The 267059-nt window shown below is 42.0% G+C and overlaps 1 protein-coding gene across 1 annotated transcript; it reads right to left on the bottom strand.

The window, feature by feature from the left end:
* Positions 1-93874: 93874 nt before the first annotated feature.
* Positions 93875-249219, bottom strand: LOC126472359 (serine protease easter-like). Its single transcript, XM_050099931.1, has 8 exons — positions 249148-249219; positions 163437-163639; positions 159061-159271; positions 148907-149012; positions 144083-144285; positions 124150-124248; positions 122714-122799; positions 93875-95953 (listed from the first exon to the last, which is right to left on the bottom strand). The coding sequence occupies exons 1-8, from the start codon at positions 249215-249217 to the stop codon at positions 95723-95725; spliced, it is 1209 nt and encodes a 402-aa protein (XP_049955888.1). The 5' UTR covers positions 249218-249219; the 3' UTR covers positions 93875-95722.
* Between the last annotated feature and the right edge of the window lie 17840 nt (positions 249220-267059).

The raw sequence follows: 267059 nt of genomic DNA, 5'->3' as shown, positions 1-267059 counted from the left end.
CCACAGCCTTAGGTGGTCATGTGGGAGCGTGTCTTGTAGGCCTCAGCAAACTGTACAGTCGTACCTTAGGTATAACCGCACCGGAGAAATATCTGTTGAAAAGCCAGAAAAACATGTGATTACTGAAGGTGGGCAGCAGACTTTTCATTATTTGCAGGCGCGTCAGTCTGCGTGATTGACTGACCTGACCTTGTAATATCAACCAAAACGGCCTTTCTGTGTAGGTACTATGTAAACTCAAAGCAAGGGGAAGCTGCAGCCATTATTTATCCTGAGAGCATGCAGTTGTACTGTGTGATTAAATGATGATGGAATTCTCTTGGGTAAAATACTTTAGAAGTAAAATTGCCTCTAATTCAGATCTCCAGGTGGGGGTTTGAAAGGGGATGTCATCAACAGGAGGGACAGAACTGGAAATCCACAGGTCGGAATGGGTGGTTCTACCCATTAATCTGGCAGGTAGGTTAGTAAAATTTAAAATGGAATTAAATGGGTTGAAATTAGATATGGTTCAGATTAGTTAAGTTTAGTGGCAAGATGAAAAGGACTTATGGTCAGACGAGTACAGGCTTATAAATACAAAATCAATTAGGAGTAATTGTAGATGCACACTAATGAGCCAAAACATTATGACTACCTGCTTAATAGCTTGTTTGTCCGTCCTTGGAACAAAATACATCACTGGTTCTACCTCTCAGGTATCTGACAGTTTGTTGGTAGCTTTGTGGAGGTATGTGGCACAGGTCATGTAGTTATCGTAAACTGATTTGCGTACGCGTGGTGGCTCCCGGTAGCGATCCAAATGGGTTCCATATAATTTACATCAGGCGTAGTCAATCTCCGAGATATCGACATGGATTCACTATAATGCTCCTCAAACGACTGTAGCACAGTTCTGGCTTCGAGACTGGACAATTATACTGCAGAAAGATGACGCCGCCATTGGGGAAGACATCAATCATCAAGAGATGTAGAGGGTTTGCAGTTGTCAGCGTATGTTCAATTACTACAACAGGTCCCACGCAAGCACAGAAGAAAGTCTCCCATAGCGTAATACTGCTCCCATCAGGCTGCGTCCATGGCGCGCTGCACGTCTCGAGCCGCTGTTCAGTTCGATGATGACGATAGTGGAGACGACCATCGACCTAGTGCTTCAAAAATGTGATTCAACAGAAGAGCAGGCAGGTTTCCATTGTCCACTCCAATCGTAATTGACGATATTGTTGGATCAACATACGAACACTTCAATAAAACTGATTTTGGTGAGATACAGGTACTAAGAATAAGTTACCACATTTAAGTTGTTAGCTCAAAAAATTATGAAAAACTATAACTACTGAGTTCTTTACATATGGTACAAAACATTTTGTTTCTACAAATTTCTAAGATGAGTGTTATGACAACTATTTATTCAAATTCTACTGTTGCTATCTCTGTCTGTAGTGTGTCAATATCTCAGTGTCCCAAGTGCTTCAGAAATGTTGTCAGCTGCCAAAGTTAGTAAATTAGTTCAATATTAATAAATCATCTTGGGAATATAGAAGGGTGGTAGGATTTCCCTGTTTTTTTTTTTTTTTTTTTTTTTTTTTTTTTTTTTTTTTTTTTTTTTTTTTGAATCCTACCTAATTTATCTACAAACTTTAAAAACTTGTCTGTTTATGTCATCTGACCCATACACTAGGTCATAAAGTACTTCAGCTGGTAACCACCTGCTTAAGGCTTCTATCTGGGTTATGACATCGAAAGTTTGGTCGAAGAGCTAATTTTTTAGGCAGATTTTTGCAACACTATTTCATACTAACATGCCCTTCCCTGTAATTTGGCAAACTTGAGACATTCACTTTTTATTCTAGCTTGTTCAGTCTCTGACCTATGTAAAAATCCTTTCTAAAATTATGCATAGACTGTATTGTCATTAGTATGCTGATTAGGCAAACTTAATGCTTCACCTTCTAGAAACTTTTTAATAGACTTGATTTTCATAATGTCACTCATATTAGACACAAAGTATCTCTGCAATGCTGCAGTAAATCTGCAAGACGTAAACTATAATCACCTGAAAAGTTTTTCACTAGCATGTTGCAAAAGATGGTAGCAACCTTATGAACAATATTTCTAGTAACCACATCATTGGACAATTCTTGAACTCTTTTACACAGAACAAAAACACCACTTTCTAGGATTCTCGTTTTGTTCTTGTATAATAATATATTTTCTGTGAATTTACTGTCGACTGTCTTCACCTGTTCGACAAAACTGTTTTTAAAAATTGCCAGTTTGGTGTCAACATTACCATCCAAACTCGAAATTCGACTATTTACGTTTTTGTCAACAGTATGTATTTCCTCATGCAGACTTTTGAAGGCAATTTTGTTTTTTTTTCCTATCTTTAGTAGGCTCATCTTTGACATTTTTGACTTCAGTGTTAAATTTAAGTTCAATTGCTTTCATTTTGGACACAACAGACTCTACTCGACTGCCTAACCTCTCAATTTTGTGATGGATATCGTTATTAGAGCTGCATTTTTATTGATACACTCAAATAACGCTTGTGCTGAATAGTCGAATTCTGTGAACTGATACTTATTTTCTTGTTTATGATTTTCATGTTGCTCTTTAATTTTTTCAGACTGATCCTTATTACCTTTAAGCTATTGATTATGCATTTTTATTAGCAATACTAGCATGGTGCTTATTATCATGATTATGATTTCATTTTAATAATGCACCTGAATCGTCAGTGGCTTTTTTCTGTCCTGTTGGTTCATCACTACTGCTTTGTTGTTCTTGTTTCACGTTACTACTTAAGTCTCCAAAGTCTGTATTGTTGTTGTTGTAGCTGTGGTCTTCAGTCCAAAGACTGTTTTGATGCAGCTCTCCACGCTACTCTATTCTGTGTAAGCTTCTTCATCTCCCAGTAGCTACTGCAACCCAAATCCTTCTGAATCTGTTTGGTGTATTCATCTCTTGGTCTCCCTCTACGATTTTTACCCTCCACGCTGCCCTCCAATACTAAACTGGTAATCCCCTGATGCCTCAGAACGTGTCTTACCACCCGATCCCTTCTTCCAGTCAAATTGTGCCCCAAATTTCACTTCTCCCGAATTCTATTCAATACCTCCTCATTAGTTATGTGATCTACCCATCGAATCTTCTGCACTCTTCTGTGGCACCACATTTCAAAAGCTTCTATTCCCTTCTTGTCTGAACTATTTATCGTCCATGTTTCACTTCCATACATGACTACACTCCTATATATACTTTCAGAAAGTACTTCCTTACACTTAAATCTATACCCGATGTTAACAAATTTCTCTTCTTCAGAAACGGTTTCCTTGCCATTGCCAGTCTATATTTTATATTCTTTCTACTTCGACCATCATTAGTTATTCTGCTCCCCAAATAGCAAAACTCCTTTACTACTTTAAGTGCCTCATTCCATTATCCTCGTTTTGCTTTTGTTGATGTTCATCTTATATCCTCCTTTCAAGACGCTGTCCATTCCGTTCAACTGCTCTTCCAGGTCCTTTGCTGTATCTGACAGAATTACAATGTCATCGGTGAACCTCAAAGTTTTTATTTCTTCTCCATGGATTTTAATACCTACTCTGAACTTTTCTTTTGTTTCCTTTCCTGCTTGCTCAATATACAGATTGAATAACATTGGGGAGAGGCTACAACCCTGTCTCACTCCCTTCCCAACCACTGCTTCCCTTTCATGGCCCTCGACTCTTATAAATGCCATCTGTTTTCTGTACAAATTGTAAATAGCCTTTCGCTCCCTGTATTTTACCCCTGCCACCTTCAGAATTTGAAAGAGAGTATTCCAGTCAACATTGTCAAAATCTTTCTCTAAGTCTACAAATGCTAGAGACGTAGGTTTGCCTTTCCTTAATGTATCTTCTAAGATAAGTCGTAGGGTCAGTATTGCCTCACATATTCCAAAATTTCTACGGAATCCAAACTGATCTTCCCTGAGGTCGGCTTCTAACAGTTTTTCCATTCGTCTGTAAAGCTTTAGCGTTACTATTTTGGAGCTGTGACTTTTTAATGAGTTCTGTAATTTCCATGTCTCTCAACACCTGCTTTCTTTGGGATTGGAATTATTATATTCTTCTTCAAGTATGATGGTATTTCGCCTGTTTCATACATCTTGCTCAGGAAATGGTAGAGTTTTGTCACGGCTGTTTCTCCCAAGGCTGTCAGTAGTTCGAATGGAATGACGTCTACTCCTGGGGCCTTGTTTCAACTTATGTCTTTCAGTGCTCTGTCAAACTCTTCACGCAATATCATATCTCCCATTTCATCTTCATCTACATTCTCTTCCATTTCCATAATATTGTCCTGAAGTACATCGCCCTTGTATAGACCCCTTATACATTCCTTCCACTTTTCTGCTTCCCTTTCTTTGCTGAGAACTGGGTTTCCATCTGAGCTCTTGATATTCATACAAGCGGTTCTATTTTCTCCCAAGATCTCTTTAATTTTCCTGTAGGCAGTATCTACCTTACCACTAGTGAGATATGCCTCTACATCCTTACATTTGTCTTCTAGCCATCTCTGCTTAACCATTTTGCACTTCCTGTCGACCTCATTTTTGAGACGCTTGTATTCCTTTTTGCCTGCCTCATTTACTGAATTTTTATATTCCCTCCTTCCATCGCTTGAGTTTAATGTATCTTCTGTTACCCAAGGATTTCTACTAGCCCTCGTATTTTTAGCTATTTGTCCCTGCTGCCTTAACTATTTCATCCCTCAAAGATACCCATTCTTCTTCTACTGTATTTCTTTCCCCCATTCTTGTCAATCGTTGCCTAATGCTCTCCCTGAAACTCTTTACAACGTCTGGTTCTTTCAGTTTATCCAGGTCCCATTTCCTTAAATTCCCACCATTCTGCAGTTTCTTCAGTTTTAATCTACAGTTCATAACCAATAGATTGTGGTCAGAGTCCACATCTGCCCCTGCAAATGTCTTACAATTTAAACCTGGTTCCTGAATCTCTGTCTTACCATTATATACTCTATCTGAAACCTTCCAGCATCTCGAGGCCTCTTCCATGTATACAACCATCCTTCCTGATTCTTGACCCAAGTGATAGCTTTGATTGTGCAAAATTCTGCCAGGTGGCTTCCTCTTTCATTTCTAACCCCCAATCCATATTCACCTACTACTTTTTGGTCTCTTCCTTTACCTACTATCGAATTCCAGTCCCCCATGACCATTAAATTTTCGTCTCCTTTCACTATCTCGTCATACATTTCATCAGTCACTTCGTCATCCGTGAAGCTAGTTGGCTTATAAACTTGCACTATTGTAGTAGGTGTGAGCTTCGTGTCTATCTTGGTCACAATAATGCATTCTCTATGCTGTTTGTAGTAGCTTACCCACACACCTATTTTTTTGTTTATTATTAAACCTACTTCTGCATTACCTCTATTTGATTTTGTATTTATAACCCTGTATTCACCTGACCAGCAGTCTTGTTCCTCCTGCCACCGAACTTCACTAATTCCCACTCTATCTAACTTTAACCCATCCATTGCCCTTTTTATATTTTCTAACCTACCTGCCTTATTAAGGGATCTGACGTTCCACACTCTGATCCGTAGAACGCCAGTTTTCTTTCTCCTGATAACGACGTCCTCCTGAGTAGTCCCCGCCCGGAGATCGGAATGGAGGATTATTTTACCTCTGGAATATTTTACTCAAGAAGATGCCATCATCATTTAACCATATAGTAAAGCTGCATGCCCTCGAGAAAAATTATGGCTGTTGCTTTCAGCCGCTTGCAGTACCAACACAGCAAGGCTGTTTTGGTTAGTGTTACAAGGCCAGATTAGTCTGTATTAGCCTCCATTATTTCAGATTCCTGTTCAATGACTGTCATCGTTAATAATTATTCAATGAACCACGTCACTACTAAAAGAAATGAAGATGAGAAATAGAAGAAAATGTTTCTAGTATATAACTTTGTTGTTAGTCGTCGCCATTGTTATTTATACACCGCACTCTTCGTTTTTCATCCTTTTCTTCTTGATAATTGCGATCTCCTTTTGCTTTTATTATTATTGTTTTGTAACAGTTGCTCATAACTTATCTGACTCTTCATATAAGATTTTCACACCATGCACTTATTTAATCTGTAACAAGAAAAATAGCCCAACCTAGTGTTCACAATTCACTTTCAGAAAATACTGGACGATGGTACCATTTTCAGACCATCACGGCCCTTTTTAGCCCAAAAATGATTTATTAATTTTGAAGCAACTAGCTGATTTTGTCAGCTGGTCACATTTTCAAAGCATTTGCCACACTGCAGACAGAGGCTGTGACAGCAGAATTTGAATAAACGATTTTCATAATACACATCCTAAAAATTTATAGAATCAAAATATTATCTACCATGTTCAAAGAACTATGAAATTACAGTTTTTCATAAATTTTTGAGCTAACAACTCAAATGGGTTAACATATAATTTTTGCTTGTGCTGTGTTTCAGGTTGTAAATAAGCCAAGACTTGTATTTTATTATGTTCTTTCATGAGAAATTAGTTCTTTTACTGTGTTATTTGTTGGTATTTAGAATAATATTTTAACTAACTAATCATTTCCGAAACTGAAGCCTTAAGTACAAATCTCAGTTAGTTTCTGAGCATTTATTCAGTTCTTAATATGACTTTCTTTGTGGTATATAATGAATTAATGCTTGTGACATTTCCATGTTATTTTTATTCATGATATTTGTGTAAAAAGACTCTGAGATTTGAGAAATGTCGATTTGAGCATTTTTTCCTGGTATAATTATTTGTCATCTAATGAAACTTTGACATTTATTGTGTACTAGTTTCTGGAAGGTGTGTGGAAAGCACCACACTATTTCTCATAATTGCAATTTATTGTGCTATATATAATTTTTGTTTACTATGATATATATTTTTTGACGTTCAGTATTATTTTCGTATGTGTATTGAACTTTAATATTGCCCCATTGAATCCGTGTACTTTAAGTAGACGTGGAAGAAGAATTTAAATATGACAGTGACAAATACACTCCTGGAAATTGAAATAAGAACACCGTGAATTCATTGTCCCAGGAAGGGGAAACTTTATTGACACATTCCTGGGGTCAGATACATCACATGATCACACTGACAGAACCACAGGCACATAGACACAGGCAACAGAGCATGCACAATGTCGGCACTAGTACAGTGTATATCCACCTTTCGCAGCAATGCAGGCTGCTATTCTCCCATGGAGACGATCGTAGAGATGCTGGATGTAGTCCTGTGGAACGGCTTGCCATGCCATTTCCACCTGGCGCCTCAGTTGGACCAGCGTTCGTGCTGGACGTGCAGACCGCGTGAGACGACGCTTCATCCAGTGGCCAGGGTAGTTGACTTACACCTTCTAGAGCACGTTGGGTGGCACGGGATACATGCGGACGTGCATTGTCCTGTTGGAACAGCAAGTTCCCTTGCCGGTCTAGGAATGGTAGAACGATGGGTTCGATGACGGTTTGGATGTACCGTGCACTATTCAGTGTCCCCTCGACGATCACCAGTGGTGTACGGCCAGTGTAGGAGATCGCTCCCCACACCATGATGCCGGGTGTTGGCCCTGTGTGCCTCGGTCGTATGCAGTCCTGATTGTGGCGCTCACCTGCACGGCGCCAAACACGCATACGACCATCATTGGCACCAAGGCAGAAGCGACTCTCATCGCTGAAGACGACACGTCTCCATTCGTCCCTCCATTCACGCCTGTCGCGACACCACTGGAGGCGGGCTGCACGATGTTGGGGCGTGAGCGGAAGACGGCCTAACGGTGTGCGGGACCGTAGCCCAGCTTCATGGAGACGGTTGCGAATGGTCCTCGCCGATACCCCAGGAGCAACAGTGTCCCTAATTTGCTGGGAAGTGGCGGTGCGGTCCCCTATGGCACTGCGTAGGATCCTACGGTCTTGGCGTGCATCCGTGCGTCGCTGCGGTCCGGTCCCAGGTCGACGGGCACGTGCACCTTCCGCCGACCACTGGCGACAACATCGATGTACTGTGGAGACCTCACGCCCCACGTGTTGAGCAATTCGGCGGTACGTCCACCCGGCCTCCCGCATGCCCACTATACGCCCTCGCTCAAAGTCCGTCAACTGCACATACGGTTCACGTCCACGCTGTCGCGGCATGCTACCAGTGTTAAAGACTGCGATGGAGCTCCGTATGCCACGGCAAACTGGCTGACACTGACGGCGGCGGTGCACAAATGCTGCGCAGCTAGCGCCATTCGACGGCCAACACCGCGGTTCCTGGTGTGTCCGCTGTGCCGTGCGTGTGATCATTGCTTGTACAGCCCTCTCGCAGTGTCCGGAGCAAGTATGGTGGGTCTGACACACCGGTGTCAATGTGTTCTTTTTTCCATTTCCAGGAGTGTAGTTAATGAACAGCTAAGCAAATTTTTTTAGTGTTATTGACGTTTTTGACATAAAATATGGCCAATTTTTTACATAAGTAACTAAATAATTCAGTTTTCAGGAAAACATGTAAGAATAAGCTAGTTGTCTCATCCTGTAACATAATTTCAAAGATTTGAAACCCAATTTTTAGTAATTTATTGTACAATCTATTATATTACATGAAAACTAATGAATGCAAAATTATTGTACCAATTAGATGCTACAGAAGAAAATGAGTGGGACAATTGATGGCCTTGCACGCAGAATTAAGGTAGGGGGTCTACTGCCTTTTCTAGGCACACCACTTGGCGAGTGGTGCATTCCGTAGTTGGATTCAATTTCTGCTGCACTCTATTCTATTTCCTAACCAGTTTCTGCTCCCCCTGTGCTCTTCAACTATTTTTTCAAATCATTTCTGTCTAGGTTCTATTGTATTTTATGTCACCACAATTTCTGTGAATGAGGTGAACTAACAGTTCTATCCTTCCAAATCCACCATATCAAACATGAAAAAGTTTCCTGCAAAGTAGCTCTTGTAATAAATTTTGTTTAGCATATTTTTATGTGTTGAGAATTCAATGTTCTGCGTGAAAGTTAAATTTGGAAGTAAGAAGAATCTTGTATCTATTATGGATAATAAATTAGAGCCGACTGTTGAGTTTGGTAAAATGAATGTGTACTGTGGTGATAGGAGGGAGTATAAGGAAAATGTTTTTGTGTAGTGGTTACTAATAGACATTTGTTGATCATGGTATTTTTGCGTTTCTCGAAATGCTTACAGAATTTTCATGAAACACAGGTTCTACTGTCATGACAATAGGAAAAAATCAATGAATGTGGCTTTATGTCAAAGAACAAAGGTACAAGTAGACGCTTCTGATAAGTGTACCATCTTTTGCTTATCCCATACATGTTATATGATATTTGGAAATAATCTGAGAGCTACAGAGTAGGTAAAAGGGCAGACTTTGAAATTGTTCAGGAAATTGGCGATAATAGAATTCTGTAAAGTGAAATTATGCTCTTGTCCTCATTTGAATGAAGTAATGAAGTAAAGGTAATCAAAATGTTGTGTATCATGTAATGAATAATCTATGAATATTGCTTTATTATACTCCATATCTTGTTGCCATAACCAGTTCTAATATCTTGTATCAAAATATTTCTAGGGTTTTACGCTTTCAAAAATTTTGGGGGTACTTGTAGTAAAACTAAATATGATGAAATAAATGTACTAACCGATCTTGGATTGTTTGAAATGACCGATTCCAAATTGAAGACTCCAAACTCAGAAATCCACTACCACATAACTATACAAAACGTATAAAAGTCAACATGTATAAACACTTAATGTAATTACGATCGTGATTATGGACAGCTTAATAAGATAAATAATTATTTGTATTTTATTTATGAAATGTATGTTCCGAAGATGATTTTACACAAATAGATCCTAATAGGATGCATATTCTCACAGGATGGAAACATAGTGAAAGTACTGGAAGCGAGGTGTAGCAAAGCTAATGCAGTGAGCGCTCAGCTACAATCTATTCTCTTCTGTAAGAAGGAAGTCAGTACTAAGACTAAGTCATATGTGCACCAATCAATGTTACACACATGGGAGAAGTAAGGTTACCCAAGAGACTAATGGGGTCAGCAGTAGAGGGTAGGAGGAGCCGGGGTAGACTAAGGAGAAGATACCTAGATTCGGTTAAGAATGATTTTGAAGTAATAGGCTTATCATCAGAAGAGGCACCAATGTCAGCACTGAATAGGGGATCATGGAGGAATTTTATAAGGGGGATTATGCTACAGACTGAACGCTGAAAGGCATAATCAGTCTTAAATGATGATGATGAGATCCAAATAGACCGATATACGACAGTGTTGCCTTTGCTACATGTTGTTAGAGGTAAATCTTTGTCTCTGAGTAGTTAGAAGTACTGAGTTGTATTATGAAGTGAAATGACTGAAAATATAAGTGTTCAACACCAGAAAGTCCACCAGTGTTCATTTTATTCAATAGAATGAACCCAAATATACTCTAGAGCAGTATAAAAAGTTATACTTTAGAATGGACTATGAACCTTCAACTTACTCCAAAGAAGAAAATAAAAGATGACTATTATGAAAACTGTTCATTCAAATTCTACCGTCGCTACCTCTCTCGGCAGTGTGTCACTATCTCAGCGTGCCAAGTGCTGTGAAAATGTGACCAGTCGCAACTTCATTCAAAATTAATAAATCACTTTGGACTACAAGAGGGCGGTGACGGTCAGAACACTTAGGGGTGGTCTGCAGCGGAGCTCCATGTTCAACAATGTACGATGAATGGTATGCCTCGAAACACATATACGGGCACCAGCATTGTGCTTTTTCAGCTGAGGTGCCACAGATCACCATCTACCTTACTTTAAAGAGCCGACAACCACAGAACCCATTTTCTGTGAAAAGCTGTGGAAGTCCAACCATTTAGCGCTAGTGGTAGTTTCACTGTCCTTCTACCTCTTTCCGTAAATGCTCAAGTTAGTGTCATGTCAACGTTCTACCAGCTTCACCGTTTTCGAGATTCCTGATCAGAGTCTTTGCGTAATAATAATCTGTCCTTCGACGTTTGCAGCCCTTGTCTTCTCTAGGATGATCCCGCATCTGTCTCTGCTGCGCTTACATACTTTTCATACCGGGTCACGTGCCTGAACGTCACCAGGCATCATCCAGCGCCGCTGTGGGCAGTGGTCATAATGTTTCGACATATAATTGTAGTTTTGATAATGAATAAGAAAAATAGGAATGCGGGTAAGTTACTGCGAATATCACAGTGATTGTACTATCATAGCCAACACAGACATGAAGCCAAAACTCATCACAGAAGTACAAGTTGATATGCTAATAAGTTGCACAGATGATGTGCAGATTCAAGAAATGTGTGACGAGATAAAAGGATTTATTGAGATAGTTAACGGGGACTAAAATTTAATTGTGTTGGCGGACTGGAATTCGATGTTAGGTAAAGGAAGAGAAGGAGAAATAGTTGGTGAATTGGGACTAGGGGAAAGAATGGAAGAGGAAACTGCCTGGTAGAGTTTTGCAAAGAGCATAATTTAATCATCGCCAAACTTGGCTTAAGAACCACAATAAAAATGTTGTGTACGTTGAAGAGAGATGGAGACACCAGATCGCGCCAGACTGATTATATAACGGTAAGACAGAGATTTCGGAATGTAATGTATCCCACAAAATAAATAAAATGATAAAGCGAAATTTTGAATGTTGGTTGTCCAGGAGTACAACGTCGCGTTGACGGTAGCAGGATAGGATGAGAATAACACAGAGCTGTATGTTAATGATTAAAATAAACTTCCTGCCTTGTTGAGTACAGATGATTACCTCAATTTTCCTACTCTGATGAAAGTCGGGCATAGGAATCGTCGCTAGACAGCGGAGTAGCTTGGTAATGTACGATCGTAATTGTATTAAACTGCAGTGTGATGAATGATTTTCATGGCAAAAGCAAAAGATGTAAGTTCTACTATAAATTCAAAATGATCCGAACGCCCAACTGTGAACACAGCGATTTGTTATAGGATCAGATTTTAAACTGCAACATATTTCCAGAGGCAGATGTGGATACTGACCAGAATTTACAGATTATGAACTGTATATTATAACTGAACGAATTACAAAATGGTAGGAAATTAAGGACATGGGGCCTGAATAGGCTGAAAGATCCAAATGGTGTTGAGAGTTTCAGAGGCAGCATTAGCAACGATTGACTGAAACAGGGGAAAGGAATACAGTAGAATACTAATGGGTAACTTTGAGAGATGATATAGTAAAGGTCTAGTATAAATCTTTGGATATTAAGGGACATATTGAATTTAACTGAGGAAAGAAGAAAATATGAAAATGTAACAAATGCGGCAGGCAAAAGAAAAAAAAAACACAAACTGCTAAAAATGAGGTTTGCAGGGAATGCCAAATGGGTAAGCAGGAATGTCTAAAGGACATACCTAAGCGTATAGAAGCGCATATAATTAGGGGAAAGATAGATACTGCTGCTGGAAAATTAAAGAGATGTTTAGAAAAAAGAAAGCAGCCATGAATACAAGAGCTCAGATATAAATCCATTACTAAGAAAGAACAGAAATCAGACAGGTACAAGGAGCATATAGAAGGATTGTGCAAGGGGAATTCATTTGTAGTCAGTGTTATAGAAAGAGGAGAGGACGTAGATGAAAATGAGTCAGGTGATATACTTCGAGAAGAATTTGACTGAAAAACATGAGTAGAAACAAGGCACCCAGAGTGGACGAGATTCCCTCTGAACTGATGATATCCTTGCGAGAGCCAGTGATAATTAAACAATTCCATCTGGTATACAAGATGTATGAGAAAGTGAAATCTCGTCAGACTTCAAGAAGAATCTAATAATTCCAATTCCAAAGAAAGCAGGTGTTGACAGGCGTGAATATCACCGAACTATCAGTTTGCAAAATATTGATAGGAATTGTTTACGGAACAATGGAAAAGCTAGTGGCAACTGTCCTCGAGGAGATCAGCTGGGATTTCGGAGAAATGTTGGAACATGCGAGGCAGTAATGATCCTACGACTTATCTCAGAAGGTAGGTTAAGGAAAGGCAAACGTACGTTTATAGCTTTGTAGATTCGGAGAAAGCTTTTCAGAACAACAGCTGGTATACTTTCTTTGAAGTTATGAAGGTACTAGGGGTAAAATACAGGGAGCGAAAGGCTATTTATAACTTGTACAGAAACCAGACGGCAGTTATGAGAGTCGAGGGGCGTGAAAGGGAAGTAGTAGTTGAAAAGGGAGTGAGACAAGGTTTGGGCCGGTGTAATTCAATCTGAAATTGAGCAAACAGTAAAATAAACCAAAGATAAATTTGGAGTAGGGATTAGAGTCCAATGAGAAGAAATAAAAACCTTGAGATTTGCCTACGACATTCTGTCAGAGACAGCAAAGAGTATGGAAGTGCAGTTGAACTGAACGGACAGTGTCTTTAAAGGAGCATATAAGATGAACATCAATAAAAGCAAAACAAGGATGATGGAATGCAGTCGAAGTAAGTCAGGTGAAGCTGAGGGAATTAGATTAGAAGACGAGACATTAAAAGTGGTAAATGAGTTTTGGTATTTGGGCAACAAAATAACTGATGATGGAAGAAGAAGAGAGGATTACAATGTCGAATGGCAGTAGGAGGAAAAGAGCTTCTGAAGAAGACAGATTTATTAATATGAATATAGACTGAAATGTTAATAGCTCTGGAATGAAGCCTTTATGGAAGTGATATGCAGATGATAAACAGTTCAGACAAGAGCACAATAAAATCTTTTGAAATGTGGTGGTGCAGAAGAATGCTGAATATTAGATGGGTAGATACAGTGACCAATGAAGATGCACTGAATTTAAATGGGGAGAAAAGGGATTTGTGGCAAAACTTGATTAAAAGAAGCAATGAAAGAGATGAATACGGTCACATGATTCAGAAGGATGAAGGTTGGAGTAGTTTTTTAGGGATTAAGAGGATTGCAATGGATAGAGTAGCCTGGAGAGCTGCATCAAACCAGTCTCTGGACTGAAGACCACAACATATAACAACAACAACGACAACAACAACAACGACAAAAGAAAAATAGTTTTCTAACGCAATTTTCCTTTATTTGCTATATCTTTCTACAACAATAATTTATATAAACTTTTGTTGTTGTATTTCCAAATTTAATCCACTATGGTTCGAAAATAGAATATTTTCGTTCACTGCACAGCTCGAGACAATCTTCAAGTTCAGCTGGGTGAATTGATTCATCACCTCCTATAGAGGGAAATACCAACTAGAGGTGTAGGAGAATGAATTGGTAAAACTATAGATATGCCACGTGAGCAATTAGAATTTGCAAATGGAAAGTCTAAGACAAAACAGTTTGTAATATCGACTCACTGCAGTCTCATCAGTTTATATGAAGTAGTTACTAACTTATCAACAAAGGTATTACTTACGGAAGAAGAGGTGATAAGGCGAAATCGTTTAATGTGTCCTGTTGCTGTAAGTGACATTACCGTGAAAATGATTTGGGTTTGATAATGAACTCCTCTTATGACCAGTATGGATTTTACTGCTACTGTATTTTGACGATTTGTGTTATCAGAACAGAAGGTCCTCAGAGCGAGTTTCTAAAGGTCAGAAGTCTGAGTAGATCACAAAAATTGTTGACAAACGTGACAATGAAAATTTATTTTGTAGTCTCATTACATTAGCGATGTATGGTCGGAGGAGATTTTCTAAATGGCTGGAGTTTAGTGAGCTGCATTGGACTAGCAAGTCCAATCGACAACTTGTCTCCTCGTAGATCGATGCAGCAGTGCGTTTTCTTGGTATTCACAGTCTGTGAAATTCAGAGGCGAGAAAGAGTGACTTATGACAAAATGAAGCACATAATTTTAGTTTTAGGATACTGATAGCAGTCGTAAGTTCTCTGTGATAGGGCAAACCTGAAGTTTCAGAGGGTGGCCATGGAAAGCAGCTTATTATGCGACTTACTACTTGTCTGCAGATATACCACGTTTCTCCCTGATTCATGGAAGCAGCCGTAAGTAATGAGAGATTCTAGAACATTAATTTAGTACTTACTGAGCGAACTAGAGCGACAATTGAACAGGTTGTGAAAGATTCACTGTAATTTGTAGGCAATCTAGTTTTGATAAAACAGCGGAAATGTTGAAGGAGAATAAGCTAATAAAGCTTATGTAAACACAGGTTTCTGTCGATTACTTGTTAAACCATAAACACACCGGAAGCAGCTACTAGGGTAGCAGAGTACGTGTGGCGTGCACACGGGGGTTTTTTAGGTTAGAGGGACCCCCCCTTGGGCGAAACGATAAAATACCTGACGGCTTACCAGAGAGGACATTATCATCGTTGATAAAGAACGTCCGTCCTCAGAGACCAAAAACAGGAAAAGTTAACGTAATATTGGTAAACTGCAGGAGTATCCAGGGCAAGGTTCCTGAATTAGTATCTCTTATTGAAGGAAATAGTGCGCATATAGTATTAGGAACGGAAAGTTGGTTAAAACCGGAAGTGAACAGTAACGAAATCCTAGACACAGAATGGAATATATACCGCAAGGATAGGATAAACGCCAATGGTGGAGGAGTATTTATAGCAGTAAAGAATTCAATAATATCCAGTGAAGTTATTAGCGAATGCGAATGTGAAATAATCTGGGTTAAGTTAAGTATCAAAGGTGGGTCAGATATGATAGTCGGATGCTTCTATAGACCACCTGCATCAGCAAGCGTAGTAGTTGAGCGCCTCAGAGAGAACCTGCAGAACGTCGTGAAGAAGTTTCGTGATCATACTATTGTAATAGGGGGAGACTTCAATCTACCAGGTATAGAATGGGATAGTCACACAATCAGAACTGGAGCCAGGGACAGAGACTCTTGTGACATTATCCTGACTGCCCTGTCCGAGAATTACTTCGAGCAGATAGTTAGAGAACCAGCTCGTGAAGCTAACGTTTTAGACCTCATAGCAACAAATAGACCGGAACTTTTCGACTCCGTGAATGTAGAAGAGGGTATCAGTGATCATAAGTCAGTGGTTGCATCAATGACTACAAGTGTAATAAGAAATGCCAAGAAAGGAAGGAAAATATATTTGCTTAACAAGAGTGATAGGGCACAAATCGCAGAATATCTGAGTGACCACCATCAAACGTTCATTTCTGAGGAAGAGGATGTGGAACAAAAATGGAAAAAATTCAGAAACATCGTCCAGTACGCCTTAGATAAGTTCGTACCGACTAAGGTCCAAAGCGAGGGGAAAGATCCACCGTGGTATAACAATCATGTACGAAAGGCACTACGGAAACAAAGAAAGCTTCATCATAGGTTTAAGAGTAGTCGAATCATAGCTGATAAGGAAAAGCTGAACGAAGCGAAAAAGAGCGTAAAGAGAGCAATGAGAGAAGCATTCAACGAATTCGAACATAAAACATTGGCAAACAATCTAAACAAGAACCCTAAAAAGTTTTGGTCATATGTAAAATCGGTAAGCGGATCTAAATCCCCTATTCAGTCACTCGTTGACCACGATGGCACCGAAACAGAGGACGACCGAAGAAAGGCAGAAATACTGAATTCAGTGTTCCGAAACTGTTTCACTGCGGAAAATCGTAACACGGTCCCTGACTTCAGCCGTCGCACGGACGCCAAAATGGAAAATATTGAAATAAACGATATCGGAATTGAAAAACAACTGCTATCACTTAGTAGCGGAAAAGCATCCGGACCAGACGAGATACCCTTAAGATTCTACAGTGATTATGCTAAAGAACTTGCCCCCTTTCTATCAGCAATTTATCGTAGATCGCTGGAAGAACGTTAAGTACCTAGCGACTGGAAGAAAGCGCACGTCGTTCCCATTTTCAAGAAGGGTCATAAATCAGATGCGAATAATTATAGGCCTATTTCGCTTACGTCAATCTGTTGTAGAATAATGGAACATGTTTTGTGTTCTCGTATCATGACGTTCTTAGATAATACAAATCTCCTTCATCATAACCAACATGGATTCCGCAAACAGAGATCATGTGAAACTCAGCTCGCCCTATTTGCCCAAGAAATTCACAGTGCCGTAGACACTGGCGAGCAGATTGATGCCGTATTCCTGGACTTCAGGAAGGCATTTGATACGGTTCCGCGCTTACGTTTAGTGAAAAAAATACGAGCTTACGGAATATCGGACCAGGTTTGTGATTGGATTCAGGATTTCCTAGAAGAAAGAACACAACATGTCATTCTTAACGGTTCAAAATCTGCAGATGTAGAGGTAATTTCGGGAGTACCGCAGGGAAGCGTGATAGGACCTTTATTGTTTACAATATACATAAATGACTTAGTTGACAACATCGGTAGCTCCGTGAGGCTATTTGCAGATGACACGGTTGTCTACAAGAAAGTAGCAACATCAGAAGACTCGTACGTACTCCAGGAGGACCTGCAGAGGATTAATGCATGGTGCGACAGCTGGCAGCTTTCCCTAAACGTAGATAAATGTAATATAATGCGCATACATAGGGGCAGAAATCCATTCCAGTACGATTATGCCATAGGTGGTAAATCATTGGAAGCGGTAACGACCGTAAAATACTTAGGAGTTACTATCCGGAGCGATCTGAAGTGGAATGATCACATAAAACAAATAGTGGGAAAAGCAGGCGCCAGGTTGAGATTCATAGGAAGAATTCTAAGAAAATGTGACTCGTCGACGAAAGAAGTAGCTTACAAAACGCTTGTTCGTCCGATTCTTGAGTATTGCTCATCAGTATGGGACCCTTACCAGGTTGGATTAATAGAAGAGATAGACATGATCCAGCGAAAAGCAGCGCGATTCGTCATGGGGACATTTAGTCAGCGCGAGAGCGTTACGGAGATGCTGAACAAGCTCCAGTGGCGGACACTTCAAGAAAGGCGTTACGCAATACGGAGAGGTTTATTATCGAAATTACGAGAGAGCACATTCCGGGAAGAGATGGGCAACATATTACTACCGCCCACATATATCTCGCATAATGATCACAACGAAAAGATCCGAGAAATTAGAGCAAATACGGAGACTTACAAGCAGTCGTTCTTCCCACGCACAATTCGTGAATGGAACAGGGAAGGGGGGATCAGATAGTGGTACAATAAGTACCCTCCGCCACACACCGTAAGGTGGCTCGCGGAGTATAGATGTAGATGTAGATGTAGATGTATTTCGTGTTAACTATCGGTGTACAAGTTGTTCAATATTAAGAGGAAACGGTGAAATCTGCTAGCACATAAGGAAAATAAGTTACATTAGGGATCTGAAAAATTTTTCATCCATCAGTAAGTCGAAAATTTTACAGGAAGAAATCATTTGAGCCTTGTCTCGCTGTGGAGCTTAATTAATCTTCTAATGTAATAGCAATATCAAGCATCGTAGACGTGACTGAAATTCGTAATAGAGGCGTACGAAAATTGTAATCACAAAGGTGAAAATGGCTTTAAAAAAGCTGGGTAGTCGCAAAATAATAGCCAGAGGATGTTCTGGACCCATTTATTATTCATTACGCGTTGCATGCTCTATCTTCAGATGACCATTTAATGCAAAATGAATATACAACTTTCCCAAAAATGTCAACTGACGTTGAAAGTAACATAAGGTTTACTACTTCACTCAACAAATAACTTTATGGCCAACATGTGTGCTCCTCCGATATGCTGGTCATAAAGTTGTTTTCTGAGTGAAAAGGAAAAACTTTTGTTTCTTTTAGCGTTAATTTAAATTTTAGGCCAAAATGCCTAATGAATAATAAATGGGTCTAGAAACATGCTGTGACTATTACTTTACGACAAAGCGGCTATTTTAAGCCGTTTTCATCTTTGTAATGTGGTGTGGTCTTACTTATGTCCCGGGTAATATACCGTACACCTCTAAGCAGCCTTCACTGCATTGAAACGACTGGATTTCGTAATGATAATTGAATGTGACTTGAAATTGAGGATCGAGATCAGAAATGTTCATCTTCTAAAGGGAAGAGCATGGAACTTCTGGTAAAAGCTGGAGAGAAAATTAGACTCTGCAAAAATTTTAAAAAGTAATTAAAATTCAAAACGAACAGGAGCTCATAAAAGATCCCAGTAACATAACCTAGAGGAGCTTATACTGGGTGTCAGGAGGAATTTGCGGTCGCCTTCAACACATTTGCAATGAAATTGTGAATTAGAAGCACGGAGAATGTTCCATTATTATAAAAGACAGAAATAAAAGAAAGATCTAGGAGTGGTATTAAAGTTCTGTAAAAAAGGGTGTCTATGATGAGTTTCCCTTGGGACATTGTTATTCTCAGTGAATGTGGGGAAGAATTACAGGGCCTGTCGAATGAGCACACACTAGGAATTCAAACAAAACCAAAGAAGTATGAAAGAAATGAGAAGTAGCGGAAATGAGATTAACGATAAACATCACATGTGAACTGGGGACCATGAAGTAGACGAAGTGAAGAAATCCTGCTGCTTTGGAAGCAAAATAATGCCATGCTGCGCAAAGCAATGAGGACACAAAAAGACTAGCACAGGTAAAGACGGCATTTGTGGACAAGAAAAGTCTATTCATACCAACCTTCGGTTTTAATTTCAGGAAGAAACTGACTAGAATGTACGTCTTGAGCCCAGTTCTGTATGGAAGTGAATCATGGACTGTGGGAAAACCAGAGAAGAAGAGAATGGAAGCGTTTTAGATGTGGTGCTGTAGAAGGATGTTGAAAATTAAAGAAATGAGGAGGTTCTTCGCAGGATCGTTGAAGAGAGGGAAATGTGGAAGCCATTGGCAAGGAGAAGCAACAGGATGATAGGAAGTGTTAAGACATCATGGAATAACATCCATGATACTTTGAGACAGCTGTAGAAGGTGAAAACCGTTTGGGAAAACAAAATTTTGAATACACGAAACATATAATTGTGAACACGGGGCACAGATGCTACTCCCAGATGAAGAGGTTGGCACCGAAGTGCAATTGGTGGCGGACTGCATCAACGTAGCCAGAGAACTGATGACTGTCATCCCCAAAAAAGTCCACTATATTACTGTTCTCAAAGCTGTTAAATCCCCATTAATAAGTGCATCTCCATATTAAAAAAGCCTGTAGTCTTCGGCGGATCAATAGGTAAAAAGTTACAAGTATGAATGAACAATACAATAAAAGGCGCGATCCTTTAGGCGCTAATATTCCTCAAAATGTTGCATTTAGATCTCGAACTGTTTATGAAATACTAGGAGCGACCGCGTTCCCAATATAAGTGGATAAAGTCTTTCACAAAGTTCCTGTAAATGGAGAAGGCCCATTGTCCTTTGGAATTTGCCAACGGCCTGGAAGATTACCAAATGCCCAGATGATAAATTCGTTTCCTGTTTGCGGATTCCTCACAACGTAACATTTCCGGAGACCCAAGAGACGCCTCGCTATCAGCCGCAGACTTCCTTGATTGCAAAACTCTGTGTTAGCAGTTTCTGTCGTACTCTGCTTCCCTCAGCTGCTCACCTCCAAACACCGCTGGATGTCCAGAAATCTCCTTGTGTATTTGCTAAACATGAGTAACTTGCAACGTTCACGTGTAGTGGCGGATATGTTGCCGTTTGTGCAGGTCTGCTCAATTTATTTCTTGACGTAGACTGCTTTTCTTCCTTTCTCCTAATAGCATGACGCCTCCCAATAAAAGATATCACATGAATTAGTATTGCCTTTTACAACTAAAATGTAATTACGTACATGTATCCGAGAACTTGAAATTATTACACATAAACTACTATATTTTTATCAACTAAATAACTGATGTTAGTAAAAAATTAAATGGTTGTTACCAGATAATAAAAACGTAGAAATTAGAAGTTATGAAGACAGTTTCTAATACGAGACCAGAATACCTGCTGATTCATCGATTTAGTATCGTTCCCTGAAAGTCTCAAAAACACTTCACAAAAAGGTGTCTTAAAAAATATTTCTTCTTTTGAAAGTCAGTCATGAAATTACAGCTTGAAGAAATATGCCAAAACAGAATATCTATTGAAAATACGAAAGTCATTACATCCGTCTCTGGGAAAATAGTTCCAGCTTCCAATTTACGAATTGTTAAGCTTTTTCGTCAGGCTCGATACACGATTATTACCTACAGAGGAGACAGCACAGCTTTATTTCTGAAGTGTTCTGTGCATTTAAATTTGCAGAGAAAGCAAAGAAAACGCTTATTGTTTACAGCTAATAAACTTTTTAATAAATTTTCCTTTTTCTTTCATCAGAGACAAAGATATAATTAGATGTGTCCCAGTCAAGCGTGATGGGATCTCTCTTGTTCTCTGTACAGGGTGAATCAAAACTCCACCAATAAAATTTCGGATATTGTTTTCTGAGGAGATTCTCAGAAAATATCGCTGAAGAGCGTCCTAAACTTTATCGGTGCATTTGCAGTTCACGCTATACACATAAATAATCTGATAGGTAGGGTGAGAACCATTCTGAGATTGTTTGCTGATAACGCTGTTGTGTACGGGTAGGTGTGGTCGTCGAGTGACTGTAGGAGGATACAGGAATTTCCATTTGGAGCAGTGAACCACAGCTTGCTTCAAACTTGGAAAAATGTAAGTTAATGCATATGAGTGAGAGAAACAATACTGTACTGCTCGAATACAATCTCATGGTATGGTGTTTGAGACAGTCAAGTCGATTAAATATCTAGGTGTAACGTTGCATAGCTACATGAAATGCAACAAGCACATCAGGTCGTTAGTAGAGAAGGGAAGTGGTCGACTTCACCTTACTAGGACAATTCTAGGAAAAGTAACTCATCTGAAAATGAGAGCATCTTTAGGATACTGGATACTGGTGAACGCATACCTACGTACTGGTTGATTGTTTGGGATTCCCACCAGGCCGGATTAAAGGAAGGTATCGAAATAATACAGTGAAATGCCGCTAGATTTGGCATCGATAAGTTCGATAAACACGGGAATATCAATAAAAAATGTTACATGAACTCAAATGAGAATCCCTGGAGGGAAAAGACCATCTTTTCGCAAACCTAAATTTTATTAAAAAGCTTTACAGAACCAGAGTTTGCAACAAACTGCCGAACTATCCTACTGCCATCAACACACGAGTTCATCTCACACAAGGACCACGATAACAAGATACGAGAACTAAGTCTTTCGCAACGACACTGTTGTATAAAACATTTTCGAACTTCTTGCCGCGTCAGTTCAGGCTAAAAACCTCGAACTTTCTACTATTACTTCCATCGTTTTCATTTTGTCGTTATGTTGACGACACGTTTATGGTCTGGCCATACGGCATACAAGCTCTTGAGCACTTCCATGAACATCTGAACAGTATGTACCCAAATATCCAGTTCACCGTCGAGACAGAGAAAGAGGGAAGGTTGCCAATTTTACATCTTTTGGTACAATGAAACTCAGATGGATGTCTCAGCCACTCAATTTACGGCAAGCCGACGCACATTGATTTTTATATCAGCGCCCAGAGTTTCCACGATCCAGTCCAGAAGAAAGTTGCCTTGAATGCACTGGTACACAGAGCACAACTTATTTCTGACGAGGCCCACTTGGATTCCGAAAATAAGCATTTAAAGTATGTGCTCCGAAAGAACGGCTGTGGATTACGTGATATGAAGTCTGCGTTCTCCAAGAAAAGGAAATGTGAATATGTTGAACATTCTCTTGATGAAACACTGAATGTACTCCTTACTTTCTGCGGCACTACATCCAGCAAAATAGTTAGAGTCCTGGGAAGGCGAGATATACAATCTCTTTCCGACCTCATAAGAAAATAAAGGCGATACTACGCCCTGTTAAGGACAGACTCGGCCTCAGGATCCTTGGAATTAGCAACATTCCTTATGAGTGCGGAAGCATTTACAACGGTCAGGCCATCTGCTTCGTTTCCGACACCTGTGCAGAACATAAGGACACATTAAAAATTGAGAACTGGACAAGTCTGCAGTTGCTGCCCACAGACTCACATACGAAGGTAAAATACTGATTGACGAAACAAATCTTTTGTCCCTGTCTCCTACATCTGGGAATCCGCCGTTAAAGAGGCTGTAGAAATACGAATATGTGAGACAATCTTCTACCCTAACAGCGGACATGATCTTAGTGGTGCAAGGAAGCGAGATCTCGATGCAGAGAAGAGAGAGATATTCTTCGCAATTTTTCCACTAAGCGGTGGCGCCACCAGAGCAGACGCTGACATCACTTGCGACAGCTTTATGTAATTACCGACGAATCAGAAGCCGTCATGGGCTATGTAACACCACCACAACAGCAGCAGTTTTCGCGGTCAGTTGCTCCTGACGAAGGCTGTGGAGGTAATCGTCGATAGTTCGAGGTTTTACCCTGAACTGACGCAGTAGTAAGTCCGAGAATTTTCGTACAAGAGAGGAGAAATCAGGACTCATGCGGAAGCATATGGACAGTCGTTCTTCCGTCGCTCCATTTGCAAGTGGAACAGGAAAGGGAAAGACCAGCGTCCCCTCACCCGTGCACCGTATGGTGGCTGGCGGAGTACGTATGTAGAAGCATACCTAGAAGAATATACATCGAAATTGGTGCCTAAAGCACGACTGTGAACTCTCAAATTAAGTTCCCCAATACTATATTCATACCTAAACACACATGACAAAAATAACATGCGAAACAGGCAGGTAAACTTCATGTTTAGACCTAACTTGGACAGACTTACAGCTGAAGAAAATGCGTGTTGGCTAATATACTACGACAACCATGTAAGCAGACATCCAAATAGTCAGTCTGAATTACTGCCAGCTAATGCAGGAGTGTAAGTAATTACATTTTAGATCTGTACTTGGTGTAAGACAATGGACCTGCAAATTAAATGTCTTCACATCTAATTTGTTCTGTGATGCTTCTCAGGTTTTATAATGGCATCTATATATCTCAAATGCTTAAAAGTTCTGACATTTCAGTCAGAAGAAAAGTTGACTGTGGTGCATATGTAGAACTAATAACACACAGCATCATTACGACCACCATTTTCGGCGGGACGAAGATAACGCACTATGTTCAGCGCTTTGAAGTAGGTATACTGGAGGTTATGTACGAAACGAAGTTTCAAGGAATGCTGTAGTATTTACCAATAGGAACCACGGTGCCAAGGCTGTCTAAAACGTTTACAGACTGTATTTCCTGTTACCGGCTACTAAATAACGCCAAAATACAGGGTGTTACAAAAAGGTACGGCCAAGCTTTCAGGAAACATTCCTCACACACAAAGAAAGAAAATATGTTATGTGGACATGTGTCCGGAAACGCTTACTTTCCATGTTAGAGCTCACTTTATTACTTCTCTTCAAATCACATTAATCATGGAATGGAAACATACAGTAACAGAACGTACCAGCGTGACTTCAAACACTTTGTTACAGGAAATGTTCAAAACGTCCTCCGTTAGCAAGGATACATGCATCCACCCTCCGTCGCATGGAATCCCTGATGCGCTGATGCAGCCCTGGAGAATGGCGTATTGTATCACAGCCGTCCACAATACGAGCACGAAGAGTCTCTACATTTGGTACCGGGGTTGCGTAGACAAGAGCTTTCAAATGCCCCCATAAACTAAAGTCAAGAGGGTTGAGGTCAGGAGAGCGTGGAGGCCATGGAATTGGTCCGCCTCTACCAATCCATCGGTCACCGAATCTGTTGTTGAGAAGCGTACGAACACTTCGACTGAAATGTGCAGGAGCTCCATCGTGCAAGAACCACATGTTGTGTCGTACTTGTAAGGGCACATGTTCTAGCAGCACAGGTAGAGTATCCCGTATGAAATCACGATAACGTGCTCCATTGAGCGTAGGTGGAAGAACATGGGGCCCAATCAAGACATCACCAACAATGCCTGCCCAAACGTTCACAGAAAATCTGTGTTGATGACGTGATTGCACAATTGCGTGCGGATTCTCGTCAGCCCACACATGTTGATTGTGAAAATTTACAATTTGATCACGTTGGAATGAAGCCTCATCCTTAAAGAGAACATTTGCACTGAAATGAGGATTGACACATTGTTGGATGAACCATTCGCAGAAGTGTACCCGCGCAGGCCAATAAGCTGCTGATAGTGCCAGCACACGCTGTACATGGTACGGAAACAACTGGTTCTCCCGTAGCACTCTCCATACAGTGACGTGGTCAACGTTACCTTGTACAGCAGCAACTTCTCTGACGCTGACATTAGGGTTATCGTCAACTGCACGAAGAACTGCCTCGTCCATTGCAGGTGTCCTCGTCGTTCTAGGTCTTCCCCAGTCACGAGTTATAGGCTGGAATGTTCCGTGCTCCCTATGACGCCGATCACTTTCTTCGAACGTCTTCCTGTCGGGCACCTTCGTTCTGGAAACCTGTCTCGATACAAACGTACCGCGCCACGGCTATTGCCCCGTGCTAATCCATACATCAAATTGGCATCTGCCAACTCTGCATTTGTAAACATTGCACTGACTGCAAAACCACGTTCGTGATGAACACTAACGTGTTGATGCTACGTACTGATGTGCTTGATGCTAGTACTGTAGAGCAATAAGTCGCATATCAACACAAGCACCGGAGTCAACATTACCTTCCTTCAATTGGGCCAACTGGCGATGAATCGAGGAAGTACAGTACTACTGACGAAACTAAAATGAGCTCTAACATGGAAATTAAGCGTTTCCTGACACATGTTGAAAGGTGGCTACACTGAGCCACTGCGCCAGAGATTGCGCCAAAGAGTATTATTAAGCCGCCTACTCAGTGCCTGTTGGGAACTCGTAGCAGTCAGTGCCTGTCGAGGACTCGTAGTGGTCAGTGCCTGTTGGGAACTCGTAGTAGTCAGTGCCTGTCGAGGACTCGTGGTAGTCAGTTCTTGGGGAGAGCTCGTAGTAGAGTGTTTGTTGAGATGTGCTAGTAGGCAGTGCTTGCTGAGATGTGATATTGGAGAGTTCTGGTTGAGATGTGGTAGTAGCGAGTCGGTGTGGAGAGATTGTAATGTTTAGAGTGCTTTTCATCAATATAAATTAAGGTAACAAACTACTTTTCTTTTTTTTTTTCATTCATTATTTCAATGTCCTGAATAATGTGTCATTACAGGTTCAGTCAACAAAGCATCTGGTTTGTGTTCTTGTATTAGAGTGTAATTCTGCTTTCCTTACGCAATTATAGTATTTCTATTTTTTAGTTACTTCAGTATAAATGGTATTTAAAATTTCTTGTCTTGTTGAAGAAGAACCGTGCCAGATGTGTACGTTGAGTCACACTCCCACACACAGAACAATTACACTTGTGCTTTGGTTTAGTAGGTTTTATAGTTGCTGGGGACTTAATTAATTAATTGTGTTAACGAAAATTTTCATTTCATTCTTTGTTGTTGTTCTATGCAGTCAGATAGCGTAATAATACTAGTCAGGGCCAACCGTTTACGAAACAGCGTAATCGGACTTACAGCTACTAAAAACTAAAAGTATTTTCAATAATATTTAATTAAGCCCCCTTGCACGTGGCGACCGCTGCTTCGGATCGTCCCTTGGAATTCTTCTGATTGTAAAAATAGTAGACGGTAGTATTGTTGTGGTAATTTGTAGTTTAGTAATTGTAGTCTATTTTGCATGTGTAGATTTGGTAATTGGCATTCTTCTAATGGTATTTTTCAAAATTTAATTTGTGTTGTCTTGTATACGCGTTTGACAATTTAGGGCAATTATTTCAATTGTTCGATTAATCGTGTTTGAGGGAAATATTTCGTGTGAATGGTATTGTTGAAGATGAGGAGTCATTGTGTGTAATTTTCGTACTGTGACGAATTTTTGTGTTTTGCAAATGATTACGCGGTCAATGAAACGGGCAAAAATGATGAATAGTCAGAATAACGAAATTGTTGACATGGCGAACTCGCCAACACAGGACAACAGTATGATGAATAATGGTGTTGAAAACAAATTAATAAGCAGGGAAAATAGTCAGGAAACAGTTCAAAATTTTTCTCAATCAGAAAATTCACAGATTACGTGGTTAACGACAGAAGAAATGGAGCAGTTGATGAATGCAATATTAAATTTGGGATCTGAATTAAAAACAGGGTTAGACTCACTACGATCTGAATTAAAAACAGTGGGATCTGAAATTAAAACAGAAATGAAAGCAATGACAACACGGTTATGCTCAAAAATAGGAACAATTGAAACAGAAATAGGAACAATTAAAACCGAGATGAAAGCAGTGGGATCACAGTTACGATCTGAATTAGAAACTGATATGGGAACAATGGAAACACAGTTAGGCTCACGAACAGGGACATGTTTCAAATACATGAAAGACGAATCAAATAAAGAAATTAGAGAAGAAGTACAACCGATTTTGAAGGCTCACAATAATAGCTTGATTTCAACAGAAATCAGACAAGAGGAACAGGACAGAGATCGGGAAGAAAATGGTCGCATGATAGTGCAAAAGTATTCAGAGTTAAATTTACAACGCGCACACGATAAGGAAGAAATATTTGAGAGAATCGAGGAATCCGTACCAAATGACAGGACAATTAACTTAACGCAACAATATGAACAGTTAACTACTAAATGTGTCAACACTGAAACCCGAGTCGCGACACTTACAGAAGACGTAAATAAATAGAAAGAACAATTAAGTGACTCATCGGAAAGAGTTGAGGAGATCTCAGATAAATTGACAAGTCTTAGTTTAGCAGAGGGCTTTGAAGAAAATAATTTGTTTCATTTACGGGATGCAACAAGAGAGCGCCAGGCGCGCGAACTTGACAATAATCAACATTGGGACTGGGACAGACGCGGTAGGTCTTTGTCGCCACGAGGCGAAAACTTTGACTATAAACACTTCTTAACTGTTCGGAAATTTAAGATCTTCCGCAATTCTAAGAATGACATACATCCATGTTCATGGTTAGATCAGTTTATGTACGCACTTCCACCAGGTTGGCCACTAAGACACAAACTGGAAATTATGTGCGGCTATTAAAGTCCTCAGGGGATTCACTACTCTAAGTGAATATGTGCCGTAGCGTGCATAGGGCCCCGAGCTGTAGTGGTGCTATTTCTTTTTTAGTTTTCTGTCCCACTGCCTACTCTTTTACTATTGTTTGCATCTGTCAAAACAACTCTTCGACTATCAATCTATCTAGTGAGTAAGTAAACAATAACCGGATATGACTAATTTACCCAAAAGTGACTTCGGAAATTACCGTTTGGACTTACTATATCTTCATCAGCATTCATTCGTAGTTTAAACGAAATTTTACCTGTTTATCTTTGTGACAATATTACTTCTTATGTTGACGACATTCTTATTGCGAAACGTTCTTGGAGTGAACACAACAAAATTTTGGATTCATTATTAGGTATTTTTGCAAGAGTTGGCATTACTGTGAACTTAGAAAAATCTAAATTTGGTCGTTCTCAGGTGAAATTTCTCGGTCACATTATTTCTACAGAAGGTATTCTTCCTGATCCAGAAAAATTAGACGCTGTTCGTAATTATGCTGTTCCTACCACAAAACGTCAGGTTCGTAGTTTCCAAAATTTTTGTGGAATGATATACTTTTAAAAAATCTTTGTGGAATGACATACTTTAGAGAAACTAACAGCTAGATGTAAACATGCGGAGAGTACAAGGATACCGCGCTGTGTTTTGGCGGCGGCACATACTCAAAGCAACAGTCAAGTCTGCGCGCCGCACAAGGCAGTCGTTGACCGCAAACAATTACTTCCTACGTCACGCGCCTACAGCTGATCGAGCGCTCAGTGCGAATGCACTGACAGCCGTAAACAAATACACAGTTTAATTTCTCCGATTAAATTCAGTATAAAGCTACAGTGACTTGATGAATTCTGTTATTAACATTCAGTATTTTTCAGGATACGGTTCTATAAAATATTTAAGAACTTCAGGTAAATTCTGTGCGTGTCCGACGTTAAGACGACTTGTTATCGAGAAAATTTCAGGAAGAATGTAATTTCGAAGAAGAAACTAATAAACTAAAAAAAGGTAACTGTTAATTGAGTTCATTTTTCAGGTAACATATTTCCTTTAGGGTACGTACTTTAGACGTAATTTGCTGCTCGCGATTACGTGATTCATACTTTGTGCTAATTTCATGTTCTATGAATTTACTTGTGAAGCGACATGCTTGCGTACGTTAACTGATTTTGACAATGATTATTAATGAACTGGGTTGTAACTTGTGTGTATTATGCATCGCTTGGCTGCACTGCTTTTTCACTGATGTCATATTTTTTAATTATGTGCCTGCTGTGCTTATTTATTTAAATTATAATTGTCACCTGATTTATTGTGCTGATGTGGTTAGGTATGTAAGTTATACTTTGTGATTTATCTGCTTGCGCCTTCATGTTTACTTATTAAGATTACATATGAACATTTATTTGCTTATGCTGATATGATGCTAATGACCTGTTTATTACGTAAGATATATGTTTACTGCTATGCGTATGGATTGCATATTTATACATTTCTGTTTGTCGTCACAACTACTCTTTAATTTGATATATAGCAATGCTGATGTACAGTGTACGAACATAGAGTTTAGGTTACACTATGGTATAGGTTACAGATTGTTCGCTTGGCAGAGCCTCGTTGTAAGAATTGTGCTGCATCCACTTGTTGACATTCTGTTCACTACTGGTATATTTACTCGCTATTGCATGTTTTGCTTACGCTCAGTGCCTTATATTTTTAAGATAAGAAAATGAACTGCTATAATCCGACGAACGACATTAGTACAAGAAACTTCATAGAAGTCACATGAGCTGGAGGTTTTATGAAAGCTGTATAAATGTATGCTAATAGGAAGAAAGCTAACGACATGACGTACCAAAACTAGGTTTAGACCATTGACAATCATTATACCGCATTTTTCGTGAGCAATTGAAATAGGAAGTGACACTTGACACAAGAAATACTCCACGTGTTTGCTTCTGTTTGCCATAATTCTTGAAGTGGTGTACACACTGTGAAATATTATGATCATTCACACTCCGTAATCGTAATTAATTACTGAGAGTTATTCGAACTAAGTCTGTTAGAGGTCATGTATTGATTTCTTTTATTTAATGATGGACAGATGATTTGGCTCAGATGGATTACACAGAGGTTGTGTGTTGACAATGTGTCTTCGGATTGTATGGGATGATGAGGTTTGCATTAGGATTTTATCTGTACTTGTTCTAGGAGACTGACTAGAGGAAAGAGTTGTTATGGGAGTGAGATGATATTGGCAATAAGGTTTATATGTATCGACGTATTGAAGAGGTATTATTGAGATTGTGTGAAGTTGATGATTACTGGAGTTTTTGTGGACAAGAGGTAAGGTAAATCATATTGATGATAAGGTTTATATGTATCGACGTAAGAGGTGTTATTGAAGTATTGAGATTATGTGATGCTGATGATTATTGGAGTTTTGGTAGATAAGAGGTAAAGTAAGTGAGGTGCATATTGTTTTTGTTGGTCTATATGGAACAAGGAGGATGAAGATAGCAGACTAGAACACTAAAGTGGAAGGAAGACTGTCTACACACATTTGTTAAATCAATAAGCAGTACATTTTTTTTTTTTTTTTTTTTTTTTTTTTTTGGAGAGAGGAAGTATTTTCATATCTTGGCACACTGACAGTTGTTCAGCAACAGTACATTTGATCTGGCTTGGCAAACATTGGTCTTGACATGATGACTATGACGTTGACTAACTATTATTGACTGTTATACATTGCTGCCACTACTACTTGATACACATGATGAACATCAAATTTTGACAGAATTGCATTTACACAGTTAACACTATTCAATTACACAGTAGTACTTAATGTGGATGAAAGATGAGTGAGTGTGTTTTGTGTGTTTTCCTTTCCTAATCCTACCCAACTATCTCCTAAATATTATTTTATTTGTTTGTAGTGGCTTGCACTGACACCCATAAATATTATAGGTTTACTGATATTTGAGTATTTGTAATAGTTAATATGACAATTATCTGATATCATTTGTGTGTTTATTAGAATTTGTATGTTTAGTGTAAGAGCATTGTAAAGGCATTTGTATGTGTATTCAAACTGTTGTTCATGCTTGAACTGTCTGATTAGTGATGGTGAATATTATGAACTGTTACCTGCACTTTTCAACATAATGGGTGCCACTTAGGAATGATTAATTTCTGCTGATGAACTGTGTGATCAGTGATAGTAAATATTATGGACTGTTACTTGTACTTTTTCTACATGATTGGTGCCACTAGGACATGTTTAATTTCTGCTTATAAACTCTGATGAACAGTGTGATCAGTGATAGTGAATACTATGGACTGCTCTCTGGACCTGCTCATAATTGCTAGGTGCAACTGATGGACTGCTTCTGCTGAAATGATGTCACTTGTTGGTGTCTGCACCTGCTCAACATTACTGGGTGCACAGATGGAGCTACTTCTATGGAAATGATGTCACTTGTCGGTGTCTGCACCTACTCAACATTGCTGGGTGCCACTGTTAGAACTGTTTCTACTGAAATGATGTTACTTCTTGCTGTCTGCACCTACTCAACATTACTGGGTGCCACTAATGAACTGCTTCTACTGACATAAATGTCACTTGTTGGTGTCTGCACCTCTTCAACATTGCTGGGTGCCACAGATGGAACTGCTTTTGCTGAAATAATGTGACTTGTTGCTGTATGTACCTGCTCAACAATGCTGGGTGCCACTGATGGACTGCTTCTGCTGAAATGATGTCACTTGTTGGTGTCTGCACCTGCTCAACATTACTGGGTGCACAGATGGAGCTACTTCTATGGAAATGATGTCACTTGTTGGTGTCTGCACCTGCTCAACATTACTGGGTGCACAGATGGAGCTACTTCTATGGAAATGATGTCACTTCTCGGTGTCTGCACCTACTCAACATTGCTGGGTGCCACTGTTAGAACTGTTTCTACTGAAATGATGTTACTTCTTGCTGTCTGCACCTACTCATCATTGCTGGGTGCAACTGATGGAACTGCTTTTATTGAAATGATGTCACTTGTTGCTGTCTGCACCTGCTCAACATTGCTGGGTGCCACTGATGGATTGCTTCTACTGAAATAATGTCACTCGTTGGTGTCTGCACCTATTCAACATTACTGGGTGCCACTGATGGACTGTTTTTTACTGAAATAATGTGACTTGTTGCTGTATGTACCTGCTCAACTTTACTGGGTGCCACTGATGAACTGCTTCTACTGAAATAATGTCACTTGTTGCTGTGTGTACCTGCTCAACTTTACTGGGTGCCACTGATGAACTGCTTCTACTGAAATAATGTCACTTGTTGCTGTGTGTACCTCTTCAACATTGCTGGGTGCCACAGATGGAACTGCTTCTACTGAAATAATGTGACTTGTTGCTGTATGTACCTGCTCAACTTTACTGGGTTCCACTGATGAACTGCTTCTACTGAAATAATGTCACTTGTTGCTGTGTGTACCTGCTCAACTTTACTGGGTGCCACAGATGGAACTGCTTTTACTAAAATGTTGTCACTTGTTGGTGTTTGCACCTGTTGACCATTGCTGGGTTGGAATTATCAACTATTTGTTTTTTTTTTTTTGAATAATTAAAAGTATTTTATGTGAACATTTGTATAAACTGATTTTTTGTGTATTGTGTAAACTATTATGTAAAGCCACATATATGAAAAAATTTGTATTGCCTACTGTATTTTATATATTAGGTTATTGAAAGGTCAGTGCAAAGCCAAAATTTTAGCTAATTATGTGATATTTAGGTATTAATATTATCTTTTATTTTTGTCTGTATTTTTGTGGACGATTTTGGTGGTATTTTCACCACCAATGCTGGCAAAAATACCATCAAATTCTGGCCTGTGGAGGAGGGGCATATGAAAGGTGGCTACACTGAGCCACTGCGCCAGAGATTGCGCCAAAGAGTATTATTAAGCCGCCTACGTAGTGCCTGTTGGGAACTCGTAGCAGTCAGTGCCTGTCGAGGACTCGTAGTGGTCAGTGCCTGTTGGGAACTCGTAGCAGTCAGTGCCTGTCGAGGACTCGTGGTAGTCAGTTCTTGGGGAGAGCTCGTAGTAGAGTGTTTGTTGAGATGTGCTAGTAGGCAGTGCTTGCTGAGATGTGATATTGGAGAGTTCTGGTTGAGATGTGGTAGTAGCGAGTCGGTGTGGAGAGATTGTAATGTTTAGAGTGCTTTTCATCAATATAAATTAAGGTAACAAACTAATTTTCTTTTTTTTTTCATTCATTATTTCAATGTCCTGAATAATGTGTCATTACAGGTTCAGTCAACAAAGCATCTGGCTCGTGTTCTTGTATTAGAGTGTAATTATGCTTTCCTTACGCAATTATAGTATTTCTATTTTTTAGTTACTTCAGTATAAATGGTATTTAAAATTTCTTGTCTTGTTGAAGAAGAACCGTGCCAGATGTGTACGTTGAGTCACACTCCCACACACAGAACAATTACGCTTGTGCTTTGGTTTAGTAGGTTTTATAGTTGCTGGGGACTTAATTAATTAATTGTGTTAACGAAAATTTTCATTTCATTCTTTGTTGTTGTTTATGCAGTCAGATAGCGTAATAATACTAGTCAGGGCCAACCGTTTACGAAACAGCGTAATCGGACTTACAGCTACTAAAAACTAAAAGTATTTTCAATAATATTTAATTAAGCCCCCATGCAATGTCCACATAACATCTTTTCTTTATTTGTGTGTGAGGAATGTTTCCTGAAAGTTTGGCCGTACCTTAATCAAAATTCCCAACATAGAGACACACACACAACATAGACAGAAGACGAATGAACAGACCAAACGCGATTAGGAAAGAAAGACGAAGGTGTTTCGACGAGTATTATATCGGAATGTACCATTTAAACTGCTTGTACTTTTTTTATTAATGCACAGAAGAACTTTTACAATGTGTACTTTCACTATAACACGACCAACGACAGTGCTGGAACAAGACAGAGATGAAAAATAGCCAAATAAGATGGTGTAACAAGACAAAGATGAACAGTCAGTATCCAAAAAATATGAGCTTTGCCATAAAAACAAACTTATTTATCATAATAGGCATCGATTTCGAATATAAAATACATGTAGGCTGTTCATCGTTAAATGCAAGTGTAATTAAAAATCTCTGATCACAAACATATGTCTAAGCATTGAAAAAAAAATTATATACTTTTTCAAAATATACAAGATTTTAAGAAGGAAAGACACATGGCACTAATGCCTTAATTTAATTATTCTGTAAAATTTTTGTACCAAAAATAGACATGGCTCGTATATTAGCACTACTGATAAAACTCACAACTCAAGCAGCACTTTTTGACAACCAAAGTTTGATTGGTCTACCACACTATGCTAGCACAATGGTCCTTAAAATTAAAATTTTTCCGCAATCTAAATTATCCACATTATTTATTAAAATACACACAATATACTTATTTACAGTACTGAAATAAATTATAGGTTAGTTGATGGTATTTTATTATACTGAAAAACACACACAGGCATTATTGATGACTTTGCTTACAGCTTAAAGTGGATTAGTCGACAAGAATTATCAAAGTAAACAACATTATTCATATGGCTTTGGCATTGACATCTTGCGCCCTTAAAAACCAATTTCATCTACACTCATGCTCATAAATTAAGCATAATACTGATACATGGTGAAACAACGCTCTGGTGGGCGGCTTGCGGGTTTAAATCACCTCGGGGTATGACTATGTGGTGCATTTGACCTGCGATCGTCGCACGGTGGCGCTGGCAGCACTCCACATACGCAGAAGTGTGTTGGTGCATGTCAGAGTACGGTGCAGTGACTAAGTGTGCAGACGTTTCCAGACGTGCTAATGGTGACTGTGTGTTGAAAATGGCTCAGATAACACATATTGATGACGTTATGAGGGATAGAATACTAGGGCGACTGGAGACTGGTCAAACACAGCAGGTCGTAACACAGGCCCTCCGCGTGCCACAAAGTGTGATCTCAAGATTATGGCAACGATTCCAGCAGACAGGAAACGTGTCCGGGTGCTACAGTACGGGACGTCCAAAGTGTACAACACCACAAGATGACCGATATCTCATCATCAGTGTCCGCAGACGGCCACGGAGTATTGCAGGTAGCCTTGCTCAGGACCTTACTGCAGCCACTGGAACAGTTGTCTCCAGACACACAGTCTACAGACGACTGAACAGACATGGTTTATTCACCCGGAGACCTGCAAGGTGCATTCCACTGACCCCTGGTCACAGGAGAGCCCGTAAATCCTGGTGTAAAGAACACAGTACATGGTCATTGGAACAGTGGTCCCAGGTTATGTTCGCGGACGAGTCCAGGTATAGTTTGAACAGCGATTCTCGACGGGTTTTCATCTGGCTTGAACCAGGAACCAGATACCGACCCCTTAATGTCCTTGAAAGGGACCTGTATGGAGGTCGTGGTTTGATGGTGTGGGGTGGGATTATGATTGGTGCACGTACACCCCTGCATGTCTTTGACAGAGGAACTGTAACAGGTCAGGTGTATCGGGACGTCATTTTGCACCAGTATGTCTACCTTTTCAGGGGTGCAGTGGGTCCCACCTTCCTCCTGATGGATGATAACGCACGGCCCCACCGAGCTGCCATCGTTGAGGATTACCCTGAAACAGAAGATATCAGGCGAATCGAACGCCCTGCCTATTATCCAGACATAAACCCCATCGAGCACGTCTGGGATGCTCTCGGTCGACGTATCGGTGCACGTCTTCAAACCCCGAGGACACTTCAGGAGCTCCGACAGGCACTGGTGCAAGAATGGGAGGCTATACCCCAGCAGCTGCTCGACTACCTGATCGAGAGTATTACGACCTGTTCTGCGGCCTGTGTACGTGTGCATGGTGATCATACTCCATATTGATGTCGGCCGACATGCGCAGGGAACAGTAGCGTATTGTAGCACATGTGTTTCGGGACGGTTTCCTCAACTTATCACCAATACCGTGGACTTACAGATCTGTGTCGTGTGTGTTCCCTATGTACCTGTGCTATTAGCGCCAGTTTTGTGTAGTTCCACGTTGTGTGGCACCACATTCTGCAATTGTCCTTAAATTATGAGCATGAGTGTAGTTAAAGATTTATCCATACATCCTCTTACCCTTGGAATGCATTTAGTATATTAAAACAATCAGTGTCTAACATCAGCAAATGCTTTTTGTTGATGCATTAAATGGCGATTGTTTGTGCCAGTAACAAAAACCTATGGGAATGTGGGGCTGTTAAAACATGTTTCCCCCAGTATTATCGTCTCTGAATAATGGTTCAAATGGCTCTGAACACTATGGGACTTAACATTTGAGGTCATCAGTCCCCTAGAACTTAGAACTACGTAAACCTAACTAACCTAAGGACATCACACACATCCATGCCCGTGGCAGGATTCGAAACTGTGACCTTAGCACCAGCGCAGTTCTGGACTGAAGCGCCTAGAACCACTCGGCCAATCTCAATAATGATCCCCCACATTTATTTTGTGGAGCTTGATGGAATAGTTACATATATTTGTAGAATCTGTTTGAATCTGTTCGTCTGTGGGAGAGATAGCTTCGTTTTTGAGTACTGGCATCTCTAAGAATTTTGTTTTGTGACTCTTTTTCAACATGGACGCATTTTCCTTGACATCTTCATCATTGTCATTACCTTCTTCTTCTTCTTCTTCTTCTTCTCCGCTTTCTGCTTTGATAAATATTGTTTTCTTTGGTTCTTGAGTTTTTTCGTCATGATATGTCTTCTTTAGGATTTTCACCTCTGTGAGATGTTTTGTATCCCACGTTAGGCACAGCTGGATTAGGGTCTGAAACTGAGACTAATATAGTATCTGCATTAAGTAATAGTAAGAGACTATGTAAGTATTGTGTTTAACGTTTTTTACATATTGATTCATCTAGTTTGTTTTTGATAATAGCAATACATTTGAATCAAATACACACTTACTGGCAGTATCCCAGTTTGTATGGCAAAGTGTACTCAGTTTCCCCACTTTACTTCTCTACATAATGTTTAGTTTGTCATCTTTCAGTTGTATGAATCTTCAAAGTCTTATTTAAGAGCAACAATGCTAGAACTATGTGCATTCAGAAACTTAACATTACCCTGGTGCTCGACCTGTCTCACACCAGAATTGAGCAAAATGTGAAATATGATCATTTCTTCAATTTAATACTGCTCGGGCGCTGTGTGATGCTCAGTATTTGTTTGCTTAGCCTACTGCACATTATTTACAGATTATTCAATAGCTTCAGACACAAAAAACTCATTCACTTAAAACAAATACCTCATCCTTGTAATATATTCTACAGTATGTACCATTACCACATACACAAATTTCATTTATCTATAATTATGTATCAGTCATCCTTTTACCCTAGATCAGCCAACATTGCGCGAATATCAACACCATGGATTGTTACTTCCAATATCCTGGCTAATGTAGACTTGTTACTAATTTCTACATGGTCTTCACTTCGTGCTTTCCCACATATTTCAAACTTTTATTATTTGCTTAGCTAACTGGGCTGTATTGCTTCTCTCATGCTACCTTCTCATCATTCTATATCGACATTTAGTTTACTTAGTGTATTCTCTTCCTATTTGAATAATCTTCATACAAGTTCTTTCACAGAAATTTCGCTGATACATCTATTCACACTAGAAAGAAAAAGCAAGTAAATCAAAGAAGAGAGTAAGATAATAGAACGAGAAAAAGAAGCATTGCTCTAACCAGCTCAGGCGCACACAGTTGCTCAACAATGAAGCTTCCCAAAGTACAGAAAAGAAGTGACGAGCAGTAATTGTTTGACGTGACTCCAAAAACGAAATTGCATATATGCCAGAGAAAAAGCGCCTGACGACTCCTAGAAGAGACACCCTTGTACATACATCCATTTTTATTCCACGTATGGATTTAATTTTGATTTATTGCCGTTTTATTATGACTTCTGTGTGAACGATTTTAGGGCAACTAAGACATATTGATAAAAGTTACATTGTCAACATATTCTCAATCCTTCCGTAAATGATTTCATCAAATGAGTAAAGCTATGGTGGGAATGGGGGCTGGAGAGGGACAGGTCTGGCAAGTCTAGTTCGAGGGTTTCATGATATGGGTGGTGGGAGTTGGTTAAAGTTTCACTGACAAATAATCTGGTAGGTGTTCAGTTGTATATGAGCTGTGTATCAACTGAACACCTACCAGATTATTTGCCAGTGAAACTTTATATATATATATATATATATATATATATATATATATATATATATATATATACAGCAGTTACCTCGGCCTTTCTTTGTGTTTCTAATAATTTACATGGCACACCTTGCTCTTGACGTTCTGTAAGTAGTTGGGCAAAGTACCTTATAGGCCTCTTTGTTTGTGCGGTTGCATACATTCAGGGACAGACTTGATGGATTTATGACCTTTGCGATAATCTCTCCATCTGAGAATCTCCCTCCCCATCTCTCTCCACCTTCCCCACCTCTTAGAAATTCCCAACTCCACCTCCTCCCCATCACCAACACAAGCTAACTTTTGATATAAAATTAATTGAATAATTAATTAAATAGATCAATTAATTAACTCCTCCCCAACTGGGAAATCCCTCAGCCTTCCCCTTCCCTCCTCCACTCTACATCCCCTCCCCCACTCCCCCTTCCCTCCACCACTCGGAATTTGGCAGGAAAATGACTTAGTCTCCACTGGAGAAGAAGAATCTCACTACACGATATTAAAATCAATGTCAACTGTAGGAAAGGATATATTGTTTATTTATAAAATTCATTTTGCAGGAATTGGATCGCTCTTTTATTTGGTGGGAGAGCTCATCATTAACTGCTGTTTATTTAATTTTGGCAGCTGTAGGTCCTACAAAATACATCAAAAAGAATAAATTAAATAGATCACCTTTTCTGGTCGTGCAAAGAATAATGTCACGAAATCAATGTCAACATAATGCACCACACCTATTTACACTGCTACAAATCTTCTGATTGCGTCTTCACACTGATTGCAGGGCAGCTGCATCTGCCACCTCCCGTATTCCCACTTGCACAGCCCAGGAGAGAGACCCGTACACATGGCCTTATCATGTAGACTGGAATCATGCAAATCCGTGACCGAAGCGTCGGCTGATGGCAATCTTTTGCGTAGTTGTGCCAACAGGTAAGAGGTGGTAGGAAGCGCTAGCTTCCTTTTACCTCAAACATCAGACGTGATGTCCTGCTTTGATTACAGTGCTACAGATTGGCGTTGTGAATAACATATCACAAAAAAGCATTGCTAATGAAGACATTCCACAAAGATCGCCAAATAACGCTGCCTGTCACATATACTACAAGTAGACTCTATGAAACGTATACCCACTAACAGTTCTGAGAAAATGCATGGAGCTAGAAAAATAACTCCCTTACTACACTTTGCTGTGATTATTGCGACAACATTTCTTCCCACAGTGTCCAGAAGTCTTGCCCTGAGGCCTGCAGACAACCAACGAGCGATCCTAGCAGCCTCAAGTGACAGTGGGAACTACTGACTGGTGATCACATCACAAAGAGTGATGTGATCCATCCCCATGTGTATAGACAGACAAAAGCAAATCAAATAATTAAATTTCAAGAACACTCGCCATACATCTGAGGTCATATATGCAGAGACGTTTGAGAGCACAAGCACACTCCTCCACCTGTTTCCCATAACCCATGTGCTCACAAAGGAAGTTGAATGCATATTGAGCGGTAGTTCACTATTCACCCACCCAGGGGGCGACTTAAGCATCGCCACTTGGACAGTCCAGGGACCCTAAAGCAGAAATCGGCTCCTTTTGGTACCAGGGAAACCACTTCCATCCTCTCTTAAACGGCTACTTCCTGTTTGTGTCCAAACATGCAGACGCAGATTTTATCTGTCCTATTCGCTAATGCTGAATAACAAAATGTGCACACATCAAAAAAAGTTTTGCATCACCCCAGTTCCCAGAACTCCTGAAGATAGACGATGACTGTCGATATTGTATCACAGACACAGTCCCTTTGAATGTTCAGAAATGTCACTAAACCTGCCCAAAGATGTAAATAACTGTGCATGAGCAGCATCTATTGGATGGAGGTGGTCCGACAGCTGATCAGTTCCAGTCATTCTACCAGGAAGGAGGTACATGGCTCGTGTTGTCTGTAGTTCAACCAAGCCTGGACGGTCAATACCGCGGTTCGATCACTTGCGCATTGTTATATTGTGACAGGAAGCGCTCTCAACAAGGAAGTGTCCAGGTGTCTTGGAGTGAACCAAAGCGATGTTGCCTCGCTCTGGCCGGCCAAGGGCTACTAATGGAGTGGATGACCGCTACCTATGTATCATAGCTCGGAGGAACCCTGACAGCAACGCCACCATGTTGAATAATGCTTTTCGTCTATTCACAGGACGTCGTGTTACGACTCAGACTGTGCGGGATAGGCTTCATGACGTGCAAATTCACTCCTGACGACCATGGCGAGGTCCATCTTTGCTACCACGCCACTACACAGTGCTGTAAGATGGGCCCAACAACATGCCGAATGGACCGCTCAGGACTGGCATCACTTTCTCTTCACCCATGAGTGTCGCATATGACTTCAACCAGACAATCGTCGGAGACGTGTTTGGAGGCAACCTGGTCAGGCTTAACGCCTTCGACACACTGTTTAGCGATAGCAGCTAGGTGGAGGTTCCCTGATGTTTTGGGATGGCATTATGTGGGGCTGACATATGTCGCTGGTGGACACGGCTGTACGATACGTGGATGTCATCGTCCGACCGATAGTGCAACCATATCGGCAGCATATTGGCGACGCATTCGTCTTCATGGACGACAATTCACGCCCCAATCGTGTACATCATGTAAATGACTTCCTTCAGGATAACGACATCGCTCGACTAGAGTGGCCAGCATGAACCCTATCGAACAAGCCTGGGATAGATTAAGAAGGGCTATTTATGGACGACGTGACCCACCAACCACTCTGAGGGATCTACACTGAATCGCCGTTGAGGAGAGGGACAATCTCGACCAACAGTGCCTTGAGGAACTTGTGGATAGTATGCCACGATGAATACAGGTATGCGTCAATGCCAGAGGACATGCTGCTTGGTATTAGAGGTACCGGTGTGTACAGCAATCTGGACCACCACCTCTGAAGGTCTCGATGTATGGTGGTACACCATGCAATGTGTGGTTTTCATGAGCAATAAAAAGGGCGGAAATGATGTTTATATTGATCTCTATTCCAGCTTTCTGTACAGGTTCCAGAACTCTCAGAACCGAGGTGATCCAAAACTTTTTTTGATGTGTGTACATAAACCCCACCCCTTTCACCCCCATCCTTATTCTGCTATTCTTCACGGTGGAGTCAGCTCGATTGTCTTGTTCTCGCTCATGTGTGCGTTAATCGTTAGGCTGCTTGCAAGCTGCAGCGTTTCTCAATTAGCAGTAGCAGCAGTGCTGGCAAGCGCCCAAGACTGACGCAGGAATGGTATTACCGGATAAATATATACCCAATTCCATGGCATGGAATGAGAGCGGATATTTTCGTAAAAATGTTTCGCAGTATCAAATCACTGTGTGTTCAGATTTCGACGTGCATTTTCGTAAAAACGTTTTGTAGTATCAAATCATTGTGTGTTGAGATTTCGACTTTAAAAATTGTGCTGTAGCATGTGTGTTCAGAATGAGGCTTTTTTATCCTTGTTGCTTCAGCATACATCCGCCAAATCGCGAAAGAGTTGGAGGTGGAGAAGTTGCAGTGGCAACAGCAGCAACAGCATCGTAAGTAGTATGTATATTCTACTTTTTATATATGTAATATGCTGCTGTTATTTAGTGGACAATGAGTCTTTGTTGTTGCACATGATTTCTAGGGTCAAAATCGATAGCTGTAACTTTTACACTAAGAATTTTGTAGAACTGAATACATTTCATCTTATTGTTTCAGCATACATCCAGCGGACAACAGGCGACCTGGCTCATTAAAGCCAGCAACAGCAGCATTATAAGTAGTAAATATTTTCTTCTTCATGATATTGTGTATATTCGTAATATGCTGCTGATAGACAAATATTTCGTCATATACGTAAAATATACTGCATGTCCCTTGTTGATGTTGTAGATGATTTCGAGCTGAAGGAGCAGGGAACCATGGAGGGACAGAGGCTGTGCCATCCACGTCGCAGCCTTCGTGTAAGTGTGTATTCGTTTTTTTCCTAGTTCCGAGTGTCTACTTTTTTTTATTAAATCGATATGTTGCTCTTGTCGGTGGTTTCGGAGACTTCAATCGACTAGTCCATGGTGGTTCACGTGAGGAGAGCCTGAGTGAGTGGAGGAGATGGAGAGAGATTTGTGTCATTGTGGCAAGATGCCGGATGACCTGAGGGATGTGTTCAAATGGTACAAATGGCTCTAAGGACTATGGGACTTAACATCTGAGGTCATCAGTCCCCTAGACTTAGAACTACTTAAACCTAAGTAACCTAAGGACTTCACACACATCCATGCCCGAGGCATGGTTCGAACCTGCGACCGTAGCAGCAGCTCGGTTCCAGACTGAAGTGCCTAGAACCCCTCGGCCACAGCAGCCGGCGAGGGTGTGTCATGGAGCCAGAGCAATATTGATAATACGCGATCATTCTGCTTACAAATAAGCAGTTCTCTTTTTTCTTGCAGCAGCAGACGATGTCTGGTATGATGTACTCATTTCTCATTATTCCTTTTCTACAGCACCCCATTCATGAGGGTACAGGGGCAGTGAAGAAACCACCAACAAGACGTGGTTCTGTGCAGCACGCTACGCCATGTAAGACGAACTTCGTCACTGCACGAGAAGCTGTCATAGTGCTGCAGCAGCTGGAGCAGCAACAGTGGCTGCCCCCACACCAGCTGCACTCTGGTATCCATGGGCCACCCTCCCTCTGGCAACTGGCTCAGGGTTGTGGCAACAACCATCTACAAGCCGCAACAGCGGCCACGTTGGTCACACTGGGGAAACGCACAATCTGCTCGTCCCCCACGTTCTTGCCTGAACTGCAAGGTACGTGCACCTCTCTGCTTCTCCACGCAACAGTCATGCAGCAGCATCAGCATCAACTAGTTGTAGCTATAGTTATAGCAGTAGTAATTCTGTGGCTAGCTGCAGTTCTCTCTTCTGGCCTTTTAGTGAAGGATATTAGATCAGTAACACCACACCACAATCAGAATACTCGGTGATTACAGACGCCTTTGAGGAGCGAACGTCGTTCACTAGGATCGAAAATCTAGCATGAGGGTAACGAAATCCTGCAAATTTTCTAAAAGCGTGCCTTCCTGTCAGGAAACCGTGCTCCTCAAGGTTGTTAATGATCTGCAGCATCCCGCCATTAAATTCAGCGCTGTGCTGTGTATCGAACTGTTGCACTCTCCAAAGAGGCCTCTGGCATTGAAGAGTGAAGTCTTCACAATCTTTCGGCTGAAAATAGCGTGATAAGGCGGAGCACATCGATCGCCGAGTGGTTTCGTGAGTCCAGTTTGAGTGCTATACTGGACAGGTTTTCCGAGATGGAAGTTAGAGGGTCAGTTAAAGCACTCTGTTGAGCGACGTGGCGCAGTGGTTAGCACACTGGACTCGCATTAGGGACGACGACGGTTCAGCTCCACGTCTGGCCATCCTGATTTAGGTTTTCCATGATTTTCCTCAATCTCTTCAGGCCAGGGCAGGGATGGTTCCTTTGAATTGGCATGGCCGACTTCCTTCCCCATTCTTTCCTAATCCGCTGGGATGGATGACCTCCCTGTTTGGTCCCCTGCCCAGAATCAACCAGCCAACCAAATATTACACCTCGACATACATTTGCAGGCCTATAATCTGGTAAATGGAGGGTCCAGCTATATCGAGCTTCCTAAAGATATAGCAGATAATAAGGCATGTGATAATGTCAAAAATAAAACCCACCAGGCTTGTTTTGCAGGGTCAGTCCCGGCATGTGAAAGAAATTACAATTATTGGGGTCATCTTCAGTGCACATTTCGGAATGGTACACACCTTAACAATCAAAAGTGTTATAACTTTGATAATATCGAGTTCTCCATTAAACTCCAGGACATACCTAAGTTTGAGGTGCGGAATACAGGAATTTCGCTTCATGGCTATGGCCTGGAGTAACTCAAGTCAGATGAACAGAACGGGCATATCATCGGACCCCTCCATTTCTTAAAATTTGCTGGTGAGCGTAAGATGCATTTAAATATGCTGCTATTCAATGATTAGAAAAATAAGGAGGAGGACAGTTATGATTATGTTTGGATCAAGGACATTGGGCCGTGGCGCCATTGAATTAGTAGGCTGTTCCGTCTGGCGTTACTGGCTCGAGTGTAGTATCGATTATCGCTCTTGTGGCCCTATTGCCAATATCTATGAGGAAGAGTTGGTATCTGCGGGCTGGGTCCTTAGAAGGTCTTTGCTTGCCGAGATATGTACGGGGTTCGTTGGCCCAAGAAGGAGGCACGAAGTTTGGGGATTGGCGGTAGCATTGCGACAAGAGGTGGTCACTAGGTCTGAGCAGCTGAAACCACGAGCTACGCTAGGAGAGCTTGCACAGAGCAAAGATACCGGAGTACTGCACCAGGGTCAGCATCGACTACAAGGAGTAGGCCGACATCCCGTCGGTTGGTTGGCAACATTCGTGTCGGACGACCGCTCGTGCCCTGGCTGCCCTCTTCATCCTGGCTTTCATTGGCACCACTCAGTAACCGCTGCTACACACCGTGGATCCACGGAACTGTTTGCTGATAAAGGGGAATAACATTTTGTAATCCGTGGGGTGATTTATTTCATTGTCTACCTGCCCTCCTTATTATTTTCTGGTTTGTACCCGACCCTCAGCATTTTACTCGCTCTTTGGTCGTAGATATGGGCAGCAGTATTGTACTAAGACACTAGTTGTTTGAAATTTTGCCCCGCTGTATTATGGCCTTTCCTTTCTAGTTTGTACCCGATCATCAGTGTTCTAATTAAACAGCTCTTGGTCGTAAATACAGCAAGAACAATTGTACTAAGGCACGGGTGGCCGTTAAACAAAAGAGGGACTTTGTGGTTAGATTTAGCTGTTAACCGATTCAGTTCTTTAATTGTAATTGCATTTCTCAGTCATTAGTTGTAATCTGAACAACCTGTTGTACTAAGCTCTTCTTTTCCGTGTTTGAAAGACCTGGTCATTATTGGTGTATTTTAGCTGGAGCTTGTGGTTCCGTTGAGTGAATTCTCTTGTAATAAGTATTCACAAGTGGTGTTTTAAGACGTTCCTTCAGAGCGGTCTTAATAACCGACAATCAGTTTAACCTTGCAAATATTAACGGTCAACTGTCACCAGGGATCCAGTCGTACCTTGGTTTCTGATTGAGATTAAGAGGTGGGTTGCTTTGAAGTAAGCCTTATCATTGTCATATTTTTTCCTAATCTGTTTAACCTTTAAGCACAGGCCCGCATCTTAACCTTGAACCTTTCGACATACAGCTTTCAAATTAAAATTTAAGTCATTTGTTTTGAGTAACTGAACCACTCTTGTCATCAATGGTGCTTATGCGGTTTTCATGTGTTGCAGAAGGGCATTTCATAAGACACAGTGTGTCCAGCGCGGTAGTAAACACCGCTGTTTCATGTGATATCAGGCGGGCTGCAGGTCCGACCGTCTTGTAGGGAAGCAGCCTACTCACGCCGTAGTAAATTCACATCAGTCTTTCCATTGTTTGCCAGCCTAGTCCGCTGTCATAAATGTTGCGTAATACATTAAAAATCAAATAAATAACCTAAAATGTTTCTAGCATGTCAGGAATAATACTAAATCAACATGTGTTGAATGTCAGTTCAATAACTTCAACCATTTTCGAAATTTGGACGTTTTTCTGTAAAAATCATTGGCGCAACAGAAAAGAGCTACAGATTTAAAAATTTATACTTAGATTCCTTTTCAATAATAATTTAATAGAAACAGTGTTCTGGATCTCACAAATTAAGATTTTAGTTGAAATTCATGATTTTCTGGTTTTTGTCTTAAAAATTAAGGAAGAAAGATAGATTAAGTAGGCTAATAAATAAGGCTAGGATGTTTATATTTAAGTAGAATGGAGATCCGCTATAACCATAAAGATGTGAGAAGTTTCATTTGAATAACTATAAAACTATAGCAATAGCGTATCTCCAAAGGGCAGGTTCAGAGCTCGTCTACTGCGTGTAGTGTAATTAAATTAATTCTCTCGCCCAAAATATTTAACTTAGCCATGTCAAACTTTTATTATGATTACTTACCTGTGTTTTGAATGCACATTTAAATTAAGAGCTTTATCGGCCATCAGCAAAAGAAGCTATGATTTATTCTGTAACTTAATGTGGTGCATTACTAGCCCAGCGGCTAGTCGGGAGAGTCGATTTGATCAGGCGTTCCCTTAGCTGTCCGCACCGCGGCTTTATATATAAGAACGCTGCGTGAGGAAGCAAGGCCCCAGTTCTCTCCAGATGCTGAATGGCACGCCATCTGTGTCGGTAGTCGCGTCGCGTCGGTATCATTGCTATAAACAGCCTCGGATGCCGTATTAAGTTACTCGGGATACGCGTAACCATGGGATCATTTTCGAGAGAAGTGTTAATTCTGGGATGACTTTAATGATATATCTTCAGTTTGCGTATGTCGTATTTTCACGTGCCGCCGCGGGACAGACATTCTACCATTATTTAGCGTGGCGTTTGATGAACATTATCATCAAATTATGGCGAGCATTCATTTAAATATTTAATTTGGGCAGTTATAGTGGCATCAGCGCATTAGACTCTGAACTGCTCTGTTAGTTAGATTGTGTGTATTCTTCTTTTTTTTTTTTCATCTGTGACTTTCAGAATACAGAGAAAGTTTTTTTCACGATCGTTTTTGATTATGAATCCCAGACAATATCCTAATTCCTCAGAGCTATAAGCTGCAGCTATAAGTGTGTTTCTCAGATGAAGTGAGCACTAGGAATTCTAATTACAGGCTTCACGTTTTGCTAATCACTTTCTGGTTGCCAATATTGTAGTTAGAGAGCCAGTGTTGAGAACGGCAAACAACAGCATAAATAATAGGAACTGGTTTTACATTCTGCAATCCAAACATTTAACAACAATAATTCCACCCGCCGCCGCACATATGGTTAATCGGCCGGGAAATGCAGTGTTTCTCCATTCAAACATATTTATATAAACCACCATAACAATTCCTACCAGCCGCCTCACGGTCTTGTAATCTTTGTCATATTCTGTGATACAGCACTTCAGATTTCTTTTGCAAAGATTAAAATCTTATTCAACTTAGGGTTTAAGGTCAAAAGAATTTTGCAGATTTGTTCATTATGTTAAAGAAAATTTTATGGTTAAATGCTTCGATTATCTGTAAAACACAGTTTATATATTGTTAAATAAACAGGTTGTGTGAAAAGAAAGTTATATTGGTGGGTCCTCCATTCCACGTTTTCCTTAATTCCAGTAAGTACCACGTATCAGACATGTCCCGACTCCTTTACTCCCAATTGTCAATCAATCATTGTGTAAAGCATATTTGCTTAAGATATCTGAATTATTTCTTCTCAGTCAAGTTATTAGCAAAGTGTTTAGAAGATTGGGGTTCCAAGGATCCGGTGCGTGTCATTATGCCTACTGAGGAAAACAATATCGTAAAGTGTAAAAGTGCTAGCAATCAGGAGCGATGCCCATTTGTTGTGTACATCGACTTTGAACGCCTCCTCGCTCCTGTGACGTACTGCGAAATTGACCCTATGGTCTCACATTCTACTTCTACAGAAAGACACATACCATATGAGGCTGTGTTCCATACTGTATCGTCCTATGATTCATGTCTGAACCGTTATTTCAGGGAAAATCTGTGTTCTGGTTTATCAGTCATTTCGAAAAACTGTCATGGGAGATTGATAAGCTTTACAGTGACAAAGTCCTCATTAGCAATTAGAAGGAGTATGATGGTTTGTACAATACCGCGGTTGCCTGATATATTTGTTGGCTGCAGTTAGAAATGCGGAAACTCCTTGTAGGGATCACTGCCATGGGGGACTTCCGTGGTACAGCATTCCGGTTTTCTCTCATAATTTAAGTGAGTATGACGCCCACTTTCTTCTTGAGCACTTAGCTGATTTCGGCTGAGAGAAAAATTAGGTAAGTGTCCTACCTGAGAGCGTTGAGAAATATATTTCAATCCCCAAACGAATGACGCTCTGCTTCCTTGACTCGCTCCGTTTTTCGCCGTCACCACTCCAGAAACTTGTTGAAACTCTACGTAAGGAGGATATGTAAATCACTCGAGCTGCAGTTTCCGACGAGGAAAACTTTCAATTTTTGACTCCAGAAACTTGTTGAAACTCTACGTAAGGAGGATATGTAAATCACTCGAGCTGCAGTTTCCGACGAGGAAAACTTTCAATTTTTGACTAGGAAGGGTATTTTCCCATATGGGTATCTGGATAGTAGGGCAAAACTCATTGAAACAGACTATCCGACGTTACTGCAATCTCCAACATTACAGGGGATGCCATGATGGATTCAGAATAAGCACGCTGTGAATATCTGGCGGGAATTCAGTATCGCCACTGTAGGAGAGTACGAACAGTGTTCCATGGACAGAGTCGTGCACTTACTTGCGGACCTTTTCGAGAAATTCCGGAGTCTATGCATGACCATATATTCTCTGGACCCCATCTTTTATTACACAGCACCTAGGTTGTCCTGGGGCGCTTTGCTAAAAAACGAAGCTCAGCATCGAACTATTGACCGATGCTGACATGCTTCTTTTCTTTGAGCGAGGGATGTATGGATGATAGGTTCAATCCATCCCTTGATTCGAGTTACATCATCTACTTGGATGTCAATAACTTATACGAGCGTGCCATGCAACAATCATTGCCTATTGGGGAGTTTCGATGGGTGCTCGAAGACGAATGCAAGGGATTATCTGGAAAAATCGAGGATATGGCGGCTCATTCTGATGTGGCATACCGTATTAGTTAGCGATATGCGCACGTCGATTTGCCGCTAAATCCAGAGCAACATTTATCCGTGAGGAGGCTCTACCCCAAAAATTATGACAAAGCTGGGGAATAAGCGGAGGTACATTATTTGCTATCGCAATCCCCTGGTTGAAGGAGTGTATTGATATGAATACGACACTTAGGGCTTCCGCGACGTGTGATTGGAAAACAAATTAAACTAATGAATCAATCAATTTTCAGTAAAACAATTGAGAATTTGAGGGAATATCTTAAAACTTTGATTAGAACCGAATGGGACAGGCGGTAAGAAAATACATCGTCAGACCAAATTTTAAATGGGTCACAATATTCAATGAGAACTTTTTTGCTGTGGAGATGGCGCAGTTTGCAGTATACTTCATTAAACCTATTTATTTGGGAACGTGCATACCAGACCTGTCCAAATTCCACATGTACCACTTTCATTACGAGTTTGCGAAACCCCATTCCTCTGACCTTAAATTACTTTATATGGATGAAGATAGCTTCATCTATTGGGTGAAGAACTGCAATCCATACGAATTAATGAGTGAATTCCATGGTAGAAACGTGTTAACCACTTTGCACTCATCCAAGATTTAGTACACCTCACATCCCTGAAAGACCTCATGATGCAATGATTGCTGAGAATGTCTCTATTATACCAGCATCTTGTGTGTGTGCTATGAATGCAATATCTTTAAATATGAACTGTCTAAGCTCATCATCATAGAAAACCTGACTGTGTGCAGTGATATTCCCATCTTGAGATACCATTATGACATGCTCTGGATATGGCGCTGCACTTGTTCATTCACGTAGTTCGTTGCACAACACTAGTGAGCGGACAGTAGTTAATCACGCTGTCATGTAGAACTAGATCATACCCTACAGTGTGTTCTGAGAATTTTGCCAAAGATTCAGATTCAATTCGTAAATCTATAAGTCCAGATTTAATTAACTTATTCTGTTTTGAGCTGTCTACTACGATGATTGGCGCCAGCTCTTTGAATTTCCATAGAATGAGTAGACATCCCTTTTCTTAATAGTATGAAGCACAAAACCTCGCATACATGTCATATGCTAGACTGTATACATTTTCATCTCATTGCAGGTGGAAATTATCATATGGATAGAATTTGGAGTTCGACTCTGGCATTAGTTAACCTGCAATTATCAAATTTGGGGGCATCATTTGCTACATTCCCTCTTCTATTGGTTTGAAACGCAAGTATGATGAACCAGGGCGCCTGTTGAGTGGACGTTTTAATAGAGCACATTTGTCTGCTTGCAGTCGGTAGCACTGGGTACAAGAAAACCTCCGATGAACGGAAAGATAGCGTAGAAATACACCGCCACTCAGAACTTTTAAAAGTTCAAACGCTGCTCATCCAATACAGAAATGTGTGACATTCCCCATATCATTTTATTGATGGTGATCTCGTTCTCCTCTTGAATTCCTTGAATAAACGACTTGTTATCTGTTGCACTCCGTAACAGAATAAGTTCATTGTTAGCATTCAGAACAATTTGCCACATGTCTTCAAAGTATCCCACGAGCAGTTTTAAAGGTGTACATGCAGTAAATCTCTTGTAGTTTCCCACTGTTCTATCCACTGGCTCGTCTATTAACTATCCTACATTTTCTAAATCGTTCAGATCGGAGGGAGGAGCAGAGACATAGGTTTTAAGAGTTGATTTTATGCCTACGTTGTGTGTACAGTCAATCTCGACCCAGTTAATTTTATTTTATTTACACGTCTAGTTCCGTAGGACCAAATTTAAGAGCAAATCTCCAAGGTCATGGAACGTGCCATTGCATGAAATTACAATATAAAAGTAATAACAGACAAAATGAAATGTTTATGAACCCAAAAAAGTCAAGCCATAAGTTTAAGTAAACGTAATCAACACTATAACATAGAAATAAGCTTAATTTTCCAAGGAACTGCTCGACAGAATAGGAGTGACCTATGAGGAAACTCTTCAGTTTCGATTGGAAAGCGCGTGGATTACTGCTATGATTTTTTAATTCTTGTGGTAGATTATGGAAAATGGATGAAGCAGTATACTGCACACCTTTCTGCACAAGAGTTAAGGAAGTGTGATCCAATTGCAGATTGGATTTCTACCGAGTATAAACTGAGTGAAATGTGCTAATTCTTGGGAATAAGCTGATAGTTTTAACAAGAAACAACAGTAAAAAATATACATATTGAGAGGGCAATGCCAAAATACCTAGGCTGGTGAACAGGGGTCGACAAGAGGTTCGCAAACTTACTGTCCGAACTGCCCCTTTCTGAACCAATAATATCCTTTTAGAATGGGAAGAATTACCCCAAAATATAATGCCATACGACATAAGTGAATGAAAACAAGAAAAGTAGACTAATTTTCGTGTCTAACGATCACTTACTTCAGATACCATTCGAATAGTAAAAATGGTAGCATTAAGTCTTTGAACAAGATCCTGAACTTGGATTTTCCATGACAGTTTACTATCTATCTGAACACCTAGAAATTTGAACTGTTCAGTTTCACTAATCACATGCCCATTCTGTGAAATCAAAACATCGGATTTTTGAACGTGTATGTTAGAAACTGTAAGAATTGAGTCTTACTGTGATTATGCGTTAGTTTATTTTCTACAAGCCATGGACTTATGTCCTGAACTGCACTATTTGAAACAGAGATAATGTTGCACCCAACATCCTTTACTACCAAGCTAGCGTCATCAGCAAACAGAAATATTTTAGAATTACCCGTAATACTAGAGGATATATCATTTATGTTAGTAAGGAACACGATGGGCCCCAACACTGATCCCTTGGATATTCCCCATTTGGCCGTACCCCATTCAGATCCCCATCAGAGCCTTTCTCAACACTGTGAATAACGACCTTTTGCTATCTGTTGTTAAAGTAAGAGGTGAACTAATTGTGAGATACACCAAGTATTCCGTAATGGTATGGGGTAATATTTTGTTGTCAATCCAATAAAACGCTTTAGTTAAATCAAAAAAATATGCCTAGCGTTCGAAAACTTTTGTTTTATCCATCCAGTACCTCACAGAGATAACAGAATACAGCATTTTCAGTTGTTAAACGATTCTAAAGTCAGCTTGTACATTTTATAGCAAATTATGTAATATAAAATGATCAATTATCCTTACATACACTGCCTCTTCAATAACTTCAGCAAACACTGATGGCATACAAATAAGTCTAAAATTGTCTACATTATCCCATTCTCTCTTTTTATTAAGTGGCTTTACTATTGAGTACTGTAATCGTTCAGGAAAATTCTTAAAGGAAAAATTACAAATATGGCTAAGTACAGGGCTAACATGTGCAGCACAGTACTGCAATATTCTGCTAGGCATTCCATCATATCCATGAGCGTCCTTAGTCTTCAGTGATTTAATTATTGACTGAGTTTTCCCCTTGTCAGTATCACAAAGGAATATTTCAGACATCAGTCTCGGAAAGGCATTTTCCAAGAGAGTTATATGATTCCCTGTAGAAACTAAGTTTTTATTTAACTCATCAGCAATGTTCAAAAAATGATCGTTAAATACTGTACATACGTCTACCTTAGAGTAACAGAAATACTTTTACTACAAACTGACTTTATATTGTTGACCTTGTGCTGCTGACCAGACACTTCTTTCACAACTGTCCATATGGTTATAATTTTATCCTGTGAATTAGTGATTCTATTTGGGTATCACATACTCTTTGCCTTCCGAATAACATTTTTAAGCACCTTACAATATTGTTTGTAATGGGCTACTGTAGCTTGATTGTAACTACTTCTAACATTTTGATACAATTCCCACTTTGTTCTACATGATATCCTTATCCCACTAGTCAGCCACTCAGGCTGCCTTTTACTGCTAGTACCCTGTTTAAAACGTTCTAATAGAAAGCAGCTTTCAAAGAGTATGAGAAATGTGTTAAGGAAAGTATTATATTTGTCGTCTGTGTTACCGACACGATAATAATTCTGCCACTCTTGTTCATTAACGAGGTTTTAAAGACTTTCTGTTGCCAATGGTTTAGCTTTCCTACAAAGTCTGCAATTATATGAGACATTTGAGTACAAAAGCCGGTTAGTGTTAAAATTTGTGCATCGTGGTCTGAAAGGCCATTTACCCTTTTACTAATACAATGCCCATCTACTAATGAAGAACGGATAAAAATGTTGTCTATGTCTGTGCTACTGTTCCCCTGCACCCTAGTTGGAAAAAACAGAGTCTGCATCAGATTATATGAATTTAGGAGATCTACTAACATCCTTTTTCTTGCACAATCATATACAAAATTAATATTAAGGTCACCACATATATCTAATTTCTGGTACTTCCTGTAAAGTGAACCAAGAACCATCTCTTGCTTGAGCTGAAATGCTCTGAAGTCATAATTAGGGGACCTATAAACAACAACAATTAGAAGTTCAGTTTCACTTAATTCAACGGCCCCTGCACAACATTCAAAAAACTGTTCAGTGCAGTGCCATGATTCATCTATGGCCTCAAGCGGAATACTGTTTTTTATGTTCATGGCCGCTCCCCCACTCCGCAAGGAACTCCTTGAAAAACAGCCAGCTAATCGGTATCCTGATAAAGGAAGCCTCTAAATTGTTAAATTATTTAAGTGGTGCTCTGATATACCAATAATGCGAGTGTCAATATTTATAAGCAGATCACTGACTTTATCTCTAATACTCTTATATTTTGATGAAATATGCTAATTCCTTCTTTACTTGGATACCTGATCTCCTCTGAAGGTGACTGCTCAGTTAGAGGGACTTCCTTTAAGCGGGTGTACCTATCAGCTAACTTCAATCTAAAAAAGGTGCACCTCTAACACCAACTACTACAGGAATTTTTCCATGAGCGATCCCACCACCACCCACTACACTGTCAGGTATGTGTAAGCCTCCCCTTCCCATGCCCATTGAGGTACAGTCCATGCCTAGTGAAACCCGCATCTCATGAAATAGGAATGCTAAAACATTACCTATAAGGTTTAATGCCCCTGTAACAGTACTATCGTTTCTTGGATGGGAGAGTTGAAATGTCTTGGCGTTGGATGACAGTTCTAATTTCATCGTTCTTGTTAAATGTGGTTGCTGCATAAGGTTTTATGTGAGAAGTCGTCCTGCATATAATACACTCGTCAGATTCCACTAGGGTAGTTATATCGAACGACATCATTGCACGGCTTCAGACCTACCGACTTTCGTATTTTGCATGTTATCACCTTGCTGTTCTATTGTGAAGTGCCGTGCTGTGGGTTGTGCATTTTGGATTTCTGAGTTACGCCCATCCTCTCTTCATTGAAAATGCGGGGATGCTGTACTCCCCTGACTGACTGAAGCTCGCCACCGACGCGTGTCATCTGGCAAGTTAAATGTCGTAGCTTGTGCCTCCAACACGTCCCAGCTGGTTGAAGACCGCGACGGATCTCTGTACATTCAAGATTACTGCTGGTTCTGCTTCAGATGTAGCCATATAATACTTCCGCGCCACAAAAGGCGACAAGTTGATTACCCTGGTCCACAACACACAGCTCTAGATAGTACAATGCCAGAACTGTTATTGGGAAATAAATATAATTGCTGGGGGTTCTAACGAACTTATACCCTGTCCCCACCGATGTAAAGAATCCGTAAATTGTATGAATCAATACGTTATTGAGATAAGAGTTTATCGCAATTTTAAACTCGACACGGATTGTACTGACGTGAGGTATATTAAGTAAGTCAATTGTTGCACTCATTGCCTTTATTTGAGGAGTAAGTGTATTTATATTTGCACATGTCGCAATCCTTTTTTCAGGAAATTTTACAACTTTGTTTAAATCGTCAAGGTGTAATTCCTCAATTTCCTTTTCACCGTTAATTTCCAGAACAAGATTGTTAGCCGCGCGGGATTAGCCGAGCGGTCTAAGGCGCTGCAGCCATGGACTGTGCGGCTGGTCCCGGCGGAGGTTCGAGTCCTCCCTCGGGCATGGGTGTGTGTGTTTGTCCTTAGGATAATTTAGGTTAAGTAGTATGTAAGCTTAGGGACTGATGACCTTAGCAGTTAATTCCCATAAGATTTCACGCACATTTGAACATTTTGAACAAGATTGTTAGCCTCTGTGATATTCGTAATTCTGTCGTAAGTCTCCAGTCCAGTCAGCACAATACTCCACTCCCCGCTGCTCAAATCAAGCATTGGTAAGTAATTCGCTTGTAATACTGACGATCCATCTTTTAATGTCAGAGCATACGACATTGTATCTGAACCTCAGCTGATGGGTGGACTCAGGAATATGATGCCCACATGAGTAGGTATTAAAATCTTGGTAGCCATGAAAATTGTAGAACATACGTGTTCTGTCAGTGAAGAATGGTTGTAACTCTTCTGGTGGCTGCAAGTCTCCAAACGAGTATAAACAGTAGACGTTATTTATATTTTTCTTAACATACACCGCCAAGTGGGTTCCTGGACCCCCAACAACATCTAAACCCACAGTTCCATATTCTCCAGATTTCCACAATGTCTTTGGTAATGTATCCCGCATAAACTCATTATGGAATCTTGGTTTGCTGAATTTATTTCCTATAGACTTGAGCAGATCTGTACGTGTAAGTGGCCTATCCGGTAGGACAGTTAATAGGCTTTCTTTTCATTTTTGAAGAGACCTAGTCCTTTCTTGTATGGTTTCGGGTATAGTCGTTTTCCGATGGCTGCTGCTTGCATCATGCGGTTATGTCTTCTTGCTTCCTCTAGCTGCTCCTGGGAGTTCTGTGCTTTCTTGACTGTCCTGGCAACCCATCGGTGAGAGACCTGCAACGGCAAGAATGAGGAAGGGGATAAGTCCTCCTGGTGTCTTGGGTATCGGCAGAACCCTGGGAGCTTGTTGTCTTCTTCTTTTTTAGTGCTTGAAATTCACACCCAAATACGACTTAATTTTGCCACACACAGTTTTATCAACTACAAATGCTACAATGCGCTGTCCTATGACAATATCGTTTCTTGTACATATTGCCTTGGCTTTATCAGCGAAAATTCCATCTGCAGTATGATCTCCTGGGAGATCTTTGTGCTTTGCGTATCCAATGTCACGTTACATACACACCTTGTGAAGCAGGTTAATCCGCTTATCAACACAAGTCAAACGTTTTGGAAGCTTTGTATCAGGTCCCCAGTAATTATATCCTGGAGTATGCAGCTCGACTAGAAGTTTTTTTGGAGAATAATGTCATCTCCTATGATGGGTCTCCCATCACTCATGTTATGCTACTGTGGTGGTTGTGCTCTGTGCACACCAATATATAGCAAATCGTCAGCGTTAATCCATCTGTTTTGTATTGAGGGAAAACGAAGCCATTTAACTAGTGGTCTATTCCCTCGACGTCTTATGACATATCACATGAGAAACACGTGGGTTTCTGAGCTCTTCTGCATTTCCTGCGTGTTGTAGCGGTACCAGTGACGCAGATCGAGAGGAATGGGGGCACTGTAGTTGGAAACAATAAATTACTTGGAAAGCTCGGGCGTCTTAATACGGTGCCTTCTACCTCTTTCCGCTACATTTGGTGTTGCTGTTACATTCGGTGGCAGAAGTTGCCATTACAGTGTAAAAGCACTCTGAAATTTCAGTTCCAATGCCATCCAAATGTTCAAATGTGTGTGAAATCTTATGGGACTTAGCTGCTAAGGTCGTCAGTCCCTAAGCTTACACACTACTTAACCTAAATTATCCTAAGGACAAACACACACACCCATGCCCGAGGGAGGACTCGAACCTCCGCCGGGACCAGCCGCACAGTCCATGACTGCAGCGCCAATGCCATCCCTTGTGACGTAAGTTCTGAGATTTGTTATCTGTACTTTGGAAACTGTGAACATCTCACTCGGCCAGTTTGCGAGGTATGACATCTCAAATGCTGTCTTGTGTTTCGAGATATGGATCAAATCACCCACATTAAATTTCTGTTTATGTGGATAGAGCATTTCAAAATGATAGTACATGCTACCCATGAGTCCATTATCACGAACATCGATTGCTGTCACTTTTATCGTGCTATGTTTGGTTCGATTTTACTGTGCAATTGCTGGGGAGGATATCTGTCCATTTGTATGAGCCATAAATATTAAAACGTACCTACTTTTGACCTTCTATTGTTCTGTTCAGACCCCCCTTCAGGTGGGTGAATGTTGATTAGTGATGTATTCCACACCACTGCATCACAGTCTTGAAATACCTATTGTAAAACTCTCCACCGTGATCGTTTTTGGAGGTTGTCAGGACATCGATTCGTCCTTGTCTGTAACAAATGCACAGACAACTCTTTAAGGGTTTCAGGAAAATGAGGTTCAGTAGAACTGGTGTTCTTTTAAATTCGCCAACCACTATCTGTATTGTTTTTTCATTTAAAGTTATAAGCTGCATGCCCAATATGTATGGTTTTTCACCAGTGACACCGAATGTTTTGTCTATCCTAGTATCTCTGTGACGGTTAATGAAACCGGCAGAAGCATCATCGTCGTCATTGTGTACTTTTGCTGAGAGTTCATCCAGGGATTCATTAACTGGTTTAAACGTTTCTCTCAGTGTGTGCTCTCGATCCAAATGTTCTAATCTTAGCAACCATTAACTTCTCTCGAGCAGCCTCCCATGCAGCGACAACCTTATGCTTAGTCGACATCTTGCTATATACTAAGGGAGCTGCTTCACAGGCTGCACCTTACGTAATTTCACTCAACCTTTACCATTGAATCATATACTTTCTTTTTCAGTTGCATTAACGTTTAGAGCTAAGTCATCCACTTTCTTTCTCAGAATAGTGCTGGTGTACGTCTCTAGTTTCTTAATGCTAATTAATCTCAGAAGGGTTTGGCCTTACGTCTCTAGCTCCTTAACTTTAGGTCTGAGAGACTATATACAGACGCATTCTCTGTCTATGAACACCTATCCTCTCGGTCTGAGTGCCAGACATATGTATGAACTTGCCGTGTTGTGATGTATATTAACAGACTAATCACATTTTTCATATACACTCCTGGAAATGGAAAAAAGAACACGTTGACACCGGTGTGTCAGACCCACCATACTTGCTCCGGACACTGCGAGAGGGCTGTACAAGCAATGATCACACGCACGGCACAGCGGACACACCAGGAACCGCGGTGTTGGCCGTCGAATGGCGCTAGCTGCGCAGCATTTGTGCACCGCCGCCGTCAGTGTCAGCCAGTTTGCCGTGGCATACGGAGCTCCATCGCAGTCTTTAACACTGGTAGCATGCCGCGACAGCGTGGACGTGAACCGTATGTGCAGTTGACGGACTTTGAGCGAGGGCGTATAGTGGGCATGCGGGAGGCCGTGTGGACGTACCGCCGAATTGCTCAACACGTGGGGCGTGAGGTCTCCACAGTACATCGATGTTGTCGCCAGTGGTCGGCGGAAGGTGCACGTGCCCGTCAACCTGGCACCGGACCGCAGCGACGCACGGATGCACGCCAAGACCGTAGGATCCTACGCAGTGCCGTAGGGGACCGCACCGCCACTTCCCAGCAAATTAGGGACACTGTTGCTCCTGGGGTATCGGCGAGGACCATTCGCAACCGTCTCCATGAAGCTGGGCTACGGTCCCGCACACCGTTAGGCCGTCTTCCGCTCACGCCCCAACATCGTGCAGCCCGCCTCCAGTGGTGTCGCGACAGGCGTGAATGGAGGGACGAATGGAGACGTGTCGTCTTCAGTGATGAGAGTCGCTTCTGCCTTGGTGCCAATGATGGTCTTACGCGTGTTTGGCGCCGTGCAGGTGAGCGCCACAATCAGGACTGCATACGCCCGGGGCACACAGGGCCAACACCCGGCATCATGGTGCGGGGAGCGATCTCCTACACTGGCCGTACACCACTGGTGATCGTCGAGGGGACACTGAATAGTGCACGGTACATCCAAACCGTCATCGAACCCATCGTTCTACCATTCCTAGACCGGCAAGGGAACTTGCTGTTCCAACAGGACAATGCACGTCCGCATGTATCCCGTGCCACCCAACGTGCTCTAGAAGGTGTAAGTCAACTACCCTGGCCAGCAAGATCTCCGGATCTGTCCCCCATTGAGCATGTTTGGGACTGGATGAAGCGTCGTCTCACGCGGTCTGCACGTCCAGCACGAACGCTGGTCCAACTGAGGCGCCAGGTGGAAATGGCATGGCAAGCCGTTCCACAGGACTACATCCAGCATCTCTACGATCGTCTCCATGGGAGAATAGCAGCCTGCATTGCTGCGAAAGGTGGATATACACTGTACTAGTGCCGACATTGTGCATGCTCTGTTGCCTGTGTCTATGTGCCTGTGGTTCTGTCAGTGTGATCATGTAATGTATCTGACCCCAGGAATGTGTCAATAAAGTTTCCCCTTCCTGGGACAATGAATTCACGGTGTTCTTATTTCAATTTCCAGGAGTGTATAAAGAACCACCTGGAAGTTGCGTCTGTATCTACCGTCATTCAGTTTTGTTATTTTATCAATAAAAAGAAACCAGTATAGTGTATGAGTCCAGCACTCTCTACATATCTTTGCAAAATCATTGAATAACATGTCGGTTCCTACATGCGCCTGGTAAATGTGTTTTGGATTTTAACTGCCTTGTCTGAAAACTATAATGTGGTTTGCGTTATCCCTTACCAACTATTTTGGGATTCTGGAAAATGTCTGACTCAAATAAAATACGTCAACGACCATATGACGACCAAGACACAAACATCGTACAATTATATCCTGGTATTCCACAGCAATATCGTTAATACGAAAACTGTTTTCCTTTACTTTTTCTGGTGGAGGGATCTGACTGCTCTGGCTGAATGTCATACATGTTACACGATCTGAAATGTGCAGTATATTTTGCAGTGGCTGATACTTGGGTTGAAAAAGCGTGGACTCAATCTGGGTGTGTTAGTATTGACATGAGAATATTTGTCTTCGGCAGTTGGATGGATCTACACTTACCGCTTGTATGTTATCAGGTAGGAGCAAACTATTCATCTTCTTCTTCCATACAATCACAGGACTAGTCACTTAAAACGATGTCCTGATGCTTGATTCACCCTGCCATGATACCGACTACATCATGTTTAGTCGTGCGATCGGCTTTTGTAGAAAAAGGAACATTTGTAATAGTAATAATATGTGTAGCCACTATAGCGCAATCATATTAGCAGATGAGCTATTGTGAATACGTTGTAATGAGAGGGTTATGAAGTAGGAAATAACGCACAGGATTTGTTATATATTACAGCAATAATACATAGACTGCATTACATCAACAACAAAAACCACTGATTGATTTTTTTTACATTTCTCTCATACAACTGTATCTTGAATGGACTAAATACTGGGTGTACTTCTCTCAAACTGATAGGTGCTCCTTTAGCTTCTTCTTTTGACACCATTTTGATACACTGCTCTAAATCGTCTGCTTGCACACATGTGCAGATATAGTCCATAATGTCTTTATACGCAGTCTGAACACACAGCAGCCCACAGTTCTGTCTTTCCAGCCCAAGGGCTAGCACCATCCGTAGGCCAAACAAGTTTGTGACGGTGGACTGTTTCAGGTAAATGGATCGACCTCCAGATCTCACTACGAGTGTCACGCCGTCGTACAGTGATGTTATAGATGGCGTCAGGCCAGTACAGTAAATGTTTGTAGGTGGAGATACTCGGAGGTCATCTGTTGATTGATGTAGGATTCTGCATTGCACAGTTCATCCCATTTCAACTCCATAAACCACACTTTAACACTTCTCGATGGATTTTCAGTCTCTAACACAACATGCCAGTCACTGTCCACTGAAGCTTCTGTACTAATATTTTAGCGCTTTAAACCGCTAGCTGTTAAATTAGAATTTGAAGTGAAAAGCAGTAGAGCACTAGTAGGAATCTGTAGCTTCTTAACTACTACTTCAACACTCTGTACTTGCGGTAACACAATATTCAGGGATGGTGTGTATGTCAACGACCAGTATTGACTTGCACCTTGTAGGACCCCCAGCACAGTTCTTCTGAGAGTCGGGAACTGGTTGGGCGTCTTCGTTACACAAATCGATGAGTGGGATGGACAGTAGTAGCTCGTGGACCTGCCCCAAGATGCCGGTCAGGTGCGGTACTGGATCCCATGGTGCTGCTGCCGCTGCTGGCCCTGACACGTTGCAGTTCACTGCAGGTACCGATGAGCTGGTAGTAGCTGCTGCTGAACCAGACACGCTGGATATCGCTGCCGCTTCAGACATGGTGGAGGCTGCTCCTGAACAAAGAAGAACAAACAGTAAGCATCCACAGACAATGCCATGGAATTGAGCAAAGAAAGGGAACTTGACAAAGAAGATGAAGAACCGCTACATGCTACGTTACCTTTATGCTTCTTCTGCGATGCAGAGGCAGATGAGGATCTCGGCTGCTGTTGAGGCTGATGGTTCTTCCACTGACTGCAACTAAGAGGAAGTCCGTTTTATATCCCTAGACGTCACGATCACTTGACAAGATTTAGTGTTCCTACATGCTTATAGGCTCCCACGAATTTTCACGTGGCGGGAGGGGGTGAGTTCTGTGTTCCTGTTGGTTCTCAGGGTAAGTATTGGGGGAGAAAAAAGCCATTTAAAGTGCCATCTGTGGCAGTTTTGTGAGCTAGCTGAGCTGAGGCCCATGTCTCAACGTGAACGCCTCTGGTTCATTATGTTTGGGGTAGGAGAATAGGACGAAGTTGTCTCCTGCACTGTGGGCTTCTCTCCCAATCTTTGCGAACGGGAATACTCGAGGCGGCAGGTGCGGATGTCCTGTGGTCAGTACAAAGAAGCGATCACAAGATTTTTAGGAGCGTAATTATGCGCGTTGAGTTATGATGATGTCGATTTCGTGGCTGTTTTCCTTGCACGATCGGAAAAGAATCAGTCAATTTAATTATTTCTTTTCGATATGTTGTACAAGACCTGCATGTTCCAAAATAAAATAAACAGCAGAGAATGATGAGCTTCCCCCCCCCCCCCCCCCCCCCCCCCCCCCCACCCAGAATAAAAGAGAGATCCAACCCCAGTGAATTGAATTTTACAAATAAAAAATACAGGGTGAAAAGTATTTAAACTGACAAACTCTGGGAGGTTATAGGGGACATCAAAACAAATATTTTTCCCGAATGTCATTTTTTCCTATGAGGATTATTTAAACCGGTGGAGGCCGTATTGGTTGGTGCGTACTACGTAGCGCACTACAACGGACGAGCTGCATAGCTGATTTATCAACAACAATATCCTAATCGCCGTATCCCGCATCATACGACCTTTGTTGCTGTTTATCAACGTCTGCGCGAGACCGGGTCATTCGGCAGATTACATGGACAGGGACGTCAACGCACGGCAAGAACACTGCAATTTGAGGAAGCTGTCTTGCAGCATGTGGAGCGGGATCCTTCAATCAGCACTTGTTCAGTTGCACGTAACATGGGGATGAATCAGACGATTGTAAGAACAGTCCTTCGAGAGCAATTGTTACGTCCATTTCACTTACAGGGTGTCCACAACCTGGAACCAATTGATTATCCACCCAGAGCACAGTTTTCGCAGTGGTACCTGGAACAGTGTGAAATGCTTCCTACATTTCCATCCCCTGTGTTGTTTACCGATGAAGCAACGTTCGGGCGTGATGGAGTCTTCAACATGTACAATTCGCATGTTTAGAGTGAGGATAACCCACATGCCACACCTACTAGCGCTCATCAGGTGCGGTTCTTCGTTAATGTGTTGGTCGATGTTGTTGGGGACTGTTTAATTGGGCCGTATATGCTACCTAGGTCATTAAATGGCAGGCACTATTACAATTTTCTCGCCAGAGCATTGCCAGAATTGCTGGAAGACGTCCCGCTCCCTACAAGACAACGCATGTGGTTTCAACATGACGGGGCGCCGGCACATATCAGTCGTCGGGTGCGTCGATTTCTGGACCGACGGTTCCCAGAAACGTGGATTGGCAGAGGTGCTCCTGCACCATGGCCTGCTCGATCCCCAGATACTCCTCTCTGGACTTTTTTACTTGGGGAGAGATGCGCAACCTTGCTTACACAACTCCTGTTGCATCAGAAGAGAATCTGGTTGCCCAGGTAGTAGTAGCAACAGGAACATTTCAGGATACTCCTGGGGTTTTTGCCCGTGTCAGACAGAACATGTTGTTTACGCGTCAGTGAAGGCATTTTTGAAAATCTACTGTAACTGAAACTGGGTTGTGATTAATGTGTTGTCTCTTGGTCACAAAAAGGATAAGTGTTTGTTGGTTTAGTTAATTTGCTGCTAGAGAAATCTTCCTCTACCATTTTAAATACTCCTCATAGGAAAAAATGACGTTAGGGAAAAAAATTTGTTTTGATCTCCCCTACAACCGCCCAGAGTTTGTCGGTTTAAATACTTTTCACCCTGTATATCCATTACTATGTAACTGACACTGATATGAATCTCACATCGTGAGATCCTTCCTCTCTAGCACAGACTAAGTCTTTTTCCCATCAATTTCCAGGGTGGAGGGGAGGGGATGTGGGAGAGTAGAGGGGAGGGTTGAGGGGTTTATCAGAGAAGGACGAGTTAATTAATTGATCCATTTAATTAATTAGTCAATTATCTGATTTAAAAGTGTGCTTGTATCGGCGCGGGGCAGGGGCGTAGAGCTGGGGGTTCCACAGAAGGGTGGGGGAGGTGGAGGAGGAGGGTCAGGGGTGTGGGAGTTTCTCAGAAGAACGGATTATTCCCATGGGGTCATAAATCAACTCCAGGGACCATAAATCGATTAATCCCCAAGGGATAAAGCAAGTTCGCCCCTGAATGTATGCAACCCGCACACACGAAGTGGCTTAGAATGTTACAGTGGCAGCGTGAGAGTTGGTGTTCTAAAAAATTTCTATATTGTCCGAGCATTCACTGGGTCTAGATCGGTATTTTAATTCTTTGATAGATATAGTGATGGAATCCATACATATTATAAGAATGGATATAGTGGGTGGTTAAATCTAAAGTGCAGCTATTCAGAGATCTAGTGTGGGCTGCAATTATCTTATTGCAGCGAAAGTTCGTAGATGCACTAATATATTAATGTGAAACCGATTAACAATGGAAAAAATTAGTTCCAACTTAGACAACCAGTTGTAAATCTGGCGCTATATACACTACTGGCCATTAAAATTGCTACACCAAGAAGAAATGCACATGATAAACGGGGATCCATTGCACACATATACAGGGTATTACAAAAAGGTACTGCCAAACTTTCAGGAAACATTCCTCACACACAAATAAAGAAAAGATGTTATGTGGACATGTGTCTGAAAACGCTTAATTTCCATGTTAGAGCTCATTTTAGTTTCGTCAGTATGTACTGTACTTCCTCGATTCACCGCCAGTTGGCCCAATTGAAGGACGGTAATGTTCACTTCGGTGCTTGTGTTGACATGCGACTCATTGCTCTACAGTACTAGCATCAAGCGCATCAGTACGTAGCATCAGCATCATCACGAACGTGGTTTTGCAGTCAGTGCAATGTTTACAAATGCAGAGTTGGCAGATGCCAATTTGATGTATGGATTATCACGGGGCTATAGCCGTGGCGCAGTACGTTTGTATCGAGACAGATTTCCGGAACGAAGGTGTCCCGACAGGAAGACGCTCGAAGCAATTGATCAGCGTCTTAGGGAGCACGGAACATTCCAGCCTATGACTCGTGACTGGGGATGACCTAGAACGACGAGGACACCTGCAATGGACGAGGCAATTCTTCGTGCAGTTGACGATAACCCTAATGTCAGCATCAGAGAAGTTGCTGCTGTGCAAGGTAACGTTGACCACGTCACTGTATGGAGAGTGCTACGGGAGAACCAGTTGTTTCTGTACCATGAACAGCGTGTGCTGGCACTATCAGCAGCTGATTGGCCTCCACGGGTACACTTCTGCGAATGGTTCATCCAACAATGTGTCAATCCTCATTTCAGTGCAAATGTTCTCTTTACGGATGAGGCTTCATTCCAACGCGATCAAATTGTAAATTTTCACAATCAACATGTGTGGGCTGACGAGAATCCGCACGCAATTGTGCAATCACGTCATCAACACAGATTTTCTGTGAACGTTTGGGCAGGCATTGTTGGTGATGTCTTGATTGCGGCCCATGTTCTTCCACCTACGCTCACTGGAGCACGTTATCATGATTTCATACGGGATACTCTACCTGTGCTGCTAGAACATGTGCCTTTACAAGCACGACACAACATGTGGTTCATGCACGATGGAGCTCCTGCACATTTCAGTCGAAGTGTTCGTACGCTTCTCAACAACAGATTCGGTGACCGATGGATTGGTAGAGGCGGACCAATTCCATGACCTCCACGCTCTCCTGACCTCAACCCTCTTGACTTTAATTTACGGCGTGCTCGTATTGTGGACAGCTGTGATACAATACGCCATTCTCCAGGGCTGCATCAGCGCATCAGGGATTCCATGCGACGGAGGGTGGATGCATGTATCCTTGCTAACGGAGGACATTTTAAACATTTCCTGTAACAAAGTGTTTGAAGTCATGCTGGTACGTTCTGTTGCTGTGTGTTTCCATTCCATGATTAATGTGATTTGAAGAGGAGTAATAAAATGAGCTGTAACATGGAAAGTAAGCGTTTCCGGACACATGTTCACATGACATATTTTCTTTCTTTGTGTGTGAGGAATGTTTCCTGAAAGCTTGGCCGTACCTTTTTGTAACACCCTGTATATTACTAGAACTAACATGTGATTACATTTTCACGCAATTTGGGTGCATAGATCCTGAGAAATCAATACCCAGAACAACCACCTTTGGCCCTAATAACGGCCTTGATACGCCTCGGCATTGAGTCAAACAGAGCTTGTATGACGTGTCCAGGTACAGCTGCCAGTGCAGTTTCAACACGATACCACAGTTCATCAAAAGTAGTGACTGGCGTATTGCGACAAGCCAGTTGTTCGGCCACCATTGACCAGACGTTTTCAGTTGGTGAGAGATCTGGAGAATGTGCTGGCCAGGGCAGCAGTCGAACATTTTCAGAATCCAGAAAAGCGTATACAGGACCTGCAACATGCGGTCGTGCATTATCTTGCTGAAATGTAGGGTTTCGCGGGGATCGAATGAAGGGTAGAGCCACGGGTCGTAACACATCTGAAATGGAAAGTCCACTGTTCAAAGTGCCGTCAATGCGAACAAGAGGTGACCGAGACGTGTAACCAATGGCACCCCACACCATCACACCGGGTGATACGCTAGTATGGCGATGACGAATACACGCTTCCAATGTGCGTTCAACAGCATATCGCCAAACACGAATGCGACCATCAAGATACTATAAACAGAACCTGGATTTATCCGAAAAAATGACGTTTTGCCATTCGTGCACCCAGGTTCGTTGTTGAGTACACCATCGCAGACGCTCCTGTCTATGACGCAGCGTCAAGGGTAACCGCAGCCATGGTCTGCTGCAAACGATGTCGAACTGTTCGTCCAGATGGTTGTTGTCTTGCAAACGTCCCCATCTGTTGACTCAAGGATCGAGACGTGGCTGCACGATCCGTTACAGCCATGCGGACAAGGTGGCTGTCATCTCGACTGCTAGTGATACGAGGCTGTTGGGATCCAGCACAGCGTTCAATATTACCCTCCTGAACCCACCGATTCCATATTCTGCTAACAGTCATTGGATCTCGACCAACGCGAGCAGCAATGTCGCGATACGATAAACCGCAGTCGCGATATGCTACAATCTGACCTTTATCAAAGTCGGAAACGTGATGGTACGCATTTCTCCTCCTTACACGAGGCATCACAACAACGTTTCACCAGGCAACGCCGGTCAACTGGTGTTTGTGTATGAGAAATCTGTTGGAAACTTTCCTCATGTCAGCACGTTGTAGGGTTCGTCACCGGTGCCAACCTTGTGTGAATGCTCTGAAAAGCTAATCATTTGCATATCACAGCATCTTCTTCCTGTCGGTTAAATTTCGCGTCTGTAGCACGTCATCTTCGTGGTGTAGGAATTTTAATGGCCAGTAGTGTAGCATCTGTCGACACCTCCAGAACTCATACTGAAGAAACTATGTGAGGAGCAGTTCATATAAAACATTATACCATTCTGGCCTTGTCCCGTTCTAAATCCATTCCATATCAAAACATTTCTACACATCTTCCTTGAGTTCACAACGCCGGATTTGCACCTGACCGACAGAATAGGCAATAACTTTTTTTAAACACAAATTGGTTACGCATTAATGTATTAGAATATCTGCCATGTGCTCCTGCCATACAATAATTACAGCCCACACTGAACCTCTCTGAGCAGCTTCTCTTTAATAATAACCAACCGGTGAGATCACTCAGATGACTAAAGTCATGGGACAGGTATACGCACATATACAGATGGCGGTAGTATCGCGTACACAAGGTATAAAAGGGCAGTGCATTGGTGGAGCTGTCATTTTCACTTTTGATAGTTCATGTGAAACGGTTTACGACGTGATCATGGCCGCAAGACCGTAATTAACAGACTTCCGACGTGGAATGGTAGTTGGAGCTAGACACATGGGACATTCCATTTCCAAAATCGTTAGCGAATTCTATGTTCCGAGAACCACAGTGTTAAGAGTGTTCCGAGAATACCAGTTTTCAAACATTACCTCCTACCACGGACAACGCAATGACAGACACTTGCTCATAACCACCGTGAGCAATGGCGTTTGGGTAGAGTTGTCAGTGATAACAGACAAGCAAACTGCGTGAAATGACCGCTGAAGTCAGTGTGGGACGTACAACGAACGTATACGTTAGGACAGTGCGACGAAATTTTGCATTGATGGGCTATGGCAGCAGACGACCGATGCAGATCCCTTTACTAATAGCACGACATCCATCTTCTGCAGCGCCTGTCCTGGGCTCGTCACCATATCGGTCGGACCCTAGATGACTGGAAAACCGTGGTCTGGTCAGACGAGTCCCAGTTTCAGTTGATAAGAGTTAATGATCGGGTTCGAGTGTAGCGCCGACCCTACGAAGTCATGCACCCAGATTGTGAACAAATCACTGTGCAGGCTGGTGCTGGCTCCTTAATGGTGTGGACTATACGAAATGGATGGGTCATCTTGTCCATCTGAACCGATCATTGAGTGGAACTGGTTGTGTTTGGCTACTAAAAGACCATTTGCAGCCATTCATGGACTTCAAGTTCCCATTCAACTCTGGAATTTTTATGGGTAACAATGCGTCTTGTCACTGGAGTATAGTTGTTCCCGATTGGTTTGAAGAACATTTTGGACAATTCGAGCTAATGATTTGGCCAACCAGGTCACCGAACGTGAATCCCGTCGCACATTTGTGGGACATGACTGAGAGGCCAGTTAGTGCACAAAATCCTGCATCGACAACACTTTACGAATTATGGACGATTGTAGAGGCATCAGAGCTCAATATTTCTGCAGGGTGCTTGCGATGACCTGTTAAGTCCATGACACATCGGGTTGCTGCACTACGCCGACACGATGTTAGGAGGTATCCCATGACTTTTGTCACCTCAGTGCGCGAGCGCGCACGCGCGCGTGCTTGTGTGTGTATGTGTGTGTGTGTGTGTGTGTGTGTGTGTGTGTGTGTGTGTGTGTGTACCTGTGCATATTCCACATCTCCTCTTAAACCTTTGGACGGATTTCAACCAAACGTGACACACGTATCCCTCACACTCAGGCAACAGTCGCTTTTGAGGTAAGAACCACCTACCTGTTATAGTACAAGAGATGTGAAGTCATAAACACCGAGGCTCGTAAAAAAGTGCCTCATCATGCTTGAGGTTTAAATTTATTATTTCTTTACTACTAAGTCTATTGCGAGCATTTCTCGCAGACAGTATCCACATACGGCACTGAAGATACCTAAACAAATATATCATTGTATGACACACATTTCAAGAGATATGATGTCATAAACACTGAGATGTGTGACAAAATGCCGCATCGTGCATGCAGTTTTAATACATTTATTCTTTACATCTCAGATACTCCTACAAACCATTCTATTTAAATAAATCTCTGACACGTGGCAGGGGTTTCTACAGATATCAACTGTGGAGCGCAAACGTCTATAGCCGATAACAATAGTCATTTACAGAGCTACGAACAGGCATTGCCATGGAGACGTTTACAGAATCGATTTTGTAGGCGCGCGAAGCAGGTGCCCCCAGCTTACAGAACCTGTGCAGGATCACAGGTGTTTTCACGAATAAAGGAAAATGAAATTTTTTCGGTATCACAGTACAAACACAGTTTATGTTTTGTTTTTAAATCTAATATACAAGTGGCAAAATGAATACCTGGGCAAGGCCGGGTTTGTCAGTTAGTTATAATATTTAAAAAAAATTCCGCTAGCTCTAAGTTGGTTTGAAAACTCAGTGCTTTACTAGGACCTGTCCTACTGGAGGTCGCATGCCCTTGCCTCTCCTCAACCTCTGAACTGAGTTACCCAGCCAGTTACAGGAGGATCTACAGTTTAACGAGGATTCCGAACCACGGTGCAGCTTGGGTTTCTTTACATCGAGAGTAATGATCTAAATCAACGCCCGTTTTTAGTCACTTTGTAGTAAATTAAACGATGAATGTAACAAGAATTTAATGGCAATTCTAAGAAAAAACTAGAACGTACACCAACATTCTTATAGAATTACGTATTTGTCTCGTTAGAACGACCCAGCCGAGACCGAAAGGACAACCAAATCTTGGTCAACCCTGTCACGAGCAGGCACGGTGCATTCCTCGGCATTTAACACATCAAAAAATCATTGCCGGAGATGGAAGAAGCGGTAAGTAATACAAAAAAGACTGAGAACCGATTGGGGTTTGATCACCGACCCTATGCATTGGTAGTCTAGCACTTACTCGTATCCAGTACGTCACCAAGGCACATCATAAATTTTAAGACGGATTTAGACATGATATGGGCGGAATTCGTCGTAAGAATACACGATCTAAGACGAAGGCAGAGAGAATTAGTGAGAAGTAGAAAGACAACCAGCTAAACATCAAGGTAAAGAAAAACAGTAATTCCAGTTGAAGAAGTCTGCCATATAAGAAAGGAGTTTACGAATTTGGTGGAAGTAAAGACTACAGAAGTAGCAGACCGGCATAGACGGAGAGGAGATTTCTTAAGAACTCATGCGTATGGGGTCCTTTCTCTTGTTAAGATTTTTGCGTAAAATTTTAGTCATTTGATTTGTCTAGCAACTTTTCATTTCTTACTTGGCGGAGGCCTTCCTTTTTCAGTAAATTTTTTAGAATCACACCAAACACCTACTATTTCTCCTTTCTGCATCTCTAAAACATGAGCTATTTATGAGCAATATTGTTATTCTCATGAAAGGACAGTTTTTTTTTAAAAATTGAACATGTGCTGACCGCTCATAACAGGGCACAGATATAACAATGGGTGTACGTAGGACCTTCTAAGCGAGAGAAAAGATCAGCTGGATTGACATCACATTCAGATTGCCAACATGCATCGCAGGGATGTTTGCGTTGGACGAGATGGGGCCCTTGATACCCTTCGCCTTCGTCTTCCACTTGTGAACTGTTCGCGATCCTATTGTCGGATGGTGTAGATCCCCTTAGTCGCCTATAGCACTGCGCATTTGACCCTCTCCAGCAAGATAATGCATCGCCCCATCACTCTCGCATTGTGTCGGAATGGTTTCAGGAACAATTCAGGTACCATACAAACCATACTACCTGCACCGAGCGAGATGTGTCCACCTTGAACGTAGCTTCCAGCATTGGGTCTATTGTGGGCGACAGCTGAAGAGTCATGGATCTTGATGGCTCCAGCTACGGCGTAAAGGTGTACTACACGATATAGACTGACGCCCCTGGTTTAGCTGCTAATCGGTGTGATGGGGAAAGCATATCCCAGAGTGACAGCTCCCTACAGTATCGGTAATATCTACACCGTCTCTAATGAACACGTCATCTATTAGTATTAAGCACTAATCTTCCTTTCTTTTTTCACACGCAAAACACGTATGTGTTTTGTCAAAGACATTCAAAATATCGTAGATCCTTTCACACAAACTTAGCTATAAATCTTGAAAATCCTTTTGCTATTGCTTATGTTTCCTGGTCTGTCTCTGTCACATGTTGGATGCAAGTTCGGAAAGGTGTTGAGTAAAAACCGCTATATACTGGAAAACCAGTTGAAAGACAGAATAACGTGCACGGTCTAGTAATTAGTGTACATAAAGATGTAGTGTAGCAGAAGGCCTAAAACTATAAAAGTCTCAGTAAATTTTGATTTGCGTTGAAGTGCGACTGAAAGAAGATAGTCATTTTTATAACTTATATTGCCTTTGATTTCTGACTTACACCGTTGTAGACGTAAGTATTTTGAGTCAAGCTTTATTTGTATATTGCGGTACTCGCGATCTTCATTCGTGCGCAATCTCGTTGTAGATTCATTTAGGTGCGCCGTTTCAGGTTGACATAGATCAACAAATTTGTGCGAAATAATAAGCGCGCGTGTGCGTATGCGTGCGTGTGCGAGCGTGTGTGTGTAAAAGAAAGAGAGAGAGTGCGGAAGATTTGTGGAGGTTCCCTTCTCTCACGCCATACTCACTGATGCTCTCATAAAACAGATGCATTTTATTACCACTTGGAACTGAAATTTATGACTCATCGCAAATTATATTTTTAGCTACGTGGATGCAGTCAGCAGCAGGCAGTTGCTTCAAAGGCGACTGTCAGCTATGCAGCTCTAAACTTAAGTCCCCAGATGAGGGACATTTGCACCGCATCGGTCTTATACCAAGCCCGCCGTGAAGAGGACACCAATCAGGTCTTCCTTGATTACATCAATCGGCACGTTAGCACGCAGAGAAGAACCACAACGTGTATATAGCCTGAAACATGTTTTTAGACAACTTTGGATCCGTCTTTCATACGTAATCACACTCACTCTTATGTAACAGGCTACAGCTGTTCATGTGATTGAATTTTGTTATTAGGTTTAGAACTTTGCTTCAGCTATTTTCTCTCGAAGTTCGAGGCTTCATTGTGAAAAGATTTAAAAAAAATTATTATTCAAAGTATTGGCTCCCTCTGGGCACTAGTTTCTCCCATCTTTCGGACAGCATACCAATCCTGCAGCTTAAGAACTGGGCGTCTTTTGAGGAAATCCATGAATCGATCCAATTTTGCTATTGTTCATATGACCGGAAGTTCTGGTGAGCCAAGCCGTGTGCCGTTGACGGGAAAAGGCGGTAGTTAGAGGGAGCAGTGTCTGGAGAATACGGTGGGTGGGGTAGGACTTCCTATTTCAGCGTTTCCAAGTATGTTTTGACGGGTTTTTCGACATGGAGTCGACACTGTCATGCTCCAAAATCATCTTTTCATATCTGTCGCTGTATTGTGGCCCTTTTTCTGTCGCTCGGCTTACGCGCACCTGCTGCTTTCGCTAACGATCTCCTGTGATTGGTTCAAATGGCTCTGAGCACTATGCGGCTTAACTTCTAAGGTCATCAGTCGCCTAGAACTTAGAACTAATTAAACCTAACTAATCTAAGGACATCACACACATCCATGCTCGCGGTCCTGTGATTGTTTCCGTCGGTTTCAGTACCTTTGAAACCCTTCTCTCTTCGACGGTCATACCGGCCTTTGACGTCCAAATCGTCTTCTTAAAGCTTTGAAATCATTCTCTGCACTCACTATTAGGTGTCTTACCATGGGTCTTACTCAGAACATTATGAACCTGAGCCTTAGATTTTTTCATGTTAAAGCAGAAAATTAAATCTTCCCGCAAATGACGAGAATTTGCCTAGTAATGTCACATATTGAATCGAGAATAGTAAACTGTCTGCTGCAAATGACTCGTGGGTGATAGCTTCGAGTGCAATTGGACTGTATGAGAAGAGGAGCGGAGCAGTAGTGTTTCTGATTGCGATGGTACTGCAAGGCGCCATTTGTTTTTATCTGCCCTGAAATTCGGCATAGCGCACTGGGCTATGCATGTACGAAACAAAACTTCTTAACGAAAACCTTGGCACATCTTATTGGGAGTAGTCGAGTATTCATGAGCGAATTTGTTGTGGATAGATGCAGTCCATTCAGCCACACATGGAATGGAAGTGATACGTGTTTCTGCCTATGTCTTCTTAACTGTAGACCGCGCTTTTGGCGTGTCTGCTCTTCACAGCTCTTCACAGCTCACAGATCTGCAAGGGTGGCCCAGGGGTATGTTTACACAATCATAATGTTCACTCGTACTATTCGCCTAGAATAGAGCTCACAGGTGGAGCCAATCCGGATTGGTTACAATCACTATGAACTTAGCTAGCTGTGCATTAATTTTGGTTGTATAATGGAATTTGTTGTCACTGTGGTGTCGTATGTGAATAGTATGGTAAACACTTGTGAGGAGTAGTACGCTGGGCAAGAGTTAACCCTGCTGCTTTCTGTGTTAAATTCACTTAAAATTTTTGACCACAGGGGTGAGCAGGAACCGTATACCTCTTATAAAATTCTTTTAAGCAAGAATTTTGTTGTTGCTAATTATAGTTATTTTATGAAGTATCGATTTAAGCTTGTTCACCAGCATGGCTGTTTATATTTTATATCTGAGATGGAAGGATGTTATTAAAATATTATATACCTAGAGTGTGCTGGACAAGGAATTTAATTGCCCTTTGCCCGAGAGTATGGTAGGAATTGGGATTGTGACCTTATATCTTGGCCATGTTCTAATGAACAGAATGTCAATTGTGTATAGAATTTAGCTGGGTGGTCAGCAAGGCCCACATGTTTTCGGGTACCTTGAAGCTGCAGGGCAAGGTTACTTTCCGAGAAGTGTAGGCTGCTACTCATTGTATTTAGAGTAAACTGCCGAGTCAGCTTAGGCATTTGATGTACGAGTGTTTGTGGTGGCGTAAAGTAATGTAATTTTTTCTATTTTGAAACTCATTTGTGATGCCATCGTACTACTATTCTTACAGTAGTTGGAGAAAAATATGGAAACTAGCGCAATAAATGCATGGTTGAACATAGATGCAGATGTTAGCCAAGCCTGCATGTTGCGCTGTTATATTTGACCAAGAATGGCACCTGTGCAGTGATCTCAAAACGTTGCAAGTGTCAGTCACGGTGAGAACAGTTTTTTGTTTAGTTGTGAGAGCATTATGTCGGATAAGTGAGTTCTAAAGTGGGGAAATTGTTGGTGTTCGCACAATGGGTGTTTCCGTAACCAAGGTAGTCGATGTGTTTGGTGTTTCAAGAAGCACCACATTGAAGATTCAAATGGTTCAAATGGCTCTGAGCACTATGGGACTCAACTGCTGTGGTCATAAGTCCCCTAGAACTTAGAACTACTTAAACCTAACTAACCTAAGAACATCACACACACCCATGCCCGAGGCAGGATTCGAACCTGCGACCGTAGCAGCAGCGCGGCTCCGGACTGGAGCGCCTAGAACCGCACGGCCACCGCGGCCGGCACATTGAAGATTTATACCAAATGCAGGGAAAGAGGAAAAACATCATTCACTACGTCACAACACGGAAGGAAGTCTGTATTTACGGACCGTGATGAGGATTGTGACGAAAAATAAGAAGAAAAGAGCTGCAAAAGTTACTGCAGAACTGAATGCCGCAGTCAGCACCAAACACCACGAAGCAGTGAATTTCAGCGTGAGATGGTTTCTCAAAACCACTCACGTCCTTAACAGGAAAACATGGTGACGAAGTCGTAAGACCTGGACTATGGAGCAAGGGATTCCTGCTACACACTTTCCAACTTCTGGCAGATTTCACGTTCCAAGAGTGAAACATGGCGGGGTTCGGTGATGATCTGGCCAGCCGCATCCTTATATTCCATGGGCCCCACGAGTACTCTGCACAGTCGCATCACTGCCAAGGAATAGGCGACCATTTTAGCTGATCCGGTCCATCCCACAGAACAAGTTCTGTTCCGCAATAGTGATGTGTTCCAAGACGACAGGGCCCCTGTCCACACAGCTCGCATCTTCCAGGATGGGGCTTACCAGCACGAGGATGAATTTTCGATCTCACCTGGTCACCGGATCTCACTATTACTGAACCTCTGTCGTCTACTTTAGAGAGAAGGGTGCGTGATTTCTATGCACCTCCATCACCGTTAGGTGAACTTGGTCACTATTTTGCAGGAAGAATGGCATCAGATTACATTGAAAACGATACAGATCCTGTATTTACCCATTCCGTGACGGCTAGAAGCCGTGGCAATGTATTGTTTTTCGTTTTTCTATATTTTTGTCCAACCCATACATGTAATTTACATCTGTACTTACGTGATTTTGATGCTCAGAATTTGTAAATCTTAGTTAATAAATGTTAAGCAATCATTCTTCACTTTATTTACCCAGCTACCGATCACATAGCCCACCTGTGTAACATTAACCATCAACATAATATTGCAGTTTTTTTACAGACCTGCTCATATGGGAAGAGAATCTTCCATAGAGTGCTCAAGCAATACTTATTTTTCATTTAAGAAAACACTGGTTTAAAAATGGAAATCTTGTCTTTACTGCTTGTAATTTAAAGACGTAAGTAACATCAAGATATAAATAAACCATCAGAAAAAACAGAGTGTATACGCCTAACGAAATAAACTACACAAAATGACCCACATTACTTAGATTCTTGAATATTAGCGAAGAATGAACAGCAAATGTAGTAAATCAAAGACAAAAATTAAAACAGATGAAGGTAACTCTGGAAGTATCTCAGATATCATAACAGAGTGAGACGTCACAATGGTGCCGTACTCAAGAGGATGTAGGTGTTTGTCTAGAAAGACTGACTACTTGAGTTGTGACATTACCTGCAAGATGCTGTATCAGACATATATTTTGCTAGACGAGGGAGAGACAGAAACAGGAAGACAATTTGATGAACCAAAGGAAGGAAATGTTTTCTTTGTAGTCTGCGTCGGAAGTGGCGAATGGCTATGTATTGTTACAGCGCTAAGATTAACAAGTGGTTATAATAACGGTGGTAACAGTTTCCAAAAATTTTAATCGATTAGACACGAAACTGTTTGATGTGATATGTGTCAGTACCTTCTTTAGTTTTTTCAACCGTTTCATATATTGAAATGACGCCCATTTGTAATTATAATAACAGAATAATCTAATAATATTACGGCGGAGCACTAGGAATCACTTGTTCACCCGTTATGTTTTCACTGGAACAAATTGCCTAGAGGTTTTATAAAGATCAGATCATTTCATTAGGTATTACCACCTCATAAGGTCAAGCACACCGAGTCACTTTTGGTGCTACTGACAATCTTGCTGTGGAATAATTAGTGTCATTTTTCTTATTTTATTGTAATTATGTACGTCATTGCTCCTCTTGAACTATAGTGTGTTATCTACAACAAATTTCCTGAATGAATAATATACTCTGATGCAGTAGTCAAAATGATTCAATCCTCAGGCACATGTCTAAGTGATCATCGTGGGTGAGCACCACCTATTGATCTTACAAAGAACAATGAGAACTTTCTTTCTCAAAGATGAGTTGCCACAGAACATTATTCTGTACAGCTTCAAATGAAAATATGCGAAATATGATAACTTATTGATCTTTCGCTCCCCAAAATTTACAGTAATTCGATGTACAAATCTGGCTGAATTGAGTTGTTTTATTGGTACAATATTTTCTAAGTTAAATTCTAATTAGTATAGACACCTAATTTTTTTCAAGTTTCCACTCTAGTTATTTCTCCTCAACATGTGCTATATTGATTAGTGGTGTAGCCACTCTATGTGTGCAAAACTGAATAAGTTGGGTCTATTTGAAATAGAGTGAGAGAATTTGCGGAAAACCTCTCAACAATACTTTTAAGAACATTGTTTGCCATTTCTTCTGTTGCTGTATGCATGTTGTGACTCATTAATGCTAGCGTTACCTATAAAAAGAAGTAATTCTGCTTGTTATACATTGTACGGAAGGTTGTTCGCATATGTGAAACAGTAGTTGGTCTAAAACTGAGTCTGGGGACCTCCACAAGTGATACCTCCACAGTCAAGGAGACACTTCCCTGGTTACACTTTTTGTTAGATATGACGTTGTCCGTTGGTGGGCTGTACCATCAATTCCGTAACACGTCAGTTTATCTAGGAACATATTTAATATGTAGGTTTCTTAGTCGCCCTGAGAACATATAAGAAAGTAGTGGAATGGTCGTAATTATTTAGTATTTATTTCAGTGAAATAGAAGACCACGTCTCCTCAAACTAACGGTGTTCGATGCGAATCGTTAGAGTCGCACATGTGAGACACGAATGTTGCGGCATTCTGTTGGGAAAGAAGGCCGCCAAACAGGTTCCCAGAGGTGAGGGGTCACGGCTCGTCGTGCGTCACTGAAGTGCCCGCTGCCATGAACAGCGCTTCTCTCAACAGCAGCAGCAGCAGCAGCGGTCGCGGGGAGGGGTTTCGCAGAAGCTCCTCCTCTCTGACGACTTAACCTTCTAAAGACGTTGGTTTGGTATTCCCTCATGCAACAGCTTCTCACTTGTGTTGTGTCCATAAGAGTGATGCAAGTCTGCAGACTTAACTTTCTTGTTGGTAGTGGCTGTTCATAATCCAAGTTGTGGACTCACTCATGAATTAGTGAAAGACTAAAATTCAGTAACAAAGAAAAAAATCGACGGCAACGTAGACGAAAGCGAAGGATCTAACTTCCCGTCGACAAGTAAATCGGGTGTGTCCTTTTCAAAGGAAGAACCCGGACATTTCTTTTGAGTGGTTCAGAGGAACCACGGTGAAGTATGTCAGGATGAGCGGACGAGAGTTCGAATTCCGCTCTTAATCACGGCGCCATCACGTTCGTTGTGCAGCTTAATACATAAATATCCAGCTGAGTCTACGAAGTTAATGTTTTGGCGCTGGATGCCAGAATATATTTCTCTGACTCTTTCCTACTCTCGTGATTAGACTAACTGTATCACTGTTTTTCCTTACATGTTGTTATTTATGATCTAGTAAGCTTTGAGTATGTTATAAATGTTTGTTAAATATAAGGGCAGTGGTTATGTGTAGATAGAATCTTCTATAGCAGCTTTTTATGGACGTGTAGCTCCTAGAGCTTCTGGGCAATTTTTATTGGACTTGTAGCCCCTGTACTTTGCATGGGCAGGAGCTCAGTCTATACGATTTTTATCAACTCATATGCCCACATCTATGTGTGTCGTATATACGGACAATGTTATTCCCTTGTCTGTGACTACAGCCTTGTTTCTTTACGGTGTGCCTTGTGGTCGGAATCCAATGTTATTGGTAAGCTCGCTGGACAGTGCTTGCTTTGGAGCTCTATAGACGATGTAGAACTGATACCAAGAGGTAATGTGGACCTTCGCCGTTGACGTAAGCCTCGGCAGTAAAACAGAAGAGACGGGAAGAGCACCTGCGGTTTACTTGAAACTGGAACAGGTAAGGATGCCTAAACTAGAACTGGATATGATGACGGTAATCGGTGTACCGAAACGGTACAGTAACATGGGTCCACAGTTGACACAATGATAGAAAAGAACTATCGTGTTTGGACATGTCGATGATCACGCCGGGAATGAATTTACTCTATTTGTTGCTGCATCAGCGCTAAATGCCCAGCTTGTCTACGAAGACCGGTATACCACTCGCAGCCAGGAAAGCAGTATGTGGAGAATGTAGTTCAGACCGCAGGTTGCTTTGTGATATTTGTAAAACCCTCGAGGTGTGTTGATATGAAATCGTACCCGAATGACAGAATTGCCCAGACTCGCTTCACACACTCCTTAAGACCCGATGATAAATTTTAATTGGCCAACAGAATCGTTATCTCAAAACTGACTCTAAAATGGAATCCTAAGGTGGAAAATTCCTTCAAAATCGTACTGAATGACTATTTTTACTCAAACGACAAAAAAAAATTATTATAATAAATTCAATGAAACTACAAGTTACTTCAATTGAAATACAAATAATACTAAACTGCTACTTTCTTTTATTAAATATAATTAATAGCGTAAGACTACATGACATGGTTATTTGAAAAAGTGATTGCAAGAAGAATATGAAGTGATGGGTGGCAGGGGAAGGGGGGGGGGGGGGGGGGGCGAGCATTACTGTAGCCTAACATTGCATTCAACGAACGCAACCCATCAAACGTTGTAGTTACTCCCATGGTTGAGTGAATAATAAACGAAAACGGTACTATCAATGGAACTGAGATTAGCAGTACTGTGGCAACGGGACGCCCTTTTGCCATCAACGCCCAGCTATCGCCGGTGCTGATGCATCTTGTCATCAGTCTGCTGTGGCGGTTAGTCGGCTGTGCGTGATCGCATGTGAAGAACCAGAATCTCGCTCGTCAGGACTCGGATACAGTGAAGCCCCATCCACTGTCTGAACTCAGAGTCATCGGCGTAAAAACCACCGACCTTTAACCTTCCACATCAATACCGAGAGTGCCCATCTTCAAGTGTCCTTGCTCTCGATTCCGCTATTTTAGCCGTTCCAGCCACAGCAGCTGATCAGGAAAAATGTTACTGTTTTCCGCCAATAGAGTTGGAACTGCCACGTTTAGTAAATTCCCACCACAGAATGTCTCCAGACGTGGAGCACATCTTCCTCGCCAGTTTTCTCTAGAATTTCCCGTCTGACGTCTGTAGGCGACGGGCGAATCAGAGCGTTGTTTATATACTTCTGACTTTCCAGAAAAGTGACCAACACGACGGGAACTTCGCGAGGCTTATCCTCTCACCGCGTTGGCCCAGACATTCCAAGACTTCTGATTTCTCACCATAAATTATTAGGTGACAGCCAGCACTTGAGAATATCACCCTCAGGCGTCTACAGAGCCGAACCGTGTCGAATACCGCGAACTTTGTCTCATTGGCAGCCCTCTCAGGTGGCTGCTTGACTCGCGTAAGCCGAAACGAAGCCACTGGATGCCGTGTGGTCTCCCCAGCCACTTTCAGAGTTCTGTGCGAACTGAGAGGTTCTCAAGCATTCTAAGAATAGAACTACAAGCTTCGACCGACAACCACTGCAGTTTTATAAAATACGTTCCCCAGCATTTTAGCATGATGAAACTAAGGTGTCCTGCCTATCGCCGGTTGTGACAAGCGGCAGATAAATTTAGCATACAAAAGGAAGGAGGCAACCGGACGGTTTGTAACCTTCATATTTTGTTTTCTTTTTCCATATCATGATGTGGGACCACTCACTCAGGTTATCGTGAACATGAACCGGAATGTCTATTTCAGTTTTCTCAGTAACCACGTGCTGCCCTTCCTGCTATATCTTCATGATGAGTATGTTATAGACACTGCCGTCTCCCAAGATGCCGCTGTGCTGTCAGGGATAGAAGCCCAAGTTCCCGATGTGACGAACAATCGGGCACGCTATCGCACTTCTACCGGCCTGTTAAACCACCCGGTCTTAATCCTGCAGGAAAGTGTTTGGGACTGTTTGGAACAGCAGGTCAGATGTGGCAATCAACATTCCCAATTTCGTAGCTCTATGGGATCCAGGCGTCAATGAGAAATTTGTGGACTCTGTTCCTCGCCGAATTGAGGTTATTATGAAGACTAGAAGTGGTGTTACGTAATATTTGCGGTGATGCGTTCTAGTGGGTGACTAATCGTTTCTGCACTGTAATTATCTTTACTATTGACACTGAAAGTCTAATATACAGCTATCAATTCGTGCACTGACTGATTTCTGCCACAGCCACTCTGATGTTCCTACTGTGCTTCATTTATCTGTTATTTTTGTAAAGAACGCTTTTGGTCCTTTATTTGTAGAAACAGCAACGCTTGCATTAAAGTGGATAATAACTTTCATTATAGCACAGAAACATACGGCGTGTTTGTTGGGTATTTAAAACGCAGATGAAGTAAGATTATTCAGACTCTCTCGGCCGTAGTTTGTAGAATTTCTTGGCATACTGGTTGTCTTCGGCCAATGGTTCATCTCCCTTCCGTTTCGCAAGTGATTGGCTATCATTTTCAACGGTCTCGAATCAACACTGGGAAACCCACCGGCGGAGACTAAATGCTGGGAAGAAGATACGTTGTTGAACATCGAACAATATTCCCTAAAATCTATGACCAAGTGAATTCTATACACGAAGAATTTTCCTAAAAAGGTAACCTCAAGAGCAATATCGCTGTCTTCACAACCAAACTGAAAGAGTTATTTCAGTGCTTATATCAACGCATTTATCAGAACTTTCTTTCTATTGCGAAATTTAGACAGTCTCGCCACCAATCTTACCAGGTAGAATACATGAATAGATAAAAAATTTTAGCCTGCATCACACCGTGCACTTGGCGGTATCACGAATCTTTGTTGTCTCACGTATAATACAACCAAAATGTATATAAACTTAGTGTATCAGTCTTAAACACAGTATTAAGTAATACCACCATAGTCACGACAGTTACTGAAGTTAATAAATCCGTCAAGAAGGCTAGGAGTGTTTTTGTGCTGGAAAGATCACTTAAGCAGTCGTTAGCACCCTTTCTAGACAATGAGAGGACGTCATTTAGTTCCAGTATGATGAACACACAAGGATTATGGGAAAAGGTTAAGCTGAATGTAAATCGCGCTTTGTAGAAATATGTGACGAGTAAATGTATTGCGACGCACAGTGGTGTAATAACAACATGCAAGTACACCTATTGTTATGTGACCTGTGGTAATTGGGGAGTGTAGTTCAGACCGGAGGTTGTACTGTGATGTTTTGGTTATTTTATCCCATACCATGACTCTGGACCACACATTTGTATTACTGTGAACACGAACTGGGACGTCTGTTTCAATGCTGGAAAAGCGATGAAAACTCTAGTCGGGGCTGAGAGGTTCTAATTTGAAGTAAACAACGACTACACCCCTTCTGAGACTATTTCCTGAAACACTTTTGAAGGCATAACAATATTTCCTCGATTTCCAGAATTGCCGGGAGCCCCGATGCTGATCTATGAGATGTCTTCTGTCCTGCTCCACTTTGATTACTACTTTAGGCCTACCGGGGCTACTCTATCCAGCAACAGTAGTGTTTTGTTACCTGCTTCATTTCTTGCTAGATGCACACAGTATGTCGCAACTATTAGTCACACACTGCATGGCAAAGAAACTCAGGCACCGAGAAGGGGATGCGGGAACGAAACTTCGCGGTTTGAGAGGCTACGTGATGTTATTTCAGCTATTACAAAATCGAGTCATGTTTACCAATAACTTGGCAATATGAGCCCATTGAGACCGGGAGACACTGGAAAGTTTCAGGTTCATTATGTAATGGTAAGACAGAGATTTCGGAGTCAGATTTGAACTGTAAGAAATTTCCAGGTGCAAATGTGGTCTCTGAACACAATTTACGTTAATGAACTGTAGATTAAAACAGAAGAAATTACAAAAAGGTAGGAAAGTAAGGAGATGTGACCTGGATAAATTCAAAGAGGCAATGGCTGTTGAGGGTTTCAGAGGGAGCTTTAGGCAACAATTGACCCAAACGGGGGAGAGGAATAGAGTGGAAGACGCATGAATTGCTTTGAGAGCTGAAATAGTGAAGGAAGCAGAGGATTATATAGGTAGAAACACAAGAACTAGTGGAAATCCATTGATATCACATGAAATGTTGAATTTAACTGATGAAAGAAGAAAATATAAAATGCAGTAAATGAAGCAGACAAAAGGGAATACAGATGTCTAAAAAATGAGACTGATAGCAAGTGTAAATTGGCTAAACGTGAATGGCTACATACCAAATGTGAGAATATAGAAACTTATGTAAGTAGGGGCAAGATAGATACCGCCCATAGGAAAATTATAGAGATCATTGAAAAAAGAGAAGCATCTGTAAGAAAAATAAGAGCTCAGAAGGGAAACCAGTATTATGTGAGGAAGGGAAAGCTGAAAGGTGAAAGGAATATATAGGGGATCTATACAAGGGAAACTAACTCTAAGGAAGGGGGAAGGGGGGTAGATGAAGATGAGATGACCCACGACAAAACTATTTCCCTAGAGTGGGAGATGTATGAGACGGTCGAAATACCCTTAGACTACGAGCAGAATATAATAATTCCAATTTCAAAGAAAGAGGGTGCAGACAGTTGCGAATATTATCGAGTTATCACTTTATTAAGTCGTTAGTACAAAATACTGAAGTGAGTTATTTACAGAAAAGTGGAGAAACTGCTAGAAGCAGTCCTCGGGGAAGATCAGTTTTGTTTCCGGAGAAATGCTGGAATGCGTGAGACAATATGACACTACGATGTATCTTAGAAGATACGTTTATAACATTTGTAGATTTAGAGAAAACGTTCGACAATGTTGACTGGAATACACTCTTTGAAATTCTGAAGGTGCAGGGGTAAAATACAGGTAGCAAAAGGTTATTTACAACTTTTATAGAAACCAACGGCAGCTCTAAGAGTCGAGTGGCAGCAAAGGAAACCAGTGGTTATGTTATTCAGACTGTACATGGAGCAAGCAGTAAAGAACATCAAAGAAAAATTTGTTGAAGGAATTACAGTTCAGGGTGAAGAAATAAAAACTCTGATATTTGCCACATTGGATAGAATATAGAGAAGAGGATATAGGATGAAAACATAAAAACAGAACGAGGGTAACTGAATACAGTCGAATTAAATCAGGTGATAATGAATTAGATTAGGAAACGATATACAATAAATGTATCGTTTGGTCAGTAAAATAACTGATGGTGCCCGAAATACAGAGAATATAGAATGCTGGCTGATAGTGGCAGGAAAAGTGTTTCTGTAGAAGAGAAATTTATTAGCATCGAATATAAATTCCAGTGTTTTTACCGAAAGTGGAGTTTAGCCTTGAATATAAGTGAAACGTGGACGATAAACAATTCATACAATAAGAGAACAGAAAAATTTGAAGTGTAGCACTACAGAAGAATGCTGGACATTAGATGCATAGGTCATGTAACTAATGAGGAGGTACTGAGTAGAACAGAGGAAAAATTAAATCTTTTTGGCGCAACTTGACTGAAAGAACTGATCGGTCAATAGGACAAATCCTGAGACATCAAGGGATGACCAGTTCAATACTGAATGGGCGTGTGGGGGTAAGAGAGGGAGACAAAGAGATAAATTCAGTAAGAAGGTTCGAAAAGATGTAGGTTGCAAGAGTTATTCAGAGATGAAGAGGCTTGGACAAGATAGAGTAACATGGAGAGCTGCATCCAACCAGTCTTCGGACTAAAGACCACAACAGCAACATGAACCCAGTTGCCAGTATAACACTCCACCCCATCCGGCCTGGATAGACGCACTGATTCTGTTGGGAAACGTGTCCTAGAGCCGTTGTATCCTCTCATGAGGTAAACTGGCCTCCAGTTGCTGTAACTAATCTTCAGTACCCTTGATACCTGCACAGAGCCAGAACTGACGTTAAAGTTAGCCCCACACTTGTTCTGTCGGGGGCGTCAAGGGTCTTGCTGGCCATGGGAGACCAAGGGAGTATCTCAACGCTATGTGGACATTGATAGAGACATGTTCCGTGTGTGGATGAGCACTGTCCTGTTGAAAAATGGCACTACGATACTATCAAAAGTGAGGTAATACATGAGGATACACAATGTCTGTCATGTACCATTGTGCCATCAGAGTTCCCTGAATCACCATCAGCCGTGATCTGAAGTCACATCCAATGGGTCACCACGCCACAACGCCAGGAATAACACAGCTGTGGCTTTCCAAAAATTTGGATGAATGGATCCTCTCGCCAGATCACCCCCACACTCACCAACGATGGTCATTTTGGATGGTGCAGAACCATGATTCCGCTATGAATACAATCCAGTGCCATTAATCAGTAGCCCATCCGTGCTGGTCACGGCACCACTACAAACTCAACTCAACTTGTGTAGTGGTCTTAACGACAGATCACACGAGGTACAGTGATTCCCTAGTCAGATTGCTGAAAACCTCTGACCAAAGGTTCAGGACGACACAGAATGTTGCAGGAGTCCACTACTTGTCCTGGGATGGTAGGCACAATGCGAAGGTTTCTGATGTGCTTGGTGCACAATGCGGCGATCCGACATGTTGTGGTCAGGCGTGCTCGGCAAGAACCTTGACGACAAGAATACTTGCTCTCGCTATCCCATTGAGTCCAACATCGGGTCACTGATGTCCAAATACCCGATAAATCTAAATATTGCACGATTCGATCAGGAGGCCTAATGGAGATCCACAGTGAGGCCCCTTTCAAACTGTCAGTTGCTGATAACACTGTCTCACATGAGTAAGAGTCATCTCTGTGAAGTGATATCTCAACACTTGACACCATTATGCCCCTTATAAACCCTACGACTCCTGGTGGCAACAATGAAGTTGAGCAATACTAATGCACTCTGTTGGTCACTCCACCTGTCACGTAGAATTGCAACTCTGTCTTTTTACGTAATGGTGTGTAAGCATATGAAGTTACATGGTCATTAGACTCTGTCTTCTGGGTGCTACATTTCTTTGTCAGGTATTGTATTTTATATACTCTCGCAGCATTTCACTTCTCCTTCCTTACGTCCTCAGTGGTACCCAACCCCACAACAGGCTACAGTAGTCCACTCACCCTACCGCCGCCCCACACCGAACCCAGGGTTATTGTGCGATTCAGCTCCCAGTGGACACCCCGGGAATGTCTCATTCGAGACGAGTGTAACCCAATGTTTGCGTGGTAGAGTAATTATGGTGTACGCGTACGTAGAGACAGTGTTTGCACAGCACTCGCCGACATAGCGTAACTTAGGAGGAAGAAAGGAACTAGCCCGCTGAGGAAGATGGAAAACCGCCTTAAAAACCATCCACAGGCTGGCCGGCACACCGGACCTCGACAATAATCCGCCGGGCGAATCGTGCCAGGGACCGGCACACCTTCCCGCTTGGGAAGCAGTGCGTTAGACCGAACGGCTAGCCGGGAGGGCTTCCTTAAGTAACTAGAGATGTCATCAATTTGAAAGGTATGATTTTGATCAAGGCAGTCCTTTACATGGTCTCACTAGCACCGGACAATAGGATGTTTACACATTGCCCCTTGTAACACCTGCAGTTAGTCTGAAAACTGTGATTTCGATGAAACTGGTAAAATTTCATAAGTGCTATATGACGAAATAAATGGCGAAATAGTACTGCTGAAATATTAAATGTGTCAATCTGACTTTCATTCCTGAATTGTAACTTCCCCCCTACACTCAGAAAAGTAATCTCTTACCTCAAGAAAAGTTTACCAATCACATGACCGTGTAGCGTCGTACTTCCCGTCGTACGGCAGTTGCTTCCGCTGAAACATGCTGTATGAATTATGTACAGACAGGTGGGACAGTTGCAGACGAAAAGCGTTACGGAGACTTTCCCGTAATTCAGATGCGTTCTTCTTTGAGGAGTCTTTTCATTCTGTGAGGCGCTATCCACACTGTTGGACTGTTATTGAAAATGGCCATACAACAAATGAGAAAACATTTAAAACGAAAACTTATTAAAAAGATATAGAAGCTCACTTACTCCAGTCCGTGGCATGTTGATATGTAACTGCAAGACGGCAGCAGACAAACTAACTATCAAGCCTGCATAGGATACAGAAAGAGAATAGGAATTAACTAGCCATGAGAGTGCTAGAGATTCGCTCCAAATGCTGGCCAGACCGCAGCGCTTACCAACTTATCGACACCATGTAGACAGCTGGCAAAGTTGTAGCTCCGTCCACGAGTCCGACATCGGTCAATGCCTTATTCTCGCGATGCCACTGAATTAATAGCAAGTGACCAAGTTTCAGCCAAAGGGCTGGACGAGTTCTTTAGTTTGTTTGGAAGGGGAGGCCACCCTTGATTATCAACTTCTGCCGGTCGACGATGACAGAAACAAGGCGCATGTCCTGCAATTTCTCAAACAATTTTAGAGAAACTATTAGGTACAAAAAATTACATTTTTGTGTTACTTGTAGCTTTATATGTCAAGTTCTTGATGATGTGCCCTTCGTTTCTTTAATGATCATAGTTCTTGTGATATGTACATGGAAGTAATACACTATCCGAAATTCGAAACAGTTTGAAATGAAAAATGGGGGGTCGCTATGATTTTGCGTCTGGTGCATATTGCATAATATGTTACCACGTACGAAATATAGCTAAAATATCGAATTTTTCCTTAAACTTGGTTGGAGGTCTCTATCTGTCGCTAAGCTTGAGAAAACTGATCTGATGTAGGACATACATTTGCCATCACTCCGCGCTAGTGATGAACTCAGAGCGTAGCATCCACAACATTCCTCATATTTCATCAACGGTTTGAGATATACAAATGAGATTTTGGCGAATGATAGCACACAAAGAGGAGAGTATTTTTCCATACGGTTAATAGGCAAAAAGTCATTACCTACAATGTTATTCCCCCAGCTACAAACTTTTTAGATGAAAGAATGTAATTTTTAGGGGTCATCGATAGTTGATGAAACGAGAAATGCTGTGTGTTTCGGAACAATATAAGTGAAGACATTACGCACTTATTTTGTACCGAGGCTATGTTTTTCAGAAGCTACTGACTTTACTTTTCCTCAGTTGCTCTCTTAATAAACTTAAAAATAAAGCACTGCCTCAGAATTCTCTCCCAGCTGCATCTGCACAACATGATAGTGAGGTGGCACTGTGTGAACTCCGCTCTGTTTTGGCAAAAGAGTCAAATTTTAATGTGGCAACACGAGAAATATGTAGGTTTCACTCAAAATTCGACACTCATGACGCTTCTCTGCGAGTTACAAAGGGTTAACATGTCAAGCGAAAATAAATCGTGGCAATTTCAGCAGAATTCTTTTTAGATACTAACGAAAGCAGAGGTGACAGATCTTTTTGAATGGTCACAATGGAAGAGTGGACTTGGAGTAGCTCCACTTAATGTTGTAAGTAGGCTGTTTAGGTTTTTATGTTGGTAACGCCACGTAGCGCTCTGTACGAAAATCACTGGCTGTGCTGTGTGAAGTCTGTGGCTGGTTTTCATTGTTGTTTGCTATTGTAGTGTTGGGCAGTTGGCTGTTAACAGCGCGTAGCGTTGCGCAGTTGGAGGTAAGCCGCCAGCAGTGGTGGATGTGGGGAGAGAAATGGCGGAGTTTTGAGAGCGGATGATCTGGACGTGTGTCCATCAGAGACAGTAAATTTGTAAGACTGGGTGTCATGAACTGATATATTATGAATTTTGAACACTATTAAGGTAAATACATTGCTTGTTCTCTATCAAAATCTTTCATAGCATTCATTTCACTGCACAAATTTCTGTTGATCATAGTATACGCACAATATGTGAAAAAAAAGAGGACTGTCAGTGTTCGCACGTGTGTTGATAATTCAGCAAAGGACTGATTAACAGCATTGCTGGTTCTAAAGACAATTCCAAAAACTTTGTGAGTGCACAATGGTGGTTTATGGACTTGCAATATTATCTGCAAGACTCTTCGATGGTGACTGTGCACCTGCACAGTCGCAACAGATCGCTGCTGGCCGTCTCTATAAGGACTGCAGGGGGTCTGCACCTTTGATGGCTCACCAATACCATCATTGCTACAAGGACTGCAGTGGGTCTGCACCTCTGGTGGCCCACCAATACCATAATCTCTACCAGAACTACAGTGGGTCTACTCCGTGATGACCTACCTACCAATATTCTTCCAAGCTTCGACCGGCTCTGCTGGGGGTTTGCTCTGTTGTGGCCCATTACCTGGCTGCATGTCAAGAGTCAGCATTGTTTTTCCATTGGCAGGACAACACTACTTCTTCAAGAGTGCATGGAAATCCACTAATTCCGTGTGCATTTTCTTTTACTAATCAGACTTTGAGAAAAACACTGCAATTTTACTGTGATGAATGATCAAGACTTTCTTTATGGACTGTGAGAAAATCTTTGCTTTTGACCAACATTGTATCAATAAGTGTGTGCATTTGATATCTTTGTTATTGTAATTAAGAAAATTTTTAACAAAGATGTATTGGCCAGTGCCCAAAACAAATTGTAAAATTTTTTGTGGGGAGCATGGGGGCTATGTAAGTAGGCTGTTTAGGTTTTTATGTTGGTAACGCCACGCAGCGCTCTGTACGAAAATCACTGGCTGTGCTGTGTGAAGTCTGTGACTGGTTTTCATTGTTGTCTGCTATTGTAGTGTTGGGCAGTTGGCTGTTAACAGCGCGTAGCGTTGCGCAGTTGGAGGTGAGCCGCCAGCAGTGGTGGATGTGGGGAGAGAAATGGCGGAGTTTTGAGAGCGGATGATCTGGACGTGTGTCCATCAGAGACAGTAAATTTGTAAGACTGGATGTCATGAACTGATATATTATGAATTTTGAACACTATTAAGGTAAATACATTGCTTGTTCTCTATCAAAATCTTTCATTTGCTAACTATGCCTATCAGTAGTTAGTGGCTTCAGTAGTGAGAACCTTTTATTTAGCTGTAAGTATTGGTGCTCGCTGTGTTGCAGTAATTCGAGTAACGAAGATTTTTGTGAGGTAAGAATTCATGAAAGGTATAGGTTATTGTTAGTCAGGGCCATTCTTTTGTAGGGATCACTGAAAGTCAGATTGCATTGCGCGAAATATATTGTGTGTCAGTTTAGTGAATGTCTGAGTACGTTCAGTTTTGCTCAGCTGTTTGAAAATCAAATAACGTAAGATGTTTATCAGCACAATCATTCATTAATTTTTCTAAGGGGACGTTTCAATGTTTATAAGAATTGCAGCGTAGGCTTCAGTTTAGAGCGGCTCATCCCGTCTAGCGCTTGGCATTCCCCCTATGGCCTTCAGCGCCTGCTCATAATCCCCACCATTGCCTCCCTCCCCAAGCGTTTGCCCGCCGACTGCGCCTCTACCGGCCACGGTATTCTGCGCCGACTTTTAATGGGGGTCAGGAGATGCTGCATGGCATCAATTAGCTACCACAGAACGAGAAATGACTGAAGCACAACAGGGCCAGATGTGAGGTGTAGTGCAGTGTCTGAGGCCGTTTTAGAACCCAGGTAGTGTGCTTAAATCCATGTTGCCAACTCTGCAAGGAGGTTGCACTTGCCTACCACTGTTACGTTTTTATAGCGTGCGCGAGGACTTTTTGAAATTAAGAGTTTCCCTATTTCAACGTGAGCACATGTAAATTGAGTCCCCCTTTGTGCCTATGTGAGCCATCGACAAAATTTATCCAGGTACAGGTTTTTCCAGTGTCGAACAGCATATTGAGTTTTTTAATATATATGATTTATGGTAATAATATAATTATTATGGTAATACTGTCAGCCATTTCTTCACAAAACGGTGGTAGCGTCAGAATGTCGCGCTTAATTAATTTAATTGGATAGATCAGCATATAAGATTTTTGTAGTTGCTTAACATACATGCAATCTTCCCACGATTCCAATAATTCGATTCGTAATTTCATCAGCTGTTAACATCTGTGATCGCTATTTAGATGAATTGATTTATAACAAGCTATTCATTTACATAGACTGGATGTAATGGTTGACTTGGCCTCGCCAACGTGAGCATGAATCGCTCTAGAAAGACTATAATCTACACCCTTAGATGTGAAGTATATCCGAAGTAAAGTTTAATTTTAAAGTCTAAACGCAGCGATTTTGACATAGATAACACTGCCCGATTCTGTGGTCTAGTGCCAGCCGGTGTGGCTGAGCGGTTCTAGGCGCTTTAGTCGGGAACCGCGCGACCGCTACGGTCGCAGGTTCGAATACTGCCTCGTGCATGGATGTGTGTGATGTCCTTAGGTTAGTTAGGTTTAATTAGTTCTAAATTCTAGGGGACTGATGACCACAAATATTAAGTTCCATAGTGCTCAGAGCCATTTGAACCATTTTTTTGTGGTCTAGTAGTTGTTAAAGTTGCCCTCTACCAACGCAGGGATCTCAGGTTTGATACATTGTCTGACAATTCTTGATAGAAGTAATGTATCACAAGTTTTTGAATGCCATAGGATTCAAAAGTTATTGTAATCAAATGACTTAACTGCACTCATTGAGCCATTACACTCATGTAACTATATTTAATTACAAACATTCTCATTTATCATTGGCGGAGCAAAAAAGGATACAAGAAGCTGAAACAATATTGTCAACGCAAATCAAATATTGATTTTGCAAAGATAAATCACCCACAACCAGGATGAATACATGTTCTCCTCGCTTTATCATTGATTATACTTCTAAAGGACTCTTCAGTGTAGACAGACGTGTATGTAGACGTGTCACTCGATGAATTTCTTGTTGTTGTTCACCGCAATGTCTTTCAGTAGCTCCTGACTCCACGGGAAGACACTGCTAAGTAACTGAGTAACTCCTGATACCTAGCTGGTGATTTTTTTTTAAACTTAACGAAATCAGTCAATAATTTCAATAAGTACTTGTTTACATTCTCCTCTGAACTACTGTAAAAATATTTTCATTCCAAAAATAGCTTTTGACATTGTTAGCTTCATCTTTTTTTCTTACTGAATGATAGAACTAGTATTCCAGACATCTGTACCACTAAGTAAGTAGCTCTGTTGTAAGCTTATTTTGACTAGTATTCCTACTGAAGGCAGAGAACTTGTAGCGGTATATGCTGAAATTAGATACAGGTTGTAAAAAGCTTACAGTATCACGAAATTAACAGAATTCTTAAAAATGAATTTGTCAGTGGCAGAGGCATATGAACACTCTCTCAAGCTTCGATTAAATTAATAATTATTTCATCTAAAACTCATTGATGCGAGAATGCAAACAATCGTCCATGCATGAAACACGTGGCATATTGGACCACCACAAAAGAAGGAAATTAACAACAAAATTTCTGTACGGACTGGAAACATTTCACCAAATGAGTGATGAGTTCAATAAGCCTACTGTCGAAAGGAAAAAGGAAAATCCAATTATGTGCCATGTGCCCCGGAAACTAACCACATCACTCAACAACGAGTGTTAAGTCTGAACACAATTAAATGCGCATTAAATATCTGAAAATGCTGCAAACAATACTACGCCAAGCTGCGCGATGCGAGCCATAATCTCAACGTACATGTATAAACCTCGGACTGAGAATGATTAACGGAAAACAACTTCGAAGCAAGCTTATACATTACTGGTCCATAGCAGATACGTAGCACTTGGAACCGCCAACAGGAAAAACCAGACCGAAGAAGGCTGTTTTATGTGGTTTAAAAGGACTGCACACCGTGATACACGTGGCTGTTCTCGCTTGCCATTGGTCAGCGCTACCACTCGCCGATGTGTCTCACTTCAAATATCCATCCCTCGCTTGTAAAAGACTGTGACACCTTCAATAATCGACTACTTGTTACAGAAACATAGATAGAGGATGATTGCGATTCAGAATACATTGAAAGAAAATTGTTCTGAAAGTTGTCATACAGAGAAGCAGCTTTCAATTGTCTACAAAAATTATTTCCAGTCTGACATGGGTTTAAAATATGTTGATATATTTGCAGAGTACTTACCTTCGGCGTATGAGCGTCAGCAATGTTTAATAATTTCTAGATGTGTGTGATAAAGCAAATGAGAGTGAACAGTATAAAACAGCTTTCTATCAGTAAATAACAATGAACCTTACGATAGCTTCAAAACTAAATTATGAAGAATACTGGAGCGTGATTGTTTAATTGTGCTGGAAAATATATTTGTGTTCATGAATGGCGAACGTAATTCACGAAGGTCGATAATTTCTATGTAATTTGTCCATGCTTAGAAAGGCTGCCATGACATTTTTGTTGACAAACAGAACTCACAACATGAGAATCAGAGAACTTGTAGTAAATAAACGACATTATTAAGAACTGATGTGAAGGTGAACTATTGTTGGCACTAAGGACATGCTAAATCGCTTGAATGAACACGGTGGACTTCGTTCCCCATCCTTCCCTAATCTGATGGGACCGATGACCTCGCTGTTTGGCAACCAACCAACCAACCTAAGGACATGATAAAGAAAATGTTGTGACAAATATCCTAGGCATCGTCTCTGGCCACGAATATGTTTCGTTCACATTATTTTAGCATGGCGGTAATTCACAGTTTCAAAATGTTCTTGAAAAATCATGATTTGTGTACTAACTGTATGCCACTTTATTAAACACACGCAGATTACACAGACCATACCCGCGCATAAAAAATACACAAATCACAGGACATCTGTCAAACAGTATGTGTGAGCTAAATGCTTTCCTGCATTCTGTTGTTTTGATGCAGCTAGTCTTTAGCGTTGATGTACATGCAAATTATCATGATGAGAGACACGTCTTGGAATTAAAATCGTTTTTTTTTATACCTGAGAATTTCACCGAAACTGTTTTTAATAAAGTGACAAGCAGCTATTACGCAAATTACAATTGTTCCAAAACGCGTTTAGTCGTTACGAGAGTCTCACAGATTAATATCGTAGCTGTAGAACGTAGGAGTATTAGTTACATAAATATTGAAATCACTTTTTATTGCTAATAATTAGTCAAAATTAATAACACTGAAGTAAGATGGATTGCCATTAAAGAATGAGGGAGCTGTAACACTGAATGACTTTATTTCTCCATTTTATCAACATAAACAAAAGCCCCTGAGATCATTCTTAACGACATATTTTGTCAGTACAGAAATAGAGTTTTCTACTAGAATTACTTCGAAAAGTAGTAAATGTAGAGACATGCATTTCACATTTCTCCTAGAATTTACTTTACCTACGTTACTGGTAACGTAACGAATTTCATTCTGCAAGTACAACGTAGTGAACACACTGTAAGCAATGCTATTCCGCAACGGACAATTAATGTAATAGGAAAATTTCTAGCGAAAGCAGCTTTTCGAGGTGACGCTTTCATCTGCAGAAAGTGCCACGGGTATATATGGAGTGCGCGTAGTGTACTGCAAATATAATCAACATCAAATAGAAATCGTCACGTGATATAAGTATAACGCCGTTTGCTTACACGTAGACTGAAACTTTAATGTTGCATCGGTTTCCCTGTTTTAAACATTTGTTTATTATTAACAACAATTGTGAGTAATTGTTGCTGCTATAGACGCAAACGGAGAAAAAGTTACTTGCCAAAGGTAATTACTGCAAGGGCCTAATCCGAGTTATCATACCAGAAAGAGGTGGTTTATATGTTGATTAATATCGAGACAAAGTCTAATAAAGAGTTAATGTCGTAGGGACATTTCACTTGACTGCGTTTTTACAAGACAAGTACCAGGTAAATTTCGGTAGCGTGTTGTCAGTCAGTTCATTACATACATATTTCGTTACATGCATATTTCGACCAGTTTTCACCTACAAGCAAGATTTATGAAAAACAGTATGTCATTACCTCCGGCTTATACAGATCTCCAAAGCATGTCGCATATTTTAAAGTAGACACAATAGTCATGGACAATGAGTATGTACGATTAATAGATTAGTTCTTAAAAACCGTTTCGTCCGTAAAAATATTTCATTGTGTGGTAAATTGGTAATTGGGAGCATATGATAGCTCCAGATTCAATTTTTTTTTCTGCACTGTTTTACTTTGGTGTACTATGAGGCCATGTTAAAACACAAACTCGGATATATGATCTGGCGCAGTATTAAACGTAAAAATAGCTGTGTTCTGGTGCAGTATTAAACCTAAAAATAGCTGTGCTTTCTTTCCCTATAGCGGAAGAATTAGTGGCGTCTTATCGCAAAAAAGTCAAACGCTCTCGCCTTTATTTCTTATAAGGCAAGATCATTCCAGATATAAATTGGAAATTATTAAGATGCTTACGGAGTGCGTTTACAAAATGCACGGTGCTTCTGGACGGGATCTGTCTGTACGAGCGATGTCACGACATCCAAAATCCTCAGAGTGCTTACGGATCAACCTTACGCCGCACAGCAGTCATGTGACTTTCGGGATCGGTTTATGTAGGTAACAAAAATTACTTTTTGCCCAACTGAATTTTCACTCGATGGATATTCCTTCCTTGCATGTCTAAAGTTGAATATGAAATTTACAAGAAATTACCGAATTCTCAGCAACAGCTGTAGTTTTGCAACTAACTAACAAAATTTTAAATTGTACGGTGGTTTTTTTCGTTTTCATTCAGAGGAGTCCTGTGTCTCAGGACGCTGCCTGAGCGACCGACAGATCCTCTTAGTAGTAGGACAAGTGTTTCGTCACGACTTGTTAATAGCAAACAGACACGTTGCGCCGTAACCAGTCCAGTAACAGGAACAAAGAAACACATTTTTATTTTTAGGCAAATTAATATTGAAACCAGGACGTAGGAAATGTAAAGTGTCCGTGAAGACAACCCCGGTTCATTTAAAAGGAAGCGTCTGTCCCCGGAGACGGCAGAATGTGAAACTGAGGACGGGCGCTGGCACCGCCCCGGCTAGGGCTGCAGGGAGTCGAGTATCCAGGGCACGTAGGCGGCGACGCGCGTGTAGACACCGGGCCAGCCGGCCTGGCCGCACTGGCGCGGCCCGTACGACACGACGCCGGCCACGTGGTGCCGGTTGACGCCGTCGACCGCGCCCACCGCCATCAGCGGGCCGCCGCTGTCGCCCGTGCACGAGTCCTTGCCCTCCTGGCCGCCGGCGCACAGCTGCGTCGCGTAGCTCACCTGCAACACAGGGAGCAAACATCGTGCTCGGTCACCACATCTACATCTGTGTGATTATTCTGCTACTCACAATAAAGTGCCTGGCAGAGTGTTCGATGAACCACCTTTTTTTTGTTTGTTTATTTGGCCTTTGAGTGTGTACTCAATTTAGCCATCGGCAACACATAGTGACAATGTACACATAATTGAATACACAAATACAGAAATGCATATTTACAAGAATAAAAAGCTTAACTGTTACAGTTTTGTACATACTGTTTTAAAAATTGAATTGGAAAATAATTAAAAGTGTCTTGGCTTACAATTCACACCAATTCTGAAATATCTTCATCAGCAAGACATATTTATAATTGACGTACACCATTAAAACCTACAGATTGTAATCAGTACTCTTGATGAAGTTAACGATCACTTTATATAGACGAACGTCTTTAGTGCACAAAAGAGAAGAAGCTGATTGAGGAAGATGGTAGCCCATACTCAGCAATATCTTCAAAAAGACCAACCGTTCACAGTCAAATTTGGGGAACATAAATGAGATGTGGTTGACATCAGCTTCCGACTCAGGATCACACTCACATGCTGGTGAACTGTAAACGTTGATCCGATGTATATGTTGTGGGAAAGAGGCATGATTGAAGCGGAGTCTTATGATGGTAGAACTCGTGGATCGGTCCAGATGTGTCCTCATGAACCACGGCTGTGAAGGAATCCGAGGTTGTAGCACTGTGTAATAACCGCCTTTTATCTGTTGAGAAACGTTCCACATTTCCTGCCATTGTTGTCTTGCGTGATCCTTGACTGCACGTAAGTAGTCTGTATAAGGAAGCTGCAGATCCAGGACGGTGCCTAACGTTGCCGCTTGTTTGGCTAAAGCATCAACTTCATCATTAGAGGATACCAGAGTGGGAAGGTACCCACAACAAATGGATCGTCCGGCCCGTGCGTGTGCTGCGAATATATTCAGATATCACATCCAAGATATAACTGTTGGTCGTTTTGTTCCATCGACTGTACTGAATGTTTTTAAGAACGCTTTGCGAGTCAGATACTATCAATATCTTGCGGAAGGAAGTGCTAGAGACAAACTTAAGTGCTTCCACAACTGCCACTGTCTCCGCCGTAAAACTAGAAGTACTCGTAGGCAGTTTGAAGGTTTTGCGGATCTGGATCTGAGGGCAGAAAAAAGCGCATCCTGTACACTCTTCTTGCGGAATTTTGGAGCCATCGGTATATACACAGAGAAAACCCGGCCATTGTGCTTGAACGAGACGATTGAAGCCAACGTTGACATTAGTACTGTCCAGCCAGGTCGTACTTAAATAATGGACTGGGATCTGAGAGCAGAGCGTTTCAAGATCATATTCAAAAACAGGTAGATGCGCTGAACGCCGCATAGAATGTATGACAGGTGACCAAGTGTCAAAGCTGGCACAAACGGCTGGCACTTTATTCCTTCTGTGGGATGCGATCCACAGTCGATAAATGCAGTCTCTACTTTGATAGACGGAACTGTCCATAATGGTCATGCCTTGAATCTAGAATTTGTCCGATAACATTTGGCGCCTAATGCTCAAGGGCATCTCCCCTGCTTCTATTAAAAGGGCGTTGGTGGGCGTCGATCGCATGGCTCCAAGACAGGTACGAGTGGCTTTATATTGAAGAGAATCTAATTTGGAGAGATGAATCTTTGACGCAGTGTGGTAGAACTGACAGCCATTCGAGCTGTCTCTCTACCGTTCCACTGTCGAACGGCACGCGGGAAAAACGAACACTTTAATTTTTCTGTGCGAGCCCCGATTTCTCTTACTTTATCGTGATGGTCATTTCTCACTGTGTAGGTGGGTGCCAACAGAATGCTTTCGCAATCGGAGGAGATACCCTCTACCACGCACTAATTAATCATTTTCAATCAAACCATCCACATTCATTCACTTTGGAAAAGTTATCTCATCGGATTTTCTCGTAATATATGCGGCGACAGCTCGTTGACGCCAAAGTATTTTCTAGTGCGTTTATTCTTTGAAATAACTGAGGTGCATATACGCATTCTCCATGGTTGTTAGAGTGGTAACTAGGAGAGCTTCTGGAGTGTCTGTTGAGGGGTCGACGTGTTTCTGAGAGATACATATTCTGCTTTTCTTCTCGCAAAAGCGAGCCAATTAACATTTGTGCCGCTAGCGGTTTGTTTTGAAGAGAAAGAGATTGGAAAAGGAAAATAATTAAGGCGTGGAATCACCGTAGATCTGGACATGTAATGGAGATGGATTTAATACACGATTTCCTCCATAAATAGGGTTTGTGACTTTTTTGTTCTGGAGTGAATGAACGAATGAGTTTTTTCTGAATCATTTGTTGATCACGTTGGCCCTGTAATAAATGTGGAAGTTTCAGCTGTGTCGAAGAGAGCCTGCAATCACTGAGTCTGTATTAAATCGTCCAAAAAGGCTTCGTACACACCTGGAATTCGCAGTCTTTCGTAAAAGGAACAAATTGTCCAAACGATTGACTCTCCCGACTGACTGCAGTGTTTAACAATAATAATAAATGTAAAGATCTCTTACAGCAAGCCAGCCGCTGATTACCAGGACGAAGGACTCCACCAAAGATTCTATTTGGCTAATTATCTTATATTAAAAACTATACATAGATAAAGGAGAGAAAGAGCGAATGAAAATAGAGATAATACTAATAGTCCTCCATTAGTCTAATTTTTCGCCTGTCTTATCACGGATGAACCAAGAACTGGGAGGGCCTTACTTTACTGTATAGACTTATGTGTGAAGGTGAAGGGATCTTAAAGACAACAGATACACGTGTATACAGACAAGGCATTACACAGAGATAGCGGCTAGCTGCATTCATCATCTATTCTTAGATAAAGAGACGGCAACATATTATCCGAACATTTAAAATGTTAAAAACTGTTGAATGAAATTTCATGAGAAGATCCCGTCGCAAGGAAAAACGCCTTTGTTTTAATGATTGTGTGGCGAAATAAATAAAAATTAAATTTATTGAATTCTTGAAAAGAGAAAAAAAATATGGATATGGAACTGTAACTTTAGAATTTTTGAAGGCTTTTTTACCGACTGTATTGACCGGCTTGAATGCGGACAATTTCAGTGCTGCGTGAAATTTGCCTGTAATATAATTTACAATTCCGATTAATTATATTTTTAAATTCTACCTCATCGTTGATTTAGTCAGAGTTCTCACCTTAGACGTAGAATTAGTCCTCCTGCCACAATATTAATTCATTAGTCGCCATCGATGTTCTTCTCTTTGTTGACCGTGTGTATCTTCCTAAGTCGGCATCGGTTTACTTCACGAAGACGATGGAAACCAAGGAATACTAAATAATTCTCGTAAAACTTAGATACTTCTCACTACTTTTTATTCACAAGACAATAAGACTTGCTCTGCTCGTCGTACAAACCATAAATACTAACAAGATGGCTGCCTTTCCGCACACACCAAAAATTACGTCTATCCCCTACAAGGTAACAATCGAAAGTGTATCTTAACTCCTCCTTGCAGTATGAAACAAAAGAGAATCCAATATGAACATTACAGAGATTATATTCTACATCCCTCTCAATTTAATCTTTGGCGCAGCCTTTAAGGTATTGTATGTCTCTGCGTGGGAATGTGTCATTACAATTGCCACTCCAATTCACGTATCATGTCTGTGACACTATCTCCCCTATTTCGCGATAATACAAAACGAGCTTCCCTTCTTTGTACTTTTTCGATGTCATCCGTCAGTCCCACCTGATGCGAATCCCACAACGCACAGCAATACTCCGGAATAGGGCGGCAAGCGTGGTGTAAGAAGTCTCTTTAGTAGACCTGTTGCACCCTCTAAGTGATCTGCCAATGAATCGCAGTCTTTGGTTTGCTCTACCCACAATATTATCTATGTGATCGTTCCAATTTAGGTTATTTGTAATTGTAATCCCTTAGTTGAATGTATAAGATTTGCTGATGACATGGTATCAGTGCCAGAAAGTGAGCGGACAGTGAATAACATGCTCAAAGATCTGAATGAAGCTTGTGTGGAATATGGGATGCAAATAAACACAGCAAAAACAAAGAGTATAGTCACCAGTACAATATTAAAATAGGACAATCTACCATTAGCCAAGTAAGTGAATTTAAATATCTCGGAAGCACAATAACTGAAGACTTGAGATGTCACCAGGAGGTGGAAACTCGAATTCCCATAGCGAAGGAGGCATTCAACAGGAAGAGGAGACTCTTATGTGGCAAATTAGATAAAGGACTAAGGAAAAGGCTTGGCAAATGTTTTGTCTGGAGTGTGGCACTATATGGGCCAGAAATATGGACACTGAGACAAGGGGATGAAAAAAGGTTAGAAGCATTTGAGATGTGGATGAGAATGGAGAGAATAAGCTGGATGGAAACATGAGTAATGAAAGAGTATTGGAAAGGGTTGGTGAGAGAAGATGTCTGCTGAAGGTTGTAAGAGAAAGGAAAAAGAACTGGTTGGGACATTCATTGAGAAGGGAGTGCTTGCTAGTAGATGCGTTGGAAGGATTGGTTTGTGGGAGAAGACTGAGAGGAAGAAGGAGATACAAGATGATAGACGACATGAAGGGAAGAGGAAATTATGCAGACCTGAAGAGGATGCCAGAAGACCGGACAGCCTGGAAAATTACCATGTGAAAACCTGCCTTTAGGCAGAACATTGATGATGGTGATGATGATGATGATGAGTTGAATTTACAGCCTTCAGATTTGTGTGACTTATGTGAATAACTTCACACTTTATTTATGGTCAATTGCCACTTTTCGCACCATACAGATATCTTATCTAAATCATTTTGCAAGTCGTTTTGATCATCTGATGACTTTACAAGACGGTAAGTGACAGCGAAAATCTGCAAACAATCTAAGACGGCTACTCAGATTGTCTCCTGTGTCGTTAATATTGATCAGAAACAATACAGAGCCTATAACACTTTCTTGGGGAACGTCGGATATTACTTTTGTTTTACTCGATGACTTTCCGTCTATTACTACGAACTGTGACCTTCATGACAGGAAATCACGAATCCCAGTCGCACAACTGAGGCGATACTCCGTAGGCTCGCAGTTTGGTTAGAAGACGCTTGTGAGGAACGGTGTCGAAAACCTTCTGGAAATCTAAAAATATGGAATGAATTTGACATCCCGTGTCGATATCACTTATTACTTCATGAGTATAAAGAATTAGTTGTCTTTCACAAGAAAGATATTTTCTTAAACCGTGCTGACTATATGTCAATAAATCGTTTTCTTCGAGGTACTTCATAATGTTCGAATACAGTACATGTTCCAAAACCCTACTGCAAATCGACGTTAGTGATATAGGCCTGTAATTCAGCAGATGACTCCTACTTCCCTTTTTGGGTACTGGTGTGCAAGACTTCTCGGCCGCACAGCTTGCTGCTCGCGTGCGGACCGAGGCTCGGCCTGTTTCGCCACTACTCGGTACATCTCGGCCTTAATCGGTCCTTCTCGGTTCAGCGTGACACTTCATTTAGCAGTGCGATGCGACACTTCCTTCTAGCATTTGGTACGCCTTACTTTGGTCGTTAAGACTATTTTCAGTTCGCAGAATAGGTGGTGAAACAGCGTTTATCCTTCCCTATTTGTTCGTGGTATAAAGGGAGGTCACAGGTCCAGTAGCTGTTCGCCCAAAAGTGTCCCGTCTAGCGATCTATCTCGCAGTCCCTTAAAAATGAATAGAAATAACTGAGGAGAAAGACAAGAATTCTCAGTATCTGTTATGTAGTCGCATAATTTACGGGTACCACAAATTTGCTGTGGAGCGACATTGCAACACCGTACACTAAGGATTTAAAGGTTTAGTTGATGATGAAAGAGCCAAAAATTATAACGATCGATAGACGGGAGACGGGAGTCGTTGTTCTGTACGTCAAGAAGCATTTTGTGTTAATTATTCAGGCGTGGAACATGTGATGGAATTGGTAGTGCGAGTAGTGAATTTTGTGATACTGCACGCATTATTACATCGTCGTAGTTGCTGATGAGTCTTCCGGGCTGTATGGAAGTGGCTGGAGAAACTTTTCGGTTCCTGACGTTGCTGCACTGTACACCTTCGGAGGTCGGAGATGCTCCCGTCAACGCTGATTCTTGCCGTCTGACGAGTCACAGACCGACTTCAATACTGCATAAAATGAGCGTGGTCAGGTTTACACTGTACAGCAGAGATAATCTTTGTTAGGGATGAAACATAACTATCGATTCTCGTCTCTCAAGGGTAGAAACTTACGTATCGATTCTGCACAGCCATTATCTATACTCGTATATCATTGAGTTCCATGGCTACCACTTTTTTATTCAAATTATCACTATCTATTATACGTTTCGATGGTTTTACTATATAATCGTGGATATTAGTTTGTCACAGTAGATAAAATTTGGTTTCGGAAAGCTTCATGCTCTGCAGTAGCTGATTTTTCGTTTTTCCTTGTTCGGTAAAGACTCATTTGCTTTCTCTTTCTTGTATTCACGCTTCTCTTGATAGTTCCAATGTAGACTTTTCCGCAAGTGGCAAGTACACAGTACCTTACATACTCCATTTTCTGACGGAGGAGGACGACTGTGCTTTACTGATCGCAGTGCTTGACATATTTTCTTAGATAGTCTGCAAACAAGTCTGATGTCATGTTTCTATCAAATCTTGCCGATCTCATTAATTACTTTTCTGACAGCCCGTGTTCAACGGATTTATTCTATACAAAAGCAGCATTACATCGTAAGTTACAACAGTTTTTGATGGATATGAACGAACAGTACAAGGACGTTACATGTTATTGCAAAGTACACTGTTTAATCCAAAGGATATGCCTCGAATTGGGTTTAGATTTAGGGTCTCTATTGTTGAGATTATGAAAGGAAAGGAAAGCAAGAACGGATATTAGAACATCCGGAATGGATTAGAGACCCCTCGTTCTGCATAGAATTTGCTCAGACTGCCCGCAATAATACATTCCCTAGTGAGAAGCAACTTATTTATGATTTGAAGGGGTTGAATTTAGAAAGAAAATGCGCTGTGGAAAGGACGTATTCTTACAAAAACATCGATTTCCCTACGTTCACTGGCCTTAAAAAAACGCGAATTCAGAACAGTCCATTGTGGCGTTGAAATAATTACAGGAATAGCTGTCTTAACGTTTGAGAATACCGACAGGCTTACATCCATTTTTGAGCTGATTTCGAGACAGTTTGCCATTTCATCTTGTGCACCTTCAGATGGAAGCAGTCAATATGCAACGTAATTCCGGTTTAAAAGACAAATATATTTATGTTAGAAATTTCCAGGAGTTGTCGGCAGTTTTTCAAGGGAAAACTTTCCATGTGAGGTTACAAACGTGATATTAATCTTGCAACCAGCATGTAAGGCTTTCACTATTCTGAATCTGTATAAGTCACGATTAGGTAGGAACCAGAGTGACGAAAATCTGCGAAACTGTCTGCATCTGTCCGTATGCCGACAGTTTCTGACGGCAGTAATTGTATTATGTCTTCAGCGTACCAAAACCAATTAGATAATAGTAAAAGTTTCTTTTGTTTGTCATCTATGTTGTTGAGAAATATGAAATATGAAACAAAGCCGCATGCGGCGCTTTCACAGTATCCGTTCCTTCCCCTTCTTCCCGCTCAGACAGCGTGGCATGATAGAAGGGAAAGTGTGAACTCGCGTGAGAGACATTGACACGTGTGCAAAAGCACCCACGTAAGCCGTGTTCTTGGTCGTCACTGAGGTAAATATTCGCTGCCACACGCACCGCTGCGCTTGAGCATCATTCGAACGGCTCGAACAGTTTACGTCATAACTCTAGAAAACTGGGGTTTCTGCAATCTAGCTACTTCCGTTGATACTGTGACTAACGTAAATCTACAACCCTTTGTTAAAGATCAAACACATCTGTCAAATTTGCTGCTTGCTATCCGGGAGTGCTTATCTACGAACCAAGTTTGACAATCATTACCTTACTTTTGGAACTGCTCTCACGTTGTGTGCCATCGATTCGTGAGATATTTTGATACAGAATGGGAACCAGCATAGACACAGCAATTCTTACAGTGACTTTAGCACTGTTTATAAAGGAAATCTGGTGAAGAAAATGTTGCACACAGGACTGTCTGCGAATGGGCAGTCAAACTTTTAATGTAATAATTACTTCGCCTTGGAACTGAAAAAGAACGCACAGTTGCTCACTCAACAGTCATCTGCTACGTTGAGATATCTGGCAAGTGGAGCAGATTTCTAATGTTTAAAATTTCTATTCCGCACTGCATGCACACAGTGAGTGGCGCTATTATGCGAAGCAATAAATGCGTTAAAAGACAATATTCGAAAAGTTTTTTAAAATATCGCTACGTGAGAACATAAAAAAATTCTGTGGGAGAGCTGGAAAGCTTTTATGTCCTTATTTTCTTGCAGTCCATTTTAAATGTCGTGAATAGAATCTAATTTTTTTCTTCTCTTTTCTTGTATTATACTGCGATGGGAAAGTTGTAAAACCTCTACCAATTTCGTAACCACCTGTGATCTTTTTTTCTTGAAGGTATATTCCTTTGTTCTTTGTGTCCAAACTGTGGGAATTTAATATAACGAGATGAGCTGCAGCAGTTTTATTTCTGCTCATAATAAGCGTGAAGACATCAACATGTGTATGGTCCACTGTCTTAGAAGTTTGGCAAGCAACTGGCTTTTCTTTGACAAATGCAAGCACAAACTATCAAACTCGTTTGTCATATCGGCACTTAATCTAAATTACACTCTGGCATCTCAGACACAATCCTTTTTGACAAACACGTCAAACAGCGCAGCACATTGCCAAATAATTTGCCAAACATACGAAATTTGGTAAATGTTTTGATCGTATATATGAGGGTCTTCAGTAAAAATAATAGTCAAACGAGGATTCAATACCTTCTAGGGTGCAAGTCATATATAAAAACACCAACTAATAAATAAATATAATACTGCAATAAAAATTCAGTCCAAACCTAGAATTTTTACTCGTTCCGACATCCAGTGATGTTTGTGTGTACTATTGTACCCCCACAACAAATCTTGACGTTGTAGTTTATTCTCGCGACCGCAGTTACAGTTAATTTAATAGGATTTATTTTGTGTATGAGCTATTTAATTCTTAGTTAGTTTTCTTCCTTGTTTTATCTTAATGTCAGTGTTGGGTACATACTTCCGCTTAGTCAGCGCGTACACAACTTTCCCACTAGATCGCGCCCCGCTAAGCACAACAGCGCAGGCGCAGCGCTCGTCCGTCTCCGCACTACGAGATGGCGTTGCCATAGAGACGGACTAAATTCTGCTTCCGCCGATCCGCGTATTAATATGTAACGCAGCCAATGAGATTGCTGCTAACGTAGAACCTTTTCTCCTCGCGGATCACACTCACGCAGTGATACATAAACGTGCGAGGTATTACAACGAGTGTATAGACCTCCGATTAGTCAGTCTGCATTTGTCTGCACCACTCGGTACCAGTCTGCATTAGTCTACCAGTCTGTACGAGTTCTACATTTGTCTGTACCAGTCTATAGTCAAGTTTCAGTCTGCGCCTAATAAGAATACCATATTCCTGTACATAGCCATGAAGATAAATATATAGACACTTTTGTCAAGTATCAGAGGTATATGTGAGAATAAGATTAACGTACCAGTACCAAAGGAACTGCAGATTGTCAATTGTAAATAGCATCCAGAACCAAGTTAAGTAATTTTTATGCCTGTTATTATTTTAATAAATGTGTGTGAAAATTAATCAAGTTCTGTTTAAAGTTGGTCACCGTCAATCTGCTACTCTAAGCGTGCAAGTGGCATTTCTATCGTCTGACGTAACGGCAGAAAATAAACACGCCACGATAAGACCACGAGACATATTGCTGACACTCGCTTACTTCGTTAGAGCGACAGGTCAAATAATCTGATGGTGTGTGTACTGAAGGTCTTACAGTACGCACAACACAGTTAGCATTTTTCAAACTAACGAAAAGCTTGTAACTATTTTAGTCGTTATTCTACTATGAGAAGGGGGACTGAAATTGTTATCTGTAACCCACATGATAAATATATTCTCTAATATTACTGGTACAGTAAGTAATGTTTTTGAATAAAATTTTCTGCTTTGAGTGTTATCTTTACTGATATACCGACCAGCCAAAACTTTATGACCACTGCCAACTGTGATGTTGGACGTCGCCTGGTGTTGCTGCGGGCACATGATGTGGTAACAAAAGTTTGTACCCTAAGGGGAATCCTTTGAAATAAGCGACTTTGACAAAGCACAGATTATTATTATGCAGAGACCGTGAATGATTATCTCGAAAACGGTGAATTTGGTCGAATGTTCACGTGCTACTGTCGTAAGCACCTACAGAAAAATGTAGAAGGACAGTGACACTACCACTAGGCACTAAATGGTTGGACGTCCACGACTCTTCACAGAACTTGGGATTCGGAGGCTTGTCTTCCCTGTAAATTGGGATAGATGGTGATTTGTGGTCTATCTACCGAACGAGCACAATGCTTTGGCACGCACAAGTGTTTTGGAGTACACCGTTCACCGTACATTGTTGAACATGGAGCTCCGCAGCAGACCACCCCTACGTGTTCACATGTTGACCCAATTTCATCGTCAATTACGATTACAGTGACCACGGGACCATCGGGATTCAACCATAGACCGATGGAAACGTGTCGGCTCTTCGAATGAATGACATTTTTGTTACGCTAGGTTGATGGAGGTCTCCACAAACGCTGTCATCGAGATGAATCTTCTTCTCCTTCTTCCATTGGCACTACATTCCGGGATGGGACTTGGCCTCCTCAATAATTTTCTGCCATTCCTCTTTGGACTTTGCTGGGACCCCCAGTTACGCCAACCGACTCTGGCAGCGTCCTCTCCAACCTCGTCACTCCATTTCAATCTATGTCGCCCTCTTGCTCTTCTTCTTCCAGGTTCACTGCAGCAGGCTTTCCTGGCGAGATCTGTCTCATCGAGTCGCATTACATGTCCAGCTCATGTCAGTCTGCACAGCTTTATGAACTTTACCACATCATCCTCCTTATAGCATTCATAAAGTTCCTCATTTCTTCGCCTTCTCCAGTTCTCATTTTCATATACAGGTGCAAAAATCCTCCTCAATATACTTATCTCATGTGCTCTCAGTTTGTTTTCACCCTACTTCCTAATTGTCTATGTTTCTGAGCCATAAGTAAGTACTGGGTGTATCAGCGTTTCGTAAAGTCTGCACTTAGTCCCTCGTGCTATAAGCTTGGATTTAAAATGTCGCAACATTCCAAAGTAACATCGGTTAGAAGCACTTATGCGAGCCATAATTTCAGTAAAGGTGGTGCCATTTGCTTCTATCGTCGAGCCCAGACAGGCGAAACATTGTACTCGCTCAAATGTCATTCCATCAAGGGTTATTGTGGTCTGTAAGGGTTGGTTAGTGCCATTATACATATACTTCGTCTTTCCTTCATTAATTCTCAGGCCGAAAATGCACTTTGTAGATCACCAAATGTTCTGCTCATTAAATCCAAGACATCTACATATCCCAGAAATTGTACAGACTTATAGTAGATAGTTCCTCTTGTCTGGATACCCGATACACGTACCACTTTTTCAAGCAGCAGGTTGAAAAGTAGGCAGGAAATCTCATCTTCTTGCCTTAGCCCAGTTCGAGCGTGAAACTGAGGTGATAGCCCTGACTATACTCGCACGGTACACTGGGGATAGTTTAGGGTGACCTCTATTAAACGCACCAATTTTCGAGGCACTCGAAATTTCCGCATTGCCTCATAAAGTTTGGCCCGGTTTATTGTGTCCTATGCAGATTTAAAATCAATGAAAGGATGGTGCACACCAACACTTAATTCATTGGTCTTTTCTACTATTTGTGGGAGAGTAAATACCTGGTTTACAGTGGACTTTCCTGGCCTGAACCCACATTGAGAGCTTCCAATAATATCTTCTGCTATAGGTGGAAGTCTACTAAACAGGATATTTGATAGTATTTTATATATAATATTTAAAAGTGTTACGCCTCTGTAGTTGCTGCATTCAAATAGATCTCCTTTCTCATGCACCAGACACACTATCCCTGCATCCCATTCTTCTGGTAACTCTTACTTTTTTCCAGATGAGGCACACAGTCTTGTAGATCCTACGATTTAGCTCAACTCATCCAGCTTTCAATACTTCAGATGTTGTATTGTTAGTTTCCGGTGCTTTATTGTTCTGCAATCGGGCAATTGCTTTGTTCACTTCTCCTTGGGAACGGGGAGGTACTATGGCAACATGTTCTGGAGCGACTGGGATATCTTCTACAGGGGTTCTGAGGCATCCAGCAGTTCACTGGACTACTCTACCCAACCCTCCAGTACCTATTGGTCATCAATTAGTAGTGTACCATTTTTACTTTTATATAGATTGACGCGCGGCCTAAATGCTCTTCTTCCACTATTAATTTTCTGATAAAATTTTCTCACATCATTTGTTTCTCCAACTGTTCCCAATTCTTCAATCTGCTTTCTTTCCCATTCCTTTTTCTTTCTCCGATGCAGTTTCTTATGTTCTTTCCTTTTATCTTGATAATTTCTTACCGCTAAACGAGTATTGAACTTCTCACGCATTTTCCTGTATGCCAGATTTTTCTCCTAACTTATTCTCTTACATTCGTCATTGAACCAGGAATTCCTCGGTTGTTTTCCTTCTTGCCCTAGCACTTCTTCTGCTGCTTTAATGACTGCATCCCTGCAAGCGTTCCATTCCTGATACAGGTTATCACTTACACTAGGGGCGTATAATGCAAGTTTCTCAGCAACCTTCTCAGAGTACGTTTCAGAGTTGTCTTCATTTTTTAACTTCGATACCATATGCTTACTCTGAGGGGTTCGTTTGACTTTTCTTGCGTTGGATATTCGAGCTCTTAGTTTCGCAATTACAAAGTCCTCTGTAAGTTCGTATATCTAATAAGTATGAGGAATGCCTGCCATCAATAATTACATGATCAATTGGTTGAAGGTACGCTGATCAGGCCTACACCATGTTGCTTTATGAGCCCTTTTGTGTGGGAACATAGTGCTATCTACAGCCATGTTATGTGACAATGCAAACTGAATGATGGTTCAAATGGCTCTGAGCACTATGGGACTTAACATATGAAGTCATCAGTCCACTAGAACTTAGAATTACTTAAACCTAACTAACCTAAGGACATAACACACATCCATGCACGAGGCAGGATTCGAACCTGCGACCGTAGCAGTCGCCAGGTTCCGGAATGAAGCGACTAGAACCGCTCGGTCACCGCGGCCGGCAAACTGAATGACTGTGGCCATAGTCATTTGTGTATTCATGGAAGCTGTGCTTTCCTATTGCTGGGAGGTAATGTTCTTCTTTACCCATCAATGCATTGAGGCCTCGATTAATTATTTTAGTGTCATACACAGGGAATCTGTCGTAAATTCTCTCGAGGCTTTCAAAGAAGGTGGCTTTATCCTGGTCATCTGATACTTATGTGGGTGCATGTACGTTGATTAATGAGTAGTTTGAGAATCGTGTCTTCAATCTCATATGTGAGATCCTTGATGTTATTCCAGTGAATCCACTCGCTATGTGTTTAAACTTTTGTCTTACTGTGAACTCTATACCAAATTCATGGTGGCTATCTGAACCATGGTAGAAAATTATCCAGCTTCCCACATCAAGCACTCCATGTCCAGTCCATCGTATTTCCTGTAGCGCAATTATGCCTTAATTGGTTTTAACGAGTTGATCTAGCAGTGACCTCGGGGCCCCCGCCCTGTACAGCGATTGTACGTTCCAGGTTCCAATAAACACACCATTTTTTCGTTTTCGTTTGTCTTTAACAGTGCCCTGTCGTCGTCCAAAAATACGTCCGGCTTCTTTACTCTGAGGTTTCTCAACAACATTTTTTTTTACAGGAAGGGTTGTTAGCCGCTTGCCCAACCCCCAACTTGGAGGATTAGGATTTGTATGAGGTTTACTCCTTTAGGGAAGCTGGCTTCCCTGCCCTATGTTGTGGGACACACTTTGTCTGGCTCCGGTTTGAGTGACCCTGCCAGTAGCTACGCTACCGCCGACACAGCTCTTGAGTTCATCGGAGCACGCAAACCCTCCCACCCGGCACTGAAGGTACCTTAGATAAGGCGGTGTCCCCTGGGAAGGCATTGAGATGAATGGAGGCTCGAAACGTGCAGTCGCCACGGACGCAGGCTGATGGGAGCAGATTTATGCTATGGGGGACATTCTCCTGTACTTGCAGTGTATCTGTGGTAGTAATCGAAGACACCCTGACAACTGTGACCCACCTGCATCCCTTCATGCTTGATTTCTTACTCGATGGCATCTTTCAGCGGTATGATTGTATGTGTTTCGGAGCTAGAACCGCGGTATAGTGGGTTGACGAGAATTTTAGTGAACTTACGTTTATGTTGCGGCAACCAAATTCGCCTGACGTAAACCCCATGGAACCCATTTGGGTCGTTGTTGGGCGCCTTCACCACATACGCAGGTCAGCGGCCCGTTATTTAATCGAATTACATGACCTGTGCGTGGACATCTAATGCCACGTACCTCCACAAACCTACCAACAAACTGCCAGATTCCTGATACCCAGAATTAGTTATGCATTTCGTTCCAAAGACGGACAAACAAGCTACTAAGGAGATGTTGATAATGTTTTGGCTCATCAGTGTACGTTATTTATGAATATACAAACATTTATGGTGATTTGTGAGTAGTATTAATGTAAATTTGTTCAAATGGAACAGAGGTTGGATTTAAAGTATTTCCTCCTCTGTTTCACGAAACCGTTAGTTTGAAGCGGTGCTGTAGCTTCTTGCTGTAGTTAGTTCTCATGGTTTCTCACCTATCAGTTGTCCTCGCGGTGCGTGAGAGTCCGCAGCTCGTGGTCTAGTGGCCAGCGTTGCTGCTTGTGGATCACGGGGTCCCGGGTTCGATTCCCGGCTGGGTTGGGGATTTTCTCTGACCAGTGACTGGGTGCTTGTATTGTCCTCATCATTTCATCGTCATCATTCGTGACAGTGGCTAGATTGGATTGTGAAGAAACTGGACTGTGTGAGAACTGGGAATTTGTACGGGCGCTGATGACCGCGCAGTTGAGCCCCCCACAAACCAAACATCTTCATCGTCGTTGCGCGTAAGTCAAACGTCACATGATTTTTCGAACAGCACTCGATACCACAGCTAGCTCTGTGCATGTCGAGAATTCTCGAGCCCTTTTGAACGTGAGTATCGTTTACTCACTCCTCATAATTTCGCTCTAAGCACAACCTTATTTTTAGATATCGCTACTGTAACCCAAGTCTCATGACGTAACATTGAAATTAGAAACCTTGTATGAAAGAATGAACAAACATAATGAAGGTGATACACTCCACCCACAGCGGTATTCAGGGTACTTTATTACGCCACAACCAGTTTCTTTTCAAGTTCTGTAAAAACTGTTCGAACTCTTCAGTCATGATGTCGAATTAATTCTGTAAGAATTGGTTACGAAGACTACGTGCGAATTTTCAGTGTCACCCTTTGACGTGCATTGCTACGAAACCAGTTGTGGTATAATAAAGGCACTATTAAAGTAGCTGTGGTAGTTGTTATTAAGGTTAACACGGATCACCTGTGGAGCACGGAATAATCATGATTTAACAAACGTGTAACTCTCCTTGTTGACGCAATGTTTTGCTAATGTAAGAATTAAACAACTCGACTATTAACTATTCGTATAATTACAATATTAAATGTTGGATAAGTAGAGTAAAATACATTGTATGTTAAACCTGTACGGAGTTGTGCTGCCTCGAAACTTAACCGAGTCACGCACTAACCCAGGGGAGTAATCATACTACAGAATAAAAGTAGCAGGAAATCACAGGCGGCTGTGAGCCTAGGTTGTTTTCTCACTCGGTGAAGGGAAAGACTTACCGTGGTAGCCGCAAACCGAAAAGGAACAAGAAAAATCCACATTAGATGCAAATTCAAATATTCTTTTTTGTTTGTTACTCCAGCGTCCAACGCTGCCAGTCGCATTGCAAACAGTGACATGGAGGCGTCAAATGGAGAGCAAAGAGGTGTTGTTGGTTTTCCGACAGCGGAAGGAGTAGGAGGAACGGACATTCATCGACGAAAGTCACAAGTGTGCGGAGAAACACTGCATGTCCGTTGCAAGGGTCAAGGCATGGCACAAGCGCTTCAGGGAAGGACGGGTGTCGTTAACTGATGATGGACGGGTGTCGTTAGCTGATGATGCACAGTCTGGAGTGCCACACTGCATTACCGATGACATCATCTAGCTGGTGGATGCATTCATTACACAGGACCGCCGGGTGACAGTTGTGAGATTTAGTGTCGGAAGTGTTCACACACCATCATGAAGGAGCGACTGCACAGGTGCAAAGTGTGTGCTCACAGTCTTCAACCATACCAGGAAGCATGTTGAGTGCCTGCTCATTTGCAGCGCTATGCTCGGGAAGGGAGTGCGTTCCTGGCACGAGTGGTGGCTGGAGATGAGTCATGGTGTCACTTCGAACCAGAATCAAAACGACAGAGTCTCCAGTGGAAGCATCCAGGGTCATCACCACAAAAAAAAAGCCAAGGCTATCCACACGAGTGCACGAAATGTTGTGCTGAAGTTCTTCTTTGATCAAGAAGGCCCTTTTCTGATTCACTTCCTGCAGCACGGGACAACAGTGAATGCCCAGCGTTACTCGCATACCTTGACCACCCTTCGCCAACTCAAAACGACCAGGCAGTCTCAGCCATGCGGTCATTCTGCTCCGCGACAATGCAAAGCCTCATATGGCCAACACAGTCGCGGCACTCCTGCAGAAATACAAATGGGAGGTTCTCGGTCACCCTCATACAGTCTGGACCTCTCTCCATTTTTGGCCCCCTTAAAAAGGTTCTGAGGGGCAAACCATTCACCTCGGAAGACGACGTACAGCTGTATGTGCGGAACTGGTTAACATCACAGCCCCGGGAATTCTATGAGACGGCCATTCACCCCCTTGTGTCACAGTGGGACGAGTGTCTCAACAGCCAGGGTCAGTACTTCTAACATACAGGTACTGGTTTCTGTAATTATGCCACCGGCTCGTTTCTTTTTGAACGCCCATTATAGTTAATTTGAGGTTCCGTTGTGCGTGGTACCATCTATGACAAAGACACTGAACTTTGCGCCTGCACAACTGTTTCACATAATTTTTTGAATAAATATCTCTGAACGTGGCGAAAAAATAATCAGTGACTTCAGATACTTTTGAGCACCCTGTAAATTACTATGAAATTTTGCAAGTTACATTGATGACGAAAGTTTTTTGATTAACAGTTTTGAACGTAGCGCAAAACAAACAGCGTTTCGATATTTTTGGGCACTCTATAAAGTATTTTGAAATATTGCTCGTTAGACCCTTTACCTAAGTTTCTCGCCGAAAATGGTGCTAAAAAAATGTAATATTTTTGTAATGAAATTTACATAGACTAGATTTTGTTTGATTTTTCCCCAGTTCCACTTCTGTACTACATATTACAAAGACAGAGATATAAAATATTTACTAATGAGGTAAAATTTTAAATGTGCCCACTTTTTATGCTGGAAATGTTGTAAGGAAGGATACTTTCAAAAACGGCTTAGAATTTCAAATATGTGTATGTGTGCGTGTGCATGTGTGTGTGCGTGCAAGCGCTTACGAAATGTGTGTGTGTGTGTTTGTGGCTTACTAGAAGTTTTTGACAAATAACGCTGTGAGTAATTGCTGTGAATAATTTATAACATGGAGAGGTATGGGAAAAAATGTATTCTGCACTGTTATTGATAGCGAAAGTTTTACACTGTGATTGGCTGAAAAACACTTCCCATCGTCCGGCATCTCGCAAATTTGCCACCACCCGCCACCATTAATTGTTTTAAATATTCCGCTCAGCCATATTTTTCACATTTTCAAATGTTCTTCCATCTCCCTCCTTCAATTATTTAAAAGTACCTGACATCCGTCATCTCGATGACGTTAGTGAAAAAGGGGGTGTGGCTTATGACGTCACTATGATCAAATCATAGGCTAGGGGCTTGCCTTGAACCGTAACAAATACAAACAAATTGGATCTTTTTGAGTAGGTGTGCCAAAATTGCAGTAGCATTCCTACTGAAGGGATTACGAATCAAATTCAACACAAATGGAACTTCATCCTCTGGAATAGAAGACACGGCTGTTGTTGTTGTTGTGGTCTTCAGGCCAAAGACTGGTTTGATGCAGCTCTCCACGCAACTCCATCCTGTGCAAGCCTCTTCATCTAAGAGTGACCACTGCAACCTACATTATTCTGAATCTGCTTAGTGTATTCTTCTCTTGGTCTCTCTCTACGATTTTTACCCTGCATGCTTCCCTCCAATATTAAATTGGTGATCCCATGGTGCTACAGAATGTGTCCTACCAACCAATCCCTTCTCCTAGTCAAGTTGTGGCACAAATTCCTCTTCTCCCCAATTCTGTTCATTACCTCCTCATTAGTTATGTGATCTACCCATCTAATCTTCAGCACTCTTCTGTAGCACCGCATTTCAAAAGCTTCCATTCTCTTCTTGTGACAACTGTTTATCCTCCATGTTTCACAACCATACATGGCTACATTCCACACAAATACTTTCGAAAAAGACTTCCTGGGACTTAAAACTATTCTCGATGTTAACAAATTTCTCTTCTTCCGACTCGCATTCGGGAGGACGACGGTTCAATCCCGTGTCCGGCCATCCTGATTTGGATTTTCTGTGATTTCCCTAAATCGCTCCAGGCAAATGCCGGGATGGTTCCTTCGAAAGGGCACGGCCGACCTCCTTTCCTAATCCGATGAGACCGATGACCTCGCTGTCTGGTCTCCTCCCCCAAAACAACCCAACCATCTTCTTCCGAAACGTTTTTCTTGCCGTTGCCAGTCCACGTTTTATATCTTCTCTACTTCGACAATTATCAGCTATTTTGCTCCCCAAATAGCGAAACTCATTGCTACTTTAAGTGTCTCATTTCATCTAATTCTCTCAGCATCAACTGATTTCATTCAACTACATTCCACAATTAACGTTTTGCTTTTGTTGGCGTTCATCTTATATCCTCCTTTCAAGACACTGTCCATTCCGTTCAACTGCTCCTCCAAGTCCTTCTGTGCCTCTGATAGAATTAAAATGTCATCGGCAAACGTCAAGGTTTTTATTTCTTCTCCGTAGATTTTATTTCCTACTCCAAATTTTTATTTTGCTTCCTTTAGTTCTTGCTTAATATACATATTGAATAACGTCGGGGATAAGCTATAACCTTGTCTGAGTCCCATCTCAAGCACTGCTTTCCTTTCGTGCCCCTCAACTCTTACAACGACCATCTGGTTTTTGTACAAAATGTAAATAGCCTTTCAGTCCCTGTATTTTATCCCTGCCACCTTCAGAATTTGAAAGAGGGGATTCCAGCCAACATTGCCAAAGCTTTCTCAAAGCCTACAAATGCTAGAAACATAGTTTTGTCTTTCCCTAACCTATCTTCTGAGATGAGTCGTAAGGTCAGTATTCGTTCGGGTGTTCCTTCAACAGAATGCAAACTGATCTTCTCCGATGTCAGCTTCTACCAGTTTTTCCATTCGTCTGTAAAGAATTTGTGTTAGTATTTTGCAAACGTGATGTATTAAGCTAATAGGTAATATTGACACCTGTCAACACCTGCTTTCTTTGGGACTGGAATTATTATACTCTTCTTGAAGTCTGAGGGTATTTCGCTGTCTCATACATCTTGCTCACCAGATGGAAGTGTTTTGTCATGGCTGGCTCTCCCAAGGCTATCAATAGTTCTAACGGAATGTTGTCTACTCCCGGGGCCTTGATTCGAGTTAGGTCTTGCAGTGCTCTATCAAATTCTTCACGCAGTATCATACCTCTCATTTCATCTTCATCTACGTCCTCTTCCATTTCCATAATTTTACCCTCAAGTACATCGCCCTTGTATAGACTCTCTATATATTCCTTCCATCTTTCTGCTTTCCCTTCTTTGCTTAGGATTTGTTTTCCATATGAGCTCTTGATATTCATACAGGTGGTTCTCTTGTCTCGAAAGGTCTCTTTAATTTTCCTGTAGGAGGCATCTACCTTACCCCTAGCGATATATGCTTCTACATCCTTGCATTTGTCCTTTAGCCGTTCATGCTTAATCATTTGCACTTCCTGTCGATCTCATTTTTAAGACGTTTGTATTCCCTTTCTCCCGGTTCTTCACTGGATTTTTATATTTTCTCCTTTGATTAGTTAAATTCAATGTCTCTTGTGTTATTTAAGGATTTATACTAGCCCTCGTCTTTTTACCTACTTGATCCTCTGCTGCCTTCACCATTTCATCTCCCATAGCTACCCATTCTTTTTCTACTGTAGTCCTTTCCCCTGTTCTTGCCAATAATTCCCTAATGCTTCCCTTCTGAAATTCTTTACAACCTCTGGTTCTTTCAGTTTATCCAGGCCCCATCTCCCTAAACTCCTACCTTTTTGTAGTTACTTCAGTTTTAATCTACAGTTTGTAACCAATAAATTGTGGTCAGAGTCTACATCTGCATCTGGTTCTTAAATTTCTGTCTTACCATTATATAATGTATCTGAAACCTTTCGGTGTCTTAGACCTCTTTCATGATTCTTAAATCAAGCGTTAGCTACGATTAAATTATGTTCTGTCAAAATTCTAGCAGGCGGCTAACTCTTAAATTTCTTTCCCCCACTACAGTTTCACCTACTACAGTTCCTTCTCTTCCTTTTCCTACTGTCGAATCTCAGCCCCCCTGCCCTCCCCCCCCCCCTCCCGCCTCCATTACTATTAAATTTTCGTTTTACTTAACTATCTGAATAATTTCTTTTATCACGTAATACATTTCTTCAATCTCTTCATCATCTGCGGTGCCAGCCGGCATATTAATTTGTACTTCTGTGTTGGGCGTGGGCTTCGTGTCCGTCTTGGCTACAATAATGCGTTCACTATGCTGTTCGTAGTAGCTTATCCGCGTTCCTTTTTTTTCATTATTAAACCTACTCCTTCATTACTCATATTTGATTTTGTATTGATGACCCTGCATTCACCTGACCAGAAGTCGTGTTCCTCCTGCCACTGAATTTTATCCTACTATATCTAACTTTAACATATCCATTTCCCTTTTTTAAATTTTCTGACCTACATGCCCGATCAAGGGATCTAACATTCCATGCTCCTATCCGTAGAACGCCAGTTTTGTTTCTCCTGATAAAGATGTCCTTCCCGTCCGGAGATCCGAACGGGGGACTATTTTACCTCCAGAATATTTTACCCAAGAGGAAGCCACCATCATTTAATCATACAGTAGAGCTGCATGCCCTCGGGAAAAATTACTGCTGTAGTTCAGCCGTTCGCAGTACCAGCACAGCAAGGCCGTTTTGGTTGATGTTATGAGGCCAGATCAGTCAATCATCCAGACAGTTGTCCTGCAACTTGTGAAAGGGCTGCTGCCCCTCTTCAGGAACTACATATTTTTCTGGCCTGTCAAGAGATATCCCTCCGCTGTCGCTGCACCTACGGTACCGCTATCTGTATCGCTGAAGCGCGGAAGCCTGCCCACCAACGACATGGTCCACGTGGAGGGGGAAACAGTATATCAGAAATAATTTTTCCATCATGGAAAACTATCTGAAGCTTCCCATACATTAAGATTTCCTTGGAACTACAATATTCTTACATAAAAAAATTGATGTTGAACCCGAAAATTTTCTAATAACGGAAAACTGTCCTCCACTTAGCGTTCGAGCCAGTCTATTTTCCTCTCTCATTATAATCCAGGACCGCGACTACAGTGCAGACTCTTTCGATATCTACATCTACTATTTTGCCTCGGAGTCTAACACAATTCCCTTGTGGTCTTTTTGGCAGGAGGAAAGGATAAAATGGACTGCTACGACGGTCTTTATCGCTCTTGTTTCCTACTATTCTCCTATTTACAGTATGGTCCGATGTTTATCTATTTTCTGACCAGATTTGTAATTCTGTTTATTACTTATATGAAGAGTTTACGAACTAGAGATTGTCACTACTAATGGCTTACATAGTTTCACTCCCAGAAACATCAATGAAAGTTTACTCCTGCGTAGGAAAGTAAGATTATTGAGTTAACAGGTAGCAAGATTCCAATTTTGGCTAGAAACTGAGGCGACGTGTCGAATAGAGACAAATATGTTGCAAAATTTTTGAGTAAAGAGCAACGGGTGTAACCAAAACAACATCAGAACTGGTCTCGCGACGATCAGATGAGTTTTCTTCTGAGATGACGGTAGTTTCGGTATTCTAAATTCTACCGCGTTCACTTTAAGATAAAGGAAGGAATTAACCGAATGGGACGGAAATGGGTAGATGTGATACACGTGTACAGACAAACGATTACAATTTCAGAACAATTGGACGATTGATTCAAAAGAAGAGCTTTGCAATCTGAGCAAATCAATAACGCGTTGGTCCACCTCTGACCCATTGCAAGCAGTTGTTCGGCTCAGCATTGGTTCACAGAGTTGTTAGATGTCCTCATGGGGATATCGCGGCAAATCATATCCAGCTGGCGCCTTAGATCGTCAAAATCTCCAACTGGTTGGATCTCAGTTGGGGAGAGATTCGGTAACTTTGCTGGCCAAAGCAGTGGACAAGCAGTAGAAACTCTCGCCGTGTGCTGGCGGACACTATCCTGCTGAAACGTAACCCCAGTACAGCTCGACATGAAGAGCACATCGCGGCACCCTCACAGCACAGCGGCACGTCGGCGATATTCTGTGCCCCCTTTCGTTGTCCTCTATGGCAAGCCATCCTGGGCTTACATTTCAGCGAGAAATGTTTACCCCACAGGGTTACACTTCCTACTGCTTGTCTTCGTGTTTGCCAAACCATGCCTTGGCCAGCAAGGTCGCCGGATCTCTCCCCAACTGAGAACGTTTGGAGCATTATGGGCAGGCCCTCCAACCAGCTCGGATTTTTGACGATCTAAAGCGCCGATTGGATAAAATTTGCCACGATATCCCCATGAAAACATCTAACAATTCTGTGAACCACTGCTAAGCCGAATAACTGCTTGCATAATGGTCAGAGGTGTACCAATGTGTTGCAAAGCTCTTTCTTTTGAATGAACCGCGCAATTTTTCTGAAATTGTAATCATTTGTTTTTCTCTACGTGTACATCACACCTACCGATTTCTGCCCAATGGAATAATTTAATCGTGGTGAATCGCTTTTCTGTCTTAGAATGTATTTTAATATGTCTCCAGGCAGACAAATTGGTTATTTCATCTGGAATTTTGCCACACATTTGAACTTTTCAGTTCGCCATAGTTTCTTTAGAAAAATGTTTAATTAATGAATATACAGGGAACTAATTTCACGGACTTTAATTTTCGTTAACAAATGGTGAATTTAACCCCTCCGGATCGCCGTGCGTGTTAAAATGCCACTTCTGGGACAAGATGTGCACCGGTCACGTATCTAGTTCACTTGGCGGTTTAACGACGAGGCTCCACATCTACATCTACATATATACTCCGCTAGCTACGAAGCGGTGTGTAGCGGAGGGCATAATTCCCGCCAAAGTCGTATTTCCTCCCCTCTGTTCCACTCGCGGATCGCACGAAGTAAAAACGACTGTCTGTACGGCTCACTACGAGCTCTAATTTCTCTTATCTTTGAATGGTGATCATTGCGCGATTTGAAAGTTGGTGATAATGATATATGAGATCGGATCTCGGAATTTAGTGAGCAGCCCCTTCCGTTTAGCCCACCGTCTATCTGCAAGTGTGACCCACTTCAAACTTTCTATGAGATTTGTAACACTCTCGCGATGGCCAAATGTACCAGTCATGAATCTCGCCGCTCTTTTTTGGGCCTTCTCAATCTCTTGAATCAAACCCAACTGATAAGGGTCCCATACAGACTAACAATACTCTAAGATTGGAGACTGGACGAGCTAACGTATTGTAAGCTATTTCCTTTCTTGAAGGACTGCATCGCTTCAGGATTCAACCAATAAACCGCAATCTAAGGTTTGTCCTATACGTTACTTATGTAATCTGATCATTCCATTTGAGATCATTTCGAATAGTCACACAAAGGCACTTGACGGATGTTACCGCTTCCAAAGACTGGGCATTTATTTTTTATTCGTACATTAATGGGGATTTTCGCCTTGTTATACGCAGTAGGTTACACTTACTACACTACTGGCCATTAAAATTGCAACACCAAGAAGAAATGCAGATGATAAAAGGGTACTCATTGGACAAATATATTTTTCTAGAACTGACATCTTATTACATTTTCACGGAATTTGCATAGATCCTGAGAAATCAGTACCCAGAACAACCACCTCTGGCCGTGATAACGGCCGTGATACGCCTGGGCAATGAGCCAAACAGAGCTTGGATGGCGTGTACAGGTACAGCTGCCCATGCAGCTTCAACACGATACCACAGTTCATCAAGAGTAGTGACTGGCGTATTGTGACGAGCCAGTTGCTTGGCCACCATTGACCAGAGGTTTTCGATTGATGATGGATCTGGAAGATGTGCTGGCCAGGGCAGCAGTCGAACATTTTATGTATCCAGAAAGGCCCGTACAGGACCTGCAACATGCGGTCGTGCATTATCCTGCTGAAATGTAGGGTTTTGCGGGGATCGAGTGAAGGGTACAGCCACGGGTCGTAACACATCTGAAATGAAAAGTCCACTGCTCAAAGTGCCGTCAAGGCGAACAAGAGGTGACCGAGACGTGTAACCAATGGCACCCCATACCATCACGCCGGGTGATACGCCAGTATGGCGATAACGAATACACGCTTCCAATGTGCGTTCACCGCGATGTCGCCAAACACGGATGCGACCATCATGATGATGTCGTTGAGTACACCATCGCAGGCGCTCCTGTCTGTGATGCAGCGTCAAGGGTAACCGCAACCATGGTCTCCGATCTGATAGTCCATGCTGCTGCAAACGTCGTCGAACTGTTCGTGCAGATGGTTGTCGTCTTGGAAACGTCCCCATCTGTTGACTCAGGGATCGAGACGTGGCTGCACTACCGTTACAGTCATGCGGATAAGATGCCTGTCATCTCGACTGCTAGTGATACGAGGCCGTTGGGATCCAGCACGGCGTTCCGCATTACCCTCCTGAACCGACCAATTCCATATTCTGCTAACAGTCATTGGATCTCGACCAACGCGAGCAGCAATGTCGCGATACGATAAACCGCAGTCGCGATATGCTACAATCTGACCTTTATCAAAGCCGGAAACGTGATGGTACTCATTTCTATTAAAAACTGGCCATGCCAAATCTGTTCGCACCCATACCGCCACTTTGTGAACAAACGAACGAAAAAAAGAAGCAGAAAACAAATTTTTAGAAGCCACACTCAAGAAAGCACCACGTCTTGGTTACTTAAGAAGTCTTCCTGTTCGGCTATGCTACAGTTGCAGCAATTATTCCAGTGAAACAAAAGGCGTCGTCTCCTCGCACAAAGACAAGACCTTTCGTTTCACATTATTTTGCCTGTTTGCGTCGCGTACAAGAAAACTTACTGTGCCCTGTTTACACTCTCCCAGAACGGTTCGTATCATTACTTGCTGCATCTTTTTCGCAATTCAGTAGCGTCAAACGATTCCGATTTTTTATGTGGTGTGCCACGGCTGCAGCCTTCATATATAAGAAATTTTCGGCAAATAAAGAGCTGCAAAGTAAATCCACCGTCTTTTGGATATCATTTGCAAGTACTATTTTAGTGTGTGGATTTCGATCATTTCAGTGTCATAAGAGAAACATGAATTTTTGAAGTTCGTATTTCAGATGACTATTGATTTATTGAGACACCTGACTTTTCTGTCTCCATCAGATAGTTCGCCTCATTACTGAGATACTACATCCATTCTGAGAAGCATAAGAGGGATTTAGTTGACAGTGTAATTGGATGGCAATGGCTAAACGTCTCGTTAGCTACTTTTGCAAATAAACTCAGGAGGATTCCTGTATTTTCTCCAGTGAACACTGAGTGCTTGGTCTCCCCCCCCCCTCCCGTATCAATCTCAATCTTATCTACTTTTATACTTTTAGACTGCACTTTGGCCTTTGGTTCTGCTCACAGTCGAGATACGGGATTGGTTTTGTGCTCTTGCAGTTGGACAGTATGATCCAGTAAGGGTGACCGCGTTTGCAGTCTTATATTTTGTTCACATTCAGTTAGTAAAGTGCTAATACAGCGAATATAACCAAGTTACTCTTGTAAAAATCGGTTACTGAATAATGGCCTGAAAATATAAACATCTAGGTGTAGAAAAACGGTAGGAAAATCGTTGTACCTCTTTTAGTCACGAATTCACACTATATGATCTTCTGTAACAATTTTATAACGATAATAGTACAGAGAAATGTATGCTACATATCTCTAGGTACAGAGAATGTTATTCCAGTGCATGCATCCACAAAAATACTAGGCTCGGCACTTTTACTGCTCATTCTAAAATAATCGATGTACACGCAAGTTTAATCCTGGAAAACCCTTTATGCTACTTGGCTACACACGAGAACCCTTCATATCTAAGCAGAGGCTTGTACAAAGTCTAATCACAATGTCCTCACCGTGCGCCGTCCGTTGTACACTCCTTTGCACTCTTCCTCCGTGACTGCGGGCACTGCGACCTTCAGCTTCACTGGGCTGAACGCACCTGCAACATATTAATGCTAGATTTTACCCAATATTACAAAATAAGTACCACAATGTCCCGAGAAAAATATTCCTTAATTTTACGAAACTGCTTAAGGTGTAATTTATGAACAAAGATAACGATTTTTCGTTACGTCATATAAAAGTGAAGTTAACTTGGATCACAATTTTGACAGAGAGAAACAACAAAAATTAAAAACATATTAGTGAAACAGCGTAATTTACAGCATCTTTTAGCGGGCATCAGCGCTATTTACCATTCTATAGCTATTAATATCATGACCATACTTTTACCGTTCTGCCTTTCTATGAATGTCCTGTTAACCACCTATAGAATTACTAACTACTGTTAACTACTTTTAAAATTATTTTTATGCGTCACTCTTATTTCTCCCTCGACATTGCCCTGTTTTTATTTTTTAGTGAAATATGTGGGTCAAGGTTTTTTACTACAAAATTAATGATATGTCTACTTTCTTCAGTGAATTAGCGTAATTTCTATGATGCAAATAGTGAAAATGCCAGATTCAGTATCACAGCTTCATTAGTGATGCATAGCTACCAGTTTTTCACTGCTTTTCTTCTGAATGAATTCCAGATTTACATTTTTTCAATTTCGTCCACTCTAGAGAAATATTATTTGAAAGAAACTGGGACGTTTTCCATTGGTCACCGAGCGTATCGTTACAAATACAAAGAAAATGCTCCACGTAAAAACAAATTAAATTGAAGTATTAGAATTATAAAACGAAAATTGGATGCAGTAAGTAGTATTACAAAAGCGACAACACTGTATACAGAAACAAAGGTAATAAAGAAAGTGAATAGTGGAACTGTGGGAGTAACATGCAATTCATATTTTAGGGACAATATAATTCTTGAAACACTGAATGGAATCCTTTGAATTCATGATACTCCTGAGCAGAACTTTGTTTTCATCATTAAAACATTAGAACCTTACTGTCCACTGATGAAAGCCATCTCACAAAATGAAAAATTAGTCTTAAATTCTCTTAAAGTGCCTGTAAAATACAGAACTACATCACAGATTTTAACCTTAGAAAGCTCTGTGGAAAATGAAATAACTATTTATTCTGTCATTTATCAGATTTGGTTTATACCTAATCTCAATGCCTGCGTTCATTCATTGCTGCCAAAATTCATGCTGCTGATTTAAATCAGTGACTCAAGATCTTGCAAAAAATTCCTGTACGACTTGTTCGATGTTTTTTAAATGCAAATTTAGTAATTATCAGAAACCTAAAGGTAATATGAGGTTATTTGCTCGTTTATTGACAGAAGTGTAATAAGACTGAATCACAGTTCAGACACAAGAATGGCGGATACTCACGTGACTCAGTCTTGCCCCAGCCAGCGACTACGAGGTCACGACCGGCGTAAGACAGCCTTCCAGTGCTGCCCGTCGGCAGGCAGATAGGTCGGATGTAGTCTGCAAAGCCACCAAAGTTAATAATCTGCTCAAGGAACCACTACACTACACTACACTACACTACAAGAGATGTGACACTTATTTCATAAAATATGTACCAGCTCAGACATTTCAACGCGTCTGTGACGCTCTCCCACGATACAAACAAACCTTTGGTCATTCGCATGTCGACATAGTTTTTCCACTCTCTATACCCATTACTTGTTACATCGCGGTGTTTATCTTCGACGATTGAATCCAGTTATGATTGATGAACTATGTATCGAGCAAAGCGCTTAGGGTACTGATCTAGCATCCAGAAGCAGCAGCGGCCATCAAGAGTTACGAGGTGTGTGAGAAAAGTAGTGCGACTGACACCACTGCGAGCGATCTGCGTTGGTTGCTGATCGGTTCCTCGCAAAGTAACACGGCTGATTATCTCCCACGTCCCTACACCTGTGTGGCCCGAGCTTTAGTTCAATCACTAAGGCTGGTGACACAAGTTTTATGATTCCACCACTTTCTATACTGAAAGACGGATAAGAATCATATGATTTATAACTGACCAATTTCTTCAAACCACAAGCTCTTGGTTGTCCAACCTAACAACAAAGATAATAAAAGAAAGGTTTTGAGAAACAGGTGCTTGTCACTTTATGTTTCTTTTAATGATAAACACATTGCGTACTATAGTGTGTTGAGACGTGGTCAGGCCTGAAAAACTGGATGGAAGCCGTCCCATCAGACAATGAAATTCCAGGCGAATCTGCTACAACGCCATTGTATGCAGGATGGATTTCCACTTACTGTTTAGCTTGCAGGTGAACAACAGAGCACGATGGAGGAGCCAGTCTAGAGACCAGATGAATTCACAGCGGAACAGAACATAGAGTTGGCAGATTCTGAAGTCGGTACTGTGGAATGCTTTCAGGTAGAACATTTTTGAGAAGTGTGTGTATTATTAGTGTGGAAAATCAGCGTTTTACGTAAGAGCAACACAGATGCTAGCCGATAATAAGATTGGAGAGACACAAAATCGAAAGCTGGCCCTAAAACTGTAAAGGTACATCCAATGCGAATTTTAGAGAATACCAGGGGAGGGAGGACACTTTGATATATCTCTACTACGGGATACTTTGCTGCAATGCCTGATGTGACACAACAGCATATGTTGGAGGGCGACTCGAGACACTGATCATTCAGACTCGTTGCTGGAAGATGGCAGGTCTGCTCCAGGAAAGAATACAGCCGTCCATATAACAGCCACTTTTTATTATTTCATGTGCACAGTGTGGAAATCACAGTTTCTTGAAACCTATAGATTGATCTTGCAACACCTGACAATGAAACACATCAACATAGCCAAGTAAACGCCTGACTGCTAACATTCTGTTTGTATCAAAGTTATGACTGACATCAAGCAAGGTGACTCTGAGATTACTGTTTACACAATGGGAGCATTATGATTTTCTTTTTAATCTTAGTTTGTAATGAAAATATAGTAATTGGTTCCGTTAAGACACTCCAGAGTAAGTAGTTCTGTAAAGAGCAGCTAGTATTAATTTAGTCATAATGCAAAATAAGTACATTTCATAGAAATAGAAACAGTTACGATCAACTTTAGTCACATTCCTGCAGCTGCTTCCTATTACTTTTTACCGACTGAAAATGCCACAATTAAGTGTTTTACAACGCCAGAAAAAATTAGTACGCCATTTTAGAGGTTTCCAATTCACTCAAAATTTATTGTTGCAACTGTACATATGGAGTATACGAAATTACTACGTTCAGAGATCAGTATCACAAGCGATTCAGCGGGACCAGATATAGACCCATGCGGAAACATCCTTATTATTACGTGGTGTAGGCTTCACGGGCGGCAATGCAGGCGCCGACTCTGGCATCCAGTTAATCTTATAGGTGGCACAATTGTCCGTGGATACGTTGTTTGTTTGTTTGGTGGGGTTTAAGGGCGCTCAACTACTGAGGTCATTAGCGCCCAGTCACAGTTGTTAGGGCACATGAAATCTAGTAAAGCTAAAGGGGAGGGGGGGACACCAGAAAGTCCTGACAAAGATGCAGATAAAATAAGTAAAAAAGTTAGATGTCTTTGGACAAGCCAGTCAAAGTTATAAAACGCAGAACACGAGCAGCTGCTCGAGCGTCATCAGCTAAAATATCCGGTAAAGTAGATGGCAGGGACAGGACAACACGAGATTGATGACGCGGGGATACGACAATAAAACATTGCGCACTGTTAGTGCTTGACCACAAGGGCACTGCGGGGCTGGGTCACCGGAGAGCAGGTGGCGGTGGCTAAACCGGCAATGCCCAATCCGCAACCTGGTCAGAAGGACCTCTTCTCGCCGAGATGGTCGGGAGGAGGTTGTCCAAGCAGTTGGGAGCGGTTGTACTGCCCAGAGCTTGTTTCCTTGGAGGGATGACCAAGCATCCCACCACAACGACACAAGCCTCTTACAAACAACCCCACGAACGTCAGATGACGGGACACAATGGGAGGCTGGCCGAGGCAGGAGGACTGCAGCCCTGGCTGCAGCATCTGCAGCCTCATTCCCAGGCACTCCTACATGTCCGGGAACCCACAGAAAGCTGACAGGAGAACCATTATCAGCGAAAGAATGGAGGGACTGCTGGATCCGTTGAACCAAGGGATGGACTGGATAGGGAGCTCCAAGGCTCTGAAGAGCACAGAGTGAGTCAGAGCAGAGTACATACGATGAATGGCTGTGGCGGCGGGCATACTGAACGACCTGATGGAGAGCAAAAAGCTCGGCCGTAAAGCTGGAACATTGGTCGAGGAGCCCGTATTTAAAGGTGGCGGCCCCAACGACAAAGGCACAGCCGACACCATCGTCAGTTTTGGAGCCATCGGTGTAAATAAAGGTGTGACCGGCAAGTCGAGCACGAAGTTCGACAGACCGTGAGCAATACACTGCAGCCGGAGTACCCTCCTTCGGGAGTGAGCTGAGGTCGAGGTAAATATGAACTGGAGCCAAGGTGGTGTCGGGCTCTCACCCTCTCTGAAGGTGGTAGGGAGGGCAAAATCCAATTGTCGAAGCAGGCGACAGAAGCGGACTCCGGGGGGCAGCAGGGCAGACACATAAAACCCGTACTGACAGTCGAGAGAATCGGCGAAGAAGGACTGATAAGAGGGGTGGTCGGGCATTGACAACAGCCGGCAGGCATACCGACACAGCAGTACGTCGCGCCGGTAGGTCAATGGTAATTCGGCAGCTTCAGCATAAAGACTCTCGAAAGGACTAGTGTAGAAGGCTCCGGTCACAAGACGTAACCCCCGATGGTGGATGGAGTTGAGACGGCGTAAGAGGGATGGCCGAGCAGACGAGTAGACGAAGCTCCCATAATCCAGCTTCGATCGGACTATGGACCGATACAAGCGAAGCAGGACAGTACGATCCGCTCCCCAAGATGAACCACTAAGAACTCTGAGGACATTAAGGGAACGTGTACAACAGGCCGCCAAATAAGAGACATGCGGAGACCAACAAAGTTTCCTGTCCAATGTGAGCCCTAGAAACTTAGTTGTTTCCACGAATGGGAGAACAACGGGACCGAGATGTAAGGATGGCGGAAGGAACGCTTTATATCGCCAAAAGTTGATACAAGCCGTCTTCTCTTCAGAGAACGGGAAGCCATTTGCCACGCTCCATGAGTATAGGCTGTCTAGACAACGCTGAAGGCAGCGCTCCAGGAGGCATGTTCTCTGGGCACTGCAGTAGATCGCGAAGTCATCGACAAAGAGAGAGCCTGAGACATTAGGTGGAATGCAATCCATAATTGGAATGATCGCGATGGCAAAAAGGGCTACGCTCAAGACGGAGCCCTGAGGCACTCCGTTCTCCTGGAGGAAGACGTCGGACAATATGGAACCCACACGTACCCTAAACTTTCGATCCGTTGAAAAGGAATCAATAAAACTTGGTTTCCTGGAGACCAAGGACGAGCGGACAGTGCAGGCGGAGGAGCAGTTGTAATTCCTCCTGATTAGATCGAATACCTCTTATGTTCCAATGTAACAAGGCCATCGTTAGTCAAAGAAGAGGGGGAACGAGACGGGGGAAGAGCTGGTCACCTCGACGGCCGCGGAGGGCCAGGTTTCGAGGGAACAACGCTATAACCGGCGGGAGGCGGATCCTGTTCCATCAAGTCGTCGCCAGCTGCGGCCGCTGTCCCGGGTTGTGTAGGAGGGGCAGCATCATTTGCCGACGAGAGGCCAGCTGAGCGCCTGGCAGCAGAGCGTCCCGGCGAAACTGAGGACAGCTGGGAGCAGCGACTCACGGATGGAGCGTCAGACGAAACGCGCCGGGGTGGAGAGGGGGATAGAGACTTCTTCTTGGAGGCCTTCTTGGAAGTCCGAGGAGGCACAGGGATGGTGGGCTGGACCCGAAGAAGGTCCTCACGCGCGGGGTCCGTTTTGGAATGCTGGACCTTGGAAGCTGCGGTCCGGAACGTTTCCCCAATGGACGCCTGAGAAGAGGATCGCTTCTCAGACGGCGGGGGGGGGGAGGAGGAGGAAGGGTGGCCCCTGGGGCAGAGGGGGCTTGGGCCGCGGGGGAGGAGGATTTGGAAGGGAGGGATTTGGGAGCCGGAGGGCAGAGACCCCGGATGGGGGGGGAGGAGGTGGAGGGGCGACAGGATAGGGGTGAGGACACCGTGGAAGGAGTGGACACGACTGAGGCAAACGAAGTGGTCAACGTCACGAGATGGAGGCAGTCATACTTCTTCCTGGCCTCAGAATAAGAGAGACGATCCAAAGTTTTGAGATCTTGAATGTTCTTCTCCTTCTGATACACGGGGCAGTCTAAGGATCTAGGCGTGTGGATGCCAGGACAATTAACGCACGAAGGTGGTGGGGTGCATGTATGTTCCTCACGAAGAGGACGTCCACAATCGCCACAAAGGGGCTCAGCCTCACACCATGACGACATGTGCCCAAAGCGCAAACACCGAAAACAGCGCATAGGAGGCGGGACGTAAGGTCGCACGTCGCACTGGTAGCACATCACCTTTACCTTCTCCGGGAGAACGTCCCCCTCGAAGGCGAGGATAAAGGCCCCGGTGACGATGTGACGGTCGTTGGGGCCGCGCTGGACTCGCCGGACGAATTGCACGCCTCGGCGCTCCAGGTTGGCCCTGAGCTCCTCATCAGATTGCAGCAGAAGGTCCCGATGAAAAATAGCCCCCTGCGTCCTATTCAGTGCCAGATGCGGGACAATGGACACTGGGATGTCCCCTAGTCGGTCGCACGCCTGGAGCGCCGCCGACTGTGTGGCGGAGGTGGTCTTTATAAGAACGGACCCTGAACGCATCTTACTGAGAGCCTCGATTTCCCCAAAGATGTCCTCGATGTGCTGAACAAAGAACATGGGCTTGGAGGTGGCGAACGTCCCCCCATCGGTTCGAGAACAGACCAAAAAGCGGGGTAAGTACTTCGCCCCAAGCCGGCGGGCCTGTCCCTCCTCCCAGGGAGTAGCCAAGGGGGAAAGGGCAGAAGAACCAGAACCAGAGACAGTACCTTTCCTTTTGAAAGACTCGGCTGCAGAGCGACCGCGAAACGTCCGCCCCGACACCACCCACTCCGACCAGAGGCTCTCCCCACAGGCGCCACCCAGCCTCAGCAAGGGCCACCTGGCAGGATGACCATTGCTGGGAGTCCTGATGCCCCAAGGAGACGGGCATCTACTCCTTGGCCGACATGGGGAGGGTGCAGCTCAGGTATCGGCAGTACGATCCCTGTGTTGTCAGGGGGCTACAACCTAGAGGGTACATGACGACCCCACCACAACGGGCTGGCTACCGTGCTGGATTTCGGGTGCCATGGAAAGTCCATCATGATCGTAGGTGCAGATGGGGACGCACTATGGGCGAAACTTGTACAACCCATCAGGCGTTTAGGCCCAATTTGAGGAATAGTGGGTATGGTGACAACACCATTACAATGCTGAGTGCCAAGGTCTTAGTGTACTGAGGACCAGTGGTACACCACGCAAGGCGTCCTTCCCCAAAAGGCTCGTACTTCTGTAGAATTTTGAAAAATGGAGGTCAAACCCCAAGGGGGACCATCACATGGAAGGCCGAAACGGTTGAAACTCCTTTTAGTCGCCTCTTGCGACAGGCAGGAATACCTCAGGCCTATTCTTTCCCCGGACCCGCAGGGGGGTGTGGATACGTTGTGCCAAGCATACTCGACCTGTTCACGTAGTTCTGTAATGTTTGTTGGTCGACGAGTCGCAAGAGTAACTTCTCGTCCCATCAGTTCCCATCCGTGCTCGACTGGAAACAAATCCGGAGATCGTGCTGGTCAGAGAAGTTGCTACACGTTAAGTTCCACGGGTAATGTGCAGCGGAGCATTGTTGTGTTGGAACAACTCATGACCTATCTGTTGCAAGAACAATGAAAGGACAGGTCTATCAACATTCTGCACGAACTGGGTGTTGCTTAACGTTCCCTCTGTGATATATATATATTCGGTGCCTACAGTGCCACGTCTTTCAGTGTCACACAAATTTTTATTTTTAAAGGGGATCACTTACGACTATTTCCATTGGTTCGCCCCTCAAATTTCTCCCTCATATCACAAAATTGTCGTCTGATGTAGTACAAACTGAAAAAATAAGTTCCTTTTAAAGCACAGTTTCGCATATAATTTATATTCAAAACCTTACACCTGTGTCACAGAACAAATCCTACATCGAGAATACTTTACACAAGTTTAAGGGAAGAAATGCTTCCGATAATTATTACAGCATTTAAAGAACATCAAAATATGAACAGGTTGAAATGAACAAACAGTACACGAGACTATGTTAATCAATTCAACTGTAAAAAGCTAATGAGCATATTATTAGCAAATTGAGAAATATGCAAAAGTGAAATGCCAAAATGAGCACTTCTCTATTGGGAGTAAATCAAAAAAATCAGAAAGGCTGAAAGAGAGCACAATAACATGAGCCATAAACGAATAAGAGCCAAGCAAATAAGAGAATAGGCAAAAATGAGATGCCAACAAAATGAGAGCTGGCCGAACTCCGTCGGCTCGTGGCGGCACCTCGCGGCCCGTACGCAACACGCGCGCCTGTGATCGCAATGCACTCTTAGCGCTCGCGGCGGCGTCTAGCGGCCAGTACGCAAGCTGTGCGATTGCTGTCGCAGGTCGACCCTTAATCTATGATGTTACACCTCCACAAACATCAAAGGTGAACGAGAGTAGCAACGTATCGCAATCCAGATCATAACACCTGGGATGGGGGCAGTGTCTCTTGGACGAAGAAGCACTCTACGAGACAGCGCTCACCAGGTCTACGTCGTACGCGCAAAGGACCATTACTTGCGAACAGGCAGAATCTGCTTTCATCTCTGAAGTTCATGGCGGGCCATTGCAACCACCAAGTGATCCTCTGACGGCACCACCCGAGCCGTGCACATTTATGCCACGGCGTGAGTGGGAGGCGGGAGAGAGATGTGTGTGACAGGAGTCCCAGTGCTAATAACCAGTTCGCTACAGTTCGTGTTGACACGTCTGGGCTCACAAACTCTCTTACCTGTGCAGTGGTAGCTGTAAGATCTGCACTGCTGTTCATACAAAATGACTATCCTGAAGGGCGTCTGTGATGCGTGACGTCCAGAACGTCTTCTACGGGAGTCAGGTACCACCAGCGTTGTACAACTGACTCAGCACGTCCAACTTTTGTGGCAATTCTCCGAAAGGACCATCGCGCCACTCGAAAGGCCACAATTCGACCCTTTTCAAACTCGTTCAGTTGACTATACGAAGCACAAGTGCGTCTCCGTGGCATAGTTGCCTGCTTGCTTCCACCACAGGGGGTCTTCTGGCTGTGAGCATTCCCTATTACAGGGTACACACACAGATGGCGCTCTGGTAGCTATGCCACTACGCAGTCTGTTTGCGGACGACATGAAACCATTACCAGTACATCTACTAACCCCAGGTGGCATACGCCATCATCAGATCGAAAACGATGTTATCTTTCCAGGTGAATAATTTTTTTCCGCCAGTGTACTTACTATTACTAACTGTAAATTAGATTGTAAATATGGATAATGTAGTACAGCCATCGCTATACAAATAGATTCAGTGTAGTACATAGACTCGAACATGTGTCAGTACATGAATCCCGTTCCCACTATCGTTTCCTTTTTGGAGATCATTCGCAAAATTGCTACCTCATATTGACAGTCAGAAGCATGTTTCACTCACATTGTGATAGAAATTTTGTGACCGTGCCTTCCAGGTACTAATATCACCAGAACTGTAATGCGAAAGGCCTATACAACTTGTTTTCCGTTATTTTTAATAAACAGCTCTTTGGAATAACTGAGCTATGTCTGTCATTGTGGGAGGTCAAAACTCTTCAGTTCAAACATCTAACATCTCTGAGAAGATGATATCTTACGCAGTATTTTAATTAATTAAAAGCATCTACATGAAAACATTTACGTTTCATTAATGTTGCCACCACAAAATGGATTTCAGCTTCAGTCCTCACACAGGAAGCTATCGTTCGATATCGATAACGACGGTATGACACGTAATTTTTTATTTTGATAATATTACGCTAGGTAGTGTTCCAGTCTATGAACCATGAGAACTTTGCTTCGTAGAATGTAACAGATTTGTATCGTTTCCAGAACCTAACACCAAAAATAGATTGCTTCTACAAAATTTCTCATCTCTTTGATTTCTCCACCGCGCTGAGTGGAGATAGTCAATGTGTCTCAACTGTAAACGACGGTGCTACCGATTTATTCAGAGTACTCAGATCACACAGTTTTATTTGCACTCGTTCAGTGCAACGGTACTGGTGCCAATCTGAACAGAAATGGGCCGGCCGAAGTGGCCGTGCGGTTAAAGGCGCTGCAGTCTGGAACCGCGAGACCGCAACGGTCGCAGGTTCGAATCCTGCCTCGGGCATGGATGTTTGTGATGTCCTTAGGTTAGTTAGGTTTAACTAGTTCTAAGTTCTAGGGGACTAATGACCTCAGCAGTTGAGTCCCATAGTGCTCAGAGCCATTTGAACCATTTTTTTGAACAGAAATGAACGGTCAGGCATAGGACAAAAATATGCAGATGCCACGAGATATGCGTGCTTGAACATAACTGGAGATGCTAGAAAAACCTGGGTGCCGCTGTTGTATCTGACCGCGGACGGCACATGTGCAATGTTCTCAATACGTTGTAAGCGTCAGCCGTGGTCAGAACCGTGTTCTGTGTAGATGTGAGTGCATTATGTCGGAGATAACTGAATTCGAACGTGGGAAAATTGTTGTTGCTCGTATGGTGAACGCTTCCGTAACCAAGGGAGCCGAAGTATTTGGTGTTCCAAAAGGCACCACAGACAGGGCCAGTATACATCACCCGCTGAATCACGACACGGACATGTTGAGTGATAGTGACAAATGGCCATCCAGGAGCTTTGTGACACAAAGCAAGAGGTCGACAGCTGCAGAAGTTACTGCAAAACTGAATATCGCACTTGCGAACGATGTCAGCGCCAAAACACCGCGAAGTGGGCTCCAGAAGCAGGGAACTTTAGGGCGAGACGGGATTTCAAAGCCACTTATCAGTGATGCAAACGTCCATAACAGGAAAAGGCGGTGCCGACACCATAAAACCTGGATTGTAGAGCAAGTGATTTCGTCGGATAAGTCTTGTTACATACTGTTTCCAGCTTACGACCCAAGAGTGAAACATGGCAGGGGTTCAATGATGATTTGGGGAGCCACATCACGGTATTCCACGGGCGCCATGATTACTCTGCAAGGTTGGATTACTGCCAAGAACTGTGTGACCATTCTGGCTGAACAGTTGCGTCCCATAAGAATATTTGTTCCTGAATGGTGATTCTATGTTACACGGTGACTGGGCCTCTGCTCACACAGCTCGCGTCCTCCAGGATTGGTTTTGTGAGCAAGAGGCTGAATTTTCGCTATCACCCCTGTCCATCACAGTCACCAGATCTCACTAATATTGAGTCCTTGTGGTCTACTTTGGAGATTAGTCTTCCTCCGTTAGCGTTATCTGAACTTGCCACTATTCTGTTGAAAGAATGATTCAAGATTCGCGTGAAAACCATGCAGGATCTGTATTTACCCATTCCAAGACGAGTGGAAACTATTTTGAATGCTAATTAGTTTCTTAAACTGTATTAGACATGGTAGAGTGTCGTGTTTATTTTTGCCCAACCCCTGTATCATTTATTGATTGCTTGGTGTTGAGTATTCTGAATCTATGACAGCCATGAACAATTTTAGTCGCTGCAACACCACGTGTAACAACGCCGCATCGCGGTGCTATTGAGTACATTCTCGGGTCATCAGGTTTCGGCGACACCACAGCCATTACGACAGCGGGTTAGGCTGTTTCCCGCCGACGGAAACCTTTATCGCTGCTCGTGAACCACACATCCCGGTGCATTACGAAAGCTCTGTCCACGCGTCACGCCTGACTTGGGAAAGCTGTTCGTGTAGCCTTAACCGTCATGATAGCTAAACTTCCTTGATTGATGTCAACTATTGCCTAATGATGGAGTTTGGGAGAACATAACATCAATCATGAATTTAAATACCTTTGCAGGAAGGCATTATAGCTAAGGAAGATTCTATATTTTTCTATTAAGCTGTATGTTTATCCTTGTTCTTCTCTTACCACTTCCACTCACGTTTATTTTTCGAATCCACGTTTAAATAGCTCTGTTGCAGAATGTGTCTTAGAGAAACTATTTTTTTCTCCATTCGTGTTTGTTTTCCTCGTATGCTGAGATCTAGAAATCTCGGGATAACACATACAGGTGAAAGCAAATGAAGCTCCAGTTTTGATGGCTTTGCTCATTTTTCGAGGCTTCGCGAAACGCTACATATGGCAAATATACGCTAATCCTGCTAGTACTTTCATACTGGTAACATAGGAATGTCTAAAATTTTATGCCTGCTTTCTTAGTATTGATCTATTTTATTATTTTATGTTTCCGTAAAAAGCTTTTTTTGCATTGTCATACACCTATCCTCTTTTTGGTCCCAGTGAAGGTAGATTTACTACGTTTTTCAGTATTACACTACTGGCCATTAAAATTGCTACACCACGAAGATGACGTGCTACAGACGCAAAATTTAACCGACAGGAAGAAGATGCTGCGATATGCAAATGATTAGCTTTTCAGAGCATTCACACAAGGTTGGCGCCGGTGGCGAACCCTACAACGTGCTGACATGAGGAAAGTTTCCAACAGATTTCTCATACACAAACACCAGTTGACCGGCGTTGCCTGGTCAAACGTTGTTGTGATGCCTCGTGTAAGGAGGAGAAATGCGTACCATCACGTTTCCGACTTTCATAAAGGTCGGATTGTAGCGTAAATTCGATTGCGGTTTATCGTATCGCGACATTGGTGCTCCCGTTGGTCGATATACAATGACTGTTAGCAGAATATGGAATCGGTGGGTTCAGGAGGGTAATACGGAACGTCGTGCTGGATCCCAACGGCCTCGTATCACTAGCTGTCGAGATGACAGGGATCTTATCCGCATGGCTGAAACGGATCGAGCAGCCACGTCTCGATCCCTGAGTCAACAGATGGGGACGTTTGCAAGGCAACAACCATCTGCACGAACTGTTCGACGTTTGCAGCAGCATGGACTATCAGCTCGGAGACCATGGTTGCGGTTACCCTTGACGCTCCATCACAGACGGGAGCGCCAGATGGTGTACTCAACAACGAACATGGGTGCACGAATGGCAAAACGTCATTTTTTTCGGATGAATCCACGTTCTGCTTACAGCATCATATGGTCGCATCCGTGTTTGGCGACATCGCGGTGAAAGCACATTGTAAGCGTGTATTCGTCATCGCCATACTGGCGTATCACCGGGCGTGGGTGCCATTGGTGACACGTCTCGGTCACCTCTTGTTCGCCTTGACGGCACTTTGAACAGTGGACGTAACATTTCAGCTGTGTTACGACCCGTGGCTCTACCCTTCATTTGATCCCTGCGAAACCCTACATTTCAGCAGGATAATGCACGACCGCATGTTGCAGGTCCTGTACGGGCCTTTCTGGATACAGAAAATGTTAGAGTGCTGCCCTGGCCAGCACATTCTCCAGATCTCTCACCAATTGAAAACGTCTGGTCAATGGTGGCCGAGCAACTGGCTCGTCCCAATACGCCAGTCACTACTCTTGATGAACTGTGGTATCGTGTTGAAGCTGCACGGGCAGCTGTACCTGTACACGCCATCCAAGCTCTGTTTGACTCAATGCCGAGGCGTATCAAGGCCGTTATCACGGCCAGAGGTGGTTGTTCTGGGTACTGATTTCTCAGGATCTATGCACCAAAACTGCGTGGAAATGTAATCACATGTCAGTTGTAGTATAATATATTTGTCCCATGAGTACTCGTTTATCATCTGCATTTCTTCTTGGTGTGGCAATTTTAATGGCCAGTAGTGTACGTCTAATTCCTTAATTTGTGGCTATTTCAGTTGATCGGCACGATCTTAGATTTATGATATTAAGATTGAGGTCATTAGTCATATGTAACGTAAGTAGAGGAGGGGGTAATCCTTTCTGTACATGGCACCTGGGTTAATGCTCAGTGTGGTGGAGATGAATGTGCACGTCCGTAGGTGGTTTTCCCGATCGATGTGGCACAGAGTGAGAATCTATACATTATGTATGATATTTCAGCGTGTTTGTAAACAAGGGGAACTTCATGAAGTAGCAAAGAAAAAAATATGCTCTAGAAAACCGTCTGCCTAAGGTAGTCGAAGAGCAATTCACATTAAGAGAACGTACTTTCACACAGAGGAGATGGAAAAGTCACAGAGAAACCGGAAAGCAATGTTCGATAGTTACCTGCGACACGTTTGATCATAGAACATAGCGCAGCAGGATATCACTCCAAGAGGTTAAAAGCTAATAAACACAAATTGCGGAACAATCTCAGTCATATTTACGTGCGTCAGGAACTTCCCGAAGATAAGAGATAAGGAGAAAAGGTCAGAAGAAGGAATGGAAGCAGCTGGTTTAATAATCATACACATGAATAAAAATAATTCCTGTACTGCGATTTATACCAGTCCGGCACATTTTCTCTAGTATTATAACAGATAATTGCAAATCAGTTTTTCATCGTGCAGATGGAGACAACACAAACGAATACTGCTCGTAGTGTTTCTTGTATGGTCCAGAATACACAGAAGAATCCGGTTTGTTTCTTGCGACAAAATAAGTTTTCTAATGACATTTTTAGACGTGTCTTCCATACAGCTGTTCCGCATTGGCTTAGCGCAACGCTCAGTTTAACGACATTTCCTGTGGTACACGGCATAATGTTGAACATTTGTTCTCCACGTCCTCATCCGATTTGTTACGCCTGGCGTGTCGTGGTGGACCGCGCCACGCTTTCTGTCCGTCCGCTACCTCTGCTCGGCGCGCTGCCCGGTTGTTGCTTAAGTGCTGCCTTTTCTGGGTATATTGCTGCACCTTTTAGCGTAAATCGTTAAACAGTCGCCCTAGACTGTTTTGGACCGCTCTATAATACCGACACAAAAAATTTTATTTAATAATTTATCAGTAGTTTGAACCGGTTAGGAATGGTTGTGTCTTACAATTAGTGTGTAAAAATGACTACCGTATTAAATTCTGTCACGGCTGTAATAAGTTAAGCTTTTGCAGTTACGTGCTTATTCGAGCAGTATATTAGTGTTGGCAGTATGAAAGATTGCTAATGTATTGCAATCAACCTGTAGGCCCTTACTATAATAATTTTGTTGTTGCGTCATCAGTTTTCTGACTGGTTTGATGCGGCCAGCCACCAGTTCCTCTTCGGTGCCTGCCTCTTAGTCTCAGAGTAGCACTTGCACCTTACGTCTTCAATTATTTGTTCGATCTATTCATACATCCGTCTACACCAAAGGTTTTCACTCTTTGCATCTCCCTCTAACATCATGGCAGTGATTTCGTGCTGTCGTAATAAACGCCCAGTCATATTGTCCCTTCTTCTTCGCCGTTTTTGCGGAAACTTCTTCATCCCTTATCTTATCGGTACACTTCAATTTCCATAGCACCACACGTCAAACGCTACAAATGTCTTCTTTACCGGTTGTTCCGCTGTCCATAATAAACTAACGTACAATTCAGTGCTCCAGATACACACTTTCAAAAATTTCTTCCTCTTATTAAAGCCTATATTTGATACTAGTAGACTTATAATGGCCCCATTTTCCTCCGATAGTATGCCATCAATGTCTTCCTTGCTTCGTTCATCACGGGTTATTTTGCCTCCAAAGTAGCAGAACTTCGTGGTAGCCAGTTTTGATTGAGTTTATACAGTCACATTTCTGCTACTCCACATTACTATCGTCTTTTTTTCGTTTTACTATCAATCCATATTCTGTGCTCGTTAGACTGTTAATCCTGTTCAACAGGTCCTATAATTCTTCTTCAGTTTCACTGAGGATAGTAATGTCATCGGTGAACCTTGTCCTTGATATACTTTCATCCTTAATTTTAATCCCACTCTTGAACCTTTGTTTTATATCCGTCATTACTTCTTCTGTGTACGAATTGAACAATAAAGACGAATGACTGCATCCTTATCTTTAATCCCAGCACTTCGTCCTTGGTCTTGCACTCTTATTATTCCCTCTTGGTTCTTATATATATTGTATATTATCCGTAATACTCTGTAGTTTACTGATACTTTTCTGAGAATTTCGAATATCTTTCACCATTTTACACTGGCAATCGCTATTTATAGATCGACAAAAATGATGAAGGAAGTCTTCCTTCTGAGCTACCTCTCTTGTGTCTTTAGTTTTCGTAAAGCGAAACTGATTGTCACCTCAATTTTCTATTCCATTCTTCAGTATATTCTTGTTAGCAAAGTGGATGCATCAGCTGTTAAGCCGATCATGCGATAGTTCGTCGTACAATGATTTACTAATGACACACATGTATGAATATCAGCTTTTGAGACTACTTTAATTCCAAGCTTTTCCCTGTACTTTTATGGTTTTTGTTCAGTAATTGAATCTGCTGTTCAATACTCCTTTCGTATTCATATTTAGAAACCTGAAGATGTCCCTTGGGAATGTGTGTGTGTGTGTGTGTGTGTGTGTGTGTGTGTGTGTGTGTGTGTGTGTGTGTTTTGCCCTTAGCGTTAGTTTATGTTATATTAAATAGTGTGTAAGCTTAGGGACCGATGACCTTAGCAGTTTGGTCCCATAAGACTTTACCACAAATTTACAATTTCCAAAACCTGAAGATGTCCTGTAGACCGAAACACGTAATAAAAAAATTTGTTTAATTCAGTTGCCGAAGATGTTTCAATTACATATCTGCAAGAAAAAAATGTCTGTCGCTGTGAATTGCGTACGTTTTCCGTCGGCACTGGGCGCCGAATGAAACACATTGTGAGCATTTTGTTAGGGCGATATGCATCTACACATTTCAAAAACGAAGCTGCAGATATCACCCGGAGTACAAGAGAAACTCTTATGAGAGACATTAGGGGTACTTTTTTAATGAAGTAATGGAGATTTAGTGTATTCGTCGACCAGTTCGGTTATTACAAACACTGAGAGCCTGTGTAATAACGCCCACAGAAGCAGAATGTGCCAACAAGAGAAGATATGTAGGAAGGTCACTCCGAAAGTGATGCCCTCTTCCTTTTGTGTGTTGACTTTTCGCGTGCGAGCCATATAATGTTGATGTAGTACTAATTTCTGTATTTTCAAGCTAATGTCCTGTTGATTTCATTGTTGTGTAGCTCGCTTAATATATGTCTATTTACAATGACTTGAAAAAAGTCACTGAATAGTGATATGCAAATATACATTATCGCGTACACGAAGTACGAAAAGGCATTGTATTGTCGGAGCTGTCATTTGTTCTCATGTGATTCATGTGAGAAGAACTAACAGTTTCAGAGACTTGACTGCTATTATAGAAATATGATTTTATGTGTATAGACCTGCCAGTTAGTAGGAGACCCAGGTTAGATTCCCGGCCTCAGTACAAATTTTCAAAAAAAATGGTTCAAATGGCTCTGAGCACTATGGGACTCAACTGCTGAGGTCATTAGTCCCCTAGAACTTAGAACTAGTTAAACCTAACTAACCTAAGGACATCACAAACATCCATGCCCGAGGCAGGATTCGAACCTGCGACCGTAGCGGTCTTGCGGTTCCAGACTGCAGCGCCTTTAACTACAAATTTTCACTCACCGCTTCAGTCTGTACACATAAAATGATATCTGTATGAGATCATTAAAGTATCTGAAACTGTGACATTTCATTTATATATGTACCTGCTCCTGGGTTTCTGGCTGGATCCCCCATTTAAGTTCGATGCTACTCCAGAATATGAAGAACCTCAGCAATTCTGTTCATATGTAAAGGGGGAATTTAAAGTAGAATGGGGTGGGAATGCGATTTTTTATCGAGGAGGTGCTAGGAATTCAGTGTAGTTGTGTGAACCGCTGTGCCAAAGTGGCTTAGTGGCTAACGCACCTGCATAGGAAGCAGGAGACCCGGATTCGATTCCCAGCCTTGGTACAAATTTTTGCTCGCCACTTCAGTCTATACACATAAAATCTTACCGACATGATTATTACCATACTACCGGAATTAACTAGCCGAATGGTAGTTGGAGCTAGACACATGGGACATTCCATTTCGGAAATCGTTGGGAAATCAACAATATGAGATCCACAGTGTCATGAGTGTGCCGGGACTACCAAATGTACATTACTTCTCACTATGGGCAATGCAGTCGCCGGTGGCCCTCACTTAACGACCGAGAGCAGCGGCGTTTTAGTAGAGTTGTCAGTGCTAACATACAAGCAGCACTGTGTGAAATAACCCCAGACATCAAAGTGGGACGTATAACGAACAAGTCCTAAGAACAGTGCACCGAAATACAGCGTTAGTGGGCTATGGTAGCAGGACGACATTGGCTGCAACGGCTGTCCTGGGTTCGTGACCATATCGGTTGGACCTTAGACGACTGGAAAACTGTGGCCTGTTCAGATGGTTCCAGATTTTAATTAGTGAGATTTGATGATAAGTTTCGAATGTGACTCAGACCGCACGAATCCATGGACTCAAGTTGTCAACAAGGCACTGCAACCTGGAGGTGGCTCCATAATGCGTGGGCTGTGTTTACATGGAATTGACTGGGTCCCCTGGCCCAAATGGATCTTTGACTGAAAATGGTTATGTTCAGCTACTTGCAGCATGTTCCCAAACAATGATGGAATTTTTATGGACGACAATGTACCACATGTGCCACGTCACCAGACCACAGTTGACTGCGATTGGCTCGGGTATAGGACTACAGGACCAACATTTATGCAGACTAAATACTGTCGAAAAATCTGTAAGACCGTGGCTAGCCTCCAGCTGATTCAGGTTTCTACAAGAGTGGCTTTCAGGCTCTTGTTGATCGATGGCAAAAGTGACTAACGAATGGAGGCAGTTGTGTGGAAGATTATATTATTTGCTGAAATCTTGTTCTACTTAACTGTACGACATTGTAGCGTCTGTTCAGAAGTACGATGTAATGTTCCTTTATATATGCTAGCATGTCCGAAGAAACAGGCACTGTGGCGACTACAGAAGTTATGAAATACATGAAATGTACTGGCAGTTGCGATTATGGACAATTATCAACTGTATATGGAATGATGACAATGAAAGTTTGTGCCTGACAGGGACTTGAGCCCGAATTTCTCGTTTAGCGCGAGCGGATGCCTTATCATTAGGGTATCCGAGCACACATCGCGACCAGACCGAAACTTCCATATGTCGTCCACCATGTATCCATAACTTGCACTCGTACATCCATTATGTATATTCCCATACAGGGGAGACATTTTACTCGAAAGTCACTTGCCTGATGTCGAAAGATAGTACGATATTGCAGTGCCTGTGTTGTTCAGAAGTTTTGGGTTGTGAAGCGTGCTCGAATAGCCTAATGAAAGACAATCGCTGGTGATAAGTGGCAGTTCTGGGTTCGAGTCCCAGTCTGGCACAAGTTTTCATTGCTGTCATTCAATCATGCAGTTTATGGTTTCCGGTTGTCCATACGCGCAAGTGGGAATATATGTCATGTATTATTTAACTGTATTTGTTTCCACGAAAATAAAAGAGGCATAGGTTTGGGAATGATCTTCATAGATGACTCAATTGGCCGATTATGATTACTCGTAGGATCACATTTAAGGAAGCGCAGAAAATAGTCAATAGAGTGCAGTGCAATAAAGCGGCTGGGGTGGATGAAATTAAGTCGGAACTCATCAAATACAGAGGAATGTCAGGTCTTAAATGGCTACACAGGATAATTGAAATGGCGTGGGAGTCGGGACAGATTCCATCAGACTGGACGAAAGCAGTAATCACACCAATCTTTAAACATGGAAACAGAAAAGATTGTAACAACTACAGAGGTATTTCTTTAATCAGCGTTGAGGGTAAAATCTTCTCAGGTATTGTTGAAAGGAAAGTGCGAGTATTAGTTGAGGACAATTTGGATGAAAATCAGTGTGGGTTTAGGCCTCTTAGAGGTTGTCAGGACAAGATCTTTAACTTACGGCAAATAATGGAGAAGTGTTACGAGTCCAACAGGGAATTGATCAACATATAGATCTACATTACAACATATAGATCTAGAAAAGGCATATGACCGGGTTCCTAGGAGGAAGTTATTGTCTTTTCTACGAGATAATGGAATAGGAGGCAAACTTTTGCAAGCAATTAAAAGTCTTCACATAGATAGTTAGACAGCAGTTAGAGTTGACGGTAAATTGAGTACATGGTTCAGAGTACTTTCAGGGGTAAGACAAGTCTGCAACCTGTCTCCACCATTGTTCATATTATTTATGGATCATATGTTGAAAACAATAGACTGGCTGGGTGAGATTAAGGTATGTGAACACAAAATAAGCAGTCTCGCATATGTGGACGACTTAGTTGTGATGGAAGATTCGATTGAAAGTTTGCAAAGTAATATTTGAGAGCTAGATCAGAAATGTAAGGACTATGCTATGAAGATTAGCATCTCCAAAACGAAAGTAATGTCAGTGTAAAAGAGATATAAACGATTTGAGCGCCAAATAGGAGGAACAAAGAACAGGTGGACGGTTTCAAGTACTTAGGATGCATATTCTCACAGGATGGCAACATAGTGAAAGAACAGGAAGCGAGGTGTAGCAAAGCTTATGCAGTGAGCGCTCAGCTACGATCTACTCTCTTCTGCAAGAAGGAAGTGAGTACCAAGACTAAGTTATCTGTGCACCGTTCAATCTTTCGACCAACTTTGTTGTATGGGAGCGAAAGCTGGGTAGATTCAGGTTACCTTATCAATAAGATTGTGGTTACGAATATGAACGTTGCTAGGATGATTGCAGCTACTAGTAGATGGGAACAATGGCAGGAGGGTGTCCACAATGAGGAAATCAAAGAAAAACTGGGAATGAATTCTATAGATGTAGCAGTCAGGGCGAACAGTCTTAGATGGTGGGGTCATGTTACACGCATGGGAGAAGCAAGGTTACCCAAGAGACTCATGGGTTCAGCAGTAGAGGGTAGGAGGAGTCGGGGTTGATCAAGGAGAAGGTACCTGGATTCGGTTAAGAATGATTTTGAAGTAATAGACTTAACATCAGAAGAGGCACCAATGTTAGCACTGAATAGGGGATCATGGCTATGCTCCAGACTGAACGCTGAAAGGCATAATCAGTCTTAAATGATGATGATGATGATGATGATGATGTAGAGGAACTGTGTTTATTACGTGTGGTAGGCGCGTCGCGGTCGAGGCGCAATAGCGCGATGTCGTTGAACTGGTTGGCGCTGAAGGGCTCGTAGTCGGGGTGCGGCAGCGACTGCTCGACGCCGAAGTCCTGCGGCGGGTCGGCGCACGTCTCGCCGCCCGTGTACTCCTCCACGCAGTCGCGATCCAGGTCCGTGTTGTACTCGCCCAGCCGCACGCTCACCCTGCGCACACCAAGCGAACTGCACTGCTGCCTCCTGCCCCCTGACGTCAAGCACTGCCAATGTGCGTCCAGTGCAGAAACAAAGAAGCTTTAATAAAACTAAACACGAGGAAGGTGAGACTTCCCACACGACACTTGCTGATGTCAATTCTCACAGAAAAACAATATATTTGGAAACAATAAAAACTGTAACAGTAAAATAAACTGCTGACGATTAAAACTTGTAACAGGACATCCGCCTCTAGCATTACTTTACCGCAGCGTAATAGTCGATACCACTATTATTTTCCGAGTTTTGGTCAGGTTAATATTATCTCAGTTGCTTTTCTGAAAACTTTCATATAATTATATACACAGTATGTTATATTTCAAGCTAAAATTTATCGAAAGGAATTACTTTATTAAACATTTAAGTTTTGATTTTATAAGCGATAAGTACTAGTCGTGACAGTGCATTTAAAATTACTTTTTTTAGAAATATCCGAAATTTCGAATTACTTGCACACTTAAAATTGCTATTATTAATTACGCAATCCTGTACTGTTTACTATGTTTATTTCTGGATCCATTTATGAAATAATGATCGAAATTAATTATGTAACAAAAACTGGTATGAATTCATTTGTTAAGAAAAATCTATAAACCCTTTGGAATATTGTTATTCCCGCAGAGTGATATGATTGGACGTATTTTTATATAATCCGCGCGAACAATGTAATTTGGGCTTTATTAATGTGAAAAACCAAAATACTGTATGATATACTAAAATGTGAGAAAATCGGTGGAAAATATATTTACGTAAAAAAAAAAAAATTCTGCAACAATGAGCTTCCAGTTTATTTAGTTCAAACCAATCGTGAGGAACCGATGATACATTTTCAGCTTCAAGAGCCGGCCGCGGTGGTCTTGCGGTTCTAGGCGCTGCAGTCCGCAACCGTGGGACTGCTACGGTCGCAGGTTCGAATCCTGCCTCGGGCATGGATGTGTGTGATGTCTTTACGTTAGTTAGGTTTAAGTAGTTCTAAGTTCTAGGGGACTGATGACCTAAGATGTTAAGTCCCATAGTGCTCAGAGCCATTTGAACCATTTGAACCAGCTTCAAGAATCAGACCCCTAGACAAGAAGGACTGGAGCCATCTCAACATGACAAGCTAAGTAAACTTGAAAGTTTATTGCAATCTTCGCTCCTCACAAATCTTCATAAAAGGCTTTGCTTATTAATTACTTGGACTGGGCATTGTTTAATGTGGACAGTAGGTGGAAGAAGGAAGGAGGGGGAGATTACAAGGTGCAACAGCCGAAAGAGTAGCAAACGACAAAGTTTTACTTATTGTGTGTACAGTGATAAGATTTGTAGGTGTTTTAGGGGTATTAAGGGTGCCACATCTATGAACAACAATGGTTCTAAGCCTGGTGGTCATCGATCCAAACTGAGTTTGGCTGAAGGATACAGGTACGTCATTCCATGATGCTTCAACGCCATGACAGAGCTCATAAATAGCAGTGCCTGGAGAGTGAGGGAGTGCCAGTCTCCCTGAAAACCGTGACCACATGTTTTCAGTTGAAAACATCTAGAAAACGCGTTGGCCGGGGCAACAGTCGGATACCATCTATATCAATCAGGATCGGATGAGCAGCAGGCAGTCTTGCGTTATTTTGCTGAAAGATAGCGTAAAGATAGGGCACTGACACCGGCCTTAAGACACCATAAATTTAACGGTTGCTGTCCGAATTATCAAAGGTGATCGTTTTGAGTACCCGTTGGCACCCTGTACCATCATGCCAAGTGCTAGGCCTGTATGACTGTGACAAATGCAATCTGCCAATATTCGTTCTCCTCAGAGCCTCCACACATGGATACATCAAACGTGATTCTGTATTCAGAACTGGAAATTTCCTGAAAATTTGATATGGTCACACTCCTGTGTCCAGTGATGACGTTGTACACATCATTGTCGGCGCACATGTGTCTGCTGCTGCGTCAAGGGATGCCGCCATGATGGCCGCTGTGCTGATATACTGTGGTACTCCAGACGTCAGGCGTCATAGTACTGACCGTCTGGACACTTGTGCTGTCCCAAACAAGCACATTCCCTGTCTCAACTTACGTGGCGTGGTTGTACGGTCTGTAACTGCCAAAGAGACGACGTGTTGTTCTCTCGGTCCCTAGTCGTGTAGGGCCTTCGAGATTTTGTGTGTCGTTAAGTATAGCCACACTGAACGCGTAGATTTCATATTCGCATGATGCTTAACAATGCGAGCAACAGTAGCATAGAACCGCAGTCTCAGTAATCCATGGTACTACCGCTACCGAATTCCTGCACGTGCTGCTAAACGTTTCTTCTTCGTACCCGAAGCATGACACGATCTTCTCACAAACAAACAACTTTCAAATGCGACTTCCTTGTCAGAAGCTCACTGCTTTACCTCCCCTTATACAGGATTTTCGGAAATTCGCGTTAAAAACTTTTGGGACTTGTGGAGGGGAATGAGTACACAATATTTTGAACAGGAACCCAATGTCTGGAAACGAATTCTTTTCGTACTACAAACGTTGAAAACATATTTGCTTGCTAGGTTTGCAACAAGGTTGTCATGGTGGGGATGCTTACATCGGATTGACTGATGTCATTTGAAGTCTGTCCTATCTCACTGACCTGGTTCGAGCCTCATTCACGCATGTGTGTTAGAGGTGGTCTGGAGTGTTGGAGGGGATATGGATGTAGTTGTTGTCCATCCAAAACATACCGGACTGTGCTGGGAGCAACATCCATTGCACGCGCAATTGCTCGTGTACTCGTTGACGCTTTCTCTTCAATATGATGCAAGGCGGTCTCTTCCAGTTCGGGTGTGCTGCGTCTCCACGGAACTCCACGGTCACGCCTGATGACGGCGAAGGTAATCTCTTCTCGAAGCCTTTCGGTAATTGTGACGAAAAGGGTACGCGATGGAGTCGGACGTTGTGCATAACGATCTTCATAAAGGCTACGAGCAGTTTCTCGATTACTATCAACTTCGCCATACAGAAGGATCATGTCGGAGTATCCTGCAAACGAGTACTCAAACATGCTGCTCTGTAACTCACAGACACCTGAATGAAGCTCAAGCCAGGTGAGAGAGGTAGGTTAAACGGATGTAGCACGGAAACTGTAAGTTTCCGGACGTGGGTTCTCTTATGTACTCACTCTCCTTTACAAGTCCTAGAAATCTGTATCGGTAATTTCCGAACACCCTGTATACAGACTGTAGATGACGTCGCTGCTTCTTACTTTGCGTGGCTGCACTGGAATGCTAATTACGTGCATGTCCTGGCATATAGTACACTTCATGGCAATCTGATGTTTCTTGCGTGTCGCTTCCTGGTGTCATAATTTTAATGGCCAGCAGCGCAAATGGAAATCTGTGCAAGTGTAGGAAAATTAGTAGTCTCTTTGACAATGGTCTAGTCGTTCGTAGCACTATATGCCTCTGATGCTGTTATTTACACGGCAACCCTCTCGAAAGTTGTTCTAGGAAATACAATATTAGTCTTTTGAAACTACTTGGTAGATTAAAACCTTTTGCCTTATTGGGACTAGAAATTACGGGTGGAACCCTAATGCTAGTGAGCAAAGCCCTTGCTCACTGAGCTAGCCAGGTGCGGCTTACAACCCACGCTCACATGACTTCTGTGAAGACCTCTCCTCCAATTTCCAAACTTCACTGAAACTCTCCTGTGTACCTTCTACAGCAAAGCTCTGGGTTCGAATGCCGATCCGGCATACGGCTGTAAGCTGCCAGGAACTTTCAGAACAGCACATATTGTCTGCAGAGCAACAGGATCATTCTGGAAATAAGCCATTTCTCATCAGTTTCCAGGAGTGTTAGTCCCGCGAGTTGAAGGAGGGTTTGTGTCAAGTTTGGAAAGTGGGAAAGAAGTACTGAGAAACTGAGGAAAGGAAGTGTTGAGGGTGTGGGAGGGAGCTATGGAGGAAGAGCAGATGAGATTCGAGACTTCGTAATTTTTTAAGATAAAGGTCTGGTCTTCATGGACAAGTGCTGTATGTATCGCTACGACTACGAGGAAAATCAAACAGTAGAAACATACTGCTCCACCGCCGTCGTGAGAGCTGAAGATCCAATCATTATTGGGCAAGTTGATGCTGTTTTTTGGGCCTGCCATGGTGTGGTGCCGACTGATTATGTTCGTTTGGGGCAAACCATTAAAGAATGACACCTCCCAGATCTCCAGACAGTCTTGCGGGAGACTACTACAATGGGAGTTTTTAACCATTGCGCGACGGGAGTTTTCATCATGACGGCGAGCTGGTTTTCGAGGTGGAACACTTATTGAACAGCCAAAATGCAGGCTCGTACAACAAAGGCCCGTGCTAACTCACCCCTCGTGGGGAAAAATTGAAGGGTGGTGACTATATAGAGGAAAACTCACCAGGTTTCATAGTCGCAGCTTCACATTTTGGAGGCGATGATTAAAATTGCAGAACTTGCCCCCCCCGCACTGTTGCACATTTGGCTGTCGTGTTTAATGGAATACATTTTGATATTGGACATAAAATCGTTTTGTTACTATCGGAGAAGCAGGCGTTGCAATGACTGTAGGGGACTGCTTGGCGGATACTCACAGGCGATAATCACGGATGTCCCTCCCGTTGACGCAGTGGGACGCTGTGAGTACATATCTGCTGTTGATGAGGACTCCACCGCAAAGGAACAGCAGCTGCCCATCCCCTGAAAATGCAGAAAAATCGTCACGAGGTACCACCCTGCAATTAATGAAACACGTATGAGGAAAAGGATAATATCTAGTGACATCTCTGTTAATAATTTCTGGGACTAAAAACAACATTTCAAAGGCTGAAAAATAAATGAGATTCCGACTTTCTATAAAAGCCAAATGTTTACGAGAAAACAAAAACGCTGTACTGCATTTCAAAGCAAGGCTAATTATGGTGACTGCCTCTTCAAAGATAAAGATGTGTTGTGGAACATGGTATAGATCACAGCAACAGCTGTTCACAAATTACGCCTCAATGAGAACGTGTCAAGCACGCATGACGACCCTTATAGACTTTCACAGTAAGTGCTTCGCAGAATATGAAGTAATATCAAGATTGTGAGTAATCATTTATCAACTGATACGTCCAAGCAGACACAAACACAACGCCGCAAAAAAATTGCAACAACAAAAAGGAGTTGTGCGACGTAAACAAAAGTTGGTAGAGACTTTCGAATCTGAAAGAGGATGTCTACTCAAATTTCACGCCAGTCGCATAAGAGTGGCGGTAGTAGCACTACTATGACTATTCAAATCAGGTTTGCATTCAATACACGCTGTAACGATACCTTTGGGATTGGACGTGGTGAGTTGATGTTAGCCTAGAGTGCCATTAATGCGACAGAGACGCCATTATAAACACCACATTGAAGTTGAACGAGGTCGTGTAATAGGGCTACGAGGAGATGGATGTTCGTTCTGCGGTAATGCAGAAAGACTTGGCAGGAATGTAGCCACCGTTCAGGTAGCTGCCAGCAGTTGTCGAGGGAATGTACGGGCTCCAGATGGCCACTTGGTAGTACCGACAAGGACGACCGGCGCACCAGCTGGCAACACAATGACAATGGCGAACTATTTCAGATCGATTACTTCAAGGTCAGCTCCGAGCCAGAAGCCCTTTAGCGCGCATTCCAGCGATCCAACCAGCCGCCGTTTTGCGTCTCTAGTGGCGACAAGCGAGAGCTCATTGGAGGAGGGACTGGAAGTATGTGTGTTTTCTGATGAAAGCCGGTTCTGCCTCGGTGTTATTGATGGCTGTGTGTTGGTTAGCAGGAGGTGAGGTGAGCGCCTGCAACGATCGTCACGGCGGCGTAGACACACTGAATCTACACCTTGGGTTGTGCTCTGGGATGCGGTTTCGTGTGACATTAACAGCATTCTCGTGCTTATCCCGCGCACACTGACTGCAGTACGTCACTCTGGTGATTCGACCTGTTGTGCTGCCATTCATGCACAGCAATACTGAAGGTGTTTTCCAGCATGGAATGGCGTACCCGCATCAGTTACCCAAACTCAGTTTGGCTCGATGAGCACCCGGCTCAGAATCATTGTTTCTGGTAGAGATGACACACTGAATAACCCTAAAATCAAACAAATTTATCACGAAATCTTGCTACTGTAAACGAACATGCTCTACACACTGTCGACATACTGTGCTTGATCACCAGATCTGTCTCCAGTCGAGAACATATGGCACTTTATCGGACGAAAACTCCAGCGTCATCCACAACTAACGTTAACCGTTCCTGTATTGATCGACCAAGTACAACAAGCATGGAACTCCATCCCACGAACTGAGTTGGGGTTGGGTTGTTTGGGGGAGGAGACCAGACAGCGAGGTCATCAGTCTCATCTGATTAGGGAAGGACGGGGAGGGAAGTCGGCCGTGCCCTTTCAAAGGAACCATCACGGCATTTTCCTGGAGCGATTTAGGGAAATCACAGAAAACCTATATCAGGATGACCGGACGCGGGATTGAACTGTCGTCCGCCCCAATGCGAGTCCAGTGTGCTAGCCACTGTGCCACCTCGCTCGGTCCACGAACTGATATCCGGCGCCAGTATAACAGAATGCATGCATGTTTGCATACTGCATTCAGCATTCTGGAGGTTACACCGGTTATTAACGCAAATTTCAGTGTTATCTCGCGCTTACATTAACCTGTGATCTTGCAGTTTTAGTTGCTTAAATACGGTAGTAATTTCATTACTCTATATTAATAACTTTTTGGTGTTTAATTTCTTCCATGATTGTAGTTCGTGAAGAGTTACTTTGGACCGTCTGAGTTACAAGCTACAAATCTGTCTCGAAACTTCTGAAGAAATAAAAAAAAAAAGGTCGTCTAGTTACTCGCCACAGACCATCCATTCCCTGCTCCTCCTGCACTGCTCAAAAAGAGGACGACACTGATGGATGCTCTGAAATAAGGGATTGAGACTGGCCTCTAGGCGTATGGATAAAGCCAAGAAGTCCAGTTTCGGTACTCCAGAAGTTACCACAGCAACTTTTTCGTATTTAACATACGCAAAACTCTATCGGGATAGTGCAATCTCCTTTCTTCCGTGGTATGGCGTCAATAGACCATTCTCTTCTGGGTTATTCATAATGTTCGTCACTAGCGTACTTCACATACGACCAGAGTCTCTTTGGATTTTCTGACAGGTTTCGAGACAAAGTTTCGTTGTTGAAACTGTTATAATTATCTCGCATTGAAGTCCGCGCTAATTTCCAAGCTTCTGAAAAAATTGCAAATCTTGGAGATTTTACTTCAGTTTATATTGAGCATGTTCGTTTCGTTGTTTTTGCAGCAGTGTTCTGACTCGTTTTTTGTACCAAGGAGCATCAGCTCCGTCGTTTGCTAGTTTATTTGGTACAAATATTTCAACTGCTACCGATACTACACATATCAAAAAAAGTTTGGCATCACCTCGATTCTGCGAGTTCCGTAACCTATACAGAAAACTGGAATAGAGATCAACATAAACATCATTTCCGCCCTTTTTATTGCTCATGAAAACCACACATTGCATGTTCTGCCATAATACAGCGTGACCTTCAGAAGTGATGGCCCAGATTGCTGTACACACCGGTACCTCTAATACCCAGTAGCACGTCCTCTTGCATTGATGCATATCTGAATTCGTCGAGGCATACTATCCACTAGTTCATCAAGGCACTGTTGGTCCAGATTGTCGCACTCCTCAACGGCGATTCGGCGTACATCCCTCAGAGTGGTTGGTGCGTCACGTCGTCCATAAACAGCTCTTTTCAATCTATCGCAGACACATTCGATAGGATACATGCCTGGAGAACATGCCGGCCACTCTAGTCGAGCGATGTCGTTATCCTGAAGGAAGTCATTCACATGATGTACACGATGGGGGCGCAAATTGTCGTCCATGAAGACGAATGCGTCGCCAATATGCTGCCGATATGGTTGCACTATCGGTGGGAGGATGGGATTCACGTATCGCACAGCCGTTGCGGCGCCTTCCGTGACCACCACCGGCATATGTCCGCCCTACATAGCGCCATCCCAAAACAGCAGGGAACCTCCGCCTAGCTGCACTCGCTGGACAGTGTGTCTAAGGCGTTCAGCCTTACCGGGTTGCCTCCAAACACGTCTCCGACGATTGTCTGGTTGAAGGCATATGCGACACTCGTCGGTGAAGAGAACTTGATGTCAATCCTGAGCGGTCCATTCGGCACATTGTTGGGTCCATCTATAACGCGCTGCATGGTGCCGTGGTTGCAATGATGGACTTCGACATGGACGCCGGGAGTGACGTCGCGCATCATGCAGCCTATTGTGCACAGTTTGAATCGTAACACGACGTCCTGTGGCTGCACAAAAAACATTATTCAATATGGTGGCGTTACTGTCAGGGTTCCTCCGAGCCATAATCCGTAGGTAGCGGTCATCCATTGCAGTAGTAGGTCTCGGGCGGCCTGAGCGAGGCTTGTCATCGACAGTCCCTGTCTCTCTGTATCTCCTCCATGTCCGAACAACATCGCTTTGGTTCACTCCGAGACGCCTGGACACTTCCCTTGTTGAGAGCCCTTCCTGGCATAAAGTAACAATGCGGATGCGATCAAACCGTGGTATTGACCGTCTAGGCATGGTTGAACTACAGACAACACGAGCCGTGTACCTTCCTCCTCCTGGAATGACTGGAACTGATCGGCTGTCGGACTCCCTCCGTCTAATATATGCTGCTCATGCATGGTTGTTTACATCTTTGGGCGGGTTTAGTGACATCTCTGAATAGTCAAAGGGACTGGGAATCGGGGTGATGCAAAACTTTATTTGATGTTTGTATTTCTTTGAATTCAAGCCACATCTAGTCTACACGTACATTCTTAATTTGGAAGGAGTGGAGATTGTCTCTCAGGAAGGCGCCAAGTGAATTTTTATCTGCTTATTTGAATGGGCATATTTTTCGTTTAATTTTGGAGAGTTTGGGGCTTACAATACTCAGTCTCGCTACGACAATCCTGCGTTCACTAATCCCAATATTTGTTATCATGCTCGTTATTAGCTCAGGATTATTTGTTGTTACGAGGTCAAGTATGTTTTCACAATCGTTCACTGTTCGCGTGGGCTCATGAACTAACTGCTCGGAATAATTTTCAGAGAATGCATTTAGCACAATTTCGGATGATGTTTTATGCGTACCTCCTGATTTAAACACGCATTTTCGACAACTTATCGAGGGAAAATTAAAGTCACCATCAACTATAATTGTACGAGTAGGGTACGTGTTTTTCCCGGCGGGGTCAGGGATTTTCTCTGCCTCGTGATGACTGGGTGTTGTGTGCTGTCCTTAGGTTAGTTAGGTTTAAATAGTTCTAAGTTCTAGGGGACTGATGACCATAGCTGTTAAGTCCCACAGTGCTCAGAGCCATTTGTACAATTTTTTTTTTTTAGGGTACGTGTTTGAAGTTAAACTCAAGTTTTCCTTCAACCACACATAAATTGTATCATCTGAATTTGGAGGTTGGTAAAAGGATCCAATTATTATTTTATACCGGTTGCCAAGAGTGACCTCTGCCCATACTAACTCACTGGAACTATCCTCGTCAATTTCGCGACAAGACAAACTACTTCCAACAGCAACAAACACGCCACCGCGAACTGTGTTTAGCCTATCCTTTCGGAGCACCGTTAGGTTCTCCGCAAACATTTTGGCTGAACTTACCTCCGGCTTTAGCCAGCTTTAAATCCTGTAACGATTTGAGCGTCAGTGTTTTCTATTAGCGCTTGAAAAAATGGTTCAAATGGCTCTGAGCACTATGGGACTCAACTGCTGTGGTCATAAGTCCCCTAGAACTTAGAACTACTTAAACCTAACTAACCTAAGGACAGCACACAACACCCAGCCATCACGAGGCAGAGAAAATCCCTGACCCCGCCGGGAATCGAACCCGGGAACCCGGGCGTGGGAAGCGAGAACGCTACCGCACGACCACGAGATGCGGGCTTAGCGCTTGAAGCTCCTGTACTTTTCCAACACAGTTAAGACAATTTACAACTGTTATACCGATGGTTCCTGTATCTACCTGTCTTCGGCCTGCACCCTTTGAGACTGAAGCCCTTTTTGTGTTTTCCCGAGGCCCTGTAACCTAAAAAACCGCCCAGTCCACGCCACACGACCCCGCTACCCGTATAGCCGCCTCCTGATCTTTTCAGCGGAGCCCGAAACCCAATCACCCTTTGGCGTAAGTTGAGGAATCTGTAGCCTACACGGTCGCAGAACCGTCTGCGCCTCTCATTGAGACCTTCCACTCGGCTCTGTACCATACGTGCGCAATCGGTCCTGTCAACTACGCAGGAAATGGTCAGTTCTGCTTTCATCTCGCAAGCAAGACTGGCAGTCTTTACCACTTCTGTCAGCCACTCGAAACCAGAGAGAATGTCTTCAGATCCAAAATGACACACATGACTGGTATCGCCGTGAGCCACCGACTGCAGTTGGCTGCACCGTGTGCTCTTCATGGCAACCGGAAGGACCCGGTTCAGGTATGGAATGAGTCCACCCGGTATACACACGGAGTGCACATTGGCTTTCTTCCCCCTCTTGTCAGCCATGTCCCTAAGGGGTCCCACAACGCCCCTAACATTGGAGCTAACGGTATTTATTACTCCAAATTATGCACCAAAATGTAGAAACAAAGCATTCACTGGTGGTAAGTATAGTGCTACTGCTCCTAAAATTACTAAGGCTCGTTGTGGTCACAGAAAAAGCGCTAAAGGCCTGAAATCAACCGTCTTACTTTGAATTCAGAACAAGGGTGCCTGAAATCCTAGAGAAAATATACAAATACTACGTATTCGTAAAGGAATGCGAATGGATAGCTGATGGGCCGAGAAAGTTCTCTATTAAACTGCAAGAGATAATAAAAAAGCTCTACGACAACGTAATGGAACATAGTTACATTACGTCGGAAAACACGCAGAAGCGACATGTATGTGTATACTTAACTGAAGATCGCAATACTTGATAAAATCTAGAGGAGACTTTGATACGGTTGTAGATGTCAAATGGCTGCTGCAGTTCGTGCTACTGATTATGACGATATGATGTGGTGGCAATTAATGGAAAACCCGCAACACGCGAAAAGAAGCCATGTTGCATAATGCTGCTGACTGTATTCAATCACATCAGTAAATTGATAGGCATTTCAAACGTTCTAACAAAAATGGTTCAAATGGCTCTGAGCACTATGGGACTTAACATCTGAGGTCATCAGTCCCCTAGAACTTAGAACTACTTAAACCCAACTAACCCAAGTCCATGCCCAAGGCAGGATTCGAACCTGCGACCGTAACGGTCGCGCGGTTCCAGACTGAAGCGCCTAGAACCGCTCGGCCACACTGGCTGGCAAACGTTCTAACATTCACAAAAATTGCTAACAATCGAGGAGAAAAATATTATTCAAGTAGGTCATGAATGTGTCATAATATATGTTTTAGGTACGAAAGTATTTAGTACAATGTACTAGAGCTAGAAACTATTTCGTGAATCTGAAATGTTTTATTAGTGTAGTGGAAACATTTTGAATCTGTTGATACTACCATGTGTGTATCTTGCAGCCGAGTATCGATAGGATTTCCATTGCTATTAGCAGCTACATTTAGATGACTTGATAGTATATGACTAGTTTAAAATCTTGATACTGGGAAGCGTCATTTGGAGTGAATAAAGATCAACTGACTCTCCCGTAGAAACACTTTATTTCGAAGTGTTGTGTTACGCTGGTGCTATGATGGGATACTGTGATATGTCTTCATAATTCTTCTGCGTATAAACCGTGTCGTGCTCTAAAATGATCTACCTACGTATCGGTCACCGTTGAAGAGGCTTTCATCAGAGTACGCAATACTAGTGGGGCAGCATATGTTCATTTGTAGTGTGCACTATTTAATCAAAAGTATACAGATACCTGTCAGTGGACATTAATATGGGCTATTTCCATCCTTCGAGTTTGTGAGGACATTAACTACACTGGGTACATTTTCATTGAGACGTTTGAATATCTGTGGATGAGTGACAATCTTCTGTATATCCAATATCAATGAGAAACGGAACGACGGGTGATCAGTATGTGAGGACTGATGGAACCGTCTTCAGCCTCGTTTTTAAAGTTTGTTCATTTAGTGCACTGCGTAAAGGAACTTTAAAAACACATGGCTAAAGGTGGATCCATCAGTCCTCACAGAATGTCAGTCTATTCTTCCTCAAGAGCGTTAACCAGGAAAGGTGGTGATGGTCGGACGCTGGGGTCTTGAGCGAAGTCGATGTTCTAACCCATCCCCAAGGGTTTCCTTTGGGTTCAGTTCGGGACTCTGGGCGCGCCACTCCATTTCAGGAATGTTATTGTCCACAGATCACTGCCTTGCAGAAGCTGCTCTATCACAGAATTAATTGCCATTCTGATACAAGCAGTCATCGTTTGTGAACTGTACCTCTCCTGTACGCAGCACACAATGATGTAAAATGTGTTTATATGCTGCCGCATTTAAACTCTAACATAGAGTTTAACGTCCTGTAGTTACCGCATTTACATTTTATTAAGCTCAGTAAGGAGGCCACACCTGAACCACTAAAAACATCCTCATACCGTAAAACCACCTCCATTGTACTCGTATTTCACTGTTGGCATTAGACGTGGTGTCAGGTAACGCTTCCGGACAATCGCCAAATACAGACCCTTCCACCGAACTGCCACAGAACATAGGCAGCTTCATGACTGCAAATCACCCGCTTCTACTCATCCACCGTCCAGTGGGTTGCTCTTTACTCTACCTAGAGCATCGCTCAGTTCTGACGACAGTAATGCGTGCTTTATGAGGCGCTATTCGACCATTGCACCCCCTTTTAACTCCCTGCGCACAGTCATTGTGCAAGATGGACTGCTGATACTACTTTGAAACTCGCTGGTTTCATGTAATTTTTTACAACCATCCTCAGCAATGGTAGAGGATGGCTGTCCGTCCAAACTGGACTCGCATTCGGGAGGACGACGGTTCAATCCCGCGTCCGGCCATCCTGATATAGGTTTTCCGTGATTTCCCTAAATCGCTCAAGGCAAATGCCGTGATGGTTCCTTTGAAAGGGCACGGCCGACTTCCTTCCCCGTCCTTCCCTAATCCGATGGTCTCCTCCCCTTCGTGGGATGGAGTTCCATGCTTGTTCTACTTGGTCGATCAATTCAGGGACGGTTAACGTTAGTTGTGGATGACGCTGGAGTTTTCGTCCGATAAAGTGCCATATGTTCTCGACTGGAGACAGATCTGATGATCAAGCACTCCAAAACAATATGTCGACACTCTGTATAGCATGTTCGTTACAGTAGCAAGATTTCGTGATAAATTTGTTTGTGTTTTAAGGTTATTCAGTGTGCCATCTCCACCAGCAACAATGAATCTGAGCCGGGTGGTCATCGAGCCAAACTGAGTTTGGGTAACTGATGCGGGTACGCCATTCCATGCTGGAAAACACCTTCAGGATTGCTGTGCATGAATGGCAGCACAACAGGTCGAACCACCAGAGTGACGTACTACAGTCAGTGTGCGTGGGATAAGCACGAGAGACCGAAGACCTCGCTGTTTGGTCTCTTTCCCCAAACAACCCAACCCAAACCCTATTTTTATGACTGTCCGTCAGTACGATGCGTTTCTGATCTTTGTTTATCTGTGGTTGCCCTCTTCACAATTACGCCACCAACAGTCGACTTGGGCAGATTTAGAATGTTTGAAATGTCGCTTTTGGATTTTCGTTTGTGTGACATCCAATGACCAGTACACATTCGAAATCACCGAGCTCTTCTAAGCGACGCATTCTACTGTTACAGCTTCTCTACTCACTATACAATACTTTCTGCTTCCTTTTATACTAGCAGGCCCGCCTTTCGTGACATGTAGAGCTCACTTCCACGTTTCGTGGGGGGTGTCCGTATATTTTTGATCAGATAGCGTATAGTTATCACTGCCGCCTCCACAAGGAACGTAAATAAAATTCATCATAGGATTGGCTTTTGGTTGTGGAGGGTAAGTGAGCTGTTGTTGATTGTAATTTAAGGTGGAACTATGTTGGTGAATCAGTGGGAGCTGCTACTCCCACGGTGTCAGTTTGTAGTTAGTACGGATCAGACATTTTGCACTGGCGTACGCAACGGGACAGCCTCGCAGTGTGTCTATATGCCGGCTACCTCTCGTAATCATGATGATGGAGGCCTTGACAATTATCGTGTCTCACGTTGGTGGGCCGCTTGACTATCTCGATCGCTCCCGTATTCCCCTTTTGAACTTAAGTGGCAGCCTAGATAGCACGCTAGCCTTCTCGAACTGTATATATTTCCCAGATTGATATTACTGTTTTGTCGCTGCAGTTTTATGTTGTTATCCAAGTTGTATGTGTTACTTGTACTCCTTTTCGATGAGTTACTACAAGTCGCTCCGTTTCTCTGCGTAAACTGCTCCACAGTTCCAGCTGGCGTCATACACTCCCGGCGTGCGCTGCGTTTCGATTGTCTCTTTGGTGGACCACAGCAGGTCGCTAATTCTATTGCTGCTCCGATAGACCGATTTACTACTCCAGTGGCGTAACTCGAAACGTTACATCATTTGACAATACTATCTCCTCGAGAATCTACGAACCTCTTGTACTTTTTTCCCTTTATCCTGTTGTATTGTTGGGTAGGTGGAATGCGGGTACTCACTTGCGCGGTACCTGAGCAACGCGAGCCAGGGGTACTCGTCTATCTCGGTTGTCTTGCCACCGAAGATGCGCTCCGAGAAGTCGACGCCGCATTCGGTGGGCAGCAGGCGTGCGTTGGGGTGGTCAGACGCCTGCTGCTGGCGCTGGTTGGTCTGCTCGGGGCGCCGCGTCGTCGTCTGCTCCTCCACCTCGGGCGGCTCGTACTGGAAGCCCTGTAGGGGAGACGTGCAGTGAGCAAAAGCTCGCGGTTCGGGGACGCCACTTGATGCAACCGAGGGGACGTCATCGAGTGTGGTGCAGGCCGCTCCTCCAGCTGTACTTCTCGTTCTTTTTTAGAATAATAATAATGATACAAGAAATTTGACGACATAGTAATTACTGGTTACTGCAATTCCTTTCTAATAAACAAATTTTACATAGGACGTGTTTGATTTACTGAAAAGTAATCTTACGCAAGCACAAAATATAGTCCTCAGTTTCACAACATATATTTAATTTATTTAGTTTTTTATTGGGGCGAGCTTATGATAATCACGCCCTCTCTTACATCTGACAAGGCGTTCTGCATATTATACATTATTTTTACACTTGGGAGTAGTGAAAATATTAACAGCGGAGAGTAGTAGTAGCTGTAGTAGGTAAGAGCAGAGTTTATGTTAGTTCATGAAAGGCAGAAAGTGAAGGCAGGTAACATATTTAAACTGAGGATACTGTTAGGAATGGATGTGAAAAAGGGGGGGGGGGGGTGCGAAAGGAAGAGACAGATGAATGTGATAGAAACACAAGTAATCAAGAAGGAAGGGAAGGATGACAACGTGGTCGTTAGAAACGGACAAGTAACGAAGAGAGGGGAAGTAAAATGGCGTGGTTGAAATCAATGAGATACACTTATAGTTCTGTCCATCAGGACTGCGACTCTTAATCTACATTGGAATGACGTGCTTCTCTTTCCAGTTGCGTGGCACTTTTGTTTCTTCTAATGAGCGACGATAAACTGTAGTTAGAAGGAGGGACAAATCTCCCCACATTCGACACAAACTATGACAGAAACCTTATCAGGCCCACAGCCATTTCCTCTGTTGAGTGATTCGAGTGTGATTTTCAATTCGATGCTCAGTTACTTCTTATACCATTTTGACAATAAGCATAGTGGATGGCAACATTACAGACTGAGGGAAATTTCATGTAGTGTCTATGTAGAAGAAGGGAAAAAATACGATGAAAAGGAACAGCTCAAATGAAATACTGGAAGAGAAACTGTGTGCTCCATTGTTAACATACGTGAAACCTTTTTTTCACATATAATTTATTTTGTGCATTCATAATCAGTACTACGTCGAGGTACCACATTTACAAACAAAGTCTTCCAAGCTTCGCGAGAACTTGTTGCAGAAGTATCTAAAGGTTTCTAGCGTTACTGTATGCTGCTCAGCTTGAAGCCAGGAAGAAGACATGAACATTAGGGTTTGACATCCCCTCGACGAAATGGTCGTTAATGAGATTGTAGTAGCTCGCATAGGAGAAAGGTGGGGACGAAAATAGGTCATGTACCTCTCAAAGCAGCCCTACCCGAAATTTGTCGCAAGAAGTTTAGTGGAAACACGGAGAGCCTAAATATAGATGATCCGTCAGAGCTCTGAAAACTTATCTTTCGTGGAGAATTCCTGTACTCGTAATGAGATGCATGGACCACTAATGGAACGCCCATGTTGCCGAGAGAAACTAAAGTTCTCCAGACAAAATACACTCTAATGCGAAAAGAAAATCGGCGCACCACGAAGAATTAATCCGAATGGGACGGAAATCGGTACATGTGATGCACATGTACAGGCAGACAGATCATGATACGTAATTCCATAAAAAAAGGAAGATTTGTTCAAAACAAGAGCTTCAAAAATTGATCAAGACAATAACATGTTGGTCCACCTCTGTCCTTTATGCAAGCAGTTATTCGACTTGATATTCATTGGTAGAGTTTTTGGATGTCCTCCTGAGAGATTTAGTGCCGAAATCCGTCTAACTGGCGCATTAAACAGTCAAAATGCCGAGATGACTGGAAGGCTCTGCCTATAATGCTCCAAATGTTTTCAATTCTAGGGAGATCTGACGACGCTGCTGGCCATGGTAGGTTTTGGCAAGCACGAATACGAGCAGTAGGAGCTCACGCCGTCTGTAGGTGGGCATTATCTAGCTGAAATATAACTCCAGGATAGCTTGCCATGAGGGCAAAGAAAAACCATGCATAAAATATCATCGACATACCGTTGTGGTGTAAGGGTGCTGCGGATGGCAATCAAAGGGTTTCTGTTATGAATAGGAGTGTCATCCCAGACCATCAATCATGGTTGTCGGATCATATGGCGGGCGATAGTCGGGTTGGTAAGTCACCACTGTGTGGAGCATCTCCAGACACGTCTTCGCCGATCATAGGGGCTCAATTCGGAGCGGGACTCATCAAAAAATGGTTCAAATGGCTCTGAGCACTATGGGACTTAACATCTGAGGTCATCAGTCCCCTAGAACTCAGAACTACTTAAACCTGACTAACCTAAGGACATCACACACATCCATGCCCGAGGCAGGATTCGAACCGGCGAATGTAGCGGTCGCGCGGTTCCAGACTGAAGCGTCTAGAACCGCTCGGCCGCACTGACCGGCGCGGGACTCATCACTGAAGATAATTCTGCTCCAGTCAATAAGATTCCAGGCCGAAGATGTATCTGGAGACGCTCCTGACAGCGATGGAATACAAACCTGACTGTCGCTCGCCAGAGCTGGTGGCCTGGGATCTCATTTATTTTCATAGCAGTATACCTTTGGGTGTCATCTGCGGCACCCTCACAGCTCAGTGGTACATCGACGATATTTTACGCCCCATTTGGTTGCCCTTCATGGGAAGCCACCTTGAGCTTCCATTTCAGCAGTTCAGCATGCCCGCCCTCCCGCTCACCAGTTGAGAACGTTTGGAGATTTATGGGCAGGCCTCTCCAAGGGTCTAAAGCATCAATTGGACAGAGTTTGGCACAATATCCTTCAACTCTGTCAATTCCAAGCCCAATAACTGATCGCATGAGGGCCAGAAGTGGACCAAAGCGTTATTGACTTCTTCAGTTGAAAATTACGGGCTGAGAGGCAGTGGTCGATGTATAAAATTTCCACCTGACATTTCGTCTCCATCTGCGGGAGACATCTTCTGAAGTCGTCCGGCTACTGGCATTGAGGCTGCAGGTACTCTTGCACTTATAGAGCTCATAGAGGGCACCACCATTCGTCACGTGATGCCTATGGTATGCCTATCTTTGAAAGGCGTCATCATTCTCGATAAAGAGTAATCGATTGTCAATCTGCTGGCGCAACGTCGACATCCATATTTTGTCTAACTTTAAAACTTCCTCTTTTCTTTTAAAATTGTTATGGTGTTTGTGAATCTCTATTGCTTCTCTATACATGCGCGCATGATAATGGGATGTTCGTGCTAGAACGCTTGTCTTATTAAATTTAATTTCGTCATTCCCATCTCGAAAAACATGCTCAGCTGCGGCCGATTTTTCGATGTGTCCTAAGCGACAGTTTCTTTTATGTTCGGCCAAGCGGATGTTTACACTTGTTTTCGTTGTTCCAGTATATACTTGTCCACAACTGCATGGAATTTTGTATACCCCAGGTGTTGCTATGGGGTGTGGGGCGTATTTTGCAGTTCTTAAATATTCCTTAATCTTCTTGGTGGGCCTGAAGATTGTTTCGATCCCATTCTTGGCCAGAACTTTCCCGATACGGTCCGTGACTTTATTAATGAACGGTAGGAAAACTTTTCCAGTAGTCATCAGTTTGTTGCTGTGGACTTCTGGCTTCTTTTCTTCTTTGATGGAGGGCTCGATCAATTTCCTTGCTGGTAAATCCGTTTTTCATGAAGGCTGACCGTAAGTGATTTAGCCGGCTGGCAGATTTTGTTGGCTCTGTCCACCAAGGTTTTCATGACACCTCTTTTTTGCCTAGGATGATGGTTAGATTCCTTGTGGAGGTATCGATCCGTGTGAGTGTTCTTTCTATATACCTTGTGGCCCAGCCCGGAAGTTTCAACCGAAGACAACACCGGCCGTGAAAGCGTACATTGTGCGTTATTGACTTGTTCAATTTGTGAAGCTCTTTCTCTCGAAGAAATCGTCCAATTTTTGTGAAACTGTAGTCATCAGTTTGCCTGTACCTGTAGATCACATCTACTGATTTCCGTCCCATTCGAATAATTCCTTCGTGTTATGTCGTTTCTTTATCTAAATGTGTCTAAGGAGCGATCAAGCTGCCCACCGTAATCAACTTTGGATAGACGAAAGCGTTACGTCCACAGGGAGTCAGTGGTGGGAGGCGGCAGGTACGTACCTGTACGCAGCAGACGCGCGGGTAGCGGTTCTCGAAGCCGCACAGAGAGCTGCGCAGGAACTCGACGGCGCCGGGCGGGCGCGGCGTGGCGCGCAGCAGCGCCAGCAGCGGCGGGCAGCGCGTCACCTGCACGCACTCACCCTCGGCGCCCATGGGCGAGCGGCACTGCTCCCTCTGCGGCTGGTAGCCGCCCCACCAGCCCTCTGCAGTGCAAAATGGAAAAAAAAGCTACAGTAGTGGCCCCGCGTTAATCGAGGAGCGTACAGGCATTATACTGACACATTGGTTTCATCTCGTCCTCGAAATTTACGTGTAGTCGCGCAAAATTGTAGCGAAATGCAAGAAGATCTGCAGCGGATAGGCACTTGGTGCAGGGAGTGGCAACTGACCCTTAACATAGACAAATGTAACGTATTGCGAATACATACACTCCTGGAAATGGAAAAAAGAACACATTGACACCGGTGTGTCAGACCCACCATACTTGCTCCGGACACTGCGAGAGGGCTGTACAAGCAATGATCACACGCACGGCACAGCGGACACACCAGGAACCCGGTGTTGGCCGTCGAATGGCGCTAGCTGCGCAGCATTTGTGCACCGCCGCCGTCAGTGTCAGCCAGTTTGCCGTGGCATACGGAGCTCCATCGCAGTCTTTAACACTGGTAGCATGCCGCGACAGCGTGGACGTGAACCGTATGTGCAGTTGACGGACTTTGAGCTAGGGCGTATAGTGGGCATGCGGGAGGCCGGGTGGACGTACCGCCGAATTGCTCAACACGTGGGGCGTGAGGTCTCCACAGTACATCGATGTTGTCGCCAGTGGTCGGCGGAAGGTGCACGTGCCCGTCGACCTGGGACCGGACCGCAGCGACGCACGGATGCACGCCCAGACCGTAGGATCCTACGCAGTGCCCTAGGGGACCGCACCGCCACTTCCCAGCAAATTAGGGACACTGTTGCTCCTGGGGTATCGGCGAGGACCATTCGCAACCGTCTCCATGAAGCTGGGCTACGGTCCCGCACACCGTTAGGCCGTCTTCCGCTCACGCCCCAACATCGTGCAGCCCGCCTCCAGTGGTGTCGCGACAGGCGTGAATGGAGGGACGAATGGAGACGTGTCGTCTTCAGCGATGAGAGTCGCTTCTGCCTTGGTGCCAATGATGGTCGTATGCGTGTTTGGCGCCGTTCAGGTGAGCGCCACAATCAGGACTGCATACGACCGAGGCACACAGGGCCAACACCCGGCATCATGGTGTGGGGAGCGATCTCCTACACTGGCCGTACACCACTGGTGATCGTCGAAGGGACACTGCATAGTGCACGGTACATCCAAACCGTCATCGAACCCATCGTTCTACCATTCCTAGACCGGCAAGGGAACTTGCTGTTCCAACAGGACAATGCACGTCCGCATGTATGCCGTGCCACCCAACGTGCTCTAGAAGGTGTAAGTCAACTACCCTGGCCAGCAAGATCTCCAGATCTGTCCCCCATTGAGCATGTTTGGGACTGGATGAAGCGTCGTCTCACGCGGTCTGCACGTCCAGCACGAACGCTGGTCCAACTGAGGCGCCAGGTGGAAACGGCATGGCAAGCCGTTCCACAGGATTACATCCAGCATCTCTACGATCGTCTCCATGGGAGAATAGCAGCCTGCATTGCTGCGAAAGGTGGATATACACTGTACTAGTGCCGACATTGTGCATGCTCTGTTGCCTATGTCTATGTGCCTGTGGTTCTGTCAGTGTGATCATGTGATGTATCTGACCCCAGGAATGTGTCAATAAAGTTTCCCCTTCCTGGGACAATGAATTCACGGTGTTCTTATTTCAATTTCCAGGAGTGTAGAAAGAAGAATCCTTTATTGTATGATTATATGATAGCGGAACAAACACTGGTAGCAGTTACTTCTGTAAAATATCTGGGAGTATGCGTGCGGAACGATTTGAAGTGGAATGATCATATAAAATTAATTGTTGGTAAGGCGGGTACCAGGTTGAGATTCATTGGGAGAGTGGCTTACAAAACACTCGTTCGACCTATACTTGAGTATTGCTCATCAGTGTGGGATCCGTACCAGATAGGGTTGACGGAGGAGATAGAAAAGATCCAAAGAAGAGCGGCGCGTTTCGTCACAGGGTTATTTGGTAACCGTGCTAGCGTTACGGAGATGTTTAACAAACTCAAGTGGCAGACTCTGCAAGAGAGGTGCTCTGCATCGCGGTGCAGCTTGCTCGCCAGGTTTCGAGAGGGTGCGTTTCTGGATGAGGTATCGAATATATTGCTTCCCCCTACTTATACCTCCCGAGGAGATCACGAATGTAAAATTAGAGAGATTAGAGCGCGCACGGAGGCTTTCAGACAGTCGTTCTTCCCGCGAACCATACGCGACTGGAACAGGAAAGGGAGGGAATGACAGTGGCACGTAAAGTGCCCTCCGCCACACACCGTTGGGTGGCTTGCGGAGTATAAATGTAGATGTAGATGTAGAAAATCACTTTCGCGACCGTGATCAGAATCCGTGACCTGTTTGCGACTACGGCGCGAGACAAACAATGTGTCGCCCCTCAGACTTACGCGGAAACATTTATTGGCGGGATGGTGGACCCGGATCAGAATTCTGTACTGTCTCTCGTTTTCTTTTCAGTTAATGTTGTGACTCGTTCTATGCGGCCTGCCACAGATACCTTTCTTGTACGAGGGTAATCCCAAAAGTAAGGTCTCTTATTTTTTTATAAGTGCAGAACTCTGTTTGAGTGGCAGTTGGTCACACTGTTATGAAGAGTGCTTCATGTATTGTGTGTAAACTTGTGCACGCCGCGCTGAAGCTCTGTCTTGGCTTGGCAGCCGTTGAGAATGGAGCTCCCGTTGGATGTTACCGCCAAGTTCGAATTGCGCGCAGTTATTCGGTTTCTGGACGTAAAGGGCACTGCGCCGATTGCAATCCATCCCAAGTTGACGTAGTGCATGATGACTCGTGCAGGATGTCAAAAATGTTCGTAAGTGGTGTAGAGAGTTTGCAGTTGGTCGGACCGAAATTCACGACGAACAAAGGAACGGGAGACCATCAGTTTCTGAGGAGACAGTGTTGAAGGTTGAGCAAAGCATGTGTGAAGATCGGCGTATCACCCTGGATGATCTCTGACTTTGGTTCCTGAGGTTTCGCAAGGCACCGCTCACAGAATTTTAACGGAAACATTGAATTACCGGAAGGTGTGCGCAAGATGGGTGCCACGCATGCTGACTGAGGACCACATGTGGCAACGAGTTGATGCTTCTTCACCACCTTGCAGCCGAACAGGACAACTTTCTGGACTCAACTGTCACTGTTAACGAAACCTGGGCATACCACTTTAGACCTGAGACAAGCAACAATCACGCCAGTGGCGGCATCCTTCTTCGCCAAAGCCGCGGAGCTGGTATGATTTGGGCATACAAATACTGCCACAGCGTCTACAAAAATGAATCGACAGAAATGGTGATTATGTCGAAAAATAGCTAAATGTTCAAGACGTAAACTGATGTAAACCAGTGTAGAAATAAACAGGTCTATGTACATATAAAAAAATAGGAGACCTTATTTTTGATATTACCCCGGTACCATTATCATCACACAGTACATACACCCTAGGTCCCCAGTATGCAGAACCCCACCGACAAACTTTCAGAGATTGTAAGCATAGGCCAAAACAATATATCTAGCAAATGTGGACTCTCAAATACAGACCTTAAAATCTATGAGCACTTTTTTTAGTAGAAGCTAAGTGTTACACAGAGGCGAAGATAAACAATTGCTTATAATTCTAAAGGTATGCGCATTAGAGCCCATGTTTCCTGGACAATATTTCTTCTTTTGGTCCATACTACCAACTTTCGAAATTGGCGAGCAATGGGCTTTCCGCAAAAAATGTAGACTGATGGGCCAAACCATTATGACCACTGCCACCGCGTCGTTGGATGCAACCTGGTTGCGTTGTGGGCACGTGATGCGGTAACAGAAGTATGTAAGCAGAGCAGAAACGGACGGGGATCACACTACCGAAGACATATTCTGCAAATGGAGACTGACAAAGAGCAGGTTATTATTACGCGTAGTCTGAGAACGACTATTTCTAAAATGGCGAAGCTGGTCCATCGTTTACGTGATACTCTCGTGAGCACCTACGGAAAGAGGCATAGGACAGTGAAACTACCACTAGGCGCTAAATGGTTGGTGCTCCACGATTCTTCACGGAACTTGGGGTTCGGAGGCTTGTCTGCTCTATAAAGTAGGTTAGATGGTGATCTGTGACATTTCTGCCGAAAGAGCACAATGTTGGTGCACGCAGAAGTGTTTTGGAGCATACTGTTCATCATAAGTTGTTCAACTTAGAGCTCCGCAAGAGACCACCCCAGGTGTTCGCATGTTGATCCAACGACATAGTCAGTTACGATTACAGTGGGTGCTGGACCATTGGGATACACTCGTCGATCAATGGAAACGTGACGGCTTTTCGGAAGAATCACATTTTTGCTACACCAGACCAATGGTCGTCTCCACAAACACCCTCATCGAGGTGAACGGCGGCTCGAAACGTGCAGCGCGCCATGGACGCAGGGTGGTGGGTATGGTGGGTGCAGCATGATGCTATGGGAGACACTCTCCTGCACCTACATGGGACCTGTGGCAGCTGCGAACTACTTGCACCACTTCATGCATAATGTTTTCCCCGACGGTGATGTCATATTTCGGTTGTATAACTGTCCGTGTCTCGGAGCCAGAACTGTGCTACAGTGCTCTGAGGAGCACTATAGTGAACTCACGTTGATATCTTGGCGACCAAATTTGTCTGATGTAAATTCTACGGAACCCATCTGGCTCGCTATCTAGCGCCATCACTGCATACGTAAATCAGCGGCCGTTACTTACGGGGATTACATGACCTGTTCTAAGACATCTAACGCTACACACCTCCACAAACCCACCAACACACTGTCGGATCCCTGATACACAGAATCAGCAATGTATTTCGTTCCAAAGATGGGCAAACAAGCTATTAAGCAGGTAGTGATAATGTTTTGGCTCATCAGTGTATATCTCGCAGGAGAGAAGATGAAAATGCGCTCATAGGTCTTAACGCGTGCGTTTTAGAGACCATGTTCATTAGAGAATTTTTTCTTGTTTTGTTCCATACTGTCACCTCTGAAAGTTTGTCGGTGGAGGTGTGCTTCACCCTATGCATAGTCTTCCCCGCAGTTTTTATCCTGCACTATGAATGTTATTCACCGATGCTGTGACATTACCGTCACATTTCGCTGTGAGACCTTAATTCATTTTTCGGTCACTATTTTGCGGTTACATCTGCGAAAACTCGAAACATAGCTTTGTGCTCTTCTAGCAGATCAGGTTGGTCCCAGTATGGTTTTTGGTCTCCTTTGTCAGCAGAATATCTTTAGAAACAAAATACAAATGCAAATTAAATCAGCAAGATACACCTCCCTGGTGTATTGAGCAACCTCCACAGAAGCCAGGTTGTTTACCAGCTCGCTGCTTTTGTTTGAATACAACCAACGCTTGTTCTCATGCTGCACAGTGAACACCACATCCAACTTACCATCCCCTTGGGATAGTTGAGCATGACATTTTTGCCTCGCTTCGCTAACGTCAAAATCCCAGACGCACGGTGGCCCTTAGTTCCGTTTTACTCCAAAAATTTGGACTGTCCAATGAGATCGCATAGTGTCACTTAGTGCATATTGCGCACAGGCCGACCAATCGAGGTAACACTAGTTCAGCCCAGTGCCGAGTTTTTCATGTTAAAATGTAGGTCTTTTACGCAAAAAATGGGATATTTGCTATCCCTTCCCAGATATATTCGTAAATTTTGTTACATTTATCCTCTGGCACATAAAGGATGAAAGTATGGGCAGAAGGAAGAAATTTTTTCGACATTCAGGAACGGAATGCCAGAGGACTTGACAGCTGACCGCCACCTGGGACTGTTTGGCACACTTCGCTGATCTTGAGGAGATGTTAGTTTTCACAATCCGTGTTGATACAATACATAATCTGAGTTGCTCCACTTCTCATATGTTTCGGGTACGCGCTTATCTTGCTGATTTAATTTGCATTTGTATTTTGTTTCTTTAATTTTGTGCCCGTGAGCTGCACAGATAAGGATATGTTCTTGCTTAATTCTCCAGGCAGTCTTCCTTTTAAGTTTGATAATAATTGGGTCGATAGCCTTCGTGAAATTTTTAAATGAAATAATTCCGATTTGGGCTGTTAACACATTGTTTACTACGATTTCAATTTCGAAGTAACTTCAAATTTCATACTGCAGCACTGCAACATTAAATTTAAATTTAAGTGTTTATATCACTGTTTCACCCAATTTCTATCGTGTATGGTGTATGGAACAGCAGATAAATTTACAACACCATATGCAACTGCTCTTGCACGCCATGTCACAGCTTTATATTCTTGAGTAGGCCAGAACATCCCACAATTCTTGAAAATTACCATATGTTGAAACTGTGGTCGCAATAACTGATTCTCAACAGCCAAACGCGGAATGATTTCATTTAAAAAGTCTTCCTTTTGATTCGTACCTCCCACAGTACTAGCGTCATTTTTATTAAAATAATTTGTACTCAATTATTCTTGTTCTTAAATAACTTTTGTTTAATCTTTGTGAAATTTAAGAGTAAATAAAATTCTGTTGAAGGTTGACCTGACCTCTATTTCAAGATCCTTAACTTACTTGGTTAAACGACCCATAAAAAAATAAATGTAACCCAGTATACTAGCAAATTATACTTCTTGTGTCCACATTGACCTTTGCATACAGTGAGCAGATTAGACGACAAATTACTGATTACTTCATTTCGGAACAGCAACGTGCATCAGACTCCACTCAACAGCACCAGGACCCTTACTTATCAGTGTTGTAACACATGTCCTACAATCCTCTCCCTTATTCTTGACAATTTTTGCGACATACAGTAGTGGAAATCAGTCAAAAGGCAATGTCTGAAGCATACATGTATCGAATTTATTATGAAAGTAGTAGATACTTATAAGACACAAACAATAACGACAGTTTCTTTTATAATACAAGTAACAAAATAAGGCGTTTGCATTTCCTGGATGGAAATCGGTATAAATGCGTTCACTATCCTGTATGGTTATTGCAGTTTTAGTACTTCGTCCAACCAGCTTTCTTCCTAACTACCTCAGATATTCTCTCCCGCCGTAATTTTGTGAGGGTTTCTAATTCTTGCAGCGAAATTGTCGCCACTCTTCTCGTATCGCTTTTCCAACTAACATGTGACCTCTAAATGCTTTCCATTGCGATAAACACACCTTGCAAGTATTCCCAAAAAGTTTTCTCAGGTCTCAGATTCAGGTTACATGAAGGCCAGCGTAAGATGCATGCATTATCTTGTTGAAAATTGGACTTTCGTCTCCTACATTAGTAGGGTAAAGGCAATATCAGCATTCTACATCAGGATAATCATACATTCAGGGGCTAACCTATTGTTCTCTTTTGATTGACAGGTCGTTAACCCATTGTTCTGCTAAGTGGATATGGACCCTTGGGGGTAAGATGTCCTTCTGAGAAACCTCCCCCAACCATTCCCCTCCCCCTCCTCCTCCCCTCCTCCCCTCCCCCTTCTCCTCGCCACCCCTCTGGGAACTCCTCTCACTGATACAAGCAGGCTTTTTATATGAAATTAATTTACTACTTAACTAAATTTATCAATTAATTAACCCCTCCTTCTCTGAGAAACCACAATTCCTCCTCTTGCCCTCCCCCACCTGTAAATTCGCAGGAAAACTACTTAATTGATTGCCTGTTTGGCAGGGATTTGATTGCAGTGTATGCAGTATTACTTACACAATTTCTGCTAGACAAGGCAATGTGTGAATATTGTTTATTAAAACAATTTATGGGATATGCAGTGGTGTATAGAATATAGTTTATTATTTATTTAAGGAAATTGGTGGGAAAACGATTGCAGTATATGGAATACTGTTTTAACAATTTCTGATGGACAAGGCAGTATGTGGAATATTGTTTATTTAAAAAATTTCATGTCTTCAATTTCATGTCTGGAATACAGTTCATTTACTTATTCAATGAATTTGCCAGGAAATTGACTGCAGTGTATGGAGCACTGTTTCTTTAAACATTTTGAGCGTGAGAAGGTAGTATGAAATATTTAGACAATTTCAGCACATTGTTTATCCCAATCATGCAAGGATTACTGTCAACATAACTCACCACATGTAATAACACTTTTAGAAACTTCCACACTGACCACAGGGCATTACCCAACCACACCCCCGACTGCTTCGTCTGACTGGTTGTCATGGCAAGATGTTGGAGATCACTATCAATCGGGTGTTTGATGTCACAATTGGGTTTTTAAGTCACTATAGCATTACTAAATTCGCTCTCTCTGCTACATTTGGAAGGAGGGAGACAAGGAAGGATCTACTGTGTCATAGGATAGAGACAACATCAAATACCACTGCAAGCTAGAGTCCACTGTGATGTACTGAGGAGTGCTAAACATGGTACACATAAACCACAATCCAGTCTGTAACAGTAGTTGTCATGGCTACATGTCAGAGATCACTTCCAACATTCATATATACAGACCGCTTCCTCCCCTACCCCCGTGATGCCCACATGCAGCATGCTCATCCCCTCATACACCACCAGCACCAATGCTCAGAGGCTGCAGAAAACTGCTACAGTTGTGGACTTGAGTATATGCCAGAATGCACCACCGTGACCATGGATAGCATCTGGGAATGACTGGAGTGTTAGGAATTTGGATGTTTAATATGTTCAGCGCCAAAACTTGGCAGTGATCAATACTGAATTGCTCAATTTTCCACGGAGAATACATGCAACACACTCAACTGCAAAGACAACCCAATCCATACTGAATATTAGTTCACTATTTAGCTATCCAGAAGGCGCCACAACTGGGACTTGCCCCTGCAGCTGTGGGCAAGAACTGACTAGCTGGCTGGCTGGAACTTTTCTTTGTACCCACTGCTCCTGAGAGCTTAAATACAGAAACGTTCATTTCTTCCAGCTACAGGCTACCTCCACCACAATACCTGCTCATCAAATGGTGTCATCCTAGAAAACCAGCCACTTATTTATCACTGTAATTATAATCAGATATTATGATTGTAGCCCCAATCTGATAACATTCAACAATGAGTGAAGTTTCAGAAAGACCTCCTCCTGACGACTGTGGCTCTGGAAATATCAATATCTGTATCTCTTTTATGACTGGATATAATTTTCAACGAAAAATTCTTTATTCCCCTTACAGTTATCAGTGCACTGAAATCGAAATCTTCCATGTCAAATCTATACCTCCCTTATGACCAGACACAGCCGTTTTCTTTACATGTCGGAACGCTGATCGCAGTAACTGGTCGTCTACAAATGATCTGCCTGTGGAGATGCACTCTGTAGTTGGAGAAGGGAAACTATTTATGTCCCAAGATGTTACCTACAGTCGACACACTGTCCACTAACAAATAACTTATTACAGGAGTAATGAAAATAAATACCCGGAAGCTATAGTTTGTAGATGGCCTGGTAGGGTTTTGGGTACATACCAGAGTTGCAAGGTATAAACAGAGATAAAGAAGCACATCTGGAAAGCAATAAGAGCATATATATCAGAAAAAATGTGACCAGCAACAGAAATCAATTCTGTACACATGTCAAATCCCTGTTGCATACCCTTACAAGAAGAAGTGGATGTCAAATGAACATGTAGAACTGTATCCAGAATTTAAGTTTCGGTCAAGTGCAGCTCTACATGAGTCTGAAGACAGGCTCTGTGATGGATTGGAGCAGTACATAGAATTGCTTCCAGGCTTTGAGTTTCCACTACAGCCATCATCTGCACCACTCGCTGAGACACATATAGGGACAAAGCGACTGTTGCTATACTTCTCATAATCGTCCTATCCAAATGCATGCATGTGGATCATCGGAGAGAGGGCAAGTTTTAGGGTTTTTTGGTAGGTTGGTGTATAGGACGCAAAAATATTCTCGTAGAGACGACCATATACACATGGAAAACTGTAGAAAAATATGAAAGATGTCATAAAATCGGTAAAATTCGAGGAATAAAAATTGAGGGAAATACGATGAAATGTGTAAAATCGCGAAAGTCTAGTAAAATTACAGAAATTGAATGAGAATACATAAACTTAGAGAAAAATAAGAAGAAAAGAGTACTGAGCCAAATCAATAAAATTGCATGTTATGGAGGAGGAGAGTAGACTGATACTAGGTATAAACACCCTAATAGTGGAAAAAGGAGGCGTCCTGCAGACGTGGCGTCAAGGCGAAATGGGAGTATTATGCCATACACGAGCATTAAAAACTAACATTGGACCATGGCTTCTGTGTGCTACCAGGGTTAGTGGTAAACTGTGATAAGACTGTAACATCCCCTCTGGCTACTGATCATGGTGTTTGTTTCCTTGTAAGATGTTGTTTCTTCATGTTCATTTTCGGCTGCCGACTATCATTTTATAGGACTGTTATGAACTTATCATAATTTCTGAACCATAATCGGGCTTGGAGTTTGTAAAAAGCAGCCATCATACACCTCCAGATACCTGTGGAGGGCTTGTGTTACAAAGAATCGATGATTTCTTTTGTGTGCAAGGTAGCTGTTTTATCACCTTACAGTTTGTCACCATAGTTTATCATAGAGAAACTTACAGGGAGAATGTTTGTCATGCAGAGGAAATATATTTCTTACATTGGAATATCAACAGCGTTGCATGCCACGTGACTAATATGTCGAGAACTGCACAACTCTGGCATTATAGCATGTTTAAGTGTAGAACCGTGTAGCTCTTGGAATGTGTTTATGTTCAATGATCATTTCTCTCTTTCCGATATCTTCTTGGTATTCACACCAAACACCAGAAAAATACTTCAGGACTGATAGCACAGTTGATTTACATAAAATGTCTCAAACCCCATCTGTCTGGAGCTCTATCATGCACAAATCACATTTTTCTTCTAAACCACATGCTTCTTCTTACCATCACAACACCCTTATATCTCCGCCAGCCGATGTGGCCGAGCGGTTCTAGGCACTTCAGTCTGGAACCGCGCTACCGCTACGGTCGCAGGTTCGAATCCTGCCTCGGGCATGGATGTGTGTGATGTCCTTAGGTTAGTTAGGTTTAAGTAGTTCTAAGTTCTAGGGGACTGATGACCTCAGAAGTTAAGTCTCATAGTGCTCAGAGCCATTTTGAGCCTTATATCTCCTACACACCGATAATGGGTGCTAACCTCCTCGACAAGTGTGCATCTGGAGAGACCTTGTGCACTTGGATAGGTGCCGTGAGTAAGACTGGCGCTGATCAGTCTTCGCTGAAGAGCTGTTACGGACTCAGCTCGCTAAATTCTTTCACCAGACTTGGAATATAGTGGGTATAGTACCCTCCTACTTTTGGTCAGCTGCAGATTAACTTGGGGACAGTGTTATAGGGATGGTTGGTCAAAGATAGGGCATGGAGATCTTCCAGTCTCCAACTTTATCCTAAGAATGCGAGAATACGACTCCCATCCACATAGGTAAAGGTAGGCAGTTGTAATCATAAATTAAGCTCTATGATCGAAGTGCTAGAAAATTGTAGGTAAGCTAACTACATAGGTATAGGATGCTATCTGGTATTCTTTGGTGTATATGTTCGAGAATTAACCATGAATGGGACATATTGCATAGTCATCTATCTACATTCATAATCTAGTATATGATACACGCTTCCGGTGCAACGCTGACATTCAAATTTTATACAGTTTAACACCTTCCTCTTTTCTGTTAAAATTACTACGGTGTTTATCAATTTCGGTAGCCTCTCTATACATTCACGCATAATAATGCGAGGTTTTATATATGACGCTCGTCCCGCTGATTTTATTTCATGATTACCTTCCTGCTAAACAAGTTCTGCTAAGGCCGATTTATTCGTGTGACCCGGGCGGCAATTCCTCTTGTGTTCAAGACGGGTGTTAACACTTCTGTTTGTGATACCGATATAAATCTGTCCACAACTACAAGGAATTTTATATACCCCCGGGGTAGCCAAGGGATGTCATGCATCTTATGCCGATCTTAAATATTCTTTTATTTTTCTGGTGGGTCTGAAAGTAGTTTCCATCCCATACTTGCTTTCCCAATGCGATCTGTGACCTTACTAATGAACGGAAAGAAAACCTTGCCGTTCGGCGGCTGTTGTTCGTCGTCTCGATCTATCTCCTTGCTAGAATAGCCATTATCCACGAAAGTCGACCGTAGATGTTGAATCTCATCTTTTAAATAAACGGGATCATAAATTTTGTGCGCCCTGTCTTTTTTGTCTAGGTTGGTGGTTTGAATCTTTATGCAGATAACGATAAGTATGTGTGGTTTTTCCATACACCTTATGGCCCAACGCTGCGTCCTGTCGAGAAAATTCAGTTGTTCATTACTCTCCGTCTCCATAGTAACCTGGATTTTCGGATTAATGCTGTTTAGATGTGTCAGAAAGGAATCCATCTCCTCTGCTTCGTGTGCCCATACTGCGAAAGCGTCATCGGCATAGCGATACCATCTGGCTGATGTCTTACTGGCAGACTGCAACGCCCGTTGTTCAAAAGTCTCGATAAACAAGTTAGCGACAGCAGGACTAAGAGGACTGCTCATAGCCACCCCGCCAATCTCTTCCTAAAAGTCGCTATTGTATTGAAAGTAGGTTGTGGAGAGGCAGTGTCAGAATAATGCCACAATATCGGTAGGAAAAATATCCGCTATGCATGAGACAGCTTCGTTTACCGGAATCATAGCAAATAATGACACAATATCAAAACTGACGAGGATATCATCCGTGCCCATGCTCATTTCCTTTAACTTGTCAATGAAATGAGATGAATTTTTAATATAACTGTCAGTCCTACGAACATAGCGTTTCAGCAATGAAGCAAGGTGTCTAGCTAACTCGTGGGTGGGACCGCCTAAGGCGCTGACAATTGGCCTCAAAGGCATCTCAGGTTTATGCACATTGGGTAATACATACAATCTAGTTGGGTACGCTTCTGTTTTACAAAGCAACTAATTATCGTCGGAGGAGAATGAAGACGCGTTCACCAGTCGATTGCTCAATTTTAAAATCTTCATAATCGGATCCTTCTGACGTTTTTTGTAATTGAGGGAACCGGAATATCATTGATCTCTCCATGATAATCCCCACTCTTGAATATGACGGTGGCATTACCCTTATCTGCAGTAATAACAATAATGTTTTTATCTGCGTTGATACCCCTCAGTGCCTTCCTTTGTACCTGCGACATGTACCTGCGACATGCACATAAAACCCTAGCTTTTTCCATTCTAATTAAATCAGCGGAGTGCTGTGGAAGCTGACGGATACCGGCCTCAATATTTCCTACAAGATCCTCCGTGGGTACGTTTTGGGACGTCACAGCAAAATTACCTCCTTTGGCTAATACAGAAATTTCAGCTTTTGATAAACCTTTATCAGACAGGTTAATAACAGTTCGAGAATTGTCCTCAACTGAACCTCCCGAAATGTTCTTTTATAAGTTAGCGAACTTCTTCTTCTGTCTATTTGCTGATATTTCTGCACTAACTTCCATAGTTTTGAATGTTAGACCGTCAGTTTTATTCCAATCACCACACTGCATAGCATCACTAATAACCAAGTGGAGGTGAAAAAGCTTACTCCTGGTTTCCGCCAGTTCTCGCGGCGTCTGATGAATCCTCTCCCGTAACATTGCAGATTCAACATGGTTGTAAATACGATGAGGCTGAGCCGAGCGAAATATCCTCTTCACCTTCAGAAGTTTCGCAACCGTCGAAGTGTCCCTATAGCGCAACAGGAAGGTGAGGGTACACAGTTGTTGTCCTTTCTTCTTGCGAATTCCTTCGAATCATCGAACCGTGCTGACACATCCTTCCCATAGGGGCGTTTGATCATACAGTGTAGGCTTTCACGGCCCGTATTGTCTTCACTTAAAACTTCCGGGCTAATAGACCGTGGTCGATGTATAAAACTCTCCCCTGACGTTTCGTCTCCGACTACCGGAGGCATCCACCGAGGTAAAGCGGCGAACTGCAAACAGGGCTCGAGGAAGCGCTGATTATATATACTATGTATGGCGCCCTCTGGCCTCGGAGGATGTCTCCCGCAGTCGGAAACGAAACGTCAGGGGAGAGTTTTATTCATCGACCACGGCCTATCAGCCCGTAAGTTTTTAGTGAAGACAATACCGGCAGTGAATGCCTACATTGTATGAACAGTACTCTGTTGTCAGATTTGCTATGGATCGCCGTCTGTTCTGCTTTAGAGAGCGCTGAGGACTTTTATACTCGCAAAAGTAAATGATAAATTGAGAAATTCAGCTCCGCAAGCCAGTCTTAAGTGATACCTTACTCACTTTAAAGAATGAGTAACGCACACTCGCATTTTATCTAATTAAACCTCGAATTTTCCTTAACCTGAGGATTTTGAACATCACAGTGCTTGCTCGTACTGGAGGTGGTAGTTGTCGCTTTCTTTCCGACCTTAGACCTGATCTATCTACCCAGTTACAGGATGATCTACCTATTAACGTGGACTCCAATGCAAGGTGCAACTTTGTATTTTCCGGATCGCTGCCAGAAGTGAAAGAAACAATAAGAGCCAGAAAAACAACAGTCCGAGTGAGAATTATGTCCTGCAGCTATGGCTCTACGGCTTTCCTGTTCTAACCACGTAGCAACACAGTAGGAAGTGAGGTGTCTACGTTGTAGATAATAATGATAGAACCCTTCCTTTCTTTTTAGAGCTGTCGAGGATATGAAAGAGGAATATGAGTTCACAATACCTTTATCACCTCTTGAATATTAATTATTTTTCTTTTTACAGATGTAATTATGAATTATGACTGATTATATTATATTTGCGAAACAGTTACGCACCATGTATTTCTCGTAACTCAAGTATTTTATGAAAATGATACAGTTTTATAAAACGGTATTGCAAAGAAACTGGCATCGTTATTAAATAAAATCTTTGTACAGGACGAGTGCTAGGCCGTAGACAGAACGGTAGTGCCGCGCGGGGTAGCCGTGCGATCAGGGCTCCTTGTCACGGTTCGCGCGGCTGCCCCCGTCAGAGGGTCGAGTCCTCCCTCGGGCATGAGTGTGTGTGTTGTCCTTAGCGTAATTTAGATTAAGTAGTACGTAAGCCTAGGGACCGATGACTGCTGAGTCTGGTCCCATAGTCCTTACCACAAATTTGCAAATTACAGAACGGTAGCGGTGGAACTGCGAGACAGCAAGATGCAGGTGTCTGGCGCAGCGAACACGAAAGCTGCAAATTCTTGTGATTCCAAATTACGCAACAGGTTACAGGCTACTAATTATGAGCCTCCGAGATGTCTGGGAGGAAAAATACGTAGAGTAACAATAACCAATTGGCATTGCTAGTTCCACAACTACTGGCATCGGGAAGTGAACAGTTATATCGTGGAAGCAAGGAACATTGTTGCCAGCAAGCTACTACTTTGCATTTGTAACAGTAAAAACTGTAAAATCAAAACGCTGCAGACTTTTCGTAGTGTAGAAGGCCTGCCAGTGTTTTGCGTAACATGAACAGTATATTTTTTATATGCACTGTCAATGTAGAAAGAAAACATTTCTCCATGTCATTATTATCTCGAACAGTATAAAGTCCTATTGTCCTGTATTATTTGTGTGTTTCCATAAATGATGATCTCCATAATTAATTAAATATATTAATTGATCTGCTGAAAATAGCATAATCTGGCAAAATTCAGTAATTTCTTTTTAGTTTGTTTATTGTGTCCTGTTTTACAACGTATTTAGGTTTGCCGGTAATCAAAGATTAGACATCAAATTTAATTTTCATTCTCAATTCGTTCCTATCTGTCCACTCATTTTCTTCAATATTTCTTCTTCTAATTAATGTCTGAAGCCCTTGTACCTATGTGGCCGGCGGCTTCTCTCTTTTATTCCTTCCTTATTTTTATTTAACGATCGTTATTAAATATGTGTGCTTTCTGCATACCAATGTCTTGGCCGGCTTACTTCAGCGCTGCAGTAGTCTATTAGCGCTTTTTTCAGTGCATTAACATTTATGTTAAAGAATATTATTAGTGATATTTGGATATTTAAAAACAGTTCTCTGTTGAAATTCGTTGTAGTAAGAGTTACACTGACGTCAAATAGCTTCATTATTTTCGTGTTGCGTACAGCAGCTGTTAACTCGTTTACTATCCTATTAATAATCATATTAAGTAGGTCTAAATTTTATGAATCTGAATTGCGACTGAACTTAATTCTACTACCTCCTAAATGCAAAATTTGGTTCCCCACAAGTAGTGAATGACGTCACTCGAACGAGTGTTACTATTTTTGCTTGTTGTGGTCATCTGTCCGAAGGCAGGCTTGATGCAGCTCTCCATGCTAGTCTTTCCCGGGCAACCCTCTTCATCTCCGAATAAGTAGTGCACTCTACATCCATTTGAACCTGCTTTTTTCAGTCACTGGACTCCCTTTACAATTTTTGTCGTCCACAATTCCATCGATTACCACATTGACCATTCCTTGATGTGTTGTGTTTTATCAACCGTTTCCTTCTTTTAGTCAAGTTGTCTCGTAAATTTCTTTTCTCTCAGTTCCAATCAGTTATACTTCATTAGTCACTCGATCTACCCATCTAATCCCCAGTATTCTTCTGTAGCACCACATTTCAAAAGTTTCTATTCTCTTCTTGGCTGGACTGCTTATCGGAATTGTTACTTGAACATAATTTTATTCACAAATATTTGGTTCAAAAAGAATTTCTCCCGTGTAGGGCTTTCGACCATATCCCTGTAATATCTTTTCAATATTTCACTGAAATACGTATTATATTCAACGATAATCGCATCTAAGTAATCAGAATTCAATTTTATAATTGTAACTCCTTTAATTAAGATTTCACTAAGACAATGCAATAATCCCTCATTCTAGTGAATAGTTGTATACTCTCCCATAACATAGTGGTTAAAATGCTTTGGAATTGATACCTTAAAAGAAATTTTGGGTCCACGTGATCACGGTCAAATTTGGTAAGTGGAACAAAGTAGAAGGGCTACAGGAGTATTGCCCTTTCTTTTCCTATTTTTAGCTGTAGCCATTTTCGCACTTCATATTTTTTTGTTTTTTAGTTTCCCTATCAACTTACTGACGAAGATATACTTCGCCTGCCACATGTGACGTCATTCCTTTCGGACGCTTAACTGCAGCAAAAACAAAACAAAACAACAATAATAATAATAATAATAATAATAATAATAGTCTTGATACAAGCGTTAGCTTCAGATGAGCAAGTTCTTAAGGTGTCTGGTGGTGGTGGTGGTTAGTGTTTAACGTCCCGTCGACAACGAGGTCATTAGAGACGGAGCGCAAGCTCGGGTTAGGGAAGGATTGGGAAGGAAATCGGCCGTGCCCTTTCAAAGGAACCATCTCGGCATTCGCCTGAAACGATTTAGGGAAATCACGGAAAACCTAAATCAGGATGGCCGGAGACGGGATTGAACCGTCGTCCTCCCGAATGCGAGTCCAGTGTGCTAACCACTGCGCCACCTCGCTCGGTAAAGGTGTCTGAGATGAGCATCCAACGGACAGTTCGCTAGAAGCGGAGAACTTCAGACAGGGAACCGTCAAAACAACAAACAACGTCGTTAAAAATCCATCTTGGCACATGCCTTAGATGTGAGATGGAGGAAAATGGAAGCGATGATCGTCGACGTTCGTCCAAGCTCCCTTATACACTCGTAACGTCTCAGTCTGATTCTCTTCAGTCTCAAGTAAAAGAAACCGTTACCTTAGAAGTCCTCGAGCAAATCCAGCCACTCATATATTCACTGACACATTACAAATTCAATAATAGTAGAGCGACAACACTATTCAACCTAACTCGATCAGGGCTGTCTCAGACGAGATACAGTTATTCCAGTGGTAAATGAGCAGCGAGCTGCACCACTCTGTATTTAAACGACGCTAACGTATGCTCTGAACCCGTCAGAGGCATACTTATAGCTACGCTCATACTGATCGACACAGATTAGCGTCGCGCTAGAGATATCTGCGATTTTAATTAGACGGCATCATTGGACAAGGCAGCTCAGATGCCTGTCCATTATAAAATGGCCACCAAAGTTCATGTGGAAGGCGAACGTAATCATCATGAGAAAGAATGCACTCCGTGGTTAGCCGTTCTTCGCTATCTTAAAGTGCGAATTACCTTAGAAGTTATACTCAGAATGCATACGTTCTACCAAAAGCGTATATATCAACTTAGTAATCAGTTTTTCGCACCTTCGGTAACTAATCCAAGTAGATACAATTTGTAGTGCACAGATAAATTTAGTTATATTTCAGTGTTAGCAAAGAGATGTAGACGTGGCATAAGAATGAAAAGTATCAAACCATTTTCGTAGCAGAATATGGCCCAATGACGCCGGATATTAATACGAAGAGAACTGTTAAAATGGAAAATTTCTACCAACATTGCCTAAAAGCAAACGCTGTCACTAGTCTGAGTTTCAATGACCCTTATCCTTACACGACGTCAACGATTTCTGTCTTCTACGAGAAGCAATGCTCTTACTGCCTGTACATCTACTACGAGAAACCGCATTCTACATGCTTGCGTGTGTGAGAGAGAGAGCACTCCAAATTATATTTTCACAATAATATTAAACAAAAACTTATGTGAACATCGAAATAGTATGTCTAACTGATGGGCGTAAACACGGGAACTGCCATAATTATACTCTCCTGGGTAAAAGAACATGACGAAATTCAGGGCAATGAAACTGCAGATCTAGCAGCCAATGTTCGGGCTTTAATTACTGTTCTCTACACGCATTAGCTTTGCTATTTAGGAACAAGAACATGTGTCAGCGGATGGAATGTGATGGATTTCATAATAGGGGAATGTGATGGCTTTCATAATCTGTTTTATAAAATTTTGTCTACGTTTCCTTATGCTGTAATAGCCAGTAAATGTTAAACTGAATGTAAGTTTTGTTTAAAGACGGCAGCAAGATTGTATATGTATTTTTTTGCCTTCCTCCTGCTGCGCAGTACAGCCAAATATAGTATTTTTATAGCAGCCATGCGCAGAATTCTCTGCCAGTTACTTAAGAACGGATTCCGTTAAACAAGTGAAAGTTTTTCATGTCTGGCTTCCGTGTTCCAAGACGAAGATGCATTGAAAAGTTGCATTGAAATAATTTACTGCAGGAAAAGGGTAAATTTATTACGGAGGTGAGTGAAAGTCATTATCGTGCAGGAGTCTACATTGAAAACTACACACCAGGCCATTTGAAACATGCATACTGTACGAAAGTTATGTGATATAAAAGATGGTTATTCATTGGAAGGGTAGGTGATTATAATCAGAGAGCGAATGTTCTAGAAGTTCTTCGTTATGATCTGAGTCAGATAATTATACAATCCATCTTTTATTATACTTTATATCTTTCTCAAGCTTTAAATATTGCAGGTGATTTCTTATGTGAATCGCAAGCCATTTAACCTCCTGAATAATTTTTCTAAGTAATTGCAATAAATCGAAGAGATCGATCTACGACATCTTTTGTTCCGAACTGCCGATGCCGCAGAGGATCTTCAAAACATCGACAGCACATCAGTCAATGCATGGCAGGATCAAAAAATATCTGATTCTTCCACACTTTTGCTGGTTAATGTTAATCACAGTAAAGTGCATTAAGTAAAACCGATAATCCATGTCCCACGAAACGAGAGGAACTATTTTCAGTACAACATTTAAGGTGCAAATAGCAGTGAAATAAAACGCCAGTCTTAAACAGTTGACTACTCACACAGCATACTGAACAAATTAGAAATAGTCATAAAGGGAGCATATAACTAAAATCATAATAAAGGAAGTAGCTATTTTGACTATACGATGTAGTAGTCTGTTACATATATCAAGTGATGTATAGATACGCGCACAAGAATAGCAATATAACAACTACTGTTTAACACGTGGCATACACAGCTTGTTGTTTAATTGACGCATAAGTAGAAACAATTAGTATTTGTATATGTATTGTGTTTGTTATAAGTGAATGTACATTTCATTGACCTACATTTTGCCTTGTTCTGAAATACATTTCGGCCACGCTTTCAGTAGTGCAGCATCTGACATTCCATGGCAGTACATTCCTTAATCGTTAGTAGTGTTACTGACTACACACTAAATATCCGGCAGCGTGCTAGTAGCTTTCACTATCGAAGATATGCAAATATTTTAATATGTTATTCTACAAGTAAAACTAAAGAAAAAAGTTTATATAAACATTAAGTCCGCAAATGTTTAGTTACGGAGTTTCGGCTAATAAAAGATTTTGCCTGGAATTTCGTTGTACGCCATACCGTAAATTGTGAGATGCTTAATCGTTGAGACATACGTCGTGTATTGGTATCCGGACTACGTTGAACACCATCCATAATATCCTCATCATCGCCTTCACGATCTAGCACACGTACTGATTATCAACGGTAGGTAGAGAACCTGTCTCCCGTGACATTCGAAATACTCCACTAATGGTTCGTGCATTCGGAATCCTCCAAGTTGGATAACGTACGCGATATTCACTAACTGCGGCCGTAGAATTACCATCACGTTTGCCATTGATAAACACCATATCGGCGTATTCCTCTGTCGTAAATTTGAAAGGCATCCCTATTTAAAAAAAAAAAAAGAAAAGGTCAAATGTGTGTGAAATTTTATGGGACTTAACTGCTAAGGTCATCAGTCCCTAAGCTTACACACTACTTAACCTAAATTATCCTAAGGACAAGCACACACACCTATGCCCGAGGGAGGACTCGAACCTCTGCCGGAACCAGCCGCACTGTCCATGACTGCAACGCCTGAGACCGCTCGGCTAATCCCGCGCGGCCCTATTTTTCAAATAATCTACAAACTAGAACAGTTACTATGTAGTTTCACTTAAATACACTGTTGTTATTATGTTCTTTCACTGAACAATACAGAAAACTAAGTCGTTTCAAGTTTAAGAAACAACTGAAACAATTCACTAACGGTTGCAAACAATGACATAAACGTTTCTACATTCTTAACTGAAAGGCAACAAATTGACTTGTATAATAATTTTTGCTTCTCTGATGTTCTGGAAAACTACTGCATATACACGTCTGGAACATATTTTATTAGAGTCACTAGAACAGTAACAACAAAATAAATGGAAATCGTGCTTTACTCTAACCTCGTACAGTTTTGTGATGGCTTCATATTAGCGAATTTGCTAAATTTCAGGCAAAATCTTTTATTAGCTGTAACTAAATGTTTGCGGACCGATAGGTATATGAACTTCTTTTCTTTAGTTTTTCTTGTAGAATAACATATTAAAATATTTGCATATCTTCGTGAATCACCCTGTATAGTCGAAAGTGTAGGAAGTTAAAGCACATTATAGGCCAGCAGATTCCGTTACTAAGGCAGTGAACCTGCGCATTTGACAAATCGAGTAAACCCGTATTTCAACAAGATTATTAAACTGTTGACAGTTTATTCATAACGTCTTGACCGAGTGCTCCTTAATTCCGAAGCCGAAAGCCAGTTTGCTTCAGACGACGAATATTTTGTGTCCAGCTGCTATGAAGTACCTCCATGTCCCGTAGCCGTTACAAGTGAATATGCGTTTAAAACTACATTTCGGCCTTCCTTTCAGTACTGTACCAATTGACATTCCATGGCAGTACGTTCTTTATTTGTTAGTTATGTCACTGACTACACATTAAATGTCAGGTAGCGTATCAACATATGTGTTAGTAACTTACACTATATAGTCAAAACACAAGGGGATTAAAGCACATTATAAGCGAGCAGATTCCGTTAGTAAGGCAGTGAACTTGCGCATTTGACAAATCGAGTAAACCTGTGTTTCAACAAGATTATTAAACTGTTGAAACAGTTTGTTCACAACGTCCCTAATTTCTTATCTGCTGAAGCAGATAGAAGTCGGTTTACTTCAGGTCACGAATGTTTTGTGTCCGGCTGCTATGAAGTACCACCATGTTCCGTAGCCGTTACAAAGTGATCGGTCTGCCGTGAAGTGCTAAGCCAGTAAGGATACAGCGACAGCACTACGAGAGAAAAGCGCAGCTTGTTTCCCCCTCAATACCATTCTCCCGGAGGCTGTCTACTAATTGGGTTTGGGCAGATAGGGCTTACATCGTCTGCTCCACCTAGGCCCTTGAAAATTCGTTCAGGATGTCGTAAATGAAGTATAATATTATGATTAAAACTGAGAAGCTGGAAGCATACGCAAGTATTAAATATCGTAGCACAATCGGACGGTGTAACACCAACAAAATACGACATATATAATGGATGGCTGATTATCTTTTACATTATTGTCAGTTACATCATATTCAGTTAATTTGTCTTTCACCTTGCAACAAAATACTTGTCAAGGTTAGTGTGGACCACTAGCTGTTGTTAGCCGCCATTTTTTCGCAAAGTTTGCGCCATAAACAGCTGCTGGTGCAACTACTTTGCATTAGATTGATCACATTTGAAATGAAGAATAATAGTCTCACAAAGCCGCTAGGGTCAGAATTACAGTGTGAATTTCATCGAAATAAATGTGTCATTATTTTGAGGTTGTAATGTATCACATATAATTCACCTGCGGCATAACTCCTCACAAGCACGAGGGCGAAGTCCCTTACCCTTGCTTCGGACTGAATACAGTGCTCTGACTCATGGATTTTCACTGTGATGTGAGCCCCAGCTAGTATGGGGAACTTAACAGCGTATAGTTGTATGCCACATTTTGGAATACCAAGCGAGACGGCGCAGTGATTAGCACGCTGGATTCGCATTCGGGAGGATGACCGTTCAAATCTGCGTCCGGCCATCCTGACGTGGGTTTTTCGTGATTTCCCTAAATCGCTTCAGACAAATGCCGGTATGGTTGCTTTGAAAGGGCACTGCCGATTTCCTTCCCCATCCTTCCCTCATCCGATGGAAACGACGACCTCGCTGTTTGGTACCCTCCCCCAAATCAACCACCCATTTTGGAACAGTGACCCGCCTCCCCCCAGTCTACGAAATAAAGTTGTCTAGAATTTAGTTCCGAGCTTTCCGTCTGTCTCGTGTGACGATGAACAGAGTTTAACATTCTCCTTAAAATTTTGTACAGACAACGCTATTTCCGCTAGTATCACTTATTTTCATATAACAGAGCTTACATCAACCACTACTGACGAATTGCAGCTAGTAGTCATTTTTATATGAACGTAAAAAAGACACATAGAATATACATTCGATATTTGCAAAGTTTGTTGTGTTTATTCTCAAAAAGTTAAAAACTGTATTTCTCTGACTTAATTTTTTTCTTTTTAAATTCTTAACGGTTATATTGTATAAGTTTGTACAAACCGTATGTGTGTTCGATGTGATTTATTTAGTCGCAGTTTCTACAGAGATCATGTTGATTTCAGAAAATATGAAACTACCGTGGAACCTAACATGAGAAAATTAATTCTAAGTAAATATTTGTATATCTATTGAACTTTACACAAATGCTTGGAGGGAAAACGTTAGATTGGTCATAAAGCTAGATTTATCTGCCAACCTTTCCTATTTCATAGCTCTTCATAAATTACTGCAATATATGGTCAAAAGATACGTAAAGTTATCCGCAAGTGAACGGTTCATTTGAAACGCGCAGTGCTTTAATAGGCTTTGTTCTATTGAAGGTAGTATGTTCTTGTCGTCCTTGAACTTTTGAACTGACTTTTCCAGCCAGTTATGTAGGGACCTATATTTTAGCGAGGACTCCGAATTAACTAGTTACTTTTCACATTAAGAAGTTATTGTCAGAGGTGAAAGAAGCTGCAGGAGAAGAAAAACTCCTAAGAGCTTTTGGGTCAGAAACACAGATGCATAGTATGTTTTCTTTCTGTGTTCGAAGAAAGGCCTTCCAGATGGCTAGAATGACCCAAAAGATTAGCTGCAGTGCCGACGGAAGTACGTGAGTATTGACCCCAGCACATCGAAAATCCATTGTGAAAGGACAAACGAAGCAAGACACTATAATTGTCATGCTGACGAGAGTGTTCGACATTTACTGCAACGTACCGATGAGTATAGTCCTGCTGGATTACTGTCTGGTAATGCTTAGAACATAGGCCACGAGTTTCGAGGTCTAGAGTTTCTATGACGTACCGGCCGCTGTTGAAGAAACCCTCAATTCAGAGAACGCAGAATCGTCTATGTTTGCGAATGCCTCATTTTTCTAATACGGCGGACGGAATGACATTGTCAAAGAAAAACGTCATCTCTACAGCAGTCTTTCTGTTCTCAGCTTTCACTGTAGTTCCCGCTGAAGCCAGACAGGCTTGGGAAAAGAGTGTTTATTGTAACTTGGAATAATATTATGATGTCAACCTTACTGTGGTAAGTCGTGGTAAGCGGAGGTCTTTGATCTGGTGCCAAGGGTGCCTTGTGGAAAGACATTTCTCTGCAGTCTGAAGTGCATAGAGGTGAAGCTCCGTTGTTTCTCACTGCCACACAAACACTTCTTTACACACCGGTTTCTCAATATAACATCATTTGAGAGTGCGTGAAGTTTCTCTTGGGGTTGTTAGCTCCATGATTGTGGTACAGCCAGTTGTCGCGACCCAGTGAAAATGCACGTGCTGTCTGACTATTTTCTATAATAACTTTTTTTATTCTCCTTGCGTACAAACTCATGTTCTTAATTTAAACGCTCAACAGCCCTGCTTATTTCCAGTCGTCAAGCTGTTTCTGAAAGTCACAAATCTTAAGAATTCCAAATGTAATTTTGTTTAACTATCGATGATTCATAAAACTGTGAAGGAGAGATAAATATACGTTTGTGACGACCATGCTGCCATGGCCAAACTTCCAATATCTTCAAGAAAAGGACGTTGTAACCATAACGATAAATGTATTTCTTGGTCTTCCACTCTTACCCATAATTTTTAATTAGTCTAGGCAAATGACTACAATAGACATTACATTTTCGAAATGTGATGTTTGTTGCGAAATGCTGCGTCTGACGCGAGCCAGAAGATTAACTAATGAGTTTATCATCCTAGAATCGAAAAATGTTAAAATTCTTTATTTCATCTAACCGTTAAAAATAATGTCACACAAAAATAGATCGGTCATGCATTTAGGAAAGTCCGTTGTGTAAGGCAAATTTTGGTGTCAAAAGCTATCTGGAAAAATAGCATGTAGTCTACAAATTCAACTGAAAATAAAACCTTCCTGAGTCTACAGCTTATTCTAACAAGAGCTGAAGACCGCTTTACGCTATGAAACACCTACAAGACTTCAGAGAGGCATTCATCGCTTTCATTGGCGGGTATGAGGAGCTGTAAGGACAGTCCCGAATACATTTGGCGAACTATTTGTTCGATAGCACATACGATATGCACCGTTCTTATCAAAGGATTTTGAGAATAAACGAATCAAAACTAAGTGATTATGGAACGGTCAATATACAGAGTTGAGAGGACGAAAGCAGCATCGTACATCGTACCTTGCCGGCGTTATAAAGGTTTGCCTCTTGACCATAATTAAAACTGAGTCACTCGTCGCATTGATAGGCGGCTGGCTTTTGTAATACACCGCTGTAAAAGGGTTATCTTAAACAAATGACTAATTGAATTCGTAGGAATTACAATCCACGTTGACATATAAGTGAAGTGACCGTCTTCTATGAAGTTCGAATACTACTAGAATGCTGCTCGTTAAGTCAGTAATGTAAACTGAAGGCGGTAACCTTTAATTATTACTATTATTGTATTGTATTATAACTAGAAATGAGGCCGGTTGGGTATTATACGATGAAAACATTTATACTACGAAATACGAATTTAATTAGAGGTTTCGCTTAAGATAACCTTTTGACACAAACAAATACGTTACCAGTGAGCCGACACAGCTGCCGCTAAGAGTGCCTCATCACTCCTAGCTAAAACGTTCAATTAATGGACAGTACTTATAACAACTTGGCGAAGTTCTTTGTGATTTAATTGGCAACAGCCAGTGAGAGTTTCCCTCTTCAGAAATCATGTTGGATATAGTGTAACTTATGTTGAATTTGAATTTCCAGACTTCAAGAAATGAAGGGGCAACGAAGTAGTCATAAGTCATAAGTCCAGACCGCTAGATATTAGTTCGTGTTCTGTTTGACCTGTGCCACCTGTGCTTGGAATTATATTATGTCTTCATGTCTTGCGTATCGAAATCGTTAAATCGGATAAGTACATAGTGAAACACATCAGGACTTCGACTGATAATCATCAGTACTGAAAGTGGGAGGCGCAAGGGCAGGACTTTACACAAACATCAGGTAAAAATATGCATGGATTCAGTATGACGAAAAAGATGACGGAGTTTATTTGTTTCTTCGTATCAGTCTAAGTGCGAAAGGAAGAGATTGACTCCAAAAGCTTTACTGCAAACAAGGATTCCTATAAAGCATTTGTTAAGGACGGCTTTAAGAATTGGTTCGTAGTTCTAAACAGATTCAAATCTCACTAAAAAAGTAATTTGCATATTTGTTCGCTTAGTAAAAACAATTCTATGCAAAAAGAGATAAATATTCTGTCATCAAGTCATTCTAAAGCAAGGAAAAAAAAGCCGGTCGCTACTGTTTATTTAAGGAAAATTTTTACTTCAACATTGTTCTTGGCTGGCTAAGAATTTGCCTTACGTGGTCATGTTGATGAGTCTTACAATTTTGTCAATCTTCTGAAATTACGTTCGGAGGATGTACCCGAACTGAAACTATGGCTTAATCAGACTAGTTATTGGTGGATGTCGCATGACATAATTAATGAAATTATGACACTGATAAGCACGCCTCTTCAGAGAATTTTGATATATGATATATATGTGACTGATATGCAAACGTTGGACGAGACATCTGATATATCGATTAGAGAGCAAATGTCTGTTTGTGTACGTACTATTGACCAAAATTTTGCTGTTCATTATTTTTTTGTGGTTTTTATGAGTCCCTATTAACTGACTCAGATACTCGGTTTAAATCTGTGAGGGATATATTATTAAAATATTCCATTTCTGTGAACAATTGTTATGGGCAATGCTATGACGGCTTAACCAACTTTAACGGTTGTCTGCAAGGATTACAGTCACGGATAAAGGAAATTGAACCCAGGCTATTTACATTCACTGCTTGGCTCATTCCCTAAATTTAGTTGTTCATGACTCATTTAACAACATCCCTGCAGTAAGAGATAGTGTGTCATTTCTCAAAGATTTTATCTCATTTCGTGATTCACCCAAGAGGTTAGAAAAGTTCGGAAATCTGAAAGAATTACGTTCAGATCCTCATGATATGCTGTCCAACGAGATGGTTCATGAGTGTTGTGTTCCTGCTGTGCATCGATAATAATTATGAACCTCTATTGGAATTTCTTAACGAAACGCAAGCTGAAAGAAACGATGCTGGTGCAGAAGCTATAGAATTTCTAAAAAGTCTGAAAAAATATGGATGACTGGGTGTTTTGTGATGTCCTTAGGTTAGTTAGGTTTAAGTAGTTCTACGTTCTAGGGGACTGATGACCATAGATGTTAAGTCCCATAGTGCTCAGAGCCATTTTTTTTAGAAAATATGAAACTCTGTTTCATATCAAAATGATAATTTTTGTATTCCAAAGAATAGAAAAACTTAATTCAGTACACCAAAAAGTTTCATTGAATTTCCGCGTTGCGCATAATTCTGTAGATGCTGTTTTGTCTTCAATACAAGGAACCAGAAATGCAGATACATTTTTATCAGTTTTGGAAGTCGCTAAAGAAAAGTGTGATGCATTGCAATTAATTTTCCCCACTGTTTCACGCCCTAGAAAATTGCCATTAAAGTTTGAAGGTAGCACAATTCATCACATACCCCGGAAATGTTGCGAATTTCATTTTTTGAGATAGTGGGCACTTGTCAAAATAGAACAGTTTTTATTAGGCAAAGAATATAGCTACGTTACTTCTTTTTACGATTTCGGCTGTGTAGGACTGACTCTTCATAGAGGTATTTAGATGGACGTGGTGAAAAAGCATAATGTCACGTTAGATAGCTTTGAAAGTGTAGCAAGACAGAGGATGGAAAGTGTGTAGCTCTGAAGAACGTGATACCAGAATATGTAAAATTGTTGCGAATTCTTTCAAAGATACCTGTATCCACATGTACTGCAGAACGTACGCTTTCTGTACTTCGCAGACTGAAAACTTATACCAGTGCCACCATGAACCAAGACCGGTTAAATCACGTGGCATTATTGAACATCCGTTTCGATCTCTCTGGAATGTCTAATCAACGAAATCATCATCAAAACAACTATCAGGAGGAGCCCGTTCCAGTCTTCCTATGCAGGTGAGTGATCATGTATTTCAAGTTACTTTTGGAGCATTTACCTTTATTATAATTATATAGGGGGTAATTATGAATTTTAAAGTGTCACATTATGAGCACACCCTAATATTTTAAAACGTTGGCGCATATGTTCAGCTACAGCATCAAAAATCTGTGTAATATATGAGGTATTAGAGATTTGTGAGGCGAAATCGTAGTTGATACTAGTGTACAGGAAGTCATATTCTGGCTCAATACGAGAAAAGCAAAAGAACTAGTCACTTCATTACAGCGGAAATCTCTCAACTATGATGATGAATTCCTGTAGAAAATGAAAGGAGTATTCACAAGGAAACTTTTCAACCTGTATCTAAAAATCAACGTTGATCACTTAAATATTTTAAAATACTATTGCAGGAGTATTTTGGAAAAGAAAGCTGCAGAAAAGTATACATTTCTCTGTGCTGTTGAACTGCAGATCTTTCTTCTATTGCGCTCTGTGACTGAACTACGCCATCTCATTAACCACAAGTTTCATGAGTGAGAATTTGTAGCGGTATAGCGTTTAAGAATTCTGAGACCTTTGAAGAAGAAAAATTCACACTAAGTTCGGGAACCGGCTCCTTAAATCGTACTACCATTTCGTAGACTGGAAGCCTCTCATATACATATGGACACAACTACTTCACATCATTTTAGCACAGAATTTATAGAATGAATTTCATCTGTGTAAACAAACTTTCGTGTTTCAAGTCAGTAACAATGCAGAGTATTCTGCTGGTGACTGTTAACTACACTCAGATCCAGATAAAACCTTTATGTGAGGATTACAAAATAGCTTTCCAAGTTTCTTTGGGTCTGCGTTATGGTCATTTAGGAGTAGCAAAACAGCTTGTTGTTTTACAAGAGGCCTGTCTCAGAATCTGTATGCAGTGAGTTTATTGCAATGAGGCAACGACGATCTGTTTCTTGTAATCAAATATACCCCTCCCCCTCCTCCCCACAATGGCAGTCTATTTGTTATTAGTAAATTAGTAAAAAGAATAAAAATAAATTTCCTCTTCTGTATTTCCGTAATACCTGATTAATTAATTATATGTAATATACATAATAAAAAACAAATTTATTATGGTTTTTTAAAACGTTGTAGCCATGGAATCTTCAATAAAATTGTGTTGACATAAGCTTCAAACATTACTGAGCTCTTGCAGATAAGGTTGACTGTTCTTGGAGAAAAAGGTTCTTTTCACTGCCTGCAGCCTTCTTGATCGTAATTTTGTTCTTTGGGACGTAGTGGCAAAATTCTACACAGTCGCTTTTGTAGTCGCACAGAATCTGTAGGATTGCTTCAAGGGAGTCTACCTCCATTCTGTACCTTTCGTCAGTCCACTGAATATTAATGAAAGAATTATTCTTATACAGTACATTGGCATTATGGGCTGGCATTTCATTATCATCTCACCCTTTTTGTCATAACACTGCAATGGCGCTTCGTTATCATCATTCCACTAATCAAGATTTTCATCAACGAAATTTGTCAATATCCCGAACTGATCAAGGAGAATAGAGTCATCGATTTCAAATAAGAAACTGTCTCTTCAACACTTTCCCATTTTGCCACTATTTTCAATACCATACAGTCAAACACCGACAATAATGGCGAATTTGAGATGCTTCATTTGTTCACATGTTCTATACAAATGCCATAAAATTTGTCAGCTACTTCCTTAAAGTAACTTTCTGCTGAATGTGTTACTTCTGGTCTTTTAATAACTGATTCAAGATTAAAATAAATGAACTGCTACTATTTTTCTCTTAGTAACAGTTTCAAAGCACGTTTCAGAATCCCTTACCTCTGACACTTTCCTTGCTCCTCTCCTTTACTCCATGCTTCAAGGTGCTAGTAGGATTTACTTAAAGGACTGCTGAAAAACTGACTAATATTTTGGGTTTTTTTAGGTCCAAGCAGCCTGACTACTCCCTCATCTGCTGGCTGACTGTGTACATCTTCACAGTGGTAGTTTCAACATCAAAGCTCAAACTATTAGCAGACGTTTGCACTCAGTTGTGTAAACCATGTGCAGGGCTGCCTATCCCATCAGTGTTTTCATGCAATGTCTTCAGTTTGGTAAATACGTTACATTTGTCTTGTCTTTCTAAACTGCGATAGGTGATGTTAGCACTGTCTCCACAAAATGGCACATATACATTTTTTTCTTTACATTTTAGAAGCATTCATACAAAATGTTGAAATTTAGTCAAACGCTTCCAATGGTAGGGAGCTCACCTTCAAAAGTCTGGACAGAATTCCTTCCTTAACATCCAAAGCTGAACAACAAACGGAAATATTTTATCAGCCTTACGATCGGTGGCATTAGTGGATGTCCTGTATAAAGAAGACTTTTTGATGTTCTCAAGGCTTTACATTAAACTTTGGAGAGCGATAACGTCTTTTAGTTTAGTTCTTATCGAAATAAACCTTTTGCAATCATCAGATATAACGCTGTTAAGCTTATTAGTGCAATCACTAGACCTAAGGCTTTTTGATGTTTTACCGCGTGGTAGGTTAGTGTAAGCTCGCTTCTTCGAATTTTTGTGTCTTCACTGGACTGAAAAATAGCTAAAAAAAAGAAGAGTACTCCTATAAGCCTTTTGCTTCGTTCCGCTCAACTATTGTGACCGTTATTTTACTACAGCTCAGTTGTTCCTTTGACTTGGGGTGATTAACTATGTCAGAACGCCCACGATGATTGATACTAAGAAAACGGTTACATACCGAACACACTGTTTCGTAGTCAAGTCGACCTTTCTTGATGAAATTCTACTCCTTACAATAACTTTCACTGAATTTGCAGGCATGTGTCGGCACTGTGTTTTGCAACTAAATCGACTAACACGATAAGCCACCGGTAGAGGTTGTCTGACATATGGCCGGCAACTACACACTATTCTGACAATGACAATGGTCTATTCTCGTGTTGAAACACCAGGAACTGTTACACATTTACAACTACTCTTCAGCCACACTACCACCCGGAATAAAGTATTGTTTCTGTGTATCAATATTGGCATTGTGGTTACTGTGGGGCTATGGATGCCAGGGAAACAAGTTAAAATGTATTAATTTATCGTGTTGTATTCCGTTTAATCGAGCGAAATTATCAAAAACTTATAGAATTTCATAAACCATGTCTAAAAGTTGAATCCCAGCGTCCCGAACAAACTTTTCGGGACACAGTATGTTTTGATGAAAAACCTGGACAATCTCGGTTTTCCGGACGTTTGTTGTTCTATGTACACCATGCGCCGATGTTACCTACGCTCTTATTTACTTACATAATGTTATAATAATGCTTGTGTTATCCAGAACTGAACCCGTGAAACGAGAATTCAGTAAGATTCAAGTTTATTTCTTGTCTCTTGAAGGAAAGGTCAGCGTTGAACAACACGAAACAAGCTCCTTACAGACGGAGAACAAGCTCGGATTGCAAAAGAATAGGAGAGGAAATCGACCTCACTCTTTTCAAGGGAAATTCGGGCATTTGCCTTAAGAGAGTTATGCGAACCAAGGAAATCCTGAATCTGGATTGCTGGAAGCGGATCTGAGCGGTTGCTCTTGGAATCCGGATCCACTACTTTAACCACTAGGCCACCTCGATCGACACTGCTATATCTGGCCGGATGCACACAGACTACAAACAGTAATACATATCGTTCTCGTATTTATTGGTTTTAAGTAATTGCTCTTCAAACAGATATATCGTGGATTTTTCCCATGTAGTCTCAGAGCTCACTCAATGGAGTGTTGCGAATGCGACGCTAATGAGAAAGAACCACAGCTGCGACAACCGGATGGATCTGCCGCAAGAGCACTAACGAGAACGTGACGCATGTGCTACGGCAATGCACATACATTGCAGTTCGTTGATCTACAGGTCAGGGCACCGTAAGGACGGGGAAAAATAATGCTAAAATATAACTTACATGGTGTAGGGTCACATTCGGCAGCTAGTACAACCTGCCAAATCTTAAGTTGTGGCCAACGTGATTTTATTCCTCACAAAGCATGGGTTCCATTGTATAAGACCCACTGGAAGAAGATAACTTACACATAATTGTGTTTCCGCTACAAGACTAAAGGCACAATTCGGCGACACGGAAGTACGAAAAGACGAGTTATTTCGGAGAAAGCAGATTAACTCTACTACTATATGTGTACTAGCAATAAGGCAAATTGTTTACTTGTTAAAATCAATGCTTGATTTCAGCAATAAATGAGAAAAATTGTAACCTTCAACTTCACCCCATACAGTGCATAATAACAGGAACTCGGCGTCCTGCCCTGAGTCGCATGACTTCGATGTTGTTTTCAGTGTAATGACATCACACGCAGTCTGTGTTATTTGTGGTCTATGGATTACACGATACACGCTGGTTATAACTGTCGCAAATCCGCGCATGCGCTCTACGACAGTAATGCACGAAACTCAGAGCCAGTGACTCGCATGTGCAATACTTCTGGCAACGTTTCTTTTCGTTGTTAAGTAAAAAACTGGTTATTTGTCTATTGTAAATAAGTTATTACTTGTATTTTCACAAAAAACCAAACTCCGCCCGAACAGGCCATGAAGGCCCAACGGTACCGCCCGCCCGCCGTGTCTTCCTTAGTCCACAGGCGTCACTGGATGCGGATATGGTGGGGCACGTAGTCAGCACACCGCCCTCCCGGCCATATGTCAGTTTACGAGACCGGAGCCGCTACGTATCAGTGAAGTAGCTCCTCAGTTTGCCTCACAAGGGCTGAGTGAGTGCATCCCGCTTGCCAACAGCGCTCGGCAGGCCTGATGGTCACCCATCCAAGTATTAGCCCAGCCCGACAGGGCTTAACTTCGGTAATCTGAGGGGAATCGGTGTTACCACTGCGGCAAGGCCGTTGGTCACTTATATTTTGATACATTTATCAATTTTTTTACATTTTTCATAGTATGGCTATTTATTTTACACTTGTACGGTAAGTCAGTATCCAAATACAGTTCTTAGCATATTTCTTTGTCTGTAAAACGTGATTTGTTTTATTGTTCTAAATTTTAGATAAGCTTTTCGAAAATAATTTTTATACTTTAAAATTTTTTATTCTGCTGTCGTACATGGCAGAACAGAAAAATGTATTCTGCCTTGCTGATGATCACACATGCTATTCTCTCTGTACTGTAACAATGAGTACTTTTTAGAACTGTATTTATCAGTCTCCTTACCAAAAAATATTTTTTAGACCATCTTGTCTAGAGGACCCTCAAGAGACAGAGACAAAATGAGGAAATGGGAATCTGGTGCATCAAAAAGAAGAAAGACTGTGACGGTCACATCCAACCAACCTATGAGTTCGAGTATGATGAAATTTCTTACGAAATCTTCTTAAGATGTAATTGCTCCAGACACCTCTGATGAATCTCTACTCCAAGATTCTTTAGTTTATGAAACAGACCCATCTTCAGGGTCGAATAAATCTGTTAACCTTTCTCATAGAGCATCAGAGTTGGGGAAACTGCTGTGATCCCAGATTCTGAGCCCAATAATGAGCTTTTTGTGAAAAGATTTTTTACTCAGAAACTCAAGAGCAAACTGCTCATATAAGAGAGTCATTTATAGAAGTAGATCTGGGGAAGAGAGTATTTCCAGTAACAGATTCACGGTGTTATGACGTAATGTAAAATAGTCCCCAACAAAACCTAGAGAAATCTATTGAAAGTTATGCCAAAGACGCAAATAAAAGACATTTAACTAAATTTCATTTTACTGCAAAACGGCGAAAAGCAACATCGCGGATGGTTAGCCCACTCCACATCTCAAGATCAATTTTATTGTTTTCCATCAGATTTTTTTCACATTTGCATACATGGTTGGTAATGTTGTGACTGGAAAGATCTGAGAAGGATATTGCAAAGTTATGAACAAAGTCAAGGACATATGGAGTGCATGATTAAATGAATGGAATTTTGTAAAGGAATCAAATATGGAAAAACAATAGATAAAGAAAACGAAAGACTGATTAGTTAATCACAGAAGTACTGGTATAACTTGTTTGAAAGATTGATCGGTATTATCACCTGCTTAGTCTTACACAATCAGGCGTGTAGAGCTCATTGAGAAATCCTTACCGCGAACGACAGCAGAAACAGTGGAAATTTGATAGATCTATTTAAATTGTCATACAGTAATGATTTAACACTAAAAGAACACTTGCTACGTATTACTGAAGAGCAACTGTGTCAACGTTATCTGAGCCACGAAGTCCAAACTGAATTAATTATTTATTAATATCCAGATCTGCTATTAACGAAATTATAAACAAAGTCAAATAAGCAAAATATTATGCCTTCATGCTCGATTGTACTAGGGATGTGAACCATGCGGAACAAATTTCAATAATACACTCCTGGAAATTGAAATAAGAACACCGTGAATTCATTGTCCCAGGAAGGGGAAACTTTATTGACACATTCCTGGGGTCAGATACATCACATGATCACACTCACAGAACCACAGGCACATAGACACAGGCAACAGAGCATGCACAATGTCGGCACTAGTACAGTGTATATCCACCTTTCGCAGCAATGCAGGCTGCTATTCTCCCATGGAGACGATCGTAGAGATGCTGGATGTAGTCCTGTGGAATGGCTTGCCATGCCATTTCCACCTGGCGCCTCAGTTGGACCAGCGTTCGTGCTGGACGTGCAGACCGCGTGAGACGACGCTTCATCCAGTCCCAAACATGCTCAATGGGGGACAGATCCGGAGATCTTGCTGGCCAGGGTAGTTGACTTACACCTTCTAGAGCACGTTGGGTGGCACGGGATACATGCGGACGTGCATTGTCCTGTTGGAACAGCAAGTTCCCTTGCCGGTCTAGGAATGGTAGAACGATGGGTTCGATGACGGTTTGGATGTACCGTGCACTATTCAGTGTCCCCTCGACGATCACCAGTGGTGTACGGCCAGTGTAGGAGATCGCTCCCCACACCATGATGCCGGGTGTTGGCCCTGTGTGCCTCGGTCGTATGCAGTCCTGATTGTGGCGCTCACCTGCACGGGGCCAAACACGCATACGACCATCACTGGCACCAAGGCAGAAGCGACTCTCATCGCTGAAGACGACACGTCTCCATTCGTCCCTCCATTCACGCCTGTCGCGACACCACTGGAGGCGGGCTGCACGATGTTGGGGCGTGAGCGGAAGACGGCCTAACGGTGTGCGGGACCGTAGCCCAGCTTCATGGAGACGGTTGCGAATGGTCCTCGCCGATACCCCAGGAGCAACAGTGTCCCTAATTTGCTGGGAAGTGGCGGTGCGGTCCCCTACGGCACTGCGTAGGATCCTACGGTCTTGGTGTGCATCCGTGCGTCGCTGCGGTCCGGTCCCAGGTCGACGGGCACGTGCACCTTCCGCCGACCACTGGCGACAACATCGATGTACTGTGGAGACCTCACGCCCCACGTGTTGAGCAATTCGGCGGTACGTCCACCCGGCCTCCCGCATGCCCACTATACGCCCTCGCTCAAAAGTCCGTCAACTGCACATATGGTTCACGTCCACGCTGTCGCGGCATGCTACCAGTGTTAAAGACTGCGATGGAGCTCCGTATGCCACCGCAAACTGGCTGACACTGACGGCGGCGGTGCACAAATGCTGCGCAGCTAGCGCCATTCGACGGCCAACACCGCGGTTCCTGGTGTGTCCGCTGTGCCGTGCGTGTGATCATTGCTTGTACAGCCCTCTCGCAGTGTCCGGAGCAAGTATGGTGGGTCTGACACACCGGTGTCAATGTGTTCTTTTTTCCATTTCCAGGAGTGTATTAAGATTTTACAATCCTTTGACATGAGAGATAGAGGAACGTCTCGCTCAGTTTACTGCCGTCGTATAAACAACGGGAAATTATCTAACAAATGCAATTTTAAAGAAACTAGAAAGTAATGAACTGTCGAGGATAGGGATACGATAACGGCGCCAATATGGTTTGCATTAATGAAGGTGTCACAACAAAAGTACTCCATATTAATCCACGAGAAATCTTCACATCGTGCGGATGTCATTGTTGGAATTTGGTTTTGAGAGCTGCAGCTAACAGTTCTATAAGAGCTAATACATTTTGCGGCTTCACCTATAAAGTTTATGTACTCATTACAAAGTCAAGCAAGCGTTGTGATCACATAAAAATTAAATTAAAATTGACATTAAAACTTCTGTCTGAAACACGGTGGGAAAGTAGAATTGGAGTAGTAAAACCGATATCTTTGTAAGTTGATGATGCCATCGAAAGCGTGAATGACCTAAAAAATAAAACTGATGATACCGAAACTCTTGACTACTGTGAAGCAGTCTTGAACGAAAAGTTAACTTTTCAGTTTATAGTTGCAATGCACGTATGGTAAGAGATTTTAGTAGTTGTGAACAATATAGGTAAAATATGGCAATCGGAAAAGTGAACTTTTTTTTTCGTTCCTATGGGACCAAACTGCTGAGGTCATCGGTTCCTAGGCTTACACACTACTTAATCTAACGTAAAACGTAAACTAACTTACGCTAAGGACAACACACACACCCATGCCCGAGGGAGGACTCGAACCTCCGACGGGGGGAGCCGCGCTCACCGTGGCAAGACGCCCAGACCTCACGGCTAAGTGAACTTGAAAGTCGGTATTGACACTTTACGTTAATTTCGTGACGGTGCAAGAATTCCGTAATACAGGATTTGAAACAAGCGTTGCAGAAGCTCGATTATTTGTAGAAAAAAAAAAGTTACGAAAGTGAGTCTCAAAATTAAAGAAGAAGAATAGCACAGAAGAAGCGAATGTTCGGGTATGAACATACTGATGAACCTATACAATCTGATGTACTGCAGTATAGGGTTAAACTTTTTAACACAATGATACATGCTATATAGTCGACACTGAATGTCGTTTCAAAGCGCTCAATGAATATTTTGAACGGTTTGGTTTTATTTACAATATCAATTATTTGAAATCTTTATCCAAGGTGGACCTTCTCAAGCACTGTAATGATCTGGGTACACTACCTCTAGAAGGAGAAAATAGTGACATACAGCCTTATAACTTGATGAGGAACTCCAGCTTTTAAAATCCAATCCAGTGGACTCAATCAAAGACGCGAAACAATTTATTCAGTACATTTTAGAGAATAATATGGAATAAGTAGATCCAAATGTTTACAAAACAATCAGAATCCTACTCACAGTTCTGGACAGAGCAGCTCTGGCCGAGAGAAACTTCTTAAAGTTAAAATCGATTAAGACCTACTTGCGAAATGACGATCCAAGAAAAACTATCCTCGTTTTCAGTACTATCAACTGAAGCGGAAATAGCCGCTCGTGTTAACTATGACATAATCTTAAAAAAACAGTTAGTACTTCTACAGTACATCAACAAAATTTGTTTTTAATTATTATTAGTGTATAATTCAGCTCATTTAACATTTTCTTTCTGACTGGAAAATGAAAGAGGGTTTGCAAAGCTAATTTGTCGCCGACATCCAGTTTTCGTCTAGCGCCGCCACTGGTGACAATAGTTACGCGAATGGACTGTGATTGTGAGTTGCGCGAACTCTGAGTTTTGTTATATCATGTGCACCTTAATGAACTGCCGAGTTCGTTAAAATTGTCGCCGGAAGCCTTAACAATTGCTCTGACGTGTGGTAGTGTTTTCGCCAGAACTGTGGATTCGTGATTGTGATTGTTAAAAGCAACGGACTGTAACTTCGCGATCGGCGAGTAAAAGTGCATTGTATATTATTTTAAAACTGTACATGGGATGTCAGAAACAGAAACATGTGTGTATGTAACGTTGTAACCGCGCACATACGAAACTGGATCTAAACAACAACTAACGGCACCGATACGATAGTTTGTAGGAGGGGGGGGGGCGATGTTAGACCTAGGGGTATGATGTATCTTCAATATTTTATAAAATGAATGGTACGAGTAATTAGCCATAAATGTGACCATGTTAAAAACCTATGTAATACTGACTTTTTTGAAAGAAAAGCACCTGATTACACTTTTGTCTTTCCCGTAGCCCCCCCTCCTCCCCCCACCCATGCTTATAGATATTGGAGACCTTGACAACAACGATTATGTAAGAGGTCAGAAAGCACAGACCACGTAATGATAGGCTGCAATACCAAACACTCTCCGTGTAAAGCAAGAATTTCGGATATTTTTGTTATTTCTTGTGGCAAGCTTGTCCCAGTGTAAGCGTTCTTAAAAATATTAATTCAGTTTCTGTAAAGAACGTTCTTCAATCATTGTTGAGCCCACCCTTGAATTGTAGCTATTACTACTTACTTTCTCTGTCTTATTTGTTTTATTGTAGTTGTTACTACATGTGTTTTACGTTTTATTCTGGAAGGGTATTCTTTGAGGAATCTGAACAGTGGTTTTAGCAGTCGCATTTTGTTGTGGTCTGTACAAAACCCGTGTAAGCCGTTGTAAATTCTGAGCACCGACCAATCACAGTTAAACGGCTCTTCCGCTATTGGTGCAAGGCACGCTACAGGTCGGAACTTTGAATGTGACAACTGACAGGTACGTAAACTATGTTTACATTCCATAAAGCGTCACATAATGGGACACTCATGACCAGGTGCGTGTTTATTTGACTCTTACAGTTACGCCTGAATAAAATTATAACCATCTAATTAATTATTTACGAGTTTGTTTACGAGAATTTTCGTATTTTATGTTCTTTTGGCGTTTTTTGCCAAACTATGATGTGGTTACTTTTGTCAAATTTGGTAGTAAAACCAGTTCTATGGAGTTTGAATAATCGAAATTCACGGTCAAAATTACGCAAAGTAGGTCTCTGAGAACCGCTTTATTCGCAACTCCTAAAAAGATATTCATCTTACCTTGTGTGATCTCTTTGTATGTCTACGGACGCCCTCAAAGGAATGAAAACGTCCATGTTCCGGAACTTAGCAAGTTGATCATTTTTACAAAACCACTAAGTTAGTGATAACTGAAATCGCTGACTCTCTACAGTTATGTGGCTAATGTAAACATTTTGCTCAGTTGGTGCGGTAGTCACGAGTAGAAAAACGTGGAATTGTCTTTGTGGTTATACGAGAACAATATCATCAGCAGTAAGTCGAAGTTGTACTGAGTAGGAAGGTGAGCAGCAAATTTTGTTGTTGCAAATAGTGTACAGTGATCGATTTGTTCTCCTGAGGATTGTTACGTAGGCAACTCCAACCACCATTCTACAGGTTGACATGCCCACTGCTGGCGAAATGGGAAAAGTAACATGCTTAAGGAAGACGGGATTGCTGAAGAATATGATACAAGGCGAAGAAACGAAATAGAAAAAAGATTGTAAAGTTCTAAGGTTTCAATTGGGTGCAGAGAACATTCTCTTCTAAAACATTATAGAAGAAGATACTGATCAACACGGGACAGTATCAACTGAACTTCATCGTGATAAAAACAAAGACTTCGGAACGAAATACAGGGCTGCAAAATTGTTCTCATGGAGAATAAGAATCCAGATAATAATCTAGCAGGTTAACTGACAAAAGGATAAAGAGTAAGACAAACAAATATCTTGAATATCGGGCATTTAGTATGAATTGGAAGAAGCGGATATTATTCGTTATAGGCTGTTTAGGAGAGGAGAACTGAAATATAACTCAGAAAGACGTAAAGAAAGTTACGGAGGCAGTGATAGGGACAGAAAATGTATAATTTAAGAAATACCAAAGTTCATCGTTGAAAGAGATGGAAATATAAGAATGAAAAGCATGACGTGACGCACCAGCAGTCAGCTTAGAAATACAGTCAGCAGGAAACAAAAGCAGCACAGTAGAACCGGTGAAAGAGTAATTTATCGAGAAAGGTATGGTCGTTGGAAATGTTTACGCCACGTGCAAGAATATTTTACGTAATTTCTGGGAAGTGACAAGTAAACAAGTTATTCAACGACGTGCTGAATGGAAATCTCTGTTAAGTGCAAAAGGCAAGCAGAGAGATAGTAAGAGTGCATGGTAGATTTCTTCGATTAAAGAAGCTGTCCTGCAACGCAATATAAAATGAAAGTGTATATACGAAACAAATAAATGATCCGTTAATGTGCTCAGAGTTTGACAGAGCACTGAATAATATGAGGTAAAACAGTTCAGCATGGGTAGATGAGATATCTTCGGAGTAATCAATAGGCTGTGTAGGAACCAGGTGGCTCTTCTGGTGTCAAACATCTGTGATACAGGAAACTTGCCTCAGTTTTCCAGAAAAGCATTACTGCGCTGCATAATAATGCACAGGACGATATATGTGAGTGGTCTCAGGCGATGTCTAACACCTCACACTTGTTAATGACTGAGTGGAGTAGTACTTAGATGAATAGAAAGATTGTTATATGAGATGCTGGACACAGATCTGGTTGGGTACATTAAGAGTAAAGGTCTTAGAGAAGCAGTACTTAGTAAAGGAAAGGAGTACGAGGAACATAAATGATTATTTTCTTAGCATTTGTGAATCTAAAGAAATCTTTCATTGATTATAAGTGGAATAAAATGTTTAAAGCCCTGAGAAGAAATGGAATGAATTAGAAAGTCAAACGAATAATCTACAATAACACAATTAGAGTACTGTAAAACGGAACTTAAGAAAATAGACTAGTGGTAAGCAGGGTGTTGGGCAGCAACGCAGCTCATAACAATTTGTGCATTTTGTCTATTGTGGAAGTAAAGCAAGAAGAGAATGCAATTTCCTGATGGATAAAAAAAAAACCAAAAAAACTCAGGGGGAATATATATACCCTTGATAAGGGACGTGCAATGCTTATGCCTGAAATCAAAGAAGAAAAAATTGAACAGAATGGACGACCTCCTTACCACAGAGTTCGGGATAAGGATAAATGGTCCAAAAATGAGGATGAAGTCGAACTGCAAAAAAGAAATGGGGTTCTGCTAAAGACTATGTGAGACCTGAGTTTTTCCTGGCGTATACAACTTTCAAATAACTTCCGGAAATTCAGCCAGGTAACACTTTCAGCGACCGCCGATATTTCGGCGGGAGAACAGCCCGCCATTTTCAAGGCAAACTGCAACGGACAGGCGGCGTACATGCAAATTTAATACCTCGGTTCTCGGATAGAAGCAGGAAAGATAACACACACACACACTGAACACTAGTGCCACCAAAGATGACCAAAGTCAGAGCTATCGATAGTGAGACTATGAATTCGCAGGTGAGGCAGCATTGACTCTGATCCTCTGTTTTTTGACAAGGGAGAGAGCCGGATTCCAAACAGAGTTTAAACAGAAACCGCCATCCCTGTTAACGAGGTTGCTCGCTAATTTAATCTCAACTGCCTCCCTAATGACACTGTCCCAATACCTGGGACGTGCATGCCAATATCTCGGTGTTATTATATAACATGGGGTGACCAGTATCCAAGCAATGTTCGGCAATACAAGATCTATTTGGCTGCTGTAATCGTGTGTGCCGTTTATGCTCAGTACATCTGTCCTCCACGGTCCTGATAGTTTGACCAATATGTGCCATGCCGCAGCTACAAGGAATACGATATACACCCGCCTTACGCAGTCCAAGATCATCCTTAACGGAACTCAAAAGTGCTCTAATTTTAGATGGAGGTCGGAAAACACATTTCACATCGTATTTCCGTAAAATACGACCGATCTTATTGGACGTGTTTCCTACGTAAGGCAAAAAGGCAGTAGACTTAGGTGTTGACTCAGAATTATCATCAATCACCCGATGTACAGTTGGTCGATAGCGCCACGCACGTTCAATCTGTCTATCACTATAACCATTTAGACTAAATGTAAATTCAAGATGGAACAGCTCAGCTGGCAAAGTCTCAGCGTCAGAAACGACATGGGCCCTGTGTACCAAGGTACGAAGTACCCCTTCACGCTGAGCCGAATGGTGACAACTATTAGCTTGTAAGTACAAGTCGGTGTGAGTACCTTTCCTGTAGACTGCATGTCCCAATGATCCATCATCCTTCCTCCTAACCAACACGTCGAGAAAGGGAAGGCAACCATCCTCTTCCATCTCCATCGTAAAACGAATGTTCGGGTGGATCAAGTTCAGATGTTCTAGAAAGACATTCAAATTCTCCCTACCGTGAGGCCAAACAACGAAGGTATCGTCAACGTATCTAAAGAAACAGGCGGGTTTTAAGGGCGCCGACTCCAATGCACGTTCCTCGAAGTCTTCCATAAACAAATTTGCGATCACAGGAGACAACTGACAACCCATCGCAACTCCATCTGTCTGCTCGTAATACTGGTCATTAAATAAAAAGTAAGTGGATGTCAACACATGCCTAAAGAGATTAGTTAAATCAGCACCAAACCTGGCTTCAATTAACCGCAACGAATCAGACAGAGGAACACGAGTGTAGAGAGAGACCACATCGAAACTCACTAAAATATCAGAGTCATTCAGCCTCAGTCCCTCCAAACGACGTAAAAAATCAGCTGAGTTCCTGCGACAAACCACTTTTCTTCAGGAGGCTGTTGGTCTTTCTCTCAACACTTTTCGTGGGGTCAGCATCGATTCTGCGATACGCAGAATCAGATAGTAAACGTTGCATCTTTTGTACATAATCATGTTTATTTAAAACAACGGTGGCATTTCACAGAGAAATCTTTTGACGACGCAACCTTATCCGTGCTAGGGAAGGGTTTAAATTTTGCACCCACTCCGAAGAATTTGCCGGTAGTTGATTTTATTAGTTCAATTGAACAGGCAGTTTGCAAACTACCTCCTGACGCTGCAGAGGAAGTTAGGAGGGAGGCATGCCGTGTTTTGACTAGGGCTCGTCCACAAAAAGAGTAATGTAACAGCAGCAGAGAGGGCTGCTTTACGCTCTCTCAAAGTTGATCCCAGTATTGTTATTTTACCTGCTGACAAGGGCAATGCCACCGTTGTTTTAAATAAACATGATTATGTACAAAAGATGCAACGTTTACTATCTGATTCAGCGTATCGCAGAATCGATGCTGACCCCACGAAAAGTGTTGAGAGAAAGACCAACAGCCTCCTGAAGAAAAGTGGTTTGTCGCAGGACACAATCAAGAGGCTTAACACCTATAGTGCGGTTCCCCCTAGGTTATGTGGCCTTCCAAAGGTTCATAAGGAAGGGGTTCCTTTCCGTCCTATAGTGAGTAACATCGGCGCTCCGACATATCGTGTATCCAAGCATTTTGCTTCTCTGTTGAGTCCACAAGTAGGACGGTGTGAACATCATATCAGGAACTCAGCTGATTTTTTACGTCGTTTGGAGGGACTGAGGCTGAATGACTCTGATATTTTAGTGAGTTTCGATGTGGTCTCTCTCTACACTCGTGTTCCTCTGTCTGATTCGTTGCGGTTAATTGAAGCCAGGTTTGGCGCTGATTTAACTAATCTCTTTAGGCATGTGTTGACATCCACTTACTTTTTATTTAATGACCAGTATTACGAGCAGACAGATGGAGTTGCGATGGGTAGTCCGTTGTGTCCTGTGATCGCAAATTTGTGTATGGAATACTTCGAGAAACGTGCATTGGAGTCGGCGCCCTTAAAACCCGCCTGTTTCTTTAGATACGTTGACGATACCTTCGTTGTTTGGCCTCACGGTAGGGAGAATTTGAATGTCTTTCTAGAACATCTGAACTCGATCCACCCGAACATTCGTTTTACGATGGAGGTGGAAGAGGATGGTTGCCTTCCCTTTCTCGACGTGTTGGTTAGGAGAAAGGATGATGGATCATTGGGACATGCAGTCTACAGGAAACGTACTCACACCGACTTGTACTTACAAGCGAATAGTTGTCACCATTCGGTTCAGCGTGAAGGGGTACTTCGTACCTTGGTACACAGGGCTCATGTCGTTTCTGACGCTGAGACTTTGCCAGCTGAGCTGTCCCATCTTGAAGTTACATTTCGTCAAAATGGTTCAGTGATAGACAGATTGAACGTGCGTGGCGCTATCGACCAACTGTACATCGGGTGATTGATGATAATTCTGAGTCAACACCTAAGTCTACTGCCTTTTTGCCTTACGTAGGAAACACGTCCAATAAGATCGGTCGTATTTTACGGAAATACGATGTGAAATGTGTTTTCCGACCTCCATCTAAAATTAGAGCACTTTTGAGTTCCGTTAAGGATGATCTTGGACTGCGTAAGGCGGGTGTATATCGTATTCCTTGTAGCTGCGGCATGGCACATATTGGTCAAACTATCAGGACCGTGGAGGACGGATGTACTGAGCATAAACGGCACACACGATTACAGCAGCCAAATAGATCTGCTATTGCCGAACATTGCTTGGATACTGGTCACCCCATGTTATATAATAACGCCGAGATATTGGCATGCACGTCCAGGTATTGGGACAGTGTCATTAGGGAGGCAGTTGAGATTAAATTAGCGAGCAACCTCGTTAACAGGGATGGAGGTTTCTGTTTAAACTCTGTTTGGAATCCGGCTCTCTCCCTTGTCAAAAAACAGAGGATCAGAGTCAATGCTGCCTCACCTGCGAATTCATAGTCTCACTATCGATAGCTCTGACTTTGGTCATCTTTGGTGGCACTAGTGTTCAGTGTGTGTGTGTTATCTTTCCTGCTTCTATCCGAGAACCGAGGTATTAAATTTGCATGTACGCCGCCTGTCCGTTGCAGTTTGCCTTGAAAATGGCGGGGTGTTCTCCCGCCGAAATATCGGCGGTCGCTGAAAGTGTTACCTGGCTGAATTCCCTGCTAAAGACTAGTATAAGGAAGACAAAGTAAAATAAATGCAACAATTGTGCGGTGAACAATTGGTTGGCTTTGCTAGGAACAATAGCAACGGAATTTTGATTAGCGGATTTACACGTAGCAGATAAACCAGTGTTTACGAAACTGATTGCAGGCTGCAGAGTGAGACCAGTGTTGCCAACAGTGAGCTCCCCACCAGTTTCAAGTGCAAAAACCACCAGAAAACCACTAACAAAAATGCCCCTATTTTCATAATCGCTAAAATTGCCACTATTTTTTAAAATTATTATGGTAGAAAACAATAAGTACATGAGCAATTAGTTTCCTTTATTATTAAGTAACAAAATATTCACAATCATTAAATGAACGTACAAGAAATCAACAAGTCCAGTTCTATAACAACAGCTAATTATTTAAATGAATTCGTCTTTTCAGATGAATAATTTTTGTCTGCAAATCATCATCATCGTCAGTTTTAGACTGATACGATTCTCTGGTACCGATTTGTTTTACAACGTTTATTAGAATTTCATATTCGTTGCAGCATTTTCCTTCCAACCTCAAACCACAGCGTATTCTTAATATAGCTATTAAAAGGTTTAACTTCATTTTATTCCTCTGCTTGTTTTTTATTACATTCATACTGTTAAACAGTCTCTCAACATCGGCATTGGAATGAGGTAGTACTAGAAGAGTAATCGCAAAAGTCGCTACTTTCCCAAATCTGGATTCTTCTTGAGCGTCTGTGAAATTCAGTGCTTCATTCCAAAATTCTTTTCTATCTTTGGTCTCGTTCCAGTTCAACAAATGAATTTGTCACCACTGATCATCCACTTTTACTATAAATTCTACACTTTTATTGAACTGAGTCATTGTATCAATTAGATCTTCTGTGTTGTGATTAAGTGCTTGTTCAACACTTATTTTGGAAATTTTTTTCATCAACTCTAAAATTTCTGGTAACTTATTTTTTATTTCTTCAATCAGACTTACTATAAATGTTATGCACCGATTACACAACATTTCTTCATCTTTCCTTGGTAATCCTTTTTCTCTCATTTCAAGTAAGTTTCAAAGCGGAATCCCAGATAACATCTTCGATCGAATAAATCACGAATATTTTGAGTAAAAATATTTACTTTATTTGCAGGAAGCTTAACTTTGCTGACAAGCATATCTATCAGGTTGGTCAACTCATCAAAGAGTTCGGTGTGATGTGTATCTTTCGACTCGAACATTTTATTCACCCTGTCTATTTCAATTAATATTGGATATAAAAATGAAATATATGTGTAATTAATCTCGTTTGCGTACATAGCGTGCAATAACTCTGCCATGTGACACCTTTCGGTCACTTTAGCTACGAAAAATGTCTTTTTAGCTCTGACCATTGCTTGTATATTCTTGATACAGCGCATTCTATTGATAACCACCTTTTCTGGCGCGCTTGAACTATTTTTAACGGTTCCTGTCCATCGTTGATGGTTTTGTATAGCTCCTTATGAAGAGATTGTCTGGAAGAGGAGCGACTAAACCAATCATACGTCTCTTTAATTAAAAACCCCAACCGTGACAGAGGCATTATCTGTTCCAACGCCCATCAAAATTTCAAGTCGCAAATCGAATCACTGAACTGTCTTCTGTATCGCAGAAACAATGGCTTCAGCATTACACTAGTGCTATTCAGCAAGGTCAAAATATGTAGATACTACTTTTTGGTGCAATTTACTGTAATAAACTATAATCAACCTTAAATATTTATGCACAGAAATATCAGTAGATTCATCAGTTAATAAGCTAAATGGTTGATCTTTGCAGTGTTGTTTTAGGTCACGTTTTTTATAACTGAGGGACACTTAGTGCGGTGCAGCTGAACTTTTTCGATATCTTTTTCATGACTGTGATTAATTACCTCTCCCAAATGGTTGACTACACGTACCGTATACTAGTATGCATGCAATGGAAGTCTTGCTTCTTCCTTTTTTTTTAATTTCCAATGGGCTCTGACTTAAAGAGCAATTTTAGGCTGTGTAGTTACAACATGCAACAATTTACTTAGTCAAAGAGTGGTCAAAGATGTAAAACCGATCAATGAATGACTAGTCAATTAAAAAAAAAAGGTTGCTTACCGTTTTATTTTGTAGATGCTTCTTTGATATCTCATGAAACTTCAAATCTCCATAGTGACTCCTTAAAATTGTACCACAAAATTTGCACTTCGCTGACTTTACCCGTAGTACTTTCAATAACTTGAAGCCAGTGTTATAAATGTGGGTCTTGAAGCCAAGAATACCGAACCTTTTGCGTATATTGTGGTTTCGGCATAGTTATGCACGTATGAAGTCGAGAAATAATACGTACACTGAGAATCACAATTGTGAAGTGCACACTACGAACGATGACTTTTTCTGCGCATCTGACGTGGGGCACCCTGCGTGAGCCAGCAAGCGCTCAGTGGTTACTGGAAGCGACAATGAAACAAGTGAGCACCCATTGTTTGAAACCGGTTGCTGCACTCCCTGCACCTGTGCACGCCGCCTTCGTTCGTGAAATGAACTATAACTAGGTGCTACTAAATACTGTTCATTCTACAGGGAATCCCCGCATGTTGTCTGCCGAGTGTGACGATTCCTTTGATATCACATTGTAATGCATCAGTGTTGTCTTCGCAGTAAAAGTAAATACTCCTGAAATCAAATAAAGTAGAAATATATAAATACCTTAGTGGTTGAGAGATCGCACTTTCAGTAACTGAAACTGAATTCTACTAAACCATTATAAAATCCACCAGTTACTAGAAGCAATATTTCGCCACTAAATGGAGGGTAGAAACCACCAGTTTCAGTGGAAAATACACTAAGTTGGCAACATTAAGTGACGTGCACGGCGTTGGCCGAGTCTCCTTACTGTGGAACAAACCTTAATCATTAAGTTTCAAGGGAACCTTTTCGCCGTAAGCACAAATTTGCGTAGGGCTGCTTTGGGTCTTCTGTGTAGCTGATTATTACACCACGAACATAATAGCTACCACGTGCATTAATCTGCCATTACCTTTCGTTTCTGTCGTATGCCTTCCTTATTCTTGCAGACCATTGCCTCTTCTTATCTACCAACATTCATTCAGCGAACGTCTTTTTGTTGAGACATTGCTCTCATTTATATTGTGTTTTGTTCAGGAGCAATAAATGTCTAACCTGTTTATCATGTGGAATCCATTGGTCACTTAGCGAGCGACGGTGCACAGTGGTTAGCACAATCAACTCATATTTGGGAAGATGACGGTTCAGATCCTCGTCCATGAAACGGCTGTCTTGGTGTTGACTCTGATGATGTGTGCTCTAAATACGAACAATTTATCGCCGCAAATAAACCATTTTTGCATATATTATCCCTGTAGTCCAAAGAAAAATACATTAGTAATTTGAGGTTGGGTATTGTGGTAACAGCATACATAATTTTTTTTCAGAACATCGAGCATAGTCAACAAATTGTGTCATTCGCCAAAGACCATACTCAAGAAGTCTAAACAGTACGTATAACAAAACTTCACACACTGTACCGAAATCATGTGCGCAGAAGAGAGAAACAGACGGCATCACGAAAACCCTACCATCTCTTCTTAGATTGTAAGCAGTCTAATATCCAAAATTTTACGAGCCATGGGCTAACCTCGGATTAAAAATCTTCTTTGGAGAACGCATTTGGCGGGACTGTAGATAGAGAAAATGGAGGATATGCAAAGAAGAGCTGCGCGTTCCTTTACAGGCCCATTTCATAAGCGTGAAAGCGTCACGGAGATTCTCAACCAACTCCAGTGACACAGCGCTCTGCACCAAGGTGTGGTTTACTGTTAAGATTTCGAGAGCGTACTTTCCTATCTGAATCAACCAACATACTTCTTTAAAAATTTATTTAATTTTTTGATAAGCTCCGTAACATTGTAGTATTACATGTCCACTAATGAATTGCTTTACCTTATGTATATCTCGAGAAAAGACCATGAACACAAAATTACAGTGATTCGAGCTTACATGGAGGCTTGCCAACAATCGTTTCTCCGGCGAACCATTCACGACTGAGACAGGGAAGGTAGTAAGTGTCAGTGGTATACTCAGTACTCTCCAACACACACCGTAACGAGACTTGCTGAGAATAAGGTGGATGTAGATGTAGATGTAGGTGTGCATGTATGCCACCTATCGGCACAAAAAGAGAAATAGTGCCGGTTTCGTTCTGACGAAAACACGATGCGCAAGGCTCTGAATTTAATGTATGAGATGAGAACGCGAGAATTACGGGAAGCACTGTGCAGCGCACTCCAAAGCCAGCGGGTTATGTCGTCAGTGCTTTCAGCGAGGTGCATCCCCGAAAGGCAACGGCACACGTCCAGAGATCTGTGCAAATCGCTCGCACAAACGAGAGGCAGATAACGTCATTCGTCCTTGCCCAGCTCGTCTTGTGAGTCAGGTAAATTACCCCAACAGAGGCGGAGTGGAATGAATAGCGCCTCGCGCAGGCTTGCCTTGATGAAATTCGTGACGTCAGTTTATGCAGAAGATCCCGGCGTAAAACCTTTATCACCAGCAATCCGGAGAGCAATTTATGTGAAGTTTTATGCCGCCCGCGCATACGACATGAGAAACTGCCGTTCCACGTAGCGAGTGGTGCAGTTGTCATGGCAGTTAACTTGTATTCCCTGAGACAGAACTTAAATCCACTTGAACTACAATGTTTTAAGTTTTCCGTCGTTTCTGTAGTTGAACAAGACGAATGTAGGGACATTCTCATCAAAAAGGCCACGGCCGATTTTCCGCCCCATTCATGTCCAATCCGAGCCAGAGTTCCGCCTCTGAAAACATCGTCGACGATCGGATGCAAGTCCGCCAGCTTGTTTTTTCTTTTGTTCCAACACTGATCTAACTCTGCTTCGCCATAATACTGTTCCTTCTTTATGTTGTCGAATTTAATAGTTTAATATAGGGGCTAGCATCGAGTGTTCTTAATATACGTTACCTGATGAAAAACTACAACCCAGAAGACATGGTCGGATATCAGTAAAACTCAGTACACGTATGCGCCAGCGGCAGATATGTAAATAATTAGAATTGCATTCTCTGTAACAGGTTCAACGGCCACCAAAGTAAATTAGCGTTTTTTGTGATAAGTGCCTTTAGCAGTCTTGGTAGGGTGTACAGGGTGTTTCAAAATGAATATACGGGTTTTAAGGCTTTGCAGCATATATTAAATTCAACTTAACAATTCTAAATAATGCATCAAATGAAAGAGCAACTCAAAAGTTTTTCTTACAAGTATTCAGTGTGAGTGCCATTCATCGCACATCGAGTCGGTAGGCGAGTGCCTCCAAAACTTTGATCAGTGTGTCGATTGTTGCAACACGCTGTTTCTAAGGTCAGGTGTCAGTTGGTATCGGAGGCACATACACATCATCCTCTATGAACGCCCAAACGTAAAAATCGCTTGGCGTCAGATTATATGTGAGTGGGGAGGTCAAGTAAAACAAGCTTGTCATCCGACCCCTTGTGGCCAACGCAGAGGTCGGGTAAACCGTCGTTTAACCAATAGCATACTGAGTTGCGTCTGTGAGATGGCGCACCGTCTTGCTGCCAAATGAAGTCCTGTGGGTAAGATTGTTTCAAATGGCTCTGAGCACTATGGGACTTAACTTCTGAGGTCATCAGTCCTCTAGAACTTAGAATTACTTAAACCGAACTAACCTAAGGACATCTCATACTTCCATCCCCGAGGCAGGTTTCGAACCTGCGACCGTAGCGGCCACGCGGTTCCAGACTGTAGCGCCTAGAACCGCTCGGCCACTCCGGCCGGCCAGCTTGTTTCAATTGAGAAAAGATCCATAGCCCTAGCGAATAAAGATAAGAAACACAAGCTACAGTTGCTTCTCCAAAAAAAGAAAGCTCTTGATTCCCCCCCCCCCCTCCCCTCCCCCGGGGAAACGGCAATAAACATTTAATTTAGGGGAGTGTCGTTGCAACTGTACCATCTCGTTGGGTTTTACTGACCCCCAGATGTGCACATTATGTATCCGCCAGGATAGCCGAGAGCGCTAACTCGCTGCTTCCTGGACCTGGTTAGGCGCGCCGGCCCAGGATTGAATCTGCCCGGCGGATTAACGACGGCGGCCGGTGTGCCGGCCAGCCTGGATGTGGTTTTTAGGCGGTTTCCCACATACTACTAGGTGAATACCGGGCTGGTCCCCACGTCCCGCCTTAGTTGCACGACTCGCAGACATCTGAAACATTCACACTATTTCACGATTTACACTAGACGCAGACAGATGGGGTACACAAATTCCGTCCTACGGGGGTACGGGGTGGCGGCAGGAAGGGTATCTGGTCACCCCTTAACTTAACCATGCCAATTCCGTACTTACCCTGCCGACCCTGCGCACAATGCGGGATAAAGGCAGTAGCGAAAGAAAGAAAGAAAGATGTGCACATTATGTGTGTTCACATTACCACTTAGGAGAAATGTTCAATCATCACTGACAAGGGCCCAATTCAGAAAATCATCTCCATCATGCAGTAACATTTCGTTTGCATAGTTAGCACGTAAACCATAGTCTGTAGACTTTACAGCTTGTAACAATTGCAAACAATAGGGACGTAGTTGTAAACGTCTCCTGAAACAGACGTCATTGGAATTGCTAATTCACGACTATCCTGCCGAACTGATTTCTAAGCCTTAAAGACTCTCACTCGTTCAGGATTTTCTTCAGTTACTCTTAGTCTGTCCAAACTCTTCCCTTTGTGCACAGGTGCACAAACAAAACTGTTTGAGTTGCTCTTTCATTACATGTATTATTTACAATTGTAAGTTAAATCTAATAAATGCTACAAAGCCTTAAAACCCGTATATTCATTTTGAAATACCCTGTACAACGGACGTTAACTGGCACAGATTTTGAGTGATCGCTATGGAGGATGCGGAGACGCTGTGTACTCATTTGAGACTGCTTTATCAGGGGCCCTCACTGCGGCTCTCAGTTTGGCTAGTCGATTGAACGTTGCAGTATCCAGATGTGTGGGGCATTCAGGAGCGATAGTGGCCCGATTTTGCACCGGATGGGAACTTAGGGGCAGGCATATTCGTAGTCAGAGTTTCGGTCGACCACATCTGACCACCAAATGCACCAAGCACATCGTAACGTCTTTACCTCTGCGCCTGTCATGCGTGAAGACGTGATGGGCCCCCTGCAATATTCTGTGCAATCGGCACCATACGTAGGAGACTAGAAGCAGCCAGACCAGGGAATTATTGTCCCATACACAGGCTGCCTTAACACCACAACATAAAACGGCTGCGTTTGGAGTGGTGCCGCGAACAGGAAGCGTGGACTTCTGATGAGTGGCTACGCACAGTGTTCAGGTTTGAATCGCTATTCTGCACTACCCGGATGATAACTGTAGGCGAGTTTTACGGCGACGTGGGGAGAGATTCCGTACTTCCAATATTTTGGAGCCGCACAGCGGTGTTACTCCTGGCGTCACGGTATGGGAAGCCATCGGTTACGGCTTCCTATGACGGTGGTAGTCTTTGAGGGAACAGCGCTACGTCACGGACATTCTGCGCCGTCATCAAGCGATTGTAGCGTTGTGCCATTATTCAACAGTACAAATGCCGGTCAATACGGAGGCATGTCTCTATGAACAGTCTGCTTAGGTACTGTCATGGCCAGCAATATTTTCGGATCCATCCGTTTTACAACATGTGTGGGACCAACTGGGACAACAACTCCAGGCAAGTGCCAATATCCAGGGGCCGTCTTGCCTCAGGAGAGAATACGACAGCTTTATGAAATTACTCCAACTGAACCAGCGCATGCTTCCAGCCCAGAGAGGATGCAGAGCCATATGGAAAAGTGGGATCATCCTGCTAAGTTCTTCGTAAATTTGACTTGATGTTGAACTCACTGAAATGACAGCACATGCCCCGTCAGTCCGTGAAGTTGCATTTCGTTTCCTCCTAACCTTCGGGGGGCTTCACTTTTCATGTTAGGCAGCGTAAATTATCTGCTTTAGTACGCTTCTGGAGCTTACTTGAAAAATACCTTACAATGAGTTTAAATCATACAACATGAATACACGCAATTCCGATAAAAGCACAGATTCTAGAAAACATTCATGCTAGCTTGCACAACTGCAAGTGTCTTCTTCTGCCTCTGTTGCCCTTCGGCGCAGGGTTGGCATGCTTGTTAAAGAATTTGGCATGGTTAGTTTAAGGAGCAGCCGGATGGCCTCCCTGTCGCCACCCCGTCAGCTCCTGGGACGGAATTTGTGAACCCCAAATGTCTGCTTGTAGTGTTATTCATGTAAAAAAGAGCGAAACTTTTCTAAATATTTGCGAATCGTGTAACTGATGCGGGACGTGAGTACCAGCCCGGTATTCACCTAGTGGGATGTGAGAAAAGGCCTAAATACCGCATCTGAGTCGGCTGGCAAACCGACTCTCGTCGTTAATCCGCCTGACGGATTCGATCCGAGGCCGAAGCTCCTCACCCTCCTGGAAGCAGTGCTTTAACACCCACGGCTGTTGGGAAGGACTTGCATACTACAGGTGTCGATACATACTTAGGTAATCTGATAAATGAAATGAAATGTCGTGTGGCTAGGGCCTCCCGTCGGGTAGACCGTTCAAGCTTGGGAAACTTTCTGGTTTATTTGTTTGCCGCATGGCAAAACTACAGAGAAATGAGACATACATAAAAACGAAAAACAAAAACATGAAACAATATCAACAAACTAGTAGAAATTTTTAAATGATCTGGTCGTATAAATTAACACGCAGCACACTAGGTTGCGATAGTTTGAGTGAGAATAGAATCTACGCAGTGGATTTATGATCGTTGGTCTGGTGATGATTGAGCATGTTTTTTTGCAAGTCTTCCACACTTATTTAGGCAAATGCTGAGCTTATCCCCATCCTCCACCTCTGAAAATACTATACACAAACGGTTAAAATTCGACGACAAACAGCAGTTTTTACGATTCGCGGAGAGGGCGCGTACGACTTCTCTCTCTACTGTGGGCAAGGCTGGTCGCACGACCACAAAATTAAAATAAAATATAATTTGCCAAATTATGAAAACAGCTGGCCCTAAAAGGTGGGATATACGCTAGGACATCGATAAAATTACGTCAAGTAATATTTAGAGCAGTTATTACTATCACAGTTTCTTTTGAGCTCTATGACCAGGGAACTTAACCATGCTGTTACCTTCGGCCCCAATATTCTTATTGGGCATGCACTAAACACATTCTACTGTTTGCTCCATTGCACTAAAAAATCATTATCGGCTACGTACGATAACTCATAAAGGGCGCTTTGCGTGTTGCATGCACGGTTCTGATGCCATTGAGAGAGCTCCATATTATTCATGCAGCTGAACGCCTATGGACGGTATAGTTGAGTCAATCTGTTTATTTCTGTCTTGCCCGGCAAACAGTGGGCAGTATGCGCTTCAGCTTTCTTTTGAATTGGTGGAGACTTTTCAGGTGCCGTATAGGATGTCTAGATTTAAACCTGGTAGTAAGAGGTGAGACAGAATTTCAGAAGCGCAGTATTCGCCAACACAAAACACAATCGATTGTGCTACTGTACAGAAGGTAGTTATTTGTGCTGTCCAGTTAGTTGCAGACAGTTTTCTGATAATGATGTATCTGATTTTAAAATTTTGTCCGTTTATTTGAAGATATTCGGTGAATGCTGAGGATCAATCGACAGTCACGTCAGGACATTTAGGACTAGGTTTGTCATTTAACTGTGTCCCTCAGGCGCTGATATTAAGTTTTATGTCGGCGAGTTTGTTATTTTGATGAAATACGAACACACATGTTTCACTGTTTTTAATTTTTTTTAGTATCTGATGCAACTCAGAGAGTCTATTCTCCTATTGTGAAAAAATTACATTGCTCGCTACGGCAATATTATGTGCATAGCAAACTTTTAAATACTGTTACCAGCTTGGACCTTGTGTTTACGTTAAACAAAAGAGGTGCCAATGCTGATCCATGTGTCAGTTCATTTTCTTATCTCGGCATGATTTAACCGAAAATTTTCCCTCAGTGACTGAAAAATCGATTTTTAAGCTTTGTCTCCAGTAGTGAAATGAGCTTCACATTGTGGTGAGGTTCGAGTTAGCTTAATCACTGGTCAATCTAGCCAAACAGTATGTGAGGTATGGTCAAGAAGATTAAAGGAAAAGCGTGCTCACACGTTCGGTTTGATCTGAATCATCCTGAACCGGATGTACTTTGCTGTCGATTATTGTATATCTTCTGTTATAAATTAACCCTTTCTAATAGTTTATAGCATAAACTGAGCAATACGATGGGACGATAACTTACTGGGCAGTGCCAGATTTCTGTAGCTTTAGAATTTTTAAAGTGTAGTTATTTTGAATTGTTGTGGGTCTTTCAGCATTGACACTACTCTGTGAGCCACACAGATTTTTAATAAACTATGAATCAGTTTCATAATTTTGGCATCCTTCGCCGGTTTGAACTTTATATTTCAGTGTTAATTACGTCTTTTGTAAAGGGATGTCTAAGCAAGAGTTTTGTCTTCCTTCTGTGCTTTGTCTTCCATTTATCATTTAACGATCGTTTTAAAATGTGGATCAACATCGAATTTTTCTGCGTGGTTTTTCATTTGGTGGGCTACCTAGACCTGCTTGACTTCGTATTGGCATTGCTGCGCCCAGTCCTCGTAAGAGAGACCAAACTCCCCAGGTATTCTGGATGAAAATCAGATATTGTTCCTTCTCCCTATCTAGTTTTTGGAGACCCATTGTCCTATCATAATCCGTTTTCCTATGTGTGTATGTTACCTGTTTTTTGGTATTCTTTTTCAGCATTTTTTGTAGCTTAATTCCAGCTATGTCTCTCTACATCCTGGAGCAGTATTCCTCTTTGCCACATCAATTACGACTCTAGGAAGCAATTATGAGTTTCTGCTGTTTGTATAACAATTGCCATTCTAACAATTGCCATTCTAACATTCCATCCCCAGTATTGAGTTGTGCTAATCAAGGACAGTTGAATTCCAGTGTTAAGTAGACCTGACCGTTGCCGAGTGCGCAGGCAACCACAACAAATGTTTCTCGTGTGTCGAAATGCTAAACTGGAATTTTCAGTTGGAACAATTGATTGATCCGATTTTTGTCAATTTATGCTATGCTGACCGGAGTGTCTACCTGTCTTTTGTATCAAAAGCTAAACAGAGTCCTTGTTCTATACAGTTCATCAAATTTTCAGTTCATTAAATTTCTTTCATTTATGTACGTGAACACCACGTAAGCATGGAGATGGAGAAGTTAAATATCAAAGAATTATAGACTAGCATCATTTTCGTGTAGAGTGTACATGGAAAAAGGAGGAGTTGTAACTGATGTTAGAGTTGGACATAAGGTCAAAAATATTGAAAAAAATAGTTTTTGTGCAGATCAGTACCTAAAAGTATGAGCTGGTGAGTTAATACTGTAAAATACTTCTCTAGTGATTGTATCGGTATACAGATTCCCTCTAGGAAATTTTCTGCTATTTAACTGTCAGACAAGGAGAAATACTAGCTTTTGTCAAGATTTCAATGCACACTTCGTAAAAAAATGTGGACAGGAAAAATGAACTGAATTATTATTAGGATGTATCATTCACATTTCAGTAGTCAATTTTCGAACTCATGTGCAACAAAATAGTGAGACATTTTCGGTAACATTTTTATAGACAGGGTTAAGTCTGAAATCATTAATGTGTCCCCAGTTATTAACAGACTATCTGATCTTGATGCATAAATACAGGAGCTAAACAATATAAGACCTTACCACCCCGAGGCAGCTTTATACAGAGCAATAAGGCTTATTAATGAGAGCAGGATACTTTAAGAGTAAGTTAAAACAAATGATATGGGATGAGGTATATACAGAAAAAGATGCTAATGTAAGATTAAATTTATTCTATAGTAAATCTGAATACAGTAAATTTGAATATTTGAAAGTTGCTTTCCTAAAACATTATCCAGAAAATCTCTTTAAAAGACAAGTTAGCCATGGATAACTAAGGGAATTAAAAACTCATGTAAGAGGAAGAGAGAAATATATAAAGGCCAGAATAAGTGAAGACACGACATAAATTGCATATTACAAAAAATACGGAAATATTTCAGAGAAAGTCATTAAAATAACAAGAAGTGTGTACCTCCTGATAGAAATTGACGATGCAGATAATAAAGATAAAACCGAATGAGACACTGAAACTTCCTGGCAGCTTAAAACTGTGTTATCTCTATGAAATATTATATAATGCAACAGTCACTTGTTACTAAAATTTTACTAGTAGGATGCGTTTCGGCAGCATGCTGCCTTCATCAGCTGTATTTACAGTTACTTTCACATTGTAATTATTATGAAGTGAGGTCAGTTTCCTTTGCTGTGTGTACCAGTGAGATTATGTGTTGTTCTGGAAGATAATATATTATAGTGTGTACATTATGTGATAAGCATGGTTAGTCATTTCCGGGAGAGCGGTGTGCTGACCACATGCCCGTCCTATCCGCATCCTCAGCTGAGGATGACACGGCGGTCGGATGGTCCCGTTGGGCCACTTGTGGCCTGAAGACGGAGTGCTTAGTGCTTATGGTTAGTCATTTTGTTAGTGCATTTATTTACGTTTTTGTAGGTAATTTCGCTGTCTGGAACACAGAGCACAGTAACATCGGAGCTGAAAAATTTCACAATCTTGTAAACTATAGGTTTCAGCGATCAGTCGTCCTTTTTAAAGTTTATTGGCAGATCTAGATTTTAGCTAGAAGCTAGCCATTCTTAATGCACTATTATACAATGAACTGCCATTGATCTGCCAATAAAATTTAAAAAGGACGACTGATTGCTGAAATCTATAATTTACAAGTCAACATAACAGTCGCTAAGTGCAACAGCTTTCCCAATGGGAGGTAACCTGACTTTCACAATCATTTGTTTACATCAATTCAAAGAGTCTTGAAAGCTAAGAGAAACTAGTTTCTATTGCTGAAACAGTACTGTGCAATAAGGATGTAACACTTGTGCCTAGACGTGTTTATGTCATAGCAAACGTTAGGTGAGTTGTTGGGAAAGATAATTTTTCTTTAAACACTATAAGATAGTTATCAACCTTTACAGGCATCTTTTCGACACATAACCTAACTGGCACAAACAGCAAAGTAAACTAACCTCACTTCATATTAATTAAAATGTAAAATAATTATAAATGCACCCTGATGATGGCAGCAAACTGTCGAAACGCGCTGTGCTAATAAAATTTTGTAAGAATTGATTGTTGCAGTAAATAATATCTCATAAAAATCTTACAACACAGTTGCTGCCCTCAAATAACATCTGTATAACATGGATAAATTTAAGTTAAAACTGTGTGCCAAACTTAGAATTGCTCTCAGTATTTTTGTCTTTCGCAGCTCAAGTGCTCCTCTGGAAACATCCCCCAGGCAGTGATTAACCCATGTCTCCGCAATATCCTGTGTTCCAGGAGTGCTAGTACCACAAATTTCACAGGATAACTTCTGGGAAGTTAACAAGGTAGGAGACGAGATACTGGCGCAGGTTAAGCTATAAGGATGAGTCATCAGTCATGCTTGTGTAGCTCAATTGGTAGAGCACGTATCTGTGAAAGGAAAAGGTCCATATTTTGAGTCTCGGTCCAGCACACAGTTGTAACCTGCCAGGAAGTTTTATATCCTCACATACTTCGCTGCAGAGTGATAGTCCCTAACTACATGAGATATTGTCAAGTAGGATACAGGACAGCCAGTCAGTGTACAAGATACCATAAAGTTAAATTAAATGACAATTTTTTGACCGATATTTCAAGTTTTGAGTATTTTTAACAATCACTCTCTAAGTGTAGCAGCAAAAATAGTATTAAATAGGTCAGATGAAGAAGCAAGGGAATATGTTAAAGATGTCATTACACAAAACTTCGAACAACTAGAAGTAGCGCCAACAATCTTCACTGAAATTAATACAGTTACAAAAATTCTAAAAAACAAAAGCTCATTTGGTGTTGATAGAATTGTAAACAGAATTCGCAAAAGTTTTTGTAACTTAATGATTAGTGTCATTTCTGATATATGTAATGCACCACTGACATGGGGAATTTTTACACACAGATAAAAATATACTATTGTTAAACCTCTTGATAAGAAAGATAACAAAAAAGACTTTAATCATTATTGTCCATCTTGCTTACTGACATATTTTTCCAAAATATTGGAAAAAGTAATGTACTCAAGAGTAGTCTCACATTTAAGTGGAAACAATTTCCTTAGCATATCACAGTTTGGATTCCAGAAAGGTTGCTCTACTGAGAATGTTATTTCTACATTGACACATAAATATTACAAGCCTTAAATAATAAAATATCGCCAGTTGCTATTTTTTGTGATTTGCCCAAGGCGTTTGACTGCATAGATCATGCTACACTCTTAGAAAAACTGAAGTTTTATGGTATCAGTGGCTTACATGCAACTGGTTACAGTCATACTTAACAAAGTCAAGATAACTTTGGAAGGTAGAAAATTCTAATGACTGGGGAGTAATCACAAAGAGAGTTCCACAGGGTTTAGTTCTGGGCCCCCTCCTATTCCTTATGTATGTGAATGATCTTCCAATTAACATTCAGCAAGCAGAATTGGTACTTTTTGCAGACCATAGTAGTGTTAAAATAAATTGATAAGGCTCTATTCAAAGAATTATTAAGAGATCCTCTGAAAATAGACTCATCCTAAATTTTTAAAACACACTATTTTCAGCTGTGTATAACAAATAGCTTTGCACCAACAAATGATATAGCACACAAACAGAAGTCGGTAAATAGGGCAGAATGCACCAAATTTTTAGGTTTGCATATGGATGAAGACTTGTACTGGAGAATCATATCACCAAGCCTTTCAAATAATTAAGTTCAGCCACTTTAGGTCTTTGTATAATTGCTGGTCTTGGAAAAAAACGAATTACCTTCCTGACGTATTTTGCATATTTTTACTCATTAATGTACTACGGAAAATTTTCTGCAGTAACTAACCACTTAGGAGAAACGTATTGCTTGCATAGAAGCGAACAGTAAGAACAATATGCGGCCGTCATATAGACACCTTCTCAAGGTATATAACATATATATTTTGCACCGAAATTCGTTATAAATAATTCAGAACAATTTGAGAAGAACAGTGGTGTCCGCAACTACAACACTAGAGGAAAAAGCGACATTTATTACGAGTTTATTAAAGCTATCAGAATGGAGTTCAGTAAGCAGCATTTCCGCAATAATGTCTGACAGGTAGCAAACTAGTTTTAAATGAAACGTAAAATCGTTTTTCTATTTAAAAACTGGTAGTCAGGAAGAAAAGAAAGTTTTTAAGCGTAGTTGCGTGAGAGGGACTAAAAAATTATTTTTAATTAATTTTAACATTAAACACGTATGCACGTGCTGTAAACTGAGTCTTTTCTCGTAATTTAGATAAAAAGTCGGTCTAAAGATGTATGGAATTCCAGCTAACTAAATAACTAATTAGACAATAATCGTGGCAATGCACCTCAGAACGTTTCAAAAAGAGAGCGAAGCAAACAAAGAAAAAGAGATACGAGAGCGACAAAGAAAAAAATAGACCTGTGGAGAATCACCGGTAGGGGTACCAAGTTCGTGGTGAGGTTGATGACAATCGGACATGATAGTAGTTAGTTACACTGCAAGCAACAGAGGGCAATGTTTTGTTGTCACCTAGTCCTTTCCTTTTCATCATAATATTAATTACCATAGTTAACTAACAGGATCCTGAGAAATATCATTTCCGAACGACAGAGTCCTTTAAAGAGCGCTGTGGAACAGAATGAATTCTAGTTAACACATAAAAACTCTCATTTTAATGGAAGTTGTCAATAAATGCCATATTTTGAGAACCGTTTGTGTGACATTAATTATTACTGGCGAAGAGACTGCCTGCCGTGATCTGTAGCGTGTTGCGTAGTGGACGTGTCTGTTCCAGTATTATTTGGACGTAGAGCTATGCTTTAGCAATATTTCTGCTATGTAACAGATTTAATAAGATTAAAAGCCAACACTATGCAGACTTTTTGTCGTTTTTATAGAAAAATTTACCTTTATCTAACTGTACTTGTACACAATATTAACGATTAGTAGAACTATTTTTTTTTTTTCGAATGAAGGGAATGTAAATATAGAAATCTTTTCATATTTTTCATTGGAAGAAATACCTACCACTGATTGTCCGTCCATTTCACATGTTTTATATGTAGCCGATCGTAAACATCCGTGAAGCTATTAGGGTCCACAAAACTTGAACGATGTTAGTTTGAAGTAGAGTGCAGGTTTCCAGGAACACTTACGCGAATGCGCTATACATAGGCGGTCGACGTTAACACACACGAACTTTCCCCACAATCTAGAAGAACAAACATTCAGCTTTTGCTGTGTAGATGTGCCTTTGCTTCCAGTTTTCCAATTTCCGCTCAGCCAAAAGTGACTTTCTTGACATTTTGTTAATTTCCAGTCGTCAGTATCTACTGAGCACACAACTTAGCTGGTCACTATCTGTGTATGAGAGACTGTGCCTGGAGCACACTGCCACAGCAAAAAAAATTTTAATTCATTGTTTTATATTACGATCGACAATGTTTCTTGAACTCCGTAGTTTTCGCTTTCGACCTTAAAACAGTATATGCGACATCATAAGAATTTTCCTTTGTCACGCATTCCCAATACTCTGCAGAACGTTTATAGTTGCAGCTCAATGTGCACGATCATAACCACAGTGTTTATGCGAGTTACGTAAAGAGCGAACCAGGAAGTATTTACAACTGTAAAGACTGATAAGGCAGATGCCAGAGAAAGAAAGGCTTAAAGCAAAGAGCAAAATAGGCATTAAGATAGTATACTAGCTGTGTGTGTTTCAACGGTAAAGTCCAGGTGGGACATCCATGCGTAAACCACTAGGCTGTGTGCTGCCTTTTGGAGAAGTGATTCGTGTTGAGTACGGAGCCTGGTTTTTCTGTCGTGTGACTCATTCTGACGCAATCCTGAAGGGCGACAGCTGAAACACGGCAGCTGCCGACTTCTGATACCAACGGCACTGCCAGCAGAAGTTGCTTTATTTTACAAGAAAAGAGTTGTAAGGACCGTGGAAATGTAGCCGTTAGAGTATGAAGCAAGTTGCTATTTAAAAAATTGCAAATTCTTATCGCTGCACTGTTTATATATCCTGAAGTTACATGTTTCATTACGAAGATAATGGGTAATGAAACCCTACTAGTGTATACAAATGGAACAATTCATAAATGTAATATTCGACAGAAAATGGAACTGTGTAGTGAATACGCAAAAACAAAATTGAGGCACGATAAAACTTTACTAGTAGGAGAAACTCTACAAGAAGTTACCACATTAGATTAAAACACAAAAAATGGAAGGTATTTTAAACTGGCTCAAAAAATATATTTTTTAAATAAATTGTTCCACAGTGTAGATGAACATATACAATCCTAAACTATATATAAGCTAATCAAAATATCCACGGGTATGCTGCCGGTCTATAGTGCCCGTTGGACACTATAGACCGGCAGCATACCCGTGGATATTTTGATTATCAAATACGCCGGGAGAAACTCAAGAATTATATATAAGCTAGTGAAGCTAGCTTGTTCTATAGTGTGGATGAGGTCGTCCAGAACGTTTCAATCAGTAACGGTCAGTAATAGCGTATGTTCTAAATATTTCAGAGACCTTTTAATATTCGAATTTGGGTCTGTTGTACAAAAGCTTTGTAACTACTACAATTAATATGATTTTAAACCTGTAGTCATTCTTTTGATATTTCAAATAGGTTAATTGTTGTAAAATCCTAAGAAGAATATCATGTAGTGTAAATTGGTTTCTTTCGGCAAAAAAGATGATCGCTACAATGCTGTAAGAGTGGTAACATCCTTTTCCTTTTTAAGCAGAATTACTATTGTAAGTACTTAAGAAGGATATACAATATAGTTAACCATGCGTGTATACCATGTACATTTTTGTGAGATTTAATCACAGTCTGAACTGAAAAAAAATACTAAGCATCATAATAGATTTACAATTTACAAATATCACAGTAATTCATGCCATCTCAATTCATCATCTCATAACAACTGACCTGTCCGATATTAGTTTGTATCTAAGTACAAAAATGTTGAAGTGGATCAATAAAATAATGTAGTAGACTGCAATATACTTGCACAATGAGCGCTGTTAGTAGCTAAAATATGACATTTTCGGAATCAGTGCTGAAGATACGAATGTTAATTTATAGTCAAATACATAAGGTGCAGGCAAGATGGCAAAATCACAAAAGGAACTTTGATCATATCCAATAAGACACCATTATTATGAATGTCATCAACCAATTTTCGCCAACTAATAAATAAAGTCCTCTTCCAAGCTTCTCGTCACATTACTATCTGTAGCTTTAAGCATACAAAATTACTCTGCGTTTTTCCTGACAACATTTGAACATCTTCTGATAGATCGCGTTCACATCACTTTTTATCAAATCAGTTCAAGAACAGAATTTCTTTACTCAGTAGTACGACATTTTGTCTGACAGTATGCTAGCGCCAACGCAATTTGATGACAGCCTGTATGACATTCTTGACTCTTTTCTTTCAAGCATTTAACTAAATGTCTGCCCTTTCTGGTATTTACAGTATAGTTATTTTCATTGCCCGCTTTCTCGGTTTTTAGATGACTTGTGCAAGTAACGCTCATGCTTCACTAGGTAGGACTGACAATACAGTCTGGTTTCATCTTTCAGTTCCAGTCCCCTTAGAACTCTACTTCCAAATATTCAGGCTCTTCGATGGATCCCAAACTATTGAAGACACGAGAATTCATCAAGCGGTTCAATAACGTTATGGCTAATCTCCAATGTATTACTTTTAGGGTACTGATTCTACGTCTTTTAGGCTTCGCCATATAAAATTTTTATGGTTCTTAAGATCTTTTGAATACAGCTATTCTGCGTTTTCAGATTGACATCTCAAAACTGTGGGGTAATTCTGTGAAAATCCATAGATAGGTAGCCTTACTCAATTCAATTTCAATTACTATCTCCTCCTCTCGGGCTGCATGAAATATTTTTTATGATGAGGTTATGGTTACTTAACTCCTAACTTATTTCTGAATATTCGACTCTTGTGATGCAAACGGATCGAAGCTACAGTCTCTTTCTTTCCCTCCTTTTTAAATATTACTTACTAAATCTCTTGATGCTGATTTCATTGCTTGTTTCTCCAATATTCTCAGGATAGAGTCAAGTAACGGTTCATCTCATTCAGTGTGGCAACACACTGTTGCTACTTCCTGTAACAAGCGACGTACCGACTCGTAAATCGGTTTTGTCTAAGTGTTAATGCTTTCGCCATCTGACTTATTTTATTCCTTATGGATAAACTATCGTATTTTCGATTTTGTAGCCACTATCACAGTGATTCACTATTATTTTTTCGAAATTATTCACATTGATCGTCGTAGTACTTCTCAAGAACATGATATTCTATACTTGACCATTTCGGATGGTGGAATCACTATGAGTTAGACAGTTCTACATGACTATTTTCCTATTAATAAGAAAATCAGTTTGTTCTGGAACGGGAATTTAAACAAACATCTCATGTGCAACTGAAAAATTTCTGTTCTCTTTCATGCGAAGTAAAATTATTACAGCGCTGTTTCAAAGAGCAGGTGTGCTCATCTTAAGTAGACATTCTATGAATAATTCTGCAAGTTTCACTTTCACAACTTTCCCCAGCGTTGTCAGCTCCATCCTTATCACGTTACGCTGTGCTATTGTCGAATTGTATCTGTTTGGTCTGGCAGTAAGAAACAAACGAGTTCTCACGTATTCTGTAAAGTATACCTTCACACACCTGTGAGTGAAGGGAGGAAACAGGTAGTACCACGAATGAGCTTCTTTGTCCGCCCACAGTATGCAAGATAAGTCTAAACTCTACCATCACCCTTTCAGGCTGAACAGGGCGTCTGCTACGTGTTTTAAGTGACTCTTTACCTTCGTAAGTGTGCTTCTCTGAGAATATCTGAAGGTCAGAGAACAAGCGTATAATGTGAAATCTATGTCGTGCCTGTAGAGAAAACCATATATTTACTCAGGATGCTTCGGAAGACAGCAAAGTTAAATGAGCTCTTGTGTAATCGAACCCAAGTTTTGGCGGTTGCCACTTTAGAATCTGTCATGTGAACATGAGCAGATACAACCAAACTCAAAACAAGGACTAAAGGCAACAACCTTCTTACTGTGCGGTGTATCACCACCACCATCGGCAGTAACAGCAGTTCTGATATCCTCTACTGGGTAGTAGCCTCCCATTTCCATGTACTACGCTCCTCAGCGATAACTGCCACTGTGCTCCTGTAGGTTTTCTAACGGCATCTATCCGTCCAACGTCAGGTCGTAGCTTCGGCCCGTAGTTATCTCTTGTAATACAGCGAAGAAATTCCTTGGTTTTCCTATCATCCACACGTCCTACTTCCGTTTCATGTTCACTGCAGTCACAATTACGCCTTCTACTGTAATCTGCTAGCTGACCCATTTGTCTGTCCTAGTGATTCCAAATGTGAATCTCTCTATTGCTCGCCAAACAAGCACAGTATGTGAATAGTTTTTTCGTTCAAAGACGTTTCATTAAATGTTTTAGCGATACACACTGGCTGATCAGTAGAACCCGGACAGATATTAGTGGATATTGATGTGGGGTGTGTCCACCCGCCTCCTACATGATGGCTTGAACAGTGTTGGGGATACTTTAAATGAGGTGGTTGGATGTCTGGAGGAACACCAGCTCATTCTTCCTCAAAAGCCTAAAACAGAGAAAGTTTTATGTCGGGCCCACGGTCTCGAGCGAAGTCGACGTTCTAACTCACCCCAGAGGTGTCCTATTGAACTCATATCGGGGCTCTAGACAGGGTAATTTATTTCAGGAATGTTATTGTCCACAAACCATTGCCTCACAGACGCGGCTTTATGACATGGTGCAGTGTAGCCCTGATACAGCCATCGTCTCCGAAATGTTCCTCTAGTGTACTAAGTACACAATGCTCTGAAACGTGTTCATATCCTTCCTCATTTATCCTTTTCTTAAGCCCAATACGGTGACCACACTCCGACACTAAAACAATCCCTTACTGTAACATGACGAGTACGTACTTCACTATTAGCACTATGGGACGTAACATTCTCCAGGCATTCGCCTAATACAAAAATCGGGCTGCCACAGGGTACAGCTTGATTCATCACTGCAGATCATTCATTTCCAGTCATCTACTATCTAGTGGTGTCGTTCTGCACAGCATCTCAAGCATCGCTTAGCATTGACTCGAGAAATTTGCGGCTTCTCAAGAGGTTTCATGCGACATTTTATAATCACGCTTCACAATGCTCGACGCTTGCTATCCGCACTGCATGAGATCTGCATGGTCTTCGTTTACGAGTAGTTGTAGTTGTTCCTTTGCGTTTCAGCTTCAGCATCACGTCACCAACAGTCATACCGGCGGTTTAAGGACTGAAATGTCCCTGATAGATTTATAACTCAGATGACATATAATGAACAGTCCACGTCCGAAGTCACTGATCTCTCGTAGCCGACCCATTCTCTCGTTGCTGCTACTCTACAGACAAAACAATACCGCTCGCCTCCTTGTATGCTAGCGAGTCCACATAAAGTTACATTTATTGGTCTATTCTGCATCACATAGGGGTGTCCGGTTACTTTTGATCAGATAGTGTGGAACCTCCTCGTCTGACATCTCTTCCAATTCTGGATCACCCACTATACTGGAAGCTGCAAAATCGGTCCATCTAATCTTCAGTATAGCCCTACTGTTGAATCAGTGATACATTTCTTTCATGGAGATAATGTTGAAAGTCAGTGAGAACTGTTTTTAAACGTTATCAATCCCAGACAAAGTCGAGAATTCTTTCTCCGTTGTATAAAGCTATTGATGACTTGGGGGTTGACAATCTTGGAATATCTACTTCTAAAGTGAGTTTGTTTCTTGCTTCAAATCCAATATTTTATTTTTATGCATATGTCGACAGTTAAATACGTTACGGTAAGGAGGTAGGTTGGACCATAATTTCTAATGTTTTGGCTGTTTTCTTAATTGTGAATTTCAACAATTACAACTTGCTTTCAGTTTATGAACTTTCCTTCATGCGCAGGAATCCTATAAATGATTTTGAAAGTTTCTTTTGTCCTAATTTTCTTCCAGCGTTATCCATTTCTATTGAAGCACCATTACCCGGCGCCTTTCCTTTCTGTGTAGCTTGGATGACTTTATGTGTTTCATCTCGGATTAATTCCTTACTATCATTATTTACATTATTGGCTGTCTGTGTTTCTGATTCTTCTCTTGAACTGTACATAGTTCTCTAGAAATTTTTGAATGCTTGTATAATGTTCTCTATGTAACTGTGCCACTCATCATCGTATCTGACGAAACGTTTTTATTTTCTTCATATTCTTATTGCTTCCAACAATTTCTCTTACTACATTTTGTCAAACACTGACAAAAAGTTATGTTTCATTAAACAGGTTTATTGATTTTCCTACTGACATTTGCTTGAAACACTAAATTTCTTTATAACAACTGCATTTTTCTGTTTAAGACTTCCTATCGTTTGCTTTTTTCGCATGTAGAACATGTTTTGCTGTTTGCATAAATACATTTCTTAAATAAATGTCCTTTTCATCTGTGTGTGTATAACGCTCGATTTCCATGATGCTGAACTTTTTGCTTAATTAAATTGGTATGCCTCTCTATTGATAAATAAATTGTGATGATCTGCATTGCTCCCATACTGCCCGATGAGTTCGTTTCTTTCAAGATTTCGTACCTATTTTCACCCAGTACGTCAAGAGTTTGCGATCATTATTATTTTTATAAAAAGAGTAAATATTATAATTCGCTCTTATTAAGTCTTTATTATGTTGGCTGGGCAATTATGTACAAATGTATGACTTCAAACATTTCTGGGATCATACCCAAAGTTTTCCACTTTAAGTTTTGTTCGACTTTCGTTCTAAAATGCACCATTACCAGGAATTATTCAAAATATCAGTCGCCATGATTACGACAAATTATTCAGTGGCACAGCGTGGACTCAAGCCCAGAGATTTAATGTAGGTAACCTCGTCTTATTGTGTTACTGCTTGTGAACAGTTTCAACTGCTGGAAACCAAATGTGAGACGGGAATGAAGAGCACACAGTTGAGGCCTGAACACGAAGAAGTAGGAGGTCATTTAACCCTGTTATCAACAGCGAGTCACTGGAAACGTCCTCACACGACGCACATTCCTCGTTAAGGCCTATTCACTCTGTATCTGGACGGAACGCAAGGCTTCGTCACCGCCTAATAGTGGTAGACAGTCAGACAGAAAGTCAGACAGAAGGTCAGCACATATATTTGCTTAATCCAATGCCGATTACTGAATGAAATCAGGGTTCTGAGATACCGTCAATATAGCATCAGAATTAAGGTGCTAACTGTGAGGGAGTATATTAATGGACAAAGCAATAAAGGATAATCTTGATAAAGATAAAGTGAAGGAGCAGGAAATATGACATCCAAGCATTTCAAAAATTGACATTCAGCCGCTAGAGAAAATATATATACATAAACGCAAAAAATAATATTTAGAAGGCAATATACAGAATATTTTAACTATATTTTTTGTGTTTCTTATTCTGGCTGAAAATCAAATAACATAAAAAACAACTACACACTGCTGAAAAAAAGATAGTACACCCTTTAGGAGGTTTCCATTTCACGCAGGATTTATTGGCACAACAGTGCATATGAAGTACATGAAATTATTGCGTTTACAGATCAATATCACAATCGGTTCTGAGGTACCCGTGCTGTAACGTCCATATTAGTGTGACGTGTGGCCTCCACAGGCAGCAATGCAGCCGCTGTCTCTGAGATCCAGCAGAACGTACAAATGGCGAATACTGTCCTGGGATACGTTATGCTACGCGTGCTCGACCTGCGCGCATAGTCCTGTAAGAGTTGTTGGCTGAGAACTCTCACGAGCCACTTCTCATCCCATCATATCCCACATATGCTCAATTGGAGACAAGTCCGGAGATCATGCTGGCCAGGGAAGTTGCTGTACGTCTTGCAGAGCACGTTGAATTTTGTGGGCAATATATGGCAAGCATTATCCTTCGTGGGTGATGTAGCCGTTCTGGACGCTACACTGGATCAACACAAGTATGCATCTATCCTTGAGGACCACGTCCACCTCTATATGCAATTCGTTTTTCCTCGGCAAGAAGCCGGCCGAAGTGGCCGAGCGGTTCTAGGCGCTTCAGTCTGGAACCGCGCGACCGCTACGGTCGCAGGTTCGAATCCTGCCTCGGGCATGGATGTGTGTGATGTCCTTAGGTTAGTTAGGTTTAAGTAGTTCTAAGTTCTAGGGGACTGACGACCTCAGAAGTCAAGTCCCATAGTGCTCAGAGCCATTTGAACATCGGCAAGATGGAATCTTCCAGCAGAACAATTCAACGTGTCACACAACTCGCAGTATACGTGCTTAGTTCTAAGAGCAACAGAATGATATTTCTGTACTGTCCTGCCCACCAAACTTTCAGAATTAAAACTCAATCGAGAATCTGTGGGGCTACCTCGATTAAACTGTTCGCGCCACGGATCCTCAACCGAGAGACGTAGCGCAGCTGACTACGGCGCTGGAGTCGACATGGCTCCACATCCCTGTCTGTACGTTCTACAAATTCACTGACTCTCTGCCTGTACGTATCGCAGCGGTCTGCGTTGCAAAAGGTCGTTATTTAGGCTTTTGACCGGTGGGCAAATTAATGTGACTGGAAGCGTATAATTTACGAAATTTATATGCAAATTGTGCCATTACTACGAATTCTCCGCACATACACTTAACTTAAGAACAGCATGATTGTACCAGAATTCCCAGTCTATCAAGAATCGTAATTATGTTATTAAAAAAGTATTTGTAATTATAAACTGAGCTTAAACACGTCGCGTGGCCGGATGTAAGCCGGCATTCGTGTAATTTGTTCATAACTTTGGTAATAATGTGTACATATTTATGATATAGTAAGAGATCGCAAAGTGACCACAGTATTTTTCTCTATGTACTAGTGTATTTCGAGTATATGTAACTCTCTTTACAACTGAATGGTAGCCATTCCTTAAATGCCTAAATTGGTCATCACATCAGTAGGTGCTTAAAAATGCCGTGTGTCTTTTGTTGTTGATCCCTTGCCATGGTATGTTGGTGAGGAATCGTGTGATCGCAATGCCGCATGTCTTGGGTTACGTTTCCTGAAGGCTGAAGTTGAACGAAATTTAGCGGGACTTTCATAAGCATGGGTTTCAGACTAAATTCTGACGGGACTTAGAATTAATTGTGTGGTTTTCGGTTATAGCCCTTACGAATACGTGAACTTTTACATTGTTTAAGCAATTCAAGGCAGGTGTGAACTGTGACATTTTTCTCCATTTATTAGTTACAATAGTGTGACGAACTTGTTAAATATTTTATCTCAATAGTGACTGATGCTTACGAACATCAGTTTTCGTATCGACTATAGCTGAAATTCTCGAGCGGTCAAAGATTAAGTAAGTATTTGCTGCTGATTTTCGAATCTTAACGGGCTGTTCATGAAATTTATTTACGCATGCTACTGTGTTTAAAAGCCCTGCTTACACTGCGTGACTTCGTTTTGAGTCCCTGGTTAAATATTGTTCAACTTATATCATTTTTTTATCTTCAAATTTATGTGAGACCGTCATTCGCTTAAGTGTGCATATTCATTTAATAAATATTCTTTGGCATCGAACATTGAACTATATAGTTTAGCCTTTATAATTATTCCATAGGGTTTTATGCATTCGTTTCGCTGTTTTAATAAATTTTCTTCTTTATGATTTGATTTCGCTAACGTGTTCTGCCTACTATTTAAAGCTTTGATAAGTATCTGTACGTTAAAGAGTTGGGATTAAAAGCTATGATGCCCTACCGACCTTTTCTGATTATAGCGAGTCGCGAGAGTCTTAGGATATTCATTTGGCCACACCAACGGGGTTAACTGTCATCTGCGTACATTCGTAAAGTGACTTCCTATGAGCATGAACTATTTATCGATTAAATGGCGATCGCGTAGTCAAATAATACTCGACCTTTCCGCCTGTTTACATGCTTTGCCTTATATTTTTTATGTGTAGAGTTAGCTGCAAATGTTTACAAATAGTTAAAAACAAGTCTTGAATCCAGTCATATATCTGCTCGGGTATTCCGCATATATGTTTACTAGGCTACCAATCTGAACTCTGGTATTTGCTGTATTCTGGATATCATGAACGCACAAAGAAAATTGTCTTACACCTGATCGCTGCTTGTGGAGACAATGTTAATTCGTATGCAGATGTTCAACCTGCAGAAAAGTCATCACATGTGGAGACAACAAATATTGTTTCATAATTGTGTGAGGAAGCTGACGTCAAGTGAGATTTGCTTATAATGTAGCGTGCCAATTTTATGATTCTTGTTATAGACTGGAACGACTTGTGACCTGCGACGCTGTGTTGATCCAGTGACCTATGGTAAACTAATGTTCTGACAAGGAGCCAATTTTCCTGTATATTCGATGTATAATGTAACACTCATTGTCTCAGGTCGTGCGGCCTTTCCTCTGCCGAGTGATTTGGGCTGCTTTTCACTTCCTGCTCACCGACTTCTGTATCTGTCATCTTCACATCCCTGAGGCGATCGACTATCATATGTGCGATACGGAAATCTTCCGTGAAACGGTTTCGGAAGACAGAATTTAGTATTTCGGTATTATTTCTATTATCTTTCGTTTTGGTTCTACCATGCTGTGATGGACTGACTGATTGTATGTAGATTCAAAACTTTTAGCGGTTTTCAACAATACTGCTTCCAGTTTGATGCGGTGCTTCTCGAATTTGTACGACTGTTTTTACTTTGTTCAGTATTTGTTCGTCAGCAGTGCTTCGTGTTCGTTTTAATCTGCTATGCAGCTCTCTTTAGTTTCATAGAAGCTTTCTAACATTAGTACTGAATCACGGTGATTCCTTCCTATCCATCACTAGCTTCTCCATAAAGTCAAACCAATAGTGACAAACATGAGGACGACGGATTGCAGTACATTCATGGTTCTCTACGGCAACTGGCTACAGGTACCACAAGCTCACAACATCTACGTCATGTTAATATGTTCCTGGTGTAAATACTGGATTTGATCATGGCCAGTCAGGAGCTGTTTAGACAGTTGGTTCATTTTCAATCGCATTGCGCTTGCAGTAACTGCTTGTTTTATAACCAGATCAAGTTTTCACTACCGTTTGGTCACATAACTCTTCGATTCTTTAATGGTGATACTGGTAGCGGTAACTGGTTCCTGACCGCTCAAATTTTTTTCCCATGACACCCCAGACACCCCAGACACCCGCTTCCGCTATCTTCACTGATACAATACAGTTGTGTCACGGTGCGTGTTTTAAATTTGCTCCACGAGTACAGCGGCACGTATCTCTACTGCGACCCAGACAGCCTCCAACAAGCAAGGGCAATGCTTCCTTTTCACAAATATTGTGTGGTACAAGAAAGAGATGTTTCCGTTATCTTTAGTCATCAAGAAGACTTTTAGTGTATGTTTGTGATGCCTTATGATATCTAAACATTGACAGCTCTGCCACATTCTGCATGCATCACTCGATCTCGGTCTTTGCACTTCATGGTCAGTTTCCAGTTGCTACAATCAGTGCATCAGGCTCAAGGCCGCAATTGGAGTTTCTGGCATGGTACTTTAGCACGTATTAGTTATTAAATTCATTGTCAAGGTCCGCCAGTTATGCAAAACATCATTTTTTCTCAGTACCCAAACATGTTTCGGTTGAAGAAGGATGGGAAAAGAAAAGAGCCATGGCCTGGTTAGTGAAACACCAAGGCATTCTCTTGCAGTTAACTGGATGACCAGATAGGGATCTGATCAGACTCCCCCAATAAGAATCTAATTGCTTAATCATTGCAGCACCTAATTAAGTCTTCTTCCACACTCTGCAACAACACCGTTTACCCTGCACATGTGAGTAATATATTCCTACGAATGTAACATGTACAAGGCCAATTGAAGGATATGTTAGCAACGACAGCAATGAAATGAATTACACACGCCTAAAACATAACGCGTTTCAAGTGAAGATGCCAGCGGGATGACATATATTTCTGCTTGAGTGACTGAAGTGATTGATCAACTATTAAACAGGATCCAGCCCGAGTGCCTTAGCAAGAGAGCCTTCGTGGAAGGAGAGGACGTGGACTAAGATCCGGGCTCCTGATTATAAACTGGAAACTTCGTCGGCTGTTTCCGGTTACCTTGGGACACTTGGGCTTACCGATGGACTTCCCGTAAGCTGACATTGAGCAAATTTCCAACTGGTATCATGCGTCCCGCGACGTTTATCTTTCTTCTCCCTATTTCTGTGCTCAGTAGTTTACATTGTTTAATACTTTCATGGCATACTATTAAAATGCTTTGCTTTGTTTACTTCCTATTTAGATGTTTCCGAATTAGCATACCCGCAAAGTTTCAGTTCGGCTTACATCTAGTACGTCTCAGACATAAGGGATATCACGGTATATTAGACTGTCTCGAAATTTTCGCTGGATAGGCGAGTGACATCCGGCTTCTTCGTGAAGCACACACGACATGAAAATAAAATGCGTACATCATCATTACTAATAGTATTTGGGCTAATAAATCATATTTAGAAGACAAAAACGAAGTATATCACAAGGAGATTTACACAACTTATTTAGTTTAAAAGCAATTCACATCACACAAATTAATTTTCCACGGCCTGTAACATATATTCCTTGTTTTCTACCATATATACGACTACCGTCGTAAATCGATGTGTTATTATTTTTGTGAGTTACGTTGATTAGCGAACTAGCTATCGACCTTCCAGTTCTGGTTTTAGAATGAAGACAGTGCCATAACCAAGACCAAATACGAACAGCCAATGTATGATTTTTTTTTTAATTTCACTGTGTGCACGTCCATTTGGATCGCCTGTACTTGCACTGCCATACAATAAAAGTGAAGGACCCAGAAGGGGACCAGGAAACGAAACGAAACATCACGGTTTGAGAGGGTATGTGGTGTTATTTCAGTTATAACAAAATGAGGTCGAGCTTCGTAATATGAACCCGCTTAGTACGACGTTGCAACCATATGGCCTTGATGCATGCACCGATTCTGCTGGGAACGGTGTCATAAAGTCGCTGTATCCTCTCCAGAGGCCAACTGACCGACAATTATTTACTCGTAAGTGTACCTTGATATCCTGGATACAGGCATTGGGACAGAGTTTCTGTAAGAGCCAATTCACACAAGCTCTGTCGAGGCCATTCTGGGTTCCTGCTGGCACGGGAGTACCTCAGCATCACGCAGATCGCCCATAGAGACACGCACCATGTGTGCACGAGCATTGCCCTGTTGAAAAATGGTACCCTTATACTATTGCATAAGAGATGACATGTGAGGGCACAGGATGTCTGTGACGCGTCGTTGTTCCATGAGTTCCGTCAGTCAGCACCAGCCGTGATCTGAAGTCATATCCAATGGCTCCCCACACATGACACCTGGAGTAACACTGCTGTGCTGGAAGGATGCGGCTCTCCCCAGATGACCGTCACATTCACTGACGATGGTCATCTACCACGTGCAGGACCACGAATCATCGCTGACTACAATGCGACGCCATTCATCAACAGTCCCCGCTTTTCAGTCGTGGCGCCACTCCATGTGCAGTCCCTTGTGTTGTGGTGCTAATAACAACCTACACACGGGACAGTAATTCCTAGTCCAGCTGCTGCTTGTCTCTCGCCGATGGGGTGGGATGACACAGAATGGTATAGGGAGAACATTATTTTACTCTCAGGTGAAATGTGCAGTTATGATGGGGCCACGATGTGCTTGGCGCACAATATGGCGAACCTCCCTTGTGCTTATCAGATGTGGTCGACCGGAACCGTAATGCCAAGCATGTCGGTCCTCACATTCCCATGCAGTGCGACATCGGCCCATTGTCCCACCAGAATGCTTCACAAATCTGGTTCTTGTGCAATTAGACCAGCTGGCCAAACGTACAGTTACAATGAGGTTACTTTCAGATTATGTCAGCTGCTGATAATGCTGTCCCACAAAAGAACGTAGTATCTTCATGTCCTCCAGAGTGATCACTCAACATTCAATGGAGATGAAAACCATTGACATACTGTACACCCCTGGTAACAGCTTCACACATGAACAACATTAATGCATTTTGGTGACCACCCTACCTGTTAGAGGGGTTTGGAACTTTAATCATTTACTTGCCTGCCGATGATGTGTATCTGTAAAAAGTTGCATTGATATCTGACCATGTTTTTTGCGTGCTCCGCTGTTTTGTCAAGTTGTGTTTTCATAGAAAGAATGTGTTTCTGTAGATGTGAGAGAATACAAATATATTATTAAAAGATGCTGTTTTTTTTTCTTTCTGTAAAATTTCAAGTCCATCTAATTAAGTAAACGAAAGAAGTAATTTGTCCAAAAATGAAATTTAGTGTGAAGTAGCTATGTCAACCCACCAAAAAAGATTAATACATTCTTGCAGTTGCTTACGAATACTTGTTCATTCTGCTTGCCCCAGCTTAATAAAATATACAATGTGGAAAGAGAAGATAGAAGACATTACATCTTGAGAACTCATGATACAGTACCAAACTGAAAAACTAAGCCTAAATAATGTTTGAATGAAACTCGAATTCACGAACTGAAATAGACCATATAATTTCTTCAGTTTGTTGTGCATGTCCTTGGCAGTTTTCTCCTCTGTGGTTACCTTGTTACCAAGAATCGAAATCTACAATCACCACAATATAATCACAGACGATAAAACAGCTAGTGTCAAGCATAATAAACAGAACACTCACAATGTAATGATTACAAGGGCAGGCAACGGGAGATCTTGATGTGCATTTTCATATTTTCGCGGCACAATGACTGATCCATTAGATTTCTGTCTGCAACCGCATGAATTCTTGTAAAAGAAGAAGCTGAATTTATGTGGCTGAACACCCGAAATTTAACGGAGCAAGAGGAGATCTTGATCCTGTGCAAAAATTCCAAACAAACACACGAACTCTAGTGAAATCATTGTATCCAACCTTTTACAAAGCTAAATAAATAGAACAAAAACAGAAAACCGCAGTGCGGCCACACTCATCAGTTTACCAAAAATTCATCAATCCAAAATGCCAGTCAGACCACCCACAAATTTCAGAACCATATCAGCATAACGTTTAGCCAGGCACATGCATACTTTTTTTAATAAAAATATTGCCCATATCCACGTAACAGAAGCTTAGAAAGCACCAATGAATTAATCCAGAGAATCAAAGATTTGAATATAAACGCCATAGTTACGCTTCTCTCAGTTGATGTTACTATCAATGCACTCCCGCTACCAACTTAAGAAACAATCACAGTAATTGATAGATGATTAAAATGGGAAAATATTATACCTGAAACATAGATACAAAAAGTCCTAAACGGTTTAAAAGTGATCACAGGGCAAAATTACTTCAAGTTTAAGGGCAAATTTCTTGTCCAACGTGAATGACTCCACATGGGATCACCAGTACATAGTTTACTGCCCACTATCCTTCTTAACAATCCAGAAAACTAAATCTTTTGGAAATCATAAAAGCAAATCAAGGTAACGTATAAGTACCACTATATCAATGACTTAATTTGATTGGTAGATGGCTGGATACTACAGTTACACAGGGATATCAATACTGCCCATCCAAACATTCAATTCATAATTGAAGCTAAAAAGAGAAAATATACCTCCCAGACAACACAACGTGAAATAAAAACCCCCACCGTCAGTTCTCAGTATGAAGAAAACCACAACAACCAGTACAACAATACACAAAAGACCTAACCATTCCACACACAAAGAACCAGTCTCAAATATCTACTACACAGACCGAACAGAATTTCAATAAATAAATAGTGCTACACGCAAGAACTAAGGAGACAGCTAGGTGTAGAAAATCTTTACAAATATGACTTAGTGGACAAATTAATGATGGCACAGCGTAAAGCAACACACAAAGTACACAAAATGAGTAAACTGCGAACAACAGGAACACATGGCACATGCTGATATTCGACAACGAAATAACCCAGAGATTAGAAAACATAGTGAGAAAATAAGGAATACCTGTGACATGCAGAACAAACCATACACTATGAAAATATTACAAATACTTAACATCAGATAAATTCAGCAAATCAGGTATTTATCAGTTAACCTGCAAAGACTGTTGGGGGTTGTTTGGGGGAAGAAACCAAACTGCGAGGTCATCGGTCTCATCGGATTAGGGAAGGACGGGGAAGGAAGTCGGCCGTGGTCTTTCAAATGAACCATCCTGGCATTTGCCCGGAGCGATTTAGGGAAATCACGGAAAACTTAACTCAGGATGGCCGGACGCGGGATTGAGCCGTCGCCCTCCCGATTGCAAAGACTGTAAATCCGTATATGTGTAGCAGAACGCAAAAATTACAGAACAAGATATTCTGAACATTTAAGAGCATTGGAAGTGAGTGTATAGACTCCATAATTGCAGAAGATCTCATTAAATATAATCACCACCCTTGTGGCATAAAAAGTGACTTCCAGATCCTTAGACAGGTACACAAACGGGGAAGAGAACTGAATAAATTCAAACTATTCACCCGAAAACCAAAAACTAAACAGCAGAACAGAAGGCTCCCAAAAAGGTACTTATAACGTAAATGTGCAAGTGATAAGTGAGTTTGCGAGTATCAAAACATCTGACATAAATGGTCGTCTATTTTGATTGCAATGACTTAGCTTACACTTTTCTCACTGCCAAATGACCGTAGAGCTTAGCATGTGACATAAATTTTAGCTTGATATGTCTTTCCGCTCCTGAGGAAAAGGAGCCTTAACAGTCTGACACCGAGACAGTTAGACAGATAGAAAAGTGTTCCTATAAGAGCTCTGCTTTTATCGATTGAGGTACGGAACCCTAAAAAAAGAACGATACTGACCTTGTGAAGTTTATCAACTTTTCCATGAAACGCTTGAATACGCTGTTCAAAAGAAGTAGGGGAACTCATAAATCAACAACGACCGTCATGTTAAATCTATTTTGATAGGGGCGGTACCTGTGGTCTTACTGCATGGCTTGAGATCTTCGCTTTCACTGTACACAACAGTTAAAATGCTACGCCATCTATTGGCTTTGCTATGTGAATATAGAGTGAGGTGACCCCTCCGAAGGAAGAGAGTACCTGTACCTCGGTGTCTTCTAGTGAGGTACACAGACGGCAGTTGTCATTGGCGGACGATACATTCAAGCAAGCAAATAATATGCGACATCTTAATACAATGTAAGTTGTAAGGGTGGACTGCTTGATCCAGAAAGGATGGACTTCCCGTCATACTGCTGCAAATTTCAACGTCTCTCCACCTGTCATACGCAGAGTGTCCAGGAATACGGGTGAGTACACAAGTCGAATTGGACGAGGCCGCAGACGCCTTACAACCACATATAAAGACCGATCTCCGGCGATCTCTTCGTTGTGGCTTTGTACGGATACCGCCAGATTACTGCCAGACGATCTCAGAAATGTCACTGGAGCTGCTGTGTCCGATCACACTGTAACGAACAGGTTAAGAGAAAGGGAAGTAAGATCCAGACGTCCTGTTCGAGTACCCTGCTTGACACGACATTTTGCAGTTTGCCTTCGGTTGTGGCATCCCCACGTCAACTGGTAACTTCGTCACTGGCGAAAAGTGTTATTCACAGACGAGTGCAGGTGTCCTCCGATTTAAGTGATGGCGGTGTTCGTGTGTAGAGTTCCTTGGTGGGGGTAGCACAATGTTGTAAAGGAAATCGACAGATGGACAAGGTTATGTGATACTGTGGGAAGGCATCAGTGTTGACAGCCATACAGATGTTGCCACTGTCATGATAGCGTTACCACCGGGCAGTACGTCGACCGGATCCTGCTGGACCATGTGGGGGGTGCTGCGTACAGTGGTGGCCCTGAATTCCTTCTAATGCCAAGGCCCATGTCGCGGGCGCCAGTAGGGATGTCCTGCGAAGCCTGCAGATTCAAGCAGTTGCATCGTATGTGGAACGCGCTTGTTAGACGTGTTCGTAGTCGCCCGGTTCCACCACAGACTCTTCACTCTCATTGAAATATGGGCAAGAGTACAATAGGATGACCTCCGTAGACTTACACGGAGTCTGCCATGTAGGTGGCAGGCAATGATAAAGGCTCACGGAGGGCGCACACTTTACTGAAGCTCCTGAAGTCCAATGAAAAGCGTCCTGGATGACGGGATGAATGATTGTTTACACTTTGTTTTTGAAACTTGTGGCACATTTCAGTGCATTTTGTTTAAACGATCGAGGTCGTAATGACGTTTTGTTGTGTACTTAATTTGTGAAAGGTAAAGTTATACATTGGTGACTTAGGCAGTCCTCAGTTATTGCTCAGTGGAGTATGGCAGACGCCCGAAGTCATGTTCCCCTAATTCGTTTCAGCAGTGTAGCCTCTTCATATTAGCAACCGCAGTGCACAGTACCGAATCACGTAGAAATGTGCAAATGAAAGGCAGTGGGGAATCTGCTTACTGTGCCCTCGGATGCAGATTGCCGTCTGGAGCATGGCCGTAAGGGGAGTTAGAACGGAATTTTTTTTCACATTTTCGGATGTTTATCTCATTATAAAATTTGCAGTGATATATATATATATATATGTCACTTATAAGCTCAAATGGGGAGTATATCTACACCGGTTACTTCAAGATCTACTAAAATCGGTAACTTCTTATATAGAAGGCTGTGGATTGCTGTGTTATAAAGGTTAACAGTGTTGGTCATGTTCAGAAGAGGATGGGCACTAGTTTGAGGAAACTGAAACAAAGATTGACAGACAAGAAACTTTCTGATGGTAATACCATAAGAAGCAGGATGACAGAGAAAATGATTGATGAATACTGCACTATTATGGGATGGCCATTAGAAATAATACTGAGGAATTGTTGAAAATGAAGCAGGCAGTATGGGCTACCTTCTTCCACAGACTGTCAACTGATGAAAAACCAGTACACTACCTTTGCCCTCCTGGACCTGATTCATGGTGCAACTATCGCAATGCTCAGTACTCAAACAGTTCATACAGCCATAAACATTCCATCCCAGCGGCAGTCATCGATATCAGAAAACCTATTTACAGAGACCTGGCAAATCCTGAATTACTGAAGAAGTATCTGCATGGTCAGACTCAAAATCTCAATTAATCGTTCAATAATGTTATGCTGTTATTGCTTTTAATGGTGGCAAAATTGATAGGGTGAAAGTGCTACAGCATATGAGGAGTAATTCTGGAGCAAACTGGATCAGAGAACTTTAACGGATGGACAAGGTTCGCATTGATAAAGCAGAGAACGCAGCACAGTTGGCCACTAAGGAGTCCAGAAAGAAGAAAAGAAGATAAAACTTAGAAAAAGAGCAAGAGGATGATATGCAGTATGATGCAGGGTGCTTCTGAGTGACTAAATAAAAAAAAATATTAACCATATATTAACTGTAGAAGCCGCTCCCGAAAATTTACATTTTCTGTTGCATTTTCCCCTAAATCTCAGAAACCACTTCGAGTAAAGTATTCATATTTTCAGGGAGTAATAAGATACCTATCCTGAGTCTACTGAACTAAAAAAAGAACAATGCTATGTGTAATTAAAATTATTTACGATAACGTACAAAAAAGTGCACAAAATTTTAACCGTGTAATGAAAAAATTCTATATCCGAAAGCAGTGACTGAAATGCAATTATTGTACTTCAGTAGACTCAGAACATACAGTTTAATGTCCTGTAAAAGTTTCGTGTCAATGGTTACAGTGTTTCCTGAAATACAGGGAAGCCAAGTCACTAAATTTAACATTATCGGTATAGGGCGTTCCAATTCCCCTTAGAGACAAAAAGCATTGCGGTTGAGCTGAGGACTGACAGAAGCACGTACCGTAATTTCTGGGACCTAGAACTGTTCATTTGAAGCCCCAACTCTTGCTTTTAGACTAATTCACATACATGACAACACTATCCACAATTTAGTGGTTGCTGGTGAATTCCATTGGATTAAATCAACGACAAATTAATTTCTGGGGAAGGCTGAAGGGCGACCTGTGTAAAAGAATAGGGCGGCAGATACGGCCGGGGGCTTCCCAGAACCGCACGGCTGCAGCTTCGGACCGCGGCCACAGGCCGGCGTTACGCAAGCGGCGTGCTGCCCATTAGCTGTATGTGGCTCCTCTCCGGAGCGGCCAAACCGGCCCCCTTCAAGTCGTTACGCTACTGTTTATGTGTTTCGAGGAAAAACGGTCTCCTTGAAACTCATCTGCCTCTTCCCAGATATTCCCAAGAAAAGTCGTCAAGCTCTTATCGCGCCGGACAAGGAAATTACAGAATGACTTTGAGCTTCTTGTCACGGAACCAAATACTTTTGAAGGTGTGTCAGTTTCGTGTTTCAGAGGATTCACAAAGGATAAACAGTATAGAAATTTAGCTCTAATGACACATAAATCATGGCTACGACATAAATCTATTTCGTTTTCGCGAAAGGCTGGTGGACGTTACCCACGTTAGAGGATTGATCAAATAAAACTACTTTGTCTTAAGGTCTTTACAATGCAAAAGGACACCTGCTTCACTGATGGAAAGAGAGAGCTGCCGGATACCTTTTCTGCTGAAAGGGATAATTCTGTCCTTTGATTTATCGCACATTGTCCTCCGTATCTTAGTTTCACTTCTTCTTTTGAGGTATGTTTCAGGTGTGTCACCGTTGTCAGTTTCTTCTCCGATAGTCCAACTAAAAACAATAAGCCATAATTTACATGACTGGCTACAGGCTTTATCGAAGTACTATAACTTTAAGGAGTCTCGAAATCAGACAGTGCCCTCTGTATATATAGCACGAAACTTTACAACAACGAGTCCTTGTTATCTGAGAGCAGACTATACACATGCATGCAGATCCCACTCATCGTACCAATCGTCTGCGATATTCTGAATATTTCCTATATGCAACATAAAAAATGCCATTTTTAGCCTGAAAGTTGTGTGTACACTTCCATGGTATCTAATTCGGAGGCTTCTGAAAGCTGTGACAGATTAATCAGCGACACATGTTAAATAATGAACGAAAGTCATGAAAGAAACTATATCGAAATTGTAAAATTGATTAGGTGCATGTTACTGGGTATCAATGTTATCAGTTGGATACAGGTGGCTACTCGCTGGATGGCCACCTCCAGTGAACGCTTATGTCGCTGCACTTAATAAGGAAAGGAAACTGAATTTACCATCCATTCAAAACTGTCCTCTATGCACAAATGAATTATTTACAGCTACAGTGTGTGGAGAGGATAACTAAAATGCGATATTGTCGGAATGATGAATCCATCAACGAAAATTAATTGCTGCAATCTTTTCCTATGGCAATATTTTCGTTTACTTTGTACTTTCTGTGTGATGTATTTGAAAATCTTTCTTTCAATAGCTCTTACGTAGATCTAATAAAGCTGAGATTCTATGGAACTTCAGATACAGAAAACTATGATATGCTTTTAAGTAGAGAATCTATTAAAATGCCCGCCATATTATTTCGTGCCTAATGGGACACATTGTCGAACCAAGCGACGACTTACAGACGTCAGGGCAAGACAGCATCAGCTTCGACAAATTGTTGTAGAGAATCGCTCCTGAGAGAAAGATACCACTCAATAGAGAAGGTAACTGTTGAAGGTTTTCATCAAACAGTGAGAGCCCAAATGGTTGACATATTTCACCATCATTTTCAAGATACTGGTTCCGAAGAAACACTCCAACATTAGCTTCATTAGGCGGGTTTTGCAATGTATAAATAGTTGATTTAACTTAGAGAAACAAAAATAGTTCGTACAGGGACAAAGAATACACCGCAGATAATGTATACCACATAACATGGTCTATCAGGTCATTAAAACTAAAAGATGGCCACTGAAGCTTATGCCCTGCTCCAGCTGATGCGATACCTGTTATGGTCTGGGAAGTAGTGGCATGGGATCCTATCAGTGTTATTGCATTTCATAGAGTGTGACTTACTGCCAGCGGCCACTAAATATGTATGATATCCTACGTGTCTTCTGTTAAACGTATTGTTGCTTAATACGGTAGCTGAACAAAGTTGACGGATTACGAGTATTAAGACACTGGATCGGCTTCGGCTGAATCGGTACCTAAACTCCCGCCCCGGCACAAAGAAACACATTTCCTACAGTACTTCTGAATCACGTAAGACGGGATGATTCCTTAAACAGGGCCAAGTCTAGCCGCATCTCTCATTATTGCCCGTCTGAGCTTTGACTACAGTAACCTCAACGAGACACGAAGCTTTTGAGTTTCCTTCTGTAACACGCTGTGATGTTTGTACTCGAAGTTGTGCAAGCAAATAGAATAGATCTTGTGAGGTAACGCAGTGATGAAGACATGGGGCTCCCCAACCGACCATTTTCACCGCTAAATCACATGCAGCTAACGCTGGGTAGGTTCCTTTGGCAAGCTTGTGGCTGATTCCATTTCTACTCAGTTCTTGGTGAGTTAGTGCTCAGTCTCTAGCGATGTCGATACCGACAAGATGTTACGTTCTAATATCTCTTTTAGAACTACACTGCTGTAAGGTTTTAAAACAACGCAAGGTACACATGCTGTGCTGGAGGGGGGAAAAGGGGGGGGGGGAAGGTCGGTATGGTTGGAAATGAAGAAGAGGCTTCGTACGTCACGATAGCAGTGTACTCACTTTTGCTGCTCTAAGATGATCGATCTCTACAGTGTTACGCAATCATCATATGATCTTAAGGGACTTTTTATGAAATTGTCATGTTGCGTTACAGGAAGTCAAAGCATATAAGACAGTCCACACGTATACATATATTCATAAGATGCACACAGTTGATAAAATGCACTTTTACGCTTTGAGTTCATGTAATGCAACATGGCAGTTTTATAACAAGTTTCATATGATCAGATGGTGGCAACATAAACTCGTTGAAACCGGTCATAGTTTCATATGATCAGATGGTGGCAACATAAAATCGTTGAAACCGGTCATCTTGGAACAATAAAAGGTCTACACTGTGATCGCGGCTTAGGAAGTGGGTTCTTCATTTCCAGCCATGAGCAGTGGTAGTCTTTTGTCAACATATATCATCAAGTGGCAATATTAATATCACAGTGGTCTGTTCTGGAGACGAAGGTACACGGCAGATAGTCCTGTTTGGCACGATAATGACATTCGCTTCATGTCCACGTATTGACACTTCGTGATCGATGTTTGTCTACATACTTTCTATATACTGTTCGTGAAATAAGTAGATGTCTAGCTAGAAATGGTTTGTAGTTCTGTGGGGCTATTCGCAAACCACGCAACTGTGCAAAGTGTGTGACTTTGTTAGAAAAGCATTCCGAAGTACGTGAAGGCTTGCAGCGCTCGGTAAAAATGCTGGCTGCTCAACGTAACGTGATGCGCATAAATAGACGAAAGGACTCGATATCGCTTGAGCAAACAATCGACGATCAGTGACTGGTGTCAATCATAAACGTCAGGTATGTGGGAGTTTCTGCCCGGTACGATTTTGAAGCCAGTTGCTAGACCGAGAGAGATCGTCATGATTCGATGGAAGTGCTGTATACTCTCGAAGCAAGTCCCTCGTAAAACTGTCGTTCGACCCACAACGTTCGTCGGCCCAGAAACCGCATCAGTTTTTATTAAGTAGTGAAAACAGACAAAGTTGAAAGAAGAAACGCACCACGCGTCAGTGGTTTGTTTAGTCAGCGGAAGATAGTGACAGAAATTTCCGACAAACTCTGAAGATGTTACGCGAATCGCCGATTTCCGAGTGCTTACTTGTCAGTATGAGTCAAGAAACATGTTACTACATCCAGCACATACGTCGGGTTGTGACGGTGACGTAGGGTGGCAGGAGGGGGGAGGGGGAATTCCGGTGCTGTGTGCGCTGCACCAGAGACGGTACCGAGGCTCGAGAAACAGAAATACGCACGCAGATGCAGCAGAATGGCGGCCTCGTTGGCGCAGGGGCAGCGGGCGTGCGGCTGTGTACTCACGCGCGGAGCAGGCGGCGGCGAGCAGCGCCAGCAGCAGCAGCAGCAGCAGCGGCGGCGCGCTCGCGGTCATGGCTGCGGCCGGACTGTGCGCGGCGGCCAGCCGGCAGCGCGGCCCCGCCACGGCCGCCGCGTCACGCGCGCCGCGCTCTGCCTCTTCTCTTCCGCGCGCAGCCGCTGCAGACACCGCGCCGCGGCGGTTCAAGGGCGTGCGCACGCTCCGCTACCGGCGCGCAGCGCGATTCGCAACTACTGCCTGTCTACAGGTGGAGAAGACTCGGAAAGGCTCAAGAGTTCCGAGAAGTTTACTCGTGACTTTCGAGTTGCCACTCTCGCATAGCGTAAAGCCGTCGGCACACGGACCGTGCATCCGAACGGTGAGGGTGGAGCGTGCCGAGTTTCTGACGTCATAGCGTGGAATAGCACGCTCGGCAGTCTTTCTGAACGTGCAGAGCAATATCTGGCATGTCAGATATTCTGAGCGTGCGTCTGAGCGTTGACCAATGAGATGGCACAACGCCACCTACGTCACACGCACGCCGTCTCCCTTCAGTACAGAGTTGTGAGGGGCCGTACTGGCAATCATTTGAAGCCTATATGTATATATGCCGTTTCTGAGCACCAGCAAATTGAGAATCACTGGAAAACCATTTGTTAGTTGTGTGATTCGTTCCAATAAAATAATAAAAAACATCATATTCTTGGCAAAAGAATTATTATAACGAACGTATTACGAGAGAAGGCTATTTGAAGGCAGCGACACACTGAATATCCACCCAAAACGCATTGTTCTTCGTACAATTTGTTATAATTAAATTTCAATTAATTACATAAGCTTTACTGTATGGTTAAAAGATGATGGCGTCCTCTTGGGTAAAATATTCCGGAGGTAAAATAGTCCCCCATTCGGATTCTCCGGGCGGGGACTACCCAAGAGGATGTCGTTATCAGGAGAAAGAAAACTGGCATTCTACGGATCGGAGCGTGGAATGTCAGATCCCTTAACCGGGCAGGTAGGTTAGAAAATTTAAAAAGGGAAATGGATAGGTTAAAGTTAGATAGAGTGGGAATTAGTGAAGTTCAGTGGCAGGAGGAACAAGACTTCTGGTCAGGTGACTACAAGGTTATAAACACAAAATCAAATAGGGGTAATGCAGGAGTAGCTTTAATAATGAATAGGAAAATAGGAATGCGGGTAAGCTACTACAAACAGCATAGTGAACGCATTATTGTGGCCAAGATAGATACGAAGCCCACGCCTACCACAGTAGTACAAGTTTATATGCCAACTAGCTCTGCAGATGATGAAGAAATTGAACAAATATATGATGAAATAAAAGAAATTATTCAGATAGTGAAGGGAGACGAAAATTTAATAGCCATGGGTCACTGGAATTCGTCAGTAGGAAAAGCGAGAGAAGGAAACGTAGTAGGTGAATATGGATTGGGGGTAAGAAATGAAAGAGGAAGCCGCCTGGTAGAATTTTGCGCAGAGCACAGCTTAATCATAGCTAACACTTGGTCCAAGAATCATAAAAGAAGACTGTATACATGGAAGAAGCCTGGAGATACTGACAGGTTTCAGATAGATTATATAATGGTAAGACAGAGATTTAGGAACCAGGTTTTAAATTGTAAGACATTTCCAGGGGCAGATGTGGACTCTGACCACAATCTATTGGTTATGAACTGTGGATTACAACTGAAGAAACTGCGAAAAGGTGGGAATTTAAGGAAATGGAACCTGGATAAACTGAAAGAATCAGAGGTTGTAGAGAGTTTCAGGGAGAGCATAGGGGAACAATTGACAAGAATGGGGGAAAGACATACAGTAGAAGAAGAATGGGTAGCTCCGAGGGATGAAGTAGTGAAGGCAGCAGAGGATCAAATGGTAAAAAAGACGAGGGCTAGTAGAAATCCTTAGGTAACAGAAGAAATATTGAATTTAATTGATGAAAGGAGAAAATATGAAAATGCAGTAAATGAAGCAGACAAAAAGGAATACAAACGTCTCAAAAATGAGATCGATAGGAACTGCAAAATGGCTAAGCAGGGATGGCTAGAGGACACATGTAAGGGTGTAGAGGCTTATCTCACTAGGGGTCAGATAGATACTGCCTACAGGAAAATTAAAGAGGCCTTTGGAGAAAAGAGAACCACTTGTATGAATATCAAGAGCTCAGATGGAAACCCAGTTCTAAGCAAAGAAGGGAAAGCAGATAGGTGGAAGGAGTATATAGAGGGTCTATACAAGGGCGATGTACTTGAGGACAATATTTTGGAAATGGAAGAGGATGTAGATGAAGATGAAATGGGAGATATGATACTGCGTGAAGAGTTCAACAGAGCACTAAAAGACCTGAGTCGAAACAAAGCCCCGGGAGTAGACAACATTCCATTAGAACTACTGACAGCCTTGGGAGAGCCAGTTCTGACAAAACTCTACCATCTGGTGAGCAAGATGTATGAGACAAGTCAAATACCCTCAGACTTCAAGAAGAATATAATAACTCCAATCCCAAAGAAAGCAGTTGTTGACAGATGTGAAAATTACCGAGCTATCAGTTTAATAAGTCACGGCTGCAAAATACTAATGCGAATTCTTTACAGACGAATGGAAAAACTAGTAGAAGCCGACCTCGGGGAAGATCAGTTTGGAATCCGTAGAAATATCGGAACACATGAGGCAATACTAACCCTACTACTTATCTTAGAAGCTAGATTAAGGAAAGGCAAACCTACGTTTCTGGCATTTGTAGACTTAGAGAAAGCTTTTGACAATGTTGACTGGAATACTCTCTTTCAAATTCCGAAGGTGGAAGGAGTAAAATACAGTGAGCGAAAAGCTATTTACAATTTGTACAGAAACCAGATGGCAGTTATAAGAGTCGAGGGACATCAAAGGGAAGCAGTGGTTGGGAAGGGAAATAGACAGGGTTGTAGCCTTTCCCCAATGTTATTCAATCTGTATATTGAGCAAGCAGTAAAGGAAACAAAAGAAAAATTCGGAGTGGGTATTAAAATCCATGGAGAAGAAATAAAAACTTTGAGGTTCGCCGATGACATTGTAATTCTGTCAGAGACAGCAAAGAACTTGGGAGAGCAGTTGAACGGAATGGATAGTGTCTTGAAAGGAGGATATAAGATGAACATCAACAAAAGCAAAACGAGGATAGTGGAATGTAGTCTAATTAAGTCGGGTGATGCTGAGGGAATTAGGTTAGGAAATGAGACACTTAAAGTAGTAAAGGAGTTTTGCTATTTGGGGAGCAAAATGACTGATGATGGTCGAAGTAGAGAGGATATAAAATGTAGACTGGCAATGGCAAGGAAAGCATTTCTGAAGAAGAGAAATCTGTTAACATCGAGTATAGATTTAAATGTCAAGAAGTCGTTTCTGAAATTATTTGTATGGAGAGTAGCCATGTATGAAGTGAAACATGGCCGATAAATAGTTTGGACAAGAAGAGAATAGAAGCTTTCGAAATGTGGTGCTACAGAAGAATTTTGAAGATTAGATGGGTAGATCAGATAACTAATGAGGAAGTGTTGAATAGGATTGGGGAGAAGAGAAGTTTGTGGCACAGCTTGACTAGAAGAAGGGATCGGTTGGTAGGACATGTTCTGAGGCATCAAGGGATCACCAGTTTAGTACTGGAGGGCAGGGTGGAGGGTAAAAATCGTAGGGGGAGACCAAGAGATGAATACACTAAGCAGATTCAGAAGGATGTAGGTTGCAGTAGATACTGGGAGATGAAGAGGCTTGTACAAGATAGAGTAGCATGGAGAGCTGCATCAAACCAGTCTCAGGACTGAAGACCACAACAACAACAACATAATTATCTACGATTAACGTTTGTTAGCAAGTGGTAACACAATATTTTTAAGAAAGAGGAGCCTGTTGTTGGTTTAGCGTAATGAGTAGCCGGCGCGGTAGCTCAGCGTGTTCGGTCAGAGGGCTGTTGTATGCGTAGCGCAATTGATTAGGGAAAGGCTTGTCACGCAGCGGACCCGCGTTGGATTCCCACTACTCCAGCCGGCACGGTAGCTCAGCGTGTTCGGTCAGAGAGTTAGCAGCCCTCTGTAATAAAAAAAACTGGGCTAATCGATCAATAACGAGCTTAAACGGATGTCTTAAGACGTCCGCCCCGAGCAGATGCAACGAACAAAAGCGAACGTAATGAGATTAAAAAAAAAGAGGGTTAGCAGCCCTCTGTAATAAAAAAAAACTGAGTTAATCGATAAACAACGAACTGAAACGGGTGTCTTGCGACGTCCGCCCCGAGCAGATGCAACGAACTAAAACGAACAAAATGAGATTATTAAAAAAAAAAAAAGTTGCATCTCTGTCCAGTAATGAACTTTTGTTGGGGCGGTGGTTCGCGTCTTAATGCACCCAAATTTTTTTACCTGCCATTCGAGTTTTTATTTAGTTCTGATACTTTATTATTTAATGCAAGTATATGCTATAATATTTGATGTTATGTAAATATAAGTTCACCTTTTTTGAGGGGTGATTTTGTTCGATTGGCTTAATTACAATACAGCTTGCGCTACTTGTATGAAGATATTTTGCTCGTTTTTCTTTTACGCTTCGTAATTCACATGTTGCAAAGATTCTGCTAGTGTGCAGGAACAGTGATCAAGTAAGACTGGCCTTGGGGTTTTACTAAAATGTGGGAATGATGAAATAATGTTTATCTTATGCGGAGGAGTATTCCAAATTTGTACCGCACTGATTTGTAATGGAACTTTTGTAAGCCTGTGTCCTTATTGATTGAACATGGGACTTCCCTTTTCGTGGACGATGGAGGAACTGTGCGTTTTAATAGACCTAACGTGGGAATTTTACGCGCGCCCGTTCAGCAAACAGTGTGATTTACGAACTAGAAACATCCCTCAAACTGCCGCTGGAGTGCGTTGCGATCGCGTATACCACGTTGGGGCCCACGTACCGTACGCACAAGTCGCATCGTTCCTGAGCGTTTAGCAGCACGTTGAACTTGGCACGCCCAACGTTAACGTTCGACAGCACGGTCCGTGTGCCGACCGCTTAAGGCCGTCGACACAGGGACCGTGCATTCGAACGCTGAACGTTGAGCGTGCTAAATTTCTGACGTCGTAACGTGGGAAAAGCACGTTGGGGAGTCTCTCCAAAAGTACACAGCAATATCCAACATAACAGACATTCTGAAAGTGCATTTAACCGTTGACCAGTCGGATGGAAGAACGCCACCTACGCCACCTCTCTTTCGTACAGACCCGTGAGACGCCAGATTGGCCATCAGTTGAAGCCCGTATTTACGAGTGAATATGCCGTCGTCCGCCCCCGGTAGCTGAGTGGACCCTGCTTTGGGCATAACTTTTTACAGTTGCCCATTAAGAACAACGGCTGCTAATTGGAAACAGGTGTTAGGAAAAATCAGAGGCAGCCTAATACTGCATGAAACGAGAGACTTAAATATCAAGCAAAGAATTAAACTAATAAGCTGTGCCGTTCTTTCGAGAGCTGCGTGTGTCGCTCAGATTTTACCAACACCTCCAGACATAGCAAAACCTATAATGAGCACAATCTGTCGATACGTATGGAAAGACCATATTTTTAGAGTAGCAGTAGGAACGACTACATCGAGACCCGAAAACGGAGGCCTAGTGCTGACAGACCTTTGGAGGAAAAACACTGCCCTCTTCATTAAAAGAACGCTAAAACTTATAGAGACGCAGCCGAACAGCGTAACTGCCGCTCTATTTGACCTTAAGCCCGGAAGCATGCAGTCGCCAGTGGATGTTCACAACATAAATTACAACCTAAAACATATTAAGGACTTTTGTGTAGAATTAAGCTACTTGACATGCATTGTAACAGACAAAAATAAGAGGACAAGTAAATATATAGTAGGGAAGTTACAATCACGCGAAAACCAAAATAAAATGGAGCTGAAGTATCCCAACAAAAACTGGGAAAAAATATGGACGAATATAAATAACAAAACACTGACTACGGAAGCGCAAGCGTCATGGTACAGAGTTGTCAACAACATTGTTAGTACCAATGAAAAACTGTATTCAGTAGGACTACATCAACCAATGTGTGCCAAAAATGTCGCAATTTGGACTCCTTAAAGCATCGCTTCACCTGTAATGGGTACAAGAATATTTGGAATGACATTGTATTGCAAGTCGCGTTTCTCAAACGGACCGATGGAAGAGAAATCACACTACACGACATCCACTTCCCAGAAGAAATTTCCTTTTCACCACAAAAAAACAATGTCATCTTGAGGCTATTCGAAAATTTTGTCAATTATGTTGTCAACAACAAAGGCTATGACAATCTACGAGAATATTGAGAATATATGAAAGACGAATACTTCAAAATATACCGGAACAAAGACCATAAAAAGAAGTTCTGGAATATGATGCAAATTTTGTTTCAGAAACAAGGCATCGGTTAATACCTGTATAATATGAAATCGACCGAACAAGATAGACTGCCAAATTAGGGGATTGCTGTTGAGGGTGAAGTATGGTGGGGACTTCGTGTGCCCCGGGACAGATACGGTAGCCGTGAAGGCCTCAACAGAATCCCGAGAAAGCATGTTTTCCAAAAAAGTAACAGGAGTCATGCAACAGCACAAGAATAGTAGGAAAAAACTATTCTCATGCATAAGACGTGCGTCACTGAAGAAGTTTAATTTCCTCTCTTAATTTTTACTTTTGCTTCTCTCTCTCTTTTTTTTTTTTTTTTTTTTTTTTAACTAAGGGAAGAATATTTTGCGTCACGTTAATGCAGTCAATAGTATTATAGAGAGAGTTATTTTCACGGTAATCTATTCGGATTAAATTTTCTAACATTGTCTTCCAGATGCAATTCAGTTTCACAACCCACTAAAAAAAAAGTAGGGCATTGGAGCTCGCCAAAGAAGGTGCATGAAGGAGAGCGAATGGAAGGACTAGAAGGGCAAAAAAAAAAAATAAAAATAAAAAAAATAAATAAAAAAAAAACTGTGGCTAGGATAAAAAAAGAAAAATAAAAAAAAGCGGTCAGCGCGACAGACTGTCAATCCTAAGAGCCCGGGTTCGATTCCCGTCTGGGTCGGAGAGATTTTCTACGCTCAGGGACTGGGTGTTGTGTTGTCCTAATCATCATCATTTCATCCCCATCGACGCGCAAGTCGCCGAAGTGGCATCAAATCGAAAGACTTGCACCAGGCGAGCGGTCTACCTGACGGGAGGCCCTTGTCACAGCCCATTATTATAATATGCCGTTTTCAAGCATAAGAAAATTCGAGATCTCTCGAAAACCTGTCGTTAATTGTAAGATTTGTTGTTATAAAATGAGGGGAAACTTGTGTATTACGAAAGTACGCATTTCAAGACAACGGCACACTGAGGATCCACAAGAAATTTAATGTTCTTTATACGGTTTGTTATAATTAAATGTCAGTTAATAGCATATCTACGAGGAAAGCTTTCGGTAGACACTGAGAAGCAAAGTATCGCAACCAAACGGCTGTGCTCGGTATAGCGCAGTGAGTAGCGTCGCAGACTGCTATAGTAAGGGGTCCAGTGTCGAAAGTTGGCGCCATGCTAAATCCAAACATTTTCATTACTAGCCTTCGCGTTTTCTAATAGGTTCCGATACTTTCTTATTGGTTTAATGAAAATCTATTCTATAATATTCGATGTCATGTAAATATAAGTGCTGTCGTTCTGAGCAGTAAGTTTCTTCGATTGGCTATATCTACAAAACAGCGTGCACTACTTGCAGTAAGATATTTTCCACTTCAATGTTTTAAGTTTTTTTGTTTCACATGTTTAAAAATTTTGCTGCTGAATAGGAACAGCAATCAAATAAGAATTTGTATCGCACTATTTGTAATGGAGCTTTTATAAAACGATGTCCTTAGTGACTGGACATGGTACTTTTCTTTCTGACTCATAACATGCCCATGGATACTGAAATTTTTATTTATGTATACTACGAACAGAACAAAATAACTAGTATATGGACAAGGGAGCAAATCTGCGTTTTAGTAGAGCTAACGTGGACACTTTACGCGCCTCCATTACGTAAACAGTGTGATCTGCGAGCCAGGTACAGCCGACAACTGCCGCTGGAGAGCACTGCGATCGTGTATACCAGTTGAGAACGCGTACCGTGTGGACAAGTCGCATCGTTTCCGAACATTCAGCCGCACGTCGGTCTTGGCACGCTCAACGTTGACGTTCGGAGGCACGGTCCGTGTGCCGACGGCTTAAAGCTGTTGGCACAGGGACTGTGCGTTCCGACTTCGAGCGCAGAACGTGCCAAATGCCTGACGTCATAGTGTGGAAAGAGCAAGTTGGAGAGTGTTTCCGAACGGAGACAGCAATATCTAGCATGTCAGATACGTGTGAGTTTGATCGTAGACCAATGAGATGGAAGAACGCCACCTACTCAAAATGACGCCGTCTTTTTTCGGTAGAGCCGCGAGACATCATATTGGCTTTCAGTTGAAGCCCACATGTAAGAGTATAGATGCTGTCTCCAAGCACCAGAAACTGACGACCTCTTGAAAACCCGTCGTTAATGGTACGATTGGTTGTACCGTAATAAACTGACGGGAAACATCATGTTGGTGCTTTCAAAAATTGTTGTAACTTGGTATTATCAAAGGTTGCCGTTTCAAGGCAACTGTACATTGAGGATTCGTCAAAAACCCATTGTTCTTGTACTATTTATAATTTAGTGTCACTTACTGAAGCATTCAGAAAGTGGTAAGTTGCAAAGTAAGGACATAAATTATTTGTAGTCGGAATAGCGTAATGCTTAGAGATGTAGAATTGTAAGACAACAGGTGATGCATTGTTGGTTCGAATCTCACTAATCAAATTATCCTTGGTCCAGGCTCGAACCCCATCACCACTGGCACAGTAGCTCAGCGTGTTCGGTCAGAGGGTTGGCTGCCCTCTGTAATAAAAATATATATATAAAAAAAATTGAGTGAAAAAGTTCACCGCTGAACTTGAACGGTTTTGCAGTGACGTCCACCCCGACCAAATGTCTGTCACTTTCATGTTACTTTAATAGAAGTATTTACTATAGTACTGGATGTGATGTAAATGAAGTGCGCTATTTCTGGGGAGTGAGGTTGTTTGATTGGCTTTATCTACAAGACAGCTTGTACTAAGATATTTTTAATTATCGTATATCACGTTTTGTATTTCACATGATGTAAAGATTCTGTTATTGAATAGGCATAGCAGTCAAGCATGAGTGACCTTACGGTTTCACTAAAAGGTGAGGATATGAAATAATTTTATCTCATATGAAGTACCTTAGAATTTTCTAATATATGTGATACTTTCATGTTACTTTAATAGAAGTATTTTCCATAATATTTGATGTGATGTAAATAAAAGCGCGCTATTTCTGAGAAGTGAGGTTGTTTGTTTGGCTTCGTCTACAAGACAGCTTGAACTAAAATATCTTTCACTATCTTATATCAAGTTTCGTATTTCACACGATGTAAATATTCTGTTACTGAATAGGCACAGTAGTCAAGCATGAATTACCTTAGGGTATGACTAAAAAGTGAGGATAATGAAATAATTTTATCTCGTGTGAAGAACCACCGTAAATTTATATCGCACTGCTTGTAATGGAACTTTCATAAACCGATATCCTTATTGACTGGTCAGGATCTTTCCTTTTTGCCTTATAACATATACATGAATGAATTTTTGCTTTATTTAAACTACAAACAGAATAACGTGACTAGAATATGGAAAATGGAGAGATTGTGCGTTTTAATACAGTTAATGTACGAATTTTGCGCTCGTCCATTTCGTTAACACTGTGATATGCGAACCAGTTACAGCGGACAACTACTGCTGGAGCGTGCTGCTATAGCGTACAAGCCCAGATAGAAGCATATGTACCGTACACACAAGTCGCATCGTTTCTGATCGTTCAGGGCACGTTGAATTAGGCACGCTCATTCTAAAGCGCGGTCCGTGCCGACTGGTTAACGCGTGGATCGCTAACTTGCGAGAGACAATGGTTATTGTTTTTTGCACTGAAACTCATTAATTATTATTGGTTATAGAATACATGAACATACAATGAGACATTTTGAAAATATAATGAGGCATTTTGTAATATTTATTAGTGCATTTCAATACGAGATTCTGAAAATGTAAGCAAGAATCTCATCGTTCCTGTGTACACCGAAACAAGCTTGCTAACATGCAGGGGTTGGACAGAGATATGGAAACACTGAAAACACAACACATTATCAGCCTCATACGGTGTAGGAAACCCGTTGGTATTCAAAGCAGCTTCCAGTCATCTCGCAGTGGATTAATACAGGTCCTGAATGGTTTTTAAGGAAATCTTATGCCATTATTCCTGCAAAATACTGGCAAGTTGATGGAGATGGATAGCGGTCACGCACCCTTCTCTCCAAAGTAAACCACAAAGGATCAGCAATACTGAAATCTGATGACTGGAGGCCAGGGGAGATGCGACAATGCATCCTCATTCTCACAAAAATAATCCTGCACAATGCGAGGGGCCACGACGTCTTGGAACATAGGTTCATCATTAGGTGACAAACATTGCACCATGGGATTGACCTGATCACACAAGATGGTTACATAATCTTTGGCAGTAATGCGACCTTGCAGAGGAACCATGGGGCCCATGGAATACCACAATATGGCTGCCCAAATCATCATCGAGCCGACACTGCATTTCACCCTGGGGACATAAACTTGGTCAGAAGTTGGAAACAGTGTGCAGAATGACTCATACGACCAAATGACTTTCCTCCATTGCTCCATAGTCCAGGTTTTTTGGTTCTGTGCATTTTCATTTGTTACGGACATTTGCATCACTGATGTGCGACATTTGAATTCCAGGTCGCCCTGCAATTCCCTGTTTGTGGAGCTCCCTTCGTGTTGTTTTGATGCTGACAGGATTCGCGAATGCGACATTCAGTTCCATAATGACTTTTACAGCTGCTGTCCTCTTATTTTTCATCACAATCCTGTTCAATGACAGCGTGTCACGATCACTCAAAACACATTTTCATCCATGTTATGACTTAGTGAATGATGTTTTCTGGGTTTCCCTGAATGCAATGTAGATCTTCGATACGGTTGTAAGGTGGCGTGGTCTCCTGACCTTCATTTCTTACATTATTCCGACCTCACCATCGTATTCTGCGTATCAAGACGTTTCATTCGAGCCCAAACTCGATAGGGTAGAGTCAGTTTTACATATTTCCATTTAATCGATATGCAAATCTAATAAATAAATAGCAAGTGCACACCGAGATTAAAAAGTCTAGGCTGGCATACGCAACCATTCAAGACACAATGGTCACAGGAGTTTTTGTTCGGTGGAGGCAACCAGCCCGCTGGAAAGTCTGTAGGAGGGTGAGTTAGCATGCAGCTGCACTGGCTGACCGACCGCCCACGGACCAAAACCGTTTTTGCCAGAGAAAAGGGATAATGGCCTGCGTGTTCACCTTAAAAGCAAAACCCATTGTATTGTTTGGGAGAGCCCCAGCATATCGTTTTTTTAACGGACCTAGTGCGCAGTTTCAGAGTTCTCACAAGTGGACAGGAAACGCCTAACGCAGGTGCTATATATTTCCGGATTGGTCGGCTCAGCCATTTTCCCATTTGTAAGAGTAACGCTGATTGGTGAACTGTTTCTGACGCAATGAGTTGGAGGAGTGAGGGGAAGACAGTGGATGATATGCCCTTTCTCTTTTTGCGTGGAGGGAAGTCATTACGGTGATGCTGTTGTAGCGGGAAAACGTAGGGGGAGCGAGTGTGCTGTACTGCTCTGAGAGAGCACCTCTGTCGCTAGTGAATTGGAGTGATACTCTATATTGAGTCGCTCGCGATTAAGCATTTGTTCACTGTGTTGGCCGCGACACTTAATGTGTGGTGTGAACACAACAGAGTATTAGTTAGCGCATGTGAGCGAACATTGAGTGTCATCACGGTGGACTGGTTGTGTGACCGGTGAACCACGCCAATAGTTAGACTAGGGGCCGATAGGAGTCCTTGACTTCATCAAGGTGTAATGAGAGTTCAATTGGCGAAGGTCAATCCAGATAGAAAGAGATAGTTTTGTTATTTTTCAGCTGCAAACGATGCAGGTAGCAGTCGTCAAAGCTCATGGTATTGTGCACTACAGCGCAGGTGAGCCTCATGTTTCCTCCATTAGAAATAACATACATCATTCACGTCACTCCATTACATTTCTCGCGCGACAGCCTCGACCGTATTTAGAAAAATTCAATCGGATAATTATTCAAGATGGGTAGGCGCGGCTCTCAGCCATTCTGCCGAGTAAATAACATTCTTAAAGAAACGGGATAAAAGAGCTTTCCCACACTTTGTATATAAATGTCATTAACATGATTCCTATCCATAAGAGGTAACCTTCTATACCGAAAAGAACCCGCAAATTTGTGTATCAGTTTATAAATAAATGTTTCATTTGAGTTTTCTTAATTTTTGCAATACATAATATTTTCCGTTCGTTTAATATTTTTCTTACACTAACTAGCAATACTCCAGTACCGAAATATCCCACTAGTTACGTAAGAAAACAGAATATTTTTGTGTCTTTTTCTTACAGTGGACGACTCCAGAAGATATTTATTGCTGAAAGTTTTTCAGGCATTTCTTTTTGGTACGTTAGGAGCGTCTGTTTGACTTCTGTAGTAGGGTGGGGTGGAAATTGCTTTTTGCAGGATCCAAAGGGTACTTGTCAGATCAATCCGTTGCACAACTCGTCGACGTAACACCCACACTCTGACACGGTGCCTCTCGAAACACCAAATACTTTGGCTCTCTTGGTCACAGAAGCACCTTCCATATATGCACCAATAATTTGCCCACGTTCAAATTCGTTAAGCTCTTACATAATGCACTTGGAACTAAACGGAACGCTGTCGTGACCATGACTGGCACTCACAAGGTATCGACGACATTCCACAGGTGCTGTTCGTGGTCATATGCAACAGAGCCATCTGAACGATAAGCTAGAATCTCCATTTATGTGCAAGAGTGCATTACTCGCTGTTTTTCCTTGTTTTGGCCAACACTGATAGCTGGCGTTATTTGCTCTACAGCTGCGAAAATACAGTTTTTCAGTTGTTGAAGATTACCGATACTCATGTGACACACTTTCGGCTCGATAAATCCCCAGGCGAAAAAATCCTATGGGATAAAATCCGGCGACCACGAAGCAGTCTTGGCGATGGACGGCCGGTCCATGTCCCAGGAAAAGTGAGATTCATGCAGTACCGGACAATTATCGAAAATTGTGGAGATACATTAGTTACCACGTACTGTTTCCTCACCGAATATGAACGGACCAAATACAGTCGACCTTGTAATTTCCCGTGGTCGAGGAAGCCGGCACGGTAACTCATCGTGTTCGGTCAGAGGGTTAGCTGCCCTCTGTAATAAAAAAAAAAAAACTGAGTTAATGGATCAACGACGAACTGAAACGGGTGTCTTGCGACGTCCGCCGAAGATACAACGAACGCAAACGAACAAAATGAGATTTTAAAAAAGGAGTAGTGTCTTTGATTCATAATCAAAACGTCATCGGTCCTGGATTCGAATCCCGCCGCTGTTTACATTTTGTTTAATAATCAGCATTGGCGGCCGAAGACTTCCGGCATAAGAAGTCTCCCTCATTCTGTCAACGGCTTTGTCAAAGAGGACGGAGGAGCGGACAGAGGTTCAGGGCACTCTCTTGTCCTAGGGGTGGGAAACTGCCCCTAAAGCTGGAAGAATCAGCAATAATCAACCGCATGAGGATTCAGAAAGCAATGGAAACCACTGCATTAAAGACACACAACGTGTATCCACAGGACATGTGGCCTGTAATTGAAGAAGTGTCGTGATGATCTCTCCATTCGGATCTCCGGGAGGGGACTGCCAAGGGGGAGGTTAACATGAGAAAAAAAAGATTGAATAATCAACGAAAGGATAACGTTCTACGAGTCGGGGAGTGAAATGTCAGAAGCTTGAACGTGGTATGAAACTAGAAAATCTGAAAAGATAAATGCAAAGGCTCATTCTAAATATAGTAAGGGCCAGTGAAGTGGAAAGAAGACAAGGATTTCTGGTTATATGTTTATAGGGTAATATCAACAGCAGCAGAAAATGGTATAACTGGAGTAGAATTCGTTATGAATAGGAAGGTAGGGCAGAGAGTGTGTTACTGTCAGCAGTTCAGTGACAGGGTTGTTCTTATCAGAATCGACAGCAAATCAACACCGACAACTATAGTTCAGATATACATGCCGACGTCGAAAGCTGAAGATGAAGAGACAGAGAAAGTGTATGAGGATATTGAAAGAGTAGTATAGTATGTAAAGGGGGAAGAAAATCTAATACTCATGGGGGACTGGAATGCAGTTGCAGGGGAAGGAGCAGAAGAAAAGGTTACAGGAGAATATGAGCTTGGGACAAGGAATGAGAGACGAGGAAGGCTAATTGAGTTCTGTAACAAGTTTCTGCTAGTAATAGCCGGGTGACACAAGAAGATTTCAGTTAGATTATGTCATGGTCAGACAGAGGTTCTGAAATCAGATACTGGATTTTAAGGCGTACCCAGGAGAAGATGTATACTCAGATCCCAATATAGTAGTGATGAAGAGTAGGCTGAAGTTTAAGACATTGGTCAGGAAGAATCAATTTGCAAAGAAGTGGGATACAGAAGTACTAAGGAATGACGAGATAAGGTTGAAGTTCTCTAAGGTTATAGATACAGAAACTCACTGCCCTCTATGACAAACATGCACCTGTGCGCACAATCCGTGTAAGAAAATCTCCTGCTCCATGGCTGACAGCCGAATTACGTCAAATGATGACTAATAGGGATGCTGCCCACAGGCGTTTCAAGGCAGATCCGAAATCCGAGCGTTTCGAAGAATATAGAAAGCTACGGAATAGAGTGAAACAATGCATTCGCAATGCTAAAATCAGGCACGCTCGCTCCCTTGTATGCAGCGATCTGACGCCCACGACTCTATGGAAGAATCTCCGTAGCTTGGGGGTCGGAAAGGCAAAATCGGAAACTACTTTTCATGTGTCAGCTAACGAATTAAATGAATTCTTCTCTGCACCTCTGAATACCAGCACAGCTGATAATTACTGTCCACAAGAATCCCCAAACAGGATAACTGACAACGATACCTTCCATCTAAAACATGTAACAACAAATACGGCAAGAAAAGCAATAATGAGAATCTCTTCTGATGCAATAGGCAACGACAGTATCGGTATAACCATGATTAAGAATGTTGCCGATATCTTAGTACCTGTCTTAACTGACATATTTAATTTTTCCCTCGTGAACGGAATATATCCTACTGCATGGAAAAGAAGCCTAATTCGACCCATCCCTAAGATCGAAAACCCGCAACTGCCTAGTGATTACCGACCAATTAGCATACTGCCTGCTGTTTCCAAAGCACTTGAATATATTGTTCATGACCAAATCACTGAACACTTGCATGAATTCAGCCTATATGACAAATTTCAATCCGGTTTCCGTAAACATCACAGCACAAACACTGCTCTAATTAAAGTAACTGATGACCTGAAATATGCCATCGACAATCGAAAGGCAACAATATTGACGCTACTGGACTTCAGCAAAGCTTTTGACACTGTTAACTTTGACATATTGCTCAGAAAAATGCAACAGCTTAATTCCTCTGATAGTGCAATGAGATGGTTTGAAAACTACTTAAAAGGCAGACAGCAATGTGTTGTCAGCGTAAATGAAAAATCTTCCTGGAAACATGTTTCCTCGGGAGTGCCACAAGGATCAGTCTTAGGACCACTTTTGTTTTCTTTATATGTCAACGATATTTCGTCGGTTCTGTCCTCCTGTAAATATCATTTCTATGCCGAGGACCTCCAGCTCTACCTAAGCGTCAGACCTGAAGATGTAAACACTGCAATCGCTCAGATGAATGATGATCTGTCTTCAGTAGTGAGATGGGCGAAAAACCTGGGGCTTAAACTAAATGCAAAAAAGACGCAAGTAATCTTAATAGCCCATCAGAAATTAAGAAGTTCAGATTTCCGCGAACGGCTACCTCCTATTCTGCTCGACGGTACTCCAATACCATATCAGAAAACAGTGAAGAACTTGGGTGTAACTTTGGATGAGCATCTCAACTGGGCGGAGAATAGAGTCGCAGTGTGCCGAAAGACGTCTGCTTGTCTCTATGCTCTCAACAAGTTTCGGAACATATTTCCACAGGACTTGAAACGCCAGCTCGTGCAAGCACTCGATCTACCGAACCTCCACTATTGTGATGCGATTCAACAAGGCATGAGTAGTGAAAACAAAAGACGGCTAGAGCTAACCATGAATGCCTGTGTGCGTTACACCTGCAACATTCGCCGATATGATCATGTTAGTGCTTCATACTCCGAGCTAGGGTGGCTGCGGCCGGACAAATTGCGTGACTACCACACTCTATGTCTACTCCACCGACTCCTCATCGCGCTAGCACCCCAGTACCTTGCTTCAGAGATTAAAAACCTGTCATGTCATCATAATCGAAACACGAGGTCACTCTTATTTGGTATCCTAACTGTGCCCACTCACAAAACAAAAACTTTTGTAAACTCCTTCTCAGTTGCCGCTGTCCGCCTCTGGAACAAACTGCCCCTTACCTTGCGCAAAATTCGATCTCCTGCTGCTTTTAAGAAGAAGTTGAAGCATTTCCTACTATTATCCTCACAAAGTTCTCCACAAAATTAATGTACAAGGACAATCCCCTCATCTGTCAAATAGCAAAGCTAGCGTCTCCTATCTTACTCCTGAGATGCCTTCCTCTTCATCTTTCTCTATTAGCCACGCAATCTTCTTTTCCTTTATATTTCCTTAATTATGTTTCATCATGTCTCTATTCTTCTCCTCCCTTCACCATGAGTCTCCCTCATACTCCCTGCTGCCGGCACTCCTATCTAAAATCTGTCTCTTCAATAATGTCTAATTATAACAGTACTTGTGACCTAAGAATATAAACTCTATATGTATGTATTTTTCCAGGTGTACCTTTCAAATTGTTTATTTCACTTTTTGTACTAGATGTAGTTTAACATGCCTACTAAAACATATGAATGTAAAATAAGTAGAATGCCTGGTTAGATGTAAGAGAGGGCCTGATGGCCCTAATCTTGCCAGGTTAAATAAATCAATAAATAAATAAATAAGGAATAGCTCAGTAGGCAGTACAGTTGAAGAGGAATGGACGTCTCTAGAAAGGGCGATAACAGAAGTTGGGAAGAAAAACGTAGGTACAAAGAATGTAACTGCGAAGAAACCATGGGTAACTTCAACTGAGTGATGAAGGTAGGAAGTAGGAAAATGTTCCGGGAAACTCAGGAATACAGAAATACAAGTCGCTGAGGAATGAAATAAATAGGAAGTGCAGTGAAGCTAACACAAAATGTCTGCAGGAAAAATGTGAAGACATCGAAAAAGATATGATTGTCGGAAGTACAGACTCATCATATGGGAAATTCAAAACAACGTTCGATAACATTAAAAGCAAGGGTGATAACATTAAGAGTGCAACGGGGATTACACTGTTAAATGCAGATGGGAGAGAAAACCTCTGTGAAGGGGAAAAATTTGTCTCATGTGATAGAAGAAGATCAGGAGTCGATTTAGTAGAGATAGGGGATCCAGTATTAGAATCAGAATTTAAAAGAGCTTTGGAGGACTTAAGATTTAATAAGGCAGAAGGCAGAAGAGATAGATAACATTCTATGAAAATTTCTAAAATCGTTGGGGGAAGTGTTAACAAAACGACTATTCACGTGAAGTGTGTAGTATGCATGAGTCTGACTTTCGAAAAAGCATCATC

Source organism: Schistocerca serialis, chromosome 1, assembly GCF_023864345.2.
Source record: "Schistocerca serialis cubense isolate TAMUIC-IGC-003099 chromosome 1, iqSchSeri2.2, whole genome shotgun sequence".
NCBI classification, from domain to species: domain Eukaryota; kingdom Metazoa; phylum Arthropoda; class Insecta; order Orthoptera; family Acrididae; genus Schistocerca; species Schistocerca serialis.
This window is presented reverse-complemented; position numbering and strand designations above follow the sequence as displayed.

Excerpts from the sequence above, each read along its gene's own strand:
- LOC126472359 (XM_050099931.1), bottom strand. The coding sequence starts at position 249,217 with ATGACCGCGAGCGCGCCGCCGCTGCTGCTGCTGCTGCTGCTGGCGCTG. Across the intron at positions 124,249-144,082 it reads CCGCGACGCGCCTACCACAC|ACTACATCCGACCTATCTGC; the intron begins GTAATAAACACA and ends GTGGCTTTGCAG. Across the intron at positions 95,954-122,713 it reads TGTACAACGGACGGCGCACG|GTGAGCTACGCGACGCAGCT; the intron begins GTGAGGACATTG and ends CCTGTGTTGCAG.